The sequence below is a fragment of the Perissodus microlepis genome, chromosome 12 (assembly GCF_051167445.1).
Source record: "Perissodus microlepis isolate ML-2025 ecotype Zambia chromosome 12, ASM5116744v1, whole genome shotgun sequence".
Classification (NCBI taxonomy): domain Eukaryota; kingdom Metazoa; phylum Chordata; class Actinopteri; order Cichliformes; family Cichlidae; genus Perissodus; species Perissodus microlepis.
The window spans coordinates 27021912-27306398 of NC_140472.1; the positions used below are offsets into that span (position 1 = coordinate 27021912).

At 39.0% G+C, this 284487-nt stretch overlaps 21 protein-coding genes across 27 annotated transcripts in view; 12 read left to right on the plus strand and 9 right to left on the minus strand.

The window, feature by feature from the left end:
- The first annotated feature begins 2796 nt into the window (after positions 1-2796).
- Positions 2797-17604, plus strand: mthfd2l (methylenetetrahydrofolate dehydrogenase (NADP+ dependent) 2 like). Its single transcript, XM_084945944.1, has 8 exons — positions 2797-2977; positions 4307-4491; positions 4707-4829; positions 6575-6727; positions 9110-9217; positions 12988-13080; positions 16119-16244; positions 16379-17604. The coding sequence occupies exons 1-8, from the start codon at positions 2835-2837 to the stop codon at positions 16492-16494; spliced, it is 1047 nt and encodes a 348-aa protein (XP_084802070.1). The 5' UTR covers positions 2797-2834; the 3' UTR covers positions 16495-17604.
- Positions 17605-17702: 98 nt separating this feature from the next.
- On the plus strand, positions 17703-21219 carry epgn (epithelial mitogen homolog (mouse)). The gene is made up of 5 exons (XM_084945949.1): positions 17703-18747; positions 19006-19134; positions 19431-19551; positions 19678-19833; positions 19925-21219. The coding sequence occupies exons 1-5, from the start codon at positions 18714-18716 to the stop codon at positions 19977-19979; spliced, it is 495 nt and encodes a 164-aa protein (XP_084802075.1). The 5' UTR covers positions 17703-18713; the 3' UTR covers positions 19980-21219.
- A 78-nt stretch (positions 21220-21297) lies between these two features.
- LOC146376469 (uncharacterized) lies at positions 21298-30896 on the plus strand. The gene is made up of 5 exons (XM_084945948.1): positions 21298-21581; positions 24494-24577; positions 25188-25314; positions 26393-26539; positions 27113-30896. The coding sequence occupies exons 1-5, from the start codon at positions 21407-21409 to the stop codon at positions 27246-27248; spliced, it is 669 nt and encodes a 222-aa protein (XP_084802074.1). The 5' UTR covers positions 21298-21406; the 3' UTR covers positions 27249-30896.
- Positions 30897-32215: 1319 nt separating this feature from the next.
- Positions 32216-38192, plus strand: areg (amphiregulin). Of its 2 annotated transcripts, none has more exons than XM_084945946.1 (6): positions 32216-32440; positions 33113-33283; positions 33494-33731; positions 34058-34228; positions 35616-35729; positions 37039-38192. In XM_084945946.1, the coding sequence occupies exons 1-5, from the start codon at positions 32404-32406 to the stop codon at positions 35707-35709; spliced, it is 711 nt and encodes a 236-aa protein (XP_084802072.1). In that variant the 5' UTR covers positions 32216-32403; the 3' UTR covers positions 35710-35729; positions 37039-38192. The 2 variants fall into 2 exon arrangements, with proteins under 2 accessions (XP_084802072.1, XP_084802073.1); XM_084945947.1 differs by having other exon boundaries at positions 32217-32440; positions 33113-33259.
- Positions 38193-80947: 42755 nt separating this feature from the next.
- On the minus strand, positions 80948-84171 carry LOC146376471 (nesprin-2-like). 2 transcript variants are annotated; one of them, XM_084947590.1, is made up of 4 exons: positions 83567-84171; positions 82526-82674; positions 81639-81803; positions 80948-81561 (listed from the first exon to the last, which is right to left on the minus strand). In XM_084947590.1, the coding sequence occupies exons 2-4, from the start codon at positions 82580-82582 to the stop codon at positions 81394-81396; spliced, it is 390 nt and encodes a 129-aa protein (XP_084803716.1). In that variant the 5' UTR covers positions 82583-82674; positions 83567-84171; the 3' UTR covers positions 80948-81393. The 2 variants fall into 2 exon arrangements, 1 of the variants encoding a protein (XP_084803716.1); XR_014801886.1 differs by lacking the exon at positions 82526-82674.
- A 16361-nt stretch (positions 84172-100532) lies between these two features.
- On the minus strand, positions 100533-110644 carry LOC146376472 (granzyme A-like). Its single transcript, XM_084946433.1, has 8 exons — positions 107524-110644; positions 107197-107338; positions 103602-104552; positions 103275-103416; positions 102514-102661; positions 101564-101736; positions 100929-101013; positions 100533-100797 (listed from the first exon to the last, which is right to left on the minus strand). Exons 3-8 carry the CDS (start codon positions 103663-103665, stop codon positions 100642-100644), a joined length of 768 nt encoding a protein of 255 aa, XP_084802559.1. The 5' UTR covers positions 103666-104552; positions 107197-107338; positions 107524-110644; the 3' UTR covers positions 100533-100641.
- Positions 110645-111253: 609 nt separating this feature from the next.
- On the minus strand, positions 111254-115178 carry LOC146376473 (granzyme A-like). The gene is made up of 5 exons (XM_084946432.1): positions 115115-115178; positions 114789-114930; positions 112927-113065; positions 111579-111848; positions 111254-111441 (listed from the first exon to the last, which is right to left on the minus strand). Exons 1-5 carry the CDS (start codon positions 115176-115178, stop codon positions 111280-111282), a joined length of 777 nt encoding a protein of 258 aa, XP_084802558.1. The 3' UTR covers positions 111254-111279.
- Positions 115179-118330: 3152 nt separating this feature from the next.
- LOC146376474 (granzyme A-like) lies at positions 118331-120915 on the minus strand. Its single transcript, XM_084946434.1, has 5 exons — positions 120852-120915; positions 120373-120514; positions 119960-120092; positions 118884-119150; positions 118331-118486 (listed from the first exon to the last, which is right to left on the minus strand). The coding sequence occupies exons 1-5, from the start codon at positions 120913-120915 to the stop codon at positions 118331-118333; spliced, it is 762 nt and encodes a 253-aa protein (XP_084802560.1).
- Positions 120916-122824: 1909 nt separating this feature from the next.
- Positions 122825-124969, minus strand: LOC146376475 (granzyme A-like). Its single transcript, XM_084946431.1, has 5 exons — positions 124891-124969; positions 124525-124666; positions 124060-124198; positions 123541-123816; positions 122825-123445 (listed from the first exon to the last, which is right to left on the minus strand). Exons 1-5 carry the CDS (start codon positions 124952-124954, stop codon positions 123284-123286), a joined length of 783 nt encoding a protein of 260 aa, XP_084802557.1. The 5' UTR covers positions 124955-124969; the 3' UTR covers positions 122825-123283.
- Positions 124970-129790: 4821 nt separating this feature from the next.
- Positions 129791-134454, minus strand: LOC146376476 (uncharacterized). Its single transcript, XM_084945240.1, has 5 exons — positions 134360-134454; positions 131906-132274; positions 130424-130732; positions 130157-130246; positions 129791-130065 (listed from the first exon to the last, which is right to left on the minus strand). The coding sequence occupies exons 1-5, from the start codon at positions 134403-134405 to the stop codon at positions 129962-129964; spliced, it is 918 nt and encodes a 305-aa protein (XP_084801366.1). The 5' UTR covers positions 134406-134454; the 3' UTR covers positions 129791-129961.
- A 3084-nt stretch (positions 134455-137538) lies between these two features.
- LOC146376477 (cell division cycle protein 20 homolog B-like) lies at positions 137539-148909 on the minus strand. The gene is made up of 12 exons (XM_084947133.1): positions 148654-148909; positions 148255-148303; positions 143800-144016; positions 143162-143271; positions 142550-142601; positions 141924-142040; positions 141046-141257; positions 140814-140908; positions 140338-140566; positions 139893-140018; positions 139680-139803; positions 137539-138394 (listed from the first exon to the last, which is right to left on the minus strand). The coding sequence occupies exons 2-12, from the start codon at positions 148294-148296 to the stop codon at positions 138297-138299; spliced, it is 1422 nt and encodes a 473-aa protein (XP_084803259.1). The 5' UTR covers positions 148297-148303; positions 148654-148909; the 3' UTR covers positions 137539-138296.
- On the plus strand, positions 144691-147295 carry gpx8 (glutathione peroxidase 8 (putative)). The gene is made up of 3 exons (XM_084947132.1): positions 144691-144959; positions 145119-145380; positions 146678-147295. The coding sequence occupies exons 1-3, from the start codon at positions 144753-144755 to the stop codon at positions 146839-146841; spliced, it is 633 nt and encodes a 210-aa protein (XP_084803258.1). The 5' UTR covers positions 144691-144752; the 3' UTR covers positions 146842-147295.
- Positions 148910-151762: 2853 nt separating the features above from the next.
- mcidas (multiciliate differentiation and DNA synthesis associated cell cycle protein) lies at positions 151763-155208 on the minus strand. The gene is made up of 7 exons (XM_084947575.1): positions 154453-155208; positions 154299-154371; positions 154115-154194; positions 153570-153624; positions 153204-153430; positions 152713-152823; positions 151763-152572 (listed from the first exon to the last, which is right to left on the minus strand). Exons 1-7 carry the CDS (start codon positions 154534-154536, stop codon positions 152129-152131), a joined length of 1074 nt encoding a protein of 357 aa, XP_084803701.1. The 5' UTR covers positions 154537-155208; the 3' UTR covers positions 151763-152128.
- A 727-nt stretch (positions 155209-155935) lies between these two features.
- On the minus strand, positions 155936-159850 carry ccno (cyclin O). Its single transcript, XM_084946554.1, has 4 exons — positions 159749-159850; positions 157651-157757; positions 157062-157247; positions 155936-156982 (listed from the first exon to the last, which is right to left on the minus strand). Exons 2-4 carry the CDS (start codon positions 157711-157713, stop codon positions 156371-156373), a joined length of 861 nt encoding a protein of 286 aa, XP_084802680.1. The 5' UTR covers positions 157714-157757; positions 159749-159850; the 3' UTR covers positions 155936-156370.
- On the plus strand, positions 158648-172035 carry tut7 (terminal uridylyl transferase 7). 2 transcript variants are annotated; one of them, XM_084946552.1, is made up of 29 exons: positions 158648-158763; positions 159705-160130; positions 160250-160404; positions 160524-160640; positions 160761-160938; positions 161039-161127; positions 161519-161570; positions 161691-161760; positions 161894-162020; positions 162141-162260; positions 162397-162531; positions 163625-163802; positions 164304-165004; positions 165160-165310; positions 166194-166280; positions 166406-166506; positions 166785-166842; positions 167114-167217; positions 167312-167401; positions 167498-167611; positions 167845-167919; positions 168018-168195; positions 168336-168383; positions 168501-168592; positions 168689-168804; positions 168910-169109; positions 169192-169259; positions 169354-169420; positions 170281-172035. In XM_084946552.1, exons 2-29 carry the CDS (start codon positions 159725-159727, stop codon positions 170337-170339), a joined length of 3936 nt encoding a protein of 1311 aa, XP_084802678.1. In that variant the 5' UTR covers positions 158648-158763; positions 159705-159724; the 3' UTR covers positions 170340-172035. The 2 variants fall into 2 exon arrangements, with proteins under 2 accessions (XP_084802678.1, XP_084802679.1); XM_084946553.1 differs by lacking the exon at positions 158648-158763 and adding an exon at positions 158810-159108.
- Positions 172036-172544: 509 nt separating this feature from the next.
- Positions 172545-180485, plus strand: isca1 (iron-sulfur cluster assembly 1). Its single transcript, XM_084946278.1, has 4 exons — positions 172545-172678; positions 176975-177028; positions 178676-178781; positions 179464-180485. Exons 1-4 carry the CDS (start codon positions 172598-172600, stop codon positions 179610-179612), a joined length of 390 nt encoding a protein of 129 aa, XP_084802404.1. The 5' UTR covers positions 172545-172597; the 3' UTR covers positions 179613-180485.
- Positions 180486-180559: 74 nt separating this feature from the next.
- LOC146376483 (uncharacterized) lies at positions 180560-184158 on the plus strand. Of its 2 annotated transcripts, XM_084946277.1 has the most exons (4): positions 180560-180674; positions 180770-180830; positions 181218-181662; positions 182227-184158. In XM_084946277.1, exons 2-4 carry the CDS (start codon positions 180783-180785, stop codon positions 182391-182393), a joined length of 660 nt encoding a protein of 219 aa, XP_084802403.1. In that variant the 5' UTR covers positions 180560-180674; positions 180770-180782; the 3' UTR covers positions 182394-184158. The 2 variants fall into 2 exon arrangements, with proteins under 2 accessions (XP_084802403.1, XP_084802401.1); XM_084946275.1 differs by having other exon boundaries at positions 180601-180830.
- A 29-nt stretch (positions 184159-184187) lies between these two features.
- Positions 184188-191039, plus strand: kiss1rb (KISS1 receptor b). Its single transcript, XM_084946279.1, is given in 7 exon segments — positions 184188-184425; positions 185460-185471; positions 186133-186339; positions 187907-187931; positions 187933-188134; positions 188230-188370; positions 189134-191039. Coding segments are annotated over 7 exon segments (1050 nt in total). The 5' UTR covers positions 184188-184199; the 3' UTR covers positions 189371-191039.
- A 610-nt stretch (positions 191040-191649) lies between these two features.
- psat1 (phosphoserine aminotransferase 1) lies at positions 191650-198884 on the plus strand. Its single transcript, XM_084947014.1, has 9 exons — positions 191650-191843; positions 193692-193752; positions 194090-194159; positions 194631-194836; positions 196388-196560; positions 196702-196871; positions 196976-197104; positions 197891-198028; positions 198442-198884. Exons 1-9 carry the CDS (start codon positions 191787-191789, stop codon positions 198542-198544), a joined length of 1107 nt encoding a protein of 368 aa, XP_084803140.1. The 5' UTR covers positions 191650-191786; the 3' UTR covers positions 198545-198884.
- A 27487-nt stretch (positions 198885-226371) lies between these two features.
- Positions 226372-271988, plus strand: LOC146376486 (transducin-like enhancer protein 4). 3 transcript variants are annotated; one of them, XM_084946162.1, is made up of 21 exons: positions 226373-226679; positions 226877-227070; positions 227401-227498; positions 229623-229686; positions 229811-229855; positions 244492-244554; positions 250189-250263; positions 250772-250973; positions 254905-254921; positions 259991-260113; positions 261980-262033; positions 262123-262275; positions 262619-262751; positions 262999-263186; positions 264533-264609; positions 264755-265004; positions 265116-265363; positions 265552-265699; positions 266532-266682; positions 266900-266976; positions 267786-271988. In XM_084946162.1, exons 2-21 carry the CDS (start codon positions 227026-227028, stop codon positions 267891-267893), a joined length of 2319 nt encoding a protein of 772 aa, XP_084802288.1. In that variant the 5' UTR covers positions 226373-226679; positions 226877-227025; the 3' UTR covers positions 267894-271988. The 3 variants fall into 3 exon arrangements, with proteins under 3 accessions (XP_084802291.1, XP_084802288.1, XP_084802289.1); XM_084946165.1 differs by having other exon boundaries at positions 226372-227070; positions 227413-227498; XM_084946163.1 differs by having other exon boundaries at positions 226373-227070; positions 250775-250973.
- A 7143-nt stretch (positions 271989-279131) lies between these two features.
- mccc2 (methylcrotonyl-CoA carboxylase subunit 2) overlaps positions 279132-284487 on the plus strand; it is a 17600-nt gene continuing 12244 nt past the window's right edge. The window contains exons 1-5 of the mRNA XM_084947556.1: positions 279132-279367; positions 281739-281805; positions 282862-282946; positions 283233-283334; positions 283592-283719. Coding sequence (XP_084803682.1) covers positions 279236-279367; positions 281739-281805; positions 282862-282946; positions 283233-283334; positions 283592-283719 — 514 coding nt within the window. The 5' untranslated portion in view covers positions 279132-279235. The remainder of the gene's footprint in view (positions 279368-281738; positions 281806-282861; positions 282947-283232; positions 283335-283591; positions 283720-284487) is intronic.

The following is a 284487-nucleotide window of genomic DNA, read 5'->3' on the forward strand; positions in this document are numbered from 1 at the left end:
ATATTTTTATATGTAATTGTATTTGTAATTTTTCTTCCAGCAAGGCAAAATGTCATGGAAATTAGTACTGTCACATCACAGCAAGGAGGCCCTAGGTTTTAATCTGCCTCTCTTGTTTACATTGTCCCTGTATACTCCATCTTTCCCCCACAGTTCAGACATATGTAAATGGCCTGTATTTGTATAGCGCTTTACACATCCAGTCATCCACCCATTCACACACCCATTCACACACTGGTGATGGCAAGCTACATTGTAGCCACAGCCACCCTGGGACGCACTGACAGAGGCGTGGCTGCCGAACACTGGCGCCACCGGGCCCTCTGACACAACGGGTGAAGTGTCTTGTCCAAGGACACAACGACCAAGACTGTCCAAGCCAGGGCTCGAACCGGCAACCTTCCGATTACAAGGCGAACTCCCAACTCTAACCCAACAGGTTACATGTTGGGTTAATTAAAATGTAAGTGGCTGTGCCGTCCAGGGTGTATTCCCCTCCCCCACATATGACAGCTGGACAGCTGGGATAGGCTCCAGCCCCACCATGACCCTGAATTGAATAAGCGCAAGAAAATGGATGGATGTGAAACGCTGACATATGCTAAACGTCCACTTCTCTGCTGTTTATGTTGCAAAACCAACATGTGCTTTAGGACAGCTGACAATTATGGTCTTGAATAAATACTGCAAAAAAGTAAACAGTAGCATAAAGCATGGAGGGGGGGGGGGGGGGGCAATGGGAAAACCCTTAGTGCTGAAGTTATGTGCAAACACTATACAATGAGCACCTTTATCTTAGCGTCCTCTCCAGGGAACATGTATGATTAAGAGCAGACAGTGAGGCTTTCTTCTTGACTACTATGGACTCTAGACACCTATCATCAGTTCTAGATGTTCATACTGTCAGGTACCGCACACAGATTGGACAATTTAATTCTTACATTTTTAGCTATTTTAATTTAACAAAGAGATAGATTAATATAGCAGATATTTGCTGCCATCTAGTGGAAAAACAGGACATATTTCACTGACGATGGCTGTTACAAAAAGTTGATTCAGTTGGCTATGTTGTGTCCAAATGAACAGAATCAGCTTTTTGGGATTTCCTTACCTGGGATGATTCAGCATGCATCAAGACTAACAATGGTTGCTTTTCTTTTTTGGTCATCATTTCCTTTATTGCACTATCTTCATAGCTGCATGTGTACAGTACCTGTGGAACCACACACCTTTCTTTTGACAAGGATGTACGAAATAGAGATTTTATCTATTCTGGGAATGTAGAGGCACTACAATGATTTTATAATTATGGTAAATGGACTGGTTCTTACATAGCGCTTTTCTACTCTTCTGAGCACTCAAAGCACTTTACACAACTTGCGCATTCACCCAAGCACATTTTCTTAGTGCTTTCTAACTAACATTCACACACACATTCATACTCCGATAGATGCATTGGAGAGCAATTTGGGGTTAGTATCTTACCCAAGGATATTTGGCATGCAGACTAGGGGAAGCCAGGAATCGAACCACCGATCAATAGATGACCTGCTCTACCGCCTGAGCTATAGCCACCCACAATTAAATGATGCCTCACAGCAAGAAAGTCGTACATTCGTATCCACTTGATGGCTGAGGTCTTTCTATGTGGAGTTTTCATGCTCTCTCTGTGCCTGTGCAGGTTCAGGACAGACAAAAGACCAGCTTTTCCATCATTTCCAGTTTTTGTGTTAAGTTAAGCTACTCAGGTGTTGATGGTAGCTTAATATTTACCATACAGACATGAGCTTGGTATGGATCACTTCACCTAACAGACCAGACGAAAAAAAAAAAAAAAACCCAAAACAAAACAAAAAAAGGGTGTCCTTTTACTCATATTGTTTCATGCTTTGAATGTCCATGCAGAAAATCCTTTTATCCCTGTCCTACATGTTGAGACAATGTCCCACATTGTGATTCACTTTAACTGAACAATTGTGAACACCTGACTCTCTCTAGAAGCATGTGGTCGAAAAAGAGATGTGCTGACTGATAGTGTGGAAGATGATTACCAGAGTTTGATCTGTTAAAGCTCTACATAAGGGATCAGTGCTAACGGTGGTTAGCACTGTTGCTATCACTGCTGCCTCACAGGGACGAGGTCCTCGGTTCAAATCTGCCATGTGGAAGGGGCCTCTCTGTGTGGAGTTTACAAGTTCTCCCCCTAGCAGCATGGGTTCACTCCAGCTTCCTCCCACAGTCCAAAAACATTCAGTTAGTGGGGCTAAGTTAATTGCTGATTCTAAAACATCTGTCTGTGTGTTAACCCTGTGGCAGACTGGGCTCCAGGACAGCTGGGATAGGCTTCAGGCCCCTGTGACCCTGAACTGTATAAGTGGAAGATAATGGATGGATGGAATATAGGAGTGTACAAAGACTATGGCTTGAGACTATACATACTTTAGCTCATATGTGCTTATTGCAATCAGATAAATTACAGCATATTCGTTTTCCCTATACTTAAACTCTAACCTGTATAACTTTTGTGAGCTTTTAGCCAAACATTTATCAAAATTTCAGACTACACACACCACTCCATTATGGCACAACCACACTCTTTGACCCTCATCTAGTTTATTGGGCTCTGGCCTCCCTGCTCACATATGGGCCGTGTTTGCCATTACAGTTGCAGCTCATTTCATGAATGCACTCCCAGGCAGTGCACACAACAAAGGAGGCCAGCTCTTCCTCATAAGCCAAAAGATGTGTAGTAATGCAGAGTATCATTCATCATCGTCTACACGCTTCCCTGCCCCCTCTCGCACACACACACAGACACACACACACACACAAACATGGCGGCCTCTGTTTCACCGCTACGCTCCTCCTTCAGGATTTGTAGCCCGTTAACGTTACACCATCACTGCTGCCGGGCCAAACTGCGGATGCACAGAAAATGCGAGAGTCAAAAGAGACATCTACACGAGTCGGCGACGAGGTAAAATGCAGCACGTCTAAAACAATGCTGGTTTTTCTTTTATTATACGGCATCACTTTGCGCAGGGCTGAGCTACGCTTCAGGTCCGGCGAAGGCGTGCGCAGCGTCACGTGTCGGTGGGTGGTGATTGACAGCCTGTTTCGCCGTTCACGAAACCTGCGAGTGTAAATTACAGTACAAATTGCAACCATATTTAAAGGGACTATTTTTTCAAAAGACGTGACAGAGTTACATAACCGGCTCACAGCCTCGCCGGCTGAACACAACGCGCTCTATGTAATGTGGACTGTAGCTGTCACCTATGGTTATACCATATTTAGCATATTTATAGCACATTTAAGAACACATAAAATTGTGGTCCCTAAATCAGATGCCTTAATAAAATCCTCACTGGACACTTGAGAACATCTTGCTATTTGTCAATATGAACCTCTTTTTACCTTCAGATCTACTCTAATTCTTCCTGGCACAGATTCAAAAAAGTGTCAAAACAATAAGTAGAGATTTTGCTTCATATTGACCGGAGAGCATCACAGAGTTGCTGCACATCCATGATGCAACACTCCACATCTCAAAGTTGCATTATTGGACTGAAAGCAGTGACTGTGGAGGCTATCTGGCTATCTGAGCACTGACTCACTGTCATGTTCAAGAAACCAGTTTGAGATGATTAAAGGGTAGTTACGGATGTACATAGTCAGCAACAATGCTCTGGTTGGCTGTGGTGTTTAAAGAATATTCAGTTGGTATTAAGAGGGCAAAGTTTGTCAAGGAAATATCCCTCACACCGTTACATCACCGGAAGCATTCTGAACTGTTGAGACGAGGCAGGATGGATGCATGCTTTAGTGTTGTTTATGCCAGGTTCTGACCCTACCATCGACTGTTTTCAGTCTACAGTTGTCCAATTTTGGTGAGCCAGTGTGAATTTCAGCCTCAGTTTCCTCATCTTAGCTACAGGAGAGAAACCGGCTGTGGTCTTATAAGCTATGTTACCGGAAGTATTCACTCACTTAGCCAAATCACTGAATTCAGGGGTCCCTATCACTTTTGTGGCGACAGGGGTATAAAATGGCAGGTCATGGGTAATAGCTGTCAGTAATACGAATTTAAAACCAAGAATATCCAAAAGTAGATTCTGGTCATCTGGATGTAGCGTTTTCAGTGGGAGAAACGTTTCGTCACTCATCCAAGTGAGTTCTTCAGTCTCAGCTGACTGCAGGTCAGCTTGAAAAGTGAAAAGTGAATTTGTCTCTGTTAAATTCATCTTTCATCTTTTCCGCAGTGTATTAGTGCATTAATTCATGTGTTTTCCCTTTATCTTTCCAGGCATGCCGCTGTGGTGATTTCCGGAACAGAGTTAGCTCGTCAGCTCCACAGAGAAATCCAGCGTGATGTGGAAGATCTGGTAGCTCAGGGCAACATGAGACCACACCTAGGTGTGGTCTTAGTGGGTGACGACCCAGCCAGTCACACCTACGTTAAGAACAAGACCCGCGCAGCCAGCATCCTGGGTCAGATATGAGCAGCGCATGCATTCTTAAACGTGTATTCATAAAGTATTACATGCATTTCTACACAGATACATATGTTCAGACGCACTTGCTTAAGCAAAAGTAACATACATTTAAAATAATCAAAAATAAAACAATGTGTATTTAAAATAATCATGCAAAAGTTCCCAACTACATCTTCATGGTTTAGGTATATGTGTTTATGTGTTCTCCAGGTATTTCCAGTGATACAGTGGTGCGGCCCAGCACAGTGTCTCAGGAGGAGCTGCTGGAGCTAATTGACAAGATGAACCGTGACTGGAGGGTCAGTGGCTTATTGGTGCAGCTCCCACTTCCAGGTGAACAAAGGCACCACTGCTCCAGAGGTGTCCTCCATGACATCATGTTAACTAGTCTTTACAGTTGTGGTGATTCTGCTTCCATAGTCGATGGATATTGTGTGCATAAAATTTTATACATACAGAATATGTATTGGAGTGATTTCTGGTGACTGTGGAGCCCACATGACTGCAGTGAACTCATTATCATTTTTAAGAAACCAGTTTGAGATTATTTGAACTTTGTGACGTGACACGTAATCCTGCTGGAAGCAGCAATCAGAAGATAGGTACACTATAGTCATAAAGGGATGGTCAGACTACCCAGGTAGGCTATATAGTGTTTAAACAATGCTCTGCTGATACTAAGGGGCTCATGTCGAGTTCTTTTTCATTTCAACATTTTTATTTCAACATGTGAACAATATAGAGGTACATTTAGAAAAGAAAATAAGAGAGAGAAAAAATACTATACAAAATACATACAAAAAAAGGTTCCGATTAATTTACATGTTGAAAGGGAGTGGGAAGAAGTAAACACTTATTTAATCCCACCCCTTTGCCATAAATTATCAGTTAATATTTAGTCAGCTTCCATACTGATATAATTTGTAGTAAAAATAGTGAACAGATTTCTGATATACTATATACTATAATATCACATCATGAGTTTTTTTTTTTTTAATTAATTAATTAATTAATTTTAAATAGAGACATTCACTTAATTTCAATATTTTCCTTTTCTTTATAGTTTGAGAAGATCATATTTTTATAACTCTTTTTGAACAGTTTTATGTTTGGACATTGCTTTAATTCCATATTCAGACTGTTCCATAGTTTCACTCCATGAACAGAAACACAAAAGCCTTTTCTTGTAGTACGTACCTTCATTGTTTTGAAGTTACAAAAACCTCTTAAATTATAACTTCCTTCTTTCAAATTTTATAGTTATTGCCGCAGACCTCTGCACAATAGCTTAAGTATGGTGAAACCAGTGAACAGTATAGAATATGAAGTGATGTTCTGTCGAATACCTGCTTTGTCTTGCTTAGTATTGCAATGCTACCTAATACTTTGGAATGAATATATCTTACGTGAGCTCTCCAGTTAAGTTTTTCATCTATTATTACCCCCAGAAATTTATTTTCACTGACTCTTTCAATATCAACACCATTTATTTGAATCTTTGCATTTGTATTTAAACTACTATTTCCAAATAACATAAGTTTAGATTTATTCAAATTTAATGATAATTTATTTTTATCAAGCCAGAACTTCACTTTACTTATTTCATTAGTCATATACTCCAATAAATTCTGCAGATCATCACCAGAGCAAAAAATGTTTGTATCGTCAGCAAAGAGAACCATTTTTAATACTTTGGACACTTGACAGATGTCGTTAATGTACAAGTTGAAGAATTTTGGACCCAAAACTGACCCTTGGGGTACACCAGAAGCAATGTCCATACATAAGGAGCAACCACCATTTAATTTCACAAACTGCTTCCTGTCACCTAAATAACTCCAGACCCAATCTAAAGCTACCCCTCTGACACCATAACGTTCCAGTTTTCTATTTATATATCATGATCTATAGTGTCAAATGCCTTTGTCAAGGCAGACAGAGTTCTGACCTTATCATCTGAATGCTGAACAGGCGTACTTAACAAAGTCACTTGTGAGTCTATTATGTTTCAGTTCTTTGTACAGTTCTTCACATGATATACAGTACCTGAGCTTATGTTCTGCTCCCTCTGATTTTAGAGCACATAAATGAGAGAGCAGTATGCAACGCCATCGCTCCAGAGAAGGATGTGGATGGCTTCCATATTGTGAACATCGGTAAGCTGTGCCTGGACCAGAGATCCATGGTGCCAGCCACTCCTGCAGCTGTCTGGGAGATCATCAAAAGAGCAGGTATGCCTCCCAGTATTCTCCAAAGCATTTACTCAACTTAATATCTATAAACGTTTGTCATGGCTATTTTTAGCCTTGCCATTCACTCTGTTTTTTGAACCTACGATGGCATGATCCCTAAATTTGAACTGAATGTTCAGTTCCAAAGCATGTAAAGTTAACTCTAGAAGCAATAGCAGAAGTATATGTCCATTTCTATGCATCTCAGATCCACTAGGTGGCGCCTAATATCCTTTCTTCCATCTAAATCTAAATTTCATCTGTTCTTTGACTTTCATTAATTTTAACATGAAATAAAACTATAATGTTTCAGAGTTTTCTGAAAAAGTGTGAAAGTTATTTGAAGTAACGTGTGTAAAACTTTATATTTAACAGATGTTGTTATTAAAACATTTGAATAAAATAGTAGGACGTTAGTTCTTAAAATAAGACTATTTTTACTGTGATGTGAGAACAGTGTCTAGAATGGCAAGAAACCCCTTGGTTAACATACAAAAGGAGTGGGGGATGGAGGTGCGGCTAAGCCTTGGCTGCCTTTGAGGTTAGTTCAGTTGTAGTAGGAATGCTTAAGGGTTTTATATCATCATGAAATCAGCTTATCGGCTGTGACAGAACTTTTGGAATCCTCCATCCCACATAGTGCTGAAGCAGATATCTCTTTATAGATTACATTGAGAGCTGAAGGATGAAGGGTTTGGCATAACTCAATCGTCTGTCTGAATGACTGGAATGTTTCAAACACTAAGTTATGGAAATACACAATTTTGATGAACTTGAACACTATACACTATGTGTTATTTGAGCTTGGTTTTGGTTTCAATGGTGAAAATGGTCTGAGAGAAGTGTGACTGAATTCTTTAAGCCTTGTAACAAACCTTTCTGCTGGCTCTATTGACCCAGCTAAGGCAATGCAAGCGAAAACAGATGCAAGTTTTTAATAATTACTGTATTCATAGAAGCTAAAATATTATCCAGTACCCCAAATCACTGGTTTAAAAAGTAATGGCTCCTGTTAAATAGTTATCCATAGAGTCATAAAAAATAAGGTTTTCACAGGACTCTATGCTGTCATTAAATGTGGCATTGTGCATTTGCCATTATTCCAGAAATCTTGTGGTTTGTTGACAAGTAAGAGGCTTTCTCCTGATAAACATTGCAGACAAGCCAGATATGTTCAGTCTTTTGTTAACTGAAAGGTCATGAACTTTAACATTTAACACAGTAACTAAAGTCTGTAGAGCCTGAAATGTAGGTCTTGAGTTTTTACAGTTTCTCTGAGCACTGCATGGTCTGACTATGGGGTGAATTTACTGGGATATACTGTGAATAATGTGGTATTATACACCTCAATTCTGCTTTTATAGAGGTCATCACACTTGTTGATGAAGTGCATTTGATTAGGTACCCGTTTGCTATTTACCTTCTTAATTCCTATTAAACCAGTGGGGATGCATTTAGTTTATCACAGGACTGCATAGAGTCCTTCAGAAACAAGTCAAACAATATCAGAGATGTAAAGCTTGAGTTTTTATATTCTTCTGAAAGGTTTTAGGGATTTCAAGATACATTATTGCAAAATTTGGAGAAGCCTTGAGGTTCCTCTGGAGTTAGTAGTGTTTTTACTTGCCAGCCTTCTGTGCACGTCATTTATGCCCAGTATCTGTTGGATTGTGGAGTTACCGAAAGAGATACTAGATGACACAAAGACCAAGGAAGGAAAAAATCACATGAATCTTTTTCTTGTAACTTTTTTTGACATCATAGAATGATTCATTGTTGTGCTCTTTGGGATATTTTGAAACTCTGGAAGGATTTCAAACTTTATAGACTTATCTAGCTTAATATTCTTCTTCCTTATCACTTCTGAAATTTCTGGTTGTTACCACATATTGTGCTGCTGGTAATTCCTTTTAGGCAACTTCACACTTCTGAAAATTGTTTTTAAGCCATGATTTCAGGCCTGGGTGTGTCCAGTCCAGCTGCAGCCGGTTATCACCTTTTTTTTTGACTACAAGGGCAAAAATCTTTTTTTCTCACATATACTTTGTAATATTAAATACTCTTTCTGCTTCGATACTTAGATTTGTTATTTCAAACTATCACTACACAACAAGCATGCTCAGGTTGACTTTTTAAAAACTGGACAGAATTTGGTATAACATAAAAAACAAATAGAAAACAAGAAGGGTTTAGATCAGGTTTAGCAGCATAATTGGTATTTAATACAAATTTCATCAGTAAATTGTGATAGTGGCCTAATTGATGACACCTATATTAACTTTTTAATAGTTTTTGCTTGACAATTTAGCTTCAAGGAGAGTCAGTTTCTCTCTACTTGAGCAGTACAGTGAATCTAGCATATTTTATCATTTCTCTGTGCAGGTATTGAGACTGTGGGGAAGAATGTCCTTGTCGCTGGTCGCTCCAAAAATGTTGGAATGCCCATTGCAATGTTGCTGCATACTGATCGCCATCATGAGCGTCCTGGAGGTAAGAAAATGCATTTGGATGTCTGTGTGGCTTTATCTGCAATCTGAGTCAACATTGTAATAAGATTGGCGTGCTGCTCTTTGTAGGATTGGTGTTTCACCATTGTGGCTTTCCCTGAAGGATGTTTGGTGTTTGAGCTTTTGCCAGGATGTGAGCAATAAATTAAAGCTTTACTGTTTCCTCACCTTTTTAATCAAACAAAAAACTGCTGATGAATGTCCTGCTGAGGAAGAAAGAAAGAAATCTGGGAGTGTGAAGGAAAATCACAGGGTGAGACTTTTGGCACTGGAAGACAGATCAGCACCTTATAAGGGTGCAGGAAGAAGGGATTGGATTTGGAAAGGTATTGCATGTTCAGATGAAGCAACAAGATGTGCTTAACATTTCAAAGTAAAGTGTTATTGCAGGCCAGAACAACACAAATGGGAACATAACTCACTCAAAGCTGCATACCAAAGAAAAATTAGGAGATCAAAACACTGCAGTTGTCCCTAAAGTCATCGCTAAAAGGATAAAACGTTCTTTATTCATCCACATCAAATTAGGTCAGGGGACTGAAATATGCTATACAATTTCTGAAAGTAAATGATTGAGACCCAGTCCATATCTTTCCAAACTATGTCGTGTGGTACATATTGCAAATTGAGAACCATTTTTAAGTTTTTGAAATCAGTAAAAGAACACGCTATTTTGAAATTTGAGTCTTTTAAAAGCTCTTAATGGCTACTGCTGACTTTGTAGCTGAAATTGGTTGCACTGTTAAAACATATGAGTTGTAATGAGTTACTTGGAAACATCTATGCCAGGGTTTTAGTAATGCAGTATGCAAAAACAAACTTAAAGGCAGGTATAACTTTATGGAAATGGTGTTTTACAGGATAATAAGAGTTATCTTTTGAAACTGTACATATTTGTTTAACTTTGCCTTTTACCTTTAGAATCACTTGGAACTGCACCAATGCTATTTGTTTATTTAGTTAAACATAAGCATAATCCTAATTAATTTCAGGTATGTTGTGCCATCCTTATGTAAAAAATCTTTTAGTTTTACATTATATTATTATTGTAAAGCCCATAACAGAAAACTGTATTGTTTATTCTATTGGTAGCTGCGTCATCTATTACCAAGTTTTGTCAGTTTATTAATCATCAGTGATTCCTGGATGATGGATGGTATATATAGTTAATGAGAACTTATAATCTGTAAGAACTTGTTCTTACAGATACTTGGCAATCTTTAAGATTGAACTTATGAACTGGTGCAGCCAGTTCCAGGTCTTCTGAGCCTTACACCCAGATCAAGATTAACACATATTTGTGAGGCACGTGACATGGACAGAAGAAATAGAAAGTTCTTGGTCATAAGATGATATTAAGGAGAGGAGAGGAGAAGAGAGCAAATATCAATGTATCAATAACTATTCATATGTCATAAACTCCAGCTTCCTCCCATGGTTCAAAGACAATTGGTCAGTGGGGTTTGGTTAACTGGTGAATCTAAATTGCTCATAGGTGTGAATGTGAACGGTTGTCTGTCTCTACGAGTTACGCTTGTGTTTCTGTTTGTCAATCAGATCAATGAGTCTGGGTTTTGCAGTTGCGAGGAGAACGGTACTTGTCTGACTGCTTTGTGGTGTGGGATTGTTTTTCAGGAGTTGGGCTTGGCCACTTAGTTTCAGTGAAATTCTTTATCATTTTGTGGGAACAGTTTGGGGATGGCTCTTTCCTGTTCCAGCATAACTGCGCACCAGTGCACAAATCAAGGCCCAGAAAGACATAGATGAGCGAGTTCGATGTGGAAGAACTTGAATGGCCTTCAGAAAGTCCAGACCTCAACCTGATAGAAGACCTTTGGGCTGAATTAGAGCGGAGACCCCAAACTTGTCCTTCAAAATCAGTGTCTAGAAGCATAAATGTGCAAAAATGTACATGCACATACCTTCAGGTAATGTCAGGAATTTATAAATCATTTCAAAGAGTCAAAAAGAAGCGTGGAGAGGCTCAGAATCTAAGGTATTTGAGTTCCATTGGAACGTTTGCACAGTGTGGGATGACTTGAGTTTCCCTGTCTTACCTGACACAAAGAATCTTTTAAAGCATTGTCACAAGGAGGAAGAGACACATCCGGCGCAAAAAGAAACTGATAGATACCACACGGATGCCTTAAGTTGTGGTAAAACACTCCCAACCAAATATTGAGTGCATAAATGTACAGATTTTTCAGAGGTTGGACATTTTTGTATTGAAAATGTTTTTTTAATGATCTTATTTTAATGTTCTAACTATTCTGATAATGCCAGATACTGGATTTCTGATGTTGAAGAGCTATAAGCCATAGTCAATAAAATTATAACAAAAAAGATTCATATATTTCACTTTCGAAGTAATGAATATCTGATAAATGAAAAAAAAAAAAAATTTCTGAATCAAATTACAAGACTTCAAAAAGACAAAATCTGGTCAATGAGGTACCAGAACTTTTTCTGTAACTTTAAAAATGTATTACTTACAATTTAAGTCAGATTTCTTTCAGCAGCTTTTTGTTTACCATGTAGAAATACAGTTAAATATGTAATTTCTTTACACTGTCAGAAAGGGGAGTTTCACTGGGCCGAAACACTGAAGATCAAAGTCGGCTATATGTGGCCCGCGATGTAAGATGAGTTTTACACTCCTCTTGTACCTGGTTATTTCAGGTGTATGCATTTTATAAGAACGTGACACTAAGGTGGACTAACTAGTTCTTGAAAACTAAGTTTGCAAAGAATGGCAACTGAATGTGTGCTATGTAACTGGATATTAAACAGCAAATATACAATAAGACTAAAAACAAACTTTCCTATTTTAAAAATCTTCAGTCCCCAGTAAGTGTTTTTTTTTTTTATTCCAAAGGGAAGTTGAATAACCACATTGTTCATAGGTTTACAACACGAGTTGTATAGCTTCACACACATTTCTTCTGGTATGCGATATGCAGGTTTGCTGTGCTGTGACTTGCCTTTTCTTCCCTCTCGTTCTTATCTTCGCAGAATACCTCCGTGGATTACAGCAACAATACTGGTCCTAATACAGTTATGACTTTGCAAGTTGCTCTGACACACCTAAACGGAGATTAAAGTTACTATCACGCATGCTGCATTTCCTCATTGTGTAATGTCTGACTTCCCCCACCACTGTCTCATTTTTTTGTAAAGCTGTAAGAGAACAACAGGTCTCACAGTAATGAAGCAGAAAGAAGAGAATATTTACACTTTAAATGTATAAAAACACTGCTTAGCAGAATCAATATTCTTCATTCCCACAGGAGAACCTTAATTGAATTAATTAATTGAAGGTTAGGTTTTGGCCACATTAACTGTTTGCTGATTATCAACATTAGCACTAATAGCCCCCAAAATGCACCTCCTGTCAGTACCTGAAGAATGATAGACTGGGTAATAACTTGAAATATTCATATTGAGTAAAAAAAATCTTGCTTCTGGCACTTTGAGCATGTAGAGACACCAGCCTTAGAACAGTTTAAAGGAATGTCATTGACAGGATAACCTTCATTATCAGCATTTTTAGAAGTATTGAAAGATGTCCTTTCATGGTTAATTTGCCATGTTTTGGCTAAGTAAATTTTTATACATATTTTTAAAACCCTGATGTGGCATTTTATTCATATACATTGAATGTAGCAGGTGATGTAGGTGATAGATATCTCCGAGACCAAGAAGTGTAAACCAAGAAGTGGTGGATTAACCACAACGTGTCCTTTTTCCTCTTAGGTGATGCCACAGTGACCATTACCCACAGATGTACTCCAAAGGAAAGGCTCAAAGAGCTAACCCGCCTGGCTGACATCATTATTGCAGCAGCAGGTAAACGTATCAGGACAACAGTAAAACATATCTGTCAGTTTTTTCCACAACTAAAGAACTACCGAAGTGACATATGTCATACTGAACAAAACGTCTTTCAAATTAATGGAGTGACACGTGCAAACTAGTTCAGGCAGGCGGTTTGGGTTGTCCTGCATCTTGCATTCATAACAACCCTCACGTTCGTCATGTAATTCGTCACCATTTACTTCATTCAATTTAAGCTGAAAAATTTCCAGTGTTACCCTGTGTTGTGTCACTGACACTGCTGCCATGCATCACTGGCTGTTATTTCATCACCAGCGTCTAGCTGTAGGCTCCAGCGTAATGTTTATGAGCTGCTGCTGTAATAAATCAACAGTTTCTGGTGTGAGTTGTCATACTAACTGTATTAAGTATTGCAAAACGATTCATAGGAGTTAACATCACATCAACTGGCTGTACGGTTACAACCAACCATCACTGTCATAATTTGCTAATCTGCCAAGGCATTTCTCAGTCTGTTTTGGTTGAATAATGTCACTGTTTTTGAAAAATTGATATCAGTGATGTCATTTTTGTCCAAACAAGAGTCAAAACTAGGAACTTGGGATCACCTGATTTTCCTCAAACAATTAGTACATTTTCACTCATTATTCAAGTTGTGCTATTCGTTATTTTGCCCACTAAAAATTGTTCAGCGTGTACTGCAAAGAAATGTATCTACAGTCATGTGAAAATTAAAGATTTGTAGGATTTGCAATCCTGTGAGAAACTAAGTACGCCCTTAGTGCTTTCACAGGAATTAGTGCTAATCACTTGCTCATCATCAAGTGTGATCAGCTCTGTAAAAGCAGAATTGATGGGTGTAATAACAGTGCCGCAATCGTCACAGGAGTGCGTGTCCCAGTAAATTCACCCCAAGTTTAGACCATGCACAAAAGAAACTACAAAACACTACAGAGCTACACCTCAGACTCTGCAGATCTCAGTTAGCATGTCAAATGTCATTGTTGTACAATTAGAAAAAGACTGAACAAGCATGGTTTGTTTGGAAGGGTTGCCAGTAGGAAGGCTCTTCTCCCTGAAATGAACATGGCTGCACAGCTTAGGTTTGCAAATCTGAATCTGAACAAACCAAAAGGTTTCTGGAACAATGTCCTTTGGACAGATGAGACTAAACTGGAGATGTTTGGACATAATCCACAGCAGAAAATTTAAAGAAAACCTAATCAGCCCAACACCTCGTATCAGGTAGAGATCTGATGATTTTGGTTTGTTTTGCAGCAAAATGACCTGGGCACATTATAGTCCTTGAGATGACCGTGAACTTTCTATACTAAAGTATTCTAGGGTGTATGACACCATCTGGCTGACCGCTAAAGCTTTGCCCAAACTGGGTATTACAATAAGACAGTGACCCCAAGCACAGCAGCATATCTACAACTGACTGAAAATGAAAATAATCAAGGTGTTGTGTGTGAATGGTAGTTAGAAAGCACTTCAAAGCATAGAAGACATTGCCTTTATGAATGGGTGAATGTGGCTTGTTGTAAAGAGTGCTTTGAGTAATCAGGGAGAGTAGAAAAGTGCTATATAAGAATCAGTCCATTTATCAACTAAAGCAATATTGTACATAAGAGTGGGACAAAATTCTGACACAACAATGTGAGAGACTGAGAGTCATTCAGAAATAATGACTTCAAGTTACTGCTACTGATTGTAGTTCTACGAGCTACTGAATCATGAGGTGTACTCACAGAACTGCAGAGAGTTCTATGAAAACTTTCCTTTTCACATACTGTACGTTGGCTTTTACTTACTTACCTAATCTGTAATAGGCTACTTGTTTGTATGCAGTCATTATTATACTGAACTAGGGTATCATTTGTTTTTGCTTTAGAGAAACTGGATTAACTCATTTAAAAAGAAGAGTTTAAAATATATTGAGAGCAAACATCCATATTTTGTGAATTATCTTATTAACCCTAGTTTTTTGGATAGAAAACCCTACATTAAGAAAAGCAATGCCAGTTATATGGCATTACTAAAGAGGTTCTACCCTCCAGTGTGCATTCCTTTCCGTCAGTTTCAGATTACTTTTCATGTGTTGGAACAGGTGTACGTGGATTTATGTTGGCTGATTATGCAAAAAGGAGGAGAGGTTGTGAAAAGTGCTCACCAGCCCTTACTTGAAGCGAGCTTCTTGGAATCAAAATAATAAAAGGCGACATTTCCGCCTGTTACTCTGCCCCATCTGTAGGCATTGATTAAAACTTTCTGGAAGAACAGTAGTGGTTTGTTTGTTTTTTGCGTGCTGGAATGTGCAGCCGTTAATCAATACAGGGCTGTAATATTAGATGAAAGATTCTTTATTAACGCAATGCAGCGATGGGTGCCATGTCTTACTCCATTTGTCATAAATGGGCTTTTTCCTGATGAGTCACACCTCAATTTCTTTTCATGCTGCAACTGTTTGGTTTAGATTTTGAAGTACTAACTGCATATACATCATCTCTTTCAGCTGTCTTTGTGTCTTTTGGGAAACGGCACGTGTTTTGGTTGTGTTAAAAGCAAAATGTATGCTGAGGGATTAACTGGTTGTGTAATCTGTAGTAATTGCAGTTAATAGGCTTGGCATTTAGTTTTGTTATACCCTGTCATGGAAGTTTTATGCTGGCTTTATATGAGCAGTTCTAGTTTAGCTAGACAAACCTGTTATTTAATTATTTAATTATCCAACTGAATTTGGGGCCCATTATTAATTAACAATAATAAATGTGTGAGGAGATCAAATTGATTGTTATCAAATATGATGTGATGATTATTTGAATATTTGTGTTTTAATTCAGTTTTAATGTCCATGGTTAACCTGACAAAAGAACAATCAACTGTGATTCCAAAGATTCTTTTTAGATTTCATGAATAATTGATCTGTTATTGATTTCAGTACTTCCCCTAACACAAGAATAGGATTTAAAAAAACATTTTAAAGCATTTAAAGAAAACGTTTCAAAGTAGTTCTCGTTTGTCACCATAACCTTGGTTTCTTTACGTAGGTGTTCCTGAGCTGATCACAGCAGATATGGTGAAAGAAGGTGCAGCAGTCATTGATGTGGGTATAAATCGCATCAAGGATCCAAACACAGGAAAACTTCGGCTCATTGGTGATGTGGACTTTGAGGGTAAATGAAAAAGAAGTTAACTGTGTCACAGTTTCTTCTATACTGCTGACATTCTGAAAACAATGTATACCTGTCTGTCGACTTTATTTTTCTTGGGAAACTGTCTCCAAGTCAATTGTTGTGGCATGTTGTAGGAGTGAAGGAGAGAGCAGGTTTCATCACACCTGTCCCCGGAGGGGTGGGTCCAATGACGGTCGCCATGCTGATGAAGAACACTGTGACTGCTGCCAGAAACGCACTGATGCATTAAACACACACACACACACACACACACACACACCTACAAACCTACACCTACACACACACACACGTGCACACACAGTATAAAGATATTTATTTTAACAAGGGCAGACATCATGCAGACATGCAGATATAGATGCATACATTTATATAGGCACCCGCACAGGCAGACCACCTGCCAAACATCTAACACAGTTTTATTTGAACATCTGTGAACTCAAGACTCAATACCTGCTGGGAAATCTACTTGATATGTATTGCGTTTATAATATTTATTTATTCATTTATTTATTAAGTTATTTATTTCAGCTTTCACTTTTTAAGAATTTATATTAATATTTTTTCTACTGATGTAAGTTTGGTTCATTTTGAGCATAATGAAATAAAAACATTTCAGTTCCAAAGTTTTTTTCTATTTAGTTTTTTCATAATTTCCAAAAGTATTTTGTTGTGTGTTTGTTCTGCTTTTGAGTGTAGTGAGACAGTAAAGCTCAACCATGATTAAGGGTTATGCATCTTAAACATTAGGCTGTTGATTCCTGATCTAACAGACAGCTTTTCATTTCCTTATCGCATCCTCTGCAATGCCTCAAATCCAAAAATAGGAAAGTTCTGAAAAATGAATGTAACCAGTGAAAGACATTTCATCTTTTGATCGTCATAATAATTAGATAATTATTCTATAGATTTCTGTATGGCTATCCATTTTCCTAATGCTGGCACTAGGTGCTCCACTGTCTTAAGGCTAGAGGCAGGCCATCTTGGACTACTTGTCAGTTTTGCCCCCTTCCTGATTTCTCAGTTTTTTTTCTCTCCATATTTGTCACACTTACATGTATCAGATGTTAACACGAATTTTAATAATAGTCAAAGATAACTCATGTAAATAAAAATTACATTTTAAAATGATAACTTCATTTATTAAATAAGAAAAAAGCTATCTAAAGCTACCCGGCCCTGTGTAAACACATCTTCAGCTAATTCTGGACTCTATGGCGGACAATTTATATTTGAAAATGATATCTCATGCTCCCTGAGTCACTCTTATAATTTGAGCTAGATGAAGCAGCATTGCCATCTAGAAATGTTCCTGTACTATAAAAGAAGAAAAGAAAATCTACTGATGGAAAAGCCTGGTGATTGAGTATGTTCAGGCAACCGCCTGACCTCAATATTTGGGAACATAATATTGCTGAACCTAACCGTAGAGCAACTGAAGCTAACCTAGTTCATAACACTGCCCCCACAGGTATGTGTGGTAAGCCTTGGGCATGAGTAAATATAAATGCATCACTTCATCTGCCTCTCTTCTTACCCTGATGTGTCCAGTTAGGCTGTTTCCTCTGATTAGCCTCACTGATTAGTGGTTTTGTTAAGTTGCCTGAATTAATGTGGAAATGCTCTTACTTTCCCTATTAAACAAAGCCATGACCCACATTTATTCTTCAAAGATAATAGTTCACCATTATCTTTATGTAGTACAAGTTAAGTTAAGTACAAGCTGTTTCAGGTAGCCATGGGACAGTAAAATATAATGGTGGCTCCACACCAGTTTGCAATGCTGGACGCCCTGCCTTATGCAACCCCCAAAGGATTTGTGTTTTCTCCCCAAAATGAAGCGGTTGTTCGGTTGTCAGGTGAAAGTGTAAACCATATCACTTTGGAGCCACCTCCTTAAGGTGATAGTAAAAAACAAAAAGCAAAACAACAAACAAAAACAGTAAACACATAATTGAAGAGTTCATCTAGAAATGCTTGGCCCCCTATTAAATTTTTTGATAAAACTTTTAATTACATCTAATTCTAATGTGCTGTAACCTGTCTCTATCTAATTCTCTCTTCACGTGTTAAGAGGCCAAAGAAAAATAAAGCTTCCATTGTGATCACGCCGATGAAAAAAGAGAGGATTTCCCAACATCCGCTGTCAGTGAAGCAACTTTACTGGACTGTGAAACTGATTGAAAGTCACCCAGCCAGTGCTCTTCAGAAGCACTTGCCTCTGGGGATCTCGTGCCTCCCCCATACGCTTTGTCTCTGCATGCCTATGAAGTAAATGACTTGATTCAAGTCGAGTATCAAAAGGAAATACTTTTCATTTTTCAAAAGAAAAAAAAGTCTTCAGTGTTTTGATTGGCTGTGAAAATCTGGATAAATAAGCTCAGCACAGACCTGTTGGTCACACCTGTGCAGGCAGAAGGAGCTGAACACATCACATCACCAAAGGACAACATGGTCACACAAAGACAGACGTACCTGGAGAAACGTAAGTTTCCAGTTTGTTCTGTGATAGAGCCATGAAGCAAAAAAAAAAAAAGAAAAAAAAGAAAAAAGAAAAGAAAAGAAAAAACCTTTCAAAATAAAACTTTCATAAAACTTAACCTGGGTATTTTTTATGTATAAATGATAATAGTAAAGGAAGAAACTTGTTAGGAAAACTGAAAAATGCTTTGCTACATAGAGTAAAAATAAATAATCTATATATTTAATATATTTTTTATATTATTTTCTTTGTTTTTTACAGCGTTTCTGCCGGCAGTGACGGTGCTGGTGCTTTTGGCTGCAGCAGGACATTCTGCAGTGGTGAATGATAATCTCCAGACCAAAGCACCGCCTCTGTCAAACTCATCTCTGACCACTCAGTTTAGCAACAGTGAGTGTTTTAAGTTTGAGTTTGTGACGGTGAAGACACATGGCATTACAGTGCTTTATCCCTGACATATATGAAATCTACAGGGCCCCAAATGTCCCCAATGACGTCACGATATATGCTTGTTAAGTTGTGGGCACAAGGTTTAAGGTCTTATAACTGAAGCTTATCTGCAGAAGACCGGTGTCAAATAATGCTGCCTGTTAATCAAGGAATTAATAATAAGAATGAATAATTAAAGTCATATATTTCTGTTCAATTTTTGTTTATGTTGATTGTTTTATTCTCCCTCTCTGCAGGTAGCATGGAGTTGCCTCAAGTCCTACCTTTACACAAGCCATGTAGAAGCGAACATGCTTCTTATTGTGTAAACGGTGGCAAGTGCATGTATCCGCAAGACAGTGACAAACCTTCTTGCATGTAAGTTCTGCAGTATCAGACAGTATCCACAGTGGATTTAGTTAGTAATGATCTGTATGAAATTCTTTTACGTGTTTGTTCATGTTCACTTTTGGAATGCGCTCACATATTTTCTCTGATCTGCAGCTGCGAACCCTCGTACAGCGGGCCACGCTGCATGTTTGCGGAACCAATTCGTGGTGTTACTTTGCTTGATGTAGGGCAAGTCATTGGCATTATTTTCGGGGTGTTCATACTCATCATATTTCTGGCGACTGCATTTTACTTCTTTGTCTACAAGAGGTGAGTATCCATAGATTTTCGCGGTGTAATAAAGTATGCAGGAATAGTGGCAGTTCCATTTCTGATGTTGTTTTTGTGTTTCTGTTTTCAGGTGTACAGAATCGACGGTGCCAATAAAATATGCACCTGCTAAGACCTCGGTGTGAACTCTGCAGCTCACATTTGCTCATGCACCACCATCTTCAACATTTCCCCTTTCAAGAAAAGACAAACCACAGCATTTCATAAGAGTGAATCATTTGCAAGTCTACAAAACAAATAATATGATGTATAAAAAGCAAAAAAAAAGAGAAAAAAATTCCCTTTGACAACATTTAAATGGAAACACTTGACTGTTACAAGAGGTTATTAACAAGTAAAGAGCAAGCTCTATCAAATCTAACGTTATTTTTTTTAATGATTGTTTTATTTTCATGTAAAGAATAAGAATGAAAAATTGTGTATATTTATTGTAAAATTATGTTAAGTAAATTATTATAAATTATTATTTTCTTGTATTTAAAGTTTATTTTTTAATTAATTACAAAAGATATTTGTGTTATTTGAATTTCACTTTTTGCTACAGCCTTTTTACAATAAATATATTTTTGCTTTGATAATTGTGCGTGCCAAATATTTGACAGGAGATACTCCATTACCATTTTGATAAGGTAAAGAAGAATTTTTAAAACTGCGTAATGCCTGTTTGAGTTTCACTTATTAAGCTTTTGAAACGATAATGCTCACTGATCCCCAGACAAACTGTAAATGAGCCATTTATTAAGCCTAAAAAGGCTGCCCAAAGTCTAATTAAACAACAGGTTAACTTGTAACACGATGCTGTGAAAGGCTAAACATGCTTGAACGGCATATTTAGCCATGAAATATGATGATAAACTGGTCCCATTCTTAAACGGAGTAAATAAGCCCAAAGTACAGTAAAGGGTATAAGAAAAGTTCGGTAATTTTAATTAGCAGTGATTAATGCTAAAATCTGCCAAATCAGTGTACCACCTAACTCCTTTACTCCAGATAATATATTTGCAATATATTTATAATGCAGCCTTCACATATGTATCCAGTTACCTATGCCATGTACGCTATATAATAGCCCTATCCCTGTCATGTTACAGAACAATTTTCCACTCACGCAAATAAGCTTTTATCAGTTTGGACGTTTCATAGGGTGTCTTTCTACTACTTTTCAAATGATATGGGATTTAAATGGTTTGCTGACAGCTTTTTGTTTAGTTTATATTTTACTGTGGCCACACTTTTGTCGATAATGATACTTACAAACGCAGCAAGAGCCAGACTGCAGAAGAACAACATATTATGTGTTTTTTTTCTGCTGCGATTTATCGATCTGCATGAAAAAAAAAACAGATGTATCTATAAAAAGTCACTTTGATTGGGGCTTTTTTTTTTTTATTGTGCTGTTATTAGCTTTAGTCAGTTATCTGAAAATTTCTATTACAATCCGCCTTTTATTATCAACAATAAAAACTCCTGTTTTATGGAAACCGGTAAGGACAGACATTCTCGGGTCTGTCCTTTTATTGAAACCGCTGAGAGGTGAAATGATCTAAATTACATGAGTCTGACACCACACCCAAACCGCAGGAGTAAAAGCCCACTGGTTTCCTATTTTCAAAAGAAACGTCACCTGCACCTTTACCTGACAGTTATTACTCGTCCTGCTCGTCCTACCAGCGAACTATCGACTGAGATGGGGATCAGCAAACTGTCAGTGCCCCTGTCAATTATCGGTAAAGTGTGTGTGCTTTTCTTAATGTTGACGTCTTGAATATTATTTTTATTGTTTTATTATTATTGTTTGAGTTTGACGCGTTGACGGTGAATGGCAGGTCTGTTCAGGTATGGACTGAATTTAAGTCATCTCAAGGAACCCGGAGCGATGATCCCCTTTAAATAGACGAAAAGCTCTTTCAAAGTTAAACTTAGCATCTACTGGAACGGAATGTTGAACTAAAAAATAACTAAATGCAGTTACTAATGGTTGTAGCCACGGGAACACTGTTTAACAGTGTCAGTGAGTGACTCCATACTGCAAGATTTCATTAAGGCTGATGTGGGCGTGTACCCATTTGGGTACGCAGTCTGACTTTATCTGTATGTATTTTTAATTTGTAGTAGGCTACAAGTAGAGTACTTGCACTTTAGCTGATGTAGTTTGATATAGAGGTTAGCTAATTTAGTTAAATAAAAATGCAAGTTTGTATGCTGATCACCTGTTATGTGCAAATCATGAGTTCTGTTGTTTTTACTTATCTGTTAAGTACCATGTACCAGTACAATATGCTGCTATCCTTCTGGGTTTGACTGATTCTGATGGTGTTATAGATGTTAATAGCAGATAGCAGTTGAAAATTGAACAGAGTAAAGTCTATTAAAAGATAATAAGGTGATACGATGTTAAGTTATATAAAATAACTTTCCATACTGATGATTACTTTCATTATTAAGACTTTAAGTACAAAGTCCACATACTATTTCTACTGCATCTTATATATGCCATCTTAGATATGTCTTGGTGTAAGATGCAGCTAATATGAATGATTTCTTTATTCATACTCAAAACTTGAAAGCATAATCACCACAATATAACATTAAAATCTAGCATTTAAATTTAAAAAGAGTAGTTTTAGTGTTGATCTTCAGATTTCCTTTGCTGCTAATATTTTGGCATTCTTACCAAACTGACTTTTAAACTGGTATTTGGCACTTGAGTCAAAAGCTGAGTTAACTCCAATTATAGTGTCTCTAAAACCCTTTTTTGGCATGCCCCAAATCAGCCAAAAATGTTTAAAAATTCAATAAAATTCACATGATTTCCATTCCACTCAATTTTGGTCAGTCAATATCAGTAAAAAGGGATCCAGTGTGTATATGAAATCGTGGTAACTTAAATAATACGAGCAAAACTCTTTTATTTCATTTGATTTACCTCAGTTTTTTTTCCTGCATGGCTATGCATGCCACACATGCAGTGGCTTTATGTCCCACTGGTGGGGCCCACAGTTCAAAAACCACTGGACTAAAAGTAATTACAGAAACCATCCAAAGTTTTTCAGACAAATGATACTCTGTGGCATCTGTAGAGCCTAAGGGAGGCTGAAGGGTTTTGGCTATTAGGTCAGGCAAATGATTTATTATTTGAAAGTATGTCATTTTCCATTTCACATTCACTTTTTGCACAACAAAGTATTACAAACTTAGGAAGGAAACAATGTAGCAAATTCCAATTATACTCCTTTGTCCGATCCTTCACTTATTTTACTGATACTGAGATATAAAGAGTATATTTTTAATAATAAAACAAGTCAAGGTGTAGTTGTCTGTGACTAAAGTTAAATATTTTATATTGTGGTCTTAAATTTTTAAAATTTCAATAATAATTTAAAACTAAACACCAGCTAAGAAAGAGTCACATTTTTATGTAAACGTATCATGTAAAAGTTTGGAAAAATACAATTATTTTCACCTCAATGAATGTCTTGAGGTAGGCTGGGTGCTAGGAATGTGCAATTAGAGTGAGTCATTGGCTAATGATATAAATGATCTGATTAATAGTGATTAATTAGTAATATGGGAAAGCTACTTCATCACTTCCACTGTACTTTACACCAGTCAACCATGTCAGAAACACCCAACAACCACCCTGAGCTCTCTAACTGAAAACAGAGAAAAATACCTCTGCAGCCATAACAACAGACAGGAACAGAAACCCAAAAAGGGAGCGATTTTATGGCGAGTATTACCAGATTCATAACCAGTCCTAACTAGACACATCTTGCATTCTGTTTGATGTGTTTTTGCATCCTGACTGCTGGAATGTGGGCGGCTGCTAGTGCTGTCCATTATAAAGTTGTGCAGGCTAGTACAGGTATTTGATCCAGGTAACACAAGCTATACCTTCTTGTTATCAGTTAAAACTGACAGGCATTCTCACAGTTTCTTTTATCCCCCTCCATATTTACAGTTTCTGAATTTTTCTTTAATGCTGGTGCTATGTAAATAAACTCATTCATCCCTTTTCTTAACCGTCTTCCTAACTCAGGTTTCAGGGCTGGAGCCTTTGCCAGCTTTCACTGTGTGAGAGGCTGGGTACACCCTGCAGAGAATGCTAAGCAAAACCAACAAAAACATGAATCATTTTGGGTTGTTGTGGAGTAATTAAAGGAACAGTCATTCCTACATATAATTTAAAAAAAAAATCATAAAACATATTGCTGACTGACTGTACATATCTTCTCTGCAAGTAAAAATAACATTTGCAGCTGTGAAAGTCTGTGTTTGCATGCAAAACTATATCATTCCCTGACAAACTGGATTAGGTTAAATATATAAGAACCTGGGCAGCACATTTTTAAAATGTCCATTTTCAAATGACTTTTTTGATTGTTTTACCTTCTCAAGGCCTCGCAAACACTTAAATAAAAACACCTGAAAGTTGTTACCCTGGACAGGGGGTGGCATGTTCACCTTAAAGGTGCACAAAAGTTTTTTGACCAGCTATTCTTAAGGTTGTTAGTAATTAGAAAATGCTATTGGTCAGCATTCTTTCGGAAAAAACTCTTACAAAAGGGCTTGCGTAGCTCATTGTTCATATCAGACTTATATCCAGTGTGAATAACGAGGATTTGTTTTTATCTGACAGGTGTCATGATGATCTGGCCGTATGTACTCACCGAGAGTGCATCACCCAGAGTCCCGTCTGCAGATGGTGCTTCTTTGCCTGCAGGTATTCAGCTCTACAGCTGCTGTGAAGACATTTTATCTGCCTTTTTATAGCATAGTAAATCAGAAGATTTCAAAATTAAAATCAAACACTGAGCACCTGGAGTTGAAACAAAGTGGGGGCTATGAGGATGAGGTGTTATACAATTAGTCAGCTATTGTTTTTTTGATTTTTAAATGTTTCCTTAAATTAAAATAAGGTGAATATATCTGCATCATTGACTGGTAGTATGTGATATCAACTTGGCACAATAAAACCACACAGATAAATGTTACTTTCTTTACACTTCATAGATAAAATGATTGATTAATGGCATTAACTGTCAATATTAACTGATAGATGCAGCCCCAAAATACTACTTACTTCATTTAATGTATAATTATTAATAGAAAGGATATAATGTTAGATATAATAACCTTCAGAAGCCCTTTACATTAAAAATAAGACAATGAAGTAAATTATTTAGATAAAACAAATGGAGGATATTCAAATCTAGTAAACAAATAAGACACAGCTCAGGTAAAAAGTAACAGCCACAGTACTGTCTATGTACACAGATTCATGCAGGTCTTATTTTTAGGAAAAGTTTCCAATGGCTTGTTGTTTGTTTCAGGCCAGGGAGAAAAGCAACAGCACGTGGTTAAGCGGTCGATGCAGAACTGTGAAAGCGCATATGACAACTACTGTTTGAACAACGGCCAGTGCATACTGCTCGTGGACATCAATGAACACCACTGCAAGTACGATCGTGTGTGTGTGTGTATGTGCAAGGGCCATGACAAATAATGGGAGGAACACCACTCAAACCAAAATTTACACACTAAAAAAAGATAGTACTCCATGAGATGTGTCAATCATTGCTATCAGTCAGCATGTCAGTTGTTGGATGGGTGATTGAGGCTATGTCCACACATACACGGATATTTTTGAAAACGGAGATTTTCCGTTTTCGTTTTAAAAAATAATCCCGTCCACACATAAAGGCAGAAATTAAGGAAAACGCTGCTAGGAACATGCCAAAGCAGCAGGTGGCGCTATATTCCTAACCGTGTAGAAATGTTGGCCAATCAGAAGTCTAGAAGCCTCGGTGGGAAAAAGTAAACAAAGCTGGGGCATAGAAGCAGAACCGAGTTGTATGTGTGGAGGGACAGTAACTGTGTGTATATGTAAGCATTTAAACACTGCAGAGAGTACAATTAACAGTAATAGTATTGTAGAAATTCATTTCACCGAAACAATAACGTGGCGCACACTGTGACGTCAAAAAAGGCGCACACCTTTGACACTGCGTTTTCTCAGTTTTTCTCGTCCACACGTAAATGCAAAAACGGAGTTTTAGAAAATATCCACCCTGGCAGGAGTCTTCAGAAATCTCCGTTTTCAGTGACCGAAAACGCCGTTTACGTGTGGACGAAAGGTGCAAACGCATAGAAAAATCTGCGTTTTCAAAAATACCCGGGTACGTGTGGACGTAGCCTGAATGTTCAGGATGCATACTGTCATGTGGTGTAAAATCTAAAAGAACCAGGCCAAAGCCAAACAAACAAATAACATAGTGCTGGATAAATGGAGCGATAAGAAAGAGGGCCCAAGCGCTGAGACAGCCAGTTCTTAAATGCTCCAGGGAGACTGACCAGGTGCTCTCAGTTACACTGATTAACCCCACCTACCAGGAACCTGCACACACACAGGGACAAACAGAAAAAGCAGCAGGCCATGGCAGAGGGCTGTCACACGTGGCTATGTGGGTGGGTAAGTGAATCTGTGCTACTTTGTCATCATGAGTAGTTATGCATGACTCGTCTGTTTGTGTTGCAGGTGTGAGACAGGCTTCATTGGTTCCAGGTGTGAGAAACTGGAACTTGTTTTGGGGCCAGAAGGTGAAAAGCAAATAATTATCATCATTTTCTTCATGATTCTGCTGATTATTGGATTGGCTGGAGCTCTGTACTTTTTCTGCAGATGGTAAGGCTTTGGTATGTGAATGTATGTGAATATACGTGTGGTTACTTAGTAGGCCTCAAACTAAAGCAATGTGATTTCTTACAAAAACTGAACGCTGAGAACAAAGAGGAGCCCAGAGCAGAAAAGAAACAGACTTTTGGCTCATGTGGATTATTTTAACATAAGCTGACCTCATTTGAAGCCATGTTGAATATGAGCTTTGACTGTTGCAGCAGTACATATGAAAAAGAAAATAATAACATTTTGTCTCCATGGAATATGTCAAAAGTAGCCTGCATATTAAGCTGCTAAAAGTCTACCACTAAAACTCTGAGGGTATTCGTGACACTACAGCTAAACCTACAGATCTACATTTTACTTTAAATATTGAAGTTCATGAAATAAAATCTTGTCCTCAGCATCCTGCTCCATGCACACGCACCAAACCACAAAGAACGGCTATGACCGAAATCCCATTTCAAGTTCCTCAACCTTCAGTGCTGATTATATTAAAGCATGAAATGGTGAAATGCTACATCACCGAGACAGGATTTGTGTATTTTGAAATAAAATCAATATGTGTTATTTTTGTAGGTATAAGAAGAATAGTTTTCGACGTCAGCTGAAGCAGCAGGGTTCCAAAGGAGTCGAGATGGCTTGGAGCATTTCACGCTCTCTTGCAGCATCCACTGCTGGAAAAGACAAATCAAGATTTCTCCCAGTTTTCTAAATGAAAATTTCAACATATCAAGAACATCCTGGCAGTTCAGTGGCTAGCTTAGTAAATTGTTCCTGCCTCCTTTACACTGTACGTCACGTGGCTTTATCAAGCAGGCAGATCACCACAAAGAGGTTATAATGGTCAGCTTTGTGCGGTGGGATTGTTTTCCAGCTGCACTGGTTCTAAAGTTGTGGCACCTGTTACACTCAGTTTGAAAAGATGAATAGTTAGGCACACAAAAACAGTTTCTGTGGGTGACACCGCCCACACGATACTGAAAAATTAATGGAAAATAAACAATTGTGAAGCGGTAACTATAGTAACTTGTAACGCAACAAAAAAAATAAAAAATGTTGCTCCGAATTTGCTGATAACTAGCAGAATTGATCATAATCAATATAATAATGTAGTTTCCTCACTTTGGGATTTCTGTTTTTTGCTAGAATGCAAGTCTAGTTTTAGAATATGAAAGGCTTTTCTGTGGTTTAGTGAGGCTGCGTTATCTTTTGAATCAACCCATTCTCAGATCCTAAAATAGAACTGGTTAAAGATGTTTTGTTTGTCTTCCAGTCCTGTCTACTCTGACTTAACATCCTAAAAAAACAGATTAGGACTGTTTACACTGTGGTTTGAACTTTGCCTTTAATTTATGCTTGTGCCTAGCTTTTAGCTTTTATTAGATATCATTTTTTTGTCTTGCACAAGTATCAAAATGGCCACTATTACTATTATGATGATGTTACTTTAAATTGGACAATGAGTGTAAAGTTTTGAGCTTTAACGCTTGAAACTTTGTGTAGTGTGAAGGTTTCCTCATTCTTATAAGTTCAGTTGGCAATGTTTATATACTCTACAATCTCTGTCTGTTTGAAGCTACAAAGTATTTATTTTTTTTACTTGTTTTTTTTTTATTTTTTATTCTTGTATCTTTCAATGTCTTCACTCATTCTTCGGGTGATAAGGCTGCAGCGGTGAGGCTTCAAATTCTTCTCAAGCCTTCCTGCAGTCTTCACATTTTTCTTACATGTCATCAATATCTCTCTTTAATATATATATTGATATGTATTGGGTTTTTTTAAATTTATTTAACTTTTTTTTTTTTTCCAAATTTTTTGTCCTTTACATTTTATACACATGTAAGAATACTTCTTGCTGTACAGTTTGCAAAATAATCTTCCTTGGGCAGTGTTATCTGGACTTGTACCAGGGGAAACATTGCTGTGCTGATGCTGGCTTTTGCACTGCTGCTTCCTTCTGCGGGTTTGCCACAGAAATGCTTTGCAAATGGAAACCAGGTGGTAAGAGCCTTGGTTCTTCTGATAAAACTATGAGAACGCCATCTCCAAAAAGCTTTCCTTTGAGTTGTTCTTCATTTGAGTCTAATAAAAGACTGACAAATGACTACAAATTACGTGTACTGTGTGCATCCAAACCATCCAGGGCTCGCAAAATCGCTAGCCCGACGTCCCGGGGCTAGCGATTTTTCCAGTCGGGCTACCAAAATCTGTCTCTGCCCTGCCCGTCGGGCTATCATAGGAAAATACATTTCAATGCTTTTGCATTCTTTCGGAAATGTAGCTGGGTAATTATGTCATTGGCATCGGTGAGCCACTGTCAATATGTGACATATTGAAATCGTGTTTGAATTTGCGCTTGTTTTTTGCTTTCACTTTGCAATCGCGGGAACTGTGTATAGAGAGCGACAGCACTGATTGGTGAGTGATGATAATTTGCGCACCAATTCCTCTGACATCGTCTTATCAATCGTTAGCTTACTATGCAAACATGACAAGTGAAATCTCCCGCAGCAAGCTTAAACATGTGAGAGGTTGATCGCGCAGAGAATCGCTGAGCTTATGTGAGTCCGTGTGTAAAAGCAGCAGGATATATATATTTTAGTTCTGCTGAGCCAAATAAGACAGGTCAGGGTGAAGAAGTGACAGCCAAAGAAAAGCTTACCACAAAACGGAAAGGTTATGACAAATCATTCAAACAAATGATGAACGCACAGAGATGTGGTGCAGAATGTGCCGTGAAAATCCCACTCTAGCGGACAAAAACAGTGCCTTTTATATGGACGCAAACGCGCGTTGCAACTTCTTATCTGGTGCGCGTCTTTTATTTTGACAGCGAATGCGCACATGCGGACCACTTATGTGCACCCGTGTAAATAACATAATGTTCTGCCGGGTGTGTTGTTGCTTTTCCCTCGATTTCTGAGTCGACAAGCGCCTTTGTTACTGGGACCAGTCATTTTAAGAAAGGCCCCCATTAGAACCCATGAGAAATGCAAGAAATGCATTATTGCTCAGTCTGCAATATCTTTCCCAGAACAAACACCAATTGCAAATAACATACTAAAAATAAACCTGAAAATCAGTTTAGAATAGCGTACTATGTTGCAAAGAGTGAACTACCACTGGCACAATTTAGCAGTCTTTGCAAACTTCAAAAAGCAAATGGCCTCGATCTTGGTTCCACTTGCCTCTTTCCCGTGACTTCAGTGGAAATTTCAAATTCAGGATCTGACACAGACTGATTCATGTCCTACACAGTTCTTACAAGTTCATAGAAATTTCTGTTCAATTAGAACCAAGTATTTGAGTTGATGATTGTAATTTTTATACAATGTTGTAATTTGTGTTTAAACAATTTTTTGATTAATGTTTTGTTTCCGTTACAATATTATACATTAAAGTATAATATTGTAACGGAAACAAAGTCCCTCCCCGAAGGGCTACCAGGGATTTTGAAATTTTGCGAGCCCTGCCATCCCTATTAAATCCAAATAAATATGCATGTCTGTGGTCATCATCTGACCTACCGAGTGCAGTGTCAGATGTCAAGTTAATCAATAGCTTCATTTTACACTCAACCAGAGCCAATGATCCATTTTAACACCTCGCCTGGATCCGCTTTACACGTTCTGTATACCAATGAACAGCAGCGATTACACATAAACATTAACTCACCTGCAGCTGCTGCTCTGTTAAGACATACTTAAAAACACATTAGCATGCGCTTACACACGCGATGACCCACAAACACACCCACTCTGTGGTGGCCATTTTGTTCTAAACATAAAACCCGTGGATAAAGATATTCGAAATTCAGGAACTGCTGCTCTAATCCCTGCACTGTGCTATTACTTATTATTGCATAAGTAATAGTAGGCTACTCATGCAGTGAGTAATACAGTGGGGGAAGCCCCACTAAGCTGCATCTTCGTGTGTTCTTTAACAAACAAGTCTCATGTCTATCACGTATGCGTTTGTTTTGCTTCTCAAGTTAGGTTTGTGTTTTAGTTTCTGTTATATTTGTATTATTCGCTGTCATTTATGCTCGAAGAGTCGCTTTCTAGATGGAAATGCCGACTATTAAGGCTCCAGATTGAAAGTCCACATACATCATTTAAGGGCACTCAGCGGAGAGACATAATTAAGGTGAAATTTATAGTTTTCAGGAAGATGCTGGAGTTGCTTTTCTGCCATTAATACTAGATGGTAAAGTTGCAAGAATTCATCTTCAGGGCAATAAATTTAAGAAGCAGATCTAAATAAACTGAGAACTGAATCGGCTACAAAAGGCACCATGTAGACAACAGTGTACATATACATTAAAAAACTTTAAGCTAATACTTCACATGGGAAATTATGCTTTAACGGAAAAGTAGAGATTCAATATTGGCAGCTAGTAACACTGTAACAGTGTTGTGAAGATGCACAAAGACATCTAATTGTATTTTTGTGTTCAAGTTTTCATCCTGCGTGCCTTTAGCTTGACAGCAGTGTGTTTACTGTGGTTGGCTGTTATGAGGTGCTTCTCTCCTGGCTTGTGTCAGACTTTCCACACATCCGTATCTCATATCCTCAATGTCATTACACATATCCAAACAATTCCATTGCGTGTTTATCCTCAACAAAGCGTGCCAGGAGCTCCAAGTCATTGTTACAGAATGAGATGGAGTAGTTCCCTGCATTCCTAGCAGGTTTGTGTTTGATTCCACTAGTGTATGACCGATGGGACAACCTGTATCTGCAGACACAACAACATAAACAACACACCCTTGTGTGCAGCTTCCCCACCCAAGCCTTAAGGTCTCCTCTTAGTTACAGTGTACAGAAATAGTAACACTGAGTATAATTTGATAAAACACACACATAATAATTCAGAACCACAACCCGTCGAACAAAACGAAACAACAATAAAACAGAGAGCGCTCATTGTTATAGGCAAATAAATAAAAACAGGTAACAAGTAACACACACTTAAAAAGATTATATTAAAAAAGTATCTTATATCTCAGAAAATAACACATTCAGAGGTGTATTTTCTAGAAGCCAGCCACAATTCCCATTTCATGACCTATTTGCCCATATATGTTTATGAAACCACTTACCGAAACAAACACTCCTAGATACTCTTTTTATGACCCTTTACTGCTCTCACTGTAATGTAGCATTTTTTTATTTTATTTTTTATCTTTGTACCTTGACTAAAGTGTAGCTATGACTTGATTACAGAAAAAGGTGTGTATAGTTGCTGTCAATTAAGAACCCAGTAACTTTACTTTTGTGGTTTGCTTATGATTTTGTCTATCTAAGATTAGTCAACACTTTGGCCATTCAATAAATGACACATGATGGCCTAGAAAGTTGTTTTCAAGTTAATGTTGAAAAGCTTTATAATATCCTGGTATGTGTCTCTATCACTACAGAAGGTATAACTAAGGCCATATAAAGGCAGCCCTGCGGAAGTAATAAAAGTTACCAAACAGGTGATAAAAAGCCAAGAGCTTGGTGACCCAGTGTCGCCCATGCTTATTATTCCCACCAGAACGTGAGGTGCAAAATGTATTGCCTGGGGCAGATGAATTAGTAGACACACACGAATAAGCCACACACACACAAGCACAATACGTTTTTTTACTCTCTCTCCTGTGCTCTCTCTTTGCCTCATGCACACACACTCACAAGTGCACACACACACCCATTTGTTTCCTTCAAGTTGAGAAGCAGGCGTTGGTCTATAAAAGCTGCACCCAGTGGAGGTGAAGAGAGCAAAGCACACTCTCGATCAGCGGGGGACAAAGACACACTTCGACACCTACTTACACACACGTTAGTGCAGGACTATCATACACAAAACACTTGCTTCCTGGGATATGAACCCTCTCATCCTCACCTGTTTCCTGTGCTTCGGTAAGTCTGAACTTGTACTTAAAAGTGTCTGTGTGTTTGTGTGTGCGCAGATAGTTTAAATGACTGAAATGAAAAGAGAAATGCAAATGGCATGACAGCAAGGCATGGGTCAGGGGAGAAAACTTGTATCCACAGGCGAGGACTTGTCAGGGAGGAGAGAGATATTTGAGAAATTTATTTTTTGTCAGAGACGCTTCTAGAGACCAAACTATTACCAGACATTGTGCAGGAGACACACCAGACGCACAGAAAGATCATCATATTTCGAATACTTCATTATCCTTTCACTGAATCCTATTCATCACTGGTGCAATACAGTCCTCAATGTGGACTGGTTGTACTGGTTTAAGATTGTTCCCAGCAGAGGAAGGTGAAATAATGAGTCAGAGGTAAAGCTATATGAGCACAATTTCTAAAGAAAGTAACTCACACAAAGTTCATGGTAAGAAAAAAAAAAGGAAAGAATGAAAAAAATGACTGCCAAGACTGATTTCTAAAATAGTTTATCAGCAGATCGGCAAGTATTCACGTCTTTTTCTATTTATAGCTCTGAAAGAGTGTTTTTCACAATCCAAGATGTTGATCTGGATCAAAAGAAGTACACTTTGACTTAATTGTGTATTTCTATGTAGATTTAATGTCTTATTCATTTCTGTTGGCTTTTTTTTGTAGTCTGCAGTGCTCTAAGTGCTCAGAGATCTACAACCACACAGTCAGGTGACCAAGTTGGAGTGACTGTCGACCTGGCTTCAGGGGAAGGCCTCCAGAATTTGCACAGCGATGATGATGAGTTGGAAGAGGAAGTGATTTCAGGAGGAGGTGATGAAAATGTCAGCTTCCATGGTACAAGGGAATCTTTTATCTGAGTATATAACTGTGTGATTTGTATATCTCTGTTTCTTTTAAGAAAGATGAGTATATAAAATTGTATGAAAGTGAAGTTGTCTTGACTTTAACAGCTTCAATTGATTAAAAAAAATGTTTTCAGCCTTTAAGTCTAGGGAGTTAAAATGACACCCTAAACAACTGCGGATGCTTCCTTTCCTCCTGCAGACTTGCATCCCAACAGAGATGAGAAGAAGAAAAAGAAGGTCAGGGGTCAAGAAGGCAAGAGGAGGAACAAACACAAGGGCAAAAGCACAACTCCTTTCAACCCCGAACACATGGTCTTCACTAGTGGACACACATCCACTCTCAGGACCAATGAGGATCCCTGCAACACCTCCCACCTGGGCTACTGCATTCATGGATACTGCAAGCACATAGACGGCCTGCATGAACCAGTTTGTATGTAAGTACAGTCCTGGCCCCATTGTATTTTTGCATGAGAAAATATGAGCTCTATGGTTGGTACAAGCATGTGGCCTTCACTGAATCAGAACTAAATCATGTTTGGGATCATTTGCAATCATCAAAATGAATGATGTAGACACAAAACCCCCAAAACAATTATACTGTTAAAACCACTGCCTCACCTGAACGTGACTAATAGGCAGGTTCAGACAGATTCAAGTTATTGGAACAACTTGAAAAAATCATTCAAACACTCATCAATATCTGATATAAAAGCCTCTTCATTGAGTCATCACACTGATTTCTTAACTCTTTTTTCTGCAGATGTATGAAGGGTTATGATGGAGAGCGCTGTGGGATCCAGACTCTGGGGACAGTGAAAAATGAGCCCAACGAGACCAACAATGCTGAGCTGGTGCAGACGGTCTTAGTGGTCATCGCCGTGGTTCTTTCAGTCATCAGCTGTACCGCCATACTGCTTATGATCTGTGCTCAGTGAGTTTGAAACTGTCACACAGCCAAACACACAAAAAGACACACAACAAGACACACTATTTGGTGGTAAGGCTGTAGCAACCAAAGCATTCGTTTCTGGCTGAAGGATTTTAAAGTAAATGGATAAAATTCCAAACATGAAAAAATTAGTGGTAACATAATACATATATCAGAATATGCCAATTGTTATATATGTTCTATATAACAACATTTTAAAAGAAAAGAAAAGCCTCTAATTTGGCCTTAATTAATGGTGCCAAAATTTAAAATTTAGCCTTCATTTAACTTTTGTCTTTTCCTAGATATAGATAGGTCTGGGTTAACCGAGTATTTTATTGTATTAAACTTAAATCTTTCTTTTGTTCCCAGTTGTAAAAGCAGTCAAAATACAACTTTACAACTTGAAAAAGAAATCCTCATAGTTGGATAGTGGGTTTATTTTTACAGCAATAAACCCGCCATTTTTAACTGAGGAGAATGAGGTGCAGAAAAAACAAAAAGTAATGTCCCCACAAACTCACCACTATCAGACCCCAATATACCTACTATCAGTGTGACCAGCTTCACCAAAGCTGGAACAACATTAAGACAAAGCCTGATTGTGGTGATTTTGTGAAAAAGTAATCTTCTTCTTCTTTTTTACATTTAAAGTATTGTAGAGAAGATTATCCAATAAACCATCCACACCCCATGAATCCCAACAGAACAAAGGTTACGCTTCCAAGATCCAGGCCAGAAACACTTCCTGGCATATGACCACACTGACACATCAAAAAGTACATTAACACACCCGAACACACCCAGACTTTAGAGTTATTGCTCACCACTTTGCCAAGATCAACTCAAATGACTTCCACAGCTCTAATGGTCATTCCTGTTCCTACAGCACCATCAACGGTGTCACCTCACTGTTGTTTTATCAGAAAGGCTGTAAGGTCTTTTGTATTACTCATACTTTTTTTGAATCTTGAATTCCTGTAATGGTATGACAAGCAATTTATTACATAATCACAGTTTCTTATCAATATGTAATGAAATCAAAGGTATTATTTGAATTGTGGACAGAGTCAATAGTCCATGATGGTGCAAATAAAACAAGCAGACATGCAATTAAAGCTTTACAGCCACGGTTAGTTATAACTACTCAGTTGGAGAAAACGAGAGAAAGTAGGACTTATTTCTTTGAGTCTGAAACTTAAATAGCCATATGCTTTTTATGTGCACAGCCCATAGAAATGACAGTGAAAACGTCACCATAAAATGTATTTATCTCTAGCAGACCATTACCATGTAGCTGGCACTGCAGTCCTGGCTTTCAAAATAGTTGATTCTTTCACTTATCTGAGCTGTTTGGGCTTTTGATACTAATGTTGAATGTCTTGTGTAGTTACAGGTCACATAAAAACTTCCTGGCTTCCTACCTTGGAACCGTGTCAGAGCAGGAGAAGCTTCAGAAACACTCTGGTGACGTTGTCGTTTGAGGGTGTTAAGTTACAATGAGGTAGGTGCTCCTGAGGTTTTGACCTCCTTATGTGCAAACCAACATGTACTCACTGTACTTATTTTTTATACAACTAAGTGTTTATTGCACAATATAAAGCATCAAATTATCAGAAAAAGCAGTGCTACTTCCAAGTACTGCACTGTGTTCAGACCAGCAAGATCATGGAAACTTTTTATTTCAGACGGAGTTTGTAAACATATCGTTTAGTCATCACCTTACATGAGTGTTTTGAGTCACCCAACCCTGACCTCGAATAACCCATAAAAAATAAGAATAAAGATATAAAACAATACATACCATGAAAATGACAACTACGACCTTTACCAAGCTGGATAATGTGTCAGTGCTGTTGCAGTAATGCCATCAGTGCAGCAACATTGATATAATCTTCTCGTATTTCTGGCGCTGTATGGTTTCGTGATGTATTTTTCACCTATGGTCTTGCTTAACTCCTTAGAGGAGTGTGTCTAGCCACTGATCACATGAGTCTAAGCCAAACAGGAAGGAGTGGGCTCACCGAATGACAGGAGCGCACGTACGACTGTTGTTGTTGTTGAATACATGCATCATGCAGATCAAGAGAGATCCCTACTAGAGGCATTAGTCGGGATTAGTGAGGGGTGTCTCCACTTGTTCCATCAATGAAGTGAATAGCAGCGTAAAGAGAAACCACACGCTCATTTGTACACATTCACCTGCGTGTCCTGAACAATAAGAGTATTGACATACTGACTTTGCACGTGATGACCTATAAAGAGATAATTACTTATTAAATCTTACTGAGCAACACATGCAAACATGCATGATGACTTTACATGTTTGGAAACAAAACACTTTAGTTTCAAGATATACACAGTGTGGACATGCCGTATTCTCTTCATAAGCTTTTTATTGTGGCAATTTAGGAATTGCTGAAATACGGGATTTCTGTTACACTGCCACAATGAAGCATGAATGAATGATGACAAAAATGAGTGACTAGAATGAGGGAAAGTAATTAAAAGGGACAGTAATCTGTCCAGATTATTTAACCCTGTTTATTTGCGGTTAAAAAAAATATTTTTATTACTCTTTGTCTTTAAAACCCCAAATGACATAAAAATCTACAAAAAATAAAACATATCTGCACCGTTATATTACTCAGTCATAGCAAAAACACCACAAAGTGCAATATCAGAATTGTAGAGTTTTGCTTTACATAGCTAAAAAGGATTGTATGTAAGTTTCAAAATGAAACTATTGCATAGATTTCTACAAAAACATTAATTTATGTATTTTTTGACCTTGCATTTCTGTCTTTCCACAGCAATGCTAAACAGTTCAAAGAACTTGGCTCTGACCACCTGAGAGACGAGTGAATAGATGGCTTCAATAGATGCTGTGTAAAAACACTGTCCAGAATTTATTAGAATGTAATTTATTTAGTATGATTATTTATTGTTAACAACTATATACGTATCTGTATGTTGGACTACTATTATAATATCTTTTATCTGTGAATGCTGAGGATGCAGCCTTTTGATGTTCTCTAGTTTTGGTTTTATTTATTGTACTGCTTTTGTTATAGGTCAGAAAACACTCTTCATTTCACTCTGGAAAAGGGATGGAATATGATCACCAATAAAATGTCTCAGTGTTATGTGAAAATGATATTTGTTCGCTCATTTCTGCCTTAGATTTATATTTACATTCCTACCTCTGGAAGCATCCAGAGTCTCAGCAGCTTGTTTACATGAACAACGGAGTCTTGTGGACAAAGTAGATAAGAATAAGCATGAAAGTACTTCTCCAAAAACTGACATCATCAAGGTAATCAGACACACATGAGGGCAATACAGAAGAAGGAGAGACTGGAAAGTTGCCTTTGGTATGTGTTTGTGCTACAAGCTCAGATTTACCATTTCAGTGGTAAATCTTGTAAGACCAACATATTTTTAATATATAAAACAAAACATATCAAATATAACCTTATTTCACTACACCTACAAGCATATGAAGCATTTCCTTTGCAAAATTTACAACTGTGAGAGAACTTTTGAATAATTGTTGAACGTGCTCTTGCACTAACTGATAAAAAGAAACAGGGGTGCGTCTAGTCTGAGCTATTTTTAGAGTGCTTGGGTAATTTAAAAGTCTCTCACAACACAAATGTAGGAAAAAAAAACCCCAAAAAATATAATTATATGGTTCAGGACAAAGAAGACTAAAGCACATTGCGTAAAGAAAGACCAACTGTTTCACAGGCAGATTTGGCTGCAGTCACAATGCATTCATGTCAAAAGGACAAATGTTACACAAACTTACCTGGATAAGCAGAAAGTCGCTGGAGTTCATGCTTTATACTCAGCTTTAAACAAAAAGAGAGAGTGTTAGTAATGATGACATTTTCAATTCAATCTCATCACTATAGTGACACCAGGTTACAGTGGTTACATATCATTTTTCCAGAAGCAAGCGAGTCTGATCACTCGCTCACTCGCCATCTAAATTAGACAATGAAATCTCAGGCAAAGGTTCAATGTCGTGAGAGTTTTTATTTAAACCTAAACCACGATTTCACCTCTAAACATATCCTTTCAAGGCCTTAACTTCCACATATCATTTTAATACCTAAACCTAACCAAACCAAACAAAAAAAGTCACAAATTATAGTAAGACGAAGTACAAAAGAGAAAAATATTAGACACATTAGTATGTGACAAGTTGCTGTGAGAGTGTGTTGAGTTTGAACGTATGAATCTTGCGTCACTTGACTCAATTCCAGGAATAAACAGTAAAGGAGTGATCAGCAAGGAAACATTTATGACTGATGACCTTACTTCTGTTACTAAACACAGATACTTTAAATGTTCATATCTACTGTATTTCAGGGGTAGAATCACAGTTGCTTTACTGCATGTTTTGAAATTGATTTGTTAGATAAAAACTATTTGTGGCATTGCTTTTTGAGATCACAATATCTGCAGCCCCATTAGGTTTTCTCCTATCTTAAAACATGGCCTTCGTTTAGATTAAAACTACATACCTGTAAAGTTTTAGAACTAGATTTTGTAGTTTTTGTGGAACTGTGTTGACAAAATCTGCCCACAGACTGACAGAGCTGATGTAATCACAGACCTAGCCCTGGGTGGCTGTCAGGGTAAAGAATGTGCATTGAGTGGAAGATTTATGTTGTCACATTCAGCTCTGTTGGGTAATGTCTAAAAATGTTCTTGGCCATACAGCATGTATGAAAATGATTATACATTATACAACCTCAGTATGCAAAGCTCTTTTTGTGGGAGTTACCACTACGGTAGGTGTCTCCTGCAGGATGGCATTTTTCTGTGATGACATAAATACACACAAAGGCAGACAAACAAAATGAAAAAGATAACAGGGCCATCATGGCAGGTAAATACTGCTCAAAAACATTAAAGGAATTCCAACTGGGCTCCACCTTGAGTGTCAGTGGCTACAGGGCCCTGTAGAAGACGTTGGCCACCTTCATGAAGTCTGTTTTCTGGTTATTTGGTCAGAGAAATTCTTAACAGTGGCCATTGGCATGTATTAATGTGCCATCCTGGAGGAACTGGACTACCTGTGCAACATCTGTAGGGTCCAGGTATTGCCTCACTCTACCAGTAGTGACACTGATCGTAGCCAAAAACAGTGAGAAAAGATGAAGAGGGAAAAATGTCAGTGGCCTCCACCTGTAAAACTACTCCTGTCTTGGCATTGTCTCATTGTTGCCCCTCTAGTTCACCCGTTGTTAACTGATCACATCAATATCCCAGAAGTTTGAATGACTTGATATACTTTGATCAAAAAGCGCTCTATTTTTTAAGCTGCATATAACTTATTTATGCACCAGATAATAAACCTTGATGAAGGGAGTCATAAAAATATCACAACTTCAACTGAATGAGGAACTGGTGTGTACAGAGGCCAGTGTCCTATTGGCTGACCTAGTCTGGTAATCCTTTGCTCCATACTTGTTGGTCAGACCACATCCATCTTTAGAACTTTGCCATTTGAGCTCAATTTTCCATCTGCAAAATTCTTACTGTAATTTGCGCTTGTGTGAAATTAATGATCAGTAAGCAAATATCATATAGACCAGTGGTTCCCAAACTTTTTTTGCTAGGCCCACCTTTGTTTTACAAGAAAAATCTTTGCACCCCCACCACCACCACCTAACACCCCCCACACAAACACAAACACATCCTCCAACCACTGACACCCATATTTTGTTTTAAAACTCCATTGCGGTTAATTTCACACCTCAAACATTCAGTAAACACAAATAAAAGTAAACTGCAATAAATTACAGGTAGTAATAAAATACACTACTAACTCTTTTACACTATGTCCACACCTACACGGGTATTTTTGAAGATATGCTTCACCATATTTTCTAGTCTTTGGCTTGGAAGGAAGTTGGTTTAGAAACATATTTGGCGATGCTTCATCTCCTGCTTTGCGTTTGTGTGGGAGCCCCGTCAAAACCTGTCCATTATGCTAGCAGTGTCCAAGCATTCTTTTTTTTTTTTCTTTTTCATACCGCGCCCCCACTGCAATGGCTCTGCGCCCCACACTTTGGGAACCTCTGATATAGACTATAATATAGACAGTGAGTTTAGTATGTCTGACGTTTGCATTCTAATGTGTTGCTTTCTCATTATAATTAGGATATACAGATGGAAACTGTCAAGGAATCAGAGGAAGGAAAAAACAGAAAGTCCATGTGGCGGGGTGTCTGTTGCAAACACACAAGAACACGCGATTATAACAAAGTTAGTTTACATTTTGTGTTAGAACATTTTTTCTTTGTCAAAATTTGTAGCTTTTTTATGCCATATTATAGACGGACTTTAAATAACTTTTTACTGTTACTTAATTCTGGTACTTGTCAGCAGCTTCAGTGTTACATTGTGTTACAATTATATACAGGTGGCAAAAGTACAGATATTCTGTACCTAAGTAGAATTACAGATTTGTGTTAAAATACTCTGGTAAAAGATAAAATACCGATTCAACTTATTTACTCATGTAAGAGTGAAAAAGTAAAGCCTCTGAAAATGTACTTAAAGCAAGAAAGTGAAATGTAGCTTTTTTGAGGATGTTTCTATCAGCTATTTTTTGGCAAAGTGAACTGAAAAACATGCTATATTAAAATAATAACATCATATAAATAATTTTAAAGTTATGTTTGAGTAATTTTTAATTCTAGTTAATTTACCCTGTTATGTAGAACATGAGTTGAAACAAATACAGAGAACCAAGAACACCAAAGCCACTGTGCACCACTACATTACTGGTAAATTTACCAAAATATGGAAAAATAACCTGTTTATACTGCACTAAATTTCATGCAACCTTTATATAACGCAAAGTTAGTACGCTTCAGTTTGTTTTGCAATATGTTTCACGATCTGAAAAATCAAACCTTCACATCACGTACAGATCCAATGTCTGATTTAAGAAAAAAATCAAACAAAGCAACAGAACATCCTTTACATCTTTGTAGGAGGGTACAGGTTTTAAAACGGACTTTAGTCATCTTATCTTTGGGCCATTGCGTCAAAGCATATTTGTTTGCACTTTAACTCACAGATAAAGATGCTGAATCACCTCTTGAGATATACGAGCTTCCAGTTTCAGTTATAAAACAAGGCTTCACTCTATGCCTGCGGTGTTGCGTCACAAGTGAAAAAAGGCAAGGCAAGGCTACTCCAACTTGGACATGTACCCAACTCTAGGTAAACATTTACTCTGATTTTATGTGTGTGGATGTGTGTGTATGAGACAGAGAGAGACAGTGATAGGGAGGGCTATTTAAACATGACAAAGACACACAAACACTGACAAGTTTGTATGGGTGTGGCAAACTTTGATAGTTTCACCCGCATCGAGGTGGGCCTGTGAGCTTTTGTGGGTGCCCATGGAAACAGAGTAAACACAAAAGCAGGTGTCTGGTCAGTTTAATTCACTAAGAGCTCGAATAAAAGACATGATGGAATTTGATAGGTGTGGTATGTTTTCCCCCTTCACCTGTAAAGGAACAGGACTGATGCCAAGGTAAGTAGATTTTATCTCTTGTTTTTAATTTCTTACACAGACTTGCGTTTCAGGTAACGTTTTAGTCAACTGAAAAAAACAAAAAAACAAACGGATCAAATTAAATAACAATGACTGCGTTTTAACACAATACAGAGATTATATTTTGAACCTTAGTTTTGTGAATGTGGCCACATTCTTTAGCACACCCAGCACGAATAAAAATTGTTGCATGTTTACTGATAAGATATTGTAAACTAACTTAAGCCTAATAAACTAGATAACATGAAATAAAGTAAATAAAAATAATAATTAAAAAATGTGGCCATATAATACTAATCCTTTCCTCTTGGAAAGATTAGGCTTAAAATTTGCAGGTAGTTTTAAAATCTATCTATAAGTAACTACCTGCAAATTTTATGATGCTGCCAAGGGTGTAGATTTGGTTTTGGCATTGGTGGGGACGGATGATTCAACCGCCGAACCCTGCCCTGTTTCTTTTTTTTTCCTTTTTATCTTTGCTTCTTGATAAAAAAAAGGAGAAATTTACTCTCCTACATATGCTATTCTACATGCTTTTAAACCATTTAAAATTACAATTCATAGTTTTAAATGTGAATTATATAATGTTAAATTACTATTAAACAAATGACTGACTAAAGTATTTTAGACTTTAGTTTACTTCAGCCATATTCCATATAAATCAGGTTTCATACAAAAATAAAAAATAGCTTCAAATACAGTCATGACAATAAAAGAATATGACTTTAAGGACTTAACAACATTACTTCAGTTATAATACACCAACATCTCTGATACATTAGCACTAAGGGAACACTGAATGACCTGGTGGTTTTTGTCCAGAAAACTACTCATCTAAGATTACCACAAAGTAAAAGATATCTCAGCAAAATTATGCAACGTTTTAGGCACACTATTTCCACTATCAGATCAGTGAGCTGGGATTTTTTATTCTAAACATGAACTACTGTTACAGCAACAGACATGGACTACTGGTGCCCCACACAACAACTTAATGTCCACTATGTGAAGGAGCCAAACACATGCCTTCTCCTCTCGTTAACTTAGATAAACTGCTGGCATATTGGTTTTACATCTATACTGTCCAGTCTCTCCTTGTGTACATGGCATACAGCAGCATTGTTTAATCTCATTTGAGTCATTGTTGACCTTAGCCATGTTTTTAGTCTTCTGAGAGCACTGAAGCTTTTTTCGGCCTCAGTACATGCGTTTTATCCTCAGATTAAAATTATTATTATGTGCTTGATGTGCCTCAGCTTTGGCCCTGGCTCTTCCCCTCTGACTGCACTGGGACATATTGCCACCTGATAAAATAACACATGGATTTGTACCATATAAAAAGTGAGACATGTCAATTCAGATTCTTTGTCAAATATACACTAATGAATCAATTTACATCAGCAGCCTAATTGTTATGATAATAAATACTAGTTAATCTATGGCACCAAATCATCAGTCAGTCACCGGTGACCTCGCCTCGTCACCTCTGTCCGAGCTACAACATGGCAGAGCTGCCTCTGTCACCTGATTAATAACAGTGAGACATTCCAAATACATGCAGTCACACATGTGCTTCAAATACAGTAATGAACCACCAAGTCATCATCCAATTTCACCTGTGATCTTGTATCACCATTGCTCTCTGAGCTTTGTGTTGGTTCTTCTGTCACCTGACAAATAGGACATACATGACAATAAGAATAAAATGTGTAGCTGCTTCAGTGTTTTTGTCAATTTGTGCAGATCTTGACCCATCAGTAATGTTTGTAGGGTGAGTGCATTTTTAAAACAATTTGTGCAAACTGCACTACAAGGTGGAATATAATTTTAACAGCCTCTGTAAACTAATATCCTGGCTTGCTCGAGGCTGCCGTTTTCTCTGACAGTTTCAATCAAAATTAGAAATGCTACTCTGGGAGACTGAGGTAAATAATAGTGCTGCCTGTTGTGCAGTTAGTTTCCAAAACACGTTATTCGTGGTTACATACAATTTTAGACTGATGCGGGCAAAAGCCTAGCATAGCCTGTAACGTTATTATGACGGACACATTTTATGAGTGAACTTCACTTAAGTGACTCACAGGTTTCTTTGAAAAATACTTTCTTATATCCAGGTTCTTCCTTTTTGCTGCCATCCTCCTCTCCTCCTTGCAGGTCCTTGTAGCGCAGGCTTGCCGCTGCTAAAAGTAAACAGAGCTCCCTGAAAGGCACAGCCAATCACATTGGCCATATTTGTCACATGACGTAGGACTCCAGTAGAGAACGTAATTTAACTCTTTCTGCACCGCTGGGTGAATGAGACGTTGACAGATCATTTTTCTTTCTGCCAAATCAAGCAAAGAGAACCACCCACTGAAAGTAGCTTTTATCTCTACTTATGATCCCAGAATACACTCAGGAGCAAAATACAAGCCACCACAAAGGCGTGCAAAAGTGTCCTTGCGGGTATGAGACAAGGTTTGAACTAAGTTGGCCTTTTCTGAGGCTGAGGACAGTGCACACATCAAATGTTTTCTTCTGTGTACATCACTGTGTTGGCAATGTTACTGTTGACAAACATGTCCAGGCCTAGCCTTGGATGACAAAGGAAATTAGAAGTGACACAACTTTCAGATCTGGCAACCAAACCAAACCAAAGCCCTGCAGTGGTTCATTCCACTGCAGGGCAACCTGCCACTGCACGTGGCGAATAAACTTTGAACTGAACTGAACTGAACTGAACTAGAGCCACCCCAAAAATAGCCATCAGAAAGGTATAGTGATCTTTAAAAAGAAGATCAAGGGGCTTTACTTGCCTTGGCAAATATTCAGTTTTATTTATATAGCACTAAATCACAACAGCAGTTGCCTCAAGGTGCTTTACCTGTTGATGTAAAGACCCTACAGTAATAAAAAGAAAACTTCAACAATCAAAAAAACCTCTTTGAGAAGGCACTTGGCAACAGTGAGAAGGAAAAACTCCCTTTTAACAGGAAGAAGCCTCTGGCAGAACCAGGCTCAGAAAGGCCATCTGCTACGTCTGGTTGTGGGTGAGGGGAGGAAGATGGGATAAGTCTGGCAGGGCAGGCAAAACATCACAATCACAAGACCGATAAGTGTTCAGCTGGTGGTGTGCTCACCTATTTGGTAAAGGTGAGAGAGTTAAAGGGCTTCACAGAAAGGAGCCAGCATCCTTGTGATAACTACAGCCACACCTTCACAGTGCTAGAGCATAATGTAAGGTGTGCGGTTAGAGCTGTCACCCTCCTGCATGGAGTGAGAGGATGGGTACTGAAAGAATGTGCAAATCAGCTTACTGAGGCCTTAAAAAGACAGAAACTCCTTGGCTGTGCACTGCTGTTTTTGGAGGAACTTTTCGGTTTTTCCTGTCCCAGCAGAGCTGCCAATATCATGAAAGAACGTGCAAACCCAGACATGACCTGTCAAAGCTGCTGCTCTCTGGAAGACAATTCATGCTCATGAACAGATTCAAGAACAGATTCTAACCCCAGCCCATTTTCACTCCCGAGGCATAATATACTGAGGATTTGTCACATCCCGCTGCGTCCCTGAGGAACAACAAAGTGTGACCTTCTGCATTCTTATGCTACGTGCCAGGTTATGGATAAATCCAGTAGAATGACACTCCCAGAGTAATAGACATTCCAGCCATGTATTCCAGCCCTAACCCTAACCTTTTCCCTAACGTTAACCACGACTTTAATGATGTTAGATAGTGTTTTCCAAAGCGATTTAAGTAAAATGAACATACATGTGTCGATTCATTCCAAATGGTTGTCATGAGTCCTCATTTTTCTGATCTCCTAATATAGGGACGTGTTGGGTGCCCAGAAGCGTAATATACGATTTGTCATCTAGAATAAAATGTTTCGCTTTGGGAGTGAGAACATGTTGCTCACCCAGAGCCTTGCGAAAACTGAACAATTCCAAAAGTTTAGTTTGATGGGGTGAGGATGGTCTAAAACTTTTGACCGGTAGTGTAAATGTTCCATATTGTATATGTACAATATATCCAAATGCAGTAACTCAGCTGCTTCATTATACTGTATACTATTATATTTCATTTTACTTGAATAAAATGCTTAGAAAAGTGTTCCACAGCTCTGAGGTCCCCCTCATTTTATTTGTGATGTTTTTCATACGGTGTTTGTACTACTACATTGAAAAATTCTTGTGGACTGGCATATTTGTTTAAATAGTTATGCAATTGGTTTATGTTTGCATTGAGGCCAGTGTGTATTTGTGATACGAAGATGCACTGTGTTAACAGCCGTTGCACTTTTTTTCTTGGTCTTCATGCAAAAACTATTCTGCAGTTTGAAGTGTGTTGTAAGGTGGTTGAAAGATTTATGCCTAATTTATGTTTCCATTTGTAGAGGGATTTGCCTATGGACAGCATACAAAGAGGGGTATTCAACTAATGCAAACGTGCCTCTGTGCAGTCCTACAAAATCCCAACATTTCGTTGCTTGTTGTGAATGATCCTGTGCATTGATTGAATGAGGTCTGGGGGATTAGTGACATGCATTGGGGAAGGGCTGGAAAGCTGAGCTTACCAGGAATGGGAGAAGAGGGAATCAAACACCATAGATCAAAAAATACATAATGAAAAGTACAAACAGTGGCTACCAAGGAAACATTTTGTTGTTTTTAACACTTGGTTTCACTTCAGCTGTTATAACTTTTCTCTTCTATTCAGCTAGCTGATTGACCGACAGTAGTCTACAGACCAGTTGTACCACATATTTTTGGCACAGCCCCATCGGAAAACAGACACTCTCTGCAGGTAGAAGTCCATAGCTACCCACCAACTGCCAATATACTGCCAGTGTGGATTCATATTTTGGACATTAGTTGTGTTGTTTTGCAGTGCATACACAACTCTACATCACTATTTTCATATGACACACACAGTGAGTGCAAGTTACCTGCATGTTTCATGTTATGAATTACTGTGATTAAACAGGCCACAAAAATTTAGAGCCCACGTGGTGTGACTGTCTCTGATCAAATGCTCATTATGAACATTTTACAGTTGTGGAAGAAGTATTCTAGTCTAAATGCTATGCTAAAATATTAACACTACAGAATAGGACAAGTCTGTATAAATAAGCTTTTATTAAAATAAATTTTAAATGTTCTGCATTAAAATATACTGACTACAATGGGCCTTGAAGACAGTTAATATCCAGTTGGCACGATGAACAGATTTCATGTGGGAAATTAACACTTGATTAAAAATAATGGTTTTTTTGCACACAGACATGTTACATGTTTACAGATCTGTAGAAATTCTTTTGTGGTCTTCAGTGACCACAACTAAATTCAAGATTCAAGATATGCAAGAAGTTTATTGTCATATACACCGCAAAATACAAGTGGTTACGCAGGGCAATAAAATTCTTACTTTGCAGGTTCCCTTCACACAAATAAAAAGACAACTAACTAAAATAAAGAATAACTGAGATAGAAAATAAATAAATAAAGTAAAACAAGTGCTTATGTAGCTTGTAGTCAGAATTTAGTAGGTGCAACACTATGCAATATTAAAATGTTTATATTGTATGAAGTTGTATCATGTTGTATATAAATGTACAAAATTGAATTGAATTGAAATTTTATTTCAGTCAACAACAACAACAACAGATTATAATTTTACATAAAAGTACTCAAACAGAAACCGAAAAAGGAATAGGCTGAAGCCTTATGGCTTATACTTATCCTATCCCTTACCCCCATAGAAATAATCAAATCCTTAACCAAGAAAATAAATAGCATTGATAAATAAGTTGTATAACAGTTTGAAAACAAATCAATGATAAATCAAGAAATTAAATCAACACAAAAAAATTTTAAGAAACCAAATTTCTATAACCTTGTATAATACTAATTTTTAAAATCTTCCTGCGAATTACAGGTTAAAGATAATTACAACAATTAGTCAGTGATTCAGTAGCCTGGTGGCCTGTGGATAGAAACTGCTTCTTAGTCTGACTGTCCTTGCTTTCAAACTCCTGTAGCATCTGTCAGATGGCAGGAGTGTAAATTGTGTGTTCTGTGGCTGGGTGCAGTCCTTAATATATTCTGTTCCCTTTTTCTGATCTGGGTGTGCTAAATGTCCTGAAGTGGTGTGAGGGGTACTCCACAGATGAATTGTTCCGTTTTAATAACACGTTGGAGAGCCTTCCTGTTGTGGTGTTTGGTGCTGTTCCCTATGATGGAGTTTGTCAGGATACCCTCCACTGTACATCTGTAAAAGTTGCTGAGTGGTTTGGACGTTAATCCAAATCTCCTCATCTTCTGTAGGAAGAAGAGTCGTTGTTGAGCCTTCTTGATGATCCACTGTGTGTTATGGGTCCAGTTGAGATCCTCACTGATGTGGGTGAGATACAACATGTTTCTTTGAAACAAAATACCTAAATTATTTGAACATAAAACCAAATTATCAAAGTATTTCTCTTCTGGGTTTCAGGAGGGTATCTTTTGCTTCACTTGGTATTGATCAGTGAATTATCAACTTACCTTGAGCAACATGAGGTCATTGCCCTTGAATGGACTGTGATAGCCAGGATGAGGAAATTGTTTCTGAACCACTCTGACCTGCCAAGAATCAACTTCCACATTCCTGAGGGAGTGTGCTCCCAGTATCACTATAGTCATACTGTAAACAAAAACAGTTCACGCATATAAAATGGTAATAGTTCAGAAGTGTGTAAAACAATCATAAAATAATCATAATTGCCTCATTATATTTGGAAAATTTCACCCGCGCTGTTATTGGGCCTTAAATGAATTTCATGATATTTTCCCACAGCTGAATGAAATTTCAACATTATAAAAATGTTTTAGATTATAAAATCTATCTCATATTGTGTACGTAGCTGTGATGTCTGTTATTCTGTAACTGAGTGCAATTTTGTCTCTCGGACAATGACTAGTGCAAACAAAATACTCTGCGAAGATACAACATACAATAAAATGGACAAACTATAAATAAAAAATGGACAATAACTTATTTCCCAGTGTTGTAAAGGTTGTATATTCATCCTCTCCAATCATTAAGCAGTTTGTCCTGTTTTACCAGCACTGCTGTGAACTGTGTTGGAGCTCCACATTTCTCTTAAAAAATTGAGCAGAGCTTTACAACTGGCACAGCATGAATACGCCGTGTCAGTGCCACGGGGTCATAACAGCAAAGCTGTTTAAATGTTCAAGGTTCAAGGTTCTTTATTTGTCACATGCATAGTTATACAAGTATAACACACAGTGAAATGTAGCCTGACACGCTCCTCGACATGTGCAAAAATGGGGGGGGGGGGGGTAGAGGAAGAACATTATATATATAGTATATACATTGGGTGAATGTGCAGTAGTAGCAGCAAGCAGGTGTACATTAATATGAATAGACATCTGACTATTTTACAGAATAGACAATATAAACATATTTAAAATTAAAGGAATTTGGAATGTACATTGTGCCTGGGTTTAGAGTGTTTGGAAGAGAGTCCTGTCTCAGTCAATTATAGATGATGTGAGAGGGCGGGTGTGTGTGTTTAGGGTTGGGGATAGAAGCTCCTCTTGAGTCTCTCTGTCCTTGCCCGGATGATTCAGAACCTTCTACCAGATTGCAGAAGTTGGAACAGTTTGTTGCCAGGATGGGACGGGTCCTTCAGTATCTGCGCTGCTCTAGTTCGGCATCTCCTGGTGTAGGTGTCCTGAAGCGGGGGGAGAGCAATCCTGCAGCAGCGTTCTGCTGTACGGATCACTCTCTGGAGAGCTTTTTGGTCCTTCAAACAGCTGTTCCCAAACCACGATGTCATGTTCTGTGTGAGGATACTCTCCACAGCGCCTGTATAGAAAATCCTGAGGATCTTTGGAGAGACCCTGAACTTCCTCAGTTGTCGTAGGTGATACAGGCGCTGCCTAGCCTTTTTGGTCTGGACCTGAATGTGGGCTGACCATGTCAGGTCTGAGGAGATGTGGACACCAAGATACTTGAAGGACTGCACCCTCTCCACTGGAGCTCCATTGATGATAATGGGCTTGTAGTCTCTGTGCTGACTCCTTCTGAAGTCCACCACCAGCTCCTTGGTCTTGCCGACGTTCAGCTGGAGGTGGTTGTCCTGGCACCATGATGCCAGATTCTTCACTTCGTCCATGTAGGCCGCCTCATCGTTGTTGGAGATGGCACCCAACACCACTGTGTCGTCAGCATTTTGTTTGATCCAAAATATCTTTTAGGTCTGTACATTAGTTACAGTGATGTCAAAATGGAATATGAGAACTAAGGCCACAAAATTTAAAGTGGGAAGCAAATACTGCATAGAGACTGAATGGCTGGCAGTGAAAAAGGACTAGCCACAAGGGGGCTGGAGAGACACATTTTGACCTATGGGCAATTTAGAATCACCAAGTAACCCAATCCCTCAATATGCATGTCTATGGACTGCCAGAAGCCAGAATATCTGGAGAGAACCCTCGCAGACATAGGTGAAAATGCAAGCTTTACAAAGAAAGGGCTTTTTTGATTTTCATTGAAAGGCCACAGCCAAATAAACAGTAAACATTACAAATATAAACAACATATTCCATCCAGCTACTATGAACTATGAGAATCCAGAGAAGAGAGAGTGATAAAAAGGAGTAAAACCCCAAGCCATGATCATCATCGACACCTGTGACCCCTACAAACATGGTTACTAGTATTTTTCCCCAATATCATTATTTCTGACCCCACTTGAACGCTATGTGATTTTTCATAATGCAACACAGGGCAATTAACAAGCTACACAGTGAGGCTTTCGATATAAAACAAGTGTGAAAATGTACAATCTCTAACTTAAAGTTATGTATTTTTCAGAGCCTTTTATGTGTTTTACTTTCAACCAAACCAGGTTTAGCGTGTTTTTGTTTCTTGGAAACTCCGGTGAGTAACTAAAAATGATAAGTTAGCAGGAAAATCTATTCTAATTTTACATGTGGTAACCACTGCAACAGTGTAAACTCTGTATTTTCTTAAAAAAAAAAGCCAAAACTTGCAATGTGTTTGAAAGGAAGTATTATGTTTTTATTTTATCTACTATTTAATTAAGCATTTTCACAAATGCACAGAAATAATGCAAGATGCACCTTTCTTTTAATTGAAGATGTTATGAGTGCCTTTTATGCACTTTGTCATTTCATTTAGTGTTTTATTCATATAAATAAGTTGTTTAAAATTAATTAAGTTACAAACATTTCACAATTTGATTACACATTAAGGTTGTGCCATATGTAAAAATTTTCTAACCGACAATCGTCAGTCCAGTAGGCGATATACTCAACAGGTGCAGACTTTTTGATGGGTGGAGCAATGTAATCATGCTCAGACTGATTTGCCTGTTTAGAATTTATACATTTTGTTTTGAGGGAATATTTTACCTTCTTTTATTGTTTTTAGCTTCTTTTTAGATGCACCAAATCGCACAAAAGACTTAACATTACAGAGATTTTTTTTAAATGTTCGCTGGAAGACACATTTTGATTTTTAACTTACTTTGTGTTTAATTTTGTATTTGTTGTTTGGTCGAGTGTGTAAGACAGAAAAACACTGGAACGGCCTATAAACACGGTTATAGTGGAAAAAATAAGCCAGTTTCTCTTTGTTTCCTTCCCCACCATTGTGCTTTTTTTTATTTAAATGTTTTTTGGTTTTATTTTTTCTGAACATAGGCCACTACCTTTCTTTCTTTCTGTTAAATATTTGATTGTAATGCTGTAAAGCAATACAATTTGAATTCAGAAATGATATGGATGGCTAGCCAGACCCTGTGAAAACTGGACAAAGCCAAAAGCAGTTTGGCCATCTGCTCTGGATGCTGGAGTAGATCTACAGACTAAACCACTTCAACTTGCAGGATTTCAGATAAGCAAGAACAAAACCACTTACTCCATACAGATCGTTCCTTGTGAAAACTATTGAACTCACCATATCCTGTTCATCAGGAGTCAGGTCTAAAGAGACTTATGGATTTTATTTTATTTTGCTTTTATTTTCAAAAGAGCACTGTTCTTAGTCATCTACACTGGTTTATCGTATCATTTTAAAATTGTAATAAACCTGCCGGCTGTTCAATGTTCAATTCTCTCAAATTCCTTTTACTCCTCTTGAATCTAGTCTATAAGCCTAGCCTAACTATACTAAGCAGGTGTTCACCCATCATAGTAAACAAGAATCGCAGCGGTGATGGGATTTAGTACAGGAATCCTAGAGTGTAGATCAGGGGTCTCAAACTTCAGTGAGTTGTGGGCCTCTGCTGTCATTGTCATTTCATTGGGGGGCCACTTTAGTGTTCAATTAGTCCAAAAAAACAAACAAGAAAACACCCACAAATACTTCTGAAAGTGTTGTGTTTTGTTTTGTTTTTTAAAGTTTTATTTAAAATAATGTATGACAAATATGGGTGCTCTGCCTGGGGACTTCACTGCTCATGTGGGCAACGACAGTGAGACCTGCAGGGGCGTGATTGGGAGGAGCGGCCTTACGGAGCTGAACCTGAGGGGTGTTTTGTTGTTGGACTTCTGTGCAAACCACAGTTTGGCCATAACAAACACCATGTTCAAACATAAAGAGTGTCCATAAGTGCACATGGCACCAGGACACTCTAGGCCACAGTTCGATGATTGATTTTGCAATCATATCACCAAACGTGCAAGCATATGTTCCAGACACTGGGGTAAAGAGAGGGGCTGAGCTGTCAGCTGATCACCACCTGGTGGTGAGTTGGATCAGGTGGTGGGGGAGGACGCTGGACAGACCTGGCGTGCCCAATGGGTTGGGAATTCCGGCTCTTTTTAGAGAACGTTGTTGTTGTTGTTTTTTTTATTTATATATGTTTATTATATAAATATGCTTTTATTTATTCACTCCACATAAAATTTAAAAAATTCATTATAAAATTATAAATTATAAAATACAAAAACAAACTACTTACTATTTATTTATACTTTTAACTATTTAAATTTTCAGCTTTTTCCTTTTAAACAAATTTGAAATTATAACAGCACAAAACACTGCAAACCACAACACAATAAAATATAAATTAATATGCAAAACAAAAAGAAGATTCACGTTCTCTGTCATATAAGCCTGGGATGATTTATTGGGAGAATGTTTTCCTGCTTGGAATTGCATACATAGGATTCAGTGCATGAATAAACCTTCTGAATCCTATTTCCAACTATTTGAAAATGTACTTAAAGTACATTGAAAAAAGTAAATGTATTTTAATAGGGTAAGAAGTTGTTATTTGGAAACACTTAAAAACAAAGTGTTTCATAATAACACTTTATTTTAAGTCTGCCCAATTATGGGCAGGGATATTTCTTTTTCTCTGTTTTGCATTGGAATGCGTTTTTTCCCCATAAATTCAAAGAGCTTGAGTTTACAATATTCATGTCCATGTCTATTATTTATTCTGTTGCTCACTAAAAATTAAAATTGAAAAAACATTTTTGCTTTTTGCTTTGTCTGGGTCAAGTGTGTCAAATGAATGGAGGAGAAGTATACCGGTATTGATTTTCAGAAGCAACGGTGATATGTAGAGCTGTAGTAACTACCAACAGAAAAGTTGATGAATCATAAATTGAAGCTATGGAAAATAGTTGTTGAAATGGGATGAAGAACAGAGACGATGATTAGTGAGGAGCAGTATGGCCTAGGAAAGAGCATTTCCTGGCATGAAACCAGGAAATCCTATACTAGTTGATCAAGTAGTATAGGGAAGGTCAGAAGGAACTGTACTGTATTGTGTGTCTAGAGAAAGGAACTGATAGAGCTGTAAGAAAGAAACTAGTACTGGATGTGGAACCCAGGAGTGGCAGAGAAGTATGTGAAGGTGGTGCAGGACATCTATGAGACAGTGCTGACCTGTGCAGTAGGAGTGACAGATGGGTTCAAGGTGAGGGAGGGGTTACATCAGGGATCAGCTCTGAGCCCCTTCTTGTTTGCAGTTGTGATGGACAGGCTGATGGATGAGGTCAGTCTGGAGTCTTTGTGGATTATGATGGGAGGAGCCGCAGGTAAGGCTTGTCTCTTTCTTTTGGCACTCAGTCTGGTGTCCAGCTCATGTTACATCTTCTGCAGTCATCTTCTCCCTGTGAAGAAGAGCAAAAAGATAACTCCTCCATATCTACTCACACACACCCCTGAACACAGGGCCTCCAGTAGTTTTCCACAGCAACCTGACCCTGATTGTAGATGCACCTGGATTCTTTTCACAGTGCACAAATGTGTAAATTAAAGTTAAAAAGTTAATTCCAAAGAATCTCTCCTTTTACACCTTTTAATGTGTAAACCCATATTTTACATGTAAGCCTCATGTCTGTCCTTCAGTATCCTTCACGATATTAGATGACACCTTAAATAAATTGTATTTCCCAATTTAATTAATCAGCCAGTCACTTAATGGGTCATCTATTCCTAAATGTTCTTTTTCTTTTCATTTCACTTCACAGAGTCCCAAGACTTTCCAAAGCCTTACTAACTGATTCATCTAAAATTGTGTTATCAGAAATGAGAGTCCAGCACATAATGCCAAACACTGAACACACACCTACCATCTCTGCCAAGTGCATGTCTAAGGCCTTCCTCTTCTATACCACCATCAGTGACGTGAAAACGAATTGTTCAAACAGGCCTGCAATGGTATCTCAGGTTAAGCTGGCTAATTGGACATCATAGTGGACTTGGATTCGCGTGGATTCTGCTCCAGACCATACAAAATGCACAAATGTGTAAATTACAGATGAAAAATAAATTCCAATACTAGCTAGCTTATTTGAGCAACTGGCCGTCAGGGCTGCATGCCCTACACAGCCGTGGCTCAACTCTCTATATCTGCCCATTTTGGCTAACCCCAGTCAGAGAAGGTTCCTCCACCCACCTCAGTAGTGAGTAAAATTGCCCTTTTCCATATGTGCTCACACTGAGCCATAAAAATTAAATTGCTTCTCTGAGTCCTAAGACTGAGTTTTGTTTTCTGAGCTGGATGATAAACATTCTATCAGTCAAGACATAATTAATGTGCTCCCACCACGCATGTGAGTGTGTATAAATCCAGATCATCCTATTGTGAAGGAAAGTAGACAGTGCATATAATAATCACTCTGTATTAGTGATTAGGTTGATACAAAATTCACAATTACAAAGAATGAATATCCAAGAAGAGATAATATATACAGAACATGTCTTTAGTTGAACATTGTGAACATTAGCAATAGTTGCTTTTTTCTGCTGTTCTTGAAAATCAATAACAAAATCAATCAAAACACTTCTCCTCTATTCCTTTGATACGCTTACCCAAGACACATCTGACCAATATGAAGACTGAACATTCTGGCATAGACTGCAGTAACACACGTTGGTTCAAATGGAGTGCAATTTTCTCTGTGTGAAAAGAAACCAGACCACAGAAAAAGCTACTTATCTACTGATTCCGATTAGAGTATAAAAAACACTGTTGTTGTGATATTACCCTAACTTTTTCAGGCAAAACATTTCTTCTTATCTTGTATTTTTTATTTTTGATGCCTGTATGCACAGAAACCAAATGTTGTGCTGAGTTTTTTTAACCTCCTAGGACCTGGCGTCCACATATGTGGACATCACATTTTGGGTTATTTAGACCAAAATACTCCATTTTGCTCTACAGGGGCCTGATATCCACGTACGAGGACATTATACTGCTACTGTTCTATCGAAATTTTAAATGAATATATATGTGGCTCTCATTTTTCTTAAAAACAAAAATCAGGTAAAAAAAAAAAGAAATCTGGTTATTCTTTGTTTTTACATTCATCGGGTCCCAATCAGCCCAAATATCAAAGAGAAATTAAAAATGCATGCCGTGGAAGAGTTCGGGTCTTAGGAGGTTAATGTTGAGCTGAAATGATCTAACCATGAGCAAAACAGACTTATTGGAACTGATGCATGCTGATATAGTTGCAAAGCCTGTGGTCAAATTTAAACAAATGTAAAGAATTTTATTTAGCTGCTGTGTGACGGACGTTTTAGTAGGTATATGACAGACACTTTCAGATATACCTACATGTGTTTCTGCTGTCACTGTATTATTTAGGAAAAAATGTCTATTTTAGGATGAAACAACAAAGATCTGTGAGTACATCAGAAAGATGGCCACAGCAGATCATGTGCTTAATGAATATTTCAGGCAGCAGAAACTTAAAAAAGAAGAGGAGCCAGAACAGGAACCTTCATGGAAGCACAACCACTGCACGATTTGTACAGACAAGTCCCAGGCCAAGCAAATAGATGATGTGGCTGATACTGAGAAATCCCTCCAGTTCAGTTCAAGCCAGTTCATGTCTCCCCATGTTTCCTCCTTTATTTTGAAATGTCTGCTGTTTCCATGGTCAGTGTGTTTAGTTTTACTTTTTCATGTGGTGTCATGATCATTTGTGTCAGCTGTGTCTCCCCAGGTGTTTCCACTTCTCCTCTGTCTCCTTCTGTTCTTTATTGGGTCATCTGTTTATCTTCATGTCGAGTCACTTTGCTACTGCTCAGGTTCATGTCCATGCTCATGTTTAGACTTTTTCACGTTTATGTTCCTCTTCAGCTTCATGTTCTTGTCTCTCGTCATTGTTTTCATAGTTTGTTAGTTCTTTCCCAGTTTAGGTTTTAGTTTAGTTTCGCCCCTTGTTTCACCTTGCCTTGTTTTTCTGTTTTTGGACATCAGCCTGAAATAAACAGCTCACTTTTTGTTTAAACATCAGTTAATTTCTCCAGTGTCTGCTTTTGGGCCCACTGAATAAACACACCAGCATTGCCCACCGTGACAGGCTGTGCACATTTATCATTCACACTGTTTATATATTGTATGATTATACATTATGGTATATATATAGAGTGAATAATAGTAATACTATATACCCTGTTTAATAAACGTGGTCAGCCTTTTCTAATCTTAGGACTGGGCTTTGCTTCATTAATTACACTGTATTTATTAAGTACATGTAGTGGGACCTTTTCATCTGTCACTGTCAAGAGTGACACATGAGGATCAACTTTTGCTGTTTGAAAATATATAGTTTTAGCTTATTTCATTATTGCTTGTGGTGTGTATGTCACAGGCAAGGCTTTAAAAACTCAGCATAGGTGTTACAATAAAAACCTTTTTATATAGTTGATCAACAGTCTCAATAAACATGAGCAGGGCAACCTGTGTTAATTAATTTAACCAAACTAACAAATATTCAATCTAAGGATATCCTCTATATTTATTTTTTGTTTTAGTTAGTTTTCCAGATTCCCAAAATAATTTTAATTTTATTTTCTCAATAGTTTAGTTTTTTTTTTAAAAACGGAATTAACAAAATTCTGTGAAACATGTGTTATTAGTATCATTGTTAACTGTTATTATTATTGTTTAAATCAGAGCAGCATGGTGGCTTGGTGGTTAGCACTGTTGTCTTGAGATCCTGAGTTCGAATCCACCTTCTAGTTGGGCCCTTTCTATGTGGAGTTTGCATGTTCTCCCTGTGTTTGCGTGGGTTCTCTCAGGTACTCCGGCTTCCTCGAACAGTCCAAAGACATGCAGCTGGTGGGGTTAGGTTAATGGGCAATTCTAAATTGCCTGTAGGTGTGAATGTGAGTGCAAATGGTTGTCTGTCTTTGTGTTAGCCCCGGTGAGCTGTCCAGGGTGTATCCTGCCTCTCATTCTTTGACAGCTGTGACCCTGATAAGGATAAATGGAAGAGAACAGATGGGTTTAAATCACACTGTGGTCACAAAACATAGCAGAGAGGACCACCTAGTGGTAGGTCATAAAAGGAAATGTTTCATTCAATATTTACCGTGATATTGAGATTGTGGGGAGCAAATATTAGACTCTTCATATAGGAAGAGTGCAAAATTCAAATTGTCTTCAGCATTCTTTTTTAATCTTACTTAAATTGCTTTTTAGAGAAAACTAAAGTAGAGGAAGAAAACAAATTAAAAATGTTGTTTCGTAGGCACTTGCGGGATTTAGTTTGAACTCTAAAATCAAACAAATGAAATATAAATTCTTGATGACATGAAAAATTAACACAATTAACATTCACAAGCATCACTTTTGATTTACAGGAAGTGGTGAAACTGTCTGGCATTTAATTAGAAATCCCAGTCTTCAATTAATTCAATACAAAATACTACATAGAGTACACTATACAGGTCATCGGATGTTCAAGATGGGCTTCACGTCTACCAACAACTGTTCACACTGCCAAACCAATTCACCGGACAATAATATCCACGCTTTTTGGTTCTGTCCACCAGTTCAGAAGTTTTGGCACGAGATATGTGAAGACTTATCGAAGTGTCTGAAATGTAACATTCCAACTTCCCCTTTAGTGTGTTTGTTGGGCAGCTTAGATAATGTCACTACAGAAAAGAATATAGCCCATATGGTTTTCACGGCCCTATGCATAGCCAGGAAAACAGTCCTCATGAACTGGAAAAATAAAAATAATCGTAATTCTAACCAATATAGAAATTATCTATTAGATTACATTAGTCTTGATACAGCCTCTGCCGCCACATCAGATCAATTGCTCTGGGCTCCTTTGATCAGCTCCATCACCTAGTGGGGGTGGGTGGGTCATAGTTTGGTCCCACCTTCGCTGTGTGATTGGTGTGGGGGTAGGGACAGGCTTGGGGGATTCCCCAGGAGCATCTTCCTTGGAGGGCTCAACCCGGGGTTGCTGTCATGGCCTATTAAGGGTTCTGTTGACTCTTAGGTGATGGTTTCCTCGTGGCTGCGTGCAGCAGGGCTAGGGGAGGGTCTGTGCTGACGGACGTGGGTTACTGACCTGGTAGCCTGGCTGCCCCTGGGTGGGTCCGGGAAGGGCGTGAGGTTCTGGGGGTGCTCCGTCTCTGGGCTGGGGCCCTGGCTGGGCCTTGGGGGCTTGGGTCCTGGTTGGTGTGTTGCCGGGGTTGTGGGCGGGTGGGTGTATGGGGGCCCAGCCCTGGCGCAGGGTGCAGCCAGTGCATCGAGCCACCTGGGGGGCTCTTCAACTGGTACGGGGAGGCTGTTACATCTTGCAGGAGGTCTCCTCTCTTCAGGAACTCACTCTGCAGGAGGGGGAGATATAGGAGAGGTGGAGGAAGATCTCAGTCTGGGCGTCTATTGTCTTGTGTAGTCTGGAAGATGAGTGGATGACGGGGTGGGTGCAGTTTTCTCTGTGGTGGGGTCGGGTGGCGCTGCTGAACTGGGCCCCGGTCCGGGCTCCCTTTCCCTGGCGGGTTGCGGAGTATGGGGGTGCCTACTGGGGTCAGCGGGGGAGCTGGCCCCAGGGAGGGGTCACTTGCCCCTGCCTTCCTTCCCTCCCCATCTCCAGCTGCCTCCCTCTTCCCGCTCCACCACAATCACCCACACATGCAGGGCCTTGGGGTAAAGGTGTGTCACCAGGGTGCAGGAGAGGCATCCCCCCTTCTGTCCCCTCCTGGCTCCCTGTGCCTCAATTTTATCCCACAACTTAGACATTCACATTACTCACACTCTCATTACACATACAAATAGGATCTTGGGGGTGGGCACGCTACACGGTATCCAAAAGACCATCAGGGTGTACAACCTCACCCCTGGCGTCGTTGCCCACCTCTCAACTTTAAATACACGTAGACATTGAGGGCTATCAAGAGGGGCTATGCGCTTACCTGCTGCTCTCTGGCCAGTAGCTCCATGCCCTCCTGGGTTTTAAATGCACCTTAGAACACACATGCATCAACACTACATATGAGCGGGCGGAGGGAGGTTTGGAGTCTTCACTGCCCCCCGTTCTCTGCAGCCTGTTGGAGCGGTGGGGCTAGGAGGAGGAGTTGGCCGTCCGATTGGGGTCTGGAATGTGGGGCCTCCCTGCTGCTGCTGAGTCAGGGCAGTCTGCTTCTCTCCACCCCAGGGAAAAGGGTAACACCACCTGGGTCTGGGTGCAGTTTCCCCCTCCAGGGGCAAGGGTACCTAGACCTGGGGCTTAGAGTACGCTTGGGGAGTGTGATTGTGTGTACAGTGTCTCTCTATGTCTGTCTCCATGTTGGGTGAGTGTTGAGTAATTGCATATGAGAGCATGAGGGTGGGAATGGACATTTGTATCTGTGTGTACTTGTATGTCTGTGTCTATATGTTAGGTTGGGTATCAGACGCCACCTCTCTAGGGACATCTCAGACCCTCCAAGGTATGGAGGCCTATCTCCCCCCACCACTTCCCCTGCCAGTGGCAGACGCCCTAAGACATCGGTGCGTTGGTGGTTCTTTGTGTCCGGGGATGGGCGTCCAGGTACACACTGGCTCACTCCTGGTGGCTGCTTGTCGGGGCCTGGAGCCTGGGGCTCGCTCGGGCCACTTCGGGGGTGGGGTGCCCTCAGCCTCTCGGCCTGGGGCTCGGTCACTCTGGCACAGCTGGCTGCCGGCGGAGCTCACGGGCACGTCACTGCAACCCCGCCTGGCTTCTGCTCCGCGGCTGCTGAGTGACCCCTCATCTGGGACTCTCCTCAGCTCTTTCTGGGATAGTGGCGCGGCTGCCCCTCTGTTGGTCTTCCTTGGTCTCTTGTGTTCTGAGGGCCTCTGAATGTCTGGAGTCTTGATCTCCTCCATACCTGCTTCAAGCCCTGGAGGACCCCACACCCTCTAGCAGATCATTACATGAAGGAACCTTTTAAATACAAGCGCGCTCATGCTCACAGGTGTACACACGGGTGCTCACACACACAAACTACACCCTTTTTGGCTCCTAGCTCAAAGCACACTGTGCGCTGTTGATCTTACGTGCTGCACAATAATGTTTAATATTTAGTATTTACTGTTATATTCCCATAGATCATCGTGATGTTTATTATGTTGCTCTTTTTTTTCTTCTGCTTGTTTTCTCGTTTTTTCTTTCTCAACAGGTGATCCAGGTGATTGATATATGTATTTTTTGTCTGCTTATTTTGTTGTTTTTTGCCCTTTATCCCCGTCCCTCTTCCCCGCTGTTTTTCTTTCCCTCTTTCTTTCTCCCCTTTCTTTTCCCCAGTCAAGTCTGTCCCGTATTTAGCAAGTGAAAATAAAATAAACAATAAAAGATGAATCAAATAGACCATTACGGCAAGGCTGGGATGGTCCATTTGGTAAAGTAAATCCGTTGGGCATCTTTCTTCGCCTTTAGACAATAATTCTGATGGCAAAAGAACCAAACGGGACAGGCAAAAAAAAAGAAAAAGAAAAAAAAAAGAAACTGTCTGGCTGTGAGGCTGAACAATCAAACTTTGTTGTTTTATTTTTATTTATTTTTGTTTATCGGAGCACTGTTAGTTATATGTCACACAGATGGCCTACTTACAGTGATTTGGAAAAAGAGAAAATAAGACTTGATTAAAAAAACCCCATCTTTTTCACAAATACAAAAATAAGAGGGCAAAAAGGGAAAAAGGTAATTTCCAGTGTTTCTGTCATGGTCCCTCAGTCCTCATCGTGTGTATGTTCCATTTTCTGTCTGTCTGTCTCTCTCTCTCTCTCTCTCAAGCTTTACCTGTCCTCTCAGGTTTACAAGTACAGGTGTGTGATGGTATATGGGTGTGCTGGTTTTGGTGCATTGATGTGACCTGGTGATCACCAACAGGCATGCAGAAACCAGAAGGTTGGAACCAGAGTCAAGTCCTGCCCTCTGTGCACTGAGTCAAAGAAACTGTCACCTAACTTCATCTGACCTTTTGATGTAGATACATTAATAAAGTTGCCACATAATGTGAAAATCCACAATGTTTTTCACTCAGCCTTTAGTGCTTTCTTTGAAAGTATACCAGCAGGAAGGCGGCATAACCACTTCAGAATATGCTCAAGGCTTGAAGTACAAAGTAAGTGATCAGTAGTCCAAATAAGTTTGCAGCCAGCAACTATTCCAAAGTTTTGCAACTTCTGTAAGACCAAAGGACAGTCCTCATATCTCCTGGATTGTCACAGACATTTTTTTTATTCCTTCCTGCTATTTATATTTCCATTTTCATTTACATCCATTTTTATACCACTGCCATCCATGTGTGTGCATTTCATGAATGCCTGTACGTTACCTTTAATAATACTACCTGGGAGAACAGCTACCCTGGCCATTTTATTTAAGTTAAAACAATTAAGGCCCTTTTAAATCTGGCACCTTACTAAAGAAGGACATATTAGTAGACAAAGTTACTGGTTCAGCCATTGGTAGTTGTTTAGGTCATTTGGACCTGGAAATGAAACCTGGAACATCAGACTTAACCACATAGATGTAATCATTTTCCCTTCAGAATGCCTTTCCTGTGGGCTGAGCTTCAGGTGAAAACATGACGACTTTGTTTCATTCCAACATGATGCAGTCTAATAAACTGAACATCCTTAAAGTATATACAGGAATTTAAGAATATATATATGCGCTAACGAACTGATAATTGCCCTTGTAAATAATGATTTATTATTATTATTTTAAATATTATTAATTTAAATATTATTATTTTTAATTGTCTTTTGAAGGAAACCTTATTACATTAATCTACATGAGATCTAAAGAAGAAAACAAAGAAGAAAAGAAAAAAAATAGCAAAGTGCAGCGAAATGAAACACTGATATACTTGGGGGTAATCTAAGTCAGCGGTCCCCAACCCCCGGGCCTCGGACCGGTACCGGTCCGTGAGTCGTTTGGTACCGGGCCGCGAGAGTTGAGGCTCAGGTGTGAAATGTATGTTTTTCAGGGTTTTTTTCGGTTTTGAGCGTTATTTTGTTATCGTTTTTATCGTTGGGTCTTTTCACGTGTGTTTTGAATAAATCTTCTTTTTTCGGTACCGGTACTAGTTTTATTTTGTTGTATTTATCCGCGACACCTTAAAGGCCGGTCCGTGAAAATATTGTCGGGCATAAACCAGTCCGTGGCGCAAAAAAGGTTGGAGACCACTGATCTAAGTTATTTAAAAAAGACAAATTGAGATTTGTTTGAAAAAAAAAAAACCCACCTCATTTCCACTGCAGGAATTGGCAGGCTGTTTCAGGAACTTGTAGAAACTCGTTCATGGAAAAAAAAAAACCTGACATTATAGACATTATGTAAATAAGCATAAAAACAATGCCATCACAAACATCAAAGTGGCGAAAAGAACAGCACTTCAGCAACCATGTAGATTGCCCACAGTTGCTTTTTCCCCCCCAAAGGTGTCACCGCCTGCTGGCCATCAGAAAAAAATGCAGGTTTGAAGCACTTTTGGATTGGCTTTCAAGTCTGGAAGCAATGTGTGTCCACTTTTATGCAGTTACTGCAGTGACAACAGCAAAAATGCCAAACAATGATGCGTCAACAATTACAGTGACTGTGTCTGAGGCTAAAATGGTTTTTAAGGGATCACTCCTCTTAATGTTTGTGCCATCTGATACCTGCCTCAAGTTGTGCAGTGGAAAGGACTAACATGTACAGAGTTTATAAATACTGTAGAATGTGAACAAAAAGTAAAATATCATAAAATATTACAGGAACAATGACATGACAAGCCTGGTATGTGCCAGAAAACCAATAATTTTAAAAGAACTCTATCAATTGTACTGAACAATATCCACCAGAATTATCCTAAAAGCATGTTGATGGCTACCAAAGATGCCAAGGGACATTTAATAAAATATTAATAACAAGGATGTTTGTATACAGTATATACTTTTGACTCAGTGTGGTTTAGAGAAATTAATTCAAACCTGTGCACCCAATTCTTGGTGCACAGGTTTAAAAATATATGCTATAGAATAATTTTATACTAGAAAAAGACAAATTCAAAGAAATAATAATAAGTTAAAAAAATAGGATGCCACTTTAGCAAGACAAACAGTGCCTATTTGCCAAAAGATTGATACAGAAGACTGGATTCAAATCTGACCTGAGAACAATTACTACATGTCTTTAACTGGTCTTTTTACCAGCGTCTTATTCCTTAAAAGCCCCCAATATAAATATATTTTATTTAAAAAGTCCCAAATTACTTTGAGATTATTGCCCACAATGATTTTACGTAGACATCTGACCACAACTTTATATATAGAGGTAGATGTCCAGCGCCCTGGGGCTCTATGACCTCGGTCGCTATCACCAACAGACTTACTTTAAGCAAATCTTCTCTAATTGGACAGTTGGATAGTTCACAGGCTTGAAGCAAAGATGGACTCTGCTTTCACTCTAATAGCTAAAAGACTGTGGCATAAACATCCTGTTACTGTTAGATGAGCACAGTCAGTTACACATATATGGAAAACAATCAAATCAAATCAAATTTTAAAAGTCCATCTGTAGAGATTGGCTTTTGTAGAATGTTTTTAATCTCATCTCAAAATTTCTTCCTTGCTTTCTTCATCTTTTTTTGTATTTGCTTGTTTGTTGTTTATATTTTTTCTTGTGTTATGAATTGTAATTTTTTTTGTAATGTTTTTAATTCTCCTTTTGGTAAATTAAGTGAAGCACCTTGTAACTTTGGTTTAGAAAGGTCCTATAAAAATAGATTTTATTGTTACTAAAATTATCATTGTGCTGCTCTCTAGTGAGGATTTCTACAGACAAAAACATTGATGTGTCATGGGCTCCCCAATTTCTCCAACCACAACATCTCAGTGCTCTTCAGACCCAGCCACACCTTCAGACAAAATTTGGTTCATCAAGGATAAAACAAGGAGTGCTCAGACCTCTACATCAGAGAAACCAAACAGCCACTCCATAAATGCATGACACAACATAGAACAGCCACCTAGACAGGACAAGACTCAGCTGTACATCTGCATTTAAAAGATAAAGGCCACTCTTTAGAGGATTCTAATGTTCATATTTTGGACAGATAAGACAGATGGTTTGAAAGAAGAATGAAAGAAGTCATCTATGTCCACTGTGAACAACGGTCTATGAACAGAGGAGGTGGCTTAAGACTCCATCTGTCTGCCACCTACAATCCTGTCATGAGATCCCTTCCCAAGTGTCTCAACCCTACTCACATCTTGGGTCAGGTGGCTCAATGGATCACATGATAGGGTGAAGCAAGGTCGCACCATGGGTGCACCCGAAACTCCTGGTGATAAAGAACCATAATTTTTTTTCACATCTTGGGGCATTGTGAGGCATTCTCCACCATTTGGCTTTAGAACTAAAGAAGCTTCTCAGATGAGAAGTGAAACGTCTTCAATAAATGTAACGAAATCCAGTCGCTTTCTTTCCAAACTCCTTAGACTACCATGATCTGGATGGCTGAGAACCTAAACAGACATGTTTCCATTCTATGTAGGTCATCTGAGAATAGTGGCTAAGCTGCCATCCCTGTTGGACAACATCTCCCACCCCATGCAGGAGACTCTGACAGCATAGAGCAGCTCCTTCAATGGCAGGCTGGGGCAGCCACAATGCGGGATGGAGAGATTCCACAGGTCTTTCCTTCCTACTGCTGTCAGACTATACAACATGGTCTCTGCAGATGACCACACACATGCAGACAGACACACACACATCCCACACACAATTGTAACTGTCTCTCTGTTGTGCAATATTACAAAGTGCAATTTTTTACTACAACAGAGCTCTTTGTACAGTATTTTATCTTATTTGTATATTACTTTATTGTATTGTATATAGTATTTTATTCTTGTTGTATAGTAGGCTATTCTATTTTATCTTACCCTATTCTATTATGTTTTTCTTAATTTTTACCACTCTTAAACTTGTACTTTCTGCCGTTACCAAAACATTTCCCACCTGTGGGACTAATAAAGTTTATCTTATCTTATCTCATTAGATTCTGTCAGTCAGTCTCCATATTTGTCTTTATCCTGTCACTATGTGAAGTGTCAGGATTCCCGGTCTCAGTGATTGCGACTTCCTGTTTCATTCAGCCTTGACACTCCTATTTTCCCTTCTACACATTGTAATAGAAAAACTATCTTACAAATAGTTGTTCATCCATAATTGATGGTGGGTGTGGTCCACTCAGGCTCCTCAAAATTTGATATGTTTTCTGAGGTCTGACCTTCCTGCTCTAATATCTGGCCCTGCTATATCTCATCCTCTGACAGTAAGTCAGACCTTACTTCTACAATTCTCAGAAAAATCCTTTCTATCCGACTCACATATGGGAATTAGTAGTTAAAAACAGAAAGACAGTTTTCTTTTGAAAGTGTTCCAATTACTGTAAGTTTCTTAAATCCTATGAAATTGAAGATAATAATTCCATATGGAAGAAACAATTATATTTTTAGCAATAGTACATAATAGCTGCAAAAAAGAACCTGGAACCTGCATTACCTTTCATTTTGAAAAGAACATCCATGTTGTCTGACAGCACTGTTCAAAGAAATCATCATAATAATAATTGCAGCATTTGTATGCCAGTATGTTTGTTGTCACGATACTGGGTTGGTGACCCTTATGTGTAATTCTGGTTATATTCTTTTATTTGTTTTTCATGGTTTTGGTTGTCTTTGTTTTCTACTTGTGTCATATTTATAGTTTCTAGTTTCTCTCTCTCTATGCCTTCCCTGTGTTCCACATTTAGTTACTCTTGTCTCTGTGTCTCATGTTCCCCTAGTCAGTTGTTGCCTCCATGTCACAGTGCCAAGTCTGCGTCTTTGTAAATGTCTCATGTTTCCTGTTTTATTTTGATAGTTTTTTGTCGTGTGTTCACTGTTTTCAGTTTTGCTTCCTCCTGTCTCGTTATGTTTTGATGACTCCCAGCTGTGCTCTACTGCTGTGTCTCATTCCCTCATTACTCCCATGCGTATTTAAGCCCTGTGTTTTCTTCTGTCCGTTGGCATGTCGTCCCATGTGTTGTACCTTTTTTCTTCATGTTTCTGGTTTTCATCGTTCCTAGTTCCATGCTCCTCATTTCCTAATGTTTAGTTCTTAGTTTCCATGTTCTGGGTTTTGGTTTGTTTTGGGGGGGTTTGTGAATTTGTTTTATGAATGTAGCCTGGTCTCAAATATCTATTTTAGACCCTACAGGTTAAAAGGATATAAATATTGTCATGTAAAAACTTTATTGCAAATATTTCATATATGTGTTTAAAAAACAAAAGAGTTCAAATGCATTAAAAATGTGTTTAAAGTCACCATAAATAGAAGTCAATCATAATTTAAGTGTTCATGGAGTTAAAAGTTACAAGAAACCCAAAGGTTTGTTATCTAATGTGAAACAAGGAAAACTTTGTATTTGCTTCAAGTTGTTTTACAAGCTCAGTTGGGTTGTCAATCTTGTATTTGTTTTATCCCATTGGTTGATGTAAACCTATTGTCCAATCAGACGTAAGGAAGGCGGGATCTAAGTGAGGCGAAAGAAAAACAAACTAAGCTAGTGAGAGTCGGCAGCAGCACGTTACCGGAGGAGGTTGTGTACCAGAGCTAGCGGGAGAATAGTCAAAACAATAGCCGTGGATGCAGAGTCCACGTTCCTGTTATGGACTGTTTTACCCTGTGATGAGTGAGTACTGAATGTGGAGTTAGCATTGAGCTTAAACGGAATGTATAAGTACTTAAAATGTATGATGTTAATCGCGAGTTAGCATGTTAGCATTTTAGAGCCTGTATTAGCTATGTATGCTGAATATGTAAGCTACAGATTACTCTATGGAACTAAATAGTAATCTCTAATGCACAGTGGACCGAGAGGAATTCTCTGGACCCTTCTGCTGTGGATAGGATTTCCGTGGGTTTGTCCCAGTGTGCTCAGCAGCCCATGTATGCCGCTAATTCCGACCACGTTGCCGAGTGGAGGCCGCATGGTCACAAACCGAGCCTGCCCCTCAGCTTGTCCTCGCACTTAGCCCGAAGGATTTGTGAGTAGCCATGAGCACGTGCGTTTTGTTTTCTGCTTGTTTATCAAGCGAAGCGGCCATTTGTGTGTTTTTCTGGCCCAACGAGCCCGAGCAACGATCAGGCCTGCAACGGTTTCAGTAAATGAGCTCTAAAAGGTTACGAATTTGAACTGAACTTAAAGGGGAATATCTTGGTTAAATGTGTTGTTTCTGAACATTGACTGTGAATTGTGAAGAGGCAAAAACCATCCAATTGAATTGTAAGGAAACACTTCCGAACTTGGAATATTGTCTTTTTTTAATTTAAATCATACTTTGTTTTGACTAAATGTTACATTTTGAATTTAAAGTTTTGTGTTGTGTCATATTTATGATTTACAGAGTTTATAAGTGATAAGGGTTACTAAAGGGTAAAAAAGAGGTTTAACATGTTAGATAAATTCATTATTCTTAGTGAAGATTAAACAGAACTCATTATTTTCACTAAGTGGAGGCACCGCCAAGATTTCTAAGTACAAAGGTTAAAACTGGTTAGCTATTGTTTCTCCTGTTTACCAATAAAATAAGTAACGTACCCAGGGCCCCGCTCAGAGTACTATCACCATCTTAACCGAGGGTTAATCCAGAGCTACTTGAGTTGGGTGCTACATGAAGTTTTTTTTTCCAGCAAATAAAGCTGCTGCTTGAATTTAACAACTCCTGCTCTGTGCTCGCGATTTGTGACAGGTAAGTGGATCCAACACACAATTCCACAACTGCTCTGCTCCAAAACCTGGATAATCCACAAAACGGGCATATCAGTGGGATACTCATGAGAAAACAGCATAACTGCTTAGAGCTCGGGGCTTCACTAACTTGACTTCACAACTCAACAATCCAGTGTCGACTGCAGCTCAGCTACTCTGTTAAGTAGTCCTCCAGACAAGGCTGATCAGCGACAGGTATACCTATGCATAGTTCTCAGCAGAATGTTGGATCTTCTTCCATGAATTTTCAGCTTATTCATTAGCTTCACTGTGCAAAATGATGCAGTGCTGCCTGGGTCAAGAAATGCATAGGTGTACAATGTTACATTTCCTTTCTTGGCCTTAACTTTCACAGGCACGATTGAAAGTTTGAATTCATCTTTACCGGCCCCAGTAAGAGCACTGGTCTGAATAGACTATGGCACGATCTTGAGTTTGTTCCTTTGATTCTTGTTCTTTACTCATTGTCTTTTGATAAATGTGTAACATTTGAGGATGCTTTAAACCACACGTCTTGCAACTGAGGCGCTTTTTGCAGTCTCTGCTAATGTGTCCTTTACAAAGACATCCGAAACAGACTCCATTCTCTTTTAGAAAAGTGATTTTGTCTTTTTGCGTTTTTCTTTCCAGCTCTTGACAATTTTCTAAGGTATGTTCACCTTTGCAAAACAAGCAACTCCTTATTTGTGTGGCTCTTTCTTTTTCCTTAACTTTGTCATTTTCTTTTTCAGATGCCATCACAGAGGTAGCAAAAGAACTTTCTTTGAATCTTGTGTGAGTTTGAGACTTGCGTTTTCTTGTGTCTCTGTTTGTTGTGCAGATATCCTTGATGTCCCCAAACACTGGGTCAGATGCGATCTTCACTTTTTTTTTTCTAAAAACTCCACAAGATCCTTAAATGTAGCTTGTCGATTACACTTCTCATGGAAATCACTGACTGAAGTTCTCCACTTATCTCTCTGCCTGTAGGGAAGTTTCTTTGTTATAGCTAACATGTTGGCAGGCATGTCAAGCTCCTGCATATAACTGAGATCTTCCATAGCATTGCAACAGCCTCTTAGGAATATTGTGTAAGCTTGAAGAGCTTTCATGTCCTCTGCTTTTATTGAAGACCAAGCAAGTGCTGAATCCTGCTTCTGAAGTCATGTGTAGGCGACTCCTTACAAGTTCTCTTGGTTGACCCTTTGTGTGTTGTTCCAAATAATAAAGACAATCTCCAGGGTTTTCATTTCTGCTTTCAATGTTGTGTTCAAACGATTTAATAAAAGTCTGGTACTGAAGTGGATCTCCATCAAAAACTGACATCTCCTTTTTAGGTAATGAAGAAAGACTATGTTGTTGGATTAATAAAGCAGTGAGTTCATTTTGCTTACTCATGACAGATAAGATGTTACAGTCTTCTTCATGACTAGAAATTTGAGAAGATACATTTATTTTCATGTGAATTTCTAATGTTTGACTGATATGTCAAGGGATCTTCAGAAAGAGTCTGAGGTTGTGTTGGAACTCTGCCTGTGGTTAAGAGAGATTGTGAGTCTGCAACATTATGCTTCCTAAAGATATGCACATGTTGCCTTTCATGTACAGGATTATCAGGACGAGTATTCAATACTTGAGTTACTTTTTGTCCCTTTTCAAAATATAACTCCATACCATCTGATATTTTTGATAGTTTACTTTTAATACTGGATCCTTTTGAGCTTGCCAGTACTTTCATTTTTGCAACCGTGGCAGCTATATTTGTTTCCAGCTCCAGTTGCTCCCGCTGTCTCCTTAACTGTGCTTCATGTTCCTCCAAGGCGTGTTTATCCTTAAGCGGTTTTTGCCTTACAATCAGTGCAGCTGCTTCAGCTTCAGCCATTATTCGTGCTGATGTTGTACTTGAGGCTCTGGAGTTTGAGCTTGAAGAACTGATTTTACTCTTTTTGCTTCCTACATTTGAAACACTGTCACCTGGCTGTATTTCATCTTGTATGTCAGAATTTGTTTTAACCTGCTTTGGAGATGTTAAGATGTTATGTTTATTGTTTGTGGAAGAAACCGTCTCCTTTGATAAAACAGTCTCAGCAGAAACAGGCACATCTAAAGTAACAGCAGTAGGCACATTCTCAGCTTCATTGCCTTTTTCCATAAAAGGTCGTCCAGCTTCAAGAAGCCACTGTTTCACATCTTCAACAAAACCATCATTACATTTTGTTATGCATCCAAACCAATCAATATGAGCGTCTTGTTCATCTTTAGGAATCAATAAAATGAATGCATCATCAACTGCTTTGGCATTTTTATACAAATCATTCAGTTTTCCCAAGTTAAGCTGCACAGTTTTTGCATTGTCATCATTTTTCATCAATTCTTTAATATCACGTGTTAACCCTTTAATCTTGTTAACATGAGCCTTTCGCTCTTTCTGCAAAGTTTCCATTTTAAAAGCAAGTGCTTTAGCCGTCAGTTTTGCAGATCTTTTTTCTTCCAGTTCATGTTCGGCTTCTTTTATTTCACTCATCGTCACTTTTTCACATGCATCAAAACAACATTATATTCCACAGCTTCAAAGTGCCTGCCTGGCACACCTGGAGTTGGTGATAGCTATTTAATAAGAGAGAGCGTGAGAGGGGAGGAGGAGGAGAGACATGGCGTGGTAACCGGTGTGGGCGATGGCCGCGCAGAGCGGCACAGAGGCCCGGCTATAGGCAGCTGGCTGAGGCGTGCGGCAAAGGAGAACGAGACCGGAGATCGCGGACGACCGCGCACTGGAGAGAGTGATCGGGGCTGAGCAGAGAGGTCTGTGTTGGTGTTGACGGGAGGTAGCTCCTTGCCGAGAGAGGCCCACGGCAGGGGATTGAGAGGCAGCGGGATGGCGCCTTATGTCCCCGGGACGGCGAGATTATGGCTACGCGTGTGAAAGCACAACACAGTGGCGGGCGGAGTTAGGAGCTCTGCCCATCCGGGGTAAGTCCCAATCAATCCTGTGTAAGACGTACCTCCAGTGGAATCTAAGAATGGTGACTGCCGCTGGCCCTCTCTCCTTTCTTAGTTGGCACCAGAATGAAGAGGCAGACAGGACGGCGACGATCCTGTTGGTTTCTGCACCGTTTGGACTTTTATGGGACTTGACCTTCATGGCTGAGGCCATTGCATTTTGGCTGTATAGTTTTAATTACTTTTAATGTTTTTAACTTCATGTTCCTGCCTGGCCAGAGTATTTTAGTGCTTTCTTTAAAAATAAATTATAGTTTTAGCAATTTGTGTTTATATTTACTACTTCCCTTGGCTGCTCCACTGCTCTTCCCGTCAAAAGGGTTTCCCTTCTGTGTTAAACTTACCACCTGTGAATCCTCCTATGACACGTGCAACAATTTTCTGTTGACTAAATGTTGCGACTTTCATCCATAAATAAAGCCGCGGCCGGCTGAGTTGGTTGTGTCCCTGTGACGCGCCTCCAATAATCCATAATGAGTCGTACTTGTACTTTGCGCATTTATTTTAAGAACAAAACAAAAACAAACGTTTGCGCTTTCAATCAATTTACAAATAGCGCATGGATTAACTGGTGTGCCAAAAAATGACGGTCAACAGAAAAGTTTGCCCACAAACCACTCACCCAACACACCTGCTGCGAACACCGACATCAGGTGAATAGACTGTGACCACACCCACATGCCATCACCAGAGACGCAGGTAAAGCTATACACCTGTGCCACCATAACAAATAAGCAAAACATAAACATTGACTTTGGCTCTTACACCTATTTTTGCTACATTAGTACATCACTGACTTTTCTGTTTTTCTGTGCTGAGGGTGCATTCTTTTTATATTAGAATTAGAGTTACAGAGGATATATAGAGTGTGAACATAAAATAAGAGCTTGATTAGGCTGTAGAAACGGATGAAAATCCAGTAAAGTGAAGAGTGTGGGTGTGTGTGTGTGTCTGGCAGGAAGTGAAGCAGGAAGTCTGAATATAGCTTGTGAGAGATGTTTCAAAATGAAAACAGAGGAATTAGAGAATGAAAGTGCTAAGAAATAGTAATGAAAATGATATTAAATAAATGTCTTAGTGTGTTAATACAGGTGCCCGTGGACTTGGCTCAACCTCAGATGAGTACAGCGGCAAAATGATAGATTAACATAATTGGAACGACAAACAGGCCAGGCTTTGGCTGAAATTTTACAGCTTCACCTCTCATCCTGCCCTTATCCTGAGGAGAAGCTTAAAGGACAGTCAATCTCCTGATGAAGACAGAAGACAGACAGAACAACACCGTAGATTTGAAGAATTAACAGCAGGCAGAAGACAGTACAACTGACCTAAAACACTGAAGGGTCCAGCAGCATGTATGTTAATGGAACATGCGCTCTGAATTACAAGCTGGAAAGTGTACCAGTGACATGACTGTGTGAAAGCACTGCATTGGACTGTCTGAGTTCATATTTGCCATGCTGGGAGTTAACCACCAAGAAAAGACTGAAAAGATGAAGAGAGAATGAACGGCTGATTTGGGCCTGTGTTTGATTTGGGAGGCCACACAGGAAGCTGTGAGAAGAGGGGACGAGGACCGGTGAGAGGTGAAGGCTGGACGTGTTCAAGTGAAAGTATAGGAAAATTGGGTTGAAAATTGAGGCGGAACTTGTGGGGTTTAGAAATGTCCAGAGCATCGCAACAGAAAGGTGAATTAAAAAAAAGAGAGAGAGTGGGATAAAGAAATAAATAAACTAATAATACATATATGAATAGAAAAATCTTTTGTATATGGCGAGGTGCTGTGGGCACCTAAGTCTGTGATAGTGTAGAATTTTCAAGTCAATACCATGGTTGTATCTACTGAAAATCTCTGTGAAGCTTAAATCTCAGTGACCTTGACTTCAAGGTCAGAGGTCAACTTTTCTGAAAATCAGAGGAGTTTCACATTTATAACACAGTTATGTCTACTAGGAGGCTGAAGGGTAGCACTATATATTTATAAACAATCAAAAACAACAATTATTTCCAATTTGTATGGAATTTATTTCTGTAAAGGTGGTATTTTAGGTCTGATTGAAGGACTGATGTGATGGTAAGGCGTCCGCTGCTGCGCTTTGAAGATTGGTAGGCTTTTTTTTTTTTTAATTTTCACAAGAATTGCTACTTCCCCTAGAGTTTTGGCCACTCCAACAATCAGAAGATTTCCCTATGAGCAAGCATTTAGCGACAGTGGGAAGGAAAAACTCCCTTTAAAAAGGAAGAAACCTTCAACAGAACCAGGCTCAGGAAGGGACAGCCCTCTGCCACGACTGGTTGGGGTGGGGGGAGTGAAAATTTAAAAAAAAAAAAAAGCCAAAGTGATCATTATTGAAGCAGCTTAATTAATTTTTGCATTGTAATTTGCTGTTAATATCATTTTCCAACCCCAGTTTGTGTTTTTATCACTTTTGTCCAGGGTGGAAGATGCCATGCTGGAGACTGATTCAGTATGGTCCTTCAATGTTGATACATGGGATCCTGTTAGAGAGGCCAGGGCTGAAAAAGGGATGCCGGAGAACCTGAGAGGGTGTTATCCGCTGGTGTGCATCCAAGGCCAACATCTCTTTAATTAGGCCGACAAATAAGCGTTGGCCAGCTTCTGGTCCTCGTCTAAACATCATTAGCTGTTCGAGGTCATCCAGACGTGTAAGTATTATGTATCTTGTCTCCAGGGATTCATGTCCTGTCCCTGGAACAGAGCCTTTATATTGTTCTTCCGTCTTAAATGTCCAGCGCTGTTGTTTGTATTTGTCTCCAATGAAATAGTTTTCAGTGTACACGCCAGAGTCTAGCACATGATCTGGTGGCTGACCCTGAGTCTCTATGATGAATTTCAGATAATCATAGTCATTCTCCGAAGGGTAGAGTGGCACCCCTGTAGCAAGCTCCACAGCTACCAGCCCCAGAGACCACATGTCACTTGCTTCATTGTAAGGAAGGCCAAGCATAACCTCAGGTGCACAATAACCAACCGTCCCCACAAAGTCACCAGGTATCACTGCAGATGCAGGACATGCGAGGCCAAAGTCTATAAGTTTGACTTTGATGGGAGACTCATGGCGGTTTACAACCATGATGTTTCCAGGTTTGAGGTCAGCGTGCACTATTCCCACAGAACCCAGGTGGGACAGAGCATTTGTCAGTTGACCTAAAATTGGCCTGACTTCGCTTATGGGGAGACCCTGGTTTTTCCGGTCCCCTATGTAGTCCCACAGGCATTGATCAAGGAGTTCAAATTTCAGGCAAACCCGCTCTCCGTCGTGGAAAAAGCCGTTCCATTGAACAATGTTGGCGGCATCTGGATCCAACCTTCGCAGCTGCTCCAGGATGAAAATTTCCACATGTGCCTGTTGCAGAATATCAGGGTCGCTCTTGTTGACTTTAATGGCAACAGCTTGGTTGGTTGTTGTGTTGCGACATTTGGCTACAATACCAAAGCCCCCTTCTCCGAGGAAAGCCTCTACCTTGTAGTGCTTTCCCAAAATGCTCCCTTTAACTATTTCAACCTCATCTGAGTTGAATGATGGACTGGCTGACGTGCGGACGAATACTTGCTGAGAAAATTCAACCGAGTTTTGAAAACTGCAGTTGATTTTCTGTGATCTCTTGCTTTGCAAGTTTGAAGGGTGCTGAAAGACCACAGGGTTTTGTGATATTTCAGCACTCATGTCAATGCACAGGGAACTTTTAGGGTTGAAAAAGGGATGCCGGAGAACCTGAGAGGGTGTTATCCGCTGGTGTGCATCCAAGGCCAACATCTCTTTAATTAGGCTGACAAATAAACGTTGGCCAGCTTCTGGTCCTCGTCTAAACATCATTAGCTGTTCGAGGTCATCCAGACGTGTAAGTATTATGTGTCTTGTCTCCAGGGACTCATATCCTGTCTCATACTGAAATTGTTGGTCAGTCTTAAATGTCCAGCGCTGTTGCTTGTCTTTGTCTTCAATGAAATAGTCTTCAGTGTACACGCCAGAGTCTAGCACATGATCTGGTGGCTGACCCTGAGTCTCTATGATGAATTTCAGATAATCATAGTCTTCATTTCCAGGGTAGAGTGGCACCCCTGTAGCAAGCTCCACAGCTACCAGCCCCAGAGACCACATGTCAATTGCTTCATTGTAAGGAAGACCAAGCATAACCTCAGGTGCACAATAACCAACCGTCCCCACACGGTCACCAGGCATCACTGCAGACGCAGGACATGCGAGGCCAAAGTCTATAAGTTTGACTTTGATGGGAGACTCATGGCGGTTTACAACCATGATGTTTCCAGGTTTGAGGTCAGCGTGCACTATTCCCACAGAACCCAGGTGGGACAGAGCATTTGTCAGTTGACCTAAAATTGGCCTGACTTCGCTTATGGGGAGACCCTGGTTTTTCCGGTCCCGTATGTAGTCCCACAGGCATTGATCAAGGAGTTCAAATTTCAGGCAAACCCGCTCTCCGTCGTGGAAAAAGCCGTTCCATTGAACAATGTTGGCGGCATCTGGATCCAACCTTCGCAGCTGCTCCAGGATGAAAATTTCCAGTTTCGCCTGTTGCAGAATATCAGGGCGGCTCTTGTTCACTTTAATAGCCACAGCTCGGTTGGTCATGGTATCACGACATTTGGCTACAATACCAAAGCCCCCTTCTCCGAGGAAAGCCTCTACCTTGTAGTGGTTTCCCAAAATGCTCCCTTTAACTATTCCAAGCTCATTTGAGCGGAAGGATGGGTTAGCTGACATGGTGAAATGTGTCGGCTTGATCAGTGAATTGCTAAGTAACGCGAAATTCAATCAAAACTCTCCAAAAGGGTTTGCTTGCTGTCAGGTCAAGGTCCGTTGAGCAACAAAGTTTAACAGAGCAAAGCTCCTCCTACTTAAGGGTTTTTTCTCTCAGCAAGATGATGACATAACAAAGGATCAAAGGCATTCTATTTTGGATCAAAGGTATTCTATTTTGGATCAAAGGCATTCTATTTTTTCAGTTGAAACACTGAAAAAAAATAATGTTTAAACAGGGAGGGCTGTATTTTCTGCTGCAACATCTCAACAGGAGATAATAAGATAAAGACAAGGAAGACTGGTGATCTATCCATATCAGCAACATCGGCAGGTTTCTAGTGCAGGAAGTAATAAAGTCAGCCCTCGTGTTTGCACTACAGGTTGCTTTCATGAATATTTCTGTTTTTGTGGTGGGGGAATTTTTCCTTGTTCCAACGATGTAAACAAAAACATTAATTGTGCTTTCCGCAATGACTAGTAATCTTTTTGTCCTACTGTTCATTTACAGAACAGGAAAGGTTTTGTTTGGTTATGATTGTTTTGCAAGAAATACTTCAATCACAGTGGGGTAGTCTTGATTAAAATGTTATATGAGAACTGTGGCACCATGTGTGACCAGATATTGGCATGTAGTCGTCGCCAGACTGTCATCAAACGTGTGAAGTTTGGGACAGACTGGACAAAATACATTTTTAGAGATGAAAATCTTATGTCCAGTGGTAAATGATCAAAATTCCACCACAAACATGGCTTTGACGAAGATGTCCCTTTCTGAAGTAACCCCAAAAAGTTCCTGAAGTAACCAAATGGAATTTAACCAGTGACCTCTCACTTTGCAGGTGAATGTGTAAACCAGCGATGCCTGGAAAACACTAAAACTGTGCCAAAATGTCATTTTACATTCAAAATGGCGGACTTCCAGACTTCCTCTTTGGATTGGGTTCACTGAATCTGTGTGTAATAAATGTCATACACGTATTTCAAGCTGTAAATAAGTTGTTAGAAGTTCATTAAAATTTCTTAAGTGGTGCTGTAGATCCATTTCTGCAGTGCCAGTCACTTTTTTAAAAAAAAGTACATTTTGACCTGATGTGAAGAATGCAAAAAATTTCATTAGTTTGGAAGCATGTTTGGTATATGATATACTTGCCTGACTAATAATAATTTATTATTACTATTACTACTGTTGTTGTTGTTGTTGTACAATGGGGCCTTTCCCCTGTGAATGACCAGCTCCCAGCTAAAATGTGTATTTTGTGCCATTTATAAGGTCAGTGCTTTATCATACCTTAAACTGTGCAGGGTAAAAGCCTCAGTTGCTGGGAAAAGCACAGGTGTATTACAGTTTTTCTGAATTGCTAAAACACTAAACCCCATTGTAAAAACTAAACTGTCAACTATGAAAACTCTTTCATCAAATCAGTCCCACTGTTGCCAAAATCTTAAACACTATTCATCTGGTTAGGACACCATTTGCAAAGCTCAGTCTCCCATTTAGCAAAACTCTAAACACAAAACACACTTAGCAGTGTGGTGCACCTGTTGTCGTGTGAAGGCTGTGTGCAGTAGTGATGTCTCCTGTGTGTCGAAGCTTTGAAGCGTGTGTCGGGTAATCTCGTGGTAGTTTTGTAAAGCGCGTATCGAGGCTTGCTTTGATTACGTATGCAGTGATGTTCGAGGCCTCGCGGGCAGTCTGTACCACGTGACTGATTCAGGAACTGGCTCGCCGGTTTGCACCAGATTCTAAATAAATTGGGCAGCAAAACACAGCTGATTCCCCGTCACATTGTGTTGTGGAATTGGATTACGTCCCAGTTACATACTTACTTGAACATTTCTCCTTCGATGGAACCTCATCTCTCATCTCTCCTAATATTCAAATATTGAGGAGGGATACAGGAGGGATTCAAAATCACAACACCGGTCCAGGAGAGTCGGTCAAACGATGATTTTAATGAACACATGTGTGGGAGATGAACATTGTACGCAGACAGCATCGATCTCTCTCTGACAATACACAAGCAGTTATTTTATACCATCAGGGTTTCATTTTATGACGCCCCCTCATGCGTCAAGCAGATACAATACATGCATAAGTTTCAAAACCACAAACGTTCCATTAACGACTTTAACAAAGTTTGAAAGAACATCTTCTTCGCCTCCACGCCAGGTGCTTCCGGTAGCTCATCTCGCTCTCGCTTCTCCAAAACCTCAGGGCATGCTCTGCAGCAAAAACTGTCAATTCTGCAGACTCAAAATGCAGTTGCAAGAAAAATATATCTGAACTCTTACCTAGAAATGAATCTGCCTAAGATGTGTGTGTATATGTCTCCCGACCTCAATTGCACTTTGTTTCACCTCTCACCTCACCTACTAACACTCACAACCAGACAGAGGCCACTCTCATATGTGCAACAATCCACTAAAACTATATATGTAATATATTGAATAAATGCTTTAAATGAATGCCACTACTCAAAGCATAATATTAAGATTATAAATGAATAAAAGATAATAATGAATAGCCTAGTTATTCAAATAGCATCATCCAAACTGCTCCTCAAAATAACTTACCCTTAGACTCTGCTTTAGTTTCACTTTCACAAGCACGCTCTGCAAAAGCCTACGTTTCCTGTCAGCCTGCAACCTAGTCTTTCACACACTGAAGTCTGGGGCCTCTCCCATACAGACCAACATAACCAGCATATAAACATTTAAGATTATAAAAAGCATTGAAAAGCATTTAAGATTATGAATTCAACTCAACAGTTTAAAGTGGTTATAACTGCACCTGTAATAAAGGCTAATTGGGTGCCAATATGTTTAAACGTCTTTTAGTTTATTAAAAAGTGAAGCACCACACACTAGTTTGTGTCATTGTCCAGATGTACATAAGCATGATTACACAGTTACACAATCATACCAAAACTCTGTCCTGATAGTTTCCACTTTCTCTTTTGTATCAGACATACTGAGACAATATTCGGGATAAATAACCATGAAAACAATTTATTTATTAAGTTTAGAGCTTTACACATCACATCATTATAATCATTGAGCCTATCTGACTTTAATCGTCCACTTGATGGCGCAGTAGAGCCAATGAATCGTCACAATGCTTCGAACCATGAGTCGACCAGTTGGATGGAAAGCTTCAGTTCATCACAAGGCTTCATCTCACCATCACTAATGAAAGCTCTTATAATTTGGCTGCTATTAGAGACCATTGATTTAGGCTCTCTTTGGTTACTACGTGGATCTTTTTTCAGACAAATTAATGAAAAAAATATAATAAATGGAAAAACAGAGTACAAATGTGGACAGTTAACTGGATATTACAGCGCGATTTCAGTGCATAAATACATAAATACAGGTCTGAGACGTAAGTGGGGCAATATTGATAGAGCTCACATGACTCCCTCCTGTTCGTATCCCAGAAATCCACCAGGATTTGAGTGCCTCATATACTGCACTGGCACACCTGTGAGATTCAGGACGACATGCTAAGCAGTGCTGTGTCACCATCAATAATACACCATATTAATGCAAGGTACAATTACAGCTGGGCTCCGCCACATTTTATTTTAACAGAGGAAATAAAATATGCAGAGCTAGCTGAGTTGGTTGAAATTCAGTTGCTACTTTAAGAGAATTTCATACAAGAATAATTGAAGATGAAATAGGTTATTAAAGCTGTCATCATTGCTTCAGTGCCATATTCTCTCTGCTGTAACTCCAATTTGAAGAGGGGTTGTTTAGGCAACAACTCAGAGCACTAACTATACGATCACTGCCGGTCACTTAGGTGATTTGTTATAAATGTGAAAACAGCTATGCAGGTTTAATGCAAGGAAGTCTTTACTCAGTGTTTGGCATGGGTCCTAAATCAAGGAGGGGTAGTCTGTCAGTCACTGCATTCCTCACCTGCATGGGAAACTTCCCAAACTGGAAGTTATCAGAAACATTGGAGACAATACTGAATCCACCAGAGACAGCTGGGACAGGTCCTGGTCATTACCATACAGAAAAGAACGGATTTATTTCAGTTCAGTTCAAATCAATAAGGTGAAGAAAAAACAGAGACTGCATCTTATGTGTTTTCTATTCTATTCTAGTAGTTTTAGAATCCAATAACTACACAAACAATCATGGCAGTGAGGTGTGGAGGGCCAGGAGTGACAAAATGAATTAATTAAATATGCCATTAATTATTGAATTAAATCTTTCATTATTTAATTAAATGCCCATTCACTTCACTAGTGTTTGTAGTTGTTGTTGAGAAATGCCCACTGAAAGAATGGCCACCAAGTGCCTGTAATCGGTTTACAGTAACACGTTACTTGTAACGCATTACTGCCCATCTCTGTTGAGAACAAATAATGTAAATGAATAATAGTGTTCAAATTGTTCGTTAAAACTCTGCATTTCTCAGAAAAACTAAAAAAAAAAATCAAAAGTGGTTCTTTAGACTGATGCCATAGAAGAACCTTTTTTGGTGCCACAAAGAACCTTTCAAACAATGGTTCTTTGAAGAACCATTTCTTTCAGTGGTTCATTGAAGAACCTTTAAAGGTGCCCCAAAGAACCATTTCTTGATGGTTCTTTGGGGCACCTTTAATGGTTTTTCAAAGAACCTTTTTAAAAATGGTTCTTTAAAGAACCATTTTTAAAAAGGTTCTTCCTTCAAATGGTTCTTTAAAAAAACCATTTAAAGAACCTTTTTTGAGTGGTTCTTTAAAAAACCATTTTAAATCTTTCAAAATAAAATGTATCATAAATTGAATTTGAGTAGGGTAAAATAAATACGAGCACAGCATAGACATATATTAATGGTTTATTGTCATTTTGTAGTATACCAAAAGACAAAAAGGCATTTTAACCTTCAGCACAACATCACTACTAATACATGTCACATATTAGTGTTTTAAACAGTAATAATTAAATATATTTGCTATACTATAAATAAATATATATAAATACTATATCTACAGATAACACAACAATGAATACATGTATTGTTTAAATAATAAAACATCAGAAAGTGATAAAACACATTAGAAATAGCAATAGCTTCATAACAGACCAATAAATCAACACATTTTCATCAGCAGATGTTTGCATGTTCAGTAAAAATATTTCAACAACAAGTTTATGATTAAAATGATCAATGAACTTCAGCCTTACGCTATGTAATGTACGTTTCATGTTGTACTCATGGTCCTTTGTTAGTCCAGTTTAGGATAATGTCTCTGACGTATGTATCATATCAAATATATGTCATATCAAAACAAGCCCACACCTGCAGTTGTTTCAGTTTTTCACTGGTGTTTCCTGTTAGCTGGTCAACCTCACTCAGGTGGACATCCATATCAGCCAACCAAACGACAAGTTCCTCCCTTTGTGCTTCAAATCCCTCCCACTCTGAGACAAGGAGCTGAAAGAGAGAGAAAAGAGTCAATTATAAAGAAGAGAGAAAAGTGAAACCCTCCTCAGAAGGTCTGACTCACATACCTGCAGTTGACCTGTGATGGACTCCAGTTTGGCGTTCACGTCATCCCTCACCGATGCCAGCAGCCGAGTCTGCAGGGTGCCCTGGAAGAGCTGAGTTAATGTTCGACTCCTCCTGGTCAGGTTCTCCAGCTGGATGAGCCGAGGTCTCCCCTCTCGCGGCTGCCTCTGAACACAGAAACACAAATTGCATCTGAAGCAGGAGGTGCAGATTTTTTTTGCTATTCTTTTCTAAATCCAGGCTAGATCACGTGGAGGTATTTGGAAAACTTTTTTGGCCAGCGGACGACTGTTGTCTTGCAGAAAGTCAAATCAATCAAACATATGCGATACACAATCAATTCACAAGAACACATTATAAAAAATAACTCCAGTTCTTGCCTGATTTCAAGTGAATTCTGCATCAAAACAGGGTGACAGAAGTAAAACGAGTGTTTGCAGCAAATGTGAGCACAAAGCCTCACTTTGTACAAGCCTGCTATTAAAGTTCTCCTCTATGCAGACGACTTTCCTGTTTTCAAGGCACAACTTGGATCTGCTGTACGAATCTTATGGATACACACTAAATGAACCAATAGTGTGCATGACTCCAGATTCTGATCCCTCATCCTAATATGGTCCCAACATAGCAACAGCAATAAAGCAAATGTTGAGGCTTCAAAATACAAAGTCCATAAACCAATGGCTGACATGGGTTTTATCATAAGGGTGATAAATATACAGATTTCAGTCTGTCTTAGAGATTTGATGTTCATTTACCTGCAGATGCACTATACGTGCCTGCTCTGTGGTTTTCCACAACGTTTTCCACATCACTATTTAATACAGGAAGTAAGTGAACTAAAACAAGTCATCTTTCTTTGTGAGAGGACCATATTAATGAAACAAACCTCAATGACATCATAGGGATCCCTAAATATGCTCCTGCTGCTTCTCTTCCTCCTCATCCTAAGCTTCCTTCTCCTTGTCCTCGCCTTCCATCCAATTGTAATTCAACCTAATTGTGTTTCTTCCCCTCCTCTTCCTCATTTTGTTGGAGCTGTGAACACAATTAATGTGAATCTGGATTAATTTGTGCAAACAAGAAAAATCTACAGCTTTTTGGTCAGAGGTGCTCTTGTGATTTAAGCCGGGTAGAGTAGATTTATGTGTTGATGCTACCTGCTTCAGCTCTGGCTGGATTATAAACTTTAACCATGTGCTGAACTTTAGCCCAGCGTTAGTACCTCTTGTTAGTATAACGACCTCTTCTTAGCTTGTATGTATGATGGTGGATAAATGAAATATACAAAGAAAATTTAACTATATTACAAAAGAACATTATCTTGGAAACATCAAATGACCGGAGCATAACTTGTCAACTAGTCCAAAAATAAGTTATACAGGAACAGTCAAAGACACACCTTCTCATGTCACATTTCTATTCATTTCTATATAATTAGAGTTAGAGTTATCTAATCTAATTATTCATTCAAAACACTTATGCATAGCTGTATTTTATACAGCTCATACAGAATTCAAAGTACAGGTTCATGTGAGTATTTAATGTACGGCTCAGATCTACAGAATTTCAGAGTTTCTAGAGCAGACACAGAGCTCACGTCACAACAGGCTTCAGGCGCCATTTTAGCGACTTTAACAATATATTAAATTTTAATATCGGTCTAGCTGACATTAGGTTATGTACGCAGCACGCAATTGAACCACATATTTTAGAAGCCAAAGGTTCAAAATAGCTGGGAGCACCTTCACTTAATTATAACAGTGGTTTTGTTAGGAAAACAGTTTCTGTATACCGGATACTAAATTGCGCTGACGTCAACGGCTAACGTATCTAGCTAATCGCTACTGTTAGCACAACATTAACAGCAAGCTACAATGACGAGTAACAAAAACAAAACAGTAATAAGGTTTTAATGAAAATGTTTTACCTTTTCCAACAGTCCCAGAATCCAGAGCTTCAAAGTCCAGCAGGTACTGAAGACTGTTATCCGTTTCGCTGTCACCGTCCGTGAGAAAGAGTTTTTTTTTTTCTCGAAAGGTCAAGGCCCGCCGCTCGCGCACTCTGTCTGCGCATGCGCATCCCAACGACTGACCCCCTCCGTCCGCTCCCGGGAGGTTATAGTATGACGTGTCCTGACGTCACTCTCTCTCTCCCTGTCATTTATTTGGCTCGAAACATATATTAACAAATTGCTCAGTGATGAACAACTACTCAGATCATTTACCTAAGCAGTGTGCTTTGTCAAAACGAAGTGTGTGTTCATTACACTGACATTCTGTTCTGCAATTGTTATTTACTTGTATTTTATAATTTGACTTTACATACTGCTGGGTGGTTTGTAAAGTTTACAATAACTAGTATTATCATTATGCTATATTTTCAAAAATATATAATAATCTCAAAAGTAATGCCTTGGAGTAGAAAATAGTAATGCTTTATTAAAATTTAAAACTAAAGTACAGTATTTGAATGTGTGTATTGTGTCTACTGTTTGTTAACTCACCATATTCATAATGGGTTTGCAGGGTTAGGGGTGTGTGGGTGTGTGTGTGTGTGTGTGTGTGTGTGTGTGGGGGGGGGGGGGGGGGGGGGGTTAGGGTCTTTAGGCTCCCCCCCCCACCCCCCCCCCCCACCCCTGCCACCAGTATATTTTTAAGCAAATATTTCTAACTTTTATTTGAATATTCAGTTTCCTACCATCTTCTCTTAAAGGGTAATTGCCAGGTAACCCGCCCTCCCCCTTCGCACACACATGCACACAAAGAAAACACACAGTATAATTCACAGCCTCGTTATAGTGAATAAATATTTATGCCATTTACAACATCAAACTTAGATTGCTAAGGATGAAGAACCTTTTGTTCTTTAAAGAAGCATTTGTAATAGCTGAAGAACCATCCACAAAATAAAAAGGTTCTTTGACGTATGATGGTTCTTTAAAGAACCATGAAGACATCTGAAGAACCATTTAAGAACCATAATTTTTCTGAGTGTACGTGTAATTATTCCTCAGGTGTGGCTGGCTCTACTACGGGAAAAATTCTCTGGGCCTGACATCACAAGAAACCCCGGACACCGCCACACACACACACACACACACGTACAGATGAAAACAAGGAACCAGGAGAGAACAACAACAAAATATGACAGCTAGGCATGCAAACAGACACACGGGCAGGGTAACCAGCAAGGGCTGCCAGCCCAAGATAATCCCAGAAATATAAACTAGTCTAGAAGAAACCCATGGACCCTGAGTTGCCAGATCTAGGCCCATGACAAGATGACTCGTTCAACTTTGATATACCGCAACCTATAAAAGTTGATGTACCCTAAACCTACGCATATGGACCAGTATTTAAGGTTTGAGTCTCATCATCCACTGGAGCACAAACTGGGTTTCATCACGACACTACAACACAGCAAACACCATCCCCACAGACACATCAGCCAGGGAAGCAGAAGAACATCATATCAAGAAGGCCCTGAGTAAATGTGGTTACCCCAACTGGACATTTGTCAAAGCTGGGAAGGCACCTTAAGAAATCTCCAGGCGAACTGCTGCCTAAGTTTCAAACCCATAGTGATCCTTTATCTGTGAGGAATATTGCTTTTTTACTTGTCCACAGTGTTGTTACTTGTCTGTGTGTGCAGAAATGTTCTGCTTTTTCAAGCAGAATATTTCTTCAGATCTCCCTTTCATCAGAGCAGTGGGCCCCTGGGTGCACTGAAAACCACCATAATGCACAAGCAATGCTTTTTTTTTTTTTTTTTTTTTTAAGTTTAAAGAATTCAGTTTAACCATGAAAATGCATGTGCAAGCTAAACAGAGAAATGGAAAATGATGCATCATTATTTCAAAGCCTGTGGTCAAATGTTGCAATTTATCATAAATAATAACCATTTATAGCACAGTGGATGCAAATATGTATGTATGTAACTGACACTTTTAGCTACACTTGTAACAAAAAACTGCAAAAATAGGTAAGAATTTGTGGAGGTAAATGGGTCAGTAGTGTTTTTCATGACCGCGTGGAGAGGAGAGAGTGTGGACCTAAGGACGATGGAGACGGAGTGAGGATTCTAACAAAAAGTGAGACTTTATTTAGGGCTGCACACAACATTACAAATCAAATGCAGGAAGGAAACTAACAAAACCTAAACTGGGAAAGCTAAATACAAAACACTTTATGAAACATGAAACCTGGAAACGGGGGGGGAGAGAAGCAGACGAACCAACAAAAGACAGAGGAAAATACACAGAGGGGTAACTAGGGAATGAGGACCAGGAGGGAAACATAGCTGGGATTAATCACAGAGCTACCGTAGAGAGTCAGACAACCATTCACACTTATATTCACAAGAGAACATGTGCATAATAACATGATTTGCAACTGGTGTAAATTTGTCAGAAAAGCAGTGTCAGATGTTTTACAAACGAGAGAAATAAAATATTCATATTACGAACTGTGTTTTTACCTTGATTTTTATTATCTGTATTACTTCAGATAGTCATCTGTATATTGTGAAATCATGCATGGATGTGCTGCACATGTAAAAAAGTGTCTACATGGGCCACAGTCACTGGCTGGAAGGGGAAAGCCTTCAACATGTGCAACTAAATGTTTTAAGATTTGTATCAATTAGTTGTGCAAGTAAGTGTTGTTTGATTGTTTTATTTTGTGTTTCTTCAGTGAATATTCTCTCTCTATAGACATTACTGTAAATGTGTTTTGAAGAAAACTTTTAAAGTTGATACCTAGAGCAGGAAGAAAAGAAGTGAAAAGTATCATTTTTCTTAGGCCTCAAAGTCAGATTGTAGTCATCACTTTCCTGCTATTATAACTATGAACTATGTGTGCAAAAGATTTTAACAATCCTAGCTCAGGAACCTACTTTGATAAGGTCAGAGAATAATCACATCATGCATCTGCTGGTTTGTTTTCTGAAAATACAATTACAAAAATGTTTCTTAGCCATTAAAAATTATTAAATTTGAATACTAACAATAAAAGACTAAACAATCAGTTTTGGATCACAAACATTTTTAAAGATTTAGAAGTTAGAGTGAAAAGACAAAATGTTGAAAGAATTGCAGTACAAACAACGAAAGACAAAGAAAGAAATCTTTTTTGTTCATGCTGTTAGCTTTATTAGAAAGTATAAAATGTAAAAGGTATATAAAAATGTTGCTTGGGGATTTTCATAAACAAGTTTTTTTTATGTCAATTTTCTAGTTAACAGTACTAAGTATTATCTTTTCACAAGTAAGACAATAAAAGACGGGCAAAGGTAATTTTCCATTGAAAGAAGAAATTATTTTAGGAACTGTTCTTGTAGAAATTCTTTCAGAAATAACCACATTTATGTAGACTCTACAGTAACAGCAGCCAAAACGCAATTCTGGAAAATGAAATAATCCACAAACCTTTACAATGATTGTCCAAGAGAAAGGCTACAAAGAAGATCTGGTTTTATGTTTCTGCAGTGGACAGTACTAACCATGACAGGGCTGATATCATATATGTGTAGTCTCTATGGTGAAAGCAGTGACAGATTTAAGCGTAAAAGCATCAAAGATTTTTGTCTTGCTTAGCTCATGTATTGATGCCTGTGGATTCATGGCATTTCATATGACTTCATTGTTTCTTTGATCCAGCTGAGTTGTTTGTTTGAGACAAATGCGTAGACTCCCGGTACGTTCTCTTTACTCTCACACTTCTTTCCAAAAGAAGTAACTCCAACCAGCACCCAATTGCACAACAGTGGCCCTCCTGAATCCCCCTGCAGGAAGAACAAATACATGGTAGTCTAAGGAGCTTGGAAAGAAAAGCGTCTGGACTTCTTTGAGTTGCTTGAAGACGTTTCACCTCTCATCCGAGAAGCTTCTTCAGTTCTAAGCGTCCAAATGGTGGGGAGTCCCAGATTTAAACCCAGTGGGAGTATCCCCCCAAAGAGGGACAAAGGACCCCCTGATGATCCTCTACCTAATCACATGAGCCAAGGTGTGAAAGCGGGTGTGGGTCCTAATCAGCCAGGGTTTCGGGTGAGCTCATTGTGAAACCTGGCCCCACCCTATCATGTGATTTCCTGAGGTCAGATGGCCCAGGATGTAAATGGGCGTTAAGGCGTCTGGGAAGGGATCTCAAAACAGGATTATAGATGGCAGACAGTTGGTGTCGTAAACCACCGCCTCTGTTCAAAGATGGTCGCTCACAGTGGACGTAAATGGCTTCTTTCACTCCTCTTTCAAACCATCTGTCCTCTCTGTCCAAAATGTGAACGTTGGCATCCTCGAAAGAGTGACCTTTGTCCTTTAGATGCAGATGAACTTCTGTCTTGTCCTGTGGAGGTGGCTCTTCTATGTTGTGCCATGCGCTTGTGAAGTGGCAGTTTGGTCTCTCCGATGTAGAGGTCTGGGCATTCCTCGCTGCACTGCACAGCATACACCACATTGTTCAGTTTGTGTTTAGGAGTTTTGTCTTTCGGGTGAACCAGTTTCTGTCTGAGTGTGTTGCTGGGTCTGAAGTACACTGGGATGTCATGCTTGGAGAAAACTCTCCTGAGTTTCTCTGATACACCGGCTACATAGGGGATGACAATGTTGTTGCGTCTGTCCTTCTTATCCTCCCTCGCTGGTGTCTGATCTTCTTTTCTGTGCATCTTTGCTGACTTTATAAATGCCCAATTAGGATAACCACATGTTTTAAGTGCTTCCTTTACATGTGTGTGTTCCTTCTTTTTCCCTTCAGGCTTAGAGGGAACATGTTCTGCCCGGTGGTGTAGGGTCCTGATTACCCCAAGTTTGTGTTCCAGAGGGTGATGGGAGTCAAAGAGGAGGTACTGGTCCGTGTGTGTGGGCTTCCTGTAAACTTCAATGTTGAGGTTGCCATTCTCTTCAATGTGCACGGCGCAGTCCAGGAAAGGCAAACAGTTGTCCTTTGTGTCTTCCCTGGTGAACTTGATGTTTTTATCCACGGCGTTAATGTGCACAGTGAAGGATTCCACTTCTTGTCTTTTGATTTTGACCCAGGTGTCGTCTACATATCTGTACCAGTGGCTGGGTACTCTCCCTTTAAAAGAGCCAAGAGCCTTGCTTTCCACTTCCTCCATGTAAAGGTTGGCTACAATAGGTGACACGGGGGAGCCCATGGCGCAGCCATGTTTTTGTCTGTAGAAACCCTCGTTGTATTTGAAATATGTAGTGGTGAGGCAGAGGTCTAACAGTGTGCAAATCTGATCGGGTGTGGAGTTGGTCCTGTCTTCCAAGGAGTTGTCCTCTTGTAGTCGTTTTCTGACAGTCTCCACTGCCTCCGTGGTGGGTATGCAAGTGAAGAGGGAGACTACATCAAAGGACACCATGGTTTCATCTGGGTCCAGGGTAAGTTTCTGGACCTTGTCGGTGAAGTCGGTGGAGTTCTTGATGTGATGTGGGGTGTTCCCCACAAGAGGTGCAGCAAGGTGTTTCGAGATGTTGTAAGTGGCTGAGTTTATGCTACTGACAATGGGTCTGAGTGGGACACCTTCCTTGTGGATCTTAGGAAGTCTGTAAATGCAGGGTATGGCATCCCCTGGGTAAAGGCGGTGATATGTGAGGTGGTCAATGATTTTGTCCCTTTCAAGGTCTTGAAGGCAAGCTATAACTTTCTTTTTGTAGCTGCTCATGGGGTCTCGCTTTAAGGCTTCGTAGGTATTGTTGTCACTGAGGAGAGTAGTGATCTTTGTGTGGTAATCCGTTGTGTTTAGGACCACGGTGCACCTTCCCTTATCAGCTGGTAATATAGTGATGTTATGGTCTTTGCTCAGGGAAGCAACGGCCTTCTTTTCTTGTAATGTGAGGTTAGAGGGAGGGACTGAGTCCTTTGGCTAATACTTTCTTTTCAGGTTCAGTGAGATTCCGGTCTGAAAAGTTCTTCACCCATTTTTCCTGACTGTCCTCAGGTGTGTGTTCTTCTCCGAGTTGTGTAGATTCAGACTGAGGAGTGAGTGTTTTTGAAAGCAAGGTGTGAAATTTCCTGCGTTGTCTTTCTTTTCCTTTAGAGTGTTGGGCCCGCTGAGCCTTGTCCACAAACTTGTAAACCTCTTCTAAAATTGGAGAGGGTAGAAGGGTTTCCAGTTCCTGCAGCGTCTGGCTAATCTTGCTCTGGAGGGCATCTATAGTGAAATGGACCTGTCTTATCCTTTCACTTAGAAGCTGATTTTGTGCTCTCCGTAGAATCAAGTCTGCTCTGTGTCCCCTGACAGTGGATCCAAGGCGCAGGCTCTTAGGAACAACTCTGCTTTGTCTGCATCTCAGGTTGAAGCGGAGATGGTTCCTATAATCCGCTAGTTTTCTTGATTCCCTTTCATACTCCCGCACCAGTTGAAGGGTGTTCCTCCCAAAATGTACGGCAATATGTCTGTGAAGGTTCTCAGTTATCCAGGTCATCGTAGACTAAGGAGCTTGGAAAGAAAAGCATCTGGACTTCTTTGAGTTGCTTACGCCCACTGTGAGCAACCATCTTTGAACAGAGGCGGTGGTTTACGACACCAACTGTCTGCCATCTATAATCCTGTTTTGAGATCCCTTCCCAGACGCCTTAACGCCCATTTACATCCTGGTCCATCTGACCCCAGGAAATCACATGATAGGGTGGGGCCAGGTTTCACAATGAGCTCACCCGAAACCCTGGCTGATTAGGACCCACACCCGTTTTCACACCTTGGCTCATGTGATTAGGTAGAGGATCATCAGGGGGTCCTTTGTCCCTCTTTGGGGGAAACTCCCACTGGGTTTAAATCTGGGACTCCCCACCAATTGGACCCTTAGAACTGAAGAAGCTTCTCGGATGAGAGGTGAAACGTCTTCAAGCAACTCAAAGAAGTCCAGACGCTTTTCTTTCCAAGCTCCTTAGTCTACGATGACCTGGATGACTGAGAACCTTCACAGACAAATACATGGTAGTCATTCTTTGACTACTTGTGGGTGTGAAAAAGCCAAAAGAGTGTTGAGCTGAATGCCTGTTTAATTCAGAAAACTAATAAAAATACACACACACTCTATATACTTACTCGACAGGCATCAACCTTTTTTTTTACCAGTTGAACCAGCACATATCATGTCACTGGCGATAACAGTATGATAATAAGAGTTGCATGTCTCTCTGTCGATCACAGTCACATTGGCAGACATGAGGACATCGGATGGTTGGTTGCTTTCAGTTCGTCCCCATCCAGCCACCATACATTTGCTGCCAGCTGGAGGCTCCTTGACAGTGTTGCCCAACCGGCGACATTTCACTGTCTTGGTTAGCATCACTGGTTCCTTCAGCTAAACAATAATTAAATGGACATGTTACATACTCATAATGACTGTTTATATTTGACCTTTACAGAGCTGGTCATAACGTAAGTATTCATGCAGCACTGTGCTAAAGTCTTGAACCCCCACTCATGTATTTATACATTTTGTTTTGTAGATGGAAAATAGGTGTTGTAACTTACCGGAAAGTCTAATTATATATACACAAAAATACATTATACATTAAAGAGAATAAGTCTGCTTTTACTTTTTATCCTCCTAGTAATACCCAGCAATTAATTTTTGTCCTCTGTAAGGGACATGAGTCTGAGACTGCACTGTCAACCACTGTTTATGCAATCTATATTTTATGCCAAAGGGGAGGTTAAGTGATACTTTTTTTTAACAGATACTATAATTCTGCTAGTTAAACTTTTTTCTTCAATTTGAGAGCCTCAACCTTGATTTAGTAGGATTTCAGCAACGCACAGTAATTTTACCCTTACAAAACTTATTCATTGTCCTTTGTAGTGGACAGCAGGATTTACCTCACATTTTCAACCAATGGTAAATGGCCTGTATTTGTATAGCGCTTTAATAGTCCCTAAGGACCCCAAAGCGCTTTACACATCCAGTCATCCACCCATTCATGCACAGGTGATGGCAAGCTACATTGTAGCCACAGCCACCCTGGGGCGCACTGACAAAGGCGAGGCTGCCAGACACTGGCGCCACCAGGCCCTCTGACCACCACCAGTAGGCAATGGGTGAAGTGTCTTGCCCAAGGACACAACGGCCGAGACTGTCCGAGCCGGGGCTTGAACCGGCAACCTTCCGATTACAAGGCGACCTCCCAACTCTTGAGACACGATTGCCCTTATGTCCATACTTCAGGAAATCGGAGATTAGGGAGAAAAGGAGAAAGAAACTACAATAGGGGAGTCAGTCTTCCTACTGTTAGGGGTTGAGGTGAAGGGAGAACAGACATCAGAGCAGGAAGGTGAAAGCTCAGAGGACATATCAGCTTTTGAGGAGCCTTCTCAGGGTCCTCAAAAGCTGGTACATCCTCCTTCTGAATTTTCACCTTGTTGCTCTAATGCAGGGGTGTCCAACTCCAATCCTCAAGAGCTACTGGCTTGCAGCTTTTAGATGCATCTCTACTCCAACACAGCTGAATAAAATGATTGGATTACCTCTTTAGCATGAAATCAAGTTTGGCAAAGGCCTGAACACAAGCCATTCATTTGATTCAGGTGTGTCGGAACAAGGATGCATCCAAGAATCAACTTCCACTTTCCTGATGGAGTGCGCTCCCAGGATCACTAGAGTCATACTGTAACCAAAAACAGTTCATGTATATAAAATGGTAATAGGTCAGGAGTGTGTAAAATCATAAAATAATGATAGTTGCCTCATTATATGTGGAAAATTTCACCCGTGCTGTTATTGAGCCTTAAATGAATTTCAAGATATTTTCCCGCAGCTGAATGAAAATTTCAACATTAAAAAATGTCTTAAGATTATGGAATCTATTACATATTTCATGTGTATGTAGCTGTGATGTCTGTTATTCTGTAACTGAGTGCAATTTTGTCTCTCGGACAATGACTAGTGCAAACAAAATACTCTGTGAAGTTACAACATACAATAAAATGGACAAACTATAAATAAAAAATGAACAATAACTCATTTCCCAGTGTTTTAAATGTTGTATATTCATCCCCTCCATTTATTAAGCGGTTTTATATTAATAATTATAATAAAACATTTTATATGATGCTTGAAAAGGTTCTGGATAAAATAAACTGACACATTTTAATGTCTACTTTCTTGTTCCAGTTTTGAAGCAAGGGCAACATAAAATACCTTTAAAGAGGATTATTTGTGTGTTTGTTGTTTAAAAGGCACCTTTTATACATATTTATGAACATTTTGAAAGCTAGATTAGAAATGGTTTTTGTCATTTCTTGGAGTGTAATCGACCTCTGTTTTCATTAATCTGCCAAGCTGTCAGATCAAGTAATTTCTTACAGGCCTTTTCTTTGTGATCTCTTGTTAAATCTCTTTATGTATTATCTTTCACACAGTCAGTTAAACATAACTATTGCAATATTTTGATTTGAAAGTTTAAGAAAAGTAAGTGTTCCTACTTATTGCAGTGGGCAGCTGTCAGGACTAGTGATGTGCGATACCACTGATTTTCTTTCCGATCCGATACCAAGTAGTAATCATCGAATAATATATTCATCGGTGGTGGTATCGACGATACTGATCCGATACCGATACTTTGTACAAAAACTCATTTTATTTATTGTATCTCAAATTATAGCATCATAATGATTACAGGACATCAGATTACTCGTTCTTATCACTTAATAATGCAGGGTTCATCATATAGAAATAAAAAAACTGAAGTTGCCTGCCTGCAGCACTAAAGGACTCCGTGAGAGACGTCTGACATGTCTTTTATGTTTGTTTGTTTTTGTAACGGTATAAACAATGAAAGGTGGTGGATTAGCCAATTGGTCATGATCAACTCTGGGCTGGACCAATTACAATACATCCGTACTGAGGGGGAAAGGAACGCGATTCGTCCCGTACTTCAGCTAGAATGAAAAAAAGACACAAAGCTGGAGTTATTCTGTCTTTACGTTGCACAGCTGCCTCTTCTCCCCTCATTCTCCCTCCCTCCCTCTCCTGTTGCTACTTCAATCATGAAACTGATCAATGATCAGCTGATCGTCTCTCTTGTTTGTTTATCTCCCACTTTGCGCCAGAAAGAGGAAACCAGTGGATGTTGCGCTAAACAACAACAGCAGCACGTTCAAGCTTGATAAGCTGTTGTTAAATTTATTTAAAATTAATTTCTAGTATCAGCTGATGTTTGCTGGAGCCACAGCTGTAAAAGCTGCTGGTCATGATATCGGTTTGGAAACATGAAGGTGATAAAACTCATACATATACAGGGAGTGCAGAATTATTAGGCAAGTTGTATTTTTGAGGAATAATTTTATTATTGAACAACAACCATGTTCTCAATGAACCCACAAAACTCATTAATATCAAAGCTGAATGTTTTTGGAAGTAGTTTTTAGTTTGTTTTTAGTTTTAGCTATTTTAGGGGGATATCTGTGTGTGCAGGTGACTATTACTGTGCATAATTATTAGGCAACTTAACAAAAAACAAATATATACCCATTTCAATGATTTATTTTTACCTATGAAACAAATATAACATCTCCACATTCACAAATATACATTTCTGACATTCACAAACAAAACAAAAACAAATCAGCGACCAATATAGCCACCTTTCTTTGCAAGGACACTCAAAAGCCTGCCATCCATGGATTCTGTCAGTGTTTTGATCTGTTCACCATCAACATTGCGTGCAGCAGTAACCACATCCTCCCAGACACTGTTCAGAGAGGTGTACTGTTTTCCCTCCTTGTAAATCTCACATTTGATGATGGACCACAGGTTCTCAATGGGGTTCAGATCAGGTGAACAAGGAGGCCATGTCATTAGTTTTTCTTCTTTTATACCCTTTCTTGCCAGCCACGCTGTGGAGTACTTGGACGCGTGTGATGGAGCATTGTCCTGCATGAAAATCATGTTTTTCTTGAAGGATGCAGACTTCTTCCTGTACCACTGCTTGAAGAAGGTGTCTTCCAGAAACTGGCAGTAGGACTGGGAGTTGAGCTTGACTCCATCCTCAACCCGAAAAGGCCCCACAAGCTCATCTTTGATGATACCAGCCCAAACCAGTACTCCACCTCCACCTTGCTGGCGTCTGAGTCGGACTGGAGCTCTCTGCCCTTTACCAATCCAGTCACGGGCCCATCCATCTGGCCCATCAAGACTCACTCTCATTTCATCAGTCCATAAAACCTTAGAAAAATCAGTCTTGAGATATTTCTTGGCCCAGTCTTGACGTTTCAGCTTGTGTGTCTTGTTCAGTGGTGGTCGTCTTTCAGCCTTTCTTACCTTGGCCATGTCTCTCAGTATTGCACACCTTGTGCTTTTGGGCACTCCAGTGATGTTGCAGCTCTGAAATATGGCCAAACTGGTGGCAAGTGGCATCTTGACAACTGCACGCTTGACTTTTCTCAGTTCATGGGCAGTTATTTTGCACCTTGGTTTTTCCACACGCTTCTTGTGACCCTGTTGACTATTTTGAATGAAACGCTTGATTGTTCGATGATCACGCTTCAGAAGCTTTGCAATTTTGAGACTGCTGCATCCCTCTGCAAGATATCTCACTATTTTTGACTTTTCTGAGCCTGTCAAGTCCTTCTTTTGACCCATTTTGCCAAAGGAAAGGACGTTGCCTAATAATTATGCACACCTGATATACGGTGTTGATGTCATTAGACCACACCCCTTCTCATTACAGAGATGCACATCACCTAATATGCTTAATTGGTAGTAGGCTTTCGAGCCTATACAGCTCGGAGTAAGACAACATGCATGCAGAGGATGGTGTGGACAAAATACTCATTTGCCTAATAATTCTGCACTCCCTGTATACCAACAAGACAGTGTACATCACTGGCACAACAGCGTTTGTTTTAGTTCAAAAGCTTTATGGTTTTTCCTATAATACCTGGTGGTGTAGTCCGTGATTTTTTTGTCAGTTCAGCCTTATATATTATGTTTAACCCAAGTTCCCACCCGGTCAGCCGGTGGGTAACAGGCATCTCCGAAAACGTTAGAGCACTTTTGCAAATATGTGATGTCTTGATGAATCGAGCAGATATTTGAAGTTTACACAGCACCATTCTCGCATGAAAATATCTTAAAAGTTTATTTTGTGACCCAGAAAGAGTAATATTTCAAACTCCGCCACTCTGTGTTCCTCCGCCACTGCCTCGTTTGAGTTTTGGATGAAATGGATTCTGGGATATTGCATTTCCTCATTTCGAGCTGATTGGTGACCAGAACAGCCAATCAGATTTTTTTGCATCCAAGTCTGTGATTGGCTGATTTTGTGGCACAAATATAACGGTGTACAGAAAGAGTTGAGTGCGCACGGGCAGAAATGTTGAGAGTGTGAGCAACACATTGCGAGCGGGCGCAAATGCAAAAACTGAGCGAGAGGGGCTGCTATTGTGTGTGTGTATGGATAATAGCAAACACGGAAATACATTTTTTGCACGCAGCAATGAATTTTGTTCACTCAAATTCAGCTTTTCTTCGCTCAAAATAAATTTATCCTCAAAATACAACACTTGCACCTGCAAACTTTTTTTTATGTGCGCTCAAAATTATTTTACGTGCGCTCAGAATAGTGGCACAAAAATAACGCCATACCACCGTAGTTTAGTCCCATTCCTTTGAGTTGTCTTTAAGTTAAAAATCACAACAATTAGATAACCCTCCCATGAGCAAACACTTAGCAACAGCAGGAAGGAAAAACTCCCTTTTAACAGGAATGAACCTCGGGCAGAACCAGACTGTGGGAGGGGCGGGGCCATCTGCCGCGACCGGTTGGGGGAGAAACGGTCACTTTCCTTGATGAACGCAACCCTGAATTCTGCCGTTGCTTTTAACGATTTAACTTCAGCAAACATTAAAGTGATCACTTCCTAGGTGAGGGAGGGATGTGTTGCATTTCCTGTTATAAACTGTCCTCTCTGTCTCTTTAGCTCATCATGGAAACGGTAAAGTCCTTCTTTTCCGCTGCCACAAACATCTACAAACTGGCTAAAAAGGTGAAGGCCAACAAAAAGCGCTGCCAGCGGATTTCGGTCCGAGTCAAAGCCTTCGAGGATGTGGTGAAGTGGATCACAGAGTTCTCTCCACAGGTAGAGAAAGCCCTCGGGGAGCTGACCCTAACTCTGGATTCAGCACAGAAGCTAATTGAAAAATACACTGCAGCCAACTTGGTGGAGCGCATCCTGAAATCGGGCAGCCACGGAGAAGAGTTTGATACGGTGAGCGAGCGGCTCACTGATGCATACCAGGTCCTGTGTGTAGCTCTGCAATCAGAGCAGAGGGAGATGCTGTACGAGGTGTTTAAACAGAGAGAGAAAGAAGACGAAATGGACGGGAAGGAGGATGACAATTTAAGTAGTTAAAAGTTGAAATGTGAATAGTTGGTTTTTGTATTATATGATTTATTTATTACATTTTATGTGGAGTGAATAAATAAAAGTATATTTATGGTGGCCCCTACAGACAAAGCACATACAAACTTCAAATCACGTACAAACTCTGAAGCACGTACAAACCCTGAAGCACGTACAAACTCCAAAACACGTAAAAACAGGTAAAAACTCCAAAACAGGTAAAAACTCCAAAACACGTAAAAACACGTACAAACTTCAAAGCACGTACAAACTCCAAAACACGTAAAAACTCAGAAGCACATAAAAACTCAAAACACGTACAAAACACAACAGAAGTGCTCCAGGATGCTAGGGGCAGTGTTGAGCTTTTGTTACCTAGTGGCTACACAAGCCACCAAGTACCAACGACCGGATTTGGTGTGTGGTAATAACAGGTAAATGAACTTTTTTTTTTTAATTATTTGACTATATATGAATGCTTGTGTATAAATACACAAACAATACACATATGCTTTCATGCTTTGAATTGTGTAATTTAAGTGATCTAGGTAGCTCTGTTTTGGAAGTTCAGTTCATGCTAGAAAAATGTGTTTTGGAGTTTGTATGTGCTTTTTGGAGTTTGTACGTGTTTTGTCTCTAGGGGCCAGCGCATATATTTATATATAAACATATATAAATAAAACCACTTTTTTTTTTTACATTAGTAATTCCTTTTGTGCATAATTTTATATTATTGTTAATAATAAATTAATTAAAGCAACAAAACAACCTGAAGAGCCGGTTCGGAGCCGAAAGAGCCGGCTCTTTTTAGTGAGGCGAGCCGAAAGAGCCGGTTCTCTAAAAAGAGCCGGAAATCCCATCACTACGGGGGTCGGGGGTTCCTGCTGTAATCCATATCACTGCTGAGATTTTGTGGGCCATCATAATCTAACCACCAAAAACCTCTATTTGAATTCTTTATATCAATAAATCATGTCCACTTCCTTCTAATAAGCCCTTCTTATTGAAATTTTTAAATACAATGAGGATTTCTACAAACAAAAACATGGATGTGCCATGGGCTCCCCAATTTCTCCAAACACAACATCTCAGTGCTCTTCAGACCCAGCCATGCCTTCAGACAAAAATTGGTTCATCGAGGACAAAACTCCCCAACACAACTACTGCAAGGAGTGCTGACCTCTGAAAGAATAATGTAAGAAGTCATCTATGTCCACTGTGAACAACTGTCTATGAACAGAGGAGGTGGCTTATGACACCATCTGTCTGCCACCTACAATGCTGTCATGAGATCCCTTCCCAGGTGTCTCAATTCCTACTCACATCATGGGTCATGTGGCTCAATGGGTCACGTGATAGGGTGAAGCAAGGTGGCTTCAACACATTGTAATGGAAAAACTATGTTACACATAGTTGTTCATCCATAATTGATAATGGTGGGTGTGGTCCACTCAGGTTCCTCAAATTTTGGTATGCTTTCTGAGATCTGACCTTCCTGCTCTAATATCTGGCACTGCTATATCTCATCCTCTGACAGTAAATCTAACCTTAGTTCTACAGTTCTCTGTAAAATTCATTCTCTCTGACTCACATATGGCACTTAGTAGTTAAAAACAGAATGATAGTTTTGTTTTGAAAGTGTTCCAATTACTGTACGTTTCTTAAATCCTATGAAATTGAGGATAATAATTTAATATGAAAAAAACAATTAGATTTGTAGGAATAATACATAATATCTGCAAAAAAGAACCTGGAACCTGCATTGCCTTTCATTTTAAAAAGAACATCCATGTTGTCTGACAGCACCGTGGAAAGAAATCATAATAGTAATAATTGTAGCATTTGTATGCCAGTATGTTCCATGCTCCTCGTTTCCAAGTGTTTAATTCTGTGTTTCCCTGTTCGGGGTTTTGGTTTGTTTTTTGAAAGTTTGTTTTATGAAGTATCTTTTTTTTCAGCAAATAAAGCTGCTGCTTGAAGTTTACGACTCCTACTCGACTCGTGATCTGTGACAAGTAAGCAGTCCAACACACAATTCCACAATTGTTCCACTCCAAAACCTGGATAAACCACAAAACAGGCAGATCAGTGGGGTGCTCATGAGGAAACAACGTAACTGCTTAGAGCTGGGGCTTCACTAACTTGTCTCCAGGCGATTCAGGAGAGAAGGACGACTGCTGGCTAAGTGAAAACCTATAGATCCTTTATGTGTCAGGAGTATTGGAACAGTTGAGACAGTTTTTCTAAACACTGCGTCTCTGTTTCTTTTAAATCCCAAAACACGCTGCACCAAAAACTGGTCCACCCAAAGGATCGGGTCCCTCGACACAATCAGAGTAATGTAGTGTACGCTGTTAAAAACCAAACAACCGAAGCGGATGGCAGAACACAGAAGAGCTAACTCATCACCCCAGGTCTCCGTAGTCTATTCACACCTACAGGCTAGTGGCCACTCTTTCAACGATGAGGACATACATATCCTGGACAGGCAGGAATTCAACTTTCTATGAATGGTACTCATGGCCATTGATCACTGGTCTTTGATTAGTGTGCTTGGATCAATGTTCATGACAATTTGCCTATTAATGATCAAGGAACTGAAATCCCAGCCCATTGCTCATTCAGTGGTGCTAGTTTCAGCCATTATGGAAAGGTAGTGTTTATAAGGTTGGGGAAACCTGCAGTAAACTGAGACCGAAGAAGTCACTTGGATGAGTGATGAAACGTTTCTCCCATTGAAAACACTATGTGGTTCTTTTTTTGTTTGTTTTGTTTTTTTACTGTTCCCAGTGTTGTTACTTGTTCTGCTTGAAAAAGCAGAACAAAACATGACAAACCAAAGGCAAGAAGGAGACTAACAAAAACTAAACTGGGAAAGCTAAACACAAAACACTACATGAAATACAAAACCTGGAAAGAGAAGCAGACGAACCGACAACAGACAGAGGAAGATGGAGGACTAAATACATAGAGGGGTAACTAGGGAATGAGGACCAGGAGGGAAACACAGCTGGGATTAATCACACACATGAGGCAGGGAGGAAGCAAAACAGCAAACGCTAACACAGGAACAACACCATAGAAACCAGAATGACGAGACATAACACAAGGAACACAGGCGAGGCACAGTAACAAAACCTAAAGACTAGAAATCACCAAAATACTAAAGAATAACCAAGGGAGCTAGAAATACAAAAGACTAAATCACAGAATATTAATATTCAAAAACATAAACACTGGGACACTAGACCCAGGACCATGACAGTGTTTAGTGCAACATACTTTGGTATACTCTCATATTCTTGTTGGCATTACTGTAATTTTCTTTTGAAGGAAACAATCCTTCCATTCTCTTCCACTTATCCAACTTTAAGGCTTGCATAAGACAAGAGGAGGGGTACACCCTAGACAGGTCACCAGCCTGTTGCAGAGCTAACTTAGAGAGTCAGACAACCATTTACACACATTCACAAGAGAACATGTGCATAATAACATGATTTGCAACTGGTGTAAAGTACTTTTTTCAGAAAAGCAGTGTCAGATGTTTTAGAAAGGAGAGAAATAAAATATATTATCTATTATAAAATTATTGAGGTGGCACGGTGGTTAGCACTGTTGCCGCACAGCAAGAAGGTCCTGAGTTCAATTCCACCATCAGGCCGACTTCATTGTTTCTTTGATCCAGCTGAGTTGTTTGTTTGAGACAAATGCATAGACTCCCGGTGCATTCTTTTTACTCTCACACGTCTTTCCAAAAGAAGTAGCTCCAACCAGCACCCCATTGCACAACAGTGGCCCTCCTGAATCCCCCTGCAGGAAGAACAAATACATGGTAGTCATTCTTTGACTACTTGTGGATGTGAAAAAGCCAAGAGTGTTGAGCTGAATGCCTGTTTAATTCAGAGAACTAATAAAAATACACACACACTCTATATACTTACTCGACAGGCATCAACCTTTTTTTTGCCAGTTGAACCAGCACATATCATGTCACTGGTGATAACAGTATAATAATAAGAGTTGCATGTGCTATGTGTGGCTGTGTGCAGACAGGAATAGGACCCAAGGTGCAGACTCCGGAGACAGTCGTGAACTCAAAACAGCTTTAATGTAAAACTCAAAAATAACATAACTGGAAAAAATCAAAATAAACTTAAACCAGAGGACTGACAGAACACACAGCTAAGTAAACGGTAGATCGCGACACAGACACAGAGGAACACAAGGCTTAAATACACAGAGGGAGCAATCAGGGAATGGGTAACAGGAGGGAAACACAGCTGGGGCAAATCAGGCCTAACGAGACAAGGGGAAGCGAAACCAGATACATTAACCTCAGACAAGGACCTTCAAAAAACAGGAAACAGACACAGACTCGCACGCACTGCAACAGAGGGAACAGAGACATGGGACCAGGGCAGACAAAGACACTGACTGGACACGGGGATATAGCAACTAAGGATACACAGAGACAAACCATAAGACATGACTCTAACAAAAACCCAAAGACTAGAAATAATAAATAAATAATAAACTCAAAAACCCTGGGTCAACGACCCAGGCATCCTAACAGCATGTCTCTCTGTCGATCACAGTCACATTGGCAGACATAAGGACATCTGATGGTTTGTTTTTTTTAGTTAGTCCCCATCCAGCCACCAGACATTTGCTGCCAGCTGCAGGGTCTTTGACATGTTTATGTAGCTGGAGACATTTCACAGTTTTGGTTTCCTGCACTGGTTCATTAAGCTTAAAGATTAAAAAGAAACATAACATAGGATATAAATTGTGTATACGTATCTTTACAAAGATTTTTCTTAATAAAAGAACTATATGCAGTAATGCAAAAACCGAAGCCTCATTTCTCTACAATTTGCTTCAAGGAGTCAACGTGATCTTTTAAGCTTTATCAAAAAGGAAAGCTTTAAGACTAACCTTAAAAGTAAAGAGGGGGTTAATTGTGAATTTAGTGACATGAATTTAACCAGCCAGAGTCAGTGAAAAATGTTAAGTTTTTCCATTTTTTGACCTTAAGGGGCTTGAGTATGACTGGATACTTTCAGGTAACCACTTGAAAAGCATGCAGTCTATGCAATGGCCAGATTAAGAATTCAATACCCTGTTTACTTTTCTGAGTAGCATCAAAGTGTCTACAATAGCATGAGGGCTTTGAAGGTTGAAGATCAAAATTTGTCTGATACTCAGAATCAGTCACAGAACAGATTAGAATAAATTACAGTGTTTGCAATGAACCTTAATTACAGCTACTAAAAGCGTTGATATTGTTAAAACAACATAGGGACATGCGAGAGCCTTGGAAGAGTATAACAGGCACACAAAGTGTTTGATTAGCAGCATTTTGAATAAACAGCAACTGAAAAAGAAGAAAAGAGACTTGATTTTGATTTTGTTTGATTTAGACCATTTCTTATCTGAAGCTTCAGATATGTTATTTTAGATTCCTTTTTAATTCACATTGCTGCATCTTTGCTTTGCTCACTGTTGGACATTCAATTATCACCTTACCTTCAGCAACATGAGGTCATTGACTTTTTTTTCTTCAGAAAAGCTGGGATGACGAACACATTTCTGAACCTTTCGGACCTGCCTTAAACGTGTCTCTTTCTTTTTCTTTTTCTCGATGGAATGCACTCCCAGGATCACCGTACTTATACTGGAAGAGAAAAAAACATCAACAACACTTTGTGGTGATGATAGTTTGTTTATAGAACAGGTTAATAAAGATTTATAGATCATTGTTTGGTTGTTATTGCTTTATAAATAAAATTCCTTACAGGATCTCTGTGAAAGATCTATTTTTGTAAAATGTGTAAAATGAGATTGTTTAATACTATGCTGTTGATAAAAATAAACCTCAAAGTATGGACATTAGCTCTACAGTTTCTATATCTTTCATCTATAATACTGTAGACACACTGGTCACATAAGCCAAACAGAGTAAATATGATGTCATCAGAAAATCTGTCATAATTCTGTAACTCAGTGTGTGTCTGCATGTGTATGTGTGTGTGTCTTTTTAAAAAAGGTCTGATAGTTCAGTAAGAGATCAACTGTTTATTTAAAAGGTAGATATACCGAATGTGTGTGTGTGTTTCCATAATGAAAGCCAGATACGGCAAACATGTTATCTTTTGTAAATAAAGTCCATAAGTATCAGAATAATAAATATACTGTTGACTGGCATATACACAAAACAATTGTATTAAATTGCATTTTAACGTTTTAAAGCTTGAAAATTGTAATAAAAGTACGATTTAGTTTCCTACTTCGGACAGTGAGCAGCAGTCAGGACCCATGTTGGATCAATTAATATTCCTCCACACATTGGTCCATCACGCTCCAGCAGAGCCATAAAAGGCAGCGAGTGTGGCTTTACTTCTTTCCCTCCAATGATCTCAGAACCATGACCTAAAACAAAATAAAAATGTCCAGTCACTGGATGTTGAAGTCAAGAACAGATGAGCAAAAGAAAGAAGCACACTGCACCTGAACAAACTGCTTTGTAAGACTAAAAGACCTCAGTAATGTGAGTTTGCATTGTGCATGTTTACATAATGGAGCAAAAAGCAAATTCAAGAGAAAACACTGCTCACCAGACTGGATGATGAAGAGAATCACACATGTGATGAAAAGACTGAAATCTCTCAGGCAGAACATTTCTTCTTACCTCTCCTTATCAGATGCTGAATGCACTGAAACCTTGATCATAGCTGTAATGCACAACTTATGTTGAGCTGAAAGGATGTGGTCTGGCTGCAAAAGAAATGTACTGCTTCAAGCTTACATCATTTCAAGAACTCTGGTTGAATTTACCACAAATAATGACCATGTTGTTTATTTACTGTGTGATGGTGGGTTTCTTTACGTGATTCAGAGAACGTTGTCACTGGGTGCAGATATGTCAGTAAGTCACTGACACTTTCACATTTGCTTTCTAAAATGTCATCTTATTAACCAGAAGAAAAAATGATTTGCAGAATAAACAATGAAAAAAGACACACTGTTCACAGACATGTTGAAATCATAAAACCATGACATAGTGAATAATTGCAAACAATGCTCTGGAACTGTGTAAAACAAAAACTCAGTAAAACATTTGAGGTTTGCTTTTTGTGAAGTTTACGTTACGTCTTTTAAAAAATTCATTATCACAGAAAAAAGAATCATATCATTGTTAATATTTGTATTTTAATATTATTTTAAAAAAACAAGACAAGGACAGAATAGGATAGAAAATAATGGATGTATTCAACTCTCTTCTGTGGTAAAGCTGGTATTTAAAAAAGAGGGAGAACAGGAGGAGAAAATAAATAAATAATTATTGTCACAGTCGGGGAAGTGGGGAATGAGGACCCAAATGCCGGACTCCTTATGCTGAACAGTGCGTTTATTTATAGTGCAGTAAATAATCCACAGAATAAATCCCCATGCGCTCCCCTGACTCCCGTGTCGTGTCTTCTCCCAAAACATCCGTGTTCTGTGCTCTCCACTCCCGTGTCTCTGCATTCCCCATGCCTGCTGCTATCTGGCGTTCTGCGCTCCTCCTGAGACACAATAGAAGCAGCCATCAAGACACCACATAACTAGTCTTCAACACTGACTTGAAGACTGACTTGGAGTCTCACGCAATAATCCCACGCCAGAGGGAGCTCCATCATACTCTTAAATAGCTCCCCCTATGAACATCCCAACACACACCTGCCTATTCCTACAACTTGGGACACAGCCAGCAGCTCAGTGCAGCTAAAACACACAATAATAATAATAATAATGATAATGAGTCCACACTGCTCAAGGACCCTGGATCCCTCAGACCCAGATCCCTGACAATTATAAAGAGTGCATATACACATACAAGCAATTGTAGTAAAGAGCCTTCAATATCAATATCAGTATCTTGTGGATTTTGAGGGGTCCAGAAGAGAGATTTTGGATGCCTCAGTCTGCATTCTGGACCCTTCCATGGTCAGAGAATACCACCACAGCTACCCAAACAAGCCCGGGAGGCTCACCGAAGGACTCACCTTCACTAGAGTCCTTCGGGTGCTTTAGACCATCGAATTATCAAAAAAGACCACATCTGGTCTAATGAAACAAAGACTGGGCTGAAACTGGGCTGAATGCCAAGCATCATGTTTGGAAGAAAACAGGTACTGCTCATCACCTGGCCAATACCATGGCCAATACCATTCCTACATTCCTCTGTAAAAGGAAAAAAAGTGGGAGACTAGTTAGGATCAAGGCAAAGATAAAATCAGCAATATACAAAGACATCCTTGATGATAACCTGCTCCATAGCACTGTACTTTGGACTTTGGGGAGGGTTCATATTCCAACAGGACAACGAACCAAAGCACACAGCCAGGATAACAGAGGATTGGCTTAGGGACCACTCTGTGAATGTCTTTAGTGGCCCAGCCAGAGCCCAGACTTGAGCCTGATTTAATATCTCTGAAGAAAACAGAAAATGGCTGTGGACCAACACTCCCCATCCAGCCTGATGGAGTTTGACAGGTTCTGCATACAAAAATGTGAGAAACTGCCCAATAACAAGTATGCCAAGCTTGCAGCATCTTACTCAAAATTACTTCAGGATATATTTCCTGCCAAAGGTGCTTCAACAAAGTATCGAGCAACAACTGTGAATACTTAAATGCATGATATATTTTTGTTTTTTATTTTAATACATTTGCAAGAATTTCAAGCAAAGTTTGTCCCCTTTTTCATGATGGAGTACTGTGTGTAGAATCCTGGGAAAAAATGAATTTGATCCATTTTGGAATATGGCTCTAACATGACAAAGGCTACGTTCACACTGCAGGCTAAAGAGCATCAAATCTGACTTTTTTGGTATGACAGTTTGAACAGCACAAATCCGATATTTTCAAATCCAACCTAGGTCACTTTGGTACGTGGTACTGAATCCGATAAATATCTGATGTTTTAGAAAGCGACTGCTGTTTGAATGGTCATATCGCATTAAATCGGTCTTTTACGTCACTGACACAAGACAGACGCCAATTATCAGCACTGGAGAAGACAAACAAGAAAGCATGGCAGCCATTGTTAAAGCACAGGCTCTCTTTTTTCTCAGTCTCCTTCTTTCTCTAATTAATTTGTCGGTTACGACTGTGCAGAAATCTATAGACTGCTGCAACAACACCTACTAGCTTTGTAGCCGCCATTTTTACTTTCGTAAACAGAGCGCGTTGTATGTGACGTCTTCTTTTGCGCTTTGAAGGCCGTGAACCGTTCACACTAGAGAGCGTTTGCTGTCACATTTTATTTGTAGTGTGAACAACCAGACAAAAAGATCGAATTTGATCAAAAAATCGGAATTGAGCATTAAGACCTGCAGTGTGAACGTAGCCAAAATGTGGAACAAGTGAAGCACTGTGAATGCTTTTCGGATACACTGTAGCTGGTTACTATTGTTTTGTGGAGCATGATGTACCATGTCCTTCTTCTTCTACATGACGTTATCACACACACTGTCCAGCAAATAATCCCTGTGGATGAATTACAATAGAGCTCAAATAAAAGGCATGATGGAATTTCATAGATATGGTTGCCTTTTTCCTTCAACATTACAAGGTCCATCCATCCATCCATCCATTCTCTTCCGCTTATCCTTGTCAGGGTTGCGGGGTGGCTGGAGCCTATCCCAGCTACTTTACAAGGTTATTCAATTTTTTAGTTTTGTTTTAGCTTATCAAGCAGTTTTATATAACCATATAACCACAGCTCTGTAACAGGAGAAGTGGCCCAGGACTGAATTATCTAAAAGTAAAATAAAAAAGTAAAGTGTGGAAAAAGATTGGTCAGTGGTTTCTGAGCACAAGTAATCAGAATGAAAAATGAACAAATAAGAAAGCATGCTCAGTAATTTATCTACATCAAAAAAAATCTGTTCACAAGCCTCAGTTTCAGTTTCAGTATATAAAACATACTGATAGTTCAGTAAGAGATCAACTGTTTATTTAAAAGGTAGATATACCGAATGTGTGTGTGTGTTTCCATAATGAAAGCCAGATACGGCAAACATGTTATCTTTTGTAAATAAAGTCCATAAGTATCAGAATAATAAATATACTGTTGACTGGCATATACACAAAACAATTGTATTAAATTGCATTTTAACGTTTTAAAGCTTGAAAATTGTAATAAAAGTACGATTTAGTTTCCTACTTCGGACAGTGAGCAGCAGTCAGGACCCATGTTGGATCAATTAATATTCCTCCACACATTGGTCCATCACGCTCCAGCAGAGCCATAAAAGGCAGCGAGTGTGGCTTTACTTCTTTCCCTCCAATGATCTCAGAACCATGACCTAAAACAAAATAAAAATGTCCAGTCACTGGATGTTGAAGTCAAGAACAGATGAGCAAAAGAAAGAAGCACACTGCACCTGAACAAACTGCTTTGTAAGACTAAAAGACCTCAGTAATGTGAGTTTGCATTGTGCATGTTTACATAATGGAGCAAAAAGCAAATTCAAGAGAAAACACTGCTCACCAGACTGGATGATGAAGAGAATCACACATGTGATGAAAAGACTGAAATCTCTCAGGCAGAACATTTCTTCTTACCTCTCCTTATCAGATGCTGAATGCACTGAAACCTTGATCATAGCTGTAATGCACAACTTATGTTGAGCTGAAAGGATGTGGTCTGGCTGCAAAAGAAATGTACTGCTTCAAGCTTACATCATTTCAAGAACTCTGGTTGAATTTACCACAAATAATGACCATGTTGTTTATTTACTGTGTGATGGTGGGTTTCTTTACGTGATTCAGAGAACGTTGTCACTGGGTGCAGATATGTCAGTAAGTCACTGACACTTTCACATTTGCTTTCTAAAATGTCATCTTATTAACCAGAAGAAAAAATGATTTGCAGAATAAACAATGAAAAAAGACACACTGTTCACAGACATGTTGAAATCATAAAACCATGACATAGTGAATAATTGCAAACAATGCTCTGGAACTGTGTAAAACAAAAACTCAGTAAAACATTTGAGGTTTGCTTTTTGTGAAGTTTACGTTACGTCTTTTAAAAAATTCATTATCACAGAAAAAAGAATCATATCATTGTTAATATTTGTATTTTAATATTATTTTAAAAAAACAAGACAAGGACAGAATAGGATAGAAAATAATGGATGTATTCAACTCTCTTCTGTGGTAAAGCTGGTATTTAAAAAAGAGGGAGAACAGGAGGAGAAAATAAATAAATAATTATTGTCACAGTCGGGGAAGTGGGGAATGAGGACCCAAATGCCGGACTCCTTATGCTGAACAGTGCGTTTATTTATAGTGCAGTAAATAATCCACAGAATAAATCCCCATGCGCTCCCCTGACTCCCGTGTCGTGTCTTCTCCCAAAACATCCGTGTTCTGTGCTCTCCACTCCCGTGTCTCTGCATTCCCCATGCCTGCTGCTATCTGGCGTTCTGCGCTCCTCCTGAGACACAATAGAAGCAGCCATCAAGACACCACATAACTAGTCTTCAACACTGACTTGAAGACTGACTTGGAGTCTCACGCAATAATCCCACGCCAGAGGGAGCTCCATCATACTCTTAAATAGCTCCCCCTATGAACATCCCAACACACACCTGCCTATTCCTACAACTTGGGACACAGCCAGCAGCTCAGTGCAGCTAAAACACACAATAATAATAATAATAATGATAATGAGTCCACACTGCTCAAGGACCCTGGATCCCTCAGACCCAGATCCCTGACAATTATAAAGAGTGCATATACACATACAAGCAATTGTAGTAAAGAGCCTTCAATATCAATATCAGTATCTTGTGGATTTTGAGGGGTCCAGAAGAGAGATTTTGGATGCCTCAGTCTGCATTCTGGACCCTTCCATGGTCAGAGAATACCACCACAGCTACCCAAACAAGCCCGGGAGGCTCACCGAAGGACTCACCTTCACTAGAGTCCTTCGGGTGCTTTAGACCATCGAATTATCAAAAAAGACCACATCTGGTCTAATGAAACAAAGACTGGGCTGAAACTGGGCTGAATGCCAAGCATCATGTTTGGAAGAAAACAGGTACTGCTCATCACCTGGCCAATACCATGGCCAATACCATTCCTACATTCCTCTGTAAAAGGAAAAAAAGTGGGAGACTAGTTAGGATCAAGGCAAAGATAAAATCAGCAATATACAAAGACATCCTTGATGATAACCTGCTCCATAGCACTGTACTTTGGACTTTGGGGAGGGTTCATATTCCAACAGGACAACGAACCAAAGCACACAGCCAGGATAACAGAGGATTGGCTTAGGGACCACTCTGTGAATGTCTTTAGTGGCCCAGCCAGAGCCCAGACTTGAGCCTGATTTAATATCTCTGAAGAAAACAGAAAATGGCTGTGGACCAACACTCCCCATCCAGCCTGATGGAGTTTGACAGGTTCTGCATACAAAAATGTGAGAAACTGCCCAATAACAAGTATGCCAAGCTTGCAGCATCTTACTCAAAATTACTTCAGGATATATTTCCTGCCAAAGGTGCTTCAACAAAGTATCGAGCAACAACTGTGAATACTTAAATGCATGATATATTTTTGTTTTTTATTTTAATACATTTGCAAGAATTTCAAGCAAAGTTTGTCCCCTTTTTCATGATGGAGTACTGTGTGTAGAATCCTGGGAAAAAATGAATTTGATCCATTTTGGAATATGGCTCTAACATGACAAAGGCTACGTTCACACTGCAGGCTAAAGAGCATCAAATCTGACTTTTTTGGTATGACAGTTTGAACAGCACAAATCCGATATTTTCAAATCCAACCTAGGTCACTTTGGTACGTGGTACTGAATCCGATAAATATCTGATGTTTTAGAAAGCGACTGCTGTTTGAATGGTCATATCGCATTAAATCGGTCTTTTACGTCACTGACACAAGACAGACGCCAATTATCAGCACTGGAGAAGACAAACAAGAAAGCATGGCAGCCATTGTTAAAGCACAGGCTCTCTTTTTTCTCAGTCTCCTTCTTTCTCTAATTAATTTGTCGGTTACGACTGTGCAGAAATCTATAGACTGCTGCAACAACACCTACTAGCTTTGTAGCCGCCATTTTTACTTTCGTAAACAGAGCGCGTTGTATGTGACGTCTTCTTTTGCGCTTTGAAGGCCGTGAACCGTTCACACTAGAGAGCGTTTGCTGTCACATTTTATTTGTAGTGTGAACAACCAGACAAAAAGATCGAATTTGATCAAAAAATCGGAATTGAGCATTAAGACCTGCAGTGTGAACGTAGCCAAAATGTGGAACAAGTGAAGCACTGTGAATGCTTTTCGGATACACTGTAGCTGGTTACTATTGTTTTGTGGAGCATGATGTACCATGTCCTTCTTCTTCTACATGACGTTATCACACACACTGTCCAGCAAATAATCCCTGTGGATGAATTACAATAGAGCTCAAATAAAAGGCATGATGGAATTTCATAGATATGGTTGCCTTTTTCCTTCAACATTACAAGGTCCATCCATCCATCCATCCATTCTCTTCCGCTTATCCTTGTCAGGGTTGCGGGGTGGCTGGAGCCTATCCCAGCTACTTTACAAGGTTATTCAATTTTTTAGTTTTGTTTTAGCTTATCAAGCAGTTTTATATAACCATATAACCACAGCTCTGTAACAGGAGAAGTGGCCCAGGACTGAATTATCTAAAAGTAAAATAAAAAAGTAAAGTGTGGAAAAAGATTGGTCAGTGGTTTCTGAGCACAAGTAATCAGAATGAAAAATGAACAAATAAGAAAGCATGCTCAGTAATTTATCTACATCAAAAAAAATCTGTTCACAAGCCTCAGTTTCAGTTTCAGTATATAAAACAGGAGCTGGTGAATAATTTCACTTTGTTGATTTACTTTCATGAGTTTTGTATGTACATTAAAAAAACAAAACAAAAAAACATTTGTATGCTTTTATTGCAGCGGTAGCCTTCATCTGCAGCAAACAGGAGTACTCATATTCTTGGGGTTACTTGGAAAATGACAAATTAAGTTTGATTGAAAAACAAAGAAAAGGAAACGTTTGTGCAGTGATAAGGACTAACAATAATAAGGATCTGTCATATATGTGCAGAGATCAAGAATAAAAATGTAAAAGAATGAAATGATAACATTAATAATGCTCAAGTCAGTGGTCTACAGGAACAGCGGTAACAGATTTAACAAGGAAGATTACAAAGATGCTCGTGTTCATTAAATTGTGTGGACTGATTCCTGTGGATTCCTTAAAATTCAGATGACTTCATTGTTTTTTTGATCCACTTGAGTTGTTTTTTGGAGAGAAATGAGAAGACTGCAGGTTCATTTATCTCGCCACACACTACAGGTCCAAAAGAAGTGACTCCAACCAGCTCTTTATTGCACAGCAGTGGCCCTCCTGAATCCCCCTGCAGCAAGAACAAATGTTTGACATTTTTGGGGGGTGTTTTAACTAATCTGGACATTTAAAAAAGCCAAAAAGGTCTTGCGCTTTATTGCAATTTACAATTTCATATTACAATGCAACATACTAATATATACTTACAATACATGTGCTAGCCTTAGCATTTCCATTTGAACCAGCACATATCATGTCACTGGTAATAACAGGGTTGCGGTTGTAATAACCACGAGAGTTGCACTTCTTTCTGTCAATCACAGTCACATTGACAGACAACAAGACATCCGACCTATTCTTCTTTTCAGTTTTTCCCCATCCAGCCACCAGACAGTTGCTGCCAGCTGCAGGGTCTTTGAGAGTTTTGCCCAGCTTGAGAAATGTCACTGTTTTGGTTTCCATCACTGGATTGTTAAGCTGAAAAAAAGAAGCTTTACATATTGATAATGATTATCTATGTATTGTGTTTATATAGTTTGCTATAAAGTAAGTAAATAAGACAGAACATAACAGCAGGGTGCATACATGGAATGCCCTAACTAAGCCGCTGGCTTAATATACAGGAATATTTGTGCTGAGTATGGCCTGGATGTCCCAAGGTCAAAATGGAATACACCCTCTAGGGTGGTTAAGAATGACCAAGCTAAGATCCTGTGGGACTAAGTAAAGAAAGAAGGCTGTAGTGATAGATGTAGCTATATCAAGTGATAGCAACATCAGGAAGAAGGAACATGGGAAGCTTGGGAAATACCAAGGGCCGAGAGAGGAACTACAGAAGATGTGGAGGTTGATTCAAAAGTTGTCCATGAGGTAATTGGAGCACTTGGAGCAGCTCACCCCCAAACTAGGTTACACTTCCTATAAGTGTCATTATTACTAAAACTAGTAGTGTGGCACACTAAGCAGGAAAGTGCCAGAGGAACAGGGGATAAAGCATGATGCTAGCAACATGGCTGAGAGCTAAGATAGAAAATCCCTAAAGATAAAATTAATCAATACTTTAAATATAATTAGCTGGTAATTTCAACAGTGAGTGTAGTGTCGTGATACTGGACTGCAGCGAGCCAACACCAAATGAGAGTCAGTTAATAAACAGATTGCTAATTTTTAACAGTCAGTTATTACTCATTGGTCAGTACTAGTTTACAATGTTTTGACTTTAAAAAACATGTTTCAACTATGTAAGAAGAGTAAGTAAAGAAAAGAAGAAAAGTAAATGTTAGGTCCTGAGCTGCCTAACATTTCATATTATTCATATTGTTACATATTTCAATTGTCTTTTCACAAATAGAAATGTTTTATGTAACATAAAAAACATGTAATACTACATCAAATCTCATGTGATTAAAAGCTCTAAAAAAATGTGCATTTTAATTTACTGCCCCATTTTAAACAAATTCCTCTAAGTGGGTTTTCTTGAAAAAGCGTTTAAATTACAGGGTTGCATCTTTGCTTCATTTAGTATTGTGAATTGTACAGTGAATATTGACCTTACCTTGAGCAACATGAGGTCATTGCCCTTTAATATACTACAAAAGTCAGGATGAGGAAATTGTTTCTTAACCTCTCGGAATTGTTTCGAATCTTTTTCCTCTTTCTTGATGGAGTGTGCTCCCAGGATCACCTCACTAATACTGTAAAAGAAAAAAATACAGAGTAAAGTTAACATATATAAAAGCTTCATAGGGGAGGACTACGTAAAACAAAGATAAATTAACTCTATATTTTGTTATATGCATATTATTAGAGGTGGTTGCGTTATGGGTTTTACTGAAAAATTACTTTCATGGGTGTAGGGTGATGATGGCTAGAATATGAACAGATTTTGTCTATTGTCATTTTTTTGGAGCGTTATCAACCTCTATTTTCATTAATGTGCAAAGCCGTCAAACATACTCGTGTCTTACAGGCTTTTCCTTAAAAACAGCAGAAAAATCTGAGGGATTTTTAAAAGCAATGCTGTAGTGGGGCGAGGTGGACGCACCTGAGCGTCATCAGCGATCATGCTGCGCCTGCTTTAAAAGGGTGAACTAGGTCCTTTCTTAGTTGTTGTAGGGGAAGTGAGCAACTGCGAGGTGAAAAGCTGAAGCAGGGTGTGAAAAGTGACAGGAACCGAGAGTAATAAAAGCAACACTGAAATGTGGTCGCTTCCGCCATGAGTTTATTCAAATACATTTTTAAGGAGATGCTGATTTGTCTGTGAAGGTTCTCAGTCATCCAGGTCATCGTAGTCAAAGGAGCTTGCAAAGAAAAGCGTCTGGACTTCTTTAAGTTACTTGAAGACGTTTCACCTCTCATCCGAGAAGCTTCTTCAGTTCTAAGGTCAAATGGTGGAGAGTCCCAGATATAAACCTAGTGGGAGTATCCCCCCACAGAGGGACAAAAGGACCCCCTGATGATCCTCTAATCGCCTGAGCCAAGGTGTGAAACTGGGTGTGGGTCCCAATCAGCCAGAGTTTCGGGTGTGTTCATTGTGAAACCTGGCCCCACCTTATCATGCGAATTCCTGAGGTCAGATGGCCCAGGATGTGAGTGGGCGTTAAGGCGTCTGGGAAGGGATCTCAAAACTGGATTATAGATGGCAGAGAGTTGGTGTCGTAAACCCCCGCCTCTGTTCAAAGATGGTCGCTCACAGTGGACATAGATGGCTTCTTTCACTCCTCTTTCAAACCATCTGTCCTCTCTGTCCAAAATGTGAACATTGGCATCCTCGAAAGAGTGTCCTTTATCCTTAAGATGCAGATGGACTGCTGAGTCTTGTCCTGTGGAGGTGGCTCTTCTGTGTTGTGCCATGCGCTTGTGAAGTGGCTGTTTGGTCTCTCCAATGTAGAGGTCTGGGCATTCCTCGCTGCACTGTACAGCATACACCACATTGTTAAGTCTGTGTTTTGGCGTTTTGTCTTTCGGGTGAACCAGTTTTTGTCTGAGCGTGTTGCTGGGTCTGAAATGCACCGGGATGTCATGCTTGGAGAAAACTCTCCAGGTTTTTCTGATACACCGGCTACATAGGGGATGACAATGTTGTTGCGTCTGTCCTTCTTATCCTCCCTCGTTGGTGTCTGGTCTTCTAGATGCTGATTTGATTGTGCCTACTATTAACATGATAAGTAATTATGTAAATTATTTACACTGAAGACGTGAAGTTTTAGCATGTTTGTACTCACAGTATCAGTGAAAGGATTACTGACAGTATTTTATATGTATACATATGTTATATATGTATATGTATATATTATTTTATATTATTATGTATATATTGTAAAAATGTATAAAAAAAACCACACAATGTGTTATTTTTCACAGTCTGTTAAAAATATTAATATATTTTGATTTGATGTCAGAAGAGTAATTCTGTACTTAGTGCAGTGGGCAGCAGTCAGGACCCATTGTGGATGGATTAATATCCCCCCACAGAAAGATTTTTTACTTTTCAAGTAAGCCATGAAACTCAGGGAGTGTGGCCTGACTTCTTTCCCTCCAATAATCTCAGAACCATGACCTTAAAATTAAAAGAAAATATTCACTTAAATAACAAAATCACAAGATAATCAAGTCAAGAACTTAAAAATGAAAGAAGGAACAGATGAGTAAAACACAAGAAATGCCAGCGGCTTTGTAATACTGAAAGTAATGCCCTTGCATTCTGTGTAATGAATGAATGTGCAATAGAAAATATTACTCACTTGACTGGATGATGAAGAAAATCAAACATGAGATTAAAAGACCTAAATTCTTCAGGCAGAACATTTTGTCTTACCCCTCTTTGATTAGATGTCGAATGCCATGAAATGTACTTTGATGCATAGCTTTATACGCTGAGTTCGAAGGATGTGGTTTGATCATGGAAAATAATGAGTCAGCAAAACTGACACATGCCAGCTGATGAACTGGTGATATTGTTTCAAAGCAAGTGGTCAGATTTATCATAAATAATAACAATTTTCTGTAGTTTCTATATGAGAGAGGGGATTAAATTGAACTTCCATTGTAGTTTTAAGGTTTTTATTAAAAGTCAAGAATGGATTAACTGAATTCAATTTAATTTTATTCATATAGCTCCAAGTTAAAAAGGCACTTATATTGGTGCCAAAGTATAATTCAGTTTAATGCAGTAACCTGAATTGTCAATCAAAGCGACCAATCACATTAGGACCCCATTTTGTTTATGCTCTGCCCCCCAAACAGTCAATAGTCAGTTGATTTCAGTTTCAAGAAAATCTTCTGCAGCGCTTCCAAAGCACACACTCTGGTGTGCGCAATGGCTTCTTTGTGGCCGTGGTTGCTGAACTCTTCACATATGGATTTTTGAATTTCTGTACAAGGAATTGTGTAAAGTATCAATGAATACTAGTGTTTGTAAAAACTAAATAATTTGCTTGTTATTTTGATTTTTTTCATACAGAACTTTTAACATAAATATAATTCCAAATCTTTACCTCCAGAAAAAGTGAGCACCGACAAACACTTGCTCCTGTGTCTTCACTCCAGTCACTTGACTGCTTTGGATGTCACTCACCTGCACTCTGCTGTTCCACAGACTTTGCCTGCCTGCCTGCAGTAACCTCTCCTCGTGCTCATTTCAACAGCATGACAAGAAGTCCCACTTTCACTCCATTCAGTACTTGTTGCCTTCTTATAACATTTACTCTTCAATGGAGTCTTACATGGCGAGCGTGTACATAGGTCATGGCGGTTGAGTGCATTGCTTATTGTTTTTCTTTCAAACAATTCTAACTACAGATTCCAGGTCTTTCTGTAGCTGTCCACAATTGGTTCTTGGCTCAGTCCTATGTCTGAACTCTTGTGGGGAGCATCTGGTTGTGGTTTATGTGAAATGATGTTCTTTCATTTCCACTTCCAGATTATGGCCCCAGCAGCGCTCACTGAAACCTTCAGTAGTTCAGACGTTCTACTGTAACCAGTGTCATCAGTATGTTTTGCAACAATAAGTTTGCAAAGGCCACTGATTTTGTCCATTATGACATGTTTCTTCTGTGACACCTTGGTAATGAGCCTCCTTTTTTACAGGCCATCAGTTGGGACTTACCCAGCTGATATGAATTTGCCCTTTCTTTACATGCTCAATACTTTTTCCCCCCTGTGTCCATTCTCATTATTACATACAACATATGGACTTGTATGGTTTGATTTATTTGCATGTGTGGACTGGATGGATTTTTACCGATATCTGGCGAGAATTTCATATTCATATGCGCCTTTTTTTAGGAAATTGGGGAGATATTCAGTACTTATTTTACTCACTGTATATTCGTACATTTGACAGTTGAAATGAGCACTAAATCTGTTCACAATGCACAGGTTTATTCAAATTTACTGTTGAAATGCTACATCTCTTCAATCCGTGCACATTCTGCACTTGGTAATCTGTCTATATTAACCCTATAAAGCCCTTTGTATCATATTTGATACCTGAGTTTCTGAGACTTCTATCTCATCAACATGATCAATACTTGTCATAATTTCAAAATGTTATGGACAAAACTCTTTTTTTTTGTCTAACATTAATATTGTTGTTAACAAAAAGTTGAAAAAAAAAAGCCTAATGTATCAAATGCGACACAAAAAATATATTATAAATATATAATAAAAATGTGTCATGAACAACATGATATAGCAAAAAAAAAGTGTATTTTGTTATAAGGGTTAATAAACATCTAAGTTCCCCCCAAAAAATGGGTTGGGGTTGAATGGGATGAGTCTTACAGGGTTAATGGTCAACGCAAATCTTTCATCTTTCTGGTGAAACTGAACAAATGCTGATTTTGGATCGTGTTATCAGAATTACTCAAGTAATACAACGAATTATAGTAAAGAGAGGTACTTGGTAAGGGTCACAAATTTAACAAATATTTGTGTCTATCATAGACTCAATGGGTGCAATGACACAAAATGAACCCTCTATGGTGGCTCCAGTGGTCAAGGTTTTTCAGGCAGCAGTGTTTTAATTGTTTACTAAAGTTTATTTTTATGTGTTAATATATACCAAGACTGACAATCATATTTGACATATCACTTGCAAATTTGGCAACAATATGACAAATATGGCCTGTCACCGGTCATATACATGCTTGACTTATGCACATTTCGTTTATTCTTGTTTTCTAAACAGGCAAGTGCACATAGACTATTTGAATTTGTGTTTGATGGTCTAGAAAAAAAAAATTAACTCCAGTTACACTTGCTCGCCTTGATGGCTAAATGGTGAAGAGGACGAGACTGTAATTCTATCGACACTTTCCAAGATGACAGTGAATAAAGTGCGGGACCATGTGGTGACATAACACCCTTCATATAAATGAGCGCAAACGTCACTTTTTTGAAGCTGAGATGCGGTCACAGCACAAACCGTCATGGTGGATGATCCTGACCACTATCATTAGTCCCCCATTTATTGGACAGGCACACGAGGATAGAAAGAGGAAATCTTTCATATCACATGACATACCTTTGTCTTCAAAATATGCACATCTAGCAAAAAATCATGCACTTCTCATTTTCAGCAGCTTTATTTCAGTTCATTTCAATCCCATTTCTTTCTTTTACTATTTTTTAAAAACGTTTAGACCACTAGTTTTTGGCAGATATTCAAAAAATGCTAAATTTTATAGCAAAAATACAGCTTTCCAGTCATACTGATTCAACTTAATTTCACCCGATATTTTCCCGCTGTGCCCCATCAGTGGGGCCTGCTCCACTCATGTCCAGTAAGACTCTTAGAGAAATCTTATCTGCTTTAGCAAAATCCTTTAAACCTTGAAATATAGACACATATAAATGCAAACCATTGGTGACAAAAATTTGTATTTAAATTTATGCAACAAAAACAAATATTTAACAGATAGTAAAAGTTTAAGAAGGAAAAAGACTCAGAGAGAGATCTAATTTTGAGTCATAGTTTTTTTGATCCACTGGAGTTGTTTATCTGAGAGAAAAGCATACACTCCAGGGTGTGTTTTGTTACCACACTCCTTAGGTCCAAAGGAAGTGATTCCTGTTAACACACCACTGCACAACAGCGGTCCTCCTGAATCTCCCTGTAGAGAAAATTATAATATGATGGTCACTGAGTGTTTCTTCATTCACTGTGTGTTTATACATCACTCTGCATTTAATTATAAGTTATTAATAATCTCTGCCCATAATAATCTCGTCAACAGCATTTCTTTTTCCTGTCCTTCTCCCTCTACCTCCCACTGGTCGAGGTTAAAAGGCAGTTTTTCCTTCCCACTGTCTCCAAAGTACTTGTTCATAGGGGGTCTTCTGATTGTTGGTGTTTTTTCTGTATTATTGTACAGTCTTTACCTTACAATGCTTTAAGACAACTGTTGTTGTGATATAAATAGAATGAAATAGACTTGAATTTATTTAGTAGTTTATTTTTTCTGATCATTAACAGTTAAAGTGGTAAAAATGATTATCAGGCATACATACCTGACAGGTATCTGCTGTCTCTGAGCCAGCACATATCATGCTGCTGGTGATAACAGGTTTGAGGTTGTAATAGGCACGTGAGTTGCACTTCACTCTGTCAATCACTGTCACATTGACAGACCTCAGGGCATCTGACATTTGCTCGGCATTGCTTTTAGTTGCTCCCCATCCAGCCACCACACAGATGCTTCCAGCTGCAGGATCTTTTACAGCGTTGCCCAACTTGAGCCAATTAACCGTCTCGGTTTTCTTCACTTTCTTGTTAAGCTAAAATTTAAGATATAATTACTTAAGCATAGTGAATTCATCATTGCCTTAATAGAATTTGTACAATAAATTTTTTTATTGTATAAATTTTTTATTGTATACATTTATTTATTTTATACAATAAATAAATAAGATAAAATTAAACCAATTAAAAAAACACAAATTTATTTTAAATGAAACCACTTAAGTTGACTCAACATGAAGTCAGTCTTTAATCACAATCAAAATTGCAAGACTAAAGTTGTAATTCTATTTTGAACAAAAAATTTAAAATACCATAAATTTTCAGGATTGTGCAGCTTACACTTACTGTTATATCCTATACAAAATCCACTCTTCCAAGAGGGCATGACAAATGTGGCAATGTGTCTTGACACAACAACTGTAATCTCCACTTTCCCACTCTTTTCTTGAAAAACAGTTTCAAGATTTAAAGATTATCTTGAAATTTCCACTTTATTCTCAAAATGATTAGTAATACTTTTGTTCTTAATGCGGCCCTGATGCTCTGTCGTACAAACATTAAATGAAAAAAGACAAATTATGTAAATTTTGCAGAAAAGCATCTTTCTCTTTCTGGTCTCAGGTGGAATTTGAGCTGTTGAATTTTGAACAGATGGGAAGATGAGAAAGACCTTATTTTACATCTGAAGTTAAATAATCATTAGTGACAGCCTGGCTTTGCAGTTGTGTTTATCTTGATTAAACATTTGCTCTTCTTGCTTAATATGTATTATGTAATGTTAGCAAACATAAATTTTATAGAAATCGCTATGGATTGTTTTTTCATTCTGTTATAGTCACCTTACCTTGAGTAACATGAGGTCATTGACCCTGTCTTTTGCATCAAAACAGGGATGAGGAAAACTTTTTTTCACCTTTTGGATCTGCTTTTTTTTATCTCTCCTGATGGAGTGCACTCCCAGCAACACGTTCTTAATTCTAAAAGAGCCAAAACAATGCAGTGTTAAATTAAAGTTCAATTATGGCATAGGTTTACTGGCCAAGAAAGTGTCAAATAGAGAAGAAATGAAGATTTGCTTTCTCTCTGATTACTGAGTGGTTACATGATAAAAAATACTAAGGTCAGGATGTGGCATGTAGCTGATTGGAGTATCATGAAGCTTAAACATGTTGACTTGTATGATATTTTAAATACCCATGATGAAATGGATTTTTTTGTGATCCAGTAAAAACATAAACAAATGCTTCAGATTCCTACTTATCACAGTGAGCAGCAGTCAGGACCCATGCTTCATCAATTAGTATCCCTCCACAATTGCCCTTGTTACCCTCAAGCAGAGCCATGAAAGGCAGTGAGTGTGGCTTGACTTCATTGCCTCCAATAATCTCAGAACCATCACCTAAAATGACAAATATTCAAAGAGATCACTAAGACAAATGAGTCGACAAGCACTTAAACCAAAGACAGAAAACTCTCTGCACAACTTACTTTGTAAGCCTATAAGACATCTATGTGACACAGATCACAGAATCTATACACAAAATACCTGAAGCACATCCAAATACAAATTCTAACATTTATGAAACCTTTAAAATTCATGTAGGAGTGATCAGGAAAAGTGAAATTACACTCCAACTAAGAAACCATAACAAATTTGCTGAAAAACATTACTATGACTTAGACATATGTACATTAATTAACCACTAAATAAATCAAAAGCAGAAGAAATTACTCACTTGACTGAACAATGAGAAGAACGACACATGAGATCAAGACACGGAAACATCCGAGGCAGTACATTTCTTCTTATTTGGCTTTGACTTAAACACACTCTGGTGCGCACTCGTCTTTATGTATTAAGCCCAAAGGAAGTGGTCTGAAAATTCAGCATAATGGGCTCAAGCAAGGCGTGGGAATGCATTTGTTTCAAAGATAGTGGTAGCATTTACAAGTATTCATAACCATGTCTTTTTTCTATGTCGTTGCTGAGGTTTGTTCTGTCTGGTGTACTATGAGTCATCTTTGAGTGTACGTGTCCATAAATCTACTTGTATGAAAAAAGCTAGAAGAGTGTATTGATGTTAAAAGAAAAAGCACTTTACAATAACTTTACAGCTGGTGTAGAGATTATTTCCTTATCAGACATGTAGCTTTGAAGCAGCTTCACCTGTCAACTAGTGCCAGTAAGAGACAATGAGGCATGTCTGTCAGCAGACAGTCCACAGATACATCCTGAAGGAAACATCTCAAAGGTAGTGCCCAAAAGAAGAAGGAACTGATTATTTTCAAATTATTAATAATTAATTACTTAATTGAATGTATAGTCATAAAGTGGATGTTTTCTATGTTGACATTACTGTAATTAATACTACTCAGAATGAGAAGTCAACAACCAAGACAGTATGTGCAAGAAAAGTTGTTCACCCTCTCGTTTTTAAGGCTTGTAATACGGAAAGTGGTGAATCTTTCTGGCTGACAGGTTGAATAATCTCACTTTGTTGTTTTACTTTCATGGGGTTTGTGTGTCCACAAAAAATGTGTTTTATCTCATGTGTTTCCAGCAAATGTGATTGACCGAAGCAAACAGGAGCACTTATATTTCTCTTGGTATTTTATGTAATTTGCAAAAAGAGAAAATATCATTTTTTTTAAATTAACAAACATCTTTGTTCACAAAAAAGAAAAAACGAGCAGAAAAGGGGTAAATATGTCATTTTCCACTGCAGGAACTAGGTGATTGTTTGTTTTTTCCAAAGGAGTAATTCTCTGTTGGCCAAGAGAAAGAATATAGGTCTGGCTTTTCATGTCTCAAAGCTAACATGTCAACCTATATGTGCAATCTGCAGTGACAGCATCTAAAATATTAAATTGTAATCCATCACCTATCACAGTGGCTGTGTCCATTTTTGGTAAACAGAACAGCCACAAAGGCAGTTATCTTGCAAATATTTGACTCATCTGACTTCAGTTCCTGCAGTGGAAATGTCTAACCACAGCAGAACTACGATCACATGTGTGTATAAGAAGGAACGCGAGAAGCTTGAGAAGTATCAAGGGCTCAGAGGAGAGCTGCAGAAGATGTGGAGGGAGAAGGTAACAGTGGTCCCAGTATTAATCAGAGCACTAGGTGCGGTGACTCTTAAGCTAGGCGAGTGGCTACAGCAGATCCCAGGAACAACATCGGAGATCTCTGTCCAGAAGAGCGCAGTCCTAGGAACAGCTATGATACAGCTTAGGACCCTCAAGCTCCCAGGCCTCTGGTAGAGGACCCGACAGAGACCACAATGACAACAAGACGTCAAAGATTTCCATCTTGTTTATCATGTTGATGCCTCTGGAGTCATGAAATTTCAGTTTGCTTAATTTATTCATGATTCAGTTGAGTTGTTTTTCTGACAAAAAAGAGTAGACTCTAACTGAAGTTGTTGTTCTGTGTCTTCTTAAATTAATATATATATTTAACCGCTGACAGACAAGAAGTATGGTTATAATAAAAAAAGTTAACATATATTTACTGTTAACTTTTTCAATTCATGATTGTGGAATATTCATCATTTTCAGCTTCATTTCAACTTTTGATTTTGTGGTTTTTTTTTTTTTTTACTGTGTATTAAGTTGTAGTAGCTCAAAATAGCTGCAAACTGAGGTCAGGTCACTAAACAAATTATAATGCATCATGGATAATCCTAACCACCATCATCCAATTCAATTCAATTTATTTATATAGCACTCTTCACAGGGTAAAAACCACATAGTGCTTCACAGTAATATAAAAACAGAAATACATTTAACCATAAAGTACATAAACAGGACATAACTTTGTCTTTGCAAGACATTTATCTAGACACTCATATCTCAATATGGCATCTGATTCTTGGTGTGCTTGCTTTTTCTACATTTAGTAACCCAGACCATTGGTTACTAATGCAAAACAAAAGTACATTACAGAAAAGTACACTTCTATCAGTCAACTGAATTTCACACCATATTTCTACAGGTTGACAACCACTGATTTACAACAAACGTTCAGTAACACTCTGCTTTAACATCATCCCTAAAATCATAAATATAGACAGATATAAATGTAGACTCGTGGTGGCAAAATAACACAACTGAACTTAGTATCCCTCTTTAATTTAAAGATGGAAGCAGGAATGATTCAGAGAACTCATTCTATTTTAGATCCTTTCATTGTATTTTTGATCCACTTGAGTTGTTTTTCTGACAGAAAAGAGTAAACTCCGGGTTTTTTAATGAGACCACACATCCGTCCAAAGGAAGTGATTCCAGCTAGCACACCATTGCACATGAGAGGTCCTCCTGAATCCCCCTGCAAAGAGAGCAATAATATGAGGTTCATTTTTTCATTTATTATTCGACTCGTTTACGGTTCAAGTAGCGAAGTGGACGGTGAGGCGTACATACCTGACAGGTATCAGCTGTGTTTCTACCATTCGAACCAGCACATATCATGCTGCTGGTGATAACAGGATTGAGGCTGTAATAATCAGCTGAGTTGCACTTCACTCTGTCAATCACTGTAACATTGACAGACCTCAGGACATCTGACATTCGATTGACATTGTTTTTAGTAGTTCCCCATCCAGCCACCACACAGACGCTGCCAGCTTTCGGCTCCTTACTGGTTTTGGGCAGCGTGAGCCAGTTTACAGCTTTGGTTTTTTTCACTTTCTTGTCCAGCTGAAATTTAAATAACACTTATTTAACCATAATGGGTTCATCATTGCTTTTATAGAATTAGTAAAAACAAACAACAAAACACACACATTTATCATATTTGAGAGAGTGCATGTATATATTTGAGCTTATATGTATAATTTTGACTTAGAGAAAATTCAACAAAAACAACTTTTCTATAAATTCCTCTAAATATAATTATCAGCAATCTTGGATCACTTTTTCATTCTTTTGGAGTCACATTACCTTGAGTAACATGAGGTCATTGACCTTGTCCGTGCCATCATAGCAGGGATGAGGCAAACTTTTTTTCACCTTTCGGACCTGTCGGAAATCTTTTTCATCTGCTTTGATGGAGTGCACCCCCAGCAACACCTTCTTAATGCTGTAAGAGCAAAAACGGTGCAGTGTTAAATTACAGTTCAGCTATGGAATAGGTTTACTGACTAAGAAAGTAACAAATATGGTAACAGTGATGCAGAGCAGCACTTGTTCCTTATAAAGAAGTGTTCAAACCCCTGAGCTGTTGTGGTTTCTTTAGTCACTATCTGCCAAATTATAGCTGCTATAATGAATGCTGAGTGGAGCATCATAAAGAGGAAATGTTACTGACTAGCATGACATTTTGAATAATCATAGGGCAACATCTTTGCAAGATCCAACAAAAATTAAGATTGCAAATTTTCAAATGTTAATGGGAAAGATTCCTACCTAGGACAGTGTGCAGCAGTCAGGACCCATGCTTGATCAATTAGTACCCCTCCACATATCGGTTTGTCACTCTCCAGCAGAGCCATGTAAGGCAGCGAGTGTGGCTGCACTTCATTACCTCCAATGATCTCAGAACCACGACCTAAAGTGACAAATATTCAAAGAGGTCATTGAGATGAACAGATAAATTCTCTTCACACCTTCCTTTGTAAAACTAAAAGACATTTAGATCACACAATCTACATGCACAACACTAAACAAAGCATAGGAAACAAGCAGAAAAACATTACCATGACTTAGGCATATTTACATCAATTAATTCATTAGTATTAAATAAACAAATGCACAACAGATGAAATAACTCACTTGACTGAACAATGAGAAGGACAATACATGAGAGGAAAACACTGAAACCCCTGAGGCAGAGCATTTCTTCTTGTTTCGCTTTGATCTAACTAGACTGAAACACACTATGGTGCACAAAGTCGCCTTTATGTAAGCTCAGAGGAAGTGGTCTGACAAATGGAAATTCATGTGTCATGAAAAGCGGTCGCAAGCATGAGGTGAGGATGCATTCATTTCAAAGCCAGTGATCCAATTTACAAGTAAATCTCGTGATCTGTGTGGCACAGTGCAAGTCATCAGTGGGTGCAGGTGTCAATACATGGACTAGTGTGAAACAGTTGGAGGAGGACATTATTCATGTTGAAAGAAGTCCTTTACAAGAACTACACTACCAGTCAAAAGTTTGGACACACCGTCTCATTTAATGGTTTTTCTTTCTTTTCATAGCTATTTACATTGTAGACTCATATGGCATTATGTAGTAAACAAATAACTCAAAACATATATTTATATTTTAGATTCTTCAAAATAGCTACTCTTTTATTTGATTACTGCTTTGCACACTCTTGGCATTCTCTCGATGAGCTTCAATGAGTCACCTGAAATGGTTTTCCAACAGTTTTGTAGGAGTTCCCAGAGATGCTGAATATTTGTTGGCCCTTTTGCCGTCACTCTGTGGTTCATCAGATCCCAAACCATCTCGATTGGGTTTAGGTCAGGTAACTGTGGAGGCCAAGTCATCTGGTGCAGATCTCCATCACTCTCCTTCTTGGTCAAATACCCCTTAGACAGCCCGGAGGTGTGTTTGGGGTCATTGCCTGTTGAAAAATAAATGACGGTCGAACTGAAGGCAAACCAGATGGGATGTCGTGTCGCTGCAGGATGCTGTGGTAGCCATGCTGGTTCAGTGTGCCTTCAATTTTTAATAAGTCCCCAACAGTGTCACCATCAAAGAACCCCATCACACCTCCTCTTCCATGCTTCATGGTGGGAATCATGCATGTTTCTGCGTCGTACAAAAACACGGTGGCTGGAACCACAGATTTCAAATTTAGACTAATCAGACCAAAGCACAGATTTTCTCCGCTCTAATGTCCAATCCTCATGTTTCTTGGCCCAAACAAATCTATTCTGCTTGTTGCTTTTCCTTAGTAGTGGCTTCCTAGTATCTATTTGAGCAAATCCACAAAGGAACCCTGACAAAGCCCATCTGTCATGGTCCGTTTGAGCAGCTGGGTGTGGCTGGTGTGGATCCCGGCCTCCTGTAACACTAGCGTTCCCCCTCCTCGACTCAGAGATGGTCTTTCCCTTTTCCCTTTACAGAGGGTACATCTTTCACCATCTTACAATGCTGTGGTTGCAGCCATTTCCCAACTCTCTGTGAATGGTACTCATGGTCTTTGATCAGTGGGCTTTGGTCAGTGGTTGTTGATCAATGGTCATGAGAATTAGCATAATTAAGATTAAGGAACTGACCTCCCAGCCTATTGTTTATAAGGTTGGGGAAACCTGCAGTCAGCTGAGACTGAAGAAGTCACTTGGATGAGTGACGAAACGTTTCTCCCACAAAACGCTACATCCAGATGAACAGAATCAAATTTTGGAGATTTACTTACCTGGATGATTGAGCATGCATCAAGATATTTAGTTACATATATGCGCTTCATAATTCCATATATTTTTATTCATATATTTGATGGCTTCAGTGAGAATCTGCAATGCAAATTGTCTTGAAAATAAAGAAAACCATCAAATAAGAAGGTGCGTCCAAACCTTTGACTGGTAGTGGTCACTATGGTCACTTTTTTTTCTCTGTAAAGGTTCTTTTCTGTTTTTCTTATCAGACATGTGACTTTGGAGCAGCTTCATCTGGCAGCTAGTGCCACTGAGAGTCAGTGAAGCATGTATGTTAGCTGGGACTCCACAGATATACCCCGAAGGAATAATAATCTTCTCTAAAATAAGTATGGAGCTTAGTATTTAGTCTGTAGCCTTTTCAGTTATTTGGAGTCTGAAGTTAGAGTGAACAAGGTTGGAAACATCGTCCTCTAGTCAGGTATCCTTTGTGATGTGGCAAAATACCATTCATGTTTAGAGTACCCAAATGGTTAGTGTGGGATAGCAACTAGCTATACAAGTAATTTATAGCATTGAGTAGCTAGCGTAGTCAACGCTATTGACTAGGCTAGAAGAGAGCACCTTCTTTCTGTATTTGCATCTGTTGCTCCAGCCCCAGACACATCTGACCAATAAGCAGACTAAATGTTCTCATGTGGTTTGTAGTGACATGTTTTGGTTCACTTTGAGTTTTTTTTCTGTGTGAATTGAGACAAAACCACAGGAAAACCTACCCCCCCCCCTCCCCCCCTACCCCCCCCTCAGTGTAGCCCAGTCATAGACTGGAAGTTGAGCAAAATTAATGACTGAGTCGGTAAGTTGGTGGAACATAGTCATAGCAGTGCGTAGCATTTGTTCCACTGAACACTATGCAGTGGTTTCAAAAAGTAAGCATAGGTCTTGATTTAACACCTTGTGGAACCACCTTGGGCAGCAATAAGTTAAAGCTCTCATATTCTGTATTACTTTAACACTTTTTGTGGCAGAATGTTGGTCAACTGTTCTTCTCTAGACTTTGACTAGATGACCGTAACAGCTTGATTCCTTTTTTTTCAGCCATTCTGCTGTTGTTGGTATGCCTGACATCTTTCTCTTGTTGCAGGGCCCAGTTTCAGCCAAGCTTTAGCTGTCAGACAGATGGCCTCACATTAACTTTGCATTAACTTTGTATATAGATGAGTTCATGGTCGAATCAATGACTGCAAGGTCCCCAGATCCTGTGACTGCAAAACAAACTCAGGTCAACAAAGCTCCACTACTATTTAATGTTTGACAGTCGGTATGAGGTGTTTGTGCTGATATACTGAGTTTGGTTTTCTCCAAATGTGGCACTGTGCGTTAGAGTCATTGTTCCAAAGAACACTGTTCCAGAAATCTAGCTGTTTGCTCACATTCTACTTTCATAATCGTACAATTATGAACTTTAACATTTAATATGCTAACTGAGGCCTGTAGAGTCTGAGATGTAGCTCTGGGGTTTTTGCAATGTCTCTCAGCACTTCATGGTTTGACCTTAGGGTGAATTTGCTTTGACATACACTCCAGGGAAGAGTATGCCTTTCTATAACACTGACACCTGAGTGCTCCAGACCAGCAAACTGCCAAAACCTGTGCTTTTATATAGGTGGTCACACATGCTGATGATCAGTTAATCAAGTGCATTAGCAGCACATGGCTGCTACATACCTTTTTACTTTCCTGTAGAAACAGGAATAGAAAAGAACAGAATGGAATAGAATAGTCCTTTATTATCATTGTACATGTACAACTAAATTACAGGTGCTCCATACCAACTGTGCCGGGAACAAATATAAATAGTAGACAACAGGATTAAAAAACAAACAAGATTAATATAAAAAATTATAGAAATTATAGAAAGAACAAGTTGGTACAATCCCAAAGTCTTTTTTCTTTGTTTTTCATTAAATGTGCACAAATAATCAATAAACCAACAACTTTATTGAATATTTGTATTTATGCCACTCTTTGTAAATAAGCTTGTCAGCAGAGTAGTAAGTAATCAACTGTTTATACTACTATTCAGTTACTGTTAACTTGTTTCCTGATACGCTACATAAATCCTAAAGGCAGCTTAAAAACTACACCTAAAGGCCTGAGAACCATGAGATCAGCAAGGTCTTTATGTAAAACACATTGCTTGTTTGTGTAATCACTACTTTTTTGACCTATGTTTGGTTCAAGAAAAATATCTCACTCTCAATCAAGAATACTGGTAATGTTATTTTCCGTCTTTGAAATGCTAATGTTTCATTTGGGTCATGACATTCAATTAAATGCACTGCCATTGAAACTGTGAAACTATTGAGAAGACCCTAAAAGTTATGTTTGTCTAATTCTAATTTAAAGCAACAAGTACATTTTGAAAGAAGCTTTATAATATTTCATCCAAAATCAATTGGCCCTGTAATAAAAAAAATATTGTAATAAACAAACAAATGAACAAAAAACACTAAAAAATATAAAATAAAAAAGAAATCCTAAAAGTGAAGAATAACAACAACAAACATTTTTTAAATTTTACAGTTTCAATTTTTCTTTTTGTTCCTCTTAATAGTTTATATTTTTATAACTTATAACTTCTAGCAGCACTGGATGAAATATATTGTTCTTCGCTCATTTTTCACATTTACTGACTTTCTTGCTTTTTTAAATAAACTAAAGGTGAGTACATCAAGAAAAAGTGGAAAAACAAAACCACAAACAACATAACACATAATATGTGATTTCTTCCTACTATTCATTAAAATCAAATGACGGTTTCATCTTGAGGTAAAAAGTGATACTGCAGTGGTCCATCTGACACTTCACTGCATTGACTTGTGCTAATACTTCATAACTCAGACTGTGATGAGTTACAGCATGACACATTTTGTGGGAAACGACTAACAGGTAGTTTTAGTTAAAAAAAAAAAAAAGCATAAAATGCTTTTAACAAATACTCCAGGGACTACTTTTTTACATTTTGAGGGTCACATATTTTCACATATGCTCACTAATCTGAATGCCCAATGGTACAACCATACAATACAAAACAACAGTGTAGCTGTCTGTTTATAAAGATGAAGCCAATGTGAAAGTGCCTTAAACCTGCATCCTATGTGAAGGGCCGCTACAATGCAATATCTGTGGCTGCGTAAAGGCTTTCGGTATTATGAGTCTGTGGGTAAACGGCAACGGAAAACACAATCCTGTTGAGTTCGTGGTCTTAGTCACTCATTTAGGATCAAATTGAATAAAAATCGAAATGTATTTTAGAAAATTTGGTCATACCATGTTTCAAAAAAGAAGGTTTAACTGTAGTATTTTCTACACACTGGTTAACGATTCATTTGCAAATGAGAAGCAGTTTATTTAAAAAATGAATCTGTCTCCATGTTTTCTATATTCATTGTGTTGGCATTTTTCATTTGAAGAGATTTTTCTACAAATGGCTAGATTGTGTTTTTTCAGTGTCTTAACCAATGCCTGGAGTTTTCTGAGGGACCAGATCAACAACTGTGTCTTCAGTTGAGAGCAACACTGGAGAGATGTAATGATTTGATTCTTCAAAACTACCTGCTGTTTAAAAAATAAAAATAAAAATTATGTTATATGTTATGGAGATTTTTTTTTAAATATATAGATTTTTTACTGGAGAAAGAAGACCTACCTTTTTTAAGGATATGATAAAGAATCCACAGTAGAGGAGCAAGCAACATCAGTTTAATGACCATCAAAACAGCAAAGACGATATCGTGATCTACCGAAGTAGAGAGGATACAGAGACACAGATACAAAAGAGGGAGACGAGCACCAGTTTACAATGATCAGTAAATGGGCTGAATATAATAGAATATTTGAAGTTGTTGTCAGTTATTGTACACAGTATCTAGGAAGCAAGCCATGACACAAAAATAAACAAGAAGTACTTCCTTACCTGTTTTAACGTCTACTGTTGTAGGGTTACTCTGCAGGATGATGTTTCCACCAGTAACACTGTCAGGCCGAACAACAAAGGCAGAGATTTGTAGGAAATACTTTGTGCCTGATGTTAAGTTGGAGATGCTGATGCTCATCGCTGCAGAACCATTGATGCAGGAGTAAAGGACTGTCTCACATCTGCTGTCACATATGGTCACATTGTAACTGTGTGGTGTCGTCTGCATAAAGGCAGAGATATTCCAACTAAGATTCACATGTTCCGCACCCACTGAGTCCACTGTCACCGACTGAGGGGAATGTGGACCTGTGGGAAGAAAAACAGTCAGAGTCGAGTAAGAGCTCAGGTATGGATCATGGATCATAAAAAATAACATGTTATCAGATAGGTTTGATGAAAAATGATGGAGAAAACAGAGATTTAAATACCAGGTGATGGGTTATTATATGAGGAGAGCTAGATAGGTCAGTGAGGGGGCAGCAGCAGAAGCAGTATCTGCTCTTTTGTGGGGAGGAACAGGAGAATCCTGGTAAAATACTAAAAAATGAACTCCAGCATGAACTACGGTGGACTAGTTCATCTATCTAAATTGGTTGGAGGTACTGTCTCATGTTACTGTGCTTTGAGCAGGGATCTCCAACTTCAGTGAGCTGCGGGCCACTGCTGGCACTGTCATCTCATTGTATTATTTCAAATATTGTATAACAACAATTTTTTTTCTCACTCTTAACTAACTGAAGCTTTTCATTGAACTACCAAATAAATAAATTGGTACTCTCTTTCTGGCCAGACACATTGCAGCACTTTTGCAATCATTATGTTCATATTTAACAAAATAAAAATGCAGACATAAGTGTACACATTAGTTTTTTACTGCCAGTGAAAAATGTTTTCTTTACAAATAACTCTCTCGCTGAACTAACGCAGCCAACATGTTTGTACTGTCTGCTCATATTGCCTTCATATTAAATATTTTTTTGCTTTTTAATGAACTTTTTAAGGAACAACAGGAAAGAAATCCTCCCTAACAAAAAGAGTAATTTCAAGGGCCAAATTGCATTATATTTCGTCACCTCAACATATGGGCCGCAAGTAGGGGTGACACGGGCTGCAAGTGTCCCCAGGCTGCGAGTTTTAGAGCCCTGCTTTAGAGGTTTAAACCAGCAAAACTATTTTAATAATGATTTTTTTCAACTGCTACCTAACTAATCTGTTATAAATAATAACAGGCAGATGGATGCAGGATATAAACAAAGCACCATAACATAACCAGTAGAGGATGGGATCATTTTCTTGTGGCAACACACTCACCTTAGACAGGTAGAACAGGTTTTTAGTCACTGCATCATGTTTCAGTGAATCTGACTGTTTGCATTTTTTAGTTGTGTGCCTCATCTTTATTGAGTATCATATTTAGACTATGTAGTTACTATATTTGTCAGTTTCTAACTCCAAAAACAGCAAAAATGCATTACTTACCCTGACAGACAACCATGTGTGGTTCCTTACAGTAGCGAGCCAACAGGTTCTTGTCTTTTTCCAGCATGGCCTCTAAACTTGCACAGCAGCCTTCATAGTTTCTCCTGTACCAGTGTTCATAGCCCAGTTGTTCCCCATTCACCCACTGCCAGTCACTGGAGACACTCTGGCGTTTCAGACCAAGCCAAAAGCTAACTTTTGTGGCAGGAGCAGCATTCAGGACAGTGAAGTACTGGTCCTCTGTGGTCAGGACAGCAAGGTCCACATAGTACTTCTGACAGAACTCCTGGGCTTTGACCCATGGCATAGGTCTTTGGACTAGGAAGTAATAAGAAGAGATCTGACCCACTGCTAAGCCATGACATACCACTGCGTAAGGGAAGAAAAAAAAAACATAGATGAAGGCAGAGTAGTTAACAATAGCTATGTTTGGTTGTTGGATTGTAGTATACAGGGAGTGCAGAATTATTAGGCAAATGAGTATTTTGTCCACATCATCCTCTCCATGCATGTTGTCTTACTCCAAGCTGTATAGGCTCGAAAGCCAACTACCAATTAAGCATATTAGGTGATGTGCATCTCTGTAATGAGAAGGGGTGTGGTCTAATGACATCAACACCCTATATCAGGTGTGCATAATTATTAGGCAACTTCCTTTCCTTTGGCAAAATGGGTCAAAAGAAGGACTTGACAGGCTCAGAAAAGTCAAAAATAGTGAGATATCTTGCAGAGGGATGCAGCAGTCTCAAAATTGCAAAGCTTCTGAAGCGTGATCATCGAACAATCAAGCGTTTCATTCAAAATAGTCAACAGGGTCGCAAGAAGTGTGTGGAAAAACCAAGGCGCAAAATAACTGCCCATGAACTGAGAAAAGTCAAGCGTGCAGCTGCCAAGATGCCACTTGCCACCAGTTTGGCCATATTTCAGAGCTGCAACATCACTGGAGTGCCCAAAAGCACAAGGTGTGCAATACTCAGAGACATGGCCAAGGTAAGAAAGGCTGAAAGACGACCACCACTGAACAAGACACACAAGCTGAAACGTCAAGACTGGGCCAAGAAATATCTCAAGACTGATTTTTCTAAGGTTTTATGGACTGATGAAATGAGAGTGAGTCTTGATGGGCCAGATGGATGGGCCCGTGGCTGGATTGGTAAAGGGCAGAGAGCTCCAGTCCGACTCAGACGCCAGCAAGGTGGAGGTGGAGTACTGGTTTGGGCTGGTATCATCAAAGATGAGCTTGTGGGGCCTTTTGGGGTTGAGGATGGAGTCAAGCTCAACTCCCAGTCCTACTGCCAGTTTCTGGAAGACACCTTCTTCAAGCAGTGGTACAGGAAGAAGTCTGCATCCTTCAAGAAAAACATGATTTTCATGCAGGACAATGCTCCATCACACGCGTCCAAGTACTCCACAGCGTGGCTGGCAAGAAAGGGTATAAAAGAAGAAAAACTAATGACATGGCCTCCTTGTTCACCTGATCTGAACCCCATTGAGAACCTGTGGTCCATCATCAAATGTGAGATTTACAAGGAGGGAAAACAGTACACCTCTCTGAACAGTGTCTGGGAGGCTGTGGTTGCTGCTGCACGCAATGTTGATGGTGAACAGATCAAAACACTGACAGAATCCATGGATGGCAGGCTTTTGAGTGTCCTTGCAAAGAAAGGTGGCTATATTGGTCGCTAATTTGTTTTTGTTTTGTTTTTGAATGTCAGAAATGTATATTTGTGAATGTGGAGATGTTATATTGGTTTCACTGGTAAAAATAAATAATTGAAATGGGTATATATTTGTTTTTTGTTAAGTTGCCTAATAATTATGCACAGTAATAGTCACCTGCACACACAGATATCCCCCAAAAATAGCTAAAACTAAAAACAAACTAAAAACTACTTCCAAAAACATTCAGCTTTGATATTAATGAATTTTTTGGGTTCATTGAGAACATGGTTGTTGTTCAATAATAAAATTATTCCTCAAAAATACAACTTGCCTAATAATTCTGCACTCCCTGTAATCTATTAGACATGTTTTCATTATATACATTTAAATAGTGTGTTGCAGTATTTAGTAGAATAACTGTGTACAAGTGTTAAATAAATACTGAAGTATAGCCACCATTTTTCAATCTACAGAAATGCCCAAGTTGTAAAGACAGACATTAACCTTAAAGACGAAAATGCAACTGAGAGATTTGAGACTACATTTGTATGTCATTGTAGAAGAGCATGGGACAGGGGGCCAAGGGTCTTCTCCCTCTAATAATCTGTCCTCATGAGCAGTTAAGTCACATTTTAGCTAACATTAACAGCAGCTAGAGTATGCAGTCAGAACATAAGTACTAATAAAAAGCTTATTGCATCAGATGTTAGACTCATTTTGACATTTACAGACAATGAAACGTGGAATGACAACATGCTTGACTCATGTTAAAGAAGTTTTGCAAAATGTTACCTAAAATCGCCAGCTGTTGCAGAATTGCCGTCTCATTGCCAGACATAAAGTAGAATCCGTGTCGTTTTCTGGAAGGTGATATATATATTTTTATTTCTTTCCCATCAGACAGCTGACCATGAGTTGTCTGGTGTTTCTCAAGTGCTCCCTATAGTCATCCCATACTCTCTCCTTCTCATTTGCCCAGGACTCTGTTCGTGTGTAAATTTATAAAGCCAGCTAAAGCCTCAGGGTGATGCAAGAGGTGAAAAAATGGGAGTGTCTAAAGCTCAGTGCTTACCTGTATGAGGACGTTTTCAGGAATTAGTTACACAAGATATTAAAATCTATAAATGCATTTGCTTTACATTGTTTGTTTTCCTAAACCTTTCCAGTATCAAATATCCTAAACATTACAATCTGCTTACTAACTGCTATTTGAATTTTTTTTATCTCTACTGGAAAACAGAAGATTGTGCTTGTTGGCAGACAAAAGCGCCTGGAAAAGCTCAACAATGCCACTGTAACTGAAGACTAGGAGAAAGCTGCCTAGCTTTTATAAGGGGGTTAAAAATACGGCGTAACTAGCTCCACCCTGCAGTCTATTTTTAGAACAGCCTGGTTGATAATTTGTTAGTTAGAGTGTACTTTTTGACTTTCAAATATGAGCCCGATTAAATATTTGCAGAACAGCAAACAACATTATTCAGGTTTCAGACTCTCTTGTCTGTCAGGTCTCTGTATTACCCATATGTAAAATTATGCAAAAAATTAAGAATGACGTAAGGTTGAAGTATACATTCACTACTGTAGTCAATGGGAAATTGTTAAAAAAAAATGTTTTCTATTTTTTTCCCCCATATGTTTGCACTTCATCACAGACATAGTAGTGTTTGTAACATAAAGCAAACACTAGAATTGTAAACACTCCCCCTAAGTCACAGCTAGATTCACACACTTGCCGAGTGGTGGATACTGTAGTGAGTATACTGAGCTATAGATACAGTGGCTTGCAAAAGTATTAGGCTCCCTTGAACTTTTCCACATTTTGTCACATTACAGCCACAAACATGAATCAATTTTATTGGAATTCCACGTGAAAGACCAATACAAAGTGGTGTACACGTGAGAAGTGGAAAGAAAATCATACATGATTCCAAACGTTTTTTACAAATAAATAACTGCAAAGTGGGGTGTGCGTAATTTTTCAGCCCCCTTAGTCAATACTTTGTAGAACCACCTTTTGCTGCAATTAAAGCTGCCAGTCTTTTAGGGTATGTCTCTACCAGCTTTGCACATCTAGAGACTGAAATTCTTGCCCATTCTTCTTTGCAAAACAGCTCCAGCTCAGTCAGATTAGATGGACAGTGTTTGTGAACAGCAGTTTTCAGATCTTGCCACAGATTCTCCATTGGATTTAGATCTGGACTTTGACTGGGCCATTCTAACACATGGATAGGTTTTGTTTTAAACCATTCCATTGTTGCCCTGGCTTTATGTTTAGGGTCGTTGTCCTGCTGGAAGGTGAACCTCCGCCCCAGTCTCAAGTCTTTTGCAGACTCCAAGAGGTTTTCTTCCAAGATTGCCCTGTATTTGGTTCCATCCATCTTCCCATCAACTCTGACCAGCTTCCCTGTCCCTGCTGAAGAGAAGCACCCCCAGAGCATGATGCTGCCACCACCATATTTGACAGTGGGGATGGTGTGTTCAGAGTGATGTGCAGTGTTAGTTTTCCGCCACATATAGCGTTTTGCAATTTGGCCAAAAAGTTCCATTTTGGTCTCATCTGACCAGAGCACCTTCTTCCACATGTTTGCTGTGTCCCCCACATGGTTTGTGGCAAACTGCAAACAGGACTTCTTATGGTTTGCTGTTAACAATGGCTTTCTCTTGCCACTCTTCCATAAAGGCCAACTTTGTGCAGTGCACGACTAATTTGTCCTATGGACAGATTCCCCCACCTGAGCTGTAGATCTCTGCAGCTCGTGCAGAGTCACCATGGGCCTCTTGGCTGCATTTCTGATCAGCGCTCTCCTTGTTCGGCCTGTGAGTTTAGGTGGACAGCCTTGTCTTGGTAGGTTTACAGTTGTGCCATACTCCTTCCATTTCTGAATGATCGATTGAACAGTGCTCCGTGGGATGTTCAAGGCTTGGGAAATCTTTTTGTAGCCTAAGCCTGCTTTAAATTTCTCAGTAACTTTATCCCTGACCTGTCTGGTGTTTTCTTTGGACTTCATGGTGTTGTTGCTCCCAATATTCTCTTAGACAACCTCTGAGGCCGTCACAGAGCAGCTGTATTTGTACTGACATTAGATTACACACAGGTGCACTCTGTTTAGTCATTAGCACTCATCAGGCAATGTCTATGGGCAACTGACTGCACTCAGACCAAAGGGGGCTGAATAATTACGCACACCCCACTTTTCAGTTATTTATGTGTAAAAAATGTTTGGAATCATGTATGATTTTCGTTCCACTTCTCAGGTGTACACCACTTTGTGTTAGTCTTTCACGTGGAATTCCAGTAAAATTGATTCATGTTTGTGGCTGTAATGTGACAAAATGTGGGAAAGTTCAAGGGGGCCGAATACTTTTGCAAGCCACTGTATGTCAATTAGGAATTACTTCCTTTCAGTGTACAACATTTTACATAAGGGACGCAGAATATGTTGACCCTTTTTGTGCCGCCAGTTTATGCTGAGTGGAGCCATCGTGACTTTGACCTGGCGTTAAAGGCCAGCATATTTGTAAAGCATTTGGGATGCAGTAAGCTCACAGAGAAACACAACTTATGTAGATTTCTTCTCAGTTCTTTTTTTAAAATTTCAGTTTCTTTGCTGACTGGGCTTCATTTCAGACTGCACTTGAGGCATGTTGCTGCTTTCAGTTGAGTGTTGACATTATTCATCTTGACCCTTACCTTAGTCAAAAGTGGAACAGCGTAGGCTAGACTTTGCAGACATCTGAGGTTACAGGGACTATATAAACCAACCTCAGTCATTGCACGTTTGCTCCGACATCTCAGTGTGACTGTGAACATATAACCTATAAGAAATAACTCATGTAGAGGGGGGGTCTTGCTCTGTTTTTATAAAGGAAGTCTTCACCACAGTGCTTTTGCACAAACTGTTCTCTTAAATCTTCTCTGGTCACACTCTTGCAAGTCAAATTTTGCAGCACATATGCTCACACACAAACTCTTTTCAAGCAGAAATCTATTCTGCTTCATTTTACATTTAACTTAAGTCTAAGTGATTTAACTACTAAACACATAACTTTTAAAACAAACCACAAAGCTTTCACTCTATTTCTAGGTAAAATAGCTAGTAGGGATGTTTCATATCATGGGGGCAAGAATAAAAGCTACCTTAGGCTGACAGAGTGTATTCTACTATTAGGTTCCTAAATTTGATTTCATTGTGCAAAATATAATTAAAAAAAACATTTCAGGAAGTCAAAATTTACAATGAAGACATATCAGAATGTAATATAAATAAAAACACAACAAACTCAAAGTGAACTCACATACAGAACAAATAAATGCTGATGAGCCTTAAGTCAGCAGCAGCAGATTTCAACTGTTGGTGCCGAGCTATTTCATATATGTGTACACTAAAACATGTCCCATGTCTGTCTTTTGTTACCTTTCATATGATAGTAGTCAGTATGGCATATCTGTCATATCATAACTATATAAAAGATTCATGTCGTCTAGCTATTAAAACAGGAAACCTGTGCTACCGGCATGCACGATGCATGACAAAAGGTGTGAGCTGGTGGTAAACTGGCTTCGAATTGTGGTTGACATCATGGGAGGGAAATGTGTGGTCTCTATGACACAATTGCCAAGAAAGCAGCAATGTGCACTTATGTGGTAATCAATTGTATACCTATTTCTAACCAGATGCTAAAGAACTTTATTATCAATATGAATGTCACGGTTCCATGACGCTGGTTACTACAAATCCCAGATGTGAAAGCTCTGGTCCGCACCGGTGGAGAAGATCTGAGAATTGTCAGGGTTTAAGGCCAAGTGAAGGACTCGATCAGAGTGACCTGGTTAAAAAAAGAAAAAAAATAATTTAAAAGAACTGAAAATCAGTTCTTGTTGTTGCTATAAGTAGTAAGAAAATGCCACATTAACAGGGAATTAATACTGAATTGTACTACCTTGATTATAATGCCTTTTTGCATTGATTTTTATGTTTTTTGATGGAATCACACATCAAAAACCAGGATTAGAAAGAAAAGTTGACAGACATCTTGGATTCAGGAGATAATGAAATAAAAGCAACATGAAGTTAAATGGAAAAAATAGATAATACCGAAAACTGAACAATATTAGCACTCTGTTCCAAACCTCACTGCGCACATATTTGTCTGTGATTCAAACAAGCATCTCATTCAGTAACAACTTCTCCTTGTTTGCCAGTACAACTGAGTCAATCAGAGCCTTATTGGCAAAAATGAGAAGGGGGACTTTATGACTGTGGTTAACCAAGAAAATGGTGACTAAAAATCTGCCTACAGAATAACGGCCTGCATTGGTGCAACTCAATGGGAGCTACACTATTTTGTTTTTGTTTGTTTTTTTCCATTATGAAAACAAGTCAATTTCCCTATCTTATCATAACCAGTATTCCCATGGGAATAGAACTTTACCACAAGGGTTGATATCAGTAATTACACTTCTGAAAAATAGCGCAGAATGACCGTCAAGTTTTCATTTAAAATATAAAAGTACAAAAAAACTTAAATTAAAAAAAGTACATTTTGAAAATTACTTGATCATTTTTTTATTAAGTAAAATTATTCAATATTACATGTTAGTGGGTTTTCAGTAAAAGTGTCTTTTGCATTCAGTGCTTGGTTTGAGCCCCCCTGACCAGAAAAAACAGGAATTTAGCATTTCTGTTAGCGGTTTATTTCTCATTTTTTCCCCCCTTAAGCCGTAAGTATTGGTTTTCTAACACCAGCTCACAATACTACAGGGCAGTGAGACAGCTCATATTAAAACTAGCAACCTTAGTTTCATATTCACTAGAGGGAAGCCCAGAACACGACTCACTCAGCACACGATGGCCATTAAAGACATTAGTGGTAGGTGACAGAGCTGCTGCACTGACAACAACTGCTTCTGTGAGAATATTACTCACTGTGTTATTGACGCAACAACATTTGTTCCTATGAGTGTGTTGTCAATGTGTTGAGACTAAGTTGAGATAGTATCAGACAGCAGTGCTGATACAATTTAACGTTGCATTAAACAGAATTATTTACTTTATTAATAAAAAGGTTGTAGTAATGTAGAACAGTCTTGTGTGTTTTTTGGTTTTCTAACCTGTGAACTGGTAAATGGGGCTGAGAGAGTGAAACTCCCACACCCAAGATGTGACTTTGTGATGAGGTAGGCCATGACCTGTAACCAGATATCTCTTCTTTTCAGCCCATTGTAGAGAACATATCTGCAAATGAGGGTAAATAGCAATAGTTTATCCAGCATTTTTAAATACAGCAAAACAAAAATATCCACAATACTGTAATTCTCAAGCACCTGTGAATTTGTTTGGACAGAAGTAACACAAGATGCTGATTGTGTGTCCCAGATTCTCAGCTCACCATCTTTCCATCCCCCTCCTGTAGCAATAATGTTTCCCTGCCATGGGCACCACCCCATTGCCTAAAAAAATAACACACACAAAGGTGGATACATTAACAGCATTTTTAAATCTCTGTTTACTAACCCAAAATCCTTACACATTAAAACCATTAGCCTCTTATTCACATTTAACTGCTTTGACGTCTGCTCTGTAACTCTGGCTGTGTCAGCCTTTAAAAATGCCAAACATGTCATCACTTGTGAATGGCACTGATATTGTTTTGCAAGTCAGGCAAGTAATAAAAATCAGCATGGCAGGATGTGTGTTCAATAGAGTCTGCTCTATAACACACACACTAGAATCAGTTTACTTTTAGCCTCCAAATCCAAGTACACAGACCTTGACAGCACTGGGCTGCTTCACTGTCATTATTGGCTGACTTGACATTTTTTTTCCCATGATGTCATCATCCCAGATATGGAGAAGGCCTTCTGTGGAGCCGCTGGCCAGCCATTTGCCTCCTGGTGACCACTGCAGACTGCAGACCCCCTCCCTCTGGGTGGTTGCACCTACCAGAGGTGTGAAAGCCCGTGGGTCAAGGTGACAGATATGTCCAAGAACAGATCCACTGTCAGAAAAAACACTGCTTTTATGGACACTTTTATTGATTAAGTGTCTCCTACCCTGTCCGTGACTGATTCATCTACATTTCCTCTACTAAAGAGATTAAGCTGTATGACTTTAGCTCTTATCCTAAGCCTATCTATCCTATTTATTCATTCATTTATTTAGCATAATTTCCAAATTGGTCAATCTTTTCCATTTCATTATTAAGCAGCACATTCTTTAAATACCAGAACAAACTAAATGGGTACCTGCTAAGTAACTGTTGTTTCCAGGAAAGAGCTCTCACCACAGTCAGGTGTGACAGCAGAAACCTCATGTTCTGCTTGTGTTCCACATCCCACAACTAAAGAGTCAAAGAGAGACAAAGACACCACAAACAGTCATCCTGCTGATTCAGTAAATATGACACTTCCCTTCTCACAGAGCCCCCCATACCACATTTGGTTTGAATAAGTTTCCAACGTCTATGAGCTCATTTACCTGTATCTCCCCTCGTCTAGTCGCGATACCGAGGGCTCTTCCATCTGTGCTCCAGCACAGAGACGAGACCGACTGACAATATCGGCATCCTGATTGTGGACTCAGGTCCAGATGTCCAACCAGACCACGAGTTTCTGAATTCCAAATGTAAACTGAAGAGCCGAGTCCTAATGCAACCATACCACTACAGCTGCAGTCGAGAAGGTTAGTGTCTGAAATGACAAAGTTGCAAAAACAAAGCACTACAGAGGACTATATCATAGGCATAAATTATTGATGAACAGAATGAGCCTTAATTATAAACATATTTTTTTTTGTTAAATCTGTTATATCCACCAGTAAGTGTTTTCAGTAAGTATTTTTCAGAAAAAAAAAAAGTAGCAGCTTCTTAATGGCCCAATACTGATAGAAGAAGAAGTGTCACCTGATCCTAATCCAGAACAGCATGCTTATCAGTACAAATAATAAGCACCAACCAACAGTGGTGAAGTAAAGGCCCAGCAGAGCATCTCAAGGGAGGAAGCACCACCTTTAATCATGTCCAAGCATTCTAGACTTCAGGCAGAATTAATGCAATGCAAAGGATTATTAGTTTGTTCAATTACTTCTGACCCTTTAAAAATGAGATTATTTATAAAAGTGACTATAATTCCTAAACAGCTAATGCAAAGCATTATTAACCCCAATGAATTTAAGCTGAAAACTACATTTCAGCCACATTTGGATTGTTTTACAGTCTACTGTGATGTCTGTGAAGGTTCTCAGTCACCCAGGTCATTGTAGTCTAAGGAGCTTGGAAAGAAACATCTACTGTGGTGGTGTACAGAAGCAAAAAAACAGTATTTGTAAAAGTCATTTAGGGCTTCATTTTCTCTTACAGTAGTCATTCAGCAGTGATGGTGCACCCAACTTAACCACTGACTTCCCGTGCAGGCTCAGAGTGGCTTTGTTCAGAGTGGCAAATGGCTGAAGATCATATTTTCTTTCATCATAACCTTCAATGATAAAATATAATTTAAAAGATATTGTTACAAAACATACATTGTACATCTGCTGTTAATCCATTAATTTTCAAACACTTTCTTTGTTGTGTCGTGTTTTTGACATGAATCAATAGTTGCAGCAAGCATCCACACTGATGTGCATTAAGCACTCGTTGCATTAAACTAGAACATGTTGAAACTAGTGATGACTGCTAAAGTGCCTAAATGTGAATAAAGTCTCAAGAGAATTTAACACGTGATTTCTTTCAAACTTTTCTTCCTTATTGCTATTCCAGATGTCATCTTTGTTGTCTTTGTACGCTACCAAATGTCTCCAGACTTCAAAAACTGGTGTGCAGTCTGATAAAGTAAACCTATAATTACATCATCCAGCATTCAAAAAACAAAGCGAAAAAAAAACTGCAGCGTGATCAAAGTATGTATTTGGGTTCCCCAGTATGACATCATGTAGTATCAGTCCAGAGATCATTCACACAATCATTCATAGAAACATGATCTACCTGAGCGATTGAGATTTTCAGGTTCTTGAACTGCAGGTCTCCACACCCATCGCTGTAAAACAAAAACAAAAAAAGGGAAAAGAATTATTACTATTCAGGTTTCAAAAATATCTAACATTAGCATATCATTGAAAGTTAGCATTAGCAATATATGCAGATTTACTTTTTTATATGCTTTATACATCGATCTGTTGCAGGGCCATAACACAAGACAAGAAAAAGTATTCACAGTTAAAATCAATTCAGAATAACCAATCACCCACTGCATGTCTTTGGACTTCACACAGAAAGGCCCCAGACTCTATATAAACCCAGGACCTTCATCCTGTGAGGCAGATGAGCTAGCCACCACACCACCATCTCTGATAGGATAATAACATTTTATTATTCTTATATCAAACTGATTGTGTTCTTTTATTTTATTTCACTTCGAGCAACTTTTGGAAACCACACACATACAAAACTTTCGGACTTTTTTCACTTTTAAATGAAAACTTCTATGTTCGTGTATGAGACGATGACTTGCAGAAGTCAGTTTAGCATCCCCCTCAAACTACTGCATCACAACCACACACAGACACAAACGAGGAAGTGCAGCTTCCTTAAACAAACCTCTTGTGGGGCATTTTCTGCAGCAGGCCGTGTCTTGGCAGCGATCGTGCACTTTGTGTTCACCAAGTTAACAGACTCAGAGTGAGACAAGCCTCCCACCAATGCTGCCTCTGGTGAAATCAAATGACATCATAGAAAACGTCCAACAGCTCTCAAGTAAAAATGTACTGTGTCAGTATGATGATACACCTGGTGAAGATTAAAAAGAATGAATATTGTTTCTAGATATGGGCCTAGGGGAGTGCATGCCTGTGCATTTTAAAATCAGCAGTGTCATATAAGAACAGTGTTACCCAGCTGAATCATAAATATGTTGTTCAAGTGCAACACCAGCAGCTTGGGTACAATCCCCAGTGGTGACTAGCGTCTTCATGTGGCAGGATAAAGTTGGTTGAAGTTTTTTAAACCAAAATATTTATCCAAATTACACAAACATTGTTGCATTTTTATGACATACACATTATGCTTTAAATCCTGAATCAGTCGTTTTCCCCCTCTTCTAAAAATTAGTCGTTTAAAACCTGACTTCGGGTAATTTTTGAGTTTAATCACACTTTTAATGACCTAACTTATGTGAATATGCCTGCCATCAGTATTGCATTATTATTATTACTGAACTTCTGTGTGTCGTTTAATACCTTGGATTTTTCCTGGTAGGACTCCCTGTCCCGGTTCATGCTTTCTCGGTGGAGAATCGAGCTCCAGCCTCTGACAGATGGTATCAAACTCGAAGCTTGGCTCACACTGCCGCCCAGGGGCCAGTGGGGTACTTGCAACAGGGCCTTCTCTGCAGCGCCTCTGGATGATCCGCCTCCTGAAGCATTTGTATGTGACTTCATGGGCCTCGTATTGTCCCTGAGCAGAAAAATAACAATGTTATTTTTTTAATACCATCTCAAAATAAGGTTATTTAAAATGTACTAAACAGTAACTTTATATCATTAGAAACTAATCTATTAAGAGACTAACTTCCTGTTAAGATTTTTCAAAACCTTTCATAGCAGATGAAGATTATGTAGTTATTTAAATGCTTTACAGTGATTACTGGGTAAACCACTGGAAAGTTTGTATGGTTAAGTGTTTGCTGAGGTTCCTCTAGTGCTAATAATCTGCACTGAGCATTCAGGCATGTTGACGATGATATTAATAATAATAATAATAATAATAATAATAATAATAATAATAATAATAAGTTCCTGATCTCTGTTTTTAATGTTTTCCAACATTAAAAACAAGTGATATAGACATCAGTCTCAATATTCATTCCGTCTTATGCTTTTTATATTGAAAACACCTAACAAAAACTAAAAGATAAGACATTGTTTGTTTGTTTGTTTTGTTTTGTTTTTTAAAAAAATATTTTCAGCTGACCCTGTAGTCGGCCTATATAGGATTCTGTAGTGTAGCTGAAAGTCGAGTATTTACATGTAAAGTTCACTTATTATTAGTTTTATTTTGCTGCTGAGTTTCCGGTATAGTCGCTTTCACCGTTTCTCCGTCCAGCTTAACGCGACTATTTCCTCTGATCCGCCCCAGAACTTCTGGAAGGAGAGCCCCAGTTCAAGCCACGGTTTGTTCTTTCCCCTCCAAGATGGAGGCTTTGGGAGGTTATCCTACCAGGTCCTCCAACCCAAAAGCGAAAAAGTTAACTGTGCTGTTGAGCATGACGGTGGGTGTGGGGTGTTTATTTCTTCTGCAGACCCAGCTGGTGAAACCCAGAAAACCGAAGGATTTTTATTCTTTCGAGGTGAAGGACGCGAAGGGCAGGACAGTTTCTCTGGAGAAGTACCGAGGAAAAGTATGTCCACATCATCAGCCGTTGTTTCAGACTGAGAATAAACGTGTTTACCTGTTAAACTTTCCCCGTGTCAGTTTGGACTTGATTTATTTGCAGAGTGCGTATTTTTAAGAGCTTTTTAAAATAACTGTGCACTGCTCCTAATCCCCTCCTTTGCAGGCGTCCTTAGTTGTAAACGTGGCGAGTTACTGCCAGCAGACGGAGGCGAACTACAAGTCTCTACAGGAGCTCCACCGGGAGCTGGGCACCTCTCACTTCAACGTCCTGGCCTTTCCCTGCGGACAGTTCGGGGATACGGAGACCGGAACCAGCCGGGACATCGAGGTTTTCGCCAAGTCAGCCTACGGCGTTACCTTTCCTTTCTTCAGCAAGATCAAAATAATGGGATCAGAGGCTGACCCTGCTTTCAAATTCCTCACAGGTTGGGAGAAAGGCTTTTAACGAATATCATGACTGTGGGATCACTGAGTGAGATCACAGAAACGCTGATTACATATTTATACCTGCTCCAAGTGCAGGATGTATTTAAGGATGGAAGGAAGTCAAATTTGGAGCTGTCACCAAACCTCAAATACTTAACAATTGGTCTCACCTGTATTCCAGGTACAAGTGTTGATAGTCTAAAACCAAACTAGATTAGGCAAAGCCTACTTTTACTTCATCTGAGAGAAAAATAATCTGTTACTGTTGTAAAATGTGGAGCTGAACGTAAAGTTTTGTATTTTTCAATCACCCCAGGGTAATTTAATGAGTTTTTATGAACATGATGCACCTGAAAGAAGACCTGCAGAACAAGTCTATGAACTCCAGAGGTAACTGGAATATAAAGTATGGTTCTGATCTATTCTGTGATTACAAGACTTGATGGTATAAAATTTAATCAATTCAGTGTCATATCTGCTAAGTAACAACTTAATTTATGTTTGTAAAGCAGCAGAACTGACATTCTGCTCCATGCATTAGAATCTGTTTTTATTAATTAGCTGTATTTTTACAGTTACAGTTAATATTATTAATATACAGTAACACAACAGTCGTGGTGAGCTATAATGATTAGCAGTAGCCAAGGGGAATTTATCATTTGAATTAATGCTATTACAGCATATGAACATAAGTATGCACATTTGAGTTTTTTAGTATTAGGTTTTCACTTGATTTTCAGTTACAACACATATATTTTTCACTGCACTATCAAATTATATAATATTGAAATGATACTATAGGATTGTGTAGCTATTTTCTTTTATTCTTATTTTATTTATTTAATATAAGTTTTTTATGCATGTATTATTTTGATTTGATAGTGTCCACTTCTGTTAGGAAGTAGCTAAAAGGAGTTATTGGGGTTCTTTTTTTCTGTCGTTGTGTACTCTGCTATTAAGTTATTAAGTTAAGGCTTTTGGTATTTTAGCACCTTATTTTAGCATCCTGTATACAGGATGCTAAAATAAGATGCTAACTGTCAGTGTTTTTAAGCATATTTTAGACCCTGGTGTGTCTGTCTCTGTTTTATCCTGGTTTTACCTTTGAGGAATATTATTTTGTCTTCAGTGTGTAATAGTTTGTTTCACTATATGGAAACTGAATTACTTGTTGCTGCCCATCTTGGGCAAACAACTTTAAAAATTGCTTAAAAATAAGATAAATTAAAAAAGAAAGAAAGAAAGAAAGAAATGTAGCATTAACGACTGTTCTGCGACATGTTGTTTGTTTTTCAGATTCTGTGAAGAAAATTCCAAAGTGGAACTTCTGGAAGTTTCTGGTGAACCCAGAAGGGAAGGTGGTTCGATTCTGGCGAACAGAGGAGCCCATGGAAAGCATCAGAGAAGAGGTCACAGCGATGGTGCGGGAAATCATCCTAAAGAAACGAGTGGAGCTATGATGGCCCCTAGTGATCGGTACTGGACATAGCACTGCTTTATGTCTGTGTTTCCTGAGCTGTGGCAGCCAGGAAGGACTGAACTGTTGACAGTGAGTGTTGCTTGGAGAGGGTTGTCGTTCCAGAAAGATGCAAGATGAAAATATCAGGCAATCACCGTGATGCAAGTCAGAGTGTGTGTGCGTGTGTAAATGAGTGTATGTGGGGGTGTTTATCCTGTGGTCAGTGATGAGCATTTCTTAAAATGACCACTGCTGCAGCTGCAGTGGTTATTTAGCTTTTCAGTTGTTGGCATTTTGAAATGTTCAGCTTTCCTTCTTTTCATCTCTCCAGTGTTTACATTAAAATCTTTTTTAAGAGGAAGCAAATTAATTGAGCCTGATTTGACTGATTTGAGCCCAGCAAACTGTGCAGCATCTATCCAACAATAAAATGCTCTCATAAGTATTTGATTTAACTAATGACTTGAAGATTTTTCATTTAGATGTCCTGTGTTGTGGGAAACAAGCGTCTTTCTTAACTGAATGATTAAATCACATTACACATTAGCTGCTAATGTCAATGCATTGATATTAAGGCCATCTCCTTAAATATGGTGCTGATACTTTCCATGCTGTAGTTGATTTTTCTGAATATTTATGGCTATGAGAAAATAATATAAAATAGACAATAGAATCAATGAATCGCATCTTAGTACTGATAGCAGTGAAGGGTGACTACAGACATCACTGTTGGTGTGGATTAAATGGACAGTTGGAGGGCAGCAGCAGGTGAGCTGGCACAGGAAGAAACCACCAGCTAACAAGACACTGCCTTCCAGCCACCCACAATTCAACAGCTTCACTTTCATCTAAACTGTCCTTATAATAAAAAAAAATGATATTTTCTTTGCAGAGTTTGCAAACATTTAAAAGTCATATTGAATGGCTTTTGAGCCATTAATGTGACCCACAGTGAAATGTAACTGTTAAAGTAGCAGAGCAGTGTGAGCTGGCTGAAGAAACGTCAGCTAACATTACACTGCCACCCAACCAGCCACAGCACATCTGTCCATGTAAATGCAAATGCGTGGATTTGACTGCGCTGTACCGACGTCCAGCTGCTCATTTATCAGTATGCAAAATGTAGAATTGTCTCCCAGCTTTACTCTCGGCTGACTTCTTATTATAATATAATATAATATAATATAATAAGAAGCGGGTTACGTGGCAGTGTCGGCAAACATGTTTCAGGTGAGTTGACAGTAGCAGTGAGGAGCGCAGCTGACAGCTGTCAGTCAAATAGCACAGCCAGCAGCAGTACACTGCCGCACTGACACTGCCAGATCAGCAGAAAGAGGAAGGAGGCAGCCAACAAATGAAGCGGGAATATTTCTGATTATTTTAATGCCAGTTTCACTTTAGTTCCCCCTCTTACCTTGAAGGGAAAGTGCCGCTTTCCTGTAAAATCTCGCAACATCCTCCTCCTGATCATAAAAACAAAAACACCACAAGCTCAGCTCATCATCACGTGAAACTAGTTTCTAACATCTTAGTCTGTGCTTTCAAAGAGTTATTCACCAAGGTGAGGACTATTTCAAGTATGCTGCAATTAATACAAGTGACTGTGTGTTTTGGGTTTTTGTTTGTTTTTTCTACACCACTATACATGGCACATGCTGAGGTTAGAAGAACCCAAATAGGAAGAGTCCCTGTGTTTAGTGTTTGAGTTGCCTGGTAGCAGCAACAGCAACCGATCCTAAGTAACATATAACATGTCTTGACTGCTCTACAGAGGCTATTTTAATTGCCCGCAACTATGTTATAACTTACTTACCCATCTGCGTGAATCTTCACTCCAGCGTTTCAGGCGCATCTTCCATTTCCTTCATTTAAGCATGCCCCAGTCCCCACTATCTCAGTCCTCCCTATCTTAGCCCAAGTGAGGACACTGACCGGTCATGCCTGGTGCACCTGTTGTCTCCTCTCCTATATACTCTCGCTGGGCGGACGCTGAAGCGGGAAGCAAAGTCCTCTGCTGTGCTATTGGCAGTTAGGTCCATTTCCCCCCTGTTTTTAATTAAGCGGCCTATAGACTCGCTCCTATTCAGGGATTCCCTTCGCGTCCTGGTTTCTAATGGAAACAAACAGACAAAGAAAGAAAAAGAAAAGAACAACGCGGTAATGTTATAAAGGTGGAGGTGGCTGCGCGTTATCAGTTGATGTCCTAACTTAGACAAGGACAAACTACTTCACCTTTATTTCTTTAGGGTGGTGTCAGTTTGCACACTTAATCACATGGTTTACAGATGCAGGCTTTTATTCAGCTTGTTATGTCGCTGAAGAAAGCATAATTTTAAATATCGGCTATAGTTACATTAGGAAAGAGGTAGGATCGTGCAGTTTGGCACCTTTAAAGCACACGAAAATTTATTGTAAGTAAATCATAAATTACAAATCCTGAAAACATGCCAAAACGAGAACTGAGACCCTATCGAATAGCCTTAAATATTTAGCATGTTAAGAAATACAATTATTATTATTTATATATTTATTTATTGCTAAATTGTAGGCCTAATAAGTTGTTTTAGATGTTTGGAAGTGAATTCAAACATCATCAAATTTTGACAACACATACTAATAAACACTCCGCAAACTGCAGATTTTACTGATTGGATTTAATGCGTTGTCATAAACCTGTAACAGCTCCTCTGGTGGGCAATCAGTGGCCGTGTTTTGCGGGTAAAGGCCCTGTATCCGCGGGCCACACCGTTTAATGAGGAGCTGCTCTGGCGCTAAGTGGGCCGAACGGCGCGAGAGCACGCACGTTCTTGCCACCTGCCACGTCCATATGCGCTCGCACCTCGAGTGCGCCAGGTGCTCCATCAGGCTGTCATAGAGTCCAAATGATAGACATAAAAGGTTAAGCTCTCAAGATAACCCACAGTAACCTTTAATTTATCATCACATCCAACAGAAACAATAACAACAACAACAAAAAACGGCTCAGTGTTTGTTATTTTTACTTTTAACCTGGAAATTCACAAATCTGTGGCAGAGCAAACAAAATTACCACATAGCACTATAATCTAAATCCATCCAGTTCTCATTCATAAAATAAAAATGGTTAAACTAGTTTTGTTTTGTTTTTTTCATCAGTATAAAATGTATCAAATTTAAACAGCCTGCATTTTCATGTAATATTTTATTTAGCCAGTTCATTTAAGTTTTTTAAATGAGTTAAATGTGAATTAGCTTTCATTTGCCTAGAACCTTACACGTCTGTATCCCACCACAGGAACAATGCGTATTTTTCCCGCTGGACTCCGTCGGGCTTGCAGCCTCTCTCCAGGTTTGAGTTTAGTCACCTTAGAAACACATTGTGTCTGTATTTTCCTTTCTCCTCCCGCATTGTTCCCCGCAGTTTGGCGGTAGCTTAACAGGTCAAAAGTGTCACCGCCAGCTTATACAATGCTTTGCCCTGTGCCATGCTCTCACCAGCGGTGCTGGTCAGATACAAAAGCATTTGTTTGCTGTAAAAGTGGCTCAAGGCCCGGCTGGATGTCGAGCTCAGCACACGTGCAGATGTTTTCTATAATAAAGTGGCTGAAATTTGACATTAAGTATCAGATTGTGGCCAAGGTTGGCCAGAATGTAACAAGGGAAGTAGGATGGTTTAACTAGATAATTATTATTGGGCTATCTGCATCTATTTAGAAGCAGCTGGACAGGTCAGATGTAAGAACCTGCCATACTGACTTGCTGAATGACAGATGTTTTGTAACACTTCTTCTCCTCATCCTTTTACTCATCCTCATTACTTTCTCTCTCGCCTTGAACAAAAGGAACACAGCTCAGCTTTTGTATGTGATCATTAAAAGTCACTGTTATGTGTAAAACCTCACTCTCCTCATCATTAAGTTTCTTCTTGAAAGTTAAACACCACATTTCTTTTGCAATGACTAAATTGATTTAAACTGGCTTTGCATTACAGAGAAACTTTTTAAAGCTGGATTAAAAAAAACATCAGTCAAGTGGTCTTTAAGTATAAATTTGCTATGAGTTATTTATCGGTTAAATGCACCTCAACTTCCCTTGGTGGTGTAACTTTCCATGGTCTTTAAATAAATAGTCAGGCCTGTGTTAATCAGGTCTCCATCTCGCTATCAGGTTCTTCTTATCTGCACTCGCTGTGTTAAATGCGGTGTTCATGACAGCAGGAGTGTCAGTACTGTAAACTGTCCCCAGTCAAGGGTCTGCACTGTTGCCTTCACTGCTGTAAAACAAACAGGCCCTGGTTGTGGAAGTTTATACAGGTGTCTGACCTGAGATTGTCCAAATGTCTTGTGTACCAGCCAGGTTCTTACAGCTAAAGATTTCAACAGTGAGGTGGAAGAAAGATTTTCAAAGGTCAGAAGGTAACATCCTCTTTAGATAAGTTAATCTCTTCTTCTTGGTTTAATTTCCTTTTTGTTATGTTTTTGTCTGGTTTATGGTGGTTTGGGTTTGTTTTTTGTGTGTTAAATCCGATTTTCTGTTTGTTTGCTTTTTTTAGATAGATGACACAGCTAAAGTCTTTCCCTCTGGGTATACTGTTTATACAACTATTGTGTTAGCAGTCAGGTTCATAAGAGTGATAAGTCAGGAAATACAGCCCCCAAAAAAGAGAGAATCTGTTTAAATTTCCAAAAAGGATATAAACAAGGATGTTGGCTGCACTACATCAATGCTCCGTCCACTCTTTCAGGCCACACAGACACTCAGACAGAGACAAAGCCCCTGCTTCTTAAAGCAGGTCATAGGGTTACATTTGTTTCACTGCTCAAACAAGGAAAGTTCACAGTTTATTTCCATTTGCCTAATTATCACCTAAGCTCCCTTATCATCTTAAAAAAAAAAAAAAAAAAAAAAAAAAAACTTGAGTCAGCTACATGAAAATGTACACATTGTTTTACAGTTTTAAAAACATTTTTATTTCCAAATATGTAAAATCACTGGCATTTTCCAGGACAACAAATAGTGAGATGCAAACATAAACAAATATTAAACTATGTAAACCAAAACGCAACGTAAACAACAGCTTGGGCAGTTTAATTTCCTTTGTTAAGCACCTCTTCTCTGAATGATTAGCTTTCAAGCTACCTGAGGAAGACGTCACTGAATCACTTACAGATATTACTATAGATTATAAGTTAAGCATTAACAGTTGCAACCCACACATACACTTCTGTCCACCCAACAGAATTAGGGCATCTGCATATGACTAATCAGAGCCACATAACAACTCCAGCTTTATTTGCTAATCTCTCATTTCAGCTTTGTTTGGGAACCCAGCGAAAGCGGTATCCTCCTTGCTGAGTCCTTGAGGTAAAGGCATGTCCATGAGGAAAGACCTGAGTTCTTATAGTGCTGTGTTCTCTGACAGAGGTCCTAAAAGATGAGACATTCTCTCCAGCTTCTGCTGCATCCACAGTCATGTTGCTGTCTTTAGCTATGGATGTCTGCAGGCCTGAGAATGCACCATACATGGATATTGTCTTTGATTCCTGTTGCAGCCTTGTTTCTGTAGAGCTGCTGTGAAGTACAGCATTGCAGCGTGTGCTAATATCCCTCAACATGTCCTCCACTGAGTCAGAGGATTCAGTTTCATATCCTTCATCCAGTCGCTGGCGCTTACAAGGACTCAGTGAGGTTTTATCACCACCATAAGGCATTACTGCTTCTTTTACATTTGAGTCTCTGACTGTCATCAATTTCTGAAAGAAAATGATCCAAATTGAAGACTAAAAAGTTTAAAGATTAAAAAGTTTGAAACACAATTTATGACAATACAACCAAGAGGTTACATCATATACATGATAAATACTGATTTGACTTCTCACAGTTCTGAACTTACTTCAAGCACAGAGGCTAGGTGCTTTGCTCGATTAGCCAGCTGCCTGAGGTGAATGTTTCTTTCTTCAAGACAATCAATCTCGTCTTGTTGACTTTGGAGGGACTCATGGAACTGCAAGAACACAAAGCAAAATATTTTCTGTAATGTGTTCATCTTTAATAATTATTTTATTTTTTAATGTTGGCATAACTAAGTTTGTGTTTAGATGTGGACAAACAGTTATTTCAAATGCACCTGTAATTTACCTATACGTGTAGGTTTTCCACAAAATCTCCATTGTATACCTTTTGAACCAAACTGGGTTCTGATCAGGATAAGGTCTTGGATGTTATAGCAGGTAAATAGGTTTATATAACTAAATAATTAATATAATTATAATTTTTAACAATTATAATTTCACAATTTAGATCCATTATAGTCCAAATTACATCAAACTTTGTACCACCATTTACATCATTTACATTGTGCAGTAATGCTCCATAAGACCTTACCTGTTTGTTGACTGCTATGCTATGTCCCAGTGCCTTTCCATGACACTCTGCTATCCCTTTCCAGGAATCTCCATCCTGGGCAGGTGGGTTGCCTGTTTCTGCAGATGAGTTAACCAGACTGTCTTCTGGTGAAAGGTTGTGCTGAGGGGTGAATGGAGGTATAACATATCCTTGAAAAGGTACCAGCTCAGCTGAAGACAAACTGCTCTCCAGGGTTGTAGGCGAAGCTGACAGAGAAGACAAGAACCCAAGGACTTAGCCAACGTGATTTTGGAGGTGCACGATTTTAACTGTATTCATGTCAATATAAAAGTAACAATAGCGATGAGCAGCACCCCAGCGGTGTGGAAGGTTTAGTTTTCTCACCTGCCATGAAATCCAGCCCATATTCTCCAAAATCCTGGTCATTTGCATCCAATTCCTGTGTGGAAATAAACATGACGATCAGCATTTATCAGTATTTCATATAAACAATTCGATTTAAACTAACGAAAAAGAAAAACGAAAAAGTGCATAGCAGGTTTACCTGAAAATCCCACCAGGAAAAATCAGGGCAATACGATGTTAAAGCAGAAAATGTATTAGTTGACATTTCAGTCAATATGTTTTCGTGTTGTCGCGTTATGAGCTCACGCTTGTCTGTGTCAGCTCGTGGAAAAAGACTGGACCATTTTCTAGCGTGTGTGTCATGAGTTAAGTACAATGACATTCGTGTAGGATTCCAGCACATCGTGTCAAACATTAACAGAGTGATCCAGACCTGCAGCTCTGCTCACCATCCTACATCTCCATCCGTCGGGAAGGGGTTGATTTACATGGCTACATTTAAGCTATGCCATTTACGTGGAGATGTGACAAAAACTGATGTCCATTTTTTAAAAGAACATTGGTCTTCGGTGTTTTTTTCTCACCTGACAGCCGAGGGAGTCTCTCTCCTGTCTCATAGAGGGCACACCCTCTTCCAAATCATCCCATGCAATTGTTGAGAAAGCTGCGACAGAAGAAAACAGTGGGACCCCTGAATGCATTTATGCGCTCAAAGTGACTTAAAGGCACTAATCCTGAAATTCAGCCATTGTGTCAGGGTGAGCTTACCTTGTTCGATGATACATGGAAACTCAACATACACAGTGACGGGACTGCTGCTTCTTGGCACAAGCACTTTATCCTGTGGGTAGAAAACACTATAAAAGTCTTTCCCACTGCACAGAGAAGCTCTGTGTTTTGTGAAAAGGCAAATATTTCAAACCGTTTTGTTTGTGACAGCGTTCGTCCATTTTTGCCTCACTTGGTTGGGACAAATACCATCAAACGTTTTTCCGTCTCTTTGCATCTCGATGAGCTAAGCTCCGTCTGCAGAACTAGGAGGGCATGATTTGATTTAGAGCTGATATACTCGACGTTCTCCCGGTCTGCGTTTCTTCATGCCGCGGTTTCACACTTTCGACCCAATCAAATGCACCTATTTGGTCTCCAGGGAGTAACAGCGTCCTCGGAGATTAAACGGGTGCAGACTAACGGTTTTCTGAAGTGTAACTGCGGTGCCGCGCGTAACGGCGCCATTAGGCTACAGCAGGTGTTCCTTGCCTCAGACCTGCTTTCCTTGAGCATTCAGCTAGATAGTCCCTGTGCCAGATGCTGGCTATGGTTTCCTTTGGACATACTGAAATGTTTAGAAAAATGCCTTAGGCTCATGGGTTATTGTATGGCGTACATAAACAACAGATGTTGTGCAGGCTGAGCGTCACAAAATAAAGTCGCCAAAATATCTTATTTTATAATTATATATCGTAATAATTATTACATATTTTATGTAATTATAAATAAATACTCATCAATTTATTTAATAGCATTTTTGCGACCAGAACAGTCAGTGCGTAATTTCCATCTTACTGTGCGTAAAATATCTAATTAGCTTAGGTACAATCCTTCTGCTAGTTAAAGAGCAGGGGAAAAGGAAAAGGGCAATTACAGCCGACAGCTCAGTAAACAGTCGTGACAAATGCCTCTATTAGTAAACAAACAAGAGTACCCTTAACGCTGAATACACCTGTGTGGTCGACACTGTGTCAGCAGGTCGAGCTGCCACGCGTAATGGATTATCAGATAAAGCCCCTCGATTGACCAAACTGGGTTGGCACAATTCGGTTTCACATAATATAGCCAAGGGTAAACGGACTTCCAGGCAAACAAGCACAATAGCCCGTGTTGGAGAGCCACAAGAGTCAGTACATTGAGGAAAGTAATGTTACACACAAGGTCTTATCCTCACATTTACAGCACCTTCATGGTCGTGTGTGTGTGTGTGTGTGTGTAGGGTGGGGGCTATTAGATTTATACTTGTAAAAAACGTGCTTTCTGGCGTGACATTTTGTCATCAGTCATTTAATACTGCTGTGCTGTGAAAACTGAGACTCCACTTCCACGTCTATTAAAACACAAAGAATTTGCAAACAGACATTCAACTGCTTTTTCTCGGGTGTCATGATTACCTATGCATGTAATCAAGGCAGATTTTTATGTTTTTGACTCACATGTATTCTTTAAGTTGTCATTTTAATTAATTTTATTCTGTTTCATATGATAGTCAAAATTATTTTAGCTGCATTCTTTGTGGTAGCTCACACTTCGTGTGGCACATCTTGCTTATAGTTGATTTATTTCAACAGTTAACATAAGTTGCGATGAAAAAAAAACGTAATTTTTCACAATAAGTTTAGAAACCGGGACAAATGCGTTTGAAGATGATTTTAATTAACTGTAGCAATCAATTCATTACAACACATTTTTCTTCATTAAAGATGTTCCAAAACTAACAAAACTCATAAACCCGCAACAAATAAACTGGCATACAGAGGATTCTGACTTTTTGTTAAAAATAATGAAAAATAAAAATTATATTTCAATATACTTCATAATTATATAGTAAATTATCTTAAATAAATAAAAAGCAATGCTAAATCTTAAGCATCCTGTAGCTGTAAACGGTTGACTGTCTATGAGGTATGTATAAGTAAAAGTAGGTCTGCATAAACACAAGAATTCTGAGCACCAAAACCCCCCAAATAGATATCTTATCCTCACTTCTTTGTTTAAGATATAACACTATAACCCAAAATTAAAGGGGAATTTAAATTGCTGTTATCAAAATAGTCACACTCATGTAGTCACATAGTAGACATCACATCCAATGTCTCCAGGTTTAATGACACCAACAGCTTCAGGTTGTCTTTGCATTCCTGCACCAGACTCTGTTTGTAGCTGTCATCCTTCACTGCTAGTGAGTCTCCCTCATAATGCTGAGGATTTCCTGTTGGCTGAAAAGATACTGACTGTGTGCATAGTTCATCCACAAAACTGTCCCACTGATCTTCGTGTGAATGGATGGTTTCATGCTCAGGAAGACCTCGTTTACTTTTCAGTAACTCACTAGCTACTCTCAGTGCACAGCTGGCAGTCAGTGATGGAGGGTATTTGTTGAAAGCATAGTCTGCAAGAGTCAGCTCACAAACATTTTGTGCAAGGTTGCTGCACTGCCTGGGCATTTTTGTGTCAGGATTCATCCTTGAAATCCTGTCACCACCTTTGTTCCCAGTCACTAGCTGTGAAGCCTCGATGCAGTTGGTGTAATAGTCTAGAAAAAAGGCCAGTGTGGGTGCAGAGAGGCGGAAGTTAAGACGAAGCAGGATGAGACACTCCAGGTTGCAGAGCTGCTCTTTGGTGAACACATCACAGCACAATGACAAGAGATGGCTGATTCGTGGTGAGCAGACCTCCACCTGCAGAGGACAAAGAAAATGATAGTAGAATGATATCCAAAAACACAAACCGTCTGCTCCACGAGCATACCACACAAACCTGTTTACTGGCTAGGAGAAGTGCGGTGACACCAATGAGCTGGAAGCAGTCAGCAGCAACAGGTGTGGAGGCTAGGAACCTGTCCATGATGTTCACAGCCAAGCAGCAACACTCGAAAGACAGACGGAAATGTTTGTGCACAGGGATGAGCCAGCTGACCAGCTTACAGCGGGCCTCTGCGGTCAACTGTAAGTAAAACACACACTCATCAAAATAAAAACTTTTAGTGACCTTGGTTCTTAAATATGATGTGCTCTTAATGTACAGCAAGGTATATATTTTCTGGCATTTCACAGTACAGTACCCTACATATTATCAGTAAATGGTCCTAAAATCGTCATGTATTCTGCATCTCAGGTGTTTCTTTAGTTGAACAATAGAACTAATTAGTATCTGGAAGTCATTCTCACTGGAACATTTAACTATCTGCCTTTAAACAAAAGGAGTGAATTACCGGTTCAATTTATATGACAACAAATCTTTTTTGTCATATAAATTTTTGTCATATTTTTTAAGTAGCCTAATAAGTCAAAAAGTATAAATATATGTCTAACACGGTTCATTTAGTTACAAGCTGTAAGTGTCTTACTTGCGGTTGGCGTGCCAGGCTTTTGCAGGGATGAAACTGCGCCTCTTTCTCCCTTTGGATCATAAACCCGATGTCTCCGTACTGAAGGTACCAGCTGCAGAGTTGCCCTGCAACAGGATTTTGTGACATGAGCAGGGAAATCTCATTCTTAGCTGGGGATGAAATCGGGGAGCATGCCAAATCTTCTTCAAAACCAGAGTCTCTAAATTTGGACACGAGTTTCTGTTTTCTATTCCGAGCAGTTTGGCGCTGTTGAGCCAGCGTGAGAGTTTCTGGAGGAGAGGCGACGTTCATTCGGCTCCTTTTGAAAACACTGTCGAAACCACCTTCACAGTTCTCAAAAGACACCATCTCCAGTGTCTGACTAGAGCCGGTTTGCACACACGCTGTTAGGCCAGCGACTGCGTATTTAGGCTACTGAGAGCAGTGCGTCTACAGCAGCAGTCTCCTGGATGCTGGTTTCTGGATTTAGTGGGGAGTTCTCTCTGATGACGTCAGTTTTCGCGGGGTCTTCCCCGCTCAGGCAGCTCGCGGCTCTCCTGTGACCCCGGGCAACCAAAGCTAAACAATCACTGGCACCATCTAATTAATTACCCTGAACCATATGTTATACTCTTGAGTCTATTACACAAGAGAGCGAGATTAAAAGACAATAGATGCCTTGCCCTTTAACTTTTTGCAGAAAAAACATCAAATTACTTGGGCTTATTATTTTATAGAAAGCCTACATATGAAATGTTCACATGTGAAATGTATATGAAATAGTTTACATTTGATACGTGTATTTTTCTTCTTCTTGTTCTTCCTATAATCATGCTAACATCAGAAAATTATTAACAACAATAACAACATTATAATTTCAATTCTACTACAAAAATGTGAGCAGTGTATACAGTTCTTAATATTCACGATGTTTTTATAAGTATTAAAAATTTAATTTTTGTGCAATATATCAGTTTTTTTTCCTTTTTTGCGGTGGGCGGAACACGGCCGGTGACGACTAGAAAATAAACGGCTCTTATGTCACCTTTCAAACTCTAGTGCAAGACAAGAGAGCGTGCCAAGTCAGAGCTGAACAAGGCTTCAACTATGTCCTCTGTGCACTAGCGGGAGGTATTTTGATTCATTTAATAATACACGTGTATAGTACAAGCTAGCGTGTAATTAATGGCTGCCTTTATCTCAGCTGTAGGCTGGGCAGCTCGACAAAAACTGCAAGAAACAGGGACGATAGCCGCTGCTAGCTGTTACCCTTAAGTGCCCGTGCTAGCAAGCTAAGTATGTGTAGCTAACGTTAGCATTGCTGTAACTGTGTGGCAGCAGGAGCTAACAAGTGCGGTTACTGGCACTTATTTGTTGACGAGTTGTAAGGCACTGAGGTGGCAAAGTTGTAAACCGCCAGCTTGAGGAAGTAGAAGAAGTAACAGTAGAGTCAAATAATAACGCTGCTGAAGCTAGGTAAGCTAGCTAACGTCTACACCATGTCATAATCTCACAATCCTGTAGTTTGGGTTAGCCTTTACGTGTGTGCGCAAACTATTTCAGCTAACTAAGCGGCTGTGTTATACTAAAAATAGTGACGTAAAAATGTTGACACTTAAAACAAGTTTTTGTTTTTTAATTTGTATTTTAGGAATGTCAGCGTTCATGGCCATTGAAAAAGGGTTAACTGTTAACCCGAGTTTGCAGAAGTCAGCCAGTGTTTTAGAGAGGTTAATATTACCGTTTTTATCACCCGCTACCTATTGGCTCAGCATTTTCGAGTAGGTGCTGAGCTGAAAAATAAAAATAAAAATGCGGCATCGCCTATATAAGTTGTGCAACAGTCTGGTATGGATTACATGGCAAGTTGTGAAAATTGTGAGCAGTTACAACCAATATACGTTTTTCTACATGCCAAAATAAAATGAACTGAAATGGGACACTGCTTCTTCAAACAAGGGACTTCTGCCAAACGCAGACGTTTGGCAGGTCTCTTGTAACACAGTTTGTGTTAGTGCTGTTTTGATTACATAAGGACTATTACCACATTAACTGGACATTTTATCTTGCAGTTTTATCACAGCAGTGTATCATGGAAAACTCTGGCAGGCCTTACCGGGCTAAGCAAGGCGGCAGGGAGAGGGGGGCGGCAGCAGCAGCGGCAGAGAAGGGAGAAAGCTGGTGGATGCAGGACCAGGTGCGAGGACAGAACTTCAGATCAGATGGAGGCCAGCAGGCCAAGAAAAATCAAGGTGGGCCTTACAGGGCCAGCCCTAAGAAGGGAGGACTGGGGCCCCTAAGCCACTCTCCTGGTGGATTAAGAGGAGGCCACAGCCCCTCACAGAGAGATGATGTCCGGTGGTTCTCAGGTCCTCAGGAAGATAACTGGAGAGAGCGCCCCCAGCAGAGCTGGAGGAGGGGTATGCAAGGAGAAAGTCCAAAGGAGGACAGGGAACAGGGAAGGAGAGAAGCCACGGATGATGGTTTTCAAAAATCAGGTAAATGTTTGGAAGTCAGTCACTGCAGAAGGAATGAAACACTTTCAGCTTTATCACTAAGTCTATGTTGAAAACAAACTAGAAATTCATACATCCCCCTGCATTTCTCATTTTCAAAGGTAAAAGACGGCGTAACAGAAACAAGAAGAAAGCTTTTGCTGAAGAGAACAGGGGCTTTGTGATTGAAGAGTCCACACTCTCAAACAAAGAGCTGCGCAGCCTACGGCAAGCAGAGAGGCGGCTTAACAGGGACGAGATCTACAGCCTAAAGAAGGTACAGACCCTAGAAGCCGTAAGAGGTGATGTAATGTTTGAGTTGGTTGGTGTAGGTGATTTACAGATATTTCTAACGTTGTAATTTTTTTTTTTGTGTGTGTTGTACAATTGTTTTAGAGGTCCCACAGCAACCCTGCTGCTCTTTACAACTGTGCCCTGTGTGATGTTCTCCTAGAGTCTGTGTCTGAAGCTTACAAGCATATTCGGGACAAACGGCACAAGAGAAGGGCCAAGGTTATTTTACATTTACCCTATATAGATTGTGTTACTGTGTTGCTATTGTGGAGTAGTAGTTTTTATGCATTAAAGGCTGTGATCAAGACCCCTTTCCTGTATTTGCATGTTGGCTTATAGGAGCGACAAGAGCAGCTGATGCTGACTGAGATCCTGCCTCCTAGTCCAGAGCAGATCAGTGCCATAAGTGCAGTACTAGATGCTGTTGTCCAGGAACATGGTCTGAACGACCTGGACGTTGAGAAGAGACGGTGTGTTGTCTCCACCATGCAAGATCTCCTCCTGTCTGTTCTGCCTGGTAAGACACATAAAGAGGAAAGTTCACGATATACAACAACTGTACTCTTTCAATATTATTAAAATCGTAGCAATATTTACTTGCTTTCTCTCATCTATAGAGGTCCGACTCAGGCTTTATGGATCATCTTGCACTAAATTTGGATTCAAGGATTCTGATGTCAACATTGACATTCAGTATCCAACTCACGTGAGTAACACAGTGTGAGTTCATGATGTGTGATACAATTTTATTGTATTTTTATGTTAATTTTATAATGATATTGACGTTAAAAATTAAAACTGGAGGCCTGTCAGGAGAATAATAGCTAGGGGAAAAAGTCTTTCATCTGCATGTATATGTTACAAGTTACGTGGGTTTAGGGTGACATTATTTAAGGGAACAAATACAAGAGATGACAGCAAAAATATTAGTATATGGCAAAGGTAAGATGTGTGGGTGGGGAAAAAAAAATATAATTTCACTTGATTTTAGATTTCACAAGTTGTGTATGCTGTGCTTGTAGCATGCACCATAATTATGTTCTTTTTAATATTATATTTATGCTGTATAAAGGCTTTGAAATGGAATGTATTCACAGATGCATCAGCCAGATGTCTTGATGTTGGTTAAGGAGTGCCTCTCTGTGAGCTGTGAGTTTTATTTTCATTTTAGACTCAAGAGTCTTGAAGAAATCTTTCAGACATGGTAAAGTCAGTCATGTGCTTGAGTGTCATGGAAAGTTTAAATTGTTTGTGTTGTGCTATTCTCAGCTCTGTTTGTTGAGATGGAGGCAGACTTTCATGCCAGGGTGCCTGTGGTCATCTGTAAAGAGAGAAGTAGGTCTGTATCATTTGCAGTTACATGGGTTTTTCTTGCATGTGACAAGAGAATATTAACAGTGCTCATACCACAAGAGCATAAAACTCCAAATTAAAATTAACTTATTTTTTTGTTCCCCCTCCCTCCTCAACAGTGGTCTAATCTGCAAAGTTAGTGCAGGGAATGAAAACGCGTTCCAAACCACCACATATCTTTCTGCCCTGGCGACTCAGGAGCCTCTCCTCATGCCACTGGTTTTGGGCTTCAGACGCTGGGCTCGGGTATGTTTCTAGTAGACAAAGACTTGTTCCTCACATTAGCAAAGGCATCAAAACTATTCAGTCATTTCTTTTTTTCAAAGTTGCATTTGTTCTTAACATCATTTTTGGCTTTCTGTTAAGATCTGTGAAATTGATCGCGCAGAAGAGGGGAGTCTACCACCATATGTCTTTGCCCTTTTGGTTATCTTCTACTTACAGAAGCGCAAAGAACCTCTCTTGTCTACCTATTTCAACCAAGATGTAAGTCATTTCCATCCTTAAAAAAACAAAACAAAACAAAAAAAACAAAAAAAAAACATATTAGTTTGCTTTTCATTATTGGCTCTTTTTAGGATTTTTTTGGAATAAACTGATGCAAACATCTGCCCATCTTTAGATCAAAGTGTTTTCTCTCAGCCGGCTGTCAGACTTCAACCTTACTCATACAGAGGATGGGTATTTACACTGGGCCTACACCCCTTCCTCCAAGGAGTCATCTCAACCAGCAGAAGGCAACTCCATAAAGGGGAAGGTAATCATGAAGATATACACACATAAATAAACTGAAAGACTTCCAAAGAACAGAAAATATAATTTTGACTTGTATTTGGAGACAGGTTTTTGGTTTTTTTTAAAAAAAAAAAGGCTGTTAACCCTTTAAAACCGGTCAGAGCGGGCACGCTCCGTTTTGCGTAACTATTTTTAAATCCCGGTAGCACTGCAACCACGTGAGCTAGCGCAATAATTTTTTTTGCATATGAAACCGGAGAAGTTGTACTCACATCTTATGCCATCAGCTTGTCCTAGGTCACAGTTTCCTACCACATATGGCTTTGCAAAAACTGCATAAAAGGCCCTTGCAGCAACAAAAACATAATATTCCAGAAACGCGCTTTGCCGATCCGATCAGCTGTTCATAACACTTCCTATGTCCATCAGCACGAACTATCGCATGTCCGCCATGACCTGCCCGAAACCGGAAGTGACGTCATTTTCGCGGAAATGTAGTTTTTTACCATCAGGGCCTCATGAGCCTATACTGGTGTTTTTAAAAGTTATGTTTGACTTTATGACTTTCTGTGTCGTTTCTGGGATACTTAGGACTAATATTGCACTGCTGGAAATAGTTTATTTTGATGCATATGCTGCTTTTTTGCAAATTTGCACTATAATATTTATTTTCGTTTTTCCTGCAGTATATAAAAATTGGTGTATTTCAAAAATAAAACTATGAAGACACTCAAAATAAATTTCCTGTGGTGGGAAACTATTTTGTGCAACTTTTTTGTATTTACAGTTTTGAGGGATAAGCCTCTTAAATTTCTCTAACTAGAAATATATGTTAAAAAAAACAAAAACGATTTTCAATTTTTTTTTGTAGTTTATTGCACTTTTTTTGCAATTTATGTAATTACTATGCACTTAATGCATACATATTAAAATTTAGGCTGTAATGGTTGTGTTGATGTATAGCAACTTGAAATGCTCCCAAAAATGGCTCTACAACATGTAAAAATATAATATAAGCTCTGGCGGACTTGGTTCTATGGTAGGTCTTAAAGGGTTAAATTGAAAACTTGAGTGATAATTTTTCAGACTCGTAGTAATATAAGGCTGTCTTGCAGGTTCCGCTGGTGTTTCAAAGTCCTCATCCACCAGTGGAAGTTGGACTTCTCTGGGTCGAAATGCTTCGCTTCTATTCCCTGGAGTTCATCATGGCTGACAATATAATCAGTGTGCGGACTGGTGCTGTCCTCTCCAGAGAGATGAAAGACTGGCCTAAAAAGCGGATCGCTGTAGAGGGTCAGAAGCTTTCTGTTATGTTTGAATCATTTTCATGTCTTGATACTTCTGTAAGGAGAAGTAGTCACACAGAATCTGTTTTATTGTTGCTTATTTCTCTGTTGATTCTGTCCAAACCTAGATTTTTATTTCTTTTTGATTCATGGATTAAAGCAGTGGTTCTCATACTTTTCTTGCATACCCCGTTTCAGACGTTGGAAAAGTTAACAACCCACAGTTTTGTTTTTTTATCAGTCATTAACTATTAATTGTAGTTTTACTTGTAATACTTTATTTTAAAGTGTAATTTTTCTTAAAGCTCAGTGCAATATAATCAACAAACTATTGTATACCCCTTATCCCACCCTTTTAAAAGTTATTAATTCAATTTAACCCCCCACCTCCCCCTCCCCAAACCTGGTTGTTTGTGTCCAGTTGCAGTGGCTAAGGTGCGTTTGTGAACCACTGTGATGAAGAGACTTCTTTTATGTGTTCTAATGTTTACAAATGGTTCTGTTTCAGACCCGTTTGCTGTGAAGAGAAATGTGGCCCGCACAGTGAACAGCCAGCAAATGTACGAGTACATCCTCCACTGCCTCAAAACCACATACAAGTACTTTGCACAGTCACTCAATACACCAGCTGCTAATCACAAAAGAGGACTGAAGGGAGGATATGTTCAAGGGGCCAATGCTAAGGCTTTGAGTGACGAGAGTGTGTGCTTGTCAGATTTCAGTAATCTCAGCATTCATTCAAAATATACGAGCCAATCTAAATCTGTAGAAAATGGCCCTGAGGACTCTGATTGCATTATTGAGGAAGAGGAGGAAATTGAAGAATTCAGTGACTCAGATGAAGAGCGGGAAAAAGAAAAAGTGGACTTGGGCAAAAGCAGCCTTTCGGAGGATGAGGATGATGAAGACGAGCAGGATGATGACATAAATATTGATGTCGACATGCATAACAGACACCACCTGGACAGCTTCACCATAGAGGATGAAGAGATTTTCCTAGTGGACGAGATCTCAGGGGAGGAGCTTTTGTCCGATGAGGAGGGTCCAGATTTGGACACACCTGGTTCAATGGATGAGGAAGAGGAGGAGGAAGTGGATTTGGCACCTGTCAGTGTTTCTCAAATTAAAGATGAAACACCAGAAAATAAAAGTGAAAAACAGAGCAGACCATCTTATGAGTTCACCAAGCAAGCTTTCACCAGAGGAAAGGTAAGTTTGCCTTCCCTTGTCATCAGTTACTGGCAGCATTTGCAATTGTGTAATTTGATTAAACAAAAAACACATAACATTTTAAAGTTGTATGGTAAAGATTTAGGTTGTAAGTGAGGAAAACTATATGTGTAACTCCTTTCAATATCACATAGTCCCACATGGTCGTGTGCAGCTTGTGCAAACGTGATGGACATTTGAAGAAAGATTGTCCAGAAGATTTCAAGAAAGTGCAGCTTGACCCCTTGCCCCCAGTAACACCAGAGTTTCTCAGTGTCCTCAACAAAGTCTGTGAGCAGTGTTACAGTGAGTATTATGGGACATGTAACCCTTACCTGCATTGTGATGTCATATTTCTACTCTTGCAAATTTTAGTAATACATACAATGACAAAAATATACAAATGTATTTAAAATGGTTGAAAAATAAATTGTTTTTGTCGATGGTATGAACAAGTTTTAAAAAATGAGGCTCATGCAAACATTTTCATACTGTTGGTCTCAACAAACTCTTAATTATTGCAAGTTCCTCATTTCAACTTAATGAAGTCCACCTGTTCATGTTTTTTTTGAGTTCTAATCATTAGCACTTAAGCAAAATTTTATGTAAGATTTAAAAAGTGCTTTGGAAGAAAACACAGATGTATCAGTGGTTTTAGGCTTATCTGGTAAAATTTGTGTGAGTTTATGGTTTAACATGTGGGATGAGAATATGTGTTAAAATGTACACAACTCTAAAAAGAGCTTAATGCAGGTGCATGAAAAGTGTAGTATAGCATCCACTGGACCTCAGCTTATGTGACTGTTTTTCACAACATAATTTTGTATAAATAAAATTTTATTTATATAGCACCTTTCTAGACAGAGTCACAAAGTGCTACACATAAGATAACAAATAATAAAAAGGTAAAATAGACAATATAAAACAGGCAAAAATTAGCCAAAAACAGTTTTAAAAAGGTGAGTTTTGAGTTGTTTTTTTTTTTTAAGTTGTTTCAAGTTGTTGTTTTGATATACTAGTTAATTGTAGTTAGTTATCATAATATGTCTAATTGGCATGTTCATATAACGTTATTTCCTGAGTCCTGTTGTAAAGCCAGTTATTTAAGACTACTTTTGGTGGAATAGTGCTTGTGTCCAGTAAATTACTTGGTCACTAAATATCATTCATTCATTCATTCATTTTTAAGGTGATTTCGCCCCAGATGAACTGGAAGTGGGTGTAAGAGAGCACATCCTTCAAGACCTTGAGATTTTTGTGAGAAGACAGTTTCCTGGTGTGAAGTTGATCTTTTAACTTTTTTTTTTTTTTTTTTTTTTTTTTTAAATTGAATTGGCGTGATGATGCATCTGAATGATTTGGTTAACAAATCATGTGTTGATTATTAATTTTAAATCACAGGTGCTCAGTTACAACTGTTTGGCTCATCCAAAAATGGCTTTGGATTTAGACAGAGTGACCTGGACATCTGCATGGTGTTGGAAGGACAAGAAACCATAGATGTGAGTTACCAATAATTCTTTACCATGTAGTTTTGGTTCTGTTCGTCAGGTAACCAGCTGCAGTTGATCTTTAATTTACACCAACTTGATTTATCAAGCTTCTAATGATGACTTGAAGTTGATGCGTGTTTGATTTGCCGATATGCTTGAAGAATACATTGGTAATATTATTTTACTTGGAGGCAAGTTGCCCTTGTTCCTTATCATTGTTATGGTTGAATTACTTATTATCTAGCAGGAGTTATTATTAAATCATTTTTGCCTTCATTCCATCATAGGATATTAACTGCATCAACATCATTGAAAGCTTGGCAAGATCGCTAAAGAAACACCCTGGTAAGACATAGTAGCTGTGGTGCGAAACTGACATTCATGCACTTTATTTTGTCTGCAACCAGCAACTGTCACTTTTGATCAAATGACAAACTGTTCTGGTTTTAAGAGATTCTAAAGTTCTAATTTAATCTTTAAAATAATTCACCTTAAAAAAATATTACCTACCCATTTACATTAATAGGAAATGCATTAAGCTGAAATAAATTATGATTGAATAAAGTTCTTAATCTTCCCCATAAGTGCCTGTAATGTCATTATGTATCCACATCAGGTCTGAGGAACATCCTTCCCATCACTACAGCAAAAGTACCCATTGTGAAGTTCTACCATGTTCGCACTGGCTTGGAGGGAGATATAAGCCTCTACAACACACTGGTGGGGCTCTTTTTGCATTTGTATGTATTTGAAAATAAGAAAATGTGAACCTTTTGAAATTTGCAGTTTCTGTTTGTTTGTTTTTTTTTCTCAGGCCTTGCACAACACTCACCTACTAGCTACGTATGCTGCAATTGACAGAAGAGTGAAGATCCTCTGTTACGTCATGAAGGTTTTTGCCAAGGTGAACATGCTTTACAGACTTGTGACTAAGACATCTTTAAGTGTTCTTGCTATTGTATTGTTCAACGTTAAAATGTTGTTTCCACTTCCATTACAGATGTGTGACATTGGAGATGCTTCACGTGGTAGCCTCTCGTCATATGCTTACACCCTCATGGTGCTGTTCTTCCTTCAGCAGAGAGACCCACCAGTTATCCCTGTGCTGCAAGAGGTACAGATGTCTGTTTGAAAGAAGAGCCAATTTTATTCTCTTTACAAACAAGTTGCACATAGATGTGTTGATTTGTCTATGCGAGTGTTGTCTCAAATACATTTATCCCCTTAAACTAAAACAACAAACTTATACCTCCATTTGGATGAATTTGTCAACAAGTCTCTTTGTAGTAGTTATTTAATGTATTTCACAATATCGTGTGTCAAGCTTGACTGCTTGGTTTCTTGCAGATCCATGATGGGAAGAAGCCTGAAGTACTAGTAGATGGTTGGAATGTGTACTTCTTTGATGATTTTAAAGCACTAGTAAGTGTTTTGTATTTGATTTGTGCCTAAACAATATGGTTAATATAAATGTAAGACTGTCTTAGTAGCTCATCAATATCGTCTTTTTCCACCTTCAGCCCAGTCACTGGCCACACTATGGGAAGAACACCGAGACTGTGGGGGAGCTGTGGCTCGGCCTACTCCGCTTTTACACTGAGGACTTTGACTTCAGAGAGCATGTTGTCTGTATCCGACAGCATGCCCGCCTCACCACCTTCAACAAGCAGTGGACATCCAAATACATAGTCATTGAAGGTAGCCTTGTGTGAGACTATTGCTGCAGTGTATTGTAACTAATTTATCCACAATCAAATGTGTAATTTTTATTTGCTGAATCAAAGTAATTGTATATGTCTGCTTGTGAAGATTTTTCAAGTTCCTTTTCTTTGTCACAGATCCATTTGATCTCAATCATAATTTGGGTGCTGGTCTCTCGAGGAAAAGTAAGATGGATATAGATTTTTATTTATTTTTTTCCCCCATTTCTGACATCTCAATGATTTTTCTTGCACTTTTCACTACTTAAAATGTGCATGTTTTTATTTTGGTCATCAAAACAGTGACAAATTTCATCATGAAGGCTTTTATCAATGGCAGAAGAGTGTTTGGCACACCCATCAGATACTTTCCTCCTGTGTATCCCAGTCAGATGGTCTGTATTTGTTGTCTGAACATTACTTTTTTTTTTTTATTGTGGTGATATTATCCAATTAGCACTAAAACTGTGTTTTACCTGCATCTTTCCCAGGAGTATTTCTTTGATCCTGAAGTACTTACTGAAGGAGAAGTGGCTCCCAATGATCGCTGCTGTCGCATCTGTGGAAAGATTGGCCACTTCATGAAAGACTGCCCCCTGCGTAAGAAGTAGGTGCAATCTCAAGTATTTTGTCATAATATTTACTTAAGTCTGTTAGCACCTTGCGTGCCTGCCTTAATGTTAGTGTTACATCGTCAATGATTTTGGACCAGGTCTAAGCATAGAAGGGACTCGGAGAGAAGGCCAGAGTACCCACAAGACAAAATGGATACAGCAGAGGAATCGAAGGATCAGGTCAGACACAAAAGTGAACACTGGCGGAAAAGGGATGGAGTGGATATCCGTTGCTGCTACCTATGTGGATCAACTGCCCACATCAAGAAGGACTGTCAGCTGTACAGAAGCCCTGCTGGTAAGTACCTGCAAGGTCACTTTACGTTCTTTGAAGTATGAAAAAAGTCACATACTTTCAATGTTCACTTGTCATTTGGCAGGTAATGTGAAAATGGAGAATTACTCTTCTTCACCCCACTTTAGGAATTTGCGAGAAACAGAGAAACAGGTATGTTGTATGTTTTCAGTCAACCTAAATTATAATTAATTCTGCTTTGTACACTTCTACAACAGTACATCTTTTGAGCTGTCTTTTATTTTAGGGCATACCTATACAAGAAGATAAGAAGAAGAGAAAACAGCAAAATGTGATATTAAGTCCACAAGCAGGTAATTTAATTTCCTATACTTCTTATGCATGGAATCAGATGTCTCAAACCTATACTATAAGCACTATGTAGCTAATTTTAACATGTATTTGATTTATTTTGTTTTTAAATTGAAAGTAATTTAAACTATTTGGGCCCAACTAGTCCAAAATAATCATAGCAACTACAGAAAAGCATACGGCTATTTATTATGTTACATCTTCATTAAGTTTAGTTACACTGCATATGTACTTAATCGTGGATTGTTAGCCAGCATAGTCATGTATAGTAGCACTATAGTGAGCCTTTGATTAGATGTACAATTAGCACCCAATTTAAAAATGATGCTTTCCCAACATGTATTTCCATCCCTAAAGCACACATTTTGCCAACTTTATTTATTTATTTTTTTTAAACGAGAATTATCTGTAATTTATGGAGACAAAGTGCAATTTCAATTTTCAGAGAAATTAGACTTGGTTGACAGTGTATTTTTGCATTGGGTCAATTGTCTAGGGCTCATAAAGAGAGACGACATGATTTCTATGCAGCAGGCTCAGATTCATCCATCTTTTTCTGGACTCTGGAGCAAACACTTTCTGATCTTTTTCCTCAAATGTAGCATTCTGGTCCTTATTTTATCTGTTGTTTTCCATGTGGTCTTAGAACACATTCTCTGAGTTATTGTACCTGGTATTGTTGCCTGAATGTGTTTTTGTTTTTTCTTGGTCAATAAAGCAATGTTCAGTTTGTGTGGATCAATCAGTCTGCTTAGTTTTGTCACCTTCTTAATATAGTGGGGGGGGTTGTGTTAATGCTGCTGTTGAGTTAGAAAATTGTGTTTGTAATAAATGTTGATGACTGCTTTCTGGTTCGTTTCAGGTAGTTTAACCTGCCGAAATTCGGGTCGCTCTGGTCAGAGGAAGAGCCCAGTGGAATGAGAAGCGGCTGTGAATAAAAAAAGAAAAAACTACGAGATTCTACTTTTGTCCAGGCAGACAGCAACCCAAAGTCCAGAAACCCTTAAATCTGAATGGTACTGTTGGGCCAATGGTAGCCCGTTCAAAGCCAAAGCCAGGACATCTTGACTTGAAGCCAAATAGGGCCTTTTTATTGTTGTGGGTTTTGTTTTTGGTTTTTTTCTCCCCCCAAAGCTCTCCTCCTGAGAGGTGTGTTGTTTTTTTTTTTTTTTTTTTTTTTTTTTTTTAAGCTTTCATTTAAAAAAAAAAAAAAAAAAAAAAAAGAAAATAAGTAAGCATGCATGTGATGTCTTAAAATACTTTGCCAGTCAAGAGGTTTTCCCTTGTTTTGTTTTGGTTTTTTTTGTATATATAAAAATTTTACATTTAAAGCAATATTACTGCAAATTTGGTGTAAAATCTCTTACAATTGGAATGTAAATAACTGTCTCCTAGACGACTAATAGCTTAGATCTCAGTAGGGTATCTTTTGACATCATACTGTATCTTTAAAGCTAAATTTTATTAATTTTTTTGGTGGACACTTGAAGGTTCAACCATCCTTTAATTTGGTAGATTTGGTTAACCAGTGTTTATAAACACTGTTACAGCTGTGAGTCAGATTGAAATGATAAACTGATTATGATATTAGTCTGCTACTCAACATCAAAACGTCAAGGCTATTTCGCATTAAACCAAAAAGGTTTCAATTCATATGCGTTCTTTTTTTCCCTTAAGTGTTGTTTTAGAGATTGGGGAAAAGAAGATGTTTCTTAATGGCAGTATACCTTTTTAATGGCCTGGATCTTTATTTTTTATTTTATTTTTTTAATTGTAAATCATGTGTTTGTCCTCTGCACTGATGACCATCTGTCCATGTCTCTGGTGTTCTTGAAGACAGAACTACCTGCAAGGTGTCTCCATGTTTGTGTGCCTTTTTGTTAGAGAAACCACCATGTAGATATGTTTCTCAGGATCAGTTTTATTCTTAGACTGCTGGTCCACTCAAGCTTCATGGATACATACTGCTCTAAAACTGCCTGCCGATGTTAGAGGGAAGGTAAAAGCTCATTACCTCTCAATTTTCTGTATGTCTTCACACTGCTAGGATGTGTTGTAACGATGGTAGAGGATCACATGCTCGAGGGAAGTTGGGTTAAACTTCCTGTGCAGACTCTTAAAATTTATATTTAAAAAAAGAAGGAAAAAAATGAAAAGCTGTTCTGGCTGACTGCACACACTGCGCTCCAACTAGAGGTAATCTCAGTTAGTTCATTGGAGAGAGAAATGTATTTATTTGCCACAAAGGCTTCATTTCATTGTAATGTTGCCACAGATTGGTAGCTGCACTGTGGGGTGGGTGGGTGTCCAGGCCCTTGGATTATGTTGCTGCTAGTTATGTCTCAAAGGCCTGCTTATAATTCAACTTATGTGGGGTGTCTGGCTTTATTATATCTTACTCTTACTGAATTTTATAATAAAAAAAAATGTTGGTATTGTAATCATATTTCTTATTTTAAAGGATGTGTGCTTTAATTGCTTTAATACCAGCTGTATTTTTATTTTTACCAGGATTAAATGGAGGATTTAATTTGGTGTCAGGGACCCCTGATTGTGTTAGGAAAGGTTTTCTCATCGTCCAGTTTGTCTCAAAGAATTAAACTGAAGTCAAATTCCAGTGTGCTTTTTTTAAATGTATTTTTTTATTTATCTTCCCCCCCCCCTCCCCTTTCCTCCTCAAAATATTTAAAGTATATGAAGCAGTAATGCCAGGAGTTTTCAAAATGTGTTAGATCATATACTGCAAATCCTGCAGGTGTCACCAAAGCTGAAATAGTTTAAAACGATGAAAGAATTTCACTATTTTCCCTTTTTGTGTAGTACCACCACCCCACAACTTAAGTTCTAGAAAATCTAGTAAGCCTGGGAAACCAAGCTGTTTGACGGTATAAATAACTATTTAATAACAATGGGTGTAAATAATAAGGTGAAAATTGTCCACGCATGAGCACCGCCGCAGAAGTACGTAGTACCTATGGATTTTACACAAGGCTCGTGTCTGTAAGAGAAGGTTGCATAACAGTGACATCCTGTCATTTTAACCCCTAAGCCTATTTGCAGCCACAACTGTCCGTCGCAGTAGTAGCCAATCAGATGGACGGATATTTCTTTGGGGGCGTTTGCTAAGTTTTTATACGCTTGCGCAATCCTATTCTGTGGTTTCAACAGTCGCGAGCAACATGTCTGCCTCCGTGGTGCGAGCGACCGTTCGAGCGGTCAGCAAAAGAAAGATACTGGCCACAAAAGCGGCGTTGACACTGGTATGTTAATTTTTTGGTCATACATGCATGTGAAGCACTTGATGTGCTGTGAGTACATAGTGCTCGAATAAGGCTGGGGTTAACGGCTGCGTCCGGTATGATGTTAGTTGTGTAAGTTGGCTAAGGTAGCTAATCATCTGTTACACGCAGATCAACTTAATTTCAACTTTTCTTAACCCTTATTGTAACGCTGCACTTTTTCATGTTGCATTGACATTCACAATATATAGAGTAAACACTGTGGCGGTTCTGCAAGCACGACGTTAGGCTCAGCTAGATGCTAACGCCGATAAGTGGCTAGTCAAGACGCCTTTTGTTAGTGTGCTGCTGAAGTTTCTGTACGGTGGCCCCTAGAGACAAAGCACGTACAAACTCCAAAACACTTGCAAACTCCAAAACACTTGCAAACTCCAAAACACTTGCAAACTCCAAAACACTTGCAAATTCCAAAACACAACGGAAGTGCTCCAGGACGCTAGGGGCAGCGTTGAGCTCGATTTGCAAAATAAACGGCAAGTTTGTCTGTATGGGACGGTCTAGTCTCCGTCGCGCTTCCCAGGTTGCCTAGCAACCATGATACTAACCGCTGGAAACGTGTCATACAACTTGATTTGACAGAAATGAAGGAGAACATATTTTGTTCATTTGTTTGTTTCTACAAGAGCTTTGTGTGATTTGATAAGTATCTGAGGCTGAGACCACAGGACAGTAAAACATGATTTTTGGGCTTCATTTCTGTACTGAACAGTCATTTAAGATTAGTTAGTAAATAACAATTAGCTAATGTTGTTCATGAGACTAAAGTCATATCACTTTGGTAATGTAAATATAATATGGCCAATATTATAGTTATTATATTAATCATTATTAGCTATTACAGCAGTGAACATGAACTCTGTGTCAAATACTGAGCCTCAGTACAGATTCAAGTTGCAGTTATTTATGTGTCTTATCACCTTAAATCTTCACTCAAAGACAAGTATCTTTGACAGTGTATATATAGGTGTATCATATATAAGAGACAAATGTTGTTCCTTCAGTATGTTGGCATTACTAAATTTGGCTCATTGCTTACATATATTTATAAAAAGAAAATGTACAAGCTGTGATAACTGTTTCTGATAAAATGAAGAGTAGACTGATATATTGAATATTCCTTTATTGGGTGAGAAAATCAGACCATGCCATAACTGCTTTAAGTCATACAGAATAGATATCAGAGCCTTAAACAGGCTGACTTCTCCTAAATGGGTCAAACTGGGCAGAAAGTATACAAACACATAACATCCTTATAGAATATGATGTAACACTATAGATCAACTTACCTCAGAATATATAAAGCATATAAACAATTACAGCAATATGATGCAACAAACACAGCAGTACTACTAATCCAAAATACTCAAAGATTCATAGAACTGAAACAAACATTTATTTTTAGCTCCATTCTGCTGCTGATACATACTTTAGGTTTCTGAATATTAAACTTGTTGCTGCCTTTCATAGTGTGTAACTTGAAGGCCCTGAGTACTTTCTCCCACGCTGAAAACACTGGAATGATAAAATTATTTGAACATTACCTAATAAGACTGATTCAGGACAGACAATTAGTTATTTTAAACTTTCCTAGCAGTCCTTCACAAACAGGGAACAGTCTGTCTATTCTCTCCATCTGTCAGCTGCTGCTGGCTCTTCCTCCTCCTCTTCCTCACACACTGCTGAGTTTGTCCTGGTGGATCATCAGGGGTGCAAAGCCTCACAGATGATGTGCAGCAGTGGGTCCCTCAGTCTGTCCTCACTCTGGACACTTGCAGTTGTCACACGTGGAAATCAAATGTGTGATAAGCTGCAGGATTCAAACACAAGTGTAACTTATAAATACATGTTCATACTTTTATTACACAATCAGAGAGAAAGAAAAAGAGAGAGAGTGCAGGACAGACAGACAGGTGACAGTCTCAGGTGTATACACTGCTACAAAACAGCACAAGAGAAGGGGGATTGTGTTATTGCGAAACAAGAAGAGTTCCCAGATGGTACAGTGGACACATGTATGACTCCTGTGATTAAAGCATCTTTCTTTCAGCTTAACGAGTGAACCGTCAGCTCGTTCAAACACACGTTAAAGTCCGTTTGGCTCGACACCACCGAACAGAGGCAGCAATATAACATAGCTAACATTAACAGTGCAGTGAATCCTGCTTGTGCCGTGATATTCAGGACTGCAAATCGAGCAGCATCACTGACTTTCAGCTTGTTGTGTTTGTGGATATATGACTGACTTTAATTATCCATAAAATCATCACATTCTCTGTAAGGTTAAAGTCAACTATTGAACGGCGTATATTTTGAAGTAAAGGCTTTAAAACCAAGTTAGTACAAACATCGCTAATGTCACATAACTTTCCCGACATGTGGCCAACAGTAATGTTTTAATGTTCTTCATTATAAAAACATTTGCGCATAAATAAGTGACATATTCAGTACTTACTTCTGAAAGTTTACTCTTCGGCCGCTCCGCTTCCGCCGTTTTTTTTTTCGGCAAAATTATCCACACCACCGCTGCGCTATGAAGTCTGGGATATGTTGGGCCATGAAGGCTACACCGACCCATCCTTAAAATTCAGGGAAATTAAGGACGCATTTGAGGGCCGCATTTCGAGCAGCCTTTGAATTGGGACAGCCTTCCTCGTGTCGCTGTGACGTAATTGGCCTTAAAATGCGGCCTTTAAGGCTGCAGACCCCAAATCCGGTCATTGGTACTTCCTGGCTTGTGTAGTTACTAGGTAACAAAAGCTCAACACTGCCCCTAGCGTCCTGGAGCACTTCCGTTGTGTTTTGGAATGTACATGTGTTTTGGAGTTTGCACGTGTTTTGGAGTTTGCACGTGTTTTGGAGTTTGCACGTGTTTTGGAGTTTGCACGTGCTTTGTCTCTAGGGGCCACCGTATTTCTGTACCTTGACAGCAAACTGGACGTTCGTAATATCAAGCAGAGTCACCATTTCAAGTCATACGGTATAAAGTTAAGCTTCTTCTGGGATTTAGAAAAAAAGTGTCTGGCCTTAATATGTTGTGGATTATGGAGTAAAAGTTGTAACAGGTTTGATTGCAGCCTCAGGTTTGATTATTGAGGCTCGCAAAGAGTTGGCAGCATCGACAGTGAATAAAAACCACCCCGAATCATATCCCATATCAGTCCTAAAGAACACTGGACACATTTCCCATAAGCCAAGTGGTAACACTGGTTCGTTTGCTGTGTAAACTCTACATGCTCAGAAAATAGATGGGTTGAGTCTGGTTTCACTGTTTTTGGCCAATAAATGTTAAGTAGTTAACAAATTTTATATTACTTGTAAAATTATTATTTTGAAGTAGTTTTCAAAATAATTGCAATTTTATAGCTATGTGGTTCATGTTCTGGTTTTTGCTTGCATTATATACTGTAACCAAAATCCCCCAAAGCGGAGGGTGGGTTCCCAGACTAGGTAATTGTACATAAATGTATGACAAATTTAAAGTACGTAGTGTGATATTTAATGTTAATGTAAATAAAATTCTGAGAGTGCACTTGGCGTGTAGTAAGCTCTCAGTACAGGCCAGAGTCATTACTTGTTTTCGTGCGTGGGATGAATATGCTCAGCTATTGGTGTTTCAGCTGATGAGCTCTAGTAACAGTGCTGTTGCAAGATAATGTACTTGCATGGTGGTTTCTGCTGATAACATTAGTGTACTGAAGTGTACTTAAAATAGTGGGACATCCTTCAGTAATGCAATTGCAAATGGTGCCTTACATAAGGGGACTGCCGTTACCCACAAAACATAATACAGTGTATTTACTGTATACATTACTATGGCACGATGAGTTATTTTTAACCTTGTGCTGGTGTGGTAATAAATACACCAGCACAATAAATACACCTATAAGTACATAACTTTGTATTTTAAAAGAATTCTGGGTTGTGACACAGCAACACATGCAGATGGTCACAATTTAATGGCGTACAGAAATTGGTATTTTGTGTCACAAATGCCTCCACATTAGAACTCACACACTGGCATTGATACTTTGAGCAACTACTGCTACAGCTGAGGTTGCAGAAGTTCTGGTTATTTCACGACACTGCTGTCCTTTTTTTGGGGGGGGGGGGAGTGGATTTTATTTCAACAGCAGCTAAACATTATTTTTCTGTTGTTTTTAGAAACAATCCTTTGCCAAATGAATTGTTTGCATCTGAATGCAGTGTAAATTGTAGCTGATGCCAGTAACATTTTAACCTTCTATTGTCTCCTTTTAGACTCCAGCAGCAGTGAGCAAGATCAGATTGTTGTTGCAGGACAGACCAGAATATGTAAGTAATGAATATGGCCAATACAACATCATCCAATCAAGAAGACAACGCTTCTTTATACATTGATTAAAAGTGTTCCTTTAGTATAGCACCAAATCAAATAAAATTCTGTCATATTGATCTGGTCAGTTGGGTAGCGGACAGGGTTGTTAATCAGTTTTAGCTGCTTTGGTGTTAATGAAATTAACAACAGGTGCACTAGAGGAGCAACAATGAGACGACTTCCAAATCAGGAATAGTTTTATAGGTGGAGTCCACTGACATTTTCTTTTCCCTCCCGTCTTTTCTGATAATTTTTCACTACTTTTGCATTTGACTAGGGTCAGTGTTACTAGTGGGGAGGTGATGAGGATATACCTGGACCCTACAGAGGTTGCACAGGTAGTTAAACTCCTCCAGGATGGCACATTAATGTATGCCATTGCAGTGTCTCCCAGCACAGTCTCAAGAGGATTGATAAGTTTCTAGGAGAGCTGGACGGGGCCTTAAAAAGTCCTTAACTCATCAGCAATGTGGGTATCTGCTCCTTTGTGCAAGGAGGAACAGATTTAGCATGGCCACAGCCCTACAAAATGAGGCCACTGATGTCAATGTCTCTGATCAAACCATCAGAAACAGACTTCATGAGGGTGGACCCAACATCGTCTGTTGGGCGCTGTGCACACTGATTGGCATTTGCAATAGAATAGGAATGCATACCCAATTGCACCCTGTTCTTTTCAGTATGTTCATTGAACACATGTACTGATGTAAAAGGGTTTGAGGAAACCATGGAGAGCATTATGCTGCTTTTTTAGCATGTCTGGTTTGGCAGTCAGTTAGTGATTGTCTGGGGAGGCACATCCATCCTAGACTGTCCAGGAGCTCAGTGATGCCCTGTCCAGATCTGGGATAAGATCCCCGGGAGCCTGGCGCGACGTTGTCAAGCATGCATACAAGCTTGCTGGGGCAATACAAACTACTGAGCAGCATTTTGAGTTGCTGCAATGAAATTTCAGCCAAATGGGCTACCCTGCCGCTTAATTTTTACACTTTGATATTCAGGGTGTCTTTGAATTCAGTCTTCTGTAGGTTGATAATTTTCATATCCATCATGTTGTGTGAAATTCTTTTCTTCCTAACACCGCACACAATCCATATCAGTATAGATACACCCCCATCCCTAAATGAGCTTTGTCTGTATGGATTAAACAGCAACATGTTCACCTTATTTTTTCATTTGCTAAAGTTTCTTTCTTTTTTTTATGAATCATTTGACTTGAAATTAAATTAAAAAAATCTTATAAGGAATATCTGTGGGGAGTAGACTACTAATGTCAGCAAATTGGTTTTTGAATTACAGCTCAAAATGTCAGTTATTTAATTAAAACAGGGACATTCAAGCATTCAGAGCGAGCTTTGCCTCTGTAGAAAGTATCATTGCTACCATTAAATTCACAGGAACAAAAGAAGCATTTTGAGATATGAGTAGTGTCAAGACGGTTTACTAATTAAACTGCAACATTTTACTGAGAAGTATAATAATGTTTAAAAATAAAACTATGAAGATGTATTTTTTTTCTTGTATCATTTATCCTTCCTTTAGTGCATATATTACAAAAAAATAGGGGAAAAAAGTCTGTTAACATATATTTGGTTCTCCATCAGATTGGTTTGAAGGTTGGCGTGAGAACACGTGGGTGTAATGGGCTGACTTACACACTGGACTACACCAAGGAGAAAGAAAAGTCTGATGAGGAAGTAGTACAGGATGGTAAGCTTTGTTTTATAATGAATCCAAGCTGAGAAAGGACTTGGTTGTAAGACTGATTGTGTTTGCCACACTAGGTTCTTGGGTACTGTAATTGATTGAAAAAGTTTAAGGTTTTTATGTGTTTCCAGGTTCAGCAAGTGCAATTTTTAAAATGTTCCAGGATTAAAAATAAGATAAAAAAAAACCTTTAAATTTAGATGATCTCACATTGAGCTCCCATTTATCTTCTTGGACCCCTCTCGACTGCTTTCAGCATGGTTTCTGTTTGTAAGTCTCTCAATGAAAGTCCCACTTTGACCACTTGTACTGTGAACACTCCAATTTCACCACATATAACTTCTGTTTCAAACCAATCCAAATTTGGTGTGAATAATCATCACACAGGCTGTGGTGCATGGCAGCAACTCAGTCATTTACAAAGGATTTATTTTTTCTTTTAACCACATTAACCTGGGTTAATGTGGTTAACATCAACCCCACAGCTTTTCTTCTTGAGATGCAGGGAAATCTACATTAGGTTAAGTTGAGCATTTTCAGAAGACAATTTCTGTAACATTATCACAGATTGTAGTATTTGTGTTTCACTGCCTGTAAACAATCAAACCCTAAACTTCTTAGATAGCGGCTGACCATAAGGCTGAAACCTGACAGTAGTGATGACATTGTTCTGACCTTTTTTCAGGTGTAAGAGTGTTTATAGCGAAGAAGGCCCAGCTTACCCTTCTGGGAACTGAGATGGACTTTGTGGAGTCAAAGCTGTCTAGTGAATTTGTCTTCAACAACCCTAACATCAAGGGCACATGTGGTTGTGGAGAAAGCTTCAACATATGAGCACTATGGAGCCTCAGTCCCCCTTCCCTGCTCCAGACCCTGTCTCACTGATAAAGACTGACAAGGAAGTCTGGTGTAAGGGAATCTTTGAGATGTTACTACCACTGCTCTTCTGCAAACCACTCGCACATACGTAGTCATGAAATCCATGTATGCATATTGATGCTTAGAAGATTTTAATGCAATTGATGTAGTCAGAACCATCTTGACAAAAACGATTTTTAGGTTCAGATACCTCGGATGTAGACAACTGTTTATACTCGGCTCTGCAACTTTAAAAAAAATCTCTTAGGACCTCAAAAGAAATGACTTTTTAGGTTAAAGCTATGTTATTTCATAAATTCAGTCAGGTCCTGCCATGGCTTGTGTGAGGAGAAAATGATACATGTCCTGAGAACATGTTCACTAAAGCTGAGATGGGATGGGATTTACACTGTTAAACAAAAGGATGAAGCATGATGTTTCAACGTTTGAATCTGTCCTCCAAAACTTGCAGAAAGCCAACAATCAGCTGTTTGACAAACACGCCTTTAAGGTGTGCTATTATCCAGGGTCATGTACCAGTAGTATGCAGAAGTGGAAGAGCTTGAGTGTCTTGAAACTGTTTTATCAGTTTGTAAAAGCTTTTTGAAAAGTATATATTTATCTCTGTGTGTAAATAACTAAGATTGTAAATCCCTTGAACAACAACAACATACGCACAAAAAAAACCAACGCACAAAATATGCATCCCTCAAGTGAAACATGAGGTTTCTGTTTTTTCTTTTTGCTTGATGAAAGCCAGGATTTTGTTTGTATAGATGCTCTTAAGATTTGTAACCTGTGCAATATGTCAGTGTATATATGAAAGAAGAATAAATAGATCACACTGCAGCCTGTGCCTTATGTTCTGTTTGCATGTAGGACTCTGACCACCTGTTACTGTCAGAATCATCACAGTTGTCATGGAGATGTGATTCTGTGTCACTGCTATGCCACAGAGTCCAGTTATTTGAGCCTGCTGCCCACCTGCCTTTTTTTTTTTACCTACATTTTGTAGTCAGGCTGGAGACAGAGAGGGAGGTACTGTCATTGTGAAAGAATCAACTCTATTTTAGAGCTTTAACAGTGAAATGATCCAATTTCAGTTTATTGTTGGCGATTTGCTTATATTGTAGGTGTTCTACAGTCATGGACAGTCAAAACAAGGATGGCAGCAGAGAGTCTTATGAGCTCAAGGTATTAAAAATCAGAGTATGTGTAGAAAGATTGCCTTTTTATCTAGTTCTAGTTTCCCCTGATTTCTCTGAGGTGTTTCCCAAACTAGCATCAGTCCATGATTTTTCATTAACCATTGCCAAATCTAAATGGTCCTAGTCTTAAGTGTTACTTAAAATAACGTGAACACTCAAAGAATTTCCGAAACTCATCGGGAAACAACTGCTAACAAGTCTTTGTCAGAAAGACTCAAGAACCGCTTCCAGTAAAGTTCTACATCACAAATGAATTGGAACAGTAGCTGGGATAGGCTCTAGCTATGGGTCATGAATGATGGCTGAAATATTTGATTGCCTTGTGCATTTTTTGTGAAACCCCTCATGTACCAGTGTCTTTTGTGTGTCTTAGATTTCAGAGTTATTAAAGGGTTTAGCTGAGAGGAAAACATCACCCAATGAGAGCATTCATGCTAACATCAGCCTCTCCATCACAGAGCCAGGAACTTCTTACAACCATGGGAACTTCAGATCTAGAGCTGTCCTCCCTAAAAAACTCTGTCAGCTGTCCACGTGTCAGTATGAGAGGCAAGATCATCTGAGAGAAAGCTTCAGTGCTCCGGTACTCGTTCTTGCCTGCATCCCTGCATCTCAGGCGGGACAAAAGCAACCCATGTTATCATTCTCAGATCCAGTCCTCTTTGCACACCTGGTGGAAAAATCAGAGATCTTTGCCTCTGACTCAGAACAGCTTGAAAAGCAAGAGATATATCCATACATCCTAGGAGTGCAGGCTTGGAGGAAACGGGAGCAACGTGAACCACAGTGTCTGCTGCTTAAACAGTTTCCCCAAACTGGTCAGTAAACAGTTGTAGCTGCAACTGTCACATGTAGGTTAGGGTGAACTAGGCTGAACAAGTTCACTGCTCTTAACTGCTCTAAGGTTGAATAGTAGCCATGGCTATTATGCAGTTACAGCTTAGTTAAGTGTGTTATATATCAGTATTAGTTGGGTGGACATCTAGATTTTGAGAAGTCCATTTTTTAATGAAAAACTGCAGGAGAGCAGTTTTTATAACTTTCCATACGCTGACATACATTTGGTTAGCCACAAACCTAGGCAAAGATGCATACTTTATTGAAACTGACAAAAGAATATCTAAGATCTGAAAACTAGTTTCTCATGGATTTGTCATGAGCAAATATTTTTTGAAAATCATAATGAATAATAATAAACGTGAGATGTTAAAATGTTTGTAAATTCCCAGTGAGATTAAGAATGGGAGATGATTCACATGATGGAACACCAGACATATCAAAAAAATTAAATTTTTTTAAATAAAAATTGTAAATATTTTGATACATATAATTACTAGATCAGCGATAGATCCTTCACTGACTGTTGCTTCATCCTGGTTCAGGGACAACCAACAAATGGTTCTTCAAGGACTTACTGGACCTCCAGAGGAAGCTGTTTTTGGGTGCCTCAAAGAAATCTGGAGCCCTGAGTAAATCTCAGACACCTTGGAAAACTTCACACCACCAGTCAGAATGTTCTTCTTTAATGCTTAGGAAAGTTCAAGACTGACAGAAGAAATAAACTGCAAATGAAACTAGCACTAACACTCAGTGGCAGAGTGGTCATTGAGGCAAGAAATGTATAATTACGTGTCAGAATGGTACCATGTTCCATAAAGCATTCTGAGACTTGAAAAGCATAGTCCTAATAATATGAAATATCCAATAAAATCATTATTAGATATGCAGGGAATAAAGTTAGATATTTTTTTCACCCAAAAAGTAAAAATAAAATATGCAGATTTATAAAGACATCTCAGCACAAACATGTTTCTTATTGTTTCAAGCAAAAATAATTTTAAAGTGTTTAGTGGCCAGGTTAATATGTCAAACAACAAAAACAGACATGGATTATATACTCAAATGCATCTTTTTCTGTGTATGACATTGTGAAACTGGCAAGGTTTACTTGTTACTTTTCAGCCAAGGCTTCAAAGGTTCTAATGAGAGCTCCAATAACAGTTAATTGTACTGGAGGTGGCGAGAGATCAAGCTGTGCAGATCTTGTGTAAAGTGGCGTACCTCAGCATTGTCTCCCTGTTTTCCTTCCTCAAGAGTGGCTTCTTAATAGTCACCTGTCACCTGAGAACGTTTCTGTTTTTTGTTGGGTTTTTTTGTTGTTGTTTTTTTAGCCCTACTTCTTTTTGTCCTCCGTTTGTCCGTTATTTTTAAGCACAGTACACACCACACCAATATATGCCACATTTTTAGCTAATAGTTCTTCAGGAATCAACTTTTTGGTGAATAAGTAATATTACACTGACTATCAATCTGTATTATCGTTTATGTTTTTGCAGATTTAACTAATGAATTGGAAACAAGTTATGTTCTTTTACAGTAGGCTGCTAATAACAAAGAACCTAAAGATAGAAATTTAAAACTGTACTTATCTATTGTATGTAGAAGCAAATTACTTTTTCCATCCATTTTTTATATATTTGAATGATTCATAGGTCAGTGTTTAGTGGTTTGAAAACATTAGTAATAAAAAGAAAACTGAAAATGGTCAGGTTTATCAGCTTGACTGAAAATGTGTGGCAATATCTAAATAACATTTCTGAAAGACTTTCAGAAAGTTTGATAATGATAGATCCATTCTCTTCCACTTATCTGGACTCAACAGACTTGCTCATAAGACACAAATTTTGAGCATAGTGACTCTTTTCACTTGGCACAGAGGCAACAGCTTATTAACATTAACCTGATGAAGAAATAGAAACAATTTTAGCTTTTACAAGGTCACCCAGTCCTGGTTAATTACAGGTAATGATATTGAGTCTCTCTCACTCTTACACACACACACACACATAAATGACGCAAAGCAAAACAAATCGCCCATCATTTCCTACATGCCCACCCACCAGGTCTAGTGGTGTATAACAGTCTTGTCATGTCAGACCTACAGAGAATCCATCGACAACAGTGCTGCACCTTGGTTTAGAACGCAAAGAGAGGAGCACTGCCGAAGCAAATAAGCACATCACAGGTAAGAGAAGCTTATTATAAAAAAAATCACTAAATTTGCTTATATATTAGTTTATCTTTACTTGATGCCATACAGTTCTGTCCAATTATTTTCAGTTTTCTAAAAATGAATACAAATGTATAAAAGTATCTCAAATGTCAAAACATGTCATCTAATACTTTTGTTAAACCACCTAAATTGAAGCTGATAGTTTTCATTCACGTCTTGGTTATTTGATTTAAAATCTCTGTTGTCTTTGTTCTTTTGCGTTTTTTGCACTCTGCTTTTATATTGAGAATTATACACTGATATGTTCTATATTTATTGCAGAAATATCATTGGCTTTGATGCATGAAGATGATGGTGGAATCAGACTCTGATCACGGTCCAGAGTGTGTGTCTGTATGCAACAAGTCTGCAACTCTGACAGGCCAAGGGCCACCGGTGCTGGTTAATGCCTGGCTGGTCCCCACTTTCTTTGGCTTCATCATGCTGGTTGGTCTAGTTGGGAACTCTTTAGTGATCCATGTTATCACTAAACACCAGAAGATGAAGACTGTTGCCAATTTCTTTATAGGTAAATATCTCTGAAACACTGCAGTTTTTAGAAAGAAGCTCTCATATGTTTGCTTGTTTTAACGGTTCCATGAAATGTTTTATTTTTTCAAATGTAAATAAAACAAAAATTTGTTTAACATATGATTGAATAAAAAAAACCAAACAGTAACTCTGCTGTTCTGTCCCTTTGATTCCTTTAATTTAAATATTTACCATGAAAAGCCATTAACAATAAATAAAAATAAATGCTAAGACATTTAAAAGACTTCTTCAGCAAGTGAGATACACTACACAGAAACTGCGACAGGCTGGAAAAATGAGAGTGGCAACAGAATTGAAACATAATATCAGTCACCATTAACTGTTCAACATTAATGATGTTAATGACTTCAACAGATGTTAATTCAAACACCATGTAAGTGTTCTGCAATAATAATTTAAAGTCCAGTGAGACATTAGCTCATTATACAAAGTACATCAGATAACTAATGGTGCAGCTTCCCAAATAATGCAAAAAAAAAGAGAAAGAAAAATATTGAAAAAAAACTTTTTTAAATTTACACTTATGCAATAAAAATATATATATATTTTTGCACTTTGATAGCTGGTACACAATATCAGTTTAACAATTAGCTAAAATTAAAATACTGCTAATACAAAAGCACTGCCATAACATCCAGGTTAACATCAAATTAATAAAAATAATAAATAAGGCTGTCAAAGTTACATTAAAAATTCCTGGTTTATGTCCTTTGTGTTGCTCATGCAGTTGAAATTTCTGTGAAAGATAAGTCTTCCTTGACAGATTTTTCAAGTTTAAAAGTTCTTTACTTACACAAGCTGATGAGGAGCACAGCTTCATGCCTGTTAGTTCAACTTCCTTCTGTCTTTGAAAAATGCCCAGAATCACCACTGAATGAATACCCATAACTATCAGTTATGTAGCGTAGCCATCCAGTCTCTTTGGCAATGACATTACTATCTGTAGACATCCCCAACTTTCTAAGACACATCAGATGATTACACATGAGGCATCTGATTAAACTACATAAGTAAATCATAGCTGTAAATAAGGTTATACCACTTGAACCACTTGTTAAGAAACATCCTACCATATAACCCCCACTTGTGCAGCATAGCACGGCTCAATCAGCTTGTGGCACTGCTGAGGTGTTTTTTTTTTAAGCCTGGGTTGCTTTGATGGCAGCATTCAGCTCCTTTTTTGGGGTGTATATTTTTCACGTTCTTCCTGACAATACCCCATAGATCCTGTGAGGCCAGTTAGGCCAGGTCAGGCCAGTTATCTATCAAATCAAGCAGTAATAACATGGTCAGCATGTTATGTTATTAGATGTTTAGTACTGTGGGCAGGTGCTGCTCGAAAAGGAAAACTGGATCTCCATAATGCTTGTTAGCAGATCAAAGAATGAAATGTTCTTCTGGCTGAGACCAGCTCCAACATCAGAAGATGACATAGCATGCTGAACACCTTGGTTATTGGGCCTCTCTACTCTTCCTCCAGACTCTAGGACCTTGATTTCCAAATAAAATGCCAAATTTACCTTCATCTGAAAAGAAGACTGTAACATTGAGCAAAGGTCTATTTAGTGCCCAGATAAGCTCCTCGATATTATGAACGCAAATACTCAAAATTCCCAACACATTAATTGCATATATTTCTCATGTTTTCACTTTCTACAAGATATAACACAATAAAATACACCAGACACCACAGGTTTAAAAAGGTTTTGTTGCACAGTGATAGTAACAAACATACCTTGTGTTCCTGGTTTTCAGGTGACTGCACAGGCGACATGTATCACTCTGTCAGCAATGAGTGTCGACTGCTGCTACGTGACTTTGTACCCTCTGCAATCTCTGAGACATTGGATGCCTCGGAGGGCTCTGGCCATCTCCCTGTCTATCTGAATAGGTACCATACAAACATACCATGCACACATGTGCACCCACATCACAAATAGGACTCTAGTTATTTAATCCATGAATTTAATGGACAATTAATTATCCAATAATTGATCTATTATCCACTGATGCATGTGTGCTTGTTTTTCTGTCTATAAACACCATTCTCCAAAAGTTTTTAATTAATTCTGATAAAACTTTGTCAAAAAGTTTTATAATTTAGGACCCCAAAACATCTTATAGGATAGAAAAGAATGAAAATATACTACGGGAAAGAGATTACCTATTATCCATTATCTTCTCCTATATAAGGTTTGTGTAATCAAAACAAACATCTGCTACACTTATAGGATTTTACTTGGATTACAAACATCTTAAAGTACATTTCAAAGAACAAATACAACAAAATTAATATACACAAAATGCAGTACTGTTCCCTCAAAGGTAAATCCTGTCCAGAGAGTAGGGCTGCCACAAACGATTATTTTGATAGTCGACTAGTCACCGATTATTTTTGCGATTAGTCGACTAATCAGATCATGCATCCATTGGACGTACAGCGTACAGCTTATTGCACCAGCAGCATCTGCTCTTATATAACTATCATTAGCTTACAGCTTTAAGTGTTTAAGGTATGTGCTAACTAAAAATAAAGACAAGATGATAGTTTATTAAATTTTAATGAAATTTGCAGATTGTTTCGGTGAAGTTTAATAAACTCCTTGCTATCTAAAATATAACGGGACACCGGAGTATATTCTCGAGCATCTCACACTTCTGATAATCAGTTGTCTGCTTGACGTTTATTCAGCTGTGTAAAAACTATAACTTTAATCTCAGCCAAACCGATTTACTCAGGAACAAATAAAATACTAAAAAAAAAGCCAAACAATAACATTTTGAAGTTATCTAAGTGACTTATATATATTTAACCTGAGAAAGACGGCGGTGGGTTTGAAAACGATTTGCCGGGAGTCACGGTGTTCTCACGGGCTCTGGTGAGCCGTGCCCCCGGCTAGCTATCGAGCTAGTGGGTAACAGACGTCTCCGAAAACGTCGGAGCGCTTTTGAAAATATGTCTTGATAAACTGAGCAGATATTTGAGGTTTACACAGCTACATTCTCGCCTAAAAATATGTTAAACGTTTATTTTGTGACCCAGAAAGAATAATAAGAGTAATATTAAAACTAACTAGCTGCCGCCATTGTTGTAAACTGAGCTGGGCTGCGCTATGAATTCTGGGACACTGCTTCTTCTTCTTCGGGGTTTAACGGCAGCCGGCATCCTTGTATATGCAGTGCTGCCATCTTCTGTTTCAGTCCGTTATTACACTCTTAAATCTACTACTTATTCCTGCGTCTTTTGTGATCTTACAAAGCTTCAAACGACGCGTCGACTATTAAATCAGTCGTCGACGATTTTGATAGTCGACGTAATCGTGACTAGTCGACTAATCGTGGCAGCCCTACCAGAGAGTGAGCTGCCTTCGCGAAGGTTTGCACTTCAATGAGTGCTTCTTGTTATTTTTTATTTGCCACAGTATAAGAAGATACATGCCATGTCCCTTGTCCTCCAGGCTCCTTGATTCTGTCCATCCCTGTCGCTGGAGGTGGGATACTGCTGGTTCAGTCCTCAGACATACTGCAGTGATGTTTTTCCCTCTGCCCACCTCCAGAGAGCTTTCACCATCTACAGCTTTCTAGCTGTCTACCTCTTACCTCTGCTTACCATCACTGCGTGTTATGCCATCATGCTCAAGCGGATGGGCCAGCCCAGCATGAATACCATTGGCAGTGGCTACCAAGTAGGAAATTATTTATTTTTCACATATTAAATCCACAGAGAATTTCAAATATTCCTTTTAATTACAAAGACTTGGCAATGCCTCCTTTATTCCAGTTAAATTGTGCAGTAGCAGTACGGGCGCGAGTCTCTCGTATGGTGGTGGTGATGGTGTCTCTATTCCTCGTCTGTTGGGGGCTGATCCAGGTTTGCATCCTCCTGCAAGCTTTTGGCCTCCAGAGTTACATCCTATATAAGGTGATCTCTTTTATTACTGATTAGATGGTCATCGTTTCATTTTTGTTTTATATGTAACACCAGATCAATACAATAAATGCAAAATCAATATCCTACAGTATTAAAAAGAAAACCCAAACAACCAGCTGTCAATCAGGGTGATGGGGAGGAAAAGCTCCCTTTTAACAGGAAGACCGCGATTTTTTTTTATTGTTGTCAAGGTTTTGGGAAAACTACAACTACAAAACTATTACTCAGATGTTTGGCTATCCCATTGAAGTTTGTTGTTGTGAAAATATCTAGCGAGAAATGACAAGAAGATCCAGATGTAGGGAAGTTTGCAAAACCCCTAACAGGCGTCATCGCTGGTGCAGCTAACCCTTGGCTCCTCGCTAGAACCTCAGAACAAAGTCAAATACACCCAGAATTTACTTTTTTTTCCTCAGGATCTATGTCTATCAAATGCCAGGGGTGGGGAGTGATAGGGAGTGTCATTTTCAGGGTGTCACTAGGTGAGTATACAGTCTTAGTGTAGCTCTTAAAGGTGTGACAGTGAACAAAAGTACTGTGATGACAGAAACTGATGCTGTCGCTTTAAAAACAGTGACAGCGTTCGATTATTTTCATCTGCCACAGGTTTCTTCCTGTTAAGAATGAGTTTTTCCTTCCAATAGTCCAACATTATTGTAGGTTCTTTACAATATTAAGCACCTTGAGCTGACTGGTGTTGTGATTTGAATTGAAAAACTTGAAAATCGAGTGCGCCTTAATTTTGCATTCACAGCTGAAGATATGGGGTCACTGCATGTCTTACTCCAACTCTTCTGTAAACCCGTTTGTGTATGCTTTCACGGGCAACAACTTTAGAAAGGCTTTCAAGCATGCCTTCCCTGCCATTTTGCTGTGGCGCTCAAGAGGGAGAGTCAGAGTGGGAAACACAGACGCAGAGGAAGGAGTAGAGACGGATCATCGGGCACCCAAAGGAGAAGCAGAGATGCACTTTCTTTCATCTGGCCCCTAAAGGCCATGCTGAGCATTTGGACACGGTGCACTCATTGTTTATTTATACTTTCTCCTGAGACGAGAGCAGTCTGATCACTGTAGTGTATGTTTGCTTGGACATGCACACACCCACACACACACACACACACACACTGAAACATTGTATAATTCCATGTGATCTCTAAAAAGGGACAAACCGGTCAAGCGAGTCTCGTGTGTTTCACGAGCTGCTGAAATACAATTACCTCTGTCACGCTTTTCTAAGTTACGGTTAAATTAATGCTGTCAGCCTGACTGCTAGAGCTTCTGGTTTTACCTTTGTTACAACTTCGTAGAAAAAAACCCAAACTGTGCCAACAGCAACTGCAATGGACTATTTCCATTTGATAGAAAATTGTCTTGCTGAATCTTTGGTAACACAACACTCTGTGCAATACTGTGCAGTAAACACTCAAACTGACTCAGTTTAGTCTGTTGTGCTTACATTTTCAAACGTTTGTTTACTTTCATCTCATCTTTTTTAAAAATGCTCATGTTCACACTTCCACCTTTGACTGTGGGAAATGTTGTTATTTTGAGGACAAATATATAACAAATATATATCAGTCTGCATTTGAGTTCGGTTAGGATTAAGAAGAGATCAAAGTTTAGATTCAAATAGTGAAAACCGTGTCTTTTTTGTCAATTGTGTGTGACAAGGTGGTACAGTGTGCAGCTACTGGTGAGAGTGACTTCAAACGAAGGGCATTTACGTCTTTACGTCCATCCTTACAGAGAGCAGATGTGTAAAACACACTGTGGGATGTTCATTTTCTCTATCATTGCAGATATTAGACAGAATCAAATCTGAAGGAAAACACAATATGTTGCGTTTGTTTGCTCGGATATATTATATTTTGTTGTTTTTTCACGATGCTATCCTATGTACTCTCTTTTGATGTTGACTTTTTGAGGAAGCAGCTGTGAGTGCATGCGACTTGTCTCCATTAAACCCCGTTAATGTTCTGCTCTTCAGATGTTTTGCTGTTGTGGGGGGCAATAATCTGTTCAGTGGTATTTATAAGTGGAAAGTGTGTTTTTCTCCTTCTATAGTGTGCAGTTAGACACAATACATCAAAATAGGAAAAAAATAGAACGCTGAAACATAGTTCTATGAAAAGTAATCAGAAGCTATCAGGATAATAAGGAAACATTTGATCAAAATGTGTCTAAATGTTGAAGACACAATATGAGAGGTTCCATATAAGCTCTATGGGATGTTGTTATTCCTCCTCTTCTCAATGCCATAACTTTGCAGAATCAATTCATGCTGGCAAGCAATATGAATTTGTCATTTCCAGAAATTCCAAATTCCTGCAGCTTTGATTAATTGATCATTGAATAAACAGGATACTGTGAAAGAGCAACCAGTGCTCTTCCTGCTATACGTCTAAAATGCTTTCAAATTACTTAAGACTTGTTACTTAAGTTTTGCTCGCTCACATTTTCGGTGGCGTGACGGTGCACTCAGCCAGTCACGTGACAACGGGTCCTAGTTTGGGTCCTGGTGGTGCCTTCAAGTGCTGCCAAGTAAGTAAGTAACTTAGTTGGCGTGAACTGGTCAAAAAAAAAAAAAAGGCAAGTGTAAGATCTATGTATAGTTTATTATATATGTGAAATAATTGAAATGAGGAAAAAAAATAATTTGATCTCAGTTAAGAAGTTTCTGCATGATCTAATTTAATAAATAATTTAAGTTAAATATTTTACAATGTTGTAAATCTTTTAAAATCAAGTTGTTACCGTACTTAAGATCAAAGGGAAAACAGTCTGGGAAAATTTCACAGTAGTTATTTCACAATAGTTTAAATATAATAACACTAACCCAGAGTACTCTTACTCTAATATTGACTTAAGAGAACATTTGAGTACAAGGTGCTTTGAGAACAATGTTTAATTATGCTTTCAATTTAAAACAGGAGCCACAGAGTTTGTTTTTTTTTAAATAAAATAATTGTTTAATATTTGAATCAGAGCTTATCCACTCGGACAGCCTAAAAGGTTAATCCGCCTGTTTGAACGTGTGACAATAACTGCTAAAAATAATTATAATCAGTAATTACTGGAGTTAACGTTTTCCGAAAACGCTGCGTCCATATGAACAGAATAAACTTTTTGAGGATTTGAGGATGCATCATGCATTAATACTCCCTCACATGGTCAACTATGCATTGTAACCTAGATTGCATGACCCTATTTTGTAATTTGAGGCTACAAATTTACGAGGCGTTCCCAAACGCAACATGCTATATACATAACCGGCATCCAAGCCAACCAGTGCTGGAGGAGGAGAGCAGGGACACGGCCGAAGCTGAGGCTTTCACAGCGCTGAATCTGGTAGAGAAAGCAAGCAGGGACAGCATCCACCAGCCGGAATTTCGAGCTCGCTTTAGATCATGGAGCACAAACAAACCATCAACTTTGGAGCCGGACCTGCAAAACTTCCCCCCTCTGTAAGTTGCTATCCCTCTGTTGCTTGTGTAACGTTAATAATGTGCAGAAACGCAGAAAAAAGCGAGCTAATTGTAAACTGCATTAAAGCAAATTGCCAGTTTATAATTTGTTTAACCGCAGGCGGGTCGCGATGGCCTCATTTTCCTTTCATTTTCGTAAAGAGAGACACTGTATGAGGAAAAGGACTTCTGGTTTAATGCCATTGTCAGCTTGGCATTTGTCAACAGTGTGTTGAGTTGCATCAGCCTCATTCATTCATGTGGAAACCTGCTCCTTTGTGGTTCACTGGTAGCGGCAGAGAGAACCTCTAGATGGCAGAAGAAACACGCTTAGATGAGAACAAATCACAGCTCCCAGATAACACTGACGCCTCCCGCGAGGTCTTTTCGGTTGACTGCAGACTTAATGTACTCTGAGTGGTTTGTACTGCTGCCTGCGGGGCTTTGTAGAGCCCGATAAACCCAATGAACTGTAAGGATTTAGTCATGAGGCGTTTAAATGGTCAAAACAAAATAAAAAATTGTGAAACGGAAAGAGACTGACACGTAAACTCACTGGTGTACAGTTGCAATGCTGATTATCGACTGTTTTAGTGCTTAGGCAAGTTTGTTTTTTGCTATTTTGCAGCCCACCAAGATTTTGGCTTTCCAACAGTGTTTCAAAATGTGGTTTAATTTACTCATGCTCAAAAACACTGTAGTTTATCAAATGGCCAGAAACAGCATATATACAAAACACATGCAAAAACTTCTCTTAGCAGTGACTCTGCATTAGTCATTTACTAAAAGCCCCTTTTCTAGACTAGAAAAACTTTAATGTGACAGCAAAGTTTACGTTTAGGAGCATCAGTTGGTCATTTTATGATTTTTTTTTTTTTTTTTTAGGTCAAATAAGATTTGTGAAGCTAAAATGTGTATTCATTAGTTATTAATAGCAGTCCTATTTATAAGATAGTGATCAGAGGTGCAACACATTTTTAATTTAAATTTACAAACCAACATGTTGGTTAGTAACAAAGACCAAACACATCTTTGTGGTTTCATTAACAGCTGTTTTCTTGTTGCAGTCCAAACTTTATTTTTAGTGCAATAAAAAAAAAAAAACGTGTTCAGCTACCATCATAGTTTTTGAAGAGATATCCAAAAATTGATTCTGTTCATCTGGACGTAGCGTTTTGTGGGAGAAACGTTTCATCACTCATCCAAGTGACTTCTTCAGTCTCAGCTGACTGCAGGTTTCCCCAATCTTATAAACAGTACATTTGCATAATGACTGAAACCAGCCCACTGAGGAACAATGGGCTGGGATGTCAGTTCCTTAATCTTAGTTATGCAAATTCTGATGACCATTGACCGCTCAATGGACCATTGAGTGCGGAGTCAGGGAGGCCATTTACGTGAAAAGGGAAAAACCATCTCTGAATCAAGGAGGGGGCCTAAGGGTACATCTTTCGTCATCTTACAATGCTGTGATTGCAGCCATTCCCCAACTCTCTGCGAATGGTTCTCATGGTCATTGATCAGTGGTCTTTGATCAGTGGGTTTTGGTCAGTGGTTGTTGATCAATGGTCATGAGAATTTGCATAACTAAGATTAAGGAACTGACCTCCCAGCCCATTGTTCCTCAGTGGGCTGGTTTCAGTCATTATGCAAATGTACTGTTTGAGGAAGTTTGGGGAAACCTGCAGTCAGCTGAGACTGAAGAAGTCACTTGGATGAGTGACGAAACGTTTCTCCCACAAAACGCTACGTCCAGATGAACAGAATCAACTTTTGGAGATTTACTTTCCTGGATGATTGAGAATGCACCAAGACGTTTTGAAGAGATACTTACACGATGTGTTGCAGGTGCTGCTTCAAGCACAGAATGAGCTCCTTAACTACAGCGGCACTGGCATCAGTGTCCTCGGTGAGTAGAAAAACAGATCAGTACACAAACATGTTAATGTATTGTCTCTAGATTTTTCAGTACAGGATGACTCTGTTGAGATGGATCCTTTGTGACCTCTTGTTAATTGTGGCCTATAGCTGACATTTCATACACAGTGTGTGTTTACTCTACTGTGTCCAGATTAATAAACCTTGAGAGATTTCCATATGTCCAGATATTTCATAGCTGATCACTGCTTCCTCGGTCTCTGGAATCTGTGAAATATTAAACATCACAAATATCACATTCTCATCAAAGGTGCGTGTACGTCTTATACAGTGAAATAAAATCCCCCCAAATGTTCTTTTTGTACTAGAGATGAGTCACCGATCATCAGACTTCAATAAAATTATCAACAAAACAGAGAGCCTCCTGCGAGAGCTGTTGTAAGTAACTTTTGTTGCTCTGTTGTGTTTCTTCAGATATGCTGCACTATAATCACGCCTCAAACAAAGGTGTTCATTTTTTTTCTTGTAGTTTCAGCTCACAGTACATAACGTGTTGTAATCATAGTCAGACTTCTTTTAATGCATGAACCCTCGTACCCTTTTTTCCTCTTTCATACAACAGCGCTAATGACAGGCAAACCGGTCAAACGAGATGGTTGTGCACCTTTTCTTCGAGGTTATTCTTAGACAGTCACATTGCTGTCAATCCGATGGAGACAGAGATGTACAAGAGATAGCTGCATATTTTACCTATCACATTTAAACCACACTAGTGTCTCAGCTGAGTAAAGCTCTTTGCTTTCAAACTGTACCTTTGCTTGGTTTAAGAATCAGACTTCCTGTAAGTTTACGTCTGCACATGATTATGTCCGGATTGCCTTAAACACACACTGGTATTTTTTTTCTCAGAAATATTCCAGACAACTACAAGGTACTGTTCCTGCAGGGTGGTGGGTCTGGACAGTTCAGCAGTGTTCCTCTCAACCTGATTGGCCTTAAGGAGGATAGGTGTGCCGATTACCTGGTGACGGGCACGTGGTCAGCCAAAGCAGCAAAGGAAGCGGAGAAATATGGCAAAGTGAATGTTGTTCACCCAAAACTTGATAGTTACACGAGTAAGTGTGCAGACTGGCAAGTTTTTTCTTTTCTTTTTTTTTTCCTGCCATGACATTAAAACGGAAAAAAAGGAAAAACTAGTATAAGCTGAAATAGTCAGTAATTGTTATTCTGACTGCATCAGGACAGTGAGTCTACAAAATCTGGCTGTGTACCCGGGCGGTTGCATAATAAACAATAGAGCCAAGCACCAGTGAAAGACTCTGGTATGCAAGTGGTCATTTCCACATGGTTGGGCGTAATATTTAGAATCAACATTATGGTGCTTTGAATTACAGTACTGTGCAAAAGTCTTAAGCCACCCTTCATTTCTTTATATTTTGTGCCAGGAAAACAGACTTTCTTCTAATTTTTTGCAGTGGTTTTGAGAAGTAGTTTCTCAGGCTTTCTGAAGGTCTTTCAAAGGTTTTTTTTTTTTTTAAATTGGCGTCTTTTTCACTTATTTTCAATTCAGTTACTCCACCTGACCATTTTTAGAGGCGTTAATCATTCAAACCTTAAAAAAGCCATGTAACTCCAGGGGTTAACCAGTGTTGCGTCTACACAAAGCAGTAAAAGCTGACAAAGAACAATTTTAATTGAATTATATTTAGACTCTAGCTGCATATTGCAAACATACATTTTCTCCCGTTTCTTTAATTGAATCTATGGGAAAAAACAAAGATAACATGACCTTCTTGGGGACACTCCCATACGGCTTAAAATCTGGGACTCTCCACCAATTGCTGTCAGAGCTGAAGAAGCTTCTCCGATGAGAGGTGAAACGTCTTCAAGGAAACTTAAATAAGTCCAGAAGCTTTTCTTTCCGAACTCCTTAGACTACGATGACCTGGATGAGTGAGAATCTTCACAGACAAAGATAACACCGTTTGACAGACGTAAAATTGTATTTTTGCACCAGTAAGCTGATTCCCAAAGTGCTATTATATTGTTATGTCTCGCTACCAATATAGATATTGGCATATCTCGGTATGGTGTGCAGTGTGTCCTTTAAAAATTTTGAGGAAACTGGAAAAATCTAGGAAAAGAAGTAAGAGGCCTAAAAATTATCTACAGCAGCAAAATAGTATCTGAAAGTCATGACCTCAATAAATGGCAGAAAATCCAACAAAAACCTGAAACGAGGTTAAAGAGATACATCTGGCCCTTCAGCTGATCACTGTTCACCAAAGCATCATCAGAAATGGATACAGTGGAAGGGTAGTTTTCATTTTTCAGCATGGCAGTATTCCCAAACACACATTATTGAAGCAGTGTGGACCTCGAAAGTGAGCAAAATAAAAGGCAGCCAACATCCAAAAAAAGAGTTTTGGATGTCCTTCAGGAAACCTGGAGAACTATTCCTGAAGACTACTTGAAAAAATTACAAGAAAGCTTGCCTAAGAGCCTTCTTACCTGATACGACTTTCTTCACATTCTGCTATCGCCATAAAGTTTTATTTTAATAAGTTTTTGATTGATCTCACTGTGCTGCTAGCATGGCTATAGATGCTTTGTTAGTCTTGTTTTGATTTTATTATGCTGGGTTTTGTGTGTGTGTGTGTGTGTAGAAATCCCTGACCCCAGCAGCTGGACCCTGAACCCCTCAGCCTCCTACGTGTACTACTGCTCCAATGAGACAGTCCATGGTGTTGAATATAACTTTACCCCAGAAACAAATGGGGTGGTCTTGGTGAGCGACATGTCCTCCAACTTCCTGTCCCGACCTGTGGACGTCTCTAAGGTGAGCTGGAAAAATTAGTTCTTAGCTTCCTTTTGAACTTATAAGTTCCCTCTCGCCAAATCAAAGGCATTTTTTTTGTCTCAAAGTAGACCCGTAGTTGTAGGCAAGGCTGTATTCATTGTGCTCTCCTGCAATCTGCAGTTTGGGCTCATTTTCGCTGGGGCTCAGAAGAATGTGGGCTGTGCCGGTGTAACCGTGGTCATTGTGCGAGAGGACTTGTTAGGTCGCGCTCTGAAAGAGTGTCCCATTGTCCTGGACTACAAGGTGCAGGCTGAGATGAACTCCCTGTACAACACACCCCCATGTTTCAGGTAAAAACTCACCAGTGTAAGAAGTTAATCTTTATCCTCCAGACTGAAGATGATCAATATGTCAATTTGTCACAAACTTTAATCTTTTTCGTCACTGGGTTCAGCATCTACATCATGAGCCTGGTTCTGGAGTGGATAAAGAACAATGGCGGCAGTGCTGCCATGGAGATGCTCAACAAGCAGAAGTCCTCCATGATTTATGACATCATCAATGCTTCTAATGGTTTCTATGTGTAAGTATCACATCGGTGTTTAAATACAAGAATTCAGAAGAAAAAGCAAAATGATAATGAACAAATGGGTCAGGAAGTAAAACTCTACCAAACCTACATATTAGTAGTGAAATAAGGAGTTCAACCCAGAGCTGTGTGCTGTGTTGTTACGCCCCTAGTCTAGGCATGTAGAGACGCACATAAGATTTGAGGAGAGAGAAGCAAGTACCCACCCTGGGTCCCAAACCAAACATCCGAAACCGGCTATGAGTAAAAAAAAGGTGATTTTATTTAATGTCAGGAAGCATAGCTCCAGGGTGAACCCAGGCCAAAATAATAAACAAAACCAACTAAGTCCTGCCAGAGGAAACTAACTAAACCCTAAGAACGAAACAAAACAAACAAATGACAGTACTATCCCTCGCTTCCTAGCCCAGAAACAGGAGAAAACTGTTCAAAAGAAAAGGCGGCTCACCCCTTCAGCTTCAGCCTATGCACGCATAAGCACTGAGTCTACCCGCAAGCATGCTTACACAGATACAAAGTAACCCAAAAAGTTGGAAACCAGGGCCAGGTCCGTGTCTGCAGTCAAAAACTGCTCGCTCGCTTCTCTCTCTCTCTCCCGGCAGCTGTCAGAGCAGCTTTTTTGAACGCAGTCACGTGCTCCACGGTCCAATCAGCAGCTCACTACTCTTCATTAGGGGAAGGACCTGCAGAGAGTCTTAAGACACAGTAAAGAGACAGAAACACAGCAGCTCACACAGACTTCTTATGGCCACGGGCTGTAACATGTGTCCACCTGCTCAGGTGTCCTGTAGACACAGCCTGTCGGAGCCGGATGAATGTACCATTTCGTGTGGGGAAGAAAGAGGGAGATGAAGCCTTGGAAAAGGAGTTTCTGGATGGTGCTTCCAAACGTGGAATGATCTCACTGAAAGGACACAGGTTAGTTTGACAAACATTTTGTGTGTATAGTGTTGCTCAATTAAATCTGATTTTTAGATGTAGATTTTGCAACCTAGTAGAATTAATTTCCCTTTTAACGTTATAGAAACAGGGTGGCACATTGGTTAGTGCTGGTGCTTGGGAACTGGACTAACTGACAATTCAAAATTGGTGGTTGGTGTGAATATGATTTGAATGGTTCTCTGTATTGGCCCTGTAATAGACTGGTGATCTGGCCACGGTAAAGCCTGACTCTTACCTCATAACTACTAGGATGGATCAAGCAGACCCCATGGATGGAAGTGGAAGACAATAACTTTAGCCAGGAGCACAGATGTTGGATTTGCTTTGTAATTTTGTAGACAGAGAAGGCAGAGTATGAAACACACTTTTTTTTTTTTCTCACCCTGCAGGTCAGTTGGAGGAATTCGCGCATCACTTTACAACGCTGTAACACTGGAGGACACTAAAGCACTCGCTGACTACATGAAGGAGTTCCTCAAAGATCACCAATGAAGCCTCTCCTACTGAATGCTGCCTGATCCCAGAGGGGCAGTTTCATTATGTTAATACAGTTTTTCAAAGAGGAAAAAAACAACAACTTGTAACTCTTCTTTTAATCTCGTTGAGATCCACGTTGGATATGAAAGTTGCACCTTTTTACATGCCTTTTATAACAACCTGGCATTGTTCCTAATAAGCTACTGCCTTTGCTAGTTATATATGTATGTAACATAGCCAGTAAACGAATTAAAAATAGTAATTCTAACAGGACTTATATGTGTAAATGTTCTAGGTGAATCTTGTTATTTGCAAAAACTGTACTTACATTCCAGTAAAAATTAACTTGACATTACTTTCATTTTGCAGTTGTTGTTTATTTTTTTTAAGCTACTTTTTTTTAAACTGCTTTGCATTGCTGATGTTTTTTTCTATTTGAGGAATGTTCAGGGGAGAAGGCAGAAACAGAAAATTGGGGTACATAAAGCAAATTAACCTTTTGCATATCTAAAAAGTCTTAACTAGGGGCAGCCTATATCTTTTTACACTTCATCAGTGAGAGATTAAGGACAAAAAATGATATCATAAACACACATAAGCTATATTAGCCAGGAAAGAATCGGTTGTGAATCACCCCTGCAGTGAAATGAGGTGTGCTCTGGTGCAACAGACTTAACATTTTCAGTCAAACAGTGCAGTAAAAGTTTAACCTTGCAACAATTTATTCTTAAGTAACAATGTGCAGTGCAGCCATAAGCAGAGTTACTCTTTTGCCTGTGAGGTTAAACAGTCACGTACTACTAACTAACTGGCTGCTGAAAGCAAGAGCAGCTCTGTATGTAGGAGTTAACAGGTCTGTATAAGGACTGTGTCAGTATCAGAGAGACTGTGCTCCATGTGGGTGTCCAGAGGCCTGTTCATTGCCGCCTTTGCCCCGTTAACGTCTATCGGGACGGCACTGCAGTGCATTTCACCCTGACCTCTGACCTATGGGGAAAATGAGAATCATATTACAGCAATAGATTGTATAATGTATCCTTAGACCAACTAAAAATACATTTAAATGTAGTCTTGGTTTACAGTCTTGATTTTTAGTTGAACATGAATTGTGTAAACTGTGCATAGCTAGAATGTACTATGACTGATTTTTTAACCCATCCATAAAATCTGCAAACAGCAACTGTGACCTGATAAGCCCTGTGAAAGCTCACCAAACAAGAGAGGAAAAACACAACACATTAAGAAAAATTATTTGCAGTATAAGAATAAAAACAAAACTGATTTAAACAGATTCAGCATTAAGACAAACAGATTCTAGTATTTTTCAGTGGCCAAGTTTAAAGCAGACAGTTGGACCTTCTTTCCACTGGTACTATTAACTCTTACAAAAGGGTAGGGGATAAAGATTTCAGGAGTAGTTCTCGTAAATGCACTCTGGATATCGTAGCCATCAAACTCTATAACACTAAAAAAAGAAGAAGAAAAATCTCAAATAGGAAGGAAGAAGAGATTTTTAAATAACTGTGTTTTTTCCTTAATATGTTCTCTCACCCATGTGTACTGCTCCCTATAAGCGTCAACAAAATAAAACTAGATGTTTTGGCACCAATTATCCTCTAGGTGGAAGTGTTCATCAAGAAACTTATTTTGCATAACCCAGGCATGATTGAATGGAGTCTTTCAAGCTTTGCCCATCCCATTTAATTATTAGGCTTTAGTGATATGTTATCTTGTAATCACACAGCCAAGATTGGCATATTACACAACAAAAATTATAGTGTTAGTATGATATTGTGGCACAAAAGAATAGAGACAACTGAAACAAGTAATCTCCTCAGAAAAAGAATTTGGATTATAGTCTTGTTCTCCTGTCTAGACACAAACACATGCATACGTAAATGCATGTTCATGGTGTTGTTTACTCTCATAGGGTCAACTGAGCATCATAGGTGAAGCATTCTCAGCTGAAGAAAGAAAGCATACATCTCTACTTCATAGTGCATGGAACCCTGAAAGTAATTCAATTCAATTCAGTTTTATTTATATAGCACCAAATCACAACAACTGTCGCCTCAAGATGCTTTATATTGTAAGGTACACCCTACAATAATACATACAGAGAAAAACCCAACAATCATATGACCCCCTATGAGCAAGCACTTTGGCGACAGTGGGAAGGAAAAACTCACTTTTAACAGGAAGAAACCTCCGGCAGAACCAGGCTCAGGGAGGGGCGGGGCCATCTGCCGCGACCGGTTGGGGAGAGAGAAGGAAGACAGGATAAAAAAAAGTAATAAGTTCTCCAGGCTTCCTGAAGAAAAAGTACATCAGTATTAGACACAATAAATGTGTATCACAGTTTACAGTTATTGCTGTAAGATGCATAAGATAATTCATATTCCAGGAGGTCGGATAACTCTCTCTCCTTTTATTCTAAGTTACATTTATTACATAATGATTGTGAGGTTAGTACTCTTATCTTTGTACTTCAAAAGACAGCCTGCTTATGATGTGCACGATACTGCAAACTCCTTTTTGTAAAATTAAGATCATTTAGATATTTTATGTATTATATATATACTGCACCTTGCAAATTTTTTAAGAACAAACAATCATTTTTTTCTTAAGTCTAAATCTATTTCTTATTTGTATTTTTAATGCAGAGTCAATTTCAAAAACCAAAAAAATATATTTTTATAACATCATTTTTAAAAACATTCTTACTTTAGTTTTAGTGCCTAGAACCTTTGCACAGAACCGTATCTCTGAAAGCTATGGAGGATGAAGTGCAAGAGCTGAAGCTGTGTTTCAGAGTCCACCTGGTGACCACTGAAAAAAAATCAACTTGCCATTTTCTTACTTTCATTTTGAAATGTAATGAAACACAAGGCAAAGTTGATCCAGGAGTTATTATTTTATATAACATCCCAGGTGATTCTTTCCAAAAAGTAATTTTGGCTGTTAGCAAATATCAATACCAAAAGCAGGGGAGAAAGTCTGAATGCTGCTGTTGACTGTGGCTCTCCAGGGTGGGAGATGTTGGACCTGCTGCTAAGGTTTGTGTGCTGAGAGGTAAAAATTATCTACCTGAGTGAGGTATTGCTTTAAGTCAGCCCTGTCAGTATAATAGGAAACTGCCTTAAATCATTCTTTACATTTCCACCTGCAGCTTATGACAACGTAAGTCTTTCAGCTTTTTATAATTTACAGTTATTTTCAATTTTTGCTTTGAACATCACAGTAATGATGTCATGTCCCCATTAGCTACAGGTATCATCCTGGTTTTTCTCTAGAGATCAATTGACTTTTGCTAATTGCAGAGGCCATCTAAGCTCTGACACTTGGTGGATGAGGATTAGTGTTTAATTAGGCTACTTTTGTTTTCAGCATATTTATTGTGTGATTATGTTTCTAGTTTTACTTAGGTAATGGCTGTAAAAGGAAACTTAGAGGCACACATTTGAATGAAACATCAAGATATGTACTATTTTTGATGGCAAGCTATCACATAGCTGCCTGTATATCAAGTTTATGCTATATTAAGAAAAAATGAGCACAGAATGCAGGACACAGGAGGCCACACTGCAAAAACAAAAGCGAGCTTTAACGTAAAGCTGATTTAGTGGAGGTGAAAAAAGTGCAAGAAAACACAAAAATAAGAACAAGCACAAGGAAGAACACTGGTAAAGAACATGGGTAAGCATACACACTGACAAACAATGATGAGAAGGGCAGGGCTATAAATAGGCAATGCAGAAAACTAATTGACTCAACACGGGGGAAACTAATGCGGGCAGGGCAGACAAACACAAAAGGCTGGAAAGAAATGACGACAGAGTGTAAAAGACTGAGACAAGCAAGGTAAGAGAGAAAACAAAAAATAACCAAAGTTCAACAAAAAAATAGACACAGTAACATTATAATTATCAAACAGATGCTGAAAAGAGGTTGAAATACAAAATATTACTGATTTTCTTGGAAATTGATATTAATTTACTTAGAAAGGAAAGGAAATATGAATATCTATAATAATGCAAGCGTTTGGTGAAATATTTGAAAGTCCATGTGATTGGGTTTTAAATTTCTGTTTGGGCTCAAGTACAATAATATCAACCGTTGCCTGAAGCAAGAAAGGTAGTGTAAATAATGCAAAGGGATCAGTGAGAGACATTTCCTTTCTGTATTTGTGTGTCTACAACATGAGTTATGTTTCCGAAATGAAAAACTGAACAGGTCTCTTATTGCAAATCCAAGAGACCTTTAAACCTTGCAAAGCACTTGGGACTAAAGCTTTAGGAAAAAAAAATGAAACAAATCCCGAGATGTAAATTCAAAAAGGGATGAGAAGGATTTCCCCTTGAAATCCCCTGAAAACACAGTCAGTGATGGACATACACTCACAGGACAGGTTTTTAGGTACCCATCCAGACACCCTTTGGCCTTCTGAACTGAGGTAATTTTTTAGATTCAACAAGGTGCAGGAAACAGTCCTCATTTGACTACTGAGTGTCATCTTGAAGAAACCAGTTTGAGATGATCTTTATGAGCTCTCCGACATGGTGCGTTATATATTGATGCAAAGCAGGATGGATCCATGCTTCCATGTTGTTTATGCCAATTTTTTTACTGTTCTGTCAGAGTGATACAATAAAAGTTGAGATATTTTTAGTATCAGAGTTTTCCCAGTTGCCTCAGTCGGAATTCACATAGGCTCATTTTCTTAGCTGACAGAAACTGCACCTTGTGTGGTCTTCTGCTAGTAGACCAACTACTTACAAGTTTGACATGTTGTGCTATTACACTTCTGTATACTTTGATTACAATGAGAGTTACTGTTGCCCTCCTAAAAGCTCGAAGCAGTGTAGTCATTTTCCTCTGACCTCTGACATCATCAGGACATCTCAGTTCATTGGATATTTTGTCTTTTTCAGACCACTCTGTAAACCCTATATATGGTTGTTTGGGAAAATTCCAGTAGATCAACAGCTTCTGAAATATTTAGACCAGCCCACCTGACACAAACAACAATCAGTATAATGTAATATAATTTATGTCTGTGAAGGCTCTCAGTCATCCAGGTCATTGTAGTCTAAGGAATTTGAAAAAAAAAAGTGTCTGGACAGCTTTAAGTAATATAATGTAAATAACCTTTATGCCAAATTCTGATGATGGTCTTGAACTTTAGCAGGCCAATATTACTGTGTCTACACGGCTAAGTGCACTGAGTTGCTGTCAAATTACTGGCAAATTAGGTATTAACGAGCAGTTATATGGATGTACCCTAATAAAGTTGCCAGTGAGTGTATCCCCAGTTGTCTGAAAACTGACGCTATCTATCTATCTCAGCTCAGGATCACTAGTTTAAAAAGCTGAGCCATACAACATATTTTGTGTAGGACTCTAGGATTGCAAGTGTAGAGTGTTTAAAATGAGCTATATTAATGTGATTTTCTTTCCACAGGAATACATAAATATATACTACTACTATAATACTACTTTAGTCATACTTTACGAAAACCAGAATGTATTACATGTTGCTAAATTAAGCTCATTTCTATATCTCTGTAAAACTATATCTGAAAAGAGATGTTTGAGCTAGAACATAGCATTGTGCCATATAGTCTTTCCAGTGAAGATTCTGCTCTTTTGTCTTTATCAGGTGACAGTTCTTTATACTCTGCCTTCTGCCAAGATGCCACATAGATTCTGACAAAATACCTAACCTCTCTGTAATTTTCCTAAAAATATTGTCCATGACCCTGCTGCAGATCCACCTGAAAGCTGAAAAAAGCAAGTGAGAGATAAGAAGAGGTACAGGGGCTTTGAAATGCCAGTAGGGTTATAGCAGAGATGGGAGGTTGTGACAGGATTGTGTGGTGATTCTCGTCCTGTCAAGCCCACTAATGTCGAGGTAATGCCGCCGGCAGGCTGCAGTAAGACGGTGATAATGAAAAACACCAGGGAAGACAATATCAAATGGCTCTTCTACATCCTACAGTGCAGATTAGTCGACACAAAAGTAGGGTGGTAGCAGCAGAGGAGGCAGAGGCAGGCTTTAGTGCTGCTGATTGAGTCTCATGTCAAGAGCTCCATGCTTCTAGCATGAAAAGTTACTGTGACTGACATTCTTTATACAGTCAGACCCACACATACACACTCCGTTTGCACTGCCTCAGAATCTGTTTTCTATAGATACTGTATATGCTGCCTGCCTTAAGAGGAACATCACTGAATTTCGAATGTATACTTGAAGTTTATTCCTTTTCCTTGGATCTGCTCAGTGTGCACTGCAGAACCTTTAGTACAATTTTAAAGATTGCGTTTCTCCCCAGAATTTATGTTGCCACAACACTGCACACAGAAGAGAAAGTCTGCTCAGGTAGCTGATAGCTGGAAGAGAGCAGAATAGAGATTTTATGTATGTATTTATGCTTTTGATTATTTGTTGTTTGTTTGTTTTTTGGCAGGGTGATAAGTTCAAGAAACAACACTGATATATAAAGGTTAAATGAAATATTTCAAACACTGGCCATACTGTTTTATTGTTTCCTTTCCCATTCTCACGTACACCAGTGCAATTCACAGGAAAGACAATTGTCTGCATATTTAAAATGAAGGAGTTTGTGCAAAATTGCTCCTGCAAGGTTGATAACAACACAAAACACACTTGTGTTTTAATGATAAAGTTCAGAGTTTGAGACCAACATTCAGAAAGCAGCTGTAATTTTGAATTGGGCAAAGGTTTTTGATGATAATGGGACATCTGCCACCACTCAGATGCCACAGAAAGAAAGGATTTTCATTTCTAATTTATTTTAATGCTGCACAACAAACCTGGACCTCAAACCTGTACAAACTAAATAAATTTGCAGGAGGAAACAGTATTTTCTCTTTTAATTTCAGTTACTTTAAAGGCATAGCAGTGTGTGACTTTTAGTTTTTCTACTGCTTTGGTGCTTAATGAACTACAACAACAAAAACAATTGTACTTACAGCTTTAGAATGACTTCCATTATCCCTTTTGTTTTTGGATGAAATGTCTCAAGAACTTCTAGGCATTGCACACGTGTCTACATTTTTAGCTAGTTAGCTAGCTAACTCGCTAGCACGATTGTTGATAGCAATCCTCCACCTACTGGCTGAATAGTGCATGGTAGCATTTTACACTGCACATTTTGGGTGGTTATGAGGACACCATTCTGGTAGGTGTGCTGTACACCTCATCTAGCCTACTGGAAATGTAAAGGGACTGGTGGTGATAGAGGCAGCAGAGCTAGAATCTTTGGCTTAAAACTTGGCCAACATAGCCTGGTTTAAATGATTTCAGGCTACTCTTAAAAACAGCTTTTAGACACCAAGTACCAGCATTCCTTGTGCTAATTGCAGTAATTACATTTTTTTATGGTATGATTCCTGCACTGCTAGGAATAATATGACCCATTTTTATGTTAGACTGCACACAGCCTGAAGTGATAAGTCCGCCTAAATGGAGAGAGCTAATAACCACTGTTGTGATTATCTTTGACTGGCGTTTAGGTTTTGTTCAGCCAGCTAAGGCAAATAATGCCCAACCATGTTGAACTTTATTTCTGAGATACCCCACAGGAATTCAGAGTTTAACCTACAAAACACAACAATCCAAACCTCAAAGACAGAAACGATAAGGCGATAATGATCTGGTCCTGATGTTTGGTCCAGAAGTTGAAGCTATATTAAGGATGCGTTCATACATACTTCAGGATGTTAATGCGACATTTTGAACTCTTGTTGGCAGAGTTGGGACGACATCCAAGGAGGTGAGAAATCATTTTTGCGAGCAGACAGCAGATGTGTAGCTATTTGTCTGAGGTAAAATAGTATTATTTTAATATTTTTATATATCAGTATTTGTGTGTGTTTTAAGCCACAGGGTAATGGTTACCAAGTGCAGTGGTCTGGTTGGTCAGATCTGTTTATTTGGAGCAGAACAGCAGAAAAATCAAGGCTTTAGACCACGAACCTTTGTACTTTTGTAGTAAAGAAATCCCTTGAAGCCTGTCATACTACTGTATAACAACATCCATGTGACTCACTGGCAGATTGAGTTCCATTTGCCAATTGTTTTACCTATAAAAAAAGCTATCTGATGAATACATGCAGGGCGACTTTTTTTTACATCTTGTATTTATTTATTACTTCTATAAGCTTGCTCTTACAGCCTCAACCATGCCTGATAATTAAACATGACCAGAACTGCACGTCTCTTCCCTGCCTGTTATTATTTAGTGAGCCCATAAAGCAGAATGTCCTTTATGCAACAGTTAATTTAAAGGCCACGCTGGTAATGAAAAGGAAAATGAAGGAAACTAAAAAAGAAAAAAAAAAATACTTGAAACTGAAGGACACCATTTTTACCAGCTGTGACAGCGTGGCTGTTATTATTTTCAGCTTGTGAATTTGTGTGTCTGTTACTTTAACAAAACGGGGTCTTGGAGACACCAACTGTACCAGGAACTACACAAATATGATTTTAAACACTTTGATGAATGTTTATACGTTTTTCTGTAAATGGATTTAGCGATATTGCCGGAACCACGCAACATGCTGTCATGAAACGCTTCAGGTAGCTGCCGTTAAAATGAAGGCCCACCTCAACATCTCATGTCTCTCATCTTGAGTGATCATCATAGAACCTCTACCTCCCTTTCTTTCTCTTTAACTATTGTGTCTTCAGTCCATTTAGTTTCTTTTTCTTTTAGTCCATTCTTTATTTAGGATCCTTTGTTGTTTTTCATGTCTCTGCCTTCCTACTCTTGTCTAATCGTAGTCTTATTTCTCTTCACTTTCTTTTCAGATCCTCATATCCACACCATCTCTTCTTCCCTCCAACACCATCTAATATATTTCTGTCTCAGCTGAATCTCCTTCCCATCTTTCGTTTTCTGTGCCTGTGTATGTGTGTGTGTATGTCTGTCTCCCTCGTAAACTCATTGCTCCACAAGGCTAATCTTGTTAGCACCAAATGCGCCATGTTCCGCTAGCTCCTCTTAATTGCTGTTGTGTTATTAATGAGTGGGGAGCGGGGAAATCACTCTTAATTAGCTTGTCTCATTCGGCAGGCATCTCCAGTGAAGCAGTGGCGACGGCGCTCAGGCACAAACACACTGGGGATAATTAAAGCACTTCACTTGTCGGAGTATTTATCTAAACCAAAGAGCAACAAGCCGTTCCTGCAATTAGCCTTGTCATTCATTACCAGCAGAGTGCCATTCATTTGAGTGTTACATTGTCATTTTGCCATTCATCCAATCTGAACCATCTAGGTGCAAGTGCTTAACTCATTCAAAATCATGGCATGGCCTCAATGCACATTTGGCTTGTGCTGAGTCACTCGCTATATGTGGAAGCCACATTACTGTGATAAATTAAGTTATAGTAATGCATGAAATCAGGTTATGAATGTATTAAATTCTGATTATTCTAAATTAATACATTTTTCCTATTCCTTTACTGTATTTTACCATTGTAATCCAAACCTTTCTGCTGAAAAAACAAAAACTGGTTTACATGAACAAACAGCTGTTTGAAGATAGATGGTGATCTGTCCAAGCTGTACCTCACCTCTTGCCTTTTGACTGCACACCTAAGGTAATCGGGTTTCCATAAATTCTTTAACCATAAGTTAACTCAAAGTGATAACATTGTGCAAATAGAGACCAATGAAAACCAAACCCCTGAACATATTGTGTCATTATAAAACATGTAAAGGTAGCTCATATGGTGAATTACAAATACATTACAAATTAAAAGAATGGGCCCACTGGTCCACTTTCTCCAATACTCAATAGGTCAGATAATACCCATTCAGTTTATCTGTACAGCTGCTTTGTGACCATCTAATAAAGGTTAAATAAAAACCCCAAAATAAAACAAAAAAATACACTAATTTAAAATGTAAAGAAGCTTGAAAGAGACTTTCTCTCTGGAAGTCTGGCTCTGACTACGCCCTCATGTCCATCTGTGATCTTACCACATTTATCCGCAGAAAGCAAACATTAACTTCAGTGTCCGGCGGTTCCCAGACACTGAGGACTCTTTAGTGAAAGAGTCCTCAGTGTCACATCTCGTGTCCTCAGAGGAGTTTTTTTGGCCTCACTAGCACCTGATGCTCTAATAAGATTTAGTTTCCTGTGACTTTAACCTTTTTGCTAAAATGACATCCTAATTAAATAGTTACCATTTGATACAGTGGATGAGTTCCAGCGCACATTGCAAGTCTAGTGCACGCAGTACAGGATTGCCAAAGGAAATCATTTATAAAGGAAAATCAGAAAAAATTAGACCAACTTTTAACTTTTATTCGTAGAGTAGTAAGTCTTCGTGCATTTTGCTTGGCCATCTGACACCAAACTTCACTGAATTAGTTCCAGTTGTCTTCAAGAAAAAAGTCAACAGTTTGTCCCTAAATGTCCCCTAGATTTTAAAGTAGAGTGTGCGCTTTGTGAAATTGGTTGCAAAGAGATACAGGGTGCTACATAGAAACCCGATTCATGTGACCGATTTGGTCGGTAACAGATTTCTACGATTTACTGTAGTTTGGGTGAAAAACACTTGTCTGCAAACGCTTGGCAAGCACTAGTGAAACTGTGAAAAGTGCAATGCAAACTGAAAACGCATACATTTAGCCCTTTTTAAAGCATGTTAGTTGCAGTGCTGAGGCACATAGCTTACTTTGAAGGTGAGTATTCTCTATTTCAAGTTTGCATTGGATGTTTTCAAGTTTCACTACCTGTGTTATCTGTGTTGCCAGCAGTCTACGTATTCTACAGCAATTTTCCGCAGAATACGTCTCTGCTCTGGCCTGGTGTCACGCTTTCAGATGTTTTGTTTGCCGCAAATGTGTCTTCAAACATCCACTCCAATGGACACTTCTCTTGTTCTTTTCATTATTCCACACATCTCATGGCTTGAAAGCTTGTTCCCTTGTTGAGTCTGGCCAATGAGAACCAGTGAAGCATGAAAGGTCCTGTAAGCAGGTTTTGCTGGAAAATGGGGCTGATCATGTCCGCTGTGACTCAGGACTTTGAGCTGGTTGTCTGCTAAAAGGCAAGTCAGTGGTTTGTTTCTCAGCTCCTCTATTCTGCTGGTTTCCATTCATGATAGGAAAGGAGCTGGCAGTACTTTATGGCACAGGTTAGTCTGTTTTTCATATTTTGCTATTTTAGCATTAGGTTTCTTACACCCACTTGACCTGTAAAACCAGCTATTTGAAGCCTTCTCTACAAATTCGAAATACTTGATACTTGCTTATTTCACCCAGTGTTAAACTGTGCTTGAATCTGTTGCCCTGTAAGCTACACATCATCCAACTTGCTGACTCTGAAACCTCTTTTCTGACTTTTGTGGCTTTAGATTTGCCTGACCTCTTCCTGTCAGTTTTCCACTCTTTCCAGAAAATATTGTGTTTAGGACAGAGAATAGGTTTTCTTTAGCATTCATCTAAAGGAAAGGACATTTACACGGGCAACGTGTTAGTATACGGTTACGTTAGCAATAGATACGACTCTCTCCAGACATATAGTGCCCATAATTGGTTCAGAGACTATGACACAAATTTTTTACAGTCTGGGATTTTTAAAGCTATCAGTAAACACTGGTGCACTTCAAATAATTGTGTGGATTAACTTTAAAGGCTTAATGTACTACCACTGCTGCAAAAAGAAAGCTCCAAGCTGGCTAACTGAATACAATTTTGGGGGGTATGTGTAACCGATCAAAATTCTGGAGCTATTTTCCTCGATTCTACAGCTTACAGCAGGAAAAAACAATCTGTAACTGTGCCTGTGAGTGTAAATGAAAGCACCTATCTTTGTCTCCGTGTGACCCTGACATGTTCTCGTATGATGAAAGACCAGTGACAGTGCATTAAGACAAATTTAATTTGCACCTACATCTGAGTGAGATGAGGGAGGGAACTCTTATTGGGCACGACTAATTGCTGCCTGGGGATCTGTGCTCGTGTGTACCTGTGTGTGTATACTGTGTGTCCCCGGCTGCGTCTCTGCCAATATAAACAGTTTAGTGAATATTTAATGCATGTGTTTGTCTGTGTGTGCCTGTCAGTGTGTGATAACAGAATGTCAGCAAAGACAGAAGAGTTAATGAGGCCTTTTTTTGCCATGAGGAGTGGATTGGACAAGGTGCACAAAGCTCTGTGAGCACTATTTCTGTGTATAATCATGACTGCTGTGGGTAATCTGTGCAACCATGGTGTAGAGTAAAAGAATGGATACTCAAATGAATCATCAACATGATAAACTATTAGTCTGTTCAACACATATAGTGTGGTATGTATTCTGAAAATTAACCTAATCTTCATATTTACATTATTATTATTATTACTGGTGACAACACATGAACTGGAGACCATACGGCAGTCTAACAAAGGTGCATTGGTTCTATGTTTTACTGACACTGAGCAGGCACCGGTCTCTGAGGGTAGTACTGTCAATTTCAACTTTAACTATAAAGTCCTGAGGAAAAACATTTAGGTGCAAATGACCTGAACTGTGGCCTGTACCATTACGTGCAAGCACATTATCATTCATCACCTGCAATATTTGCTAGATTTGGCTCCCCATGTCCTTTTCCTCAAAATGAAATTCCATCTAAATATCACCTGTAATAAATCAACGTAAGTGATGTGTACTTGGCTGTCACTAAAGTTGTGGTCAGATAATGTGATCACCCTACGGCACCAGGTGGTTTCGTCATCAGTGAACTTCGTTTTAAACTCTGCACTCGATGTAACCATAATACTTTCAGACAGTAGTAGTGTTGTCTCTTGATGTGTGTTTCTTCAACAATAAAAAAATGAACACAAATAAATCTCAGTTATATGTGCCACACTGCAGTCCTACTTATTTAATTCTATTCTCAAGGAAATTGGCATCGACAAACACCATTAGCAATATAAACAGAATAAACTGCAATCCCACCTAATACACAGAAAACCCATTATATTAAAATATCTAACTATAATGCACAAAATCTTTGTTTGTGAACTCCTCTTTCAGGATCAGAAGTTGGGCAACTAAAACTGGTCTTAAGCTCCTGAAGGTTCCTACCTATATCAGATCTTATTATGTCATCACGTTACCTAGCAACCAGCTACCTAGGGAAATGACCCAAGTAGCATTTCTGCACCTACAGCAACTTATAAACGCATAGTATGAATTTAATTTCAAGATATTAACATGTAATTAAACCCAGAGAACTTTCATGTATTATGATCATTGTGTTACCTAGAAAACTTACTAAGGATTAAAATTACACACAAAACATATGCCTTAAAATCTTAAATTATATCAGAGCATGGCTGTGTGGGAATGGCGCCATCATGATTTGTGCTACACCTGCCTATTTGCTACGTACACAATAAACAACATCTTTGAGCAGTGCCTTGATAGGAGCTCCTTCTATATGACAAGAGATGACAAATACAAAATACAACATTTCTAGATGTACATGAAACAGTTTATGATACACCTGCATTAACTATATTTAATAAATGTGGAGCTATACTGGGTAATTACTATATAAATTATGTCTCCCACATGCAACAAAATGGATATTTTTCTTTAAAGAAAATGGAAACTTTCTTCTCTAAGGACAAGCTGTCACTATCCCTGCTAGGCAGTACTGACCTGTCACCTGATGCTCTCTGGAGCAACTTAAAAGATAAGGAAATGTCTGCTGCAGTTAACAATAACTGATAGGCTAATTTTAACCTGTTACCGTGGACTTAAAAAATAATTGTAAACCATGGACTTTAGTTTCCTATTAATGAAAACTAAGAAAAGATGTTATGAAAGGATACTAAATCTTACATTGCTATTTTAACACAGTGGAGATGTAGTACACTGCCAGAATAGTGTTTCCAGGGAGCAATCCAAATGTAGCAAGGTTTGCAGTGAAGCTTCAAACTTAAAAGGAATGGAGATCAAATTTTTACTTTTCAAGAGACGGTTGTGAATCTTTCTTGATTGAACCAGCATATATAATATGTACATAAATAAAATACATAAATAATCATTATCCAATAATTCACTTCAAGGTGCACTGTGAATTTTCAAGATTTTCAAAATTTAGGGAGCAGTTGCCACGCAACTTTAAAAAAATAAAACCAATCATGTATTTAATTTAAACATGTTTGCTGTCTAATTGGATGCAAATTTGAAGCGAATGAGTGATGTCAACTATTAACATCAATCAACATTTGCCTTCCTACATACTAACATTTGATCTAGTGGATCCAGGATTATGTGCTTAATTACCTATTACTTTCTTATTATTATGTAGAGTAATTACAGCAGTTTGCAACCTGTTTTACAAAAAAAAATCTGCAAACATTTTCTATGTTAAGATTTTTTTTTTTACTTTAAATAGTATTGCTAAAGCACTCTAACAGATAATGCATTAACAACCACTTTTCTGTTTTTTAATATACTTGAATGAAATGCTTTTTTTTTATTAGAGCTTCACTTTGCATATTTTTTATAAATGTGTAATGGCAGGGCTGTATTTTAGTTGAGAGCTGATCCTTCACTTATTGTAAGAACAGTCTAGCATTGTGTGTTGTGTTTACATTTCTGAATAAAGCGAGAGGAAAAAGTAGGCTACTGTCAGGGGTAAAACTTTTTGTTCCGTGTAATCTCATCTGTCGTAGTGCTGCAGTGTTTCCTCTGTCTCTGCACGCTCATGTCCTCAGCAGGCAGGCTCATAAATTGGGCAGCTAAGCCTTTCATAAAGTTTAATAAAGCGCTGTTTCGTGGCTCAGGGGAGCTGGTATTAGTGACGAGAGCCACTGCTGCCATTCCAGCAAATCACATCATCATAATGAGGCTGTACTATGGGAGTAAGACACCTCCCTCACCGCCTACACATCTACCCACCCCCCTCGACCATCTTTGTTTTCTTTATCATTCCTCTGACACAATATGATGTCTTCACTTCACAGCCTTTTCCAATGGGAATTTGGGGATAGCGTTGTTTAAACGTCGTGGCCAGCTTGGACAGGCTAGGGTTATTTCTCATTTAGTAAAGATCACAGACGTTGTAAATGCTCCAGCGGCATGCCGTGAATGCCAACACTGGCGTGATTGGCAGCTTGACGGCAGCAGCAGCATTTGCATGGCATTTAGCTGGGCGGGCGATGGCCACCCCTAACACCAAGGTGGGTAAATAAGATGACTTCTCTGTTCACACAATGTACACACGCACAAACACACACACACACACGCTTATGCACTCACGCATGCAATCTCGCTCCTCAACAGCCCCCAACTATCTTGGCCTGCCAAACCTGGAGTCACTCATAATTGTGTGGCATTTAGGCAGAGGGAAGGGACATCTAGTCGTGTGGGCGAGTGGTCCACTGAAAAGTCTAGCCGCCCACCGCTCAGTTCTACATTTGAGGGGGTTATTTTAGAGTGATTAGGGACAGCTGCAAATTACCCAAGCTAAAAAAAAGAGGTGCTTTATAAGTGTTGCAACCCTGAATAGAGCTCATATTTTTTAAGATTACTACAACCCCCCCACCTCCACCTTCTTCTTTTTTTTTCAAAAGCTAAATTGCTAAAACTAGAAAAAGTAATAAAAGCACTACAGTAGCACCATATAATATACATAGAGTGATGCAGCTTGTCGTCTTACTTAATCGAAGTATCTTATTTATTTTAACTGGATGACTATTGATTAGCCGTGACATTAATAAAATAAAACACTATTAAGTACTGCAAAAAACGTGATAATCTCTTTGGTCAAATCAATCAATTCTAGTTAGGATTTTAACCTTTTTTGTGTTATCAGGCTCTGATAATAAGCTCTCTGATCCAATCATCCAAGTGTTGTTTAGACAGTTGCTTTCCCTGGACAGGATGAGCAAAACAAACAGCTGGTTGCATAAGCACGAAGCAGGCTGGGGGCAGATACACGGGGCCTCCTGTACTCAGCGGTAGCAAAAGTATGAAGAGAAAAAAGCTCCCAGGTCTAAAATGAGGTATCAGTGAAAGGTGTCCACTGACGGAAATTAAATGCAAACCCTGCAGTGCAGATATGGATGAACTAACACTATAAACTAGTAGGAAAAGGCCAGTAGTTGCTATTTCCGTAACTACCTTCTTTTGCAGTATTTTATTCATTCTCAACTTCTGAAGGGAAATGGCTGCCTCTTTGTAGCAGCTTTGCCCATCTGATACTGAGGATGCAGAGTGAAGTAGCTTTGAGGAGCTGTTTTCTCAAACATGAAAACATCTACCTTCACAAGAATAACAGGAGTAAGAAAATAAGTTCATTAGAGTCCAGCTGGGATTGGCACTCATACTCATGCACATTTGTTGACTGCTGTATTGATATGTTGACAGTATTTTAGGGTTTATTTAGAAAAAAAGGAAGATGATGCAATCATTGTTTATTGGCTTTCCTGTAGTACGTTTTTGTACAGCATGCATAATGATAAACTTTGGGTTTGCAAAGGTCTGCCCTTTGTTTTGTAGAAGTTTTGTAGTGTTCTTTGGTTTGGTCTTGGTAGCTGGGGATCGGTCCACCAGGACCTCCACTCCTGGCCGCCGCCCAGCTCACATTGCACCCGACCCCTACGGTACCTCTTGCGAGTGGTGGGCCTGCAGGAAGGTGGGCCCATGTCCCTTTTACAGCCTGTACCCGGCCGGGCCCCATGGACTAAGGGCCAAAAGGAGCCAGTTGAGGTGGTTTGGGTATCTGACGAGGATGCCTCCTGGGTGAGGTTTTCCAGGCATGTCATACCGGGAGGAGGCCCCAGGGCAGACCCAGGACACGCTGGAGAGATTATATCTCTTGGCTGGCCTGGGAACGCCTTGGTGTTCCCCCAGACAAGCTGGAGGAGGTGGCTGGGGAGAGGGAGGTCTGGGCTTCTCTGCTTGGGCTGCTGCCCCCGTGACCCGGCCCCGGATAAGTGGAAGAAAAAGGATGGATGGATCTTTGGTTTGGTAGCCTTGTGTGGTTGTAATTAATGAGAAAGGACATCTGGACAAAAACTATTTTAATCAGTAACATTTATACAAGCAGTGGAGTCATATAGGATTCCTAATTAAATCCCTTTTGTGGAAGTAAGTATCCACATAAGATTCTTACTTCCACACCATAGCCATACAAATCTTGCCATCTACGTCTCACCCAAAATAAATTTTTATTTTTCTATTCAAGTAATTTTATGGTGTGATTTGATATTCTTCTCAGTCGCACCGTGTGTATTGGTGTCAGCAGACGTGGCAGCAGTGAAGAATCAAAACTCAAGACTTGTTGTTTCCAAGTTCAATTTATCATTTATCTTCTACTGTTTTAAATCCCTATAAATTAAAACCCTTGCATATGTTCACATACCTCTTTTTATTCCCAGAGTAGGAGATTTATTTGTCAGAAGTCATATTAACCTCTCCAAGTCATCTTATTTTCTAATAATTTATCCTGGTGCAGACGCTCACATTTACACACAGTCCCTCAACTTTTATTCACCTGCAATGATTCTGAAATGACATTACCAGTGACAGCCAGGCAATAACAAAAGTACAAAAACTTCTTTGAAAAACAATAAATCAATAAGCCTTGCCAACAATTCCTGTTACATTCGCGACTCCTTGACACCTGAAGCTCATTAAACACAGCCTAATGTCAACTTAGAAGAAGGAGAGTACACAGAGGCTCGCCTTTTCACAACCTATCACAATAAGAGCTGCTGAGCAGCCTTGATATATTGTATATACTAGAAATAAATATGATTGTCCTTTAATCTGATTTTATTATACTGGGGACTCCCGCTGGCAAATCTACTGAGGGCTGATAGCCTGTAATCTTATTGCAGGGAGCGCGGTGTATTTCATATCCCCTTCCTGATAGTTTTTTATCATGTCAAGACTATTATTGTTCCTATTGGTATATGTATTTCTCCATTTATATGCACTCGTGTATATAACCTAATAAATCGCGTTATTGCACATTCTTGAGCATCTGTCTGTGTTTGCATATGTATGTGTGCATGTTTGCGTGCATCCAGAAGTCTCTCCAGCTCGCATGTGGGTGCTAATTTTGCCCCTCAGCATGCCGTGCTGCATTGAGGGTTCTGCTCTGTTTATGAACCAGGCATATTGACCCAATTTAAGGCCTTGGCGCTTTCTCTCTCATCTCTTTCTCCCTCTGTCTCTCTCTTTGTCCACCTGCCGGCACATATTGGGAGCCTGCACGGTTGGCGAGACGGGCTCGCTCGGTCTGAACTAAACGGCACCCGCATCATTGAGCAGCATTACCAGCCTCTCCCGACTCATCACTCCCACTAAATGCTGCAGGTCTGTGTGTGTGTGTGTGCTGATGTCTGTACAAGATGTGTTCGTGTAGAGCGCCCGTTAACTAGAAGGTCTAATAAATCAACCTGTCTGTCCACAGCCTCCGCCCATTCTTTGCTCTTATCTGTTCCCCCTATTACTCCTCCCTCCTCCTTCCTCACAGTCCTCTTTTTGCTCCCCGCTTTCTCTCTTTCTTCCTCTTCTGCTCTCTCCATCGCTCCCTCCTTTATGTCCTGTAATTCTTCTTTTAAAGCTCAGAGGGTGGTGTTGGAGGCATTATGCGCCTCCTAATAGATCACTGTCTGCGAGCAGAGCAGAGCAGAACAGTGAAAAGTAACATGGCCATCGGCAGATCAACTTACTGTTGCATATGTGCATGTGGATATTCTGACAATGCACAGTATTGTCCCAAGTATTTTACCATTGTGCCCTTGTGTGCATGATCGCGTACACGCGTCTCAGGTACTCCTGATTGTATATTATGTGCAGCTTCTGTGTCCAGGCATACACTACAACTGAATGCAGCGTGTGGCAAGGAATGATCTCCCTGTCCTACTGAATGGTGGCTGATTGAGACACATGGACTGCCGTTGTGCCCTGATCTAGTTGCCATTGATTACCTATCAGGGTTTTTGATTGCATCCTGGAAGTAATTCTTTTAAATAGGCCCTAATGGCCTCCAATCTGGGCTGATGACGACCTCAGAGAGTCCAATCGCAGATCCATTTAGACTCTTTCAGACCCCTCCATGTACACTCTGAAACTCTCACTCATAGCTCACCCCTCTACCCTCCCCACACACCCTCCACCATCACTACTGCTACTATTTCTTTGCCTCGTGTGGTGTCAGCGCCAGATTTTTGCCCTCTGTTATTCACACGCAAAGAAACGTACTAACCCTCAGAAATAGAGATCGTTCACGTCCTTCGTTTAAGATTAGTGGAGCTGATGATTTCGGGAGAGGAAGAAAAGTAACTGAGAAGGAGAGTAGGAAAGATAGAGCAAGGTGCAGAGATACACAAATTGCTTTTAACTGAAAAAGACAAAGTAAGAAGAGATACATGCAAGTTTAGAAGAATTAGAAAGGGATGATAGATCTGGTAGGGATAAAGGAAGGAATGTGTGTGTGTGTTTGTGGGTGTGTTGGGGGGGGCATCGCTATGTTAGACTGTGTTATTATAGTCTGAGGGTTGGATGGAGGCACAAGAAGAAAGAAGAGTGGAGGAGGAGGAGGAGATGAGAGAGGCAGTGGTGGTGAGGGGGATACAGCAGACAGGAAGAGAGCTCGCCGTCTAATCCTCCAATTTTCTTACATTACTGCTCACCCTCCTTCTCTCCACCTCCATCCTTCTCTCCACCAGTTCCCCCCCTCACTCTTACTCCCTCCCTTCCTCCGTGCTGCCAGGCCTGTCGACAAATGAAACTAGAGACAGCAGCAGCTTCACATAGATTGACTTGAAGGAGTAAAACACACACAGAGAGAAAAGAGAGAGCGAGACAGAGACCTCTTGCACCTCTAACAACATAAATGTACCCAGAAAACCCCAGCGGCTTGGTCATCTATTGTTCTGTGCTGGACAAGAAAAAAAAAAGACAAAGAAACAACACCATATAGGTGCACATATTTTCTTCAGTTGCAGCCAAATAATAAAGAACTAAACAAGCATAGAAATGTAAATACACCTGATGATAAGAAAAATATATAATGGAAAAAATGCAGATGTATTGTTGTGAGACCAGCCTTGAGCACGATCAATAACTTCCTGCTGATAAGGAGAAAAACCTGATGACAGAATATTAAATTTAAGAGATTGTTTTACGCTATGAATGTATTAACAGCTCACTTAGGAGAATTACGAAGCAATGATGACAAACAAGGTTCCTCTGCCAGGCAGTACTGATTGCTAATATGCTGAGCCTTGTTTATTTATTGGTAGATCCCCCCCCCACCCCCAACGGATTTTATTTGATTCAGAAAGATTCTGTGCCTGGTTGACTGGGCAGTGATTTGATGAATAGCTGATGCTGATTAAATATGGGCTTTAGAAAGAGTGTAAAACTGAGCTTTTAAGGGAATTAAACTTGCAAATTCAGAGTAATGTTTATATAATTTACAGTTGATTTCTTCAGGCTAACAAGAATCACATGCCAAAGAGCAGTGCATCATCCATCCCGTGGAAGGAGACCCGCATTGGCCAAAAATGCCCCTCACGATCTACCGTTGCAAAGAACAAACTTCCCAAATTGGCTCAATTTCGACCTTTTCCACTTTTCTGTCTAATTTCCTGTAAACAAGATGGCTTGAATTTTTTATCCTCTCCAAAATAAACATTGACACTACATTCTCATCCTCTGCTCTTCACCACATTTTGTGATTTCCATTTGCCCGCCCTCTTGATTGATTTGCATTCCAATCACTTCTCATTGGGTGAGGCAGAACCCTGACTGAGTGGGACTAATTTGCCATGCTAATGAGATGGCTCCGACAAACAGAGCCAGCTGGAGACCAGAGTAAATGATCCTGTCATCAGTCAAGAACACAAACATGGCTAACAGCTAATTAGCTCACGGCAGTTTGTAGAGGTGACATTCTATCTGATCTGTGCCTCGGTGGAAGAGAGGAAGAAAAAAAGAGGCGGTACAATAATGAAGAGAGGAAAGTGGTGATGGGGAGGTTTGGCTTGCTTGTGAGTTTGGCTTTTTGTGTTCCCAAAAACAACTGTGGGGCATGCAGTGCATAACATACACAAGCACATGCTCAACACCATCTATAACCTCCCTGATTCCTTTGCGATGCACTGTGCAATGAGGATAAGAGCTGGTATATGTCATCAGAATGAAGGGAGAAAATATGCTAAGCAGACAATCAGAGGTGTACCCCCTGGTGCTAAACAGCCAATCATGGCTGTCCCAGTGTGTGTCACCAGCCAGCAGGAGGCAGAATTAGTCCTGGTTAGCAGCCAGAGCCCTGCCGAGTGGCTGATTAGTCTTTTAGACTGAAGAGGAGACAGAATGTTAAACGTCCAACTGCCTATCTGAGACTCCCCTGCACAGCAGACAAAGGCAAGGACTTTTTTATTGAAAAGAAAAGTTACCAGCTGCCCTGTTGTTTTATGAATGTGATACATCAAACTGGACAATTAGCACTTTTGTAACGTGTATTTAGAGAATTGATTCATTATAATGGAGCAAACATGGATGAAGGAGGTGAACTAATTTCTTACAGATAAAATATCCATAAAAGTTTCATCTTTTTCATTGAGTTCACTGTATGTTCAAATATATTAATTCACGGTGGTATAAAGCATTGAGAAGAAGTTCCTGAAAATAAACAAATGGCCTTTAATATTTTATAGTTTTTGCTACATTGCTAATGTAATTTCTTCTATGGTAATTGGAGGCTGGTGTTTAAAAGTAGATTTTGTATTAGACTAAAACATTGAAATAAAACATCCCCTCAAATGGATTGAAGTTCTTGACAAGCAGGGATCTTTGATACACCTTTTAAATGTCCTTATAGCTTATATATATATATATATATATACTTGTTTACAGTTACTATGCTGCATGTAAATAGTAAATGGTTATCCACTCCTACAATGTCTGCCACAATCTACTGTTATGCACGTTTTGGGATGCTGTAGCTCTGATGAGCCCTGTGCATTGTCTGGACCCTCAGGATTTCTGTTTCAGATGTTCTCGATGTCACCACTTCCCCAGTAATTAATTATTCTTCATCTACGTCTGCCTCTTTTTTTCCTGCTTTCACTGTCTTGGTCTGTTTGTCATCTGGTCGCTCCGTGCCATTTCAGTTTTTATCAGCACAAACACTTGCATCCATCCATTTGTAATCTAATAAAGAAATGGCAGCAATCTGTACGTTCCTTTCGGGGGACTGGATGACTTTGAGCACCAGATGCTGATGTTCCCCCAGAGTCGTTACCGAGATGGAGCCGATCTTTAACTGTCTCCAATAAAGACACGCACACACACATACAGACACACTCACACACACTGCCTCCAGTCACTCACTCAGCGTGGAGGCAGGATTAACCTGCTGGTAGCAGAGTAAATCCAGCTCCGCGTTGCCTCTGCCTTGTTCTCTCTCTGTCTGAGGAGGCCTGGTTATCCCTCCCTGTTCAAAGGGGCGGCCGCCGGGGATTAATGACACGTTAAAGGGGCAACCATGGGGGATTTAGACACGGCTTGTTGTAAGGACAGGAGATTTGAGAACACGGACCAGTGGTTAGTGCTTATTGAAGTATGATTAGTTAGACTCTGGACCCCCAACATACACATACACCAATGAGAAGTGAGATACCATATTAACCTTCTATGGACCTAGAGGATGCCATTGTGGTGGCGAGACAATGTACTTGTCTAATAGTAAATATACCTAGATAGCCCCGATGACCTGCGCGATAAGAGCAGGTTATTGTTAGAGGCATGGCCACAATTAAAAGTCAGCCGTGAATGTATAAGATAAATTTTTCAGTTTTATGATTAGATAAAAATTATTACCATGCTATTTATTACCAGGTGAAGAGCTTTTAATTCCCTTGTCATGAGCTTTATAAACATCTTCCCTTGTTGTCTGTCTGTGAAATCAATTCCTTGGATATTTGAAGTGTTTCAAACTTTAACTGGCACGTCATGATGTAAGCGACATTACCGCCTGCCTGGACTCACTTCTTCACCTCTCTTGTGCACTGTCTCTTGCTTTGGATGGTTGTAATGTTGACCCCTGGTATTTATTTAAATTCATCCACCTCTATCTCTGCTCTTTGGATCTTCACGAGTAAACTTGCCTTCCTCTCACTCACATACATTCACACGCTGTCTTTCTTCTGCTGATTTTCATTCCTCTTCTCTCCATCAGATTCCTCCACCTGCCATTGCTCCCATCTTCCACCTGCTCCCTACTCTCACTACAGATCACAATGTCAGCTGCCAACATCATACTCCACAGACCCCTGCCTGACCTTTATCAGCCAATTTGTCCATCATCACAGCCAACAAGAAGGGGCTCAGAGCAGATCCCTGATGTAATCCCACCCCCATCTTGAAAACATCTGTCACTTCTATCACACACATCACCACTGTCTGGCTGTCCTGATACATGTACTGCACCAGCCTCACTTACTTTTCTGCCCTCTTAACATCCTCATGCAGTACCACACTTCTTCTCTTGGCACTCTATCATGTGCGCTCTCTCGATCCACAGAGAGAAAGAGAAACTCCTTCTGACCTTCTCTGTACTTCTCCATCAACACTCTCCAAGCAGACATCGTTTCTGTAGTGCTTTTTATCACCTCTCTTCTCAGCCTAACTTCAACAACTCTTTACCATATATTCATGTCATGGCTCATCAGCTTTATCCCTCTGTAGTTACTGATGAGTGATAAAGCTTGTTTTTGAAAATTGGTACCAGTACTCTTCCTCCTCAGACATCCTGTCACTCTCCAAGATTGCATTAAACAATCTGGTCAAAAACTCCTCTCTCCTAGACATCTCCATATCTCCACAGGTATGTCATCTTGACTAACTTCCTTTCTACTCTTTAGCTTCTTCACAACTGCCTTCACTTACTCCTTACAAATCTTCTGCTCTTCCTGATTCGTTTTCTATTTGCATATCCACAATGTTAACCAAACAAGTTAGGAATAAAAGTACTAACTAAAAGCGAACAAATTCAGCTGACCATTGAACACACCCGGAGGCTTTGTGTCAGCTATTTCAGTTTAAAAAACAAATAAAATTGCAAAAAAAGTAACAAACAGGACATGAGAATAAAAAACAAAATACAAATATAATAGAAAGACATGAAGATAAATCAAAACTGGAACATCTCCATACATCTTTGTTCTTCTTGGGGGAACATTTAGAGACCAAAATGACAAGTTCTTGCAAATCTAGAAGGAGCATACTAATGAACAAACCAGATAAATAGTTAGGAGATAGTCCATTAGGCTTTTGTATATGAGCACTAAAATAAGCCCACATTTCCTTAGCACCAATGACGAGTATACATCGCTTTCTTCTCTGCTGAGCTACAAAATATTTTGTGACTTCTACTTGTTAATTTCATTGATGCAACAAAACACTATTAGTCGTATATAACATTAAATCATTAGCTCGGGTATGAAAATCTGTGTTGTTTGTGTTTTAATTTGCAGTTGCACAAAACTTTGGTGTCCAGTGAAACACACTGAAGCAGCTATCATAATGAGCCCATGCTGGTGCTGCCATGTTATGTGGAGTTTGCAGCAATCGATGTAGCCTGACTGATAATTAGTTTTTAATGTGCTTGCTGAGGAGTGTTGCCTAAACGACACCTTCTGCACCATTTAAAGTTGATGTGGCACACATTATTAAATGTAAATAGCAGTAAAGTGAAAACCAATTTCTGTCCCTACGGGAAGATTTTCCTGTTTCTTTAAGTTAAATTAAAAGCATTCAATAAATTCTTACATTTGCCATTCTGTATCTTTCTTGTATCTTGTATTGAGCTTTGTTCTATTTGTGCCTGTTTAGTTTTCTCTGGCTTCCTCTCACAGGCAACCACCTTAATTAGTGATTATTTGTCTACAATAACTTCATGGACAGCCGTGTCAGGGTTATTGATGGATCACCCCGAGGACGTATAAAATTAAAGATGCACCCTTTTTAAACGTTCTGTTTTTGTACCCTGATATAAAAGATTGGTCTCCTTAAGGTACAAACTACAAGCTTACAATGGCAGTACTTTAAAGGGTAAAGCTATGGTGATCAGCTGGTATATTCCCAAATGTAGTGGAAGATACTTTATTTTCTGAGTGTACACAAAGATCTCATCTAGTCTTTATATGCTGCATGGAAAGCTAAACAAGGATATGCTATCCTCGACCAGTGGTCTGTATTTGTAAGAGCACAATGTTGAAAAGGAATAGTGAGGGAGTATAATATTAAAGATAAGCAGAAGCAGTAGGCAGTGATGTGTGTGCATCTGCGTGTGTGCAACAGTGAGAAGGAGGGAGGGACATATGTACAGGTACTGATAGTTGGGATCAGTGCACTGAGCAAGATGTTAAGGTCGGGTTTCCTCGCCACCCACTCCCCACCACAGACCATGTCAAGCCTCCCCCTTAATCCCCCTCCCTGTATAAGCCCCTCTCCATACACACACAGACATCCAGCATCCAGCTTGCTACCCATCTATGCTCAAAATCCGTTCCTGTGCAATCTCCTGTGCATCAGCTGCCAAATGAAGTTCCTCTTTAGAAAAAAAAAGAGAGAGCCTTGGCTGTCGAATCGTCTGATCGTGCCTGGCGGCATAGGCAGCCCTTGTGTTGAAGCCAATAATCCGGCGTCAGAGCTTCAGGTGCGCAGAGGGTCGTGATTGACAGGACTCGATATGAGGCCCTCGCCTCACTTGACATTTGGGTTTCATAAGGTCTGGAACAAAAGGCAGGGGCAAAATAATCAGAGAGGGGCACAGGCAAATAAATCTGTTTATTCCTCCTCACCCGCCCCCCTCCCTCACCTCTGCACCTCCTCTGCTCGTCCACATCATGGCTCAACCCTTGGAGGAGAAAAGAGGGAGGGCATGATATTACCTTTTCACAGCCTTGGTGGATTCACGCACCGCGACAGCAGGTCACTTTAGGCTCTGTGCTTACCTGAGATATTAGTTTGTATGTGTGGTAGATAGAGATGTGTATTTGAATGGCTGAGGCGATGTGTGTGTGTGTGTGTGTGTCTCTGTGCGCACAATCCCATGTATGTTTGAGGGCGAGGCAGAGACAACAGACAAGACAGAAGCAGACAGACTGACAAGGAAAGTGGATTGATGTGGTGTCACATTGTGGATAGTAATTCATACACCTGTTAGTATGTTTGAACAAATATTATTATTAATCATAGAAGTAACATTACAACATATACTACTGAAGCACTGAAATGTATTTTATTGTGTCATGTGAGGCAGACACACATATTATAACAAATGTGATCCTAAATAGCTTTAATGGGTAATGATAAATTCAGAGAAAGGGACATGAAATATAAAGTGTAATGCAGCACAAAATGATTAAGATTTCTGGACACAGTCAGTTAGTTCTGCTAAATGACCGAAGGCAGCAGTGAAGAGAGCTGCTGACCCAGCAACAGTGTGTTTCATCTACCCACACTGAACATCTTCTCACAGCCACAAATGCAGGCTGACAGACTATATGCACTTGTTCGCTCAAAATGAATGGTGTCAACTCTGTGTGTGTGTGTGTGTGTGTGTGTGTGTGTGTGTGTGTGTGTGTGTGTGTGTGTGTGTGTGTGTGTGTGTGTCTGTGTGAGAAAGAGAGTCTTAGTCATAATATTTCAATTTACTTAGCAAGAGGTGTTCCATTTGGGTTGTACTACGTAAAGGGCAGAGAAATTAGCCAAATGATTCAAGCTCTTTTAGGCGGCATTTATCTGAGCAGTGCACACGTATGGAATACATAAAATGCATTCGCCCTGCTTGTACTTATAAAAAAAGGATAATGTCACATGTGTGCTGTATGTTAGAGTGTATGCTGAAATATGAACAGCAGGATTAGCATTTAGGATTAGGAATTTGTCTGAGACATGAGATCACAAAAAAGAAACTGAGAAAAAGAAAGAATGGTGGGAGCCTAAATGTGTATTAGCAGCATTTTCCAGCCATAATCAGAAGCCAAAGACAACTCAAGTACATAAAGTACTGACATCATAATTTCACTTCACCAGATTTCGTTTGCCTGTGGTATATTTTAGCTGGCAGTCACAGATGCTACTCACTTTTCAAGTTGAGATTTGAAGGATTTCTAAAATTTGTTAAATGTTTAAATGCAGACGAAGTTAAAAACAGCCCGACCATAACCAACCAGATTGTTATTATGTAGTTAAAAACTTAATTTAAAAGAAAAAAACATAAAATTAGAAATTTGTGTAAATGTTTTTCCAACTAGAACCGGCTGAATCGCTAATTGACATCCAGCCTGATATTGATGCTACCTTTGTGGCTCTAACATAATCAGTTTTTTATTTGTCCACCCTCTGTATGATTTACATAATGTGAAGTGAGAGATGAGGGGGCTGCATGAGAATTTAATTGCAGGGTTATAGGTGCAATCTGCGGACATGATAGCAGACTGTTTAATAGGTGATTCAATTAGGAAACAGGAAAAAAACATGAGACCAAGGGGCCATATGTTCGCTTCTGCCCCAAAGTCTCTGGAAAAAAAGAAAGAAAAAAAAAGAACACATAAGTCAACAGATAGTTTTCAGATTAATCCCTGTGACATCGTTTTGTACCAGAGCAGCCCCCACGTGGGGGTCTGCATAAATCGCGTCTTGCTGGATGTGATTGGATAGCTTATAGATGATTGGCAGGGGGGTGCAACGGAGCGTGTATACTTTTCTGTCGCTATTGGCTGGCTTTAATGGCCGCTCCTCCCTCGGACCACACACCATTGGCTTTGGGGGTTTCGCGAAGGAGCTGGGAAGTTGTAGTTCTTTACAGCAGACGCACATCTGTAGGGCTTATTATCGACTAATATGAATTAAACTACACGTCCCGACGTCGTGCTACGGGTCCTTGTAATTGTAGTGAATATGTAATTGAGCTCGTACGACTGGTTGCTTCTAAATTTGGCGTCGCGGAGGCAGGCTGCTGTAGTCGGAGAGGTGGTCGGTCGGCGGGTGCTGAATGAGGATGCAAACCTTTAACGGAGACTGTAGGAAATAAACCAATGAACGCGTGACAACGGGACGCTGTGGAGAAGCGTACTCGCAGACAAGTAGGGTCATGGTGTGCGAGATTTTAATGTTTTCTGTGAGAAATCTGAGAAGATAGAGGATTTGTTGTTAGTTCAGAAGGAGAACGTTAAGCGCTTAGAATAAGGTGCTGAAGATTTTGGAAAAGACTGAGACATTTTTTGCTTTTATTATTACGCTGAATGGACTTTTGAATTACTGTCTTGCTGTCTCTGGTCAGCCAAAGGTCCGAGGATGTCTCCACTCTTCGCGGAACCTGCATTTAGCCCGCAAACCAGCCACTGACTGACTTTTTACGCACGGAGAAAGCTCGGTTCTCACACACTTTGTTTTCGTGTTTTTCTGGATGAACATTGCAATACATTTTCAATGATTCGAGATCTGAGCAAGATGTACCCCCCGGCGCGGCATCCGGTAAGTACAGAACAGTAGCGGTAAGAGCAGTGTGTCAAAACAGCGCAGATTAACAGTCGCGCCTGATGCGTAATCAGTTTAGATCAAGTTTCCGTGCCACTGCGCGCTCTCACGGACAATTGCGCTCATTGTCAAACTGCCACAGCTGCATGTGTGTCTCTGAGTGTGCGTGAGTTAACGTGTAAGGAGACTGAGTGAAACCAAAAAGGCCATCCTTATCACAGAGGCCTATTGTCAGCTACAGTCCTGCCTGTGTGTGTGTCGTGACGCTGAACTTTGGTGGCTCAGTTCTTCCTTTCTTCCTTCGCACGCTGTTTGCTTTGGATTGAGGTCCCTCATCAGCCGGGACAGCCGTTCAAGTTCACTGTCACCGAGTCCTGCGACCGGATCAAGGAGGAGTTCCAGTTCCTGCAGGCGCAGTATCACAGGTAGGATTTCGGATACGAGCATGACATTTGGGCTGCACTGAAACATCAGCTCATCAGCCAGAACGGCAGTAAACTTACGAACCGTTCTGCATTCCCCACAATAGAAGCGATTGCGAATTTGATCCCTGTTGTTCTGAGTGCGCATTAGAAGTAATTAGTGGGTTAATTAATCACTTTAATAGCTGGAATTTAAAAAATTAAATGTTAAAAAATGTTTACATGTAAAATGCACAATTAATAATTAATAAATACGTTTGGTTTTAGATTATTAAATGTTACCTATAATATATTTTTTTCTTCTTAATTACCTTTTGGTTCTTGCACTTTTGGTCAGTTGAAACCAGTTTTCCTAAGTCACCTTGGATATCAGGAGCTTATACTAGTGACCCCCTTCCCACCCATCCACACACAGAAAATGCTAACTAAAGAAATAATAAATCTAAAAGAATTAATTGATTGATTGACTGTGGATTGACTCACACCGTAAACCGAAAAACCCGAGATAATGTTAAAGAAATGGTCGAGTTCTGTGCTGCTGTGTACTAGTCATGTATGAGTCACGAAGTATGACCAAATTATTAGGGAAATGTGTGATGCAAGAACGTGAAATACAAGACAGAAATGTATTTTTTTAATTTAAGTTTCTATTAAGAAATACAGTATGTTGAGTTTGACATTTATATTCAGGGATGTTATATTGCTATTCCTCTCAAATGCACCATATGCAGCTAAAACAGTGGTAGCCTGTATTTGTCTAAGGTCCATCTATTACTAGTGACTAACCACAGGTAAACCCCCATCAATCTTTGCATGCACGTCTCTCTCTCTCTCTCTCTCTCTCTCTCTCTCTGCAAGTGCAAGTGGTGTGAAATACTTTTTTACCTGACATGATGAAGTGTGAAATACATTGCTCAGGGCTGAACCACAGGCACAATACCAATGCATAATAATCACCCACTTCTGGCCACCTCATAATTATTACCCAATCACCTGGTGAGATGAACCAGTGGTCCAGTTTGTTGGCCAGTCCTGAGGCTGAACAGGCTGAATGGTGCGCTGCATGCTTAATGCTACAGCCGCACAGATCAAACTCTTTCGTTCCAGTGAAATCCAAAACGAGGGTGGCGCTGATCAGATTTTATTTATTCATTTTTTAAATAGCAGTGAGTCAGACATACTCTGGGAATACGCTACAATAAGAATTACTGTGGTCCCACATGTTTCATGTTTTTTAAGGATGAATTTATTAGTATTTATTATTACGGTAGTTCTTATTTAGAAGAAATGTAAACATGTTATGGACCTTACTAAAACCACGAATCTCTTTGAGAATATTCCCCAACCTTAGAGTACAAATAAAGAAGAGGACACCGTCATCATCAAACTTAAATAAAGTTGAGGTATTAAACATTTAACGTCTGGCAATGCCCCAGATTTTCAGCTGATTTCAGCATTTATATTTAAGCAAATGTTGAAATTTCTCATTTCTTTTCATGTTTTACATTGCTGTGATTGACGTGTACACGCAAAGGTTTTGATGATGATATAAACCCGATGAGTTCCTTCTTAAAAGATGCACAAAAACTTTAGGAGGAGCGATACACTGGCAGACACAAAAGAGTTAAGCTTTTCTGCAAAATGGATCCTAATGTTATGGTTGCTTTTTTTGTTGATGTTGCAGTTTAGGCTTTTACTCGCACTATAAGAATATATGATGAGGTTTGTGTGGTTGTCCATCGATCCATTAATTACTGCACTACACCTGCTGAGTAAGTGCCTGTGTCTGCAGAGGAAATTGCTGCATTCCAAACAACTTATTTGTCTTTCTTTTGTAGCTCTCATATTTAGAAATGCAAATTTAAAGTGGCAGGATGCAGTGACTTGCCTGCGCAGTATAGTGCAAGTATCATCTCCGCTTTCAGTTTGCTAAAGTCTTGTTTCATTCTCGCTCATCCTCTTTTATCCACTCCCTACAAAATAAGTCAGTTAGAAGTCAGAAGTCAGAAAAGATTTTTGGTCTTTTAGTTTTACTTTTGATCATGTGTTTGCGTGTGGCATGGATGCAGCTTGCTGTGTGTTTGATGGTGACACGTGCTAACAAAACATTTTCTATCTGTCTCGCAGTCTGAAATTGGAATGTGAGAAACTGGCCAGTGAGAAAACTGAGATGCAGAGGCACTATGTCATGGTGAGACAGCTTACTTCATGTGTTGCCATTAGTATTTTATTAGTGTGTGTGTGTGTGTGTGTATGTGAGAGAAAAAAGAGGAACAGAGAAGACATGTTTGATCGACCTTGCTTTTATCTTTCAGTACTACGAAATGTCGTACGGGCTGAACATCGAGATGCACAAGCAGGTAAGAGATGTTTTTACTCAAATGATGAAAAGGAAAAAAAACAACAAAACAAAACATCTGACGTAAACCACGCTGTACTGTGTGACAAAAGGAATGCAAATGGAAATGGGACTTTTATTCCAATTTGTAAGTGCTTTTAAATTCTAAATATCTCACTGGGCAAAGTCCAGCAAACTTGGAGGCATTTTAATTTATTCACGCCATTACATAGGACAGCTTTTAAGCAGAGGACTGACATATCTCAGTTTTCAAAATGTCCCAGCATGCTGGTAATATTCTGGAAGAATATTTTTGAGGTCTTTACCTTTTCTCTTTCACCATTTTCTTTGACAGCGAAGGCTCATGTGCTTCCATAATACAGATAACGCAGCTGAAGTATAGTTATTGCTTTTTCTGGATGTCAAAGACTGCTATCGGTTTACAAAGTGCTCTGAAAAAGTGGCATTTCCAACATAAAACAAGTTACATTATCAATATGTTGATATTTACACACAAAATGATGTTATTCTTATTGCTTGTGATTTTCTAAAATAGGATTAGAATTCCCAACTTGAGAAATGAGTTACACATTAAAAAAAACTCCCTTCACGGCACACGTTTAGCAACTTTCTGAATTATTGTAAAGAAATGTAAAAGTCATAGTGAAACGGGAGCAGCCCAGGATGAGGCCAGAACATCAGCCACCAACATTTAAGAATTTGATCCATTTGTCCCCTGTTCTATTTTCGAGCGGTCGGTTGCCTCGTGAGGTTGAATAGTCATTTCACATGCGAATAATAATTTCATCAGTTTAATTGAACAAGAAAATGGGCTGAAAAATGACTCAAGCGAACAAGGATTTGGCCTTTAACGAGCCTTTACATTATTGCTGCCTTTTTTAAACACGGAAGGTCATTAGCATAAATGTCTCTGTTAACCACACATCAGCTGCCAGGATAAATGAACCACAGCTAACCAGCTACACATTCATTTCCAGACAAATGGTGTGTGTAGTGTGTGTGGCTGTGTGCGCGTGCGTATGTGTGTGTGTGAGAGAGAGTGGAAGTGATAAATTGTTGGCCTTTGTCTTTCTGTGTGTGTTTTCTGTATCTATACCATGTGTTTGCTTTGCTGTGTGTGTGCATGCGCGCGCGCGTGTGTGTATGTTTAACAGCCTGTACATACTGTACATGTTTACTCTGTGTGTGTGTGTGTGTGCACACGTGTGTGATTGTGTGTGTTGGTCTGTGTTTGTCTGTAGGCACACTGTCGTTGTTTATTTAGTTTTGTGTGCACTATTTGTGTATTTGTTCACATTGTGCGTGTGCTCCTACAATGTAGACATTTACTTGTGTGTGCTCTAGTGTTTGTTTCTGTCAGTACGCGTGTGTATTTCTGCGTGCAAATGTTGGACACACGTGCAGCTTTTTACTGCCACACTAATCAGACTCGTTTGATAAAATATGGGATCCCTACTATAAATTCCTGCTGGCTGCTGCTGTTTGTGTGTGCGTGTGCTGTGTTTATATGGGCAAGGCAGGCAAAATAAAAAGCGGTTAAATGTGGCCTGTAGCTCCGTGTGGTGCCCAATGATTTCTCTCAGAAGAGTGAATCCCTCATCTCTGCCAGCAGTGTGCGGTGCATGTTTTGTCCTTGTGTGAGGGAGAGACTTTTGGAAGCAAATGATTTTGAGTATTACACCAACATGCCCAGGCATAAATATGTGTTTTCTATCCATGGCATTCAATATGATGATACAAAGTATGTGGCTTGTTGAGTGGATGCTGAGATGAAGAGAGGGGGGTGATGCTGAGGGTAGGAAGGGGAGGGCGGAGGACATTAAGGCCTCCACCACCAAGCGAGTCGCTAATTTTGCTTGTTTAGCATTTTCGGAGGGTAATAGGCCCATTGATTTTTGACTCTGCTCTGTGTTTTATTTACACAGAAGGGCCCCGGTGCCCGGGGAGTGAAATGTACCAATGCTCGTTAAAGAGAAATTGACTCGCGGATGGAGGAGAGGATAGGCTGTGAGGTAAGGGGAAGGGGGGCGAGGGATAAGGAGGGAGGAGGGTACGAGGGATGTCGAGCATGGGACTGAGCTGACTGAGAGGACAGCTAATCAATTGCAAATTAGCAAAGCTGAAAGAGAAATAAAGAAAGTGAAGGACGGGGAGAAAATGGGTTGGAGAAGGGATGAGAAAGTGGTAAAAGAAGGAAGTAATAAGACGTTTTGATACTGAAGACTGGCAGCGATTTCAATGAGGTCTGACAGCTCATTTTACTGGTGCAGACAGGGAGCCATTTATTTCGATTTGAGGATTTTGGTCACATAGTGTTCCAGTGGTACTTTGAATTTGGGATTTTAGAAATGCATTGAGAACAACATTAAGTTAGTAATATAAAACTACAGTAAAGCTACTCCCTTATTCACAGGGTGTTGCCACAGCAGGTTGTTCCACGTGTTTGATTTTGCAGATTTTCATGCCAGGTTGTGTCAGAAAGGACATCGAGCCCGGCTCAAACCAGGGATCTTTTGCCTTATTAGACAAATGTGTAAACCACTACAGGATGGTAGCACTGTAATACAAAGTGACAGTATTTGCAATTTAAATCAGTAAGTATTTATAAAGTGTAAAACTTTCATATACATAGTTAAAAAGATAATCTGTTCTATCCTAAATTTCACTATGTAACAGTATTTTTACAGTAAAATTCATATTTGATGGTGAAAAAGTGTAGTACCACAGTAACCACAGGAGCTGCACAAGATGCAAAGTTGGGTTTCAACCAGAAAAGCAGGAAGACCTGGTGGTGGTGAGGTTAACAGATCACTTCAGTTTCATGTCATGACATTATCTGCTGCTAGTGTGAGGAGAGAGGAGAGGCAAATGATTTAGTCTGCCATGCTTAAGTAACATAAACATAAGTGGAAATTAAACTTTTTTCTTTACCTTTTTAATCTTTACTAATGCTGTGGGGATGGTTTTTTCAATTGTGAAAAATAATTAATGATAATAGTTGATTTATTACATGCATTAGCTAAAAACTTATTAAAAATACAACACTCCCTAATGCATGGGTCCCGGGGTGGGAGGGTGTCGAATTTAAGGCCTAGAAACAATAACTGTGTGGTAATAACAGCAGAGAGTTCACAATCCAAGTCAGCTCCAGAATAAGCCATTTTCACTTCCATTCCCTCTTTTATGTTGAGGAATGAATGATTGTTGTTCCACGTTTTTCAATATATAGCTTGTTCAGGGCTTCCATTCTGTAAAAGTTGACCTGAATTTTTTTGTGTGATTATTTTTATTATGTGTAGGTATGTCAATCTTATAACACCTACACAATTCATCTGAAACTAGGCTGCATGTAGACATTATTTTACAGCAACAGAGAAAGCCACGTAATTGGGGGAACAAAAAGATTTATACATGTGGCAATGAGCCTTGTCAGCATTGGTCTGGTGAAAATTAATCAGGCTTTTGAATGTTTGGTTCTCTTCTCTATTGTAAGGCAGGGTCTTAGTTTGTGTGCATGAAAGAAACCTGTATCCCACCACTGCCATAATCTCTGAGAGAGAGAGAGGTTGCTCTACGAATTGCACTTAAGAAATTACGTTTTTGAGATATGTTATCACACACGTGCTGCTGCTATTCGGGACATTCTGCAAAACAGGCATGCATTTAGTGAGCTGGACAAAATACAGTCAGGCAGAGACATGCACTGCTGTGAGTTTGTGCATATCCTGATTTCACGCAGTTCAGACTTGAAAGTAATATGTAAATGTTAATTGGCCAAACCCAGTAAGTAAAGCAAATATGACCGGGGTGCTCATTCAAACATGAAGCTGAGACATTTTTATGCTGTCAGTTAAAGGGAGGAGTGCACGAAAGGGGCGCACATGTCAGACTGAAAGATGGAAGGAAAACTTTACATTAAGTGCTCCTTTCCTTTGAACTGTTTGTAACCTGTCTGTATAGCACCCTTTGTTTTTCTTCTCTGTTTCTCTCCACTGATCTAGCTGTTTCTTACACACACCCACCCACGTACACACACATACAGAGTCACAAGAGAGAGTAGCCTTTATATGGTGGGGTCCATTAGGTGTATTAGCTGGTGGTGAAAAGTGGTGCTGATGTGGTGCTTACAAAGCTCCACAGGGGAGATGGACATTTGATCTTCTTTCTGACCCAATCTGACTCCAGGGCTCTTGCCTGATCTAATTTCTTTCTTGTTAGGAGTTAAAGTGGGGGGTATTTGGGCTGTTTTTCCTCTCATATTCTTCTTCTTCTTCTTACTCTTTTGGATAACAATTCAACTAAAAAAACAAAACAAAACACTTTTTTCTCTGTCACTAGCTTAGTTGCCACCCCATTATCACAAAAATATATTTTTTTAAAGGAAACAGATAACAGGTGGATTATTTCTGGCAAATAATGAAATAATAAGTAAGAATTTCTACAGAAGTCAATTTTTGTGGTCATGAAATTCAATAGCTCAGGAAGATCGCACCATTAGTTGCATTTTCTCTGTATTGTTGAAGTTTGATGTTGCAAAGCTACTGATGAAAGATATTTTCTCTCTTTTTTTTTTTTTAACTGGTAGAACATTTCTGCAGCGACTCACATACAGGTTCAAAGAAAAATCCAGTACCCATGATCTCAGGGGTTGCTGCTGTTTTATGTGACTGCAGACTCTTAACTAGCAAAAGGCTCCATAGATTGACTTAGTTTGAGTCCCAACCTCAGTGCAATCTCTGGCCAGTTGTTTCTTATTTTTGTCAACAAGGTGAATACTGCGTGTTAGAGCTGGGCCCTGATCATTGCAGAAACAAATTCTCCAGGTTTGCACGAACTGCAGGACATTTTTTTGGGAAAAAAGGGAGCCTTGCTTTTTTTGCTTTGGTCTCTTCAGGGTGAAAAGACGTGTTGGCCGAACGGGCTGACATCCCTGCACTCTGGCCGCCAGACACAATATTTTGCCATTGATGTAAAATGTCACCTGAAATTGGTTGTGTTGCCTCATGGAAAAACACCTCCATTTCCTTTTCCGCTCTGGTGCTTTTGTTTCTCTTCTGATGCCAATATCTTTGGATCAGTTCTTCCAAATGTTGCTTGGAGTTGTTAGGGAAGATCTGCATCTTTACAAGTGATGTTGTAACTTTGAAATCTTTCAAAATAAATGCTTATACGCAGTTACATCTATAAGCTTTTGGACAGTGGCAATTTTTTTGTGTCATTTTTGCATCTCTACATCACCACATTGGATTCTAAATCAGACAATGTGTTTACAGTGCAGCGCTTCAGCTTTACGTCGTGGAATTGACTAAATTCCACTGTTTGTAGCTTTGCACGAATCGAGGTCCAAAAGGTTGTTGATGGAGGTAAAGGTGACCATAATTAGGGTGAAAAAACAAAAGAAACCTATTAGAGAGATAATAATGTTATGAGTGTCAAAAGAACAATCTGGTACTTTCTTAAAAAGCAGAAAACCACTGGCCAGCTTAGCAACATCAAAAGGCCCCAGAGTCCTCGTAAGCCAGTTAAAATGGATGATCACAGATTCTTTGCTTGGTTGAGAAAAACCCCTAATAACATCTCTCCAAGTCAAAAAACACTTTTGAGGAGGTGTTGTTTTGGTGTTTTACTGTCACACTCCAAAAGCAAGGGACACCTTAAGTAGTATAACTGTCTACAGTGCAGATCACTTGTTGTGTTTAAGAAGAAGAAGGTCAGATTAGACTTTTCCAGAAAACATTGAAATGACCCTGCACAGCTGTGGACAGTAATCTCTGGACAGATGAAGTCAAGATTAATTTGTAACAGAATGATGGGAAGAGAAAAGCGTGGAGAAGGAAATAAATGGTACACTATACTTCATCATCTGTCAAACATTGTAGATGCAATGTTTTGGCCTGGATATATTGGAACTGAGCTACTAGTGTTTATTCACGATGCGACTTCTGATAGAAGTAGCAGGAAGAATTATGAAGTGTGCAGGGTTATACTCACTGCTCAGATTCCACCAAATGCTGCAAATGTGATTGCAGAACTTCCATGTGAAAATGGACGATGACCCAAAGCATACTGAAAAAGGAACCCAAGAGTTTCTCAAGACAAAGAAATGGGATCTTCTTTAAATCAGTCACCTGATCTAAACCCTACTATTTGCTTTTCAGCTATTGAAGACTAAACTAAAGACCGAAAGACCCACAAACAAGCAGCAACTGAAGGCAGTTATATAAAAGGCCTTGCAGAGCATCTCAAAGGTGGAAAAACAGCATTTGATGATTACTTTGGCTTCTAGAATTCAAGGGGTTGTGAGTGACTGTTAAAAACAATTCTTAAGTTTGAAATTATGTTAGTTTGTCCAATTTCTTTTGAGCCTCTCAAAATTGGGGACTGTGGATTAAAAATTACTCTAATTTTTAAACCAGTAATAAAGTACTTTTGTTAAACTCCTTGAATTAAAGCTGAATCAGTCACATCTTGATTATTTGATTTGAAATCCGTGTCGGTGATGGACAGAGAAAAAAAAACTTGAGAGAAAACATTTTGCTTTCTTAACTACAGCAATTTTTCTCTGCAGTTCTCAAACACTTTACATTTTACACTGCTGTAAAAAGAAGAGATGATGAAACAAAGTGGTAAACATGTCCCTGATCCAACTTTGAAGAAATGTGTCTGAAGCATCAATAAGTATATATTTAAACAAATCTGAGGTTTACACTATGTGATGTCTTTGTTCTTCAACAAAGAACAAAGACATCACATCAAATGTTGTCTTTGTTCTTTGATACACAAATCATTGTATACACAACTTTTTGAGGGTTTGTAGCATGTTGTAGCCTTAGGCATTTTCTCTGTTTACTAAGAAACAAAAATGCCCAACAGTTTCAATAATCAAATTAAATTGTGGCCTTATAGAGAATTGCCAAATAACTTCCTGGCTGTTAAAAAAAAGAATGTCTTCCTTTCCTGCTTTCATTTTCAGCACTAAAATTTAAGCCGCCCTTTAGTAAGGCAGTTGAACATCAACTAGCTTGGGTCTGATACACACTCAGCAGCTCCCCAGTGCGTGAATGTGAAGAAGAGCCTAGCTGAGAAAGGGCATGTGTGCTCAGCAAGTTTTTCCTGTATAAACATTAAATATAAAATTAAAATGTCAGTGTTTTAGGTCCTCTATGCCGTCTTGTTATGCATTAGAAGGTAATTTGAGGTGTACATGACACTAAATGGTTTCCTTTATGTACTTCCTTTGCCATCCTAAAGAATACTGCAGGCTCTTAATTTACATCGTCTAAAGCAGGGATGTCAAACCCATTTTACATTGTGGGCCACGTATAACCCACTTTGAAGTTAAGTGGGTTGGAGCAGTGAAACTCTGCTTTCTGTCAGTGTAAGGAAGTTTAACTATACATTTAATCCCTGAGATATATTAATATAAGAAAACAAATGTCAGTTTCAAAACGACATCTTAGTGTTTCTATATGATAAAGAAATGCTCAAATTATAACAAACAAAGGTGTAAAATTACAGAAAATGGTTTGTTAGCTTGTTGCACAGACTGTCCCGTAATTATAAAATGGACTGCTTGTCTAGAGCTTGTTTGCTTTGATGTAGTATAAATTGCCATTGATAGGTGGTGGTGGGGGGGCATACAGTAAATACGGTTACAGGTCTAAAATGTATGTCCTCTTCACAAAGCCTTTGGATTAGTCTTTGGAAAGCCAGTTGTGGCCCCTGGGCCTTTTGTTTGACACTTCAGCTCTAAAGTTTAGCACTACTGATGAAAAAAGGATAAAAAGTTGAGTGTCAAATATGTCTAAAGGTATTTTCTAACACAGTGTCAGTGTCATAATTTGTGAGATATTTGTAAGTGAATCATCAAGAGTAAACACTGAAGAAGTTATTCTGAATCCCGTTGAGTTAATAACCCCTCAGGTCTCCTAGTCTCAAGAGTGAATAGGCTCGCTTTGAAGCAGTCCTTCTGTTTTTTTTAATATGGTTTTATATATCCATGCTGCCTGGTTGAGTACTTTAAAAATATATATATTTTCTAGATAAATGCCTTTTCTGTGGCATCTACTCTAAAAATCTTCACTTGAGCTAGTGCTGCTTCTTTGCCATTATATTTCTTCATACTTCAGCCTTGGTTGAAATAATGTGAAAGTCAGCTTCCAGCCACTGGCAGATTTAGATATGTGATGGGCAAGTCCACCTTCTTTAGACCTTGCACTGGCAATTTTGTGATTTTTACTGAGTCCTAGCTTATTTTTTTAGTCATCACCTGGCATGTAGGGCTTTTATGGACTTTTTTTATGGACGATTGAGACGAGACACAGCTGCTGCCTGCTAAATGGTGACTTTGAGAAAAATGGGGGAAACTATTTCAAGCTCCTGCATTAAGTATTCTTTAAAAAAATCCAAATAACATAGCCTCTGCACATGGATAAGTTAAAAGGCTTTTACACACTGCCTCCAGATAGTCAAGATCTCTGCTTACTTAGTGCTTACATGTATTCACCTTGATCCACAGGTCTTGTGGCACTTTCGCCTTTGCTTGCACCTTTCCTCTTTACACTTCAGGTTTTGCTAGAGCTTGTTGTAATAATTTGTTCAGATTTCAGAATTGCATATATGCACTGAAAAAAGAGCATATTGGATTTACTTAATTCAATAGTGTACATTGGTTGCACACAGATGTTTTGCTTTGGCAGCAACTTAAACAACTGAGTTAAATCAACACAACATATTCATATTCAATAAACCTGTGCATTTTGTGTTGATAAAACAGGATTGAAACATGTTTAGATGAAGTAAGTTGAGCTCTTGGAATATTTTAATCCTTCATAATTTTCTCACTTTATTCCAACACTATTCAATAACTTTTACCCGTAAGAGGCAGGGTACACTCTGGACAGGTTGCCAGTCTATCACAGGGCTAAAACATAGCGACAAACAACCATTTGCACTCACATTAACAAGGTAATTTAGAATCAACAATTTACCTATCCACAATAACTGTATGACATTTAACTATGTGAGGAAACCAGAGTACCTAGAGAGAACCCACTGCAAACTAGCCAGATTGTGGATTTGAACCCTGGACATTCTTGCTGTGACATAACAGCACTAACCACTGCACCACCGAGCTGTCGATCCAGGATTAACAAAAGTAGGAAAGCTATTACAAGGCTTGTTGCAGAATTTTCTTTACATTTGTCCTTGACACGTTAAACCACAATAAATAGCAATAGCATACACGTGGTGTGTGTAGTTGTCTGACTCTTATAACCCCAGTGAGTGTCCTGTGGTTTGAAATCTCATGTGATTTTGTGAGTCCAGGCAACTAACCACTCTTATTAGATTATATCATGTCTTCTCAACAAGAACAAATTAAGTTGATGAATTTCATACAGATCCTACATGGTTTAATTACATTCACCATAGAAACATGAAATTATTTTGTTCAAATTACAAGTTAGACTTTTATAAATGTAACAACCACCCAATTTTCCTTTTTTGAGTGTGGTTTCATGCACTGTATGTATGGTTTAATGGGCCAAAACGCCCTCTCGTCTATTTCTTTGCCAATTTCCTGTCATTCCATCCTGTTTGCTAGAGTGACCTAACAAACTAAATGCACAGTGTTTCTGAATGATATATACCCCATGCATCAGTTTTCTAAACTTCTGTCTTCTGAATAACTGTGATTCCCTACACTTCATAAACATCTCTACCGTCTGTTCAGGTCCATCTGACCTGTTCTGGTCAGATGGCACAGAGGTGGTTTTTCTAAAAATGACTATTTCTGCTTGTTCTTTAATGCTGAGATGAGATTGTCTCTCTCAGAACATTAAAGTCTTCTCACTAAAGTTCTGGGTCACATCATTGGTCAAATTTGAATTTGAATAGACTTGTTAGTCACTCTATTTTGACAATCAGTTACTTGTTTTTATTAAAGTTTATGTGTCTCGTCATAAAAATAGGGCACACTTTGAGAAATAGTAATTAGGAGGAGGTTTTATTGTTCTCAGTGTTTTGTCATGGGTTATAGATTAAAGATAAACTGATTAATCAAGTAAAAGAAACATTGTCATTCCACTGTTCATATACTGTAAACTTTAGAGTTATTTGAATGTTAAACAATCAGTCGACTATTAATAATTGGTAGTCATTAATATTGCAACCCTAACAACCTAATGACCCATGACCCCATCTCCTTATACAGGCTCTAAAACGTCTTTTAACAAAGTTAGTTGAAACTTTATGATAAAAGTTGAAATAATGCTCAAACCAGCTATTAAATAATTAGCTAACATTATGAATTGCCATTTCTTTGTTCATTACCAGTTAAAAAATAATAAAATAACCGAAGTTTAATCGCATATAAATTCACACTGTTACTCGCCATTACCTTTGATTCAGTACTTGATTGGATTATGTGCTTTTAAGTTTACTAAACAGAAACAGAGATATTGTTTAGGACTTAGAACTTAAATTGTCACCAGCAGGCACACGTGAATTTGGCTTTGATGGGAACTGACTCTATAATGTTCATGTCATCACGAGAGGAAATAGTCAGTTATGTAGTTTTATGCACTTAGTGTTGCAAACAAAGAAGGTGATGTTCATCTTTGTGTACCCATTAGTATGCGGTTCTGTGTGAGTCTGAGTCTTTTGTCTGTGTTGGCGTTTGTATTTGAGGTGCACTACTAGCACTCCCTTTGGGACAGTGGATCAGGCAATTTCCTGTTAAAAAAATTCTACCTGATCTAGAAAGAGAGAGTGCTGTGTAATCTTTAAAAGCTAGCCCTTGGGCTCAGTATAAAACATCTGATGAATACAGAGAAGCTGGAGTGTGTATGTGCATGTGCATGTATTTGCGCACACGGTTGTGTTAATGTGTCTCGTACTGCCGCAGCGTTGCTTGTGCTGCTGTCTGAAGTCTTATTTGCCTCTGGGGGCTCTGTTACCACTGATGCCAGAGCAAAGTTCACCTCTGCCAAGGTTATGTACATAAAACAAGTGCTTGGCAAGGTTACGGATGTAACTTATGTATTTGTGTTGGCCTTGGAGAAATTATCTCAAACTCTGATTGCTTTTTTTTAATTTAACTTGTTAAGTCAACAAAAATGTTACACTTTCCTTTATCTGTCTGCAAAGGATTACACTTTCTATACACTTTCTCTCTGAGTTTATGTTTACAAATCATCCATTTAGCTTAAACTGAATAAAGCTCAAAGAGTGCAGCAGAGAATTACCTTTCAGGGATGTTGAAGGATAAGGTGAGTAAATCTGATAATGTAAAGTTGGACTTTTGAGGCCAATAATGAGACATTTAGCTTTAGCATAGCAGAATTTAAATGAATCAAATATAATTGCTATAATTTAAAGAAATAAATACACATCCAGTCTTTACAGATGAAAAATGGATATGTCATAGCTTTCTGATGGGCATATGATGAAATTATGATGCCTTTTAAAGTGACCTACATCTTGTTGAAAACTGTCTCTCAGATATCTTTAAAAATTTGCAGAGGTTGTCATTACAAGTGACTCTAACACCCATTAAATGTTAAGGCACATTTTATCAGTTTATTTCAAATTAAGTGCAGTGATCATTCCTCTGGTACTTGAAGGTTTACTCCAATTAGTTACAGACAAGAGTCAGTTTAAAGGTCTTTGTGAGTATTATGGAATTGTGAGCGATAGTGCATTGTGTATGTGCTTTTTTCCCGTTATGTTGCAGAGCTAAGTTGACTTGCCACTTGACCAGTGTTCTGCAGGGGTGCTTTAAACTTCATCTAAGTTACTTTGTCCATCTCTGAAGCAGCACCCACGTTGGAAGCAGGGCAGCGACTGGAAATCATCGAATGTGAATAATATTTGGCTATTTCACGCGACTCCAGGTGAAACCATTGGCAAAGTAACCTGGGCAGAACCCAAGATAAACTTTTGACAACTTCCGGGCAACTGATTGAAGGGACTACCAATGAGAATGCAGTCTAATATATGACCCAGTAGTAAATTCATTAGAGGGTTATAGTTAACAGATGTCAGCTTCAAAGAGACACGCAGTGAGCAACTTCCTTGCAGTGTGGCTGAAACTTTATTCATTACCCTTTGGTTTGTTTTTAACATTCAACATACACTTCATGAGTAGCTTTACATATTGTTTTACACTACTAATACCGATCATTCTGATTTACACTGAGTTAAACAAATCTATATTAAGTCTTTACTAGTCCATTGTTCTGGTCTGGTAAAGTGGTCATATCAAATTGGGGCTTGTTCAAGAATTAAACGCGACCTCTGTACAAAGACATGCCCTAAGCACAACTCTGTACGTGATTTGCTTTAGGCTAGCAGCAGAAGACTTATTTCAGTGCTACTAGGACAATAATCTTAGATTAAAGCAGTGAACTGTCCATTGTTGGCGGTTGTGGCATATTTGGCAAAGAAGAATTTGTAAAAAGAGAGACACTCTGCTGCACTGATTCTGATATTTTTTAAATACTGCACATTGTGAGTTACAGGAGTTCAGTGCTGAATTGGTGCACTTCCGCTTTTATATCTCAGTTTGATAATGTTGATGTTCCATTTTGCTATCAGCTTCCATTACAAGTCTCTTAAACAACCACTTTGTTCGATTTTGTACCTTTCCTTTCACAGAGTGACACTTTTTTTTATTATTATTCTGTCAAGAGGCTTAGATGGCAGGGTCCAAGGTAAATCTTCAGCATCTTGGCAGAAATGTTGTTTGATTATTCAAAGAATTCAGCTGCATTTGTTTTCGAAGTTGATAAAGTTCACCAGCACTGCAAAAAAGATTTGTAACTAAGAGATAATGTCAGTGTTGAGAGAGGGTGAAAATATAAGGAGCGATAGACATTTTTCAGGATACATCAGGATAAGAGTACATGAATGCTTTATTCCTTCCTCCTTCCTTCTTCCTCATTCATGAAGTATGTGTGCAGAGCATACACATTATGCCTGTTTGTATTTGTGTGTGAGGTGCATGCAAATTTATTTTACATTTAAGTGATAAAATGGTAAAAACAGGAAATGTATGGCTTGACTGTTTCTATAAATGTGTTAGAAAATCTGTAAAACGGTTTTGTATTTTAGGCGGATGAATGCTTGTGTGATTGGGAGCTTTTGTCTTGCTAGTACCAGTTTGGAGTATTTACTTTTAGAATCATTTGAATCCTTCATGGCATAGATTTAACAAGGTGCTCGAAAATTCCTCAGAGACTTTTGTACTTTTGTACTGATATTTCAGCTACACGTGAATGATGCTAATCTTCCACCACATCCCAACGTTTTTCTGTTGGATTGAGATCTGATGAGTACAGAGAACTCATGCTCATGTTCAAGAAAGCAGTTTGAGATAGTTTAAGCTTGACATGGCATGTTGTGCTGCTGGAAGCATCCATCAGAAGATGGGTACACTTTGGTTATAAAGGGACGGACATGTATGCTGTGGAGTTTAAATGATGCTCAGGGGCCCAAAGTGTGCCAAGAAAAAGTACCAGATACCATTACACCACCAGCAGCCTGAACCACTGATACAAGGCAGGGTTGGATCCATCATATGTAACCCTGTCATCTAAATGTTACGCTGAAAATTGAGACTCATGAAAACCATGAGTGAGAAACACTCTTTCAGTCTTCTATTGTCCGGTTTTGGTGAGCCTGTTCAATCTGTAGCCTCAGTTTCCTGTTCTTAGCTGACGAGTAGTATGCAGTGTGGTCTTCTGCTGCTGTAGCGGATCTGCTTCAAGGTTTGACATGTTGCATATTCAGAGATGCTCTTCTGTATTACTGCAACAAGTGGTTATGGCAACCATGCCACATTCAAAGTAGCTTAAATCACCTTTCTTCCAAATTCTGATGCTCAGTTTGATCTTTAGCAGGACATGTTGACTGTGCTTACATGCTTATATACACTGAGCTGCTTCTGTGGTATTGGCTGATTAGAAATCTGTTTTAATGAGCAGTTGAACTGGTGTACCTAATAAGGTTACTCCTGGTAATTAGGTTTAGCAAAAAATTCGGCTTAGTAAAAAAGTTGTTGCTGTTTAGAAAATGCTGGTTATGGGTTAGATGCTTAGTGAATTGAATATGTGATAATAGTGATGCTCTATATTTTTGCATGGAAACGTCTTCCTGTAGTTTATGAAACTTTCAGATATTATTTCTTGAATTTTCTGCTTTGGTTAGCAACACTTTTTTTAAGACTTACGGTGCTTTTCCTCATTCACACAACACTTTACAGGGATATCTTTGTCTGTCCAGTATCCTGTCATAGCATAACTTAGAGTTTGTAATCAATCTGCTCTACCTCCTGAGTTAGAGTTAACTAAATATTCTTGACATTTAAAACGCACAAGTTCCCATGCACCCAGAGATTTGTTTTGGAGGAAACACACTAGATATTAAACACAAGTTTATGAGAGATGTTCATCAAATTATTAGTTTCATGTGACGAAGTAAACAGGTCTTGAAATGAAAGTTATGTGAGCTATTACTTTAATATAAACTGAATCAGGAATTGAAGGCTGTGTGAACAGGATGACGCCTTCTTGTCTGCTAGAGAGTTTAAACAAATTTAAAAAATGATTGTGTGCTTCCCACTTCTCTGTCTTGCAGGCGGAGATCGTTAAACGGCTGAACGCAATCTGCGCCCAAGTCATCCCCTTCCTCTCTCAAGAGGTAAGACTCAAAAATGCCTGTCACTGTGAGTTAAGAAGGAGGTGGGTGAGAGAGAGTCAGAGAGCGGGAGGAAGGGAGACAGGAAAGGGGAGAAGTGTGTGGTGGATTTTAAAGCAAGAGAAAGAAAAATATGGGGACACGCACACACACGCAGACACACACACACACACTCGTACAGATTATCCTGGGCTAATCCCCCCTGCTCAGGATAGACAGATATGCTCTGAACTTATCAAATGTCTCCCACTAACATATGCAGGAGCCAGTGGCTGAGTGTGTGTGAGAAAATACTTTTTGTGTTAAAATACATTATAATTGTGTGCACATACAGCAGTGGGTGTGAGAAGTGTTTTTATGCAGTGTTTATTGTGAAATTTTTAGGTGTGCATGTGTTGAGCTGATAAATCCTTCCTCTGAGGAGCTGACAGTGTGTGTGTGTGTGTGTGTGTGTGTGTGTGTGTGCTGAGGGGTGGGAACAGCAGGAAGGAGTGAGTGTGGACTCCAAAAGCTCTCCTCCAGATTAGCCATGGATTAGGAGGGTTTAGGGTGGATTAGGAATAATGGCATTAGACTGTGGTGCTGCTACACAGCCCTGAGGCCTGCAGAGAGGGGAGGCAGGGAGAGGAAGCTGCTTTGTTTTGGTGCACAGCCTTGTTTACTGCATGTGCAAGTAAAATGTAACACATTCACATTATTGTTGTGCAGCAAATCACATCGACTGTGTCTGTGTATTTTTGGTGAAAGCGCTTTGTTTTCAATTTTTATTTTTGTCATTTTCTGATAATGTTTCATTGGCCTTTGGGGCCATGTAAGTATGATTGGTCCATTTACAGCAAAGGCAATAAGTTTGTGTTAAGTCAGTTGACAAAAATGTTATTTCTGACAAATTTATAAAGAAAAAATATACTTGAGTAAATAAAATCCCCCAATTAACATAACATATAAATAGAATCATTATCATGAGGCAGATTTTATGTCTCTGCCATAAAAAGGCCCCTTTTTTAAGATCACATATGCATTCCTTGATTGACATTTACATTTGCAAGTAAGGTACGGCAACAAAAGTGCCATCTGTTTCTGAAAGTTTTGGAATAATTACGTCCTTAAAGTAGACCAGTTATACTTTTTCTTATTTTAGCTCTTTATCAAACAAGTATCATACATACCAGCTGGACTTATTTTGGAGTTTTGGCTGTAAAATTACAAAACAATTCTCATATTTCACCAACCATTTAAGTTTTCTCTCTTACCTATAATGGTTGAGGAGTTACAGTAATGTGAAGCGCACATGATAGCATCTAGTTGGAGCTAATTTTTCTGTCGGTGTTCAGACAGAAGTACTTCAGGAATACAGTGGGAAACCACGACACACAGAATATCTCCATAAATGTTGTCTTCTCCTCATTATGAAACCATTTCAATTTTATCTCTAGCACATCGCTAACAGAGTTATGATCATTTAAAGCAGCGGTCCCCAACCTTTTTTGCGCCACGGACCGGTTTATGTCCGACAATATTTTCATGGACCGGCCTTTAAGGTGTCGTGGATAAATACAACAAAATAAGACCAGTACCGGTACCAAAAAAAAGAAGCTTTATTCATAAAACACGGGAAAAGACCCAGGGAAACAGAGTTAACGATAAAAAACGCTAAACAAATAACGATAAAAACCCTGAAAACCATAAATTTCACACACGAGCCTTAACTCTCGCGGCCCGGTACCAAACGACTCACAGACTGGTACCGGTGCGTGGCCTGTGGGGTTGGCTGATTTAAAGAGCACTTGTAAGCACTTGGGCACACCACCTGGCCGCTAGTTAAAACTATGGATCTTTGTGATGTCAAATAGGGCTGCCTAAAAAAAAGACAAGATGATAGTTTATTAAATTTTAATGAAATTTGCAGATTGTTTCGGTGAAGTTTAATAAACTCCTTGCTATCTAAAATATAACGGGACACCGGAGTATATTCTCGAGCATCTCACACTTCTGATAATCAGTTGTCTGCTTGACGTTTATTCAGCTGTGTAAAAACTATAACTTTAATCTCAGCCAAACCGATTTACTCAGGAACAAATAAAATACTAAAAAAAAGCCAAACAATAACATTTTGAAGTTATCTAAGTGACTTATATATATTTAACCTGAGAAAGACGGCGGTGGGTTTGAAAACGATTTGCCGGGAGTCACGGTGTTCTCACGGGCTCTGGTGAGCCGTGCCCCCGGCTAGCTATCGAGCTAGTGGGTAACAGACGTCTCCGAAAACGTCGGAGCGCTTTTGAAAATATGTCTTGATAAACTGAGCAGATATTTGAGGTTTACACAGCTACATTCTCGCCTAAAAATATGTTAAACGTTTATTTTGTGACCCAGAAAGAATAATAAGAGTAATATTAAAACTAACTAGCTGCCGCCATTGTTGTAAACTGAGCTGGGCTGCGCTATGAATTCTGGGACACTGCTTCTTCTTCTTCGGGGTTTAACGGCAGCTGGCATCCTTGTATATGCAGTGCTGCCATCTTCTGTTTCAGTCCGTTATTACACTCTTAAATCCTACTACTTATTCCTGCGTCTTTTGTGATCTTACAAAGCTTCAAACGACGCGTCGACTATTAAATTAGTCGTCGACGATTTTAATAGTCGACGTAATCGTGACTAGTCGACTAATCGTGGCAGCCCTAATGTCAAAGAGAGGAAATATTCTTAATATGCTCTTCTCAGAAGTGGTGGTTATGTACTTGGTCATGTCTGGTACACAGCTCTGGCGATGTGCATAGTAGGGACCCAGTCCACCTGCTTCTCCTACCATCTGTTTTCAAGGTGCAGTTGGGTGGGGTGAGGAATTACGCTAAGCTATTGTAGCAGTTTTCAAAAATGAAAATCTGAAACTGGAAATGAGCATAATTTGTAAAATCTGGCATTTAGTTACTCGTTATTCACATGTTCCTCGGTTGTTGCCATATCCCCAGTGAGGAATCATTCCTCTGACTTCAAGGTGTTCATGTGCTTTTGAGTTGGAAGGACACCAAGATGTGTTTAAGTCAGTTGCTCAGAGTAAAAGAAAAAGACATGTTGTTCTCTGCGAATAACTGCTTTGCCTGACTTCTTACTTGACTTACCTCAAACAAATACCTCCATGCTTATCTAGTTCCCTCCTTGTGGTTAACAGCAACCAGATATTTACTTAAACTCACCATATTTTTATGTATGACATTAACAACTCAGCAGATCATGTATCAAAATTTTCTGAGCTGATTTCTGAGCTCTTCATTTGAACTTTCTCAGTCAGAAAGTCAGTTTTTGCTCTTATTAAGCTACCAAATGAATGCACAATTAATTTGATATAATAATTTTAGTAAATTTTGTCTGTTTTACTGTGTTGGTTATTAACCTGAATAATTAATCACTGAATAGGTGAAATCTAAAAGTATTTTGTATGATTGTATGTGCTTTTGGCTACTCCTTTATTTCCCAAGGGGGCCACCACAGTGGATGGATCCCCATATTTTCATTTTGGCACAGATTTTATGCCAGATGCCCTTCCCAACAGAACCATCTCATTTATCCAGTTTTACAACCAGCACCAGGAATACATTGCCGCGTAATCTCCATCCCGAGGCTAGATTTTTGTCACCTCCAAGTCCCAAAACAGGTGTAAAGTGAATATGTTAATCACTAAACCATCGAGGCACAGTTTTGCTGTGATTGCAGGTATTGTTTCATATTTGGAGTCAGATTTTCCCTTACAGTTTTACAAGAAATCATAAGTAATCGATCCTCTTTAGGCAAATACAAAAACAATGGTGAAACAGTTATTCTGTAAGAAAATCTACTTCAGTGCACTGAATCCTTCGTGCCATCTGAAGGCAACAGAATATGTACATTGGTATATATAGAGCCTCTAAATTCAGACGTCCTCTGTCAGAGTGCAGAGGCATTATGCAAACTATCACTGATTATCTACGTTCAGTCCTGTGCAAATTCTAACAGGCTGCTAGGATACGACCCTCTACAACTCCATCTCATTAGTATCGCGCATCATGGCGTCCTTCTCAACTTTTTTCAGTTTTCTCAGCTTTTCGTGTTTACTCTTGAAATGCATCAGTGTGGAAACACTACAGCAGAATGTCTGAGGTAGACTTATTATTTTGATTTCTTTCTCTTAAATGCCCCCCTCCCCCGGCATCTGTTCAATACCTCTTTGAAAATGGTTTACCTCACCAAGCCTTTAACTTATACTAGCAACATCTGCACATCTAAAACTGCTTCCCCAAGTGTGACATTCCAGTGGAGCCTATGGTGTAACAATATACAAAGAAATGAAAAGCATCTGCACAGATTGAACTCTAGTGTTGATTATACGACTGATTTTGGATTGTTCTATTTTTTTTAGAACTGTTGCATAAAAAGTGTTTGCCACAATTTATATAGTGGATCATTCCGTGTGTGTGTGTTCGTGTGTGTGTGTCACATTCAGGCAGGTTAGTCTGAGCCTGCAGAGGTGTAGCTGAACTCGATGGTCAGGTTCATTTCCACACCTGATAAGCTCTTTCATCTCGGGCGTACTTTGATGTTTTGCGCTCCTGGATGAATCTCGCTGCTCTCTCACTGTCTGGATCTGTCTTCCTCTCTCTGTACCCTTTGTATGACTTTGCCCTGTTAGCTGTCTGCCTCTCCTGGTACCCATCTTTTTTCCCTATGTGTTGAACTTTTTGGAGCTGTTCAGTCTCGAGACGTGTGAGCAGACTGAGCAAAAATCAGAAAACAGTGCTGCATAAAATTTTAATAACAATCTCAAAACGGAAACATTAAACCAGTCACAGAATCCACAAAATATTGTACGAGTCTGTAACTGAATTTTTGGCCACTTGTAATACACATCTTTAACTGCCTCCTTTGGACATCCACTTGTTTGTTTGTTTTTTAATTCTCCTCCACGTAGAGGAAATCAACCAGCCTGTGCAGGTTACACTTGACTAACTAGTATACCCTAATTAGCTGCTAGCTGCTTCTTCTGCCTGATGACTTTTAATGAATGCACTGATGGGTTTCAGATTCTGAAGCGAAGCACTGAAGTGCAGTCATGATTCAATGGCCTCGGGGAATCTTGGCTGTCTGGCGTTTGACCTGATTCTGGTCAGAACCTCGAGTTTTAATAAAAAGGAAAAAATATATATCAAGTTTCGGGTGATTTTATAGCTCGCTCGTGTTACTGAACATTGATATCTGTTTTAATGAGATTGGCATATTTGACAGTCAGTGCATTGTTAATTCTGAATAAATTGCAGGCTGTGTGAAGTTACAGTGTGCAACTAACTGACAGCTGCTTTTTAGCTGTGAATAAGGTTTGATAGGCAAAGCACAATGACGGATTCAGATGGAAAGCAGGTTAAAAGATATCACAGAATGCATTAGAATGATTGCTGTACGCATATGCAAGTTCAATGTGATGAAACGAGATAAGTTCCTGCTCATTTTACGTGTCCATTCCAGTCCATTTTAAATGTTGTTTGAATTTTGTAAAGATGTTGTTTGTAATAACTATAAAATTCTTTTCATATCATTCTTTTCTCCGTCTCAGCTGCTGTTTCAGTTTCTGGGGTTTTTTTTTTTTCGTTTCTGTGTGTCTCTCAGCATCAGCAGCAGGTGGTGCAGGCAGTAGAGAGGGCCAAGCAGGTCACCATGGCTGAACTCAACGCCATCATAGGAGTGGGTGTATTACACACACGCACACACACGCAGACACACACAACTAAATACAAAATGCATAGATTATTTTTTTTACAGCAATGTTGGAAAATAGCTTAAGAGATTAATTGAAAAAGAATAATGTCAGGAGAAGAGTAAGTACAAAGTCAGATGTATTCATAATAATATACAATAAAACCAAAGTATTTTGTATAGTAGTAATAGCTAACTTCTTTCTGCAAGAAATTTGAATGTTTTAGCATCTTTCACAGAAATTGTCAGTTATATAAATATCACCGTTTATGTTGGCTGATAAATCAAAGGTTTTGGTGTTTTTGATCAAATTTAAAAAAAGTGTATCTGATATTTAACTATTCTAGCTGTAGCCTACATGTTTCAGTTGCTATCTTTTCCCCGCTCACTTTGAATTTGTTTTTCTTTCCTTCTCTTTCCTTTTGTCACCTACTTATTTGTATTTTATCATGCATGATCTTTCAAGTCTTAATTGGTGTTTCTGTGTCTGGTTCAGCAGCAGCAACTCCAGGCTCAGCACCTGTCTCATGGCCATGCCATCCCTGTCCCGCTAACACCCCACCCAGCGGGCCTTCAGCCCCCTCTGCCTCCTGGGGCCAGTACTGCCAGCCTGCTGGCTCTGTCCTCTGCCCTGAGTCACCAGCTGCCACTCAAAGATGAGAGGAAGCATCACGATAACAACAGCGAACACACACGAGGTGAGGTCTGCTCTGTATGTGCTGTTTTTATATAGCAGGTGTTGATTTTGGTTTGTGCGTGTTTGTTTCTGTGTGAGTCTTGGTCTCTTCATGCCTGAAATTACCCTTGCATTTGTTACATCTGCTTGTATGTTCAAAGTCACAATTTGAGTTTTCAAACTATTGCTTTAAGGTTTACTCTAATTATGGTTTAGTCAAAAAGCGAGTTACCTGATTATCAGGGGCAAATTCTTACACAAGAGAAAGGTAGATACAAAGATACGCTCTCAGTTTGTTTACTGTAAAGGCAAAAAGAAAGCACACCCTCTGCTAGTTCTAAGGTTTCCCCAATTGGGATAAACCTATCTAGTCTTTTCAGCCAAGGTGTATCAGGTCTTAAAATCAGGTAAACACAATCTCAGTTAAACAACAACAGATGATATATTGCATCATGTCATTATTTAACAAAAACTAAGCCAAAACGCAGAAGCAGCCTGTGAAAAAGCTTCAATAGCTTGTAGAAGCACCTTTGACAGCAATAACTTAAAGTAATGCCTTCCTTATGACAGTCTCTCACATTATTGTGGAGACATTTTTGCCCACTCATCTTTGCAACATTGTTTCAGTCACCTGAGATTTGAGAGCAGACCTTTATCTCCTGCTCGCCCTCTAAAGGTCCTGCCATAGCATTTCAGTTGGTCTGAGATCTAACTGTGCCATTGCTGCATCTTTTTTGCTTTTTTTGCTGTTGTAGATTTGCTGTTGTATTTAGAATCATTGTCCTGTTGGATTACCCAGTTTTAACCAAGCTTAAGCGTTCAGACAGATGGCCTCACATTAGTCTAGAATATTATTATATTATTGTATTATTATAAAGAGGAGTTTGTGGTTAACTCGTTGACTGCAAGGTGCCCAGATTCTGTGATTACAAATCATCAACCCTGCACTGCTGTGTTCTACAGCTGATATGAGGTGTTTGTTTGGATATGCTCTGTTTGGTTAAAGCCAGATATGGCGCTGTGCATCACGGCCAGACATCTCCACTTTGGTCTTGTATGTCCTCAGACATTGTTCCAGGAATGCTGTGGTTTGTTCAGAAGCAACTTTGCTAACTTTAGCTGTGCTGCCATGTTCTCTTTATAGAGAAAGGGCTTACTCCTGGCAAACCTTCCAAACGAGCCATATTTGTAATTGCACTGTCAGGAACTTTAACAGTTGACATGCTAACTGAGGGCTGCAGAGTCAGGAATGTAGCTCTTTCTCTGTATTGCATTGCATGGTCTGATCTTAGGTAAAATTTGCTGGGATAACCACTCCTGGGAAGATTAGCAGCATTCTTGAATGTTTCCTGCTTGTGAATATTTTTTAATGATGATGATAGACTTCAGAATGTTTGGAAATGGCCTCATAAGACTTCCTTAATTAATGGGCAGCATCAATTGCTTCTCCAAGATAATTATTGATGTCTTTCCTCCTTGGCATTGTTTTAACACACCCCTGAATGTTAACGACGAGCAAACTGCCAAAGCCTCTGTTTTTATAGAGGTGCTCACACTTGCTGATGATCAGTTAATTAAATGGGTGTGCACAACCTGTCTGCTACTTACTTACACACACTGCTTCTGTGTTTTGGCTTTATTTGTGTTCAACAAATAATTGCACAGTATAATATATCACATGTTGTCATTCAGCTGAGGTTTATTTCCCTCATTTAAAACCCGCTGAGGACAAGAGGTTTTGATTATGCCTTGATGTGTGCCGCCTTATAATTGGAAGAAAGTACACTTTGTTTTTATCGTGACTCTTGGTGAGATAGTTTGAAGCGGACTAAAATACTTCGCAACAACTTGGCTGTTTTATTTCACTCACAGACAGATGCTAAATATATTTGTTAAACATAAACATCAAAGCTTAAATCTTTTGTTTAGTTAATGATCCAAATCCACTTTTACATGTCAAAGTATTCACCCAGCATTACGAATTACCACTTGTAATGGCTGATGCTTAATTGTTAGTGCTCTGAATGAACAGCAGTTAAACAATTAAAAACTGATTTGTCTTTATGCCATTTTAATTGGCCTAATAGGAAGCAATACACAACCACCATGATGCCTCTTTTCTCCTGTTCACACAGAGCGCTTCTAATTCTTCTCTGAGCTGACTTTGAGCTCAAGCATTTAATTACTCTTCATTGAGACTATGTGTGTGCATGTGTGCGTACGTGTGCGTGTAGGTTTGAAACTGTGTGCCAGCACTTAATTACTCTGTTGCAGCATGTCAGTGAGGGTTTTTACAGTGCAGCAGAGCAGTTAACCTTGCACTGTAGCTGCAGTAAAGCTAACGGCTGCTAACTGAGGTAATACTTACCCACCTAAGGAGCACAGTCACTAAGAATACAGTTCCAGCTACAGCTTAATTCCTGAAATGACTATGTGAACAAAGGGAATAAAAACTTTCTTTTTTCCCCTTTTAGTATTTTAAAAAGCATTTTCGCTGGACTTCTTCACCACATTTAGAAACTTCACTGGTCAGTAATAATGGTGAATATTAATGTGTTAAAAGACTGACACTGAAAATGACGGATAATGTACAAACTCTAATAAATAAAATCTATTCACTATGTCAGCTGAGAGCAGAGTACTGAGGCAAACACAAATTAAACCAACAAATCCTCCAACATTTATCTGAGTTGTTTTTTCTACTTTCTTGCTTTAGTTGTTTTTATCTTACTGCCCACTTTTATTTTTGTATTGTATGTTTTGGTTTAGGCACCAACACCACTTGGTTAGCATTTAGGCTACGTCCACTTTTTTCAGTTGTTTTCACAGAGTTGTGCATCCACAAACGGCCGAAAATGCTTACGTTCCACTACCGTGCATGCATGAAACACAAGAAGATTCGACCTGCCTCATTTAGTCTGCCGCTTGTTTACTTTCCGGCTCTTTGAAACATCGCGGCAAAATGTTGAGGAAAAGCACCGAGTTGTTGCTGCGAGTAACACAAAAGTACAAAGTTGCAAAATCGAGTGAGAGTTAAAGAATTTGAAGAAAAGCCACCTGGAGCATATACAAACTGATATTAATCTTTAATAGGGCTGTCAAAATTCAGAGCAAACAAAACAACTGCTGTACAATGCCCTCCGCTATCTTAGTTTAACTGGTCGCATGACTGCATCATATGACTAACATGCCTCATCATTTTAGAAAGTCTGTGTTTTTGCTGTCCACACTGCGACGCGAGAGCACCGTTTCCAAATGTATGCGTTTTCGAGAGCGTTCTCAAAACGCTGCGTTTTCCATCAGCGAAAACAGTCTCAGTGTGGACGGGAGGCCAAAACGGAGAGTGAGTGTGGACGTAGCCTTAGTGTTACCAGTGTGCTGAGTTCTGCCCCAATAAAGTTGCAAACATCAGCACACAAGTCTTAAAGCCGAAAAACTGAGGTTTCCACTTCTTACTTTATCTGAATCCTCAAAAGGTTCTCCACAACTTTGCAATTAGGATTTAGAGCAAGTTAGGTTGATTGATTAATCTGCAGCTGCTCCTGTTCATTTGTCGAAGTGCCTTGGGCAAAACAATGAACTTAGAGTTTCCAATGTGTAGAGGTCTGCTTTCAAAGACACCCCTGTCACTATCAATGTGTGAAAGCGTGCGTGAATGGTTAATTGAGAGCAAAACTGTAAGAGATTTATCTGTTAATTTGGAAAAGAGGTGTAAGTGCTATTTATTTGCAGTAGTACTCTAATAGTACCCCTCAAGATCCATAAACAGTAATGAAATTCCCCACTATCTTCATCAAAAATATCATAAATTCGCCATTAGCTCTCTTTTTGTATCTGTATGTATCTGTTATATGCAGCAGTGTGTGTGTTTGTGTGTTTGCCAGTGTGTTCTTGTGCTTCAGACATTGAATCTGTCATTCTTTTTTTCTATCTCATGCCCTCCGCCCTCTCAGACAGAGACTCAGTCAAGGTAAGTCTTTCCTTTCTTTATTCACTTTGGAAAAGAAAAAAAAAAGACATGTTTAGAGCATAGCTTCACTTCTGCTCGCTCAACTTCTCTGTGTCATTTTGTACTTTGAATTTTTTTTTTTGTTGATATAAAAGGATAGACAAGTTTTGATTTTTATTCATAATGCACACAAAAAGCCTGTCTGTGATGAAATCTTGATGTTGGCTTTAAGGATGTCTATGTGCACGTCTGTGTTTATGTAAAAGAGACTGTTAGAGACAGCCATCAAACTGAAAACAGTTCTGTGACATTTCCAAGATCCTAAATATTTACACATGTAGTATTTGATTTAAAACATTACTGTAAAAAGATATTGTTAATATGTTCCCACAAAGCTCCGAACATGTCGGACTGGCGATTTGTTCGGGGTGCATCCTGCCGCTCGCCAAATGACAGCTGGGATAGGTTCCAGCCCCCCTGCCACCCTTAATTGGATAAGTGGTTAAGAAAAAGAATGGATGGATGTTCACACAAATGTCCTATTATGAAATTTTATTTTATGCTTGTCAATGTAATTGGAAATGAAAATGACCACACTAAGGCTTAAAGAAAACATTATAAGCTTCTGAACTTATTGTCATTTTCATATTCTTCACTTGTGCTTTGTGTGTAATAAAAATATCAGATATGGGAAACTGGTAACAGCTCGGGAAGAAAAAAAACAAAACAGTGTGAAAGAGAAACCCCAAGGTGAGCAGAGAAGAAAGTGGGGGAAAAAAGCACAGTATGGTTAGTGAAGGAAGGAGGGAGCAGAAAGAGGCAGCGCAACAGATCACTGTTCTATCCAGCGCTTGTAGTAATTAGTCCCTTAAGCGCAGCGTTTTTCCCAAGGCAAACATTTGGTTTGTTGAATACTCAATGAGCAGATTAGCATTTCTTTATACCAGCAGCCTGAGCGCACACACTTTTACACAAACATGCATGAGTTTAGAAGCCTGTGCATGTGTGTGTGTGTTCTTTGGTGTTTTGGAGTAGGCGGAAACAGGAGGAATGCTCTAACTGGTGGTATGTTTGTTATCTCTTGCCCCCCATGTAGTTTTCTCCTCCTCCACACACACACACATGTTCAAACACACCTGGATGCACATGCACATACGCTCAGAGGTGTAGGCACCATGATGGGAGAGATTAGCAGTGTGTGTGTGTGTGTGTGTGTGTGAGTGTGAGGTCACAAGAACGCTTTGATAAAGATAGAGAGAGGCCAGAATGATGGATGCCTTTCATTAGTGCCCTGTGAGAACACACACACACACACACACATGCAGAGCTGCTCTTTGACATGGCGGCCAACAGTCACTTCATGAAACCAATGAGCCCCTTGTCAGTGGTCTGCAGTTGCCTTGGCAACAGTCCACAGAGTACAGTGTGTGTGAATTGCATGAACATCTGTGCCTTAATGTCCTTGGCGTTAGCACCTCACACACTGATAAAGCTACGTGAATGTAAACGCTACTTGTGTGTGTGCTTATGTGTGTATAGACACCAGTACAGGCAGTCAGTTATGCAGTTACTTTATGGTGTGTTCAAGGACTACAACTTCACAGACCTGATTATGAGTACACATTAATTGCTGGATCAGTGGTTAATGACAATTTTTTTTTAATTCTGTGTTTTTAGTGTTTGTGGCTTTTTTTTAAAGTCATTTCTGAAATGCAAATTCTCACAAACAGGTTTTCTTTTTTTAAATTACCTTAAATCAAATTAGACTCGTAGAATCACATAGTAACATTGTAACCATCTTTGTCTGTCTGCGGGATTGTTTTTGTCTTTTTTTTTTAAAGAAACAGGAGGAATACATTTCTAATGAGGTCGCTTTCAAGTTTAAACTGACCTTTACAGTTAATCACCTGTTGAAGTATAAATGCAGTGCAGCTTGTTGTTTGTGCGATCGCTACAGTGGTCTTCTCTTTCTGTGCTTTTTGTGTTGAATTTTGTTGCTGGTAAACAAGCTGTACAGATGCAGTCTGCTTGTCTTTGTTTATGCCGGGATGCTCTTTAAAAGCTCTGCATACAATGTACAGTCTGGCTTCCCATGCTGTGTTGGCTGCAGAATAATAAGTGACTAATTGAGCTGAGCAGAGTGAGAGAACTATTAGACAAAATTACATCAAGCCAGAGTTCTAAAGATTTGGGGTTTTTACAGAAATCATTTTTGCAGAGCCCCCTGTGGTCCAGCGTAGAAAAAAACATATTCGTTTATAAATTCGCAATTCTTCGATCTGTGCAAATTTGCTGATGACTTCAGAGAACAAGAACGTCCCTTGTAGTTTAAATAGTTTAAAACTGAAAGGCTGGTTTTGAATTTATAGCACAAATATGGACACTCTGTGAGGTAAATCTACCCTTAGATCTAGATAAATTGGACTTACTTGGGCAATGTGGTTGTCGCTAAAATGTCTCTGAACAAAGAAGTTGTTTCTTTGGAGAACAATATGAGAGGATTTACACATTTACACACTTTTTTCATGCTGCACATGGGGAAGTTCTGTGTTTTTGTGCATGTTGATGACACAGGATTTTCAGATAGCATGCTATTTAGCACAGTGGCACGGTGGTTAGCACTGTTGCCGCACAGCAAGAAGGTCCTGAGTTCAATTCCACCATCAGGCCAGGGTCTTTCTGTGTGGAGTTTGCATGTTCTCCCCGTGTTTGTGTGGGTTCCCTCCGGGTACTCCGGCTTCCTCCCACCGTCCAAAGACATGCAGCTTGTGGGGATAGGTTAATTGGATAATCCAAATTGCCACTAGGTGTGAATGTACGAGTGAATGTGAGTGCGAATGGTTGTCTGTCCCTGTGTGTTGGCCCTGCGACAGACTGGCGACCTGTCCGGGGTGTACCCCGCCTCTCGCCCTATGACAGCTGGGATAGGCTCCAGCGCCCCCCGCGACCCTGAAAAGGATAAGCGGAAGCGGATGGATGGATGCTATTTAGTATTTTCTGTGATAAAGTTTGGCAATAATTTGATTGAACAAGTGGCTCTGTGTGTAATCTCTATAAAAACATATCTTCTTATAAATATGCAGTTTGTAAGTAAAATGTATGATTTTTGGCACCTGGAACCTTTCTGGCTTCCATCTGGTCGTCTGCTTGTAGCCCTAATCCTGAGCAGGATTTGGTTGCATCTAGTTAAACAGTCTCTGTGGAGAGCAAAAGAAAAAACACATTTGCTCAAATGCAATCTTGAAAAAGCTTAGTCTTTTTATTACCTTTACTGTACCTAAAGTCTTGTGTGTCCACTGGCTACACCAGAAACCCCTAAAAATTGACCTGTTGCTCCCAGTGGAAGACTAGAAGCGGAAGACAGACAAAGTTAGATTTTTTGGAAAAGGTGTCAGACTCAGGTGCAGCAACTTCTCAGTGTCAGACTACATTTGAACTGGATTTGAACTCTATTTTTATAACCCTGTGATGCACCCCAAACATCCACGCTGAGCATAAATTTACAGTGCCTAACAACGGCATAGTAACCTCATCCTGGACGTCCGTGCTCCTAATTACCCGAGAGACACTAGGGAGCGAGACTGTTTGTAAAGCTGAAAAATACAAAACACTCGAGGTTGCAGATATCATTATCAGGACCTGCAGAATCAATTTGAAATGGGAGGCAAATATAATTATGATGTGAATGAAAATGAATACTCTCACTCAACCACACCTCAGAGGTCCTCACGTTCATAATGCTCGTGCTGTCGGCAGCGCCTTCATTTGTCTCTGCGGCAAAATTAATTTGCTTTGATGTTTTTGAAAGAGCTAATTTGCAGGCTAATTAATCTAATCAGTCTGGAAATAGAGCGACACAGAGTCAGGGGCTCAGTTTGCCTCATCTCACTCAAGACGAGACACACACCTGTACACACACTGACTCCTTAACACTGTTTGCACATATGGAGTACTAAAATGTAAACAGGTACAAGTGCTGCCTGAGCAGCACACTCACGCACACACAGACACACACACACACAGTGAACCCCTCACTCCTCCCCCACAGAATCTTTGTCATCAACACTTGCAGCACGGCAAAGGGCAGCGGAAAGGTTACAAGCGTGAGTTAGTGGAAAGGTCGAGCTAAAGGTCCTGCTTTATTTTTCTTCTCTGTCCATCGTCTGCTGGGTAAGAAGGACCTCCCAATGAGTGAGTGAGAGAGAGAGCGAGAGAGAGATCAGCAGAGGCAGGCAGAGCTGGAGGGGAAATGTTTAGCTGACCTTATTTTGATCCTTGCTTCTCAAAGAAGATTAATCCTTCAGTAATGGTATTTAAAGGATGCCATATTTGATTAAGAAAGAGAGACGTCAGCCAAGTCCTCCCCGTAAAGCTGCGATGTTGTAGTCAAACTGTCAAGGCTGCAGTGCGGCTTTTGTATTGTGTGATACAGTAAAAAGGAAATTGTTTTGACAGCCAGGGGATATTTTAAAAGCGATACAGAAATCTAGCCGCGGCGTACGTTGTGTCTGCACCGCTCAGCTTTGTCTTTTTGCTCAGATTGTTGACTGACTGCACGGCTCTCAACACATTCCAAGTTTCTTCTAGCGGTAAAAGCTGCAGCGTACATATTTCCTATCAGTCTGTCCTGGGGAAGATTAGTAATTTATCTCAACTTTTTTTGCCTTTGATAATCTTCTTCAGTGGAGCTTGGATGATTCTTTCTGTGTCCATTTGGGTTGGGTTTCACATCCCAGAAAATGTAACCTAATCTTTAAATTTATGTTTTTGGTGAATACAAACAAATGTAATTTTATATTAATTTTCCTTCTGTCCGGAAGTGTGTTTTGTTGCTATTAGCACAAGTTTGAGTTATATGTGTTTCTGGAATTCAATGTCAATGGAAATGAACGATTTTCTATAGCAAAAACGTTGGTCTAATAGCTATTTTCCACAAATGTCTGAGCTAGAAAACGGGCCTGTTCTTGTCTGATTCTGCCTGATTTATGATTTTATTATGATTTTCCAGTGCAGGGTTTATGTACTTTACAAACAAAAAAGATCAGTTTTAATCAGCTTCAGTTAAGTAAATGGTTGTTTTTTTCTTCCAGAGCTCATCTGTCTCTCCATCAGCCAATTTTCGAACTGGAGAGAAGCATCGAAGTTCAAGCGATTATTCCTCTGACAGCAAAAAACAGAAGACAGATGATAAGGAGCTGACCTCCACACGCTATGTGAGTGAATATGCTAAAATGAATAGTTTTTGAGCTGCGGAGAAGATTTATTATCAAGCTCATTAGAAAGGATTAGGGACAGGGAGAGCTCAATTATTCAGTTCTCTTGTGATTACATGGCCCTGTACTGCCATATCTACAGTAACTACACTTTTTTGTCTAAATGAAGTAAACTGAGATTATTTGTTCTTTATTTCAGAGATGAGATTAGGAGAGATGCTAGAGACTTGTATAAACATGGCGCACCAACAGTCTTTGAACCAAGGATGATGCAGTTTATGGCCTGTAACTCAGTCAGATGACCCACTGGGATGCTTCTAGTGAATCCATTTTGACCAGTATATTTAACAAATGGCGTGTAGCCTGTGAGCTAGTTCAGGCAGGCAAGTCACATGCTGTACACATGGAACACCCCTCACTCACATCATGTTATATACCAGCCATACCTGTTTCAAACCTTACCACCCCACAAATGCCACCTTTAGCCACTTTGTTAGGTACAACTGCTCAGCTGCATGTTAATTCAAATATCTGATCAACCAATTACAAGTCAGTAACACACAGACATGGTCAAGATGACCTGCTGAAGTCTAAACCGGGCATGTTTGCTTGTCTTATGAGTCGCAACATTTGAATGGCAGGGTCAGAATATGGCACCAGTGATGTGAAAGCATTGACCCATTCCACCTTGTTTTAATGGTTCAGGCTGCTGTTAGTGTAATGGTATGTGGTTAATGTTTTCTTGGCAAACTCTGCCCCTCAGTAGCAAATAGGCATTGTTTAACCCTCTAAAGCCTAACCTGTCACTGGTGTTAGACAGGTAACAGTTGCTTTCTAAAAGCAAGGACTATGCGCTTTTCAGTGATATTAGGGTCATTACGGTAATCCCACGCGTCACAGCACCATTGAAGTTTGGTTGAAACAAGACAGAGTGAGTGGTTTGATGGTGCTCTACAGAAAACAGACATCTTATCAGGGATTTGGGTTCATTTTATTGCTTTGTTTTTCCTGTTTTCTGTGTTATTTGTGGCTCCCCGCATGGGATTACTGTAAAGCACAGAGTTGCTGCTTTCAGCAACCACTGGAATTTTCTGATTGGTTCAAGAGTTACGGTAGTTTGATCTAAAAGTTTGATGCCCCCATTGATTTTAATGGGTTAAACAGCTTACCTTGGTATTGTTGTTGACCGTGTCTATCCATTTATGACTAGAGTGTACCCATCCTCTCGCTGCTTCCAGTAGGATAATATACCATGCCACAAAGCTCAGATCAAAGTGTTTTCTTCATGACAGTGAGTTCACTGTAATCAAATGGCCATTTGACGTGGTGGAAATTTGGGACGTGGTGGAGATTCACATCATGGACGTGCAGCTAACAACTGTTTGTTGCTATCATGTCAACATTGACCCAAATCTCTGAGGAATATTTTTAGCACCTTTTTGGGTCTATTTCATGAACCATTACATCAGTTCTGAAGGCAGAAGAGTCCAACCCAGTATTAGCAATGTGTACCTAATGATGCCCATCAGCAAAAATAACACATGTGGGGGGTGTGGCCTCAGACTTCTTCTGCTAAAATATATTATTACACTATTTTATGGTCTTCTCTCACAATGAGGGAACTACTTGATTAAACTGAATTTGTACATGAATTTGTTATTAGGTGTTGAGTTCAATAAACTGATTCTGATTTGTGTTCATATAATAAATTAATTTAAATAAATGCAAAAAAAAAAAAGTGGACACAGACATGAGCACACACACTTTTCAACAAAGAATAATTAGCTTGTTGCATATTCTCAAATCTACATTCTGGGAGGTCTATTTTATTTACCTTTGTATGGGCCTTGTTTGTGTTTGACCCAGGAAAGTGATGGAGAAAAGAGTGATGACAACTTGGTCGTCGACGTCTCCAACGAGGTACAAAATATTACCTGCACACTACCAGTCTACCATCCTGTGTGTTACCTGTTGAGAAAATGTGAATTATTTCGGTTTAATGCTTACAGGATCCAGTGTCTCCCCGAGGAAGTCCTGCACACTCTCCTCGGGAGAATGGGTTGGACAAAAGTCGCCTGTTGAAGAAAGACCCACCACTGAGCCCTTCCTCAATTGCTTCCTCCAGCAGCACACCTTCCTCCAAGTCTAAAGATATTAATATGGTGAGTCATTTGTGTAGCCTCCTTTTCATTTAATTTCTTTCAAGAAACCCTCTAAATAAAGGGTTAAACAATGCTTATTTGCTTCTGTAAAAATGATCAAATAGTAAATCTGGCAAACTGTAAACCACATGAAAGATGTAAGATAAAATCCAAGAGATAAAGGACACTATTCGACATTTTTATAGAATATCAATTTAATGAGTCTTAGAATAAACTGACGCATGAATGCTCCTGCACTGTTATTATATTTGAAAAAAAAAAAGCATAAAGATTTATTTCCATGTCTTTCACCTCTGAAACCCTTCTGTATGTAGAAATCTTTCTTTTTTAATTTGTCCGGTAGAATGAGAAGTCAACAACTCCCGTGTCCAAGTCCAGCACTCCCACATCCCGCTCTGAAGCCCCCACACCCAGCAGTGCCTCCACCACAGGCCTGAGGTCTGCACCCAGTAAATCATCAGGAGTTGAGGCACTGAGTAAGTGTTGCAAGCATAACATAAAACATCTCTGCCTGCATCTGTCAGATGGTGGATATGACTCAGTGCAAATACATAAGTATATGTTTTTGAAAACTGAAAAAAAGCCTATTACCATAGACTAGCTTAACAAAAATCTCTGTATTTAAGACTAAACCTTTGCTTTAAAGCAAAAAAAATAACCTTTGTACACCACAGTTGAAAAAGATAGATGTTTGCGTCACAATCTGGCTGTCTTGTTTTGTAGCTCCTGGTCTTCGCACACCCCTGGCAGTGCCCTGCTCGTACCCTGGCCCATTCGGAATGGTTCCTCACCCTGGTATGAATGGAGAGCTGAGTGGAACAGGAGCAGCCTACACTGGCTTGCATAACATTTCCCCACAGATGAGTGCAGTGGCCGCGGCCGCTGTGGCAGCCTACGGACGCACACAAGTGGTACCTGAACACTCACAGATGTGTGCAGACAGCAGACGTAAACATTAGCTACATATTCTGTCAGTGTTAAAAATGTACTTTAAAGACAAAAATGATTTAGTGGAAAACAACTAATATTGTTTTAGTAGTGATGTTTGGGGATTCTAATAATTAGTCAATTTTTTGCAAGTTATTCCATTTAGGTGCGTTTTTACAACTGTGTTTTCAACCGTTTATGTCAGTTGCGAAATGAGAAACTGTCCCAAAATGGTAACCATGTATGAACAAATATTCTCTGTGTGATGACAATCTTTCACCAGGTAGCAGGTAAACACAGTACCGTTAACTACCATCCCCACTGAAACTACGCAAGCGTTTTTGAGAGATTAAAAACTAAACTGAATTAGAACAAAAGCTAAAAATGGTGGTCTCACCAGGATTTTATTATTATTTTTCAGTTGACTGTTGCTTAAATCTGCTTTGAAATGCTGGCATGTATCTTGTACCAAAAATTTTAATTGGAAATTTACGTCAAGATAATTTAGGAGTACAACTTCATTCATAAAAAATGTATTTAGCATTTCAACTTTTAATTAGTTTTAAGATTAATCCCAATGGTATGCTTATGTTCAATTAGTAAGAAAATGCTTAAAAACATTGTGCAAAAAAAGAAATGAAAACTGTTCATGGCGATGGTTGAGGAGGTTGAAGCAGGGCAACATGTGGTATTTACTCAACTAAAGAGTTGATGAGCAAAGCAAAACCTGCAGCTAAGGAGTGTGGACAAGGTAGAGCATAAAGACTGAACTGTTTCTGACGTTATTATAACCACATATCATGATTCACGAAAAAAAAAGTCATTGCAGCCTTTGAAAAATCTCCTGCCTCTAGAGCACACTTACCAGGATTTTCCAATAATGCAAGAACAGGCGAGGGCACTTGTTTCTAATTTGACATGCTATTTATAAAACGTCCTTCTCTTAATTAATTTTAATCCTCCTGTTCATTCAAAACACCTTGATGTCTGGCAATTAATGCCTACTGGGTATCTGTAATGACCCAACATAAACAGTGGGAAAATCACTTAGGTTAAGTCTAGACTTTTCTGAGAGAGAAAATAATTTCCATATCAGAGTGTTTTTTAAAAACACCTACTTGCGCTTGGTTTCTGCTTGAGTCATAGTTGGGATTAAAACTGATCGTTTGTTAATTTTATAAATGAGGTCGCTGGATGTAAAAACACACTTCCTTTCCTGTCACGTCACTATAAATGCCTACCTGCCCTGCACACCTGACTTAATTCGAGTCTTCTATTTGTTTAAGCATTTTTGTATATTTTAAAAATGTCTCACTCTTGTGTTCTTTAGGTAGGATTTGATCCTCACCACCACATACGTGTTCCTGGACTTCCTCCTAACCTGTCGGGCATTCCTGGTGGAAAACCGTAAGTCTTTTTTAGTCTTTCTTAAATGGCATAATCATACTGAGAAAGTTCACAGAAACACACATATATTCCCCTCTGCTTATGTTTTCTTACTTTTCTCTCATCACCCTTTATCACCTCACACGACCCTTTTATTTTGCTTCAGAGCTTATTCCTTTCATGTGAGCGCTGACGGACAAATGCAGCCTGTGCCTTTTCCTCCGGATGCACTGATCGGCCCTGGCATCCCGCGCCATGCTAGACAGATCAATACTCTCACCCACGGGGAGGTGGTGTGTGCCGTTACCATCAGTAACCCTACACGTCACGTTTATACCGGCGGCAAGGGCTGTGTCAAGGTGTGGGATATCAGTCACCCGGGCAACAAGACCCCTGTTTCCCAGCTGGACTGCCTTGTGAGTGCAACACATTGGTCCTCATGTAACATACTTTTAGAATACCACTTTTACAGCCACTAGTTGCTTGCATGTATACATTTCAATGACAGTTCTCTTTTGGCACATCAGAACAGGGATAACTACATTCGATCCTGTCGGCTACTTCCTGATGGACGAACTCTTATCGTTGGGGGAGAAGCGAGTACTTTATCAATCTGGGATTTGGCTACACCGACTCCTCGGATCAAAGCGGAATTAACTTCGTCTGCACCTGCATGTTATGCTCTGGCTATCAGCCCGGATTCCAAAGTCTGCTTTTCCTGCTGCTCTGATGGAAACATTGCCGTCTGGGATCTTAACAACCAGACTCTGGTTAGGTAAAGAACTGGGGAATGTAATTTAAGGTTATTGAATTATGCTGAACAAAAAAAACCTGCTGTTAAACCAAAACAGCATCACATGTTGGCTACCCATTAGTTTAGTCAAGATGCTGATCTGGTTGATGTCAAGCCAACTTGAAAGAAAAACAGTATTGTTAGTTATGGGTTTGTCTGTTTCTCTGCAGGCAGTTCCAGGGCCACACAGATGGAGCCAGCTGTATAGACATTTCTAATGATGGGACCAAGCTTTGGACCGGAGGTCTGGATAACACTGTCCGGTCCTGGGACCTGAGAGAGGGACGCCAGCTGCAACAGCACGACTTCACCTCTCAGGTACACATTTATACACGTACTGCACCACGTGACTATTGGGAGCGATCTTAATGAAGCAGTGTGGAATTTGTTCCACTCCTCCGGCAGCTTTCAGGTGTGTTCAGGGTTCAAAAATTTGGGTTTTGCACAGACGTCTATTATTATTTGGTGGTAAAATGTCACAGATGAAAATTGTGCACCCCAGGACAAGTCACTGCCATTTGCAGTTTGTGTGATTACTGTCTCGGGTTTTGATTTATTGCAGTCATTTACAAGCTCAGTTCAGAACATTTAACCCACACTAAAAGCCCGGCTGAGCCCTGTCCTCAAATACTTTTAACACTAATAATATGTGCAGGTAGAATTTAGTTTTTTCCCCCTTGTGAGTAGAAAAGCAGCAATAATAGACCATTACTGCAATTTTCCTGAATAGAGCCATTTCAGTGTGCACATGAGGAGGTGAGTGTGCAGTAAAGAGAGCTCAGAGAGGACAGTCATGGCTGATAGAGTTCTTAGGCTTTCCAGTAATGTCAGGTCTAGCCCCACTCCCCCCTGCTACAGCTTGAGCAAATCTGGAACCATTTGACAGAGAAAAGAAGTAATGGTTTACCAGATTTTTCAGCTATCAGTTGTATTCTGTGCATGCATTTTGCTCTTCCATGATGTAAAAAAGGGATTTTGGTATAGGTTGAGGTATGGGACTATGACATATTTTTGGAACGTCTATCTGTGCCCACCCCCAATAGACAGATGCATACCTTACCCTAATATAAGAGATATACTGAGTATTATTTACACAGAATATAGGGAGACATAGCTGTCATTAAAATGGGTATGTTGGTGTTGGTTGCAGATCTTCTCACTGGGATACTGTCCAACGGGAGAGTGGCTGGCAGTTGGGATGGAGAACAGTAATGTGGAGGTGTTGCATGTCACCAAACCTGACAAATACCAGCTCCACCTGCATGAAAGCTGTGTGCTGTCACTCAGATTTGCGCACTGTGGTAAGCATAAACAACTTTATTGAGATGATTCTGTTGTCACCAGTATTTTGCAACATGAAATGAATATATGTGCCAGGTCTTGAGATGTTAACGATGAGATAATGGTTTAGCACCTGAGCGAGCAAATTAACCTTCACTTAAATAATTTACTTTGGCTTTTAAAGATTTAAAGTGTTTTTCGTTGCCGTAGCCTAATGCAGTTGTCGATCCTCTGCAGGGAAGTGGTTTGTAAGTACAGGAAAAGACAATCTGCTAAATGCATGGAGAACCCCATATGGAGCCAGCATATTCCAGGTAAGTGGGCAAGAACACAACCATGGATGAAAGGCAACTGAGAGGCCAAGTGCAGCACAGCGTAATAGCCAAGAGTTATGGATTTTAGAGAAATAACCCAGGTAGAGATATCAAACACCGCTTTTGCTCACTGATTGTAAAGTTTAGCTATCAGGGTTCTATATAGAGGACCCAAGAGTATGACACAAAAGACAGATGGTAAAAAGCAAAAGATGAGCTTTAGTCACACAAGGAGATTCAAGGTTATAAAAAAACAAGCACAGGGAGCAGCTGATGCAGAATCCTGGGCACTTACCGTTATTTCTAAAAAAAGACATACATTGGGACTAATCTGGTGCAAAACGGAATTGAGCAGCAGAACACCAAAGAGCTAAAGCAGTAGGTAATGTGAGACTGGGAGTAGCCTGCTGATGGGGCTGATTACATGAATGAAAACATATGAGAGGAACAGGGAAGAACAGGTGATGCAGCAGGTGGGAAAGTGAAGCAGGTGAGAATCAATTATGGGAATAAATAAACTGGACTGAATGAATTACTAGATTAAAAACAAAAAACACGCAAGTGGGGGTGTTATTTCTTATTTTTAATAAAGAAAAATAAGAACTCTTAACAAGTAATTCTTGGGTATTCCTTGGATGAAATTACTTTCCTAATGAAAATACAACAGTCTGTATGACTGAACTTTTGCAGCTATTGTGAGTTCAACAACTTTCTGTGGCTTTACAATAACAAGAAAGTCATGTGTCTGCGTAGCCTTCATCTTTCTCGCCCTTTTTATACATTTTCTTGCATCTTTTATTCCCCGACAGTCAAAAGAATCATCCTCTGTGCTGAGCTGTGACATCTCCATCGATGATAAGTACATTGTGACGGGCTCAGGAGATAAGAAGGCAACTGTCTATGAGGTCATCTACTAATAGCTGTGCTTGTTAAACAAGAAGGCCATCCTTCCATCCAGCCGTGAGGTCTCCTTCATCTGTGTAAATTTTTTTATGTGTATAGGATAAACCTAAAAGGAACAAACCAAACATTTTCTTGGACCATGACTTCCTGACCTTCTGGCTAGTCGAGGATCAAAACCAACAAGCGGACCCAAGCACAGATCTTTTTTTTTCCTTTTAAGTGACTTTGTGTTATTGTGAGGATGAGTGAATGCTGTTGGGCTGTTAACATTCCTTTATGTTACCTTTCACTTAAGCCTCTTATATCATTTTCTTTTTTCAGTGTGTAGACTGTAAAACAAGCGTTACTGTTCACATACATACTAATCTGCCTGTGTACTTTATACATACATGGAGGCTAAAATGTATGCAAACTAGGTGGCAGATCAGAGCCGTAGTGCTTCTGGGCTACTCTGGAATATCAACAGCCAACCTGCACACAACTAATGCTGATGGTGTAAATAAAGGGGCAACAATTTGGTTACTTTTTTGCCATTTATATTGCCATGTGTTTTGAGTCTGCAGCTAAGCTTTCTTCCCATTTTGACATCCCCTCATTATTTCTGTGCTTAACTGCATCCTGCAGATGTGTCGCCTTAATTGTGACGATGGCACATTCATCCAAAGGGTGCAGGACACACAAAAATATAGCACTTGCGCACATGTGAATGGGTTTTTCAAGCAAATATATCAGAGGCTCCATTTTTTAAAAGGTATCAAAATTATTTTGTGAGACAGTATATTCATCTTTAATTTGTTAATTATGGCTTGAATTCATGTACAGCGTGTTATTTCATCACACTGATTTTTCCTTCTTTGGGCTATGAAGATATACACCTTTTTCTTTTTATTTTAAATAACAGTAAGAAAAAGCTTCCACCTGTGAAAAACATCAACAAATTTCATAACAATCTATCTAAAAAGGTTGTGTCAGACCCGCTTAAAATAGTATTGTCCATCAAGAATTAGTTTAGAATAGTTTCTTATTAAACATGTTCATATATTCAGGTTTTTTTAGAGATAAGATCAATAAGACTTTCTGAATGCTAGATGCAGCCAGGAGGACTTAAGCCTGGCTCAGATTAGTATGGATACTCAACTATGCCTACTACAAGATATCAGGCAACAAGAATTTACACCTAAAAATATCTGCTAAAAGAACACTGCATATGAATATGCAAAATTTGGAGACAAGGGATGATATTTCAGGTACCACAAGCTTTCCGGTTACCATGTGTAGTTAGAATTGATCTATTACTCTGAGGAGACACTGGTTGCATATACATAAATGGTCCAAAGTATTCTAGTAAATACAATCTAGAAACTACTAGCTGTAGTCTAATGAGATAATGATCATGGTTTTTGTTTTCATTGTATTTATTAGCTTCATTTGTAATTAATGGCTATACTGGATGGTCCAAACTGTTGGCTATTGTTCCATCAGGTGATAAATGAAAGGGTTCCTAGACTAACAGAGTGTAGTGCTGATCTTCTAATCCATTCATTCCCAAACTTAAAAATGTTGCCAAACGATTTGAAATCTTAAAATTTTGTGCGACCAGCCAAAAACAGTAATCACAGCTCTCATCAACACATTTTCCCAACAACGATGAGTTAGAAAATACACAAAATATAGGTAGAATAAGCCAGTAACTTAATTCATCAGCTTGACTTTATGAGTATATATATGAGTTCTGGTTATGTTTTAAAATGTAAATATATAATCATAAAATATGATCACAAATACTGTTTGGGGCGTTTGGTTTAGGGCAGGCAAGCCCTTTCAAGACCCAATTGAAATACCTTTGAAGGCCACAAGGAGGCAGCCACAAACGCTTTGGGAAATCACAGCTCTGATCAAAATCTTTGCCAAAAAAAAAAAAAAAAAGAACTGTTCCTTTAAATACCGTTGTTTGTTTACCTACAGCATCATTTTCTACCTGTGTTCCTGAATTTGTTCTTGTAGTTCAGCTTCTGAGTGAAGTAAGAGCTGTTTGTGTGTGCGCGGGTGTGTGTATTTATTTCTGTATTTTCGACTCTGTGGGCACTGAACAAACTAACAGAATTGCCCTCAATGCCCTCTCTACTGACTGACTTTTGCACTGTCTCTGTCCCTTAGCTCGGACTTCTCTGGATGCTCGCTGGCTTCCTACTGATAGATTTCAGTAAAACTGATTTATTGGTGTTTGGAGGTCAGTCACTCCAGCCTGGATTTTCTGTTAAAACCTTTGGGAAAAACAAGTGGTCAGCGATGTGGTCTTGATTTCTTTTGGATTTACGTCTGTTGGCTTGTAAAAATAACACAGTGCCTTTACGCTATACTTCTGCCCTCCTTTTGTCCTGCTGCGTTCAGTTACATACACAGAACTGAAATGTGTCTCCTCTGTTGGAAGTGTTTTTGAGTGTCTTGGAACATTTAAGGATCCTTTTTAATTACAAGGATCATTTATCAACAGTACTGCTGAAATGATCACAAATTTCCAGAACCAAACTTTATTTCAAAAACTTGGAACACACTATTGACCAGTGGAGTTAACCAGAAAAAATAACTATTGGAGTTAAAAAGTGTTTATTCTTTGATATTTGTTGCTGTTTTTAAGCTTTAAAAGCTTGTTTGTTGCTTGTAATTCATTTGTGTTATTACATAGTTATAACATCAGTCCCACATCACATTAATCTACAGGAACGTAAACACAACACAATAAGTTATTAGCACAGATTTATGTCACCAAGATTCTAACCTATAATCATCCAATCAGGATGGATGCCAGCTTATCCTAAACAGGCATTTTAAACTTTCTTACTAAACCGAACTATCAGGAGGCATATGTTAAACAGTAATAATTTTAAATTGAGTGCCTAAACCCAATCTCTTGGTTTAGCTACTGCCAGTAACTTTTGTTAGGTTAGGTTAGTTTGATATGAGATTTTTAGTACTTTGGAGTAATTTGGCAACAAGAAAGACTGATATAGACTCGCTTTGTGGATGTACTAGTAGTGCCTGTCAGAATGAATTTGAAGACTATGAATGAAACTGTTCTTATATTACTCAGATCCATCCTGTACTATTGCTGAATTCATCTATTTCCTTTTGAGGTAAATGACATGTTGCCAGCAACGTATTTCTGTAACTCATTGTTTACGCTTTTTGCTCTCATTTCATGAAATGGGAGGGAAAAAAAAAAGAAATGTGACCACATTTTTTTAACTACTGTAAACGACTGCTTTACTTTGAAAATTGATAAAGCACTCATGCTTAGTGTTAACCTGCCTGAGATCTACCTACCTATCTTATTTTAATAAGGTCTTGATTAGGGATGTACTGATATATCAGCAGATTGTTTTAGGAAAAGAAAACTTTAAATTAAATACATTATATAGAAGCATGTTGGCTATGTGGCAGATTGAAAGAAAGCCTTGTAATAAATGCACTGATCTGAATACAAAAAGACATTTTACAGTATGGTATGTTGAGCTGACTGGATTTCATACAGGAGAGACTGTATTGAAAATAATTTACTGTTATGGCTGTTTTTTGTTTGTTTTTTTTACACAGACACTGTACATTTCGAAGGTGGTTATAAATATGTTTTTTCACATTCCTGTTTGCTAAATCCAGCTATGCTTTCTGATCAAAATGACGATTCATTCACTTTGCTGTCTTGAGTGCTCTTTTGCGCTTTCTGCTCTTGAATGAATAAAATCTGGTGTCACCTCCTTGTACTATCTTCAGTCTTCATCTAGATAAAACATTAAAAAGGAAAAAAAAAGGAAATGCTCTTTGGTTGTAGTCGCTGTCATGTCAAGAGTCAAATCTGAATGTTACTCATCTTATGTGACTGCTACATGTTAGAAGGCTAACAAGATCTGGCACAGAAATGTTGTTAAACAGTAATGACGTGTAGAGCATTTAGCTTGACTGGCTATAACTTTACTGTAAACATGTAATTATTCGAGCTTACAGCAGAAACTTCCTGTTACTAGTTGAGCTTTTTTCATTCGATACAAAATGCCTTTGCTCTCTTTTTTCTAGTCTGTGCTTGAATTTATTAAATTACTGTGTGGACTGTTTTGTCTGAGCCTCTTTTACTGTTCAAGCTAGAAGTCTGTAGGACTTGTGTATCGTTTAGGTTCTATTTTATTACCAGATAACATAGTTAATTGCGATTAAATTCCCCCCCAAAAAAACACATTGTAGTTGCACTGGAAAAGCATCAGAGAAAGTGTAAGATTTATTGCTACATATTGCAGCAAAAGTATTAGTGACAAGGTTTTGAGAGATTTGGGTTTCTTCTGCCAATCAAGCAAGGGATCTTTCACTTGTTAGGTGAATGTCTATGGAGCTGCTATATTTAACGTATTAGGGACTATGTGAAATATAACAATAAGTAGATTTTCCCTACAATACCTGTGTTGGTGGCACCTTGCACTTTTGTATTGCACTCAGTCTAAAAATATTTTTTTAGATAAAGCAACCTACAATAAGAAAATGTTGTAATTAGTTATACTTGTTAATACTAATGGGCATTAGTATTCCTCACCCCTAACTGTAACTATTCAGTGCAAATGTGAAACCCAGCCACCGCTTGTCTATACATATGCAATGCTGGGATAACTATTCGAGTTAAATTACTAACCCTAACCTGGAACGTCAATCAAGAAATACTGGTCTGCGCTATTGTACTGTTTTTTCTGGTGAACAATAAACAGTCAGGGAATTCCAGATGAGTGAACATCCTGTGTATTACTTTTGGTTCTCTTAAATTGTTCTGATGGATGGACTGAGACTGGAGGACAGTCATTAAAATAGTTTTGGGGTTTATTAATTTAAAATTGCAAATGTCCAATGTAGACATAATTTTTGTCCATAAATCCATTTCCTTCCATTTATCCAATTCAGGGTTGTGGTTGGAGCCTATCCCAGCTGTTACTGGGCAACAGGCAAGGTACACCATAGATATATCTTTTAAAATAATTAGTTGTGTAATGCACTGAGAAAGGTTAACTGACGCGATGTGGGATATACCCAAAGAAAGTGCACTCAAATTGTCAGTTTTGTTGAGTAGATTACATGGGATTGTTTTTATGACATGCAGGTCAATCACTTGTGTCTCATTTTAAACTGAAAATCTAAGCTGCAGTTTGCAGATTGTCTTTTGTTTAACTGATTTAACATTAAATCTACTGAAACAACCTTCCATATATTCCCATCTTTACATTTTAAAACCTGCTTCAGAATCCTCTTTGCACCGAACTGATAGAATTTAATTGAATAAACTGGTCAAATAAAGTATCCAGTGTGTCCACTGTTGCTTAGAAATCCCACATATTCACTGATTTTAAAGTACTCATAGGACACAACCATCTATGTTCATTTTAAATTATACTGTGTGCCCAAAAAATATATTTTACCAGAAAAGATCCTGATTTTGACTGGAGTGTGTAGCAGGCCTTCTCTACATCCATATTAAATGAGCTGCGAGAAACAAGGGTTTCGAGTGTTTTAGTGTGGCATTTTAGTGCAAACTGACAGGTCAGCGTCTCACTCTAACCTCCCATTGTGAACGTGCTGTGTTCACACAGTGCACAGCACTGGACTGCTAAAGTGGATTAAGTGATCTAAGTGAGGGCTGTGGAGGAGGACGCTCCACCATTACAGTGAATGATACTCCTGTTACAGCTCTCCAACCAGTACTTCACACAGCCAAAAGTGGGAGAGAAGGAGGAAAGGTGGGGATGCAATGTGGGAATGAGCCACCCTACTTCAACATTTTATATTAAGAGCACTTGCAGCATGCAAATTGCCCACTTTCCTGACAGACACAGAAGCTGGATTAAACAAACAGGCCACACAATAGCAACATGGTGTTAGTGTCCACGTGGTGAATCACACTGTTGCTAGATATGGCTCATAAAGCAAGATATACTTTGTAACAAAACTGCATATTTCGATATCTAAAATAGCTATGTTTGTGACCACAGATTTACATTTATTCTCCTTCCAAAAACCGTTGGGATTCCAATAATCCGGAGTAGGCTAAAGGACGGGGCTGACTTTGATCAAGCGAAGGGCCACACACTGGATAACAAAACTGTGGTTACAGGTTTTAGTCTAAATTTTACTAACATAAAAGTAAAATCTGTCTAAATTATATGTTAACATTTAATTATCACACGTCTTTAAAGTGATATCAGTGATATCACTGCAACTGAGTTAACAAGCTGTGCAGACTCACTGTAGTCATTCACCTCGATTCTGTTTCCAGCCCTTGCACCATATTTGCCCATGTGTGTCATAGTCTGTAGGCATAATGTTCGCAGAGTACCACTTAACAGAATCATTGCAATACTCTGCTGACTTCGCACTGTCAGAATTGCTTTAATCAACTCACTGTTTTATAGCACTGGCAGTACACTCTCGAAAATCTAGAGGATTATAGTAGCCGAGTGAATATTTACTGCAGTTCCAAACAAAGACTGTGAGGGTGTCCTTCAGGACACAGTTCACTAGAAACACTGTGCAAAAGCTCTGCGATCTACTTAGGAAAAGGGATTCTTTAAGCTAGCATCAGATAATGATGTTTAGCAGGATTAGCATTTTAGCTTTGCATGCTAAAGTTGGAGTTTTTAAACTGAAAGTATGTTGATGCTAATAAATTTTGCATATACTTTGTCAGAAACAAAGTTACTGAACATTTATTTTGTAAATTAATCCCACAGTGATAAATAAAACGAAACTTAAAATTTGACAAACTTCTGAGTGTAACAGGTAAGTTCTTAGTTTAGTGACAGTACAACCAACTGTAGCAACAGTTTCCTGAAAATGAAAAGTTATGGGAGAAATTATATCTCAGTCGGGATCAATCTATTACCAGACAAATCCAGAGTTCTTCTCTGTAAAAACAAAGGACATCAAATGACTTTGCCAAAACCCCACAGAAATGAAACTGTAGATAGATATCAAATAGATAACTGACATTAGCTCAAGATATAAACAAGGTACAAACATATATGCAGACAGATATGAGAATAAATAACTCATAAAACAAACTTAAACCATACTAAATCAACTACAATGTCAGCTTTAAGAATTACTCTATGGTTCATTCATTCATAATCAACAATTTATTCAGGCACAAAAGCTCTTATGGTTAACTTTAGCTTTTATTTTCATTTCTTAACAAGCCTCATCATCTGGATCATGTTAAATCTGAAAACAGGGGCAAACTTTAGCAGAAGTCCTTCAAAGTCCAGTGTGCAAGCCAGATGATCAGAGGTAGGTTTGGTGGGTGTGTTATGCAGTCAGCAGCAATGTGCGTGCAAACTCTACTGTTTCCAAAAGACACTGCATGTGTGTCTTTAGTCTTTTATTTCTCAGAGGACACCAAGTGCACAAAGGGTATAGAAATGCCAAGGTTTAGGCTTACTGGGACTATATCAGTGTTATAGTACTGTCTTTTATGGCCATGCATTTGGCCAAATCTTTGATTGTCATATCTGACTTACTAATTTTCATCTTATTCCATTTTCTGCCTTGACTGTACCGTCACATCTATGAAGAAGATTGGATGAGACTACATAGGAGTCAGCATGTCCATTAACTTACCTGGGGAAGTAAATTTGAGAGTGATTCTGTAATGAGATGACAGATTTGTAAGAAGCTTTATACTTTTGAGCGATTCAAAAGCAGCATTTCTCACAACAGCTGATGCTGCTAACAATTTCCTACCCTGTTACAGGGTGGACTGATGATTAATTCATATCTCTGCCATCTTAACAAGGTTGTGCCCGTTAGTGGGCGAGAGGGGTGGGCATACTCTGCAGGGCTTTGATATCCTACATTCAAGGCTGTGTCACACATTAATGACTTCTTTGAGCTATGAAACGAGCGTCATTATCTCTTTCCAAAAAGGGAAGGATGAGAGATTTCAGCTCAACTTGTATAAAGACAGGGGAGGAATCAGTCATCATGTACTGACTATGTGTGTGTATGCGTGTATGTGAGACACTTCGGCACAGGAATTGGACCTGAGTCAGAGGATGGAAAAGGTAGATTTTGGTGTGTATAGATCTACATAAACCAATCAAGTTTTGGAGGAAAAACATTTAGCTACATGAGCCGAGGGCAGCACAGTGTAGAGGTTAGCACTTTTGCCACTGTTCCCTGGGAAAGCACAGGTCCTTCTGTGTGTGTTTTCATGTTCTCCTGGTGCCTGTGTGTGTTCTTTCTAGGTAGTCTGGCTTCCTTCCGCAGTCCAAAGACATCCATGTTTGATTCATTACTGACTTTACATCAGCTGAATGTGTGAATGTACGCTATGAAATGAGTTGTCTGTTTTCAAGTGTTAGGCCTGTGACAGACTGACGGTCCATCAAGGGTGTAGCCCACCTCCTCCCTGATAACAGTTGGGATAGGACCCAACCCCCCTGTGACCCTGAATTGGATGAGCATAAGAAAATGGATGGATGGAAGATAACCTTGATATCTCTGAGGATCATATTGCATCTGCATCTTTTAGGGCTGTAATCAAAATCACACCAAAAAAAAAAATCAAAGTTCAACTTATTCAAATATCTGATTTATAACTACCTCAGAAATGATGCCGGAGCATGCTTGAGTGACCTTCCTGTTAGTTGATAAGGTGGGAGAATTTACATCTGTATCATGAGTTGGTTCATGACTTGAAGTATAATTCCAGAATAATTCATTTCAGCTGCTGCTTGAACTGCCATAGAAGTTTAATCACTCGGAAAAAAAGGAACTGGTCAGGGCAAAGTTCAGGCAAAACAAGGATAATGGTGGCTTTTATTCAAATATACCAGTAAGCAATTTCAGTGAGTCAGCATGAGCAGAACCCTGACCCCAGCTCACCTAAATGGAACCAGCTCACCTAATGTTATTATCTGCGCTTTTCTGATTAGACTGTGAAAAAGTAAAAACACCTGTAGCTTTTATCTAAAACCAATTTGCTTGTGTATTAAAATCTTTCAGTGCCCAATCTTTGGATTTGTGCAATATGCTGCCGGCAGGAGGTTAGTCATTGTGATTTTGAAATAAATAGCTCAAAAACTGGAGTATCCCTGGATCCATGAAGGGATAAGCTGCAGTACATCTGCATCTGTTTCCTTTAGAACAAAATTTCAATCTGATAGCAGATTTACCACCCAAAACTTTGTGGTTTTAGAGTATAAAACAAATATAATAAAAAATATCAGTATTAAAAAATTAATCAGTTTCATGCCTTCTATTTTTTTTCCTTTTCATTTGCAATTCAGTCATTTTTCTAAACCTCTCAGCTATCAAAATGTTTTAGCTTTTTCTTTTTCTTTTTTGCTTTACTTTAAAAGAGGCTTTTCATGCCTCTACATCTATTCTGTCACTTCATGGCTGCTGCTGTGAAGAGTTCAAGGGTCACGGAAAAGTAGAGAGAGCTGGATGAGTGAGAGGGTTTAAGTTCACACGGAGAGTGGAGGATTGTATATTCCCTAAGAAAACAGGAGCAGTCATTTGAGTGGAGGTCATGGACATTTCCATGCATACTGATAGAATAGGTGGGAGCGTTGGAGGAGAAAGGCCTCTTAAAACCAAATGAACTAAAAGCTCTTGGTTTGAATGCTCTTCAGCCTGTACTTTACTCTACCTCGAATAAAGCACTCAGGTCAGAAGGGATGCTTTTTGAAGCTTTTAGGCTAACTCCCATTCCCACTTAAAACCAACTTTAGTTCCCATTTCTAAACAAGGCAAGGCCTTTTCCCTGCATTGGTTTCAGTGTTACTTTAGCATGTTGTAAAAGACCAATTTGTGGTCACAGTTTGTGAAATGTTCAGTGCACACCTTTTTAAGAAATTAAAGATGTGCATTCTGAATATGCCATTATTCATGCACATATGAGTCCAGTTCACATTTAAACAAATGCACATTTAATACCAACAGATCAGTTACTTTCTGGCTTTTCTCAAAGAATTGTATATTTTAACCTGCATAATTGTGTGAAAGGCACAATTCTCTAATATACAAACACTTTTTGTAAAATTACACCGACTGAATACATTTCCTAGACAATTTACCCGATTGAAACGACTACACTATTACTCTAATGATCATCCTAACAATCAGCCAAACTGAAAACTTTCAGTTTTCAACTTAGTTGTGATTTGGTGATATATAAATAGAAATGAATTGAGTCTTCATTTTAAAATTGGATTTTTTGTTTTCACAAGGAAGACAGATCCCCAGAGTGTAACTGTGTAAATAATGTACAAGAAGAGTAAGGCAAGCACACACACTCATGTAAGTTCAGCTCAGCTGTAGTGCTTTTAAAATCCACATGATGGCAGCTTTGAGGTGCGATGCTCTGCTTGGTCTCATGCTTTCAGAGAAGAAATATCAACAGAAGTTTGCAGTTCTAGCTCTTGGAGCCGATGCATAATTTTTTTATTTTTATTTTTTTATTTCCATCTGAAAATGGATCTGCAAAAATTTATTCAGAAGCCGATTTACAACCTTGAGGAAAAATTTACCAACTTAGGCCTCTATGGACAATAGATAGTTGAGAAAATGTTTAGATGGGTGTTTTTTGTTCCCATCACAAGGCTAGAGAAAGAATTTAAAAGCTACACCTAAAGGTGACTGAACATGCCACAAAAGTTTTTAGCTGCCACTCTAAATTTGATGCAACAAATATGAAACAGTGCTTACTTCAGTTACAGCAGTACTGTTTTCATAACAAGAAGAACCTGAATGGGGATCTTATGGTAAAAAAAAAAGTGTTTAGGCTTTTAAAAAGATGCAAGATTCTTTACTTATATTTTGTTTAATTATAGCTATACCTTTACTGGTGCATACAATTCAAATAACAGATATACTAATGTGTATGTATGTATAAATATATGTATATGTATATTATATATAAATATGTGATTTTGGAGGATGTAAACAGTACAGCTTGACAAAAGAATTGCACATCAGAGCTATATATAAACACGTTTAAAAACTAAAGTGATAGACAGTGCTGCATTTAAGACCACTCTTTACACTATTTGTGTGAAGCTGTAGAAAAGGTTGCTATAGGGAGCTTGATTTAAATATTTCAACCATATGACATAATTGTAGAAGTAACAAAAAACAAGCAATATTCATAAAAAATGTGGTGCATTTTCACAAATCTGCACACGTAAACCGTTTCTTTAATCAGAAGGTGGCGATATGGAGCTCTACTTCCCCTGCCAAGAACCACAAAAGAAGATTACCGCTAGGTTACCTAGCAGGCTAGCAGTTGCTAAATTTGATCCCGTTTAGTTAGTCGAGAACATTTAAAATGATCCTGCAGTCATTCAAACCGTGGCTGCTTCGTTGCAGGAGTCTGCCGTTGGCTTGCACAAGAGCGTACCACGCAGATAAAGTCGCTCGACTCGGCTCACAGCCTGATAAACAGACTTCTGAATATCAGGTAGGTTAGCCTGTTGCTAACGCCTGCTAGTCAAACAGTAAGGTAACAGTCCGGAGAGTTCAGACGCATCCAGGTGAGGTGTTTTACACCTGACAGGCAACAGGAACTAATAAGGTTCCCAGACACGAAGGAAAGTGTTTGTTTAGTCTGTCCCCTATGTTGAAGTTCACTCTAGAGGTCAGACTCCTTAAAAGCTAAGAATTTAGCAGCAATATCAGCGCTGAAGAATTCAGTGAGTTGTGGGGCTAAACAGCGTGCAAAAAAGTCTACCAGTCTAACTGTGAAGGTGCAACATCTGAAAGTAAAAGACACAAATAACAGCTTTGCATGTCATTGCAACAACAATACACTTCTTAGAATAACTGATTAGTGAGGCTTGATGTTTTATTGCTTAAAGTTGCTAGTTTGAAGATAGAATTTTGTGATTATATCAATGGCACAAAACAGTCACTTCATCCTCAGTGGCGCAATCATCAGCTGTTTAAATACAACATCAAAAAAAATCACTGGATGGCAATACAGACAGACCAATTTTCTTGCAGAGAGGCTCTGTCTCTCATATGCACACAAGGACTGTAGTGCTTTCCCACTTACGCCATTAAGGGTTAGTTACTGGAAGCCAGTTACAGATGTCTTGTATGAATCAGACTGGTGTTCATAGCAGGTTACTGTTGGGGTTGAGTGGTGTTTTAATTCAACAGTTAATCTGTTTTTTATGACAGCATGTTTTTGTCATTCACAATTTATATGTGAATTACAAGTTTCAAAATACAAGATGATCAACTGCCCTTGAAGGTAAACTGTGTAAAAATCTCACCACGTCACGAGGTATCAGTCGATTGCCGATTGCAGTCAACTGAATTTTTTTTCTTACATAACCAATTCAAGTGCATAGTACTAGCTATGTTGACCACTGTAGGACAAACAACTCTGGCTGCCATTAATCTGTAGTGCGTGTAGGTGTAGTAGGTGCGTGTAGTATATGTCCACGTTTATTTACTGGAGGAGGCTGCAAAACCTTGTGAAAGGAGTCCAATACAAATTGATGAATCATTGAAGCTCACTTCTGGAGGTGAGTTGTTGAGGGTATCCTGAACTTATTAATTATAAGCACTGCTGTCTTTGCTGCTGTTTTCTGCTGTTTTATCAAGTGCCTCTAACATCGCTGGACTCAGACTCTTAGCAAATAAACTCTCACTAGGTGAGAATCCAATCAAACTGTTTGTCAGAGGCAAAGTGTGATTTTTAGAACAATCAAGCATAATATTAACAGACACAATATTAGCTTATAACCAGCTGTTGCTGTTGTTTAGCTGGTTTGTAGACAGCTGTCCAGAGATCGGAGGTTCGCTTGTCCAATCCGATGACAATAAGTCACTGTGACAATATCTAAGCATTTTTCCATGTGTTAGAGCCCTGACTTCAGTTCAGGAAATAAGGCTTGAGGTGAGCAGGATGAGGATGAGTTTCTAACCACATGCCTCTTGCTCCTTCACGCTTTTGCTTCTTTGGTGAACAAGATCTACTCTCTGTTTAAAAACCATAGGTATCATCCTTAAATCATATCACATCTTGAATCTGAAAGTGCAGGCATGAATTAAAATTTGCCTCCATTGTACTGCCTGTGTGTTCTCTTCTCCTCTGCCTTTGGCGTACTACGTATGTGTAGAGCAGGCTCTACACATACGTAGTACGCCCGGGCGATATGACCAAAAATATTTATCACGATATACATTTGAAATTTTGCGATAATGATATAACTGATGATATAATTGACACTAGACAAAATACTTTACAACTCCACAACTTTATTAGTGCAAAAAACCCCATCAATGTATTTTCACTTCAACAAGCAGCTGTTTTTTATGTGCATTAAAGTTATATAAAAATGTAACAGTGCAAATTCCTTGCTGACAGTTTAACCAAAAGGCATTTCCAGTGGAAATTGGCAGACATATCCTCAGCATAACCATGTATAATATCCACAAAACTTAAAAAGAGGTTATACACACACAATACGATAATATCATGTTGAAGCACAGTATGTATCACTCCGCGAGGCGCCTGGCTACGATAGCCGTAATGCTCCGACAATCCATCAAGAGGTGCGGCTTCGTAGCTTAGCAAAGTCGCACTAAAACATTTGACAGATTTTCGAGCACCGTCCGTGTACCACATAAAATCATTTCGAGGTCAGTAAACACAACCAGAATTGATACATAATACATCTATTAAATAAACTCAACAAATGACTGGAGAGCATTTACATCATCATCATCATTTACATTTTCTCATTTTAGTGCAAATCTCTTACAGAAATTGGATTAAGAGGAAACTCTAACAAATGAATTTCTCTCTTTTTGTTTTTTAGGAGAATTATGACCGAATGAAAGTTCTTCTTGATGAGCTGAAAAGCCGGACAGAAAATATTAAATTGGGTACGTGTTCGCACACAGCAGGTTATGCACTATCCCAGAGATAAATTCATCACTTTGTGTTTTCATTTCAGCAGTTCAAATTAGTGCCTGAGTTCAGGCAATCTGGGTGATGAAATTGTTGCCCAAACATCATTGCTTACACCTATGTGTTCTAGTAAAGTAATCAGGTTCCACTTGTAGATGATTAAGCCTTAAGGGACCTGCTCTAACACGTAAATGCATAAAAAGCACTTTTTATATGGGAGTATGTGTTAAACTGCATGCCGTTTAACACATAGTTAGCCGTTTACTTGATCTTTACATAATGTAAAAAACATAAAATAATCTACTTCCAAACTCTGTAATGAGAGGTTGCTATTATTAGAGAGGCGTAGCTGGAACTCAGGAGAAAAGTTATGTTTAAAAGCACTAGACAAGACATATTAAAAAATGTATAAGTCATTATGATTGTGTTGTCTACTATGCTGTATAAATATATAATAAAAGTAAGAAATATAAGACTTGTGTAAGATTGTTATTGTTTATAAAACATTTGTTTTTCTCTTCTGTTTATTTGTTTTTAATTCTTTTTCTCTTTTTGGTGAAATTTAGTTATAAAAGTACAGTATTGCTATTTAGAGCAAGTTCTGTAAAAAGTGTAGGTGTAATAAGGTTTCAAATTTTTATTCTTTTGATAAATGATGACTAAAAAAAATGGCAAAACATTGCAACTAATTGACCCAACAAAAGGAATAAATGTGCTTAAAGTGACAATAGAAATGATTTTCAGTAAAACGCAGAAAGTTGTGACCCCGACCGAGGTACACGTTCGCTTATTTTTCAACCCTACTGGCACACAGAAAAACATCAGTAACTACAAAAGTCACAAAGAAATGAATAAAAGCCTGTCCCACCAGGGATTAACAATTCTTGGTAATTTTATATTTTTATATTTTTTTTAAACCATCAGCACTGTCATCAATGCTACTTGCAAGAGTAGTAGTAGTACAAAATATTCTCAAATTGTTAACTTTGTAATTTTGTTATTATTAATTTATTACTTTTTAATTAATTCAGGAGGAGGGGAAAAAGCAAGAAGACTTCATACTTCCCGTGGGAAACTGTTGCCCAGAGAGCGCATAGACAGACTGCTGGATCCAGGGTATTACTGCTTACTTCTATCTTTGTCACAGATTTAAAAGTCATGGCTGTTTCATCCCCCCCTAGCTTTTGTCCTAGAATTTGTCCTTACACAAACTGTGGTATCACTAGTTTTAAATGTCTGATGGTGTCTACAGTACAGTTCTCTGTACAATGAGAAGAAGCAAAAGAGGATAATATTTCTCTAAACTAAAATGTACTATTTTAAAAGAACTTGTGCAGAAAAACATGGATGCATGGATATGAATTTGTCTTCTTTTCCCCGCTTTTATTTCATGTTATTGCAGGTCTCCATTTTTGGAATTTTCCCAATTTGCAGGATATGAGTTGTATGGAAAAGAGGAAGTCCCAGCAGGCGGTATAATTACTGGAATTGGGCGGGTTTCAGGGCAAGTGCTGTAAATGTTTATGATATTCACCAGATTTGAATGTAATGCCTTTAAAAAATAGTGAAAGTGTTTCGTTCTGATAATCATATGTAAAAATGGTTCAGTTTAATAATTTGTCACAGATGAAAATTTGTATTTTTAACCACAGGATCAGATCCAAAGTAATTACAGTGTAGGTTTTCCACTAGAATCTCAATTGAGTACCCCAGGTGCATAATCTAATATTTATTTATTCATTCTTTTCTAAATGTTCATAGAGTGGAATGTATTATTGTTGCAAATGATGCTACTGTCAAAGGGGGAACATACTACCCAATTACAGTGAAGAAACACCTTCGTGCACAAGAAATAGCCCAGCAGAACCATCTGCCATGCATTTACTTGGGTGAGTATCTCCATAATTGTAAGGGTTTGTAAAACACCAATAAACGATTATCTACAGAATCAAAGAATAATAATATTAATTAATAATAATTATTAGTAATAAAAAAATAATAATAGTAATAATAATGTTCTACTGTCCCTGTTAGAATTTAACTTTAAAATACAGTAGGACTGTTGGGTTAGGGTTTGTCACTTCACCTGTGCAAGTAGAGCCTGACTAATATATGCAATATGATATAATGGCTAAAAAAATAAACATTTCAAAAGTAAGAGCGAGATGGATGAAACACTTTAACTGTGTTATGACTGATGGTGTTGCATAGTTTGTCCACCAGAGGACACTCTGCAATTTCCCTGTTGACAACACTTATTTGGTTCACCACAAACACAACAAACCAGCTTACCCGTGCTGCTGGCAGATTGTAAATGAGTAATCAATGACTTGTTGTAACAGTAAACCAAACTACATTTTCATTATATCTTAGTAAACACTCATAAATAACTGCTGGGGAAATCTGTTTGTTTCACACATCTGAAAAAAAAAACATTGGCCAGTATATCAGATTTTTAAATCACCAAATATTAGTATCAGTATTGGGCTTAAAACCCTATAACAGTTTCTTAAGGACCTTATGGGAAAAATCCTAATATTTGGGTTGGGTTTTTTTTTGGTCAATATTTACACCAGAGACATCCCAGAATGCCCTGCCTGAGGATAGCAGGGAAGTCTGTCTCTGTAATCTAACTATAGTCGAGATGTTTATAATAA

Bases quoted from the DNA above. Each gene is read 5' to 3' on its own strand.
- mthfd2l (XM_084945944.1), top strand. From the start codon at position 2,835: ATGGCGGCCTCTGTTTCACCGCTACGCTCCTCCTTCAGGATTTGTAGC. The intron at 4,830-6,574 runs GTGAACAAAGGC...CTCTGATTTTAG, and splicing joins GGTGCAGCTCCCACTTCCAG to AGCACATAAATGAGAGAGCA. The intron at 13,081-16,118 runs GTAAACGTATCA...TTCTTTACGTAG, and splicing joins CATCATTATTGCAGCAGCAG to GTGTTCCTGAGCTGATCACA.
- epgn (XM_084945949.1), top strand. From the start codon at position 18,714: ATGGTCACACAAAGACAGACGTACCTGGAGAAAC. The intron at 18,748-19,005 runs GTAAGTTTCCAG...TGTTTTTTACAG, and splicing joins ACAGACGTACCTGGAGAAAC to CGTTTCTGCCGGCAGTGACG. The intron at 19,552-19,677 runs GTAAGTTCTGCA...TCTGATCTGCAG, and splicing joins AGTGACAAACCTTCTTGCAT to CTGCGAACCCTCGTACAGCG.
- LOC146376469 (XM_084945948.1), top strand. From the start codon at position 21,407: ATGAGTCTGACACCACACCCAAACCGCAGGAGTAAAAGCCCACTGGTT. The intron at 25,315-26,392 runs GTACGATCGTGT...TTTGTGTTGCAG, and splicing joins ATCAATGAACACCACTGCAA to GTGTGAGACAGGCTTCATTG. The intron at 26,540-27,112 runs GTAAGGCTTTGG...TTATTTTTGTAG, and splicing joins CTGTACTTTTTCTGCAGATG to GTATAAGAAGAATAGTTTTC.
- areg (XM_084945946.1), top strand. From the start codon at position 32,404: ATGAACCCTCTCATCCTCACCTGTTTCCTGTGCTTCG. The intron at 33,732-34,057 runs GTAAGTACAGTC...TTTTTTCTGCAG, and splicing joins CTGCATGAACCAGTTTGTAT to ATGTATGAAGGGTTATGATG. The intron at 34,229-35,615 runs GTGAGTTTGAAA...TGTCTTGTGTAG, and splicing joins CTGCTTATGATCTGTGCTCA to TTACAGGTCACATAAAAACT.
- LOC146376471 (XM_084947590.1), bottom strand. From the start codon at position 82,582: ATGAGGAGGAAGAGAAGCAGCAGGAGCATATTTAGGGATCCCTATGAT. The intron at 81,804-82,525 runs GTTTGTTTCATT...TTCTGTGTTCAG, and splicing joins ATCCCTATGATGTCATTGAG to AGGCAGCCGCGAGAGGGGAG. The intron at 81,562-81,638 runs GTATGTGAGTCA...TCTCTCTTTCAG, and splicing joins CCATCACAGGTCAACTGCAG to CTCCTTGTCTCAGAGTGGGA.
- LOC146376472 (XM_084946433.1), bottom strand. From the start codon at position 103,665: ATGTTCTGCCTGAGAGATTTCAGTCTTTTCATCACATGTGTGATTCTC. The intron at 101,014-101,563 runs ATGCTGTTAGGA...CACACATAGCAC, and splicing joins ACTGTGATCGACAGAGAGAC to ATGCAACTCTTATTATTATA. The intron at 100,798-100,928 runs GTAAGTATATAG...TTCTTCCTGCAG, and splicing joins AAAAGGTTGATGCCTGTCGA to GGGGATTCAGGAGGGCCACT.
- LOC146376473 (XM_084946432.1), bottom strand. From the start codon at position 115,178: ATGTTCTGCCTGAAGAATTTAGGTCTTTTAATCTCATGTTTGATTTTC. The intron at 114,931-115,114 runs GTGAGTAATATT...TTTAATTTTAAG, and splicing joins TTTCTTCATCATCCAGTCAA to GTCATGGTTCTGAGATTATT. The intron at 111,442-111,578 runs GTAAGTATATAT...TTCTTGCTGCAG, and splicing joins CTAAGGCTAGCACATGTATT to GGGGATTCAGGAGGGCCACT.
- LOC146376474 (XM_084946434.1), bottom strand. From the start codon at position 120,915: ATGTACTGCCTCGGATGTTTCCGTGTCTTGATCTCATGTGTCGTTCTT. The intron at 119,151-119,959 runs GTAAGGTGACTA...CTTAAATTTTAG, and splicing joins ATGACCTCATGTTACTCAAG to CTTAACAAGAAAGTGAAGAA. The intron at 118,487-118,883 runs GTATGTATGCCT...TTTTCTCTACAG, and splicing joins AGACAGCAGATACCTGTCAG to GGAGATTCAGGAGGACCGCT.
- LOC146376475 (XM_084946431.1), bottom strand. From the start codon at position 124,954: ATGCTCTGCCTCAGGGGTTTCAGTGTTTTCCTCTCATGTATTGTCCTT. The intron at 124,199-124,524 runs GTAGGAATCTTT...TTGCTCTTACAG, and splicing joins ACTGCTGCACACTGTCCTAG to CATTAAGAAGGTGTTGCTGG. The intron at 123,817-124,059 runs GTAATGTGACTC...TTTAAATTTCAG, and splicing joins ATGACCTCATGTTACTCAAG to CTGGACAAGAAAGTGAAAAA.
- LOC146376476 (XM_084945240.1), bottom strand. From the start codon at position 134,405: ATGTCTGGCAATGAGACGGCAATTCTGCAACAGCTGGCGATTTTAG. The intron at 132,275-134,359 runs GTAACATTTTGC...TCCCTTACGCAG, and splicing joins GCAACAGCTGGCGATTTTAG to TGGTATGTCATGGCTTAGCA. The intron at 130,066-130,156 runs GTAGGTCTTCTT...TTTTTTAAACAG, and splicing joins TTATCATATCCTTAAAAAAG to CAGGTAGTTTTGAAGAATCA.
- gpx8 (XM_084947132.1), top strand. From the start codon at position 144,753: ATGGAGGCTTTGGGAGGTTATCCTACCAGGTCCTCCAACCCAAAAGCG. The intron at 144,960-145,118 runs GTATGTCCACAT...CCTCCTTTGCAG, and splicing joins TGGAGAAGTACCGAGGAAAA to GCGTCCTTAGTTGTAAACGT. The intron at 145,381-146,677 runs GTTGGGAGAAAG...TTTGTTTTTCAG, and splicing joins TGCTTTCAAATTCCTCACAG to ATTCTGTGAAGAAAATTCCA.
- LOC146376477 (XM_084947133.1), bottom strand. From the start codon at position 148,296: ATGTTGCGAGATTTTACAGGAAAGCGGCACTTTCCCTTCAAG. The intron at 144,017-148,254 runs GTAAGAGGGGGA...TTTTCTGCTCAG, and splicing joins AGCGGCACTTTCCCTTCAAG to GGACAATACGAGGCCCATGA. The intron at 143,272-143,799 runs GTATTAAACGAC...TGATTTCACCAG, and splicing joins CCTACCAGGAAAAATCCAAG to AGGCAGCATTGGTGGGAGGC.
- mcidas (XM_084947575.1), bottom strand. From the start codon at position 154,536: ATGCAAAGAGACGGAAAAACGTTTGATGGTATTTGTCCCAACCAAGTG. The intron at 154,195-154,298 runs GTAAGCTCACCC...CTTCTGTCGCAG, and splicing joins TCCATGTATCATCGAACAAG to CTTTCTCAACAATTGCATGG. The intron at 152,573-152,712 runs GTAAGTTCAGAA...ATTTTCTTTCAG, and splicing joins ACCTAGCCTCTGTGCTTGAA to AAATTGATGACAGTCAGAGA.
- ccno (XM_084946554.1), bottom strand. From the start codon at position 157,713: ATGATCCAAAGGGAGAAAGAGGCGCAGTTTCATCCCTGCAAAAGCCTG. The intron at 157,248-157,650 runs GTAAGACACTTA...TTTTACTTACAG, and splicing joins GCCTGGCACGCCAACCGCAA to TTGACCGCAGAGGCCCGCTG. The intron at 156,983-157,061 runs GTTTGTGTGGTA...TGTCCTCTGCAG, and splicing joins TTCTCCTAGCCAGTAAACAG to GTGGAGGTCTGCTCACCACG.
- tut7 (XM_084946552.1), top strand. From the start codon at position 159,725: ATGGAAAACTCTGGCAGGCCTTACCGGGCTAAGCAAGGCGGCAGGGAG. The intron at 166,843-167,113 runs GTAAGACATAGT...TATCCACATCAG, and splicing joins ATCGCTAAAGAAACACCCTG to GTCTGAGGAACATCCTTCCC. The intron at 169,260-169,353 runs GTATGTTGTATG...CTTTTATTTTAG, and splicing joins TGCGAGAAACAGAGAAACAG to GGCATACCTATACAAGAAGA.
- isca1 (XM_084946278.1), top strand. From the start codon at position 172,598: ATGTCTGCCTCCGTGGTGCGAGCGACCGTTCGAGCGGTCAGCAAAAGA. The intron at 177,029-178,675 runs GTAAGTAATGAA...GTTCTCCATCAG, and splicing joins TGCAGGACAGACCAGAATAT to ATTGGTTTGAAGGTTGGCGT. The intron at 178,782-179,463 runs GTAAGCTTTGTT...ACCTTTTTTCAG, and splicing joins TGAGGAAGTAGTACAGGATG to GTGTAAGAGTGTTTATAGCG.
- LOC146376483 (XM_084946277.1), top strand. From the start codon at position 180,783: ATGGACAGTCAAAACAAGGATGGCAGCAGAGAGTCTTATGAGCTCAAG. The intron at 180,831-181,217 runs GTATTAAAAATC...TGTGTGTCTTAG, and splicing joins GAGAGTCTTATGAGCTCAAG to ATTTCAGAGTTATTAAAGGG. The intron at 181,663-182,226 runs GTCAGTAAACAG...ATCCTGGTTCAG, and splicing joins TAAACAGTTTCCCCAAACTG to GGACAACCAACAAATGGTTC.
- psat1 (XM_084947014.1), top strand. From the start codon at position 191,787: ATGGAGCACAAACAAACCATCAACTTTGGAGCCGGACCTGCAAAACTT. The intron at 196,561-196,701 runs GTGAGCTGGAAA...TGCAATCTGCAG, and splicing joins GACCTGTGGACGTCTCTAAG to TTTGGGCTCATTTTCGCTGG. The intron at 198,029-198,441 runs GTTAGTTTGACA...CTCACCCTGCAG, and splicing joins ATCTCACTGAAAGGACACAG to GTCAGTTGGAGGAATTCGCG.
- LOC146376486 (XM_084946162.1), top strand. From the start codon at position 227,026: ATGATTCGAGATCTGAGCAAGATGTACCCCCCGGCGCGGCATCCG. The intron at 262,034-262,122 runs GTACAAAATATT...TAATGCTTACAG, and splicing joins TCGTCGACGTCTCCAACGAG to GATCCAGTGTCTCCCCGAGG. The intron at 266,977-267,785 runs GTAAGTGGGCAA...ATTCCCCGACAG, and splicing joins ATGGAGCCAGCATATTCCAG to TCAAAAGAATCATCCTCTGT.